General features: G+C 36.8%; 1 protein-coding gene across 2 annotated transcripts; it reads right to left on the bottom strand.

The window, feature by feature from the left end:
* Positions 1-17,640: 17,640 nt before the first annotated feature.
* Positions 17,641-137,405, bottom strand: ALCAM (activated leukocyte cell adhesion molecule). Of its 2 annotated transcripts, XM_058186312.1 has the most exons (15): positions 136,947-137,405; positions 55,034-55,134; positions 52,360-52,579; positions 49,736-49,800; positions 47,167-47,254; positions 43,241-43,423; positions 40,505-40,632; positions 39,962-40,091; positions 37,386-37,498; positions 33,469-33,604; positions 32,978-33,109; positions 30,145-30,273; positions 27,957-27,995; positions 25,302-25,419; positions 17,641-17,757 (listed from the first exon to the last, which is right to left on the bottom strand). In XM_058186312.1, the coding sequence occupies exons 1-15, from the start codon at positions 137,053-137,055 to the stop codon at positions 17,670-17,672; spliced, it is 1,779 nt and encodes a 592-aa protein (XP_058042295.1). In that variant the 5' UTR covers positions 137,056-137,405; the 3' UTR covers positions 17,641-17,669. The 2 variants fall into 2 exon arrangements, with proteins under 2 accessions (XP_058042295.1, XP_058042294.1); XM_058186311.1 differs by lacking the exon at positions 27,957-27,995.
* Between the last annotated feature and the right edge of the window lie 84,358 nt (positions 137,406-221,763).

Genomic DNA, 221,763 nt, shown 5'->3' with positions numbered 1-221,763 from the left:
AGCATCTGATGAAGCCTTTGAGAGGCCAAAGCGGTAGTAAATATTCCACAAAGATTGGACTTGGTTTAGTGGAATTTCCAAGTAATATAAGAAGCCAGGTATGCCTGTATTCTATAATGCCAGTGTTACATCTTTTATCCTTGGTCATTTGAAAAATTATAGTACTAATAGAACTAAAGAATCAACATCATTTACAGTGATTGTTTAAAAATAGAATTTTCACTGACACATCCCTACTATTCCCTGTAAAAAATAAACATGAAATATGACTACATTTAAATCCAAATGTATCAAAAAGGGTGGATAGTCTTTCTCTTGTTACCTTAAAGTCAAAATTAAAACATGATTGTTAATACTCCCAATTTAAGTATATATTAAAAATTTAATATGTTGCTAAATTAAAGGATGTATTTCACCTACAATATAATTTCTCTTAGAATAAAATTTTTCAATTCTAGTTAAGAAAAATAGATTGTATATGTGTGTGTTGGCACATGCCTGTGCATGGTTTTAATTACAATAGTTTAGGGTAATCAGAGGATTATGTCTAGTATATTTTTAAAAAATTCCTATGAATAGTAATGTTTAAAATTATTACATTGATTGTGCCAACATAAAGCGTATGCAGGATTCATCTAACAAGATAAAGAGCTTATAAGGATATCATGTCCCAATGAACAAATCTCTTCACTATTACAGAAGTCATCTATTCATCCTCAAGTGCAGCTTTTGAAGAGAGTCAAAAGAAATAGAAAGTCAGTGTAATATAATTCTGATGAACTAAGGCTTGGGCCAGATTGAAGTCCCACCTCAGCCAAGGAAACTCATTAAATAGTTTGGGATCGGTCACTGTTAGTTCAGCCTCACATTTGTTGATAGTGCTGTGTATGACATAATTGGTTCCTCAAGGAAAAGCAGGATATAAATTTAACAAAATATAAACATTCTTTTATAAATTGCTTAATGTGCATGTTAGCAGCCAGAAGAATAAATAGCAAATTATCTTTGTGAGATTTCTGTGATTCCAGAGATAAAGGGCACATACTTAAAGTATACAAACATATTTAAGCAATCATATTGTGCTATATGACCACTTCCTAAATGAATCAGTTTTGGAGTCTATTGATAAACTACTTGCTAGGTTGGATGTATGATCATGTTTCTGCAATGGAGAGTCATTCAAAAACTTAAATAATTTTATCATACTTTAACTTTTATTTTATATTCTTTAGCTGGATTCAAAGTGTTGATCAGGTGGAGGAGTGATCATCAGGCTGCTGGCTTTGAATGAGTTTCTGTACAAGATCTATGATTTAAATGAAACGATTGTTGTTGTTAATCGTGAAGTTGTGTCCGACCCATCGTGTCCCCATGGACAACATTCCTGCAGGGTTTCCTTTCCTCTACCATCCCCCAGAGTCTATTTAAGATCACGCCGACTGCTTCAGTGACTCCATCCAGCCACATTCTCTGTCCCCTTCTTTTGCCCTCAATCCTTCCCAGCATTCTTCAGTGAGTCTCTCATTAGGCGGCCAAAGTATTTTGAGTTTCATCTTCAGGATCTGGCTTTCTAAAGAGCAGTCAGGGTTGATGTCCTCTAGGACTGACTGGTTTGATCGCCTTGTAGGAGTCTTCTCCAGCACCACAGTTTAAAGGCCTCAATTCTTTGGCGCTCAGCCTTCCTTATGATTCAACTTTTACAGCCATACATTGCAACTGGGAAAACCATAGCCTTGACTATACACACTTTTGTTGGCAGGATGTTGTCTTTGCTTTTTAGTATGCTGTCTAGGTTTGCCATAGCTTTCCTCCCCAGGAGCAAGCGTCTTTTAATTTCTTGGCTGTAGCCCCCATTTGCAGTGATCTTGGAGCCAAGATGATTTCTTGCTTATTTAATATTTTCTTTTTCTGATTTATTGTTTTAAAATCTACAATTAGATGGCAATTTAAGAATGATTTTGGGCTCACATACGCAAGTCTTGAGGGGAAGGGAGGGCAGTTTATGCATCCTTGCCTTACAGCTAAACAATTTTAAGTAGTTTAAACAGAGTGATGTGTACCACTAATGTTGATGGCATCTCACATTATAGAGCACAAATAGACACTCAGCATCTAAATAACAAGCCTCTGTGTTAACATTCTTTCCAGTACTCTAATGCCAGTTTCCTTCTATCCCGAGCACATAACCTAATGACTTTTCATAATGTGAATTCATTTTGGACCAGAAACATTGTTCTGTTTCTCCTGTTTCCAGCTTGAAGCTTTATTTGCACTGACCTGGTAAATGTTTTAATTTGTGTCTTAAAGCTTGATACATTTGGAAGCAGACAAGTGAGTTCTAAATCAGGCACAGCCTTTTGACCTGGAACCGTAATGCTTCTCAGACTGATTTCTTGAAAGGACTTCAATAGTTTTTATTTTGAAGATTTTTCTTCTAAATAACTATTTTATCTGAAAGAAAATACTTTTTATAAACTTGTTTAATGTGGTAAAAATAGTGATGTGATCAATTTATATTTTGTTCAGCCTTTTTTTTTTCCAATTCTGAATATTATGTAACCTGAAATTATTATATTGTTCTTGTAAGGTATTTTATAAAAATTAATGTTAACAAAATGACTTCTCTCTGTTTTCTGTCATGCATCATTTCCACATATGTTTATGCAGGCCTCAGAATGTATAGATGTGTGTTTGTGAAATAGTTTTTCATAGTTTTTAGCTACTATCCTAAAGACCAGTTGAGTTGTTGGGACGTAAAGAGGTATTTTGAGTTCATTCAAGATCTGTCTAGAGAAAATTTGTCTCATAAACAACAGACCTCAAGAATATGTTTAGCAACCATATTTGTTTTACAGGGATATATACTTGTTTTAAAGGCTTGGCATCAATAATAATAGTAGCATGTTGTCTTATAGGACTCGTTTGTGTGATGCACAAATCATTACCAAGCATTAACAGCTGGTGAGCATGTTCTGATCATACCACATCTCAAGAGCTGATGTAGTCAGCAAACTATGGGGGAGCCTACTTAGGATTGACACAGTCCTTTAACAAATTCACGTTTTTTTATCAATGCCAAAGTCCCTCTCTGAAACGGTTATCATTTAAGGCACTGTCTTGATTGTCTATTAACGTTTTTTTTATTTGAACATAAGGGATGACATATTTATACTCCTACAAATATAAACAAATTTTAGAAATGTCATAACTTGTGAATTTTCAATGACTCAATATAGGGCAAAATTATTCTTACAAGACAGGATCATCTTTACTAGCTCATGTTTTTCTTATGAAACATTTGTGACTATGTACAGTTTTTTTTAAATTTCTGCAATTTTTGTTTCTTATTCATGGAAACAACATCGCATATAAAGCCATTTCACTATGCTAGGAATTTGGGAAGACTGTTGTGCTTTTAATAATTAATTGTAATCGCAAAAATTATAAAACAGCAAAACTGGATTTTTTTAAAAAGCGACTGAGATAATTGTGAAGGGATAGTATTAGTCCTGTTTCCTGAATCTGACCTTCCAACTTAAAGACAGTGTATGTATTCTGTATACCGGTAACTAGGAAGTTCTGTAGAAGCAAATTCTTCCTTAACCTTCAGTTCATTGTTGAGCTAATGGTTGCTCCATTCCCTCAGCTGCAAATGCTTCCTTTCTGCTTTCCCCCACAACACAAAACTTACTCCAAACACACCTACACACCCATACTGGTGGTTTCAGCATTTTCCTTTTGTGATTGAAATTCAGATGTAGTACAGTGTTTTTCAGGCTTGCCTTAAACCTTTTTGCGCTGCCTTTTTCCCAGGAAGTAAACCAAGGGAAGGAAGAATACATGCTGGTCACTGCAAAGCTTTCCTTCCACAGTTGTCCACTCCAATAGACTCGGCTGTAATATTACAATGAGAGATTAATGCTTATTTCAGTGAATGTTCCGTAGATAAAAATCTTACGATATACAGTATGTCAATGACTTATGTAAAAATGGCGATTTTTCATTTGTGATGCACACTAAACCAAGGATAGATTTATTCAAATAGAAGCTGAATATTCTTGGATACGGATTAATAATGTAATAGAAAATGAACTAGAATTTTTATCATCTGTTTATAAGCTTCACTTATAAGCCCTATCATAAACAATTATCTGAAGAAAAATAGTTTCTCCCTGTTTAGAATATAATTTTTTATGCCCTTGGAATACAAAACAATTATATTCTCAAGGAACTCCTCCTGAATATGGAAAACATGGAGAACTAGTGTAATAAGGGAGATGGACTGTAATGTACATTTGTTTTATAACCAGTTGTAATTATGTGTACATCATGCTTAATGATAAAACGGCTAGATTTGCTCAGTAGGAAAAAGTAAACCATAGTTTATAATGTGCAATGGCTGTTTCATCAATAATGAATTGTATTATGGCTTAGTTTAATTAGAAAGAGAGGTGGCTGATTGAAATTAAAGAAGCTGGGGAAAAGGCATTCAAGGCAATAATTAATAGCCATTCTCATTTTAGTCAGGCTCATTTTGGACATTCTTAAGCCTCAAAATCAAGTTGGATATATATTTGGGATTACTTCTATGCATCTATAACTTGGATATGGAGCTAGCTCAGAACCATACAAAAGCTAAGTCAGATATTTAGTTGTGAATAGTTTTAAAGTGGCAGTTTTTTCACACTTTTAATGTGAAAAACCTTTTAAGAGGTGTTTTTGAAGTGTGGGTTTTTTTTTATGTTTTTGTTTTTTGAGCCTGTAGGATCACATAGTCAATATGTGCACTTCATGATCATCGGTTTTTAAAAAATCACAGGTCAGTAAATAGGTTTACCTGTTCAGTCCCTTGATCCTCTAGTTCTTTTCAGAAATTCCTAAATGTTTAAAACAAATGTTTTAAAACAAATACTGTTTTAAAAAACTATCTCTTAAATCTATGAAATATGTTCCTGCTGGAGGAAATTGGCATTTATATTATACTCCGGACCTTCTGCGCATGCACAGAGCATCAAAAATGGGACGTGATTACATCCAGGCAGGTGGGCGGAGCCTCCCACTGCCGCCGCTACCTGTTTGCTCGAACCGGATAGAACCGGCTGAATACCACCACTGAGTTAAGAAAAATAATAGCTATATAAAGTAACTGCAGAAGATTCATATTTGTAATTGTGGGAAGACATTTGGGCCTGAAACTTCCTTAGCCAGTGAATGTATGCATAGATTAAGAGGAATTTTAAAAAGAAGGCATTCTTGCCTAACTCCCTTATGTATAGGAATTAGCTTTAGCAGTAATCCCTGTGGATCACAACAAATTCTGATCCTAGACTCATAGATACTGGATAAGAAACAATAATTTCCACTCAATGCTGAAATTCTTGCATTTCATCCATAGGAAAGACCTTGAAATAAAGTTAAATGCTGATTTAATGTCAGCAAAGGCCTCATAAAAGGAGCTCTGAATGTTTCCCTATACTTTCCCATAAACCACATAAATATGGACCATATAAAACAGGAAGATGATCCAGATTAGACAGAATGGGCCTAAACTCCACTTGTTTGCAATGAGGATAGTCACTTTTGCCAACCATTCTTGCAATTTCCATTCTAAATGGCATGAATAAAGCTTGCTAGTGATGCTCAGCAAGCTAATAAATTGGTAGTTGGCAGGGTTAGCCTTATCTTTTTTTTTTAAAAGAATGATTAAGTCCACTTACGGGTCTGGAGACAAGAGGTTGTCACAGCCAGAAGCTTTATTAATTGTGAGGATGTAAATAGGTTTTATGAGATCAGACAGTGGAACTGGTAGCCAGTATGGAATGATCTCATTATTTGAGTGTGGGATCAAAGTTTTCTCTAGTTTTAAAGTTTTAAATGAACTATCCAGACCCCTGTACTGATCGGAGTTGACCTATGATATAAATTATCACTGACACTCTGCCACTGTGCATCAGAATAGAGTGGGATTTTTCTTTGGGGTCCCAGAATGAGAAAGCTCTTTAGGTTGATGGATCATTTTAATCAAAATTAGGCAGATGATAACCTCATATTTCAGGAATTTCCAAGTAACAGTACTTTCCAAACTGTACTTCTATAAATTTTATTGATAAAGCAGAAACTGAAATGTTTATGTCTGCTATCATCATTGAACTCCTTTCCCTCGTGATTACTAAGTACAGAAGGCTTCCTATAGTTCGCATGCTTAGGATATATTGTCTATTCTGCCTGTTTTAAATGTAATCTCGTACTTCTTAGTTTGCAATTGTTTTTGTGTTATTGATCCACTGGAGGAATGAAACTCTGGCAGTTCAATTTCCTTTCAATATTCTCCAGTGACATGATTAATTTTGGTTCTCTCTCTCTCTTTCTCTCTCTCTCTTCCCGTGCTGCTTTAATACTATCAGTACTGCCAGATAGTGTATGTTGTTCCACCTGCTTTTCCTCACTGTCTCCAGTAATTGGTAGCTTTTATCCATATTCATTTGGCATTTAATGTATCCTCACACTGAGCCTAATTGTCTGTGCCAATCACTTTGTATTTTTAACAGAAAGGCCTAGGCCCTAGACTCTCTAATTAACAGCCTTGACCATTAAATTGAAGGGGGGAAAAAGGAAAACAAGTTAGCAGTCAATTTAAAACAAGATAAATGGTTTGGTGTGGGGAGGAAGGAATGAAAAAAAAGATTCAATAATGGTTTTTAAAATTCTAAATATATTAAGACCAACAGGGAAATATTTCACAGAATCTTATATATATACAATGCAGTGATGGGTAAGTACTTCTCATACCAAGAAGCAAATTTCTTGAATTTTTTCTTCTTGTGAAAAGAAGCTTTAATTTTAAAATTTAACATTTGATTTAAATGTTTTTGCATAGGCACTACTTGCAAATCAATTCAGAAATCCAGAATGGATAAATTTTCTGAAATGGTTCAAACTATTGAATGGTTCGCAGTTCTAGGCTGCGTATACACAGGGACAGAATCAAGATCACGTGCAGTGTTAATACCACTTTATAATGCCTTGGTAAGCCACACTTGGAATACTGCATCCAGTTTTGGTTGCCACAATGTAAGAGATTGTTGAAACTCTAAAAAGAGTGCAGAGAAGAGCAACAAAGAAGATTAAGGGACTCGAGGATAAAACATAAAGAATGGTTGCTGGAACTGGTTATGTCTAGTCTTATAAAAAGAAGGACTAGGGGTGACATGATAGCAGTGTTCCGATATCTCAGAGGTTGTTACAAAAAAAAGGGAGTCAAACTATTATCCAAAGCAACTGAGGGTAGAACAAGAAGCAAGGAGAGAAGCAACCTAGAACTAAGAAGAAATTTCCTGACAGAACAATTAATCAGTAAAACAACTTGCCTCCAAAAGTTGTAAGTGCTCCAAACACTGGAAGTTTTGAAGAGGAGGTTAGATAACTATTTGTCTGAAGTGGTGTAGAGTTTCCTGCCTAAGCAGGGGGTTGGACTAGAAGAACTCCAAGGTCTCTTCCAACTATGTTATTCTATTCTGTTCTATTGAACTGGGTGGATTTCCCTGAACTGATTTGATTTTGCAAAGTTAATTTTACCAGAATTCTACTCAACTAGGAGTTTGCAAATAAATTTCAGAAAGGTAGGTTAAAACAAAAGTTGACAAATGATGACTACAGTTCAACCCAGCTTATGTTTAGCAGTTTATAATTAAAAATAAAACAAAAATAATTGAACATTATAGAACAACAGAATAGGCAGATGCCTTGAAACAGCATCAATATGAATAGGGGAAAAAGTTATTTGTCTTATAAATGACTGCATACTAAAATGTATGGCAGAACAAACTGAATGCTACTGTTGAAGTCTTGTAATTAGGTTTCAGGAACAATAGATAGTTATGTATGAATGTGGATGTGTATATCATGCACATATGCACTCGTGTATTAGCATTAATGTGCCAGATGGTTCAATATTTTTCATTCACTCAATTATTGATATTTACTTCACCAACTCTATCTTTAACCAAAGCAAAAGTCAAAGAAGAGGGAGTCAGTGCTCAGGCTATCCAGTGACGCTCATAAGGGTCCTCACATGCACAGGAATGTGGTGGTTGGTTTTTCCACTTCCTTCAATAGGATCTGTAAGGCCTCCTTTCAGTCTAGTGTTGCAATTTCACACAATGTGGGAGGACATTTTTAATTAATCTGCAGCATTTTTTCATCTGGGAACAACCCACCCCTCCTTGAGTGACTTTAGAGGAGAAAATGACCATTTTTCTGCTTTTGTCTCCCTTTTATAGTGCCAAAGCTCCAAATTTTTCATGCTACTTGCTTGACAGAGCTAACAAATAAAAAAATGGAAAAAAATGCAGTTGCTATTATATAAATTAACCGTTAAGAACCCATCTGGCAATTAAACAGATTCTTCCTAGGTGCAAGGAGTCTATCTAGAGAATAAAATAAGCATTGAAAAGGCACTGATAGAACAATTTGGATCTATAGTATAAATTAACAAAATCATCATAATGAAAAAGAAAGAACAAAACAATATGGACCTCGCCCATTTTCCTTTAAAAACTCATCAAAGAGAAGCGGAAAAGATCCTGTACAAAATGGTTTGCTTAGAGTTTGCATTTCTCAAACTTTGCTGGACTTTGCACACTAAAGTGAGTGAAGAACTCTTTATATCTGACTCCGTGGGAATACTTTCTCACCACTTTATATTTAGTCAGTCGTTTATATTTATATTTATATCACCAACATCAGGTTCTAGCCCAGAGTAAAAGCGATGTGGAAGATTAGAGAAGAGGGATTGTTACAGAAGTTGTCCAATGGATGTACAGGTGGAGTCTTCTGAATTAGGTTGATTAGCTTTTCAATGTGAAAATTTTAAACTGCATTTATGGCTTCCAGTTTGGAATGATGGAACTGTATTACAGATTATTATCTCTGCCATAGTTCAAGCTGCTTTTTTTTTTTTGCTAGGAGCAAAGCAGGGCAACTTATTTCAGGAAACCGTCTGTTCATGTGGAGCAGGGGTGTTAAACTCAAGGCCCACGGGCTGGCCTGGAAATAACAAAGGACCAACCCGCTGTGCCTCTGGCAGCACAGGGGGGCTGTGCGCAACCCCCACACCCCATTTTTGGCCCAGACAGCTTCTTGCAGCACTCTGATGGCCAAAATGGGGGGGGGCATGTGCGGCCCTCTGCACCCCTTTTGGTCTGGATGTCCCCCCAAGCCCCATTTTGACTGGCAGAGTGCTGCATGAGGTCATTCAGGCCAAAAACTGATGTAGAGGGTACTTTCTTTGGAAAACATTGTTTCTCATGTCCATGTGACAAAATGTTCTTTTCCATTTGCTTCTTTTACTTTTCTTTCAGCAAGGGCAGTATTGGAAGAAACCATTTTATTGTACAAGCGTCATGTAAGGTCATTTGGAACCTAGTTTTCCTGAAACCATTTGTACAATGTTTGTGTAGTTGTACACTTTTTGTGTAGTTGTCTTTGTTAAGCTGTCCATCTTCCTATTATTCCCTCTGTAGCCCAGCCATTGGATATGAAATGGGCAGCAAATAAATTTCATAAATAAATATTTTAGTTCTACTCTTTTTAGACATTTTTGTGTATCTCCTTTAGAAGGCCAGATCCTGAAGATGAAACACAAATATTTTGGCCACCTAATAAGAAGGAAGGACTCAATGGAGAAGAACCTAATGCTGGGAAAGATTGAGGGCAAAAGAAGAACAGAATGACAGAAAATGAGGTGGCTGGATGGAGTCACTGAAGCAGTAGGTGTGAATTAAATGGATGCCAGAAGATGGTAGAGGTCAGGAAGGCCTGGAGGAACGTTGTCCATGGGGTCATGATGGGTTGGACATGACTTCTCAACTAATAACAATAATTGATTTCTGTTGTTTTTGTTTTTGCTCATTCACGATAAGCTGTCATTTTTTTTTATTCACAGTTTGCAACAGTACTTTTATTATGCATTTTAAAGACATCTCCTGCATTTTCACCAACTTTTCCCATTAATTTCCCATCAATTTCATTGGACATAGAAACCTAGATTGTATCATCGCTCTAAGTTTAGTTTTTTAAAAAAACTCTTGTGAACTCAATGACATTCATTCAACTACAAGCTTCTTATACTTACACTTTACTGATTAAGCCTCCTTATTGCTCAGTATCAAGTTAAGGATAGCTGATCCTCTTGTACCTTTCTCCACTCTGAAGGAGAAATTACCATCCTGAGAAGGAAGAATTTGTCTACCAGCAGATGTCAGCGTAATTAAAGTCACTCATCACTGCTACTTCATGCATCCCTGAGTAATTTGAAGTTTCCTTTGGAATATATCACCCACATCTTTTCCTTGGTTGACTGAATGATAGACACCATCAACAGAATTGCTTTTATTCATTACTACACATAGTTTAATCCACATGCCCTCTACAGCACTGTCGGATTTGTTCAACTTCTTCCCCCTTAATATTGCTTTGGTTCCTTTTAAGGAAACAACCTTTAGTGGTTACATTCCACTAATGGGAGTAATTTAATCAGTTTTCTGTTACATCTGTTACATTACATTTGTTTTCCTATACTAAAAGTCCAAGGTAATTTTATTTCCATACTAAACATTAGTACATATACAGCAAATAACAATGCACTTATGAGCCAATAATCCTCATGGCTGAAGTGTAATAGTTACTATTATAATATCACTATCACACCTTTCCACTTTATCTGGAGTCCATTGCACTTTCTGTCTCCAATCCCCAAAAGATTTAGTTGCAAGCCATTTTAATTGAGTTGGCATGAAAAATCTGCTGTTCACCTGCAAATATCCTGGCCTTCTAGAAACATTACTTTTGATTCTTATTGTAAATGGAATTCTGCTCTCCTTACAAGAGTCCATGACATGGATTTTTAGTAAAGTTTTTATTCTTGCCTGTCTTGCAAACACTGCCACACAACTGTTTAAAAAACTATGAGCAAATAAGAATGCTGTGTTAAACTTTAAAACTGAAAGTTACAAGACTTGTTTTTGTAAAGTACTTAAACAGATTTAAGCTTTTATAGATGGAGAATAGTCAACATTTTCTTTTTCAGGGGAATTATGTTTTGCCAAACCTCCTTCTTATTCATAATTTTGAAAATAATGAAATTACTCCTGTAAAACAATTGATATTTCTTGCTAATTTAATGGGAAAAAGAAAGAAAATGACAAGACTAGAGGAGAATTAGAATAGTAGAATGTTGAATGTAACACTGAAACAAAGCTCTGGCTCAAATTTGGAATTCCTATCCTGCTATTTTTATGTTTTATGATTATTGGCCAAAGATGCAACTCACATGGAAGTAATTTTACTGGACTCTGAATTTAAAGAATGGACTAAAATGAATCATTTTTTCTGTCACTGAAATATTAAATTAACAAGCATTTTCAATACAATATGTTGTTTCCTTGTGACATTGAAATCATAAGCATGCACAAATGGTTGAGCCATGTTCATAGTCATGAAAGTTAATTTTATCTTAATATATTGTAGAATATAGTTTTAAATAAAGATGCTGAATAAAAAAAACTCAAGTTCTACCTGTAAAGTTCTCTTGTCTTAATAATGAATAAATGAGCAGAATAAAAATAAAATAAAACAAATAAAACCAATTAACTGATAAATTCTGCCTTTAAATATTTTAACTTTCATAAATTATATAAAAAACAGGTATAAATTAAGATAAATAAAATGCACAAAGGTGTTTCATTTGGCACACATCAAAATACCTGAAAAAAGCTGAAGATTCATAATATCCAAAAATTTATTTTATACACAAATAATACCTTTGAACTGAAATGTCACACGGGAATGGGAAAACATACTTCACTTTTATTGTCTTTCAGGCATTAATGGCAACAATTAATTTGTACTGTAGATTTCTGTAACAAGTTTAGCATGAATTCTGAACAGTAGAGCAGGCACCCCCCAAAAAATAACAGTGGTAAGTAGAATTTAGAAATGTGAGAGTTTTAGTCCTTTCTCATGGTGACACTGGATGCAGAATTTAAGCACTTCCATCTTTTTCTCTTTCAGTTTCATTTCAAGCATGGTCAAGCAGTTGTGTGAATAATTTTATTTTTTATTAATAGAGCAAAGAGGTCTCCTTTCCTAAATGGAAATACTTTTTGTATTTATTTTTATATTTCATATTATCCAAGGCCAAGACGTAGCACTTTAAATTCCCACCCACCCACCCCCGTCCTATATTCACAATAGTTGAATTTTCTCTTATAGGTAGTGATTATTTCACATCAGAACAAATTATATATAATCTTTTTTGCATGTGTTCACATTTTATTTTGGAAAACAGGTGCTTAAAAATTTTAGAATCATTGTAAACAAATTCTAAAAAAGAAAAGGAGAAAAAGAAAAAAAATCACAGTATTTACATAGATTTCATAAATGGCTTAGCCACATAGAACACAAGACTTTGGTTTTATCCCCCTTTTAACTTTGGTTTAACATTTATCAAGATTTGTTGTTGTTACATTGCCAAATAAAGCCTTAACCATTGCAGAGAGGACTTTTTACAGGATTCTTCTATAATATTTTTATACACTATTGAATTTCTAGAACATTTCATGTATTTAATCCATGCCAATACATTATAGAAAGGTTTTATTTAAGATATTAGTCACTACTGCCCAAACATTTAACATTTTACAAATTCACAATAGTTTTTCCTCTTTCCTGTGTGGCAAAATGTATTTCATAATTTCCACCTCCATTTCTTTTCTAAGCAACTTTCCAATAAGCTAGAGACTCATCCTTTCCCCAGACTCAAAAATCGGTAAACCAAACCATATGCTTATTTTATCTTCCCGCTGATCAAAAAAAAGTTATTATGTCCTCCTAAATGCTAGTCTTCTGCTAAAAGAGGAAACATTGCTAAACACTATTTGTCCTGATCTATCCAAATGTTTCTTTTTATGCTAACTTTCTAAAAAAATTCTCAAGCATAAAACAGGTCTACAAAGTTACAGTCTTGGGTGTAACTAAAGATACATAGATTTCATTTCATTGTTACAATTTCTGTACTTTCGATAAATTATGTACCAGTTAAAAACACTAAAATCATCTCAAGGTGCAATATCTGTAGTGTTGTTAACAAAAACACACACACACACACAAATATATATATATTCTATTTTGTGGAAAAATGCAGCTTAAGTATGACTACTTAAAAAAAGAAACAAAAAACTCCAATTATTTTTTTTCCTTTTTGAAATTTAAAAAAACAAAGGTAATTTTAAGGCAGTGGATAACAAAAAAACAAAACAAAAACAAAAACAACTGAACTAATTTTTAATTCCAGTCATTCATACTATATATCATGTAATTGAAAAAACAATTGTTTTTCAGAATGCTATCAATAAAAAGATTTTCCTGTCTAAAAAAGACTTCATAATAGACATCGGTATACACAATAACATAAATCTTGAATAATACCTGATTACCCTTTGACAATTATGTACATGTTATTAATAGTTTAGCAGATTTTTATTATATTATAAAGTGGTTAGTTTGACTTTTTCTATTTTTCCCTTACTGATTTTTTAAAATATTTTTTCTTACAGTGATTTTTGAAAAACAAAGAAATGTTTCCTTTTTCCATAAGGCAATTTCATAAATTAAATATTCACTGTGCAAAGTAGTTGATTTTACTGATAGCAGTCAGAATTAGAAATGTACCTCTTTAAAGGGTGCAAAAAACGATGAAAATAAAACACTATACATCAGATTACCAGCAACTCCCAGAACAAAGCCTTACAGTGTATAAAAATAGCTACGTAAAAAATTTACATAAAGGCAAACCAAAAGTAATCTTCAGTGCAGACATTTACAAAAAAATAATATATATATATATATTCAAACTGAACACAATTTTTGACCTATTATTACGGCTGTTGCCAAAATTAGTTTTGCTGAAATTTTGTAAGCTTGAGAAAACTGGATATATATTTTTTGAAAACTTGAAACAATGATCTGTATAATACTTGAACCATGAAAAGCCGTCACATCTTCTTATATATCTTAAACACAATCCATGTTCATGCTTCAGTTGGTCTATGTTTATTTTCTAAAAACAGAACAAAGACAGCAAATAAAGAAGATCCAGTATAGCATAAATGGCACAGAAGGATATGGTTGAAATTTTATTTTCTAATGTAACCGGCAATTAGTAAAGAAAATTGCTCCATCACAGCTCATGTTTATAATAAAAGAAAGTTCTTGCTGATATATTATTTAAATTGAAAACTATAAGAGAAAGTAGGTAGAGGTATATTAGTGTACTGATGAATCTTTCTATACTAGTGAAATATCCCAGTATTTTTCAATAATAACACTAAATACAAAATAATAGCCATTAGATTAAAATATTTTAAAGCTCCCTTTAAAAGTCACTAAAGAAATCTGTTCCATCAACTAATCAGGATGTGCATTACAAAAATTTAGAGTGGCTGCACTGAAAATTTGATCCCAAATAAGCAACAGTATCTAGAAAGGATCATACAAAGAAGGTATTTCTTTTAGGTAACCTAGATTAACACATTTTGTAATTTTAAAAGTATTATGTAGCACTGCAGTATTTTTAACAACTGATATTATATGTTCCCTTTGATAAGTATTCCTGCTGCATTCTGTATGAAATGAAATACATTATCCATACAAAAGGAGGTAGCCCATATAATTTAACACAATTTTCTTCCAAGAAAGGGCAAACTTGGTGTATCAGCTAAATCTAATTTTCTAAAAATGCTTCTGGCTGTTGCCTCTATCTGGGAAACCAGAGGGCCTCATTATCTGGCTCTAGGAACAAGCCCAAACTGTGAAATACTCCTGATTTATTATGTCCTAGCTCTTACTATGAGCATGTCTGACTTGTTTGGAGTCAGATCCTTAATCCAATACTTTATTTTCTGAATTTGGCATTTGAAAAAAACCAACACACCAAACTATTAGCTGTATTTGTTACAGAGAAACATGTTTGATATTATCAGGATCCTGAATGCCATTCTACTCCACTTACCTAAGAGCTTTCTAACCTGGAAAGCCTTAGATATAGAAAGGCAGGAAATACAAAGATGTCTGCCAAGAGAGATTTCTCTCAGTACTCAGCCTATAGTATTTGTTCAATAGTTAAATAAGGTAGATTGGTTGAACTAAAATTTAAAAATACAGAAGTGTTTTGTCATTAACCCACTTTAATGAGTTAGCAACAGTCATACTGGAGTGACGATATAGGACAACCATTTATAATAGCCATTAATCTGCATAAGATCAGGCCTGTGGAAACTGTAATTCATTTCTTGTGGATTTTTAATAAGGATATCAGAGTACAATTGATTTCAGGTAGACCTTGACTTATAGTTCAAAGTTATGTCTGCCTCAGAAAAAGTGACTTATAATTTGTTTCTGTACTTATGACTATTGTACCGCCCTCTTGAACATGTGATTACAATTCAAGTTCTTGGCAACCAGCTCATGTTTATGACTCGTATCTGCAGTCACTTGATCACAATTTGCTACCTTTTTTTTGCTGGTTTTTGGCAAAAAAACTTCCATTGGGAAAGTTGGATTCAGTTAACAACCACATGATTTGCTTAACAACATGATGGAGATTTGCTTAATGACGGCTATAAAACTTGTCATAGAGTTGGGTCTACAATAACTTACAATGGAAATTCTTGTCCTAATTGTGGTTTTAAGTTAAGGATGACCCGTATATACTATCAAGTTGGTGTCAATTGTTCATAACAACAGACAGATTTTTCTCCAGGAGGATCTGTTTCCAACCTACTTCTTCAGGAATTTTAATTGATAGCATGATATAAATCTTGATTAACAGGTAAGTTTCCTGGACATTTGGACTCATTCTATATGTATAAATATGTATATGTATAAAGACTATTTATGTCTAAAGACTGGTCAAAAAATTGTGCATCTCTAAAACAGGGAGGAATCTTCTCTTCCCTAATAGAACCACTTTAATTAATATTTTAATAGCTATTACTCCTGCCTAAAAATTATAAGCCATGTTACATAACAGTCACAATGTGAAATGGCAGAAAATGTAACTGACTGGCCTCCACACTGTAATGTAAGAGAGTTATCCATAAAACCAATAAAACTTTCAAAGTGAACCTTGAAGTTTCTGTGATCAAATGTATGACTTCAGAAATGAACCTTTTCTTTGAAATGGCACAAAATTAGTACATTGGAATGAACCAAATTGTTGATCTAGTCTTCCTCACTGCCTACATAGATACTTAATATTTCCTCCTGGTGGTATATTTCAGACTTGGAATGAGTTGAATCAATCACTTATGGCGCTCCTGGTTCATTCAGTGGGTATAAATCAGAAGTACTTTTATTATGACAGCTACAGTAACAGAATCTTGCGAGTCTGAATGTGCTTTCCCTCTCTCATTTTATTTTCATGTGAACTAGAGAGAGGCAACATGCCTACCATTCCTGTCCTATTATTCCCTTTCATTATATCTAATTAATATAGTTATTATATACTTATGCTCATATATATGCTTATATATTATATAGTTGTTACATGTCAAAGCTTATATATACTGTTATGACAAAATAAATAAATAAAATAAATTTTCTCAAATTAGTTTCTTGGCCTGGCTGAAACCCCACTTAATTAACTGTTGCCAGGATAGTAACTCTTCCTTTTTTCCCCTATGCCTGATACAGCAGAGGTCACCAACTGGTGGTCCATGGACCACTGGTGGTCCATAAGAAAATTTTGGTGGTCTGCAGAAAAATTATTTGCTTTTTTAATATTGCACTAAATCAGGGGTCATCAAATTACGGCAAATTACATGCAATGAATGTTTGTGTTGCTGCAGAGTCTCCCCCTTCAGGATCTTTTTGTATGGATCAGAGGAGGGGAGAAATTCCAACTTGGGGTCTGCTTTGGCCTCCTGGTGTGGGGCTTTGGGCTGGACTGGAGGGAAGTGCTGCTGGTGGCAAAGAGCCGAAGGGCCTTGTTCAAGTGGGACTGTATCATGGCCTGGAACTGGCTGACCATCTCAGCCCGCTGAGCCTCCAGGCACAGGTACCTGGCCTTGCACTCCCACAGGTTTTCCCTCTGCTTGGAAAGCCTATGCTCATAGTCCTCAGTGAGATACTTCTGCTTAGCCTCCTTCTCGGTCAGATTCAATTTGAACTGAGCCAGCTGTTTTGCCAACTTTTCTCGTGGTGGCTGCTTAGCTCCAACAACTGCTTATTGTTGGGGTCCTAAGGAGCCAGGGCAGAGAGGTGATGAGTTGGTCACGCCCATCCAATCACATGACCACCTATCCACACCCACCCAACTGGTCATTAGGCAGATCATATTAGTGGTCCATGGGATTTAAAATTATGAACTTAGTGGTCCCTGAGGTCCGAAAGGTTGATGACCCCTGTTGTATAGGATTGTCTAAGACAGCACTGGTTCAGTTGGCTATCAAGTGTAACTTATAGCAGAGTTAGATTTCTCTTGATATGAATACATATAAGAAATTCTTTATCCCATAATTTAACTAGTGTAAGGATTAAATTATATTCAGAGGAGATAATACATTATAAAGTTGTTAAACATACCTGGAATGGCAACCAAATAGTTTGGTGTTTCAAGCTTCCAATTTATGATTGTTTTCTTCTAACTTTTTATTTTCTTCTATATTTCCAAGATCTTTAGCTACATGTTTTGAAGCTGATCTGAAACATAAATAAAAATACTAATGTCTCATCTTGCTGTTATTATATTCAGTTACTGGATAAGATGCATATCATTTTGACTTCTGCAGCATAAAATTGTTCCACTACCAACACAAGAATCTGATTTTATTGGCAAATGAAAGACTCTAAAATAGTGAATCCTGGAATAATATAACCAGAATGACAATTTTCAAATTCCATTTTGTTCTCATTTATAAAAACGTACATTAACTTTTTTAGCTGGAAGAACTATTATCAGGATTTAATTCATGTTTCCTTCAATATGCATATTAACACCGAAATACTATAAACACATTTTATCATTAAAATACTCAATTTATATGGACTGAGATAATACCTAATTTAATGAAATCTAAACTGAAGGACAATTAAAATCTAGAAGACATATCTTTCTAACCGGCTTCTCCTTCTCTGTGAAAAACTGATTTAGAAGATTTCAATTAATTATGAGCAACTATTGCTTATTTCACTCATACCATCCCATAATTCTGATACTATTTTATCCTACAAACATGTAAATTTTATCTCATTCTAATACTTATATTTTCTTTTCCAAAGCAACGTGTAGGATAAAAATGCAAATTTATTTACTTAGTAGAATTTATTTATGCTATTTTTACAAAATATATTTTGTAATATAACACAGGCTGTTTTTGCAGATAGTCACGAGAAGGACTGGCCCAATTTCTATAGGCCTCCAGGTATCTCTTGAACCCAAAACACTCATAAATGCATATCCACAGAAAACCTCTAGATGTTCAAGGGAGGTAAAGCAAAAAGGAAGCATGACTAATTTAAACCAAGACATACATTTTTACTGATAAATTCATGTTTTAATTGACTGGGGGTCTGAGTAATTCGATACACTTTAAAGCTTTTATTATATAAAGAAAACTTTCACAATTTATTAAGGTGAGAGGCATCTATATCAATGTGATAACATATTAAACAGTTTGGCTTTATGAGGTATGTGGCCAAACCCACATAGATGCTACAAATGACTTCCCTTCGGGGATCCTATAGCTACCACCTCTTCTAAAGAAAAGATTAATGAGCTGATGTCTATGTTCAATATGGATATTGAGCAAAAGATATCAGGAAAATTCAAGTGCAGAGCGCAGGGAAACAAGGTGTAGAAATCCTGTAAAGGCATATTGTTGGGGGAGGCATATAAAACTTGATGGTTTCTTTGGTTAGAAAACTGCAGATATTTTAGAAAAAGAAATTTAATTCATAAATAATATGAAGGCATATAACACAGAAACCATGTTATAGCTATAAATAATATGTAACAGAGAAAAATTAGGTCACAGTTATAGGTAAAACTTGGTGTGTCTCAGATACCATACCAGTTCTAATGTATAGCTAAGCCTCTAATTAGGTCCCAGTTATTTTTGTGGGGGGGTTTTTTTTGGTTCTTAGTGGAAAATGTATGACATTTTGATGAATAACTACAAATCTAAAATCACCTTTTATAATGCCATATGCTAAAATCTTGCCAAAGGGAGTGGTGGGGATTATATTAAAACAGCACAGACCAAAAACACACATAGAGAAATAACTTTCATAGATGTGATGAGAATAACTGATCAGAAGTACCTGAGAAGGATGATTGATAAGAATACCAAAATTAATGTGTGGGTTATATATTAGAGAAGACTTTAAAAATAGAAAGTACTTCCACCTCCTGGGCAGCTGTTTCTATTGCATATGTTGTCACTGTTTTCATCAAAGCAGCAATAATTATTTTATTATGACACACATGCATGCTCAAAATAGATTACCTGTAATAATCTTTCAAGTGTTTAGGTTTATTCTAAAATGATAGGTCTGGTAATTATCTATAATTTAGCAACATTCAGTTCCATTATAAGCCAATTGGTCCTCTTCATAAATTAATGTGAACTACTGACAACACATTGATATTATTATTGCAGGTAATAAAACAAGTTCAGCACTAGGTCTGCAAATCCAGCAAAGAAATAATAAAGAAAAATTTACTGATTGATCATTTTGATACATTTAAATAAATAAATGTTAAAAAAGGAAAAGGAAATAGACTATATGGATGGCAATAGAAGTAATAGCTAAATAAGAGCAGTGTATGGACAGTGTCATGCCATAAAAACATAAAATTAATTCTAGGCTTCTGTATGTAATACAAGTGCCAGACCACATGTTTAAGCATTTGAAGCCTAAATGCTAACTGATAGTGAGATGTGGCATAATAATTTCTATACAATATACCATTAAAATATGCTTTATCTAAAACTAAAACTAAACTAAACTAAAACTAACTAGTATTAGTTTTCTCATTTTTTAAGATATCAGCCAATGAAAGTGAATGGAAATGAAATTGTGATATAATGTGACATACATTTATCTGGTTGTGTATTTGGTTCTACTACTGTAATACAACATTAAAGTAGTAGAACAAATGCAATATGATATTATATGTTTTAAGTTATAGTATTAGTTAATTAAAAGTTAGTTAATTAAATTTCAAAGGTATTTCAAACTCTCCCTATGTAAAATAAATACAAATGGTTAGTTTTGCCTGAATAGGTAACTTTATAACTTGTTTTAGCTGGTGTACCAGATTGCTACTGATAGAGTAGGAAGAAAAAATCAGGAAGAAATTTTAAGAAAAGAAAAGGCCACAATGCAAGGCTCCTTATTTAGTTTAGCTTTGGGAAGCAATTTCATTCACTTTAATTAAACTAATTCAGGCCTTGTCCAGAAGTAGAACTGAACTCAGAAATGAACAGCTGGTCTTCTCTATAAAGTTGTGCTGTGATTTTGGCGGTCAGTAAATATTCCATGGATTTCTACACGGCAGACAACTTTCATATATGCATGAAGGCTTATCAAATGATCTGAAACTTTGCATTATCAGATTTATATCAGCAACCCTTTTCAGGCATATGATTTTTCTGCCTTCTGACTCGACATACAGTCACTAAGCATGTAAACTCCCACATTTAACGGAATCCCAGTTTACTTCAACTCATAGGGAATAACTGTAGAAAGTAACTTGCAGGCTAAGCAAGTTTTGCAAAGCAAAAACAACCCCCCCCCCCACTCCACTCTACTTTTCTGAGGAAAACTTAACAGGAGATATTCAAAGCCAAGGGCATAATAAGGTTTAGGAAAGTGTCATTTTTATTTTGTCTTCTTACTAATAAACAAATCAAATCTTGTTTATTTCATACATACTGAAACATTCATGTCCCTGAACAGCAAACAGTTATGCTATTTTAAGCATTGAATACTACCGTGTATAAGACGCACCTTTTTAGCCCAAAAAAGAGGGTGAAAATCTGGGTGTGTCTTATACACCGAATGTAGTCTCACCCACCTGCCGCCCCACACCCTTCGGAGGTTGTTGGCCACTGTGCGTTGCACAGCTGCGTGTCCTCATGAAAACAGTCTTGCATCTGCCGCGGCACTTCAAAGGGCCGCACTACAGCTGATCAGCGCTGTAGGCGGCTAGAAGACCGGTGCCTCTATTTTCAAAGAAGGTAGACCGGTGCGCTCCAAAAAAAGGCAAGTAGATCGGTTTGGCTCTGCTAGGCAGAATTCCATTTTTCTTGTTTTCCTTTCCCAAAATTAAGGTGCGTCTTATATTCCGGTGTATCTTATACACCGAAAAATACAATAATTTGCAGTAAATAAGACTTTTAAATACTGGTATCCACACTGAACTGACAAAGAGCTTACTTTACAAATAAGCAAATAGATGGACTATATTTTGAATTTTTAGGGTATACATCAGATAGTTAAGAAATCATGCTAATATGTGCTGTGCTTAATATGTGCTTAAAACACAATAAAATAGTAGCTTTTTCAAACAAAGAAAAAAATACATAGATTACACCACAGATTTTTTTTTTTCATATTTTAAACTTTTTAGCATGACATAAAGGAACGTGAGGAACACATAGAATTTCATGTTCTCTGAGCCTCAGTTAACATGCCTTAAGCCAACCCAGCAACTATACACATAGCAGCCAACTTCAGGCCATAGGGAGTATTTACTGATAACTATTACTCTGACAATATGATGTGTCATTTTGTTCTATTAAAGGTGCAAATGAACTAATTACAGTTACAGCATGTCCACTGCAATTACCTAGAAAGAGACTGTAATTAACATTAGTGAAAATTAATACCTATGGTAATTATTTCTATCTAACAACTGCTTCTTAAGACAACATAGTATCTGCTTATTTTTATTTTTAAATGACTTTGTTGATTAATTATAGCATTCAAACTTATAATCCTATTAGCTAACCATCTAATAAGTGGCTAGAGAAAGGACTGGTCTCATAATGATATACTTCTATTTTTAGTTGGGGGTAGATAAGTCCTTGCAACACCCCCATTCCCAAAACACTAAAACTGAGTCTAATTTTTTTTTCTTATGTATTTTCCTCATCATAAATGAGATGGATAAAAATTGCAGAGAAGCATTTTGTCTAAACAAATAATTCCATCAACACTGTCAGACTGTTTACTGAATCTGCACTACTATTAATCATCTCATAGTTCCCATCACCAATCTCTTTTCACTTATGACTGTATGACTATAACTTGTTGCTGGCAATCCTTATGATTTATATTGATATATTGACCATCAATTGTGTTGTAAATGTTGTACCTTGATGAACGTATCTTTTATTTTATGTACACTGAGAGCATATGCACCAAGACAAATTCCTTGTGTGTCCAATCACACTTGGCCAATAAAATTCTATTCTATTCTATTCTATGGATTAAGAGAAATGCAGCTTTGGAAACAAATGCTCCAGTTTTTGAACTATTTACATAAAATTTCATGTGCTTTCAAACAGTGAAGGTCTTCTCTGCTAAATGACCAGAGTGTAATTTCTAGAATTCTGATATATTTCTTTCAACCTTACATGGGAAAAGACCTGAACATACCAAAACCTGCACACACACACACACACACACACACACACACACACACATTCATAGGTTTTCACGGGTGTAGGTATGTAGGTCTTGGCATATTCGGGTCTTTTCCCATGTAAGGTTGAGAGTATCTTGGCAACGTTTCGACGAGGTCTCACTCATCATCTTCAGGCTGGTGCTTTCGGCTTCGTGCTTGTGTGAGCAAAGCGTGGTTGGAGCTGCCGTCTTTCTATAAATACTGGTGGGGAGATGGGGAGTGTTGCTGTGAGCGGGTTGGCTGGATGTGTGGTTGCATCTTGATTGGTAAAACTAACTCCGGACCCAGGATAACACACAATGCCACCATCAATCATCCTCACCAGATTCAAACCCAAACCCATCCCACAGACGAAACACAACCATCATCCAGAAGCCAGCCCATGCTGGCACCACTGGCTGCTGCGCCCCCCTCCGATCCCCACACAAAGCAAGCTGACACACGCCAGGAACACATAACAAGACCTCGGACTCGGAACCAAACCAAAACACGGGATGCTGCATCATAGCCATCTGCTCAAGACATCACATCACAGAACTTCAGAGGCCACAACACCAAAGCTCAGGAACAAAAGACTAGGACCACACCCACACAGGATGCTATGAAACAGCTGACCAATCTGCAAACACCCACTCCATCTACCAATCAAGATGCAACCACACAGCCAACCAACCCGCTTAGAGCAACACTCCCCACTTCCCCACCAGTATTTATAGAGAGATGGCAGCTCTGACCACACTTTGCTCGCATAAGCACGAAGCTGAAATCACCAGCCTGAAGATGATGAGTGAGACCTCGTTGAAACGTCGCCAAGATACTCTCAACCTTACACGGGAAAATACCCAAATATACCAAGAGATACATACATACATATACCGTATATACTCGAATATAAGCCGATCCGAGTATAAGCCGAGGTCCCCAATTTTACCCCAAAAAACTGGGGTAAACTGGGGACTCGAGTATAAGCCGAGGGTGGGAAATGAGGCACCTACCGGTCGGCGAAACCCTCCCTCCCTCGGCCGAGAAGGCTGGCGGCTCCCCCGCCCCGCCCTCTCACTGCACCGGCAGGGCTTCCCCGCGCTAAAGCAAAAGCCCGCCAAGTTCGCGCCGGCCGGTATAATGTGAAAAAAAGAAAAAAAAAAAACTCGAGTATAAGCCGTATATACTCGAGTATAAGCCGAGGGGACGTTTTTCAGCACAAAAAACGTGCTGAAAAACTCGGCTTATACTCGAGTATATACGGTATACATACATACATACATACATACATACATACATATTAACTGTGCCTAGAGTCTTCAGAGGCAACGTGATCTGCTCCATAGCACACAGAAGTCCTTAACTTACAACTGGTGGTTTTATGTTCTTTCAAAATTATGATGGCTTTAGAATTATTGTTAAATGTTCCCCCAACCCCTGTGGTCATGTGACTGTACTTTGGTTGCTTAGCAACTGAGTCATGTTTACGACTGGTTGTAGAAACCCATGATCATGTGGCCAGAATCAGCAACTGATTTTGCTGGTTTCTGGCATTATTTGCCAGTTTCTGGCAAAAAAAAAAAAAAGTCGATTCAAAAGAATGGGTTCGCTTAACAATTGTGCTGTTCACTTAATGACCACATGATCTGCTTATTGACTGCTATGAAAAATGTCAGAAAAAAGGGTTCAGTCACATGGATACCTCAACTAATCACGACGACTTATGAGTGGATATTAGGTTAGGAGTATTTGTCAGCAGCTCTGAATAGGCACTGACTGGGGTATTGTGTTTGCGATTAAGTAATCTAGTTTCTGACTGAAATACCTGTCTAAAATGCAGGAGGTGTGGTAAATCAAGAAAGTGGTTTATGAAAGTGAATTTCTATCATCCATAGGTGATTCACTATAGGTGAATAATTCTTTGGATTTACTTAATTAATATGTAAATTGTTTTTAGATTATGTTTTTACAATAATTTACCAATTCAGCCTGTACTTTTCCCACTGGGGATGTTTTAACTATATCTCTCTATCTCTATTTCTATCTATCTTTTGTTGAATTGAAAATCACTGCCTCTGCAGATGCCAGCCACTGCTTCCAATGAAATGTCAGGATATTAGAGAATTGGCCCATAGCCATTAGCCTAGATCAGGGGTGTCCAAACTTGGTCCCTTTAAGACTTTTGGACTTCAACTCCCAGAGTCCCTCAGCCAGCAAAGCTGGCTGAGGAACTCTGGGAGTTGAAGTCCAAAAGTCTTAAAGGGACCAAGTTTGGACACCCCTGGCCTAGATGCTCATCACCTTTTAATTGACACCAGCTGTGAAAGCCTATACCAGTATACTTTTTGTTCTCTCTCATTATTTATTTTTGTGCTTGATACATTCATAAATTTTTAAAAACCTGCAAACTGCCATGGAATTACTTTTGATAAAAGGAGAAGAAAATATTTTAGACAAATAAACATAAAAATATACTTTGCCTGTTTTTACAAAATGCTATAGAAAGCAGATTTGGTGAGTTAACATATTTTATTTCCATAAAACATTAAGTATGTCTGGGAAGACTTACTTTGATTTCTTCATGCATAGCCAATAAGCAACACCTGCAACCGTTGCTGCTAGAAGAAGACCAACCACGATTCCCACTATCAATTTTGCCTGATCATTAACATTTTCCCTATTATCATCTAAAACAAAAGAAAGAGATGATGGAGTGTCTTGAAAAAATATAATATGGAACACTCACTATAGATTATAATATCCAAAAACATTTTTTTAAAATTCAAAAACATATTTAAAACCAGCAGCAGCAACAAGTTATCATTATGACAGCATACACATTTACAGTGCAAAGATATATTGGCTGCAATCCTTAAATCATTTGCTTTACAAACATTTTGGTGTAGTCCTTATTTCAAAAGAATGGCACAGATATTCTGAGATTTTACAAATGAGATTTTTGCAGTCTGAGAACTGTCTGAAAAATCTACCTTTGCTGCATTAGAAGTAGGCAGAGCAATCCTATGCCCAATCAAGTTTTGCTAAACGGGATAAGCAATTTATCTCCAACTGTCAGAAGTAGAAGGAAGGAATACATTTAGTTTAGCTATTTGCCTATTGTTTGAAGCCTGAAATGTGGGGGAGTTCTTTTTTACTTTAATCCTTTTGCCTCACTCCTAGCTGACCTTCACAAATTTCCTTTAAAGGCTTTTTGAGCTTGAGATTTTCTAGTTCTGGGTGGAAAAGAAAAGGAAAAACAGAACAATCACACAAGTGCCAAATATTTTCTACTTTACATTAAATCTCAATGCAGATTTGGCATTATTGCTTCTCATCAAGGCTTCCTGTATGCACATTTACTTTCACTGAGTATAAATGCTGTTGGATCCTGTTTAAAAGCTGTGTTCTTGGTTATCTAGTCTGTTTCATCAGTTGTCATAACTCCACCTATCTGGCACCTTCAAATAGATTATTTTTGACAGTGCCAGAACACTTGAGCCATTATACTGGGTGAGGAACTAAGATAAATGGTTTCAGCTTCTTACTCTTGTACAATAAAATTTCTATCTGCACTTTTTCCTACAAAATAAAAAAAAAGGTTCTCAGTTAAGTCTATATAATAAATTATACGAAGATGATAGATAGATAGATAGATAGATAGATAGATAGATAGATAGATAGATAGATAGATAGACAGACAGACAGACTGACAGACAGACAGACAGATAGATAGATACCGTGTTCCCCCCAAAATAAGACCTGGTCTTATTTTCTTTTTGGTCCCAAAATAAGCACCAGTTCTTATTTTCAGGGAATGTCTTACCCACTTAGCTTAGGACCTCTGCAGACATTCCTCCCATGCTCTGACACCTGTTGCACGGCTGCCCGACTTCTGTGGCTGCTCATGGCAACTTTTGGCCAGATGTCATGTGGCTTTTTGTGCCTGTGCTGCCGCTTGAGGCTTGTCATGCTGGTGCCACAGTTCACAGTGGCGAGTTGTATTGTTGTGCACACAGGTGGCGGCACCAGTGCAACAAGGCTTGTGGCATCCTGCCATGAGCAGTGGCACCAGTGCGATGAACCTTGTGGTATTCTGACATGAGCAGTGGAACCAGCATGATGGTGTCCAGCCGCAAGCGGCTGCAGAAGTCAGGCAGCAGAGTGACAGGTGTCGGAGGCCTGGCTGCAGCAGTTTTAAGGTAAGCAGGTATGGGGCTAGCTAGAATTTTACGCCTGTACCTCACCCCACCTCGTAGAACTTGATCGTGGGTGGGGCATAACTAGGGCTTCTTTTTGGCATAGTGCTTATATTAGGTGTAGGCATGAAAATCAGGCTAGGGCTTGTTTTTGTGGTAGGTTGTATTTTTGGGAAAACCCAGTAGATAGATAGATAGATAGATAGATAGATAGATAGATAGATAGATAGATAGATAGATAGATAGATAGATAGATAGATAGATAGACAGATAGATAGATAGATAGAGGTACTACAGAATTAGGAGGTAAATATTGGAGTAAATGATCTAAGGATTACAGCCTTCTTTAAATACTATATATTAAATATTGTTAATTAATAAATACTAAATACAGTGGTACCTCGGTACTCATTGTTAATTAGTTCGGGGGAGGCACGATAAGTACAAAAAAAGAGTACCAAACAATTTTTTTCCATACAGAATAATATAGTGAGTCACAAGGCAGTCAACATCAACAAGTTCTAGTTTGTTCGTTGAGTTCCCAACAAATGATGAGTACTGGGACCATATTTTCATGTCAAAAAGTGTTGAGCATTAAATCTGATGAGTTTCAAAGGAATACCAAGGTACCACTGTATTAAATACTCATTTTAGTTCCATGTGAACAGCAATATAAATTTGTCAAAAATATATTTTTTTTCTCAAAAGTACAACTCTTTCTTACTATCCTTGTGTGCATAAGTTAGATTTAGATTTAGGCAAATGTTGGCTTTTCTGAAATCAGTTAAGACTTGGGACATTATTACTGTTTCTAATAAAAATAGCATAATGATTTTTGAATTAAACTTTTATTTTACATAGTTATGTATTAGTATCAGTACTATTTTGATTGCATAGTAGTAGTAAAACCTAGCATTTAAAATTACTTCTATTTATTTTCCTTTTTAGAACTCTACCCTTAATCCAGAAAAATAAGTATAACAGTTTGAATTAATAGTATTAAATGTGGAATATTTTTATGTTCTTACCACTTTTTTCTTCTGGTTCATCAGATTCTGGAATATTTACTGAAACAAAGGAACAACAACAAAATAAAGCTGCTGATATCTAAGTCACCTTTAAAATTTCCACCTTTAAAGATATTTAATAATCTATATTGCAGCTGAGCCCAAAATATTCTTAATGCAGCATCAGCTACAAAACAAAATGATTAATCTTATTTTTAAGGCAGCAATCTTTACTTTGGTATTTATAATGCATCATGTGAAAATGCTTTATTCTAAAAAATGACAAGTTTAATCTTACAAATGCCTAGTCAGAAGAAGTATTTATGTGTTGTTCTGTCCTGCATTTTGACTTTTTGTCACTTTATTACTGTAGACAGAGAGTTGATTAAGCTTTAGCACCATTGAATGAATTTAGAAGTCATCCTTTGATCAACTCTTCTAAAGACCCTGCACAGAATGAGAAGAGCCATCAAACAGTTCATGGGAATTGCCCTGGATAGCTCACTGAAAATTCCATAGTATAGGCTGCATAACTGAGAATATTAATTTATACATTTCAGGAATTTAGGAAATGGTATAGAAGTGTTCTCTATATTGAAGTAAATCTTTATAATAGGATAAGTTCATTCTTTGAATAATTAATAATTTGTCTACATAATTGTTTATTGTGCACAACTATGCACTTATTTGTTATGTTAAGTCTTCATATGTTCTTGTATATTTCTGGAGACAGCACATTAATCATAATTCAAAATTGGAAAATAAGAAACAGATAATTCAACAGCATTAATTACTGTTATAATTTCTTCATATGGGAATGTACCGTAATCGTGTGTGAAAGACAACTACTGAATAATTATAATTAGTGACAATGATTATAATTCTTCTTGTCATGACCATACTGAGTTCATATATAATGCACATTTATCCATTAGTTTCCACAAAATTTCCTTTCCACATTTAGGACAAGAAATTGTGCACTGTTGGTTATCTCTTAAGGAAAAGGATTGGTTTAAGTCAGGGCTGTCAAACTCGGAGCCCGTGGGCTGGATGCGTCATGTGCTGACCACGGCCACACCCGATTTAGCAAATGGGAAAAAGTCACAATACGTCATTTGACGATAACGTGACAATGAGAGTTTGACACTCCCGGTTTAGTAGAATGATTCAAAGCATATTGTTAATATGAAATTTTCATCTAAAGAACCTATTTTAAAATCACTGCTCTGCTAAATTGCATATTCAGTAAAAGCTGATTTCCCATTAGTGCTATGCTGACTAGAAGAAAAATGAGAAACTCAAAAACTACATGCGCTGAATAAGAGTGTTGACTATCATTAATGGCTCTCAACTCTGACAGCATCCTAAATTATATTTAAAAATGAAAACAGAAGTTTCTCAATATAGTCTGTTATAACCATTAGTTATGAAGACATAATGCAGTCCAGGTCGGGGGTAGCATTAATTTAAAATTGGTAACCTGTTATAAACCTTAACAATAGTCTACCATAGCATACCATCTCAGTAAATTCAATGGACTGCATTTCTTAGTTAATTAATAATCAAACAATAAATCAATCAAACAATAATTAACCATTAATTAACAAAGCTATTTATTGACCAATCAAGGGGAAGAATATGTCTATATAGACGGAAGGAAAAGTTTTACCCTGTTTACCCAGCCATCTCTTTTACCCTGTTACTATGATGCAAGCAAGGTCTGGATTAAGTGGTTTCTCTGCCTTTAGATATCAACCCACCTATAGGATTGCTCTTTTAAAAAGAAAACAGGTAGTTCTCAGATTACAAGAATTTTTTCAAAAGAATGACAACAAGAATGGAATATATAAAAACCAAGAGACAATGAACTCTTATTATATGATCTGATAATATGGAGACTTATTAGCTAGCAGCGTATAAGTACAAGCAAATTCATTTTGCATTTCTGCAGATATTCTGGAAAAACAACAAATATCAGAAATTAGCATGGTAACACAAATCTAAGAAATAAGATGCTAATATACATGCATTTTGTTAATGGAAGGACAATGAAGTAACTCAAACAAAATTCTAACCTGGAGCAACCTACATATAGCAAGAATACTAAGAACTGTTTATGTAAAGGTAAATGAATAAGGAAATATGATCACCTTTGGTCTTTTCCTCATCTTTCTTCTTTAATATATGAAAAATAAATAAACATACTTACTAGCAGATACGTTCAAAGAGGTGACAGCTCTTTCTAGTAGATTTTCAGCAATGCAGGTTAATGTAATATTCTCTTCAGGAGCAATTTTGATTTTACTAATAAATTTTCCATTGATATATTTAGTCTCTTCTGTCTGGAAATAAGTTTTTAAAACAGTTATTTCAAAGTTGAAAGAATCTGTAGGGGCAGGTTTGTATGTGTGCATGCCTATCCACTCTCTTTGGCTATTTATACTGATGACATACATGCATGAACCACATAGTACCTTGACTTATCCTGCAAATTTATTTTCATGTGTTTGATTGTTTATTTATTTAATTTATTTATTTGCCACCCGTCTCTCTGATAAGGCAACTCTGTTAATAGGTAAATCTGTCATTTATATCTACTGCTGTTGTCTCCAGATCTATTTTCTATGCTATTAAAATGGGATTTTTTGCTCATTTTTGCAATTACATATACCGCAATACTGGCAAATACATGGACTGGTCTGCAGAGATTCTCAGTCATCCAGGTCATGGTTGTCCCAAATGTGCTTTTTCAGGAGACAACTGGACTTTCTTGTTGGTTTTTTTGAAGACATTTTGCTTCTCATCCAAGAAGCTTCTTCAGCTCTGATAGGATAGTCGAGAATGGAAGGATTTACCATATTTTTCAGTCTGTAAGATGCCCCCCCCCAAAAAAAGTGGGTGGAAATGTCTTTGTGTTTTATAGAGAGAATGTTGCCAAAGCCCCACCCACCCACCCACCGGACCCCACGTCTCAGCAGCACCTCCCTGCCTCCTTGCAGCAAACAGCAAACAGCCCGGTCAGGTTCAGCACAGCCTGATTTAGCATGAGCAGTTGATTGGCAGTTGGATCGGCCTCTCAGTTGTTCCAGGCTGCAGGGATTGCTGCTACCCATTGCCGCCTATTGCCGCCTCTGCACGCCCCACGCAAATTGCTGGGAGGCAGAGACAGATTTTTTTTTCTTGTTTTCCTCCCCAAAAGCTAGATATGTCTTATGCTCCACATCTTCTTATAGTGAGAAAAATACGACATATTCCTTGCAGACAACTGGTAATTTGAATTCTTTTAGAGGGTAATTGAAGCAGTTGGAGGTTTATCTATGTCCTCAAGGTCACCTGAGTAGTGCTCCCATACAGTTACAATTTGGGATGAACACCCTTTGAATGGTATGAGAGGAGGAATGGATTTGCAGAGGAAAAATTGCAGACTATAGGAACTAGGAGCAGTACTCAGGTGACCTTGAGGACATAGATAAACCTCAAGTGCTTCAACAACCTTCTAAAAGGATGCAAATTACCAGCTGTCTGCAAGGAATATAAATCCTTCCATTCTTCACTATCCTGTCAGAGCTGAAGAAACTTCTGGGATGAGAAGCGAAACATCTTCAAAAGAAAAAAACAAAAAAGTCCAGTTGCCTCCTGAAAAAGCATGTTTGGTACATGGACTGGTCCATGCATTTTTTTCTTAGCAATACTTTGGAAGCAATTTTCCATTGCTCACTCCCTAAGATGAGAGGGAGTGATAGATCCAAAGTCACTGATTTCATGCCAAAGACAAAACTAGAACTCAGTTCTCTAATTTCTAGTCTGATATCTTAGTCACCCTCTCTCGTTATTGGTTATTCATATATATTTAATTTGCAAAATTTATGATCCAGTTAATTGCATGCTATGCATGTATGTGTGTATATAAAGTAAATTAACCATAAGAAAACCAGTGCACTTCTGGTTTTATATTGGTAAAACAATATTATATACTCTAGGAACTGCTGAAAACCTGTCCCCTACACTTGACTATGAGTATGACACTACTGTTACATTATTTTTATATAATTTGTTTAATTTAGTTTTTGTTTGTTTTTATTTTTTATGTATACCACACAAATTATGATAGTTTGCCTTGCAAATTCTTTAAATGAATACATAATTAACTATTATTTGAAATTGTATTTGAAACAGAGTACTATACCTTCATTTTCTTTTTATATTATGAATTATACGTATAATTAATTAATGGTAAATTGCTCCAGTAAATTATATATAGATAATGTACAGATCACAATGCATACAAAAAAACCCAAAGAATTACCGGATGACCAAAAAAACCCTACATCCCAGTAAACAGCAACCCAATACAGAAATTGACAACCTGATCAAGAGAACCATGAAAGTCCTCATCTAGATAGATAGAATAAGATGAGGTTATGATTTCAGTTGATATCACAATACTTTACATCCAGAGGCCCAGAACTAGCAAAATAATCCATGGCAACACACCCAACCAAACCAAATACGTTAAGATCCAAATCATGGAACTCATCAATCTCTTCTTCACTACCTACTTTCAATTTGATGGACCAATATACCAACAAATCATAGGAACACTCTTGAGATCACCACTCTCAGAAAGCAGAGACTTTAATGCACCATCTGGAAACTATAGTACTCCCACACATACAACTAAAAGTATGGATCTGATATGTAGATGACATCTTTGCCATAATAAAAAAGGAACAACTAGAGGATAAACATGAAATAATCAACAGCATCTTCAAGGAATAAAATACATAAAGGAGATAATAAAATATCAACACACTATCTTTCCCATCCTCATCAGCAGAGGAAATGCAACAAATTAGAAAAACCACTCACATTTACTAAATGTTCCATTACCAAAATAACCAGAACACCAGAAAAAGGAAGCAGACCATCTTTTAGAATTTAGTCTGATAATGAAACAACCAAATTCAGAGAACAGCAAGAAGTTCACAATATTGTATCTACTGTAGTTGAAATAAACATGCAAAAAATAATGAGAAAATTACTTGCTTTATTTATGACACCTCCACTGCTAGTCCACTGTACTGCAGGTTTGGGAAATCCTTCGACATGACAGGCTATAGTTTTATAAGTTCCATCTGGGCTGGTTCTCTTTGACATTTTGATCTGAGGCTTTCCTTAAAATGCAAAATAATTTTTTAAATTGTTTATTTATTTATTGCTACATTAATAGTACTGAATCACTATGGGATTCAAGACCAATTAAAATAGCATTATTAAACAGTGCAAATTTGAAACCAATTGATCTAGATATTCATGCCCATTTTTTTCATGTCCCATGCACACACAGACACACAAAGCTGAATCGTGTAAAATATTGTTATTTCTTAAAAGCTAGCTAAACACCTTTAATTTTATTTCTATTTGCAGTGTTAGATTTAAGTGGGTATTTTATAGCTAGTGAGCATTTCATAATTATGTAGCAACATACAAACTAAACACAACATCAATATAAAATAGTAGGAATCTACATTACCTTGTACTATCAGTGTCAGAATTTGACTTTTCTTTAAGCCTTCAACTTCTTGTAGAGTTGTTTCACAGATGTAATTTCCCGCATCTTGATACTGCAAACTTGAAAAAGAAGGACTTGACCTCATTCTGTTATTATCCTGTAAAAAAATAATAAATGCCCATATCCTTAGGAACCTACTTTCTTCCAGGAAAAAAAAAATAACAAAGTTATTCAACACAACTAGCTTGAACTAACCATTTTGGAGAGTACTAACTAACTATTTTTACTGATTCTCCAATTAAATTGTATTTAATACTAAATTTTAAAAAATCTACATACATTGTTATCTGATTTTTATGTTTTAAATAATGAATACAGTACATCTTGACCCTTATTACTGACCCTATCAATAATAGAATAGAATAGAATAGAATAGAATAGAATAGAATAGAATAGAATAGAATAGAATAGAATAGAATTTTATTGGCCAAGTGTGATTGGACACACAAGGAATTTGTCTTGGTCCATATGCTCTCAGTGTACATAAAAGAAAAGATACGTTCATCAAGGTACAACATTTACAACACAATTGATGGTCAATATATCAATATAAATCATAAGGATTTCCAGCAACAAGTTATAGTCATACAGTCATAAGTGGAAAGAGATTGGTGATGGGAACTATGAGACGATTAATAGTAGTGCAGATTCAGTAAACAGTCTGACAGTGTTGAGTGAATTATTTGTTTAGCAGAGTGATGGCTTTGGGAAAAAACTGTTCTTGTGTCTAGTTGTTCTGGTGTGCAATGCTCTATAGCATCGTTTTGAGGGTAGGAGTTGAAACAGTTTATGTCCAGGATGCGAGGGATCTGTAAATATTTTCACGGCCCTCTTCTTGATTCGTGCAGTATACAGGTCCTCAATGGAAGGCAGGTTGGTAGCAATTATTTTTTCTGCAGTTCTAATTATCCTCTGAAGTCTGTGTTTTTCTTGTTGGGTTGCAGAACCGAACCAGACAATTATAGAGGTGCAAATGACAGACTCAATAATTCCTCTGTAGAACTGAATCAGCAGCTCCTTGGGCAGTTTGAGCTTACCGAGTTGGCGCAGAAAGAACATTCTTTGTTGTCCTTTTTTAATGATGTTTTTGATGTTAGCTGTCCATTTTAGATCTTGCGATATGGTAGAACCTAGAAATTTGAAGGTTTCTACTGTTGATACTGTGTTTATTTATTTTTATTTATTTATTTATTTCGATTTTTATACCGCCCTTCTCCCGAAGGACTCAGGGCGGTGTACAGCCAAGTAAAAATACTATATAAACATTAAAAGAAATTAAAAAACATATTATAATGTGGCCGAAATATTAAAACAATTTAAAATCTTAAAATATAAATAACCCCAATAAAATTTCAATCCAGTCCCGCTTGAATAAATAGGTGTGTTTTCAGCTCACGGCGAAAAGTCCGAAGATCAGGCACTTGACGTAAACCAGGGGGAAGTTCATTCCAAAGCGTAGGAGCTCCAACAGAGAAGGCCCTTCCCCTGGGGGCCACCAGCCGACATTGCTTGGCGGACGGCACCCTGAGAAGGCCCTCTCTGTGTGAGCGTACGGGTCGGTGGGAGACAAAAGGTAACAGCAGGCGGTCCCGTAAGTACCCGGGTCCTAAGCCATGGAGCGCTTTAAAGGTGGTAACCAGAATCTTGTTGTCAAGTATTGTGAGAGGTGGAAGTATGGAAGGGTTTCTCGTAAAGTCTACCACCATTTCTACGGTTTTGAGTGTGTTCAGTTCCAGATTGTTTTGGTTGCACCACAAGGCTAGTCGTTCGACCTCTCGTCTATATGCGGATTCGTCATTGTCTCGAATGAGACCAATCACTGTTGTGTCATCTGCGAACTTCAGTAGCTTAACAGATGGATCATTGGAGATGCAGTCATTGGTATACAGAGAGAAGAGAAGTGGGGAGAGCACACAGCCTTGGGGGGCCCCTGTGCTAATTGTACAGGTATTTGATGTGATCTTGCTTAGCTTCACCTGCTGCTTCCTGTTTGTTAGGAAGTTTGTGATCCACTTACAAGTCTGTTCCGGTACCTGTAGCTGGTTTAGCTTAGTTAGAAGAATGTCTGGAATGATGGTATTGAATGCTGAACTAAAGTCTACAAAAAGGACCCTTGCATAGGTCTTTGGAGACTCAAGATGTTGTAGGATGTAGTGCAGAGCCATATTAACAGCATCATCTGTTGATCTATTTGCTCGGTATGCAAATTGCAAGGGTCTAACAGCGGATCCGTGATGGTTTTCAAGTAGGAAAGCACTAGCCTTTCAAAGGTTTTCATGACTACAGATGTTAAAGCAACTGGTCTGTAGTCATTCAGTTCCTTGATGGTGGGCTTCTTCGGCACTGGGATGATGGTAGAGCGTTTGAAGCAAGAAGGAACATAACACATCTCTAGTGATTTATTGAAAATATGGGTGAAGATGGGGGCCAATTGGTCAGCACAGACTTTTAAGCAAGAAGGAGTTATCTTGTCTGGGCCTGGAGCTTTTCCTGGCTTTTGTCTGTGAAATAGGTCCTGCACTTCCTTTTCTGTGATCATTAGGGGTTGTGAACCCAATGAAATGGGGTCAGTTGTAGGAGGCTTGGCTGTTCTTGGTGTGTTTGAGATGGGGGTTGTGGAGATAGTTGGCTGTAGTTTCCTTTCAAACCTGCAGTAAAACTCATTCAGGTCGTCTGCCAGTTGTTGATTCAGCCTGGGAAGGAGGTTTGCCATAGCCGGTGATATTTTTAAGAGTTTTCCACATGTTTGCTGGTTCATTTGCTGAAAACTGATTCTTTAGCTTTTCAGAGTAGCTTCTTTTTGCTGCTCTGATCTCCCTTGTTAGTGCCTTTCTGGACTGATTGATAGATATAAATATCTGATAGATATTTATATCTACTTTTCAACTTTCCACAAGTTATGCAATGCAATTCCCTCTTCTAAAATAAAGCAGAGCTTGTAATTTCCTTCAATAAATTTGAAGCCAACAGATGGCTATCTAGTCTCTGCTTAGAAATGTCAAAGAAAGAGGAGCTCCCCAGCTCTTGTAGCAATTAGTTTTCCCCTGAACAAATTGACTTAAATTTACTTCAATGAAGAAGCACATAATACAGAAACAACCTGATTTTTCTCCTCAAACTGAAGAGGCAATTGAAAATATGTTTCAACTTGCATTTTGAAAAATCTTTCAAATGATTCTTACATGGACTATGCTTCGGATCTGACAGAAATTTTTGAGAGGACTACTCAGCATTCTTCAGAATTTACCAAAGCCAGGAGAGGTTTCTGTGCAAGTGTTATGCTAAGGTATAGCTACGCAAACAGAAACAACATACTTATTTTATTTCATTGCTTAAAGTGAAAGAGCCATATTGCTTCATGAAATAATTATATGGAAGATTATCACTCAAATTTTCAGAAAAACAAAACACCTGTTGAGTTTTTACTGGGTCTGGGTCAAGCAGTCCTAATAGTTAGATAGCTTTTTCCAAGTTTAAATTAAATTTAACAATACATTAAATGCAGATATTATTTTGCCCATGTTTGATAATTTTCTTCCCCCTACTCCTTGAATATTAAACATTACAATCTAGGAAACAATTTTGAAAGAATTCTAATATCTGTGTATAATATTTTAGAGGGCTGCATTTGGTCATAGAATAAGCACACCATACCATTTAGGTCAGGGCTGGGCAACTATGGCCCCTTTATGACCTATGGACTTCAACTCCCAGAATTCCTGAGCCAGCATGCTGGCTCAGGAATTCTGGGAGTTGAAGTCCATAGGTCATAAAGGGGCCGTAGTTGCCCAGCCCTAATTTAGGTTCTTATGAACTTTAAAGTATCACCATTCCAGATACAATAATGGATTAAGAACAGCCAAGTTAAAAATATTTACCTTCAGCCAGAACACAGTAGCATTTCTACTGGAAGAAATTGTACAAGATACAGGCAATGCTTCTCCAATCTGTTTAATAACTTCTCCACTGGGAGTAAGTGACAAATCCAAATCTATGTTGAAGAAATTCAGGATTGTTATTCATAATCACAAAAATTGCTTACAAAACAAAAAACAGAATCATTTGGTAATTTTAGTTACAGCTGCAATTTCTCAAAGTCTCAGTCAATTACTTTTCACAAAAGGACTGAAAATAAACTTCAGAAGAAGATAGCAAAAATATTTGCATATACCATACGTGTGTGTATATACTGCATATGTGTGTGGGTTTTTGAGAATGAACACATAACTACATACTCAAACTTATGTGTGGGTGTGTGTCAGTAGATAGCATAAAATGAAACACTTCAATTTTTACTTTTAAAAAATTAGGAGTAAAGAAAAATATGTGAAATGAAAAAATGGTTAAGGAATATTCTATCTGTATATTTTTTTTCTTTAAAGAAAAGATGTTTAGAAGAGTAAGAGGCATTTCCATACACTTCTTTCCCTTCAGTCTTGCTTCCATGATAATAAAAATTTAAGACAGTGAAGTCCACAGTGCAAACTCTCAATTAAGGTATTCTTAGCATGTATCTAAGATACAGAGATAAGTAAAACATAATGTATTCATAATTGGATTAGAAATTGAAACTGAAACTTTTTCTAAGAAAAAAAATTAAAATGTTAAAGCTCTCAAAATACAGTAAGATTAAAATTAACTACATTTTCCTATGTTTGTCTTTTTAGTTACTTTTTAATGTACAATTTTATTTAACATAACATAATAACAGAGTTGGAAGGGACCTTGGGGGTCTTCTAGTCCAACCCCCTGCCCAGGCAGGAAACCCTACACGATTTCAGACAAATGGCTATCCACCATTTTCTTAAAAATTTCCAGTGTTGGAGCATTCACAACTTCTGCAGGCAAGTTGTTCTACTTATTGATTGTTCTAACTGTCAGGAAATTTCTCCTTAGTTCTAAGTTGCTTCTGTCCTTGATTAATTTCCACCCATTGCTTCTTGTTCTACCCTCAGGTGCTTTGGAGAATAGTTTGACTCCCTCTTCTTTGTGGCATTTTATCTTTTAAAAGATAAAAGATATTTTAAAAGATAAAAGATATTTAAAAGATAAAAGAAAAAATTATCTTTTATCTTCATCTTCTTAATCATACATAACAGCTTAAGATTTTCATTTATTTTTTTATGATATACCTACTTTTAAATTAATATTAACTTCATGTAAAATAGAGCTGCAGTTTTGAATTAAGTAAGCAGAAGTCTATGTCCGTATCTATGTCAGAGGCATATAGATGGGGCCCAAAGACTGCATGTAGCCTCTGAAAGTCTTCATCAAATTCTCAAAATACAAAATAATAACTTTTTATTTATTAATAAAAAACAGAAGAAGAAAATTATTAAATTTATGACCAAATAGTAAGAACATTAAACATTTTATATTTATTGTCCCATTAAGGTTATCCTGCTCTACCCATTATTTTTGGCGTGTGACTAACAGCCATTTGTAAATCCTGGCCAGGAAAACATACAAAATACATGTGATAAGTGTAAAGAAGCAAATCTCCTTACAAAGATATTATTTATTTATTTTATATTTTAAAACCACTATTAAGAATGTGCCTAAATTGAAACAACAATGTACATACTCAAATAGGATTTTTTTCCCCTTCAGAAGCACACTTTTATTGGTGAGCACCCTGACAGATTTAATAATAAATCAACTAAATCCTATGATTAAGCATTAAAATGTCTATCTGAATAAAACCTAGGGGTATATAATAATCTCTGCCATATTCTTATTCCACTCTAGATGAGGTGAAAAAGTGAGAGTTTTTGTGTGCTTTATTTCCTATAAACACAAAGCCCTCATGACAATTTTTGATAGTGTATTTTATTAAGTTGGCCCTGGATTGTTTTCTGTACATTCCTTCTATTCAACTGTTTATCCTATGATAAAGGAATGTAAATAGGAAAAATAGAATTACAAGCAAGTGCACCTATATCAGTATTTTCTGACATGCAGAAACATTAAAATGCAGGAAAATAATAACTGAGGGCAGCTCCTTTCAATGGACTATCCTAGCCATATATCTTACGTGACACACAATTGTAGCCTCTGTGCCTTAATTCTGGGATCACTCTCTCTTCTCATTCCCTCCCCTCCCCCCAATAACAAGATCACCATTTTGTAACTATGGAATAATGCAATGTTCTATTTTTTTATGCTTTAACCAGTCCAAATGTTAAAGATAAGAAAATGTTTATATTCCACATTTGAATATCAATTAAAAACAAAGTCAGGAGTTTAGAGGCAAAGGAGAGAAATACAAAAAGATGAATTAAAAAAAAAACATACCTTGAACTTTTAAAATAAGCCTCAGGTATGATTAAAAAAAAAAACTTGGCTCAACTCTGACAGAAATATCCATGTATCAAGAGACAAAAAGTGTAGCAAAAGCCTTGGCATATACAAAGTGATATATGACTATAAGAAGGAATGAAAGAAAATTACTTACAATGTACCGTAACTGTTGTGGAATCTATCAAACTTTCATCAGTCAGAGAACATCTGTATTCACCTGTTGCATTTCTTCTTACATCAGTCAATGGATAAAAACTGGAACTTCGAATTGGTCCAGGCTCTCCCTTTAAAAAAAAGATTAAAGAAAAGTTTGCAATACAGTAAAATAAGATGTTTGTGTTTTGTGTATAACTTCTACACAGCTTCTAGTTCACTTATGTTTTCAGGGTTTTTTATGTTATTGTTTCTGGTTCCAGCCTTCCTGATAAATTTTATGTAAAATTGATGATGTCACAGATACAGTGAACTAATGCATTGTGTTGTCATGTACAAATTTTAAAAGCACAACTGAATGAAATTTAGAGAAAAGCAAAAAATAACTGGGAAGGTAGGAATGGAAAGATGTGAGACTGATTAACAGAATAGTGTGAGAATGACACCTTCCTGTCTAAACCAAATTGTGGCTTCCCCAAATTTAAGAGGTTGCAATGTAAATAAATAAATAAAATAAAATAAAATAAAATAAATAAATACTTACAGGGATGAAAAATAAGAACTCCTGAGGTGGAGGATTACCATTTCCTGAACATTTCAGGGTAATGTTATCACTTTCCTTAATTGTTTTTCTTTGCGAAAGAATTTCAATCTGAACCTTTTCTGTGGGATCTGTAAAGCAACATAAACTGGTTAATAATCTGATTCTCCCAAATACATACGATAGGGTAAAATAAATCTGTGTCAAGCAAGGGCAATGAAGTTGTATGCATCAAGATTTTGATGCAAAATAAAAATGCTGGGGCTCACCCTGCAAATATTAGACTGTTTTAGGTGGGAAATCATCAGTTTGACAGTCTTGATTCAGAGCTTCTACTCTTTCTCTCCAAATGGTGCTCTCAAAACTTATGTCAGTACCTCATTTAGTAACTACATCAGCATATAGCAATAGCACTTAGATTTATATACCATTCCATAGTGCTTTAGAATACTCTCTGAGTGGTTTACAAATCTCAGCATATTGTCTCCAACAATCTGGCTCTTCATTTTACCAACCTCAGGAGGATGTAAGGCTTGTATCAACCTGGAGCTGGTCAGGACTGAATTCCTGGCTGTGGGCAGAGCTAGTCTGCAATACTGCATTTAACCACTGACCACCACTGCTCATATATGTGAAACATCACTGTAGAAAAGGGGTCTCCAAACTTAACAACCTCAAGATTTGTAGATGTATGTAGCTCAGACTGTCAAACACACAGCCCGCAGGCTGGATCCAGCCCATGACAGGCTGTGGAGTTGGCCTGTGGGGCTGTCCTGGAGATGGCCCTTGCTGTCCTCGACCCAGCCATGGCCACCCAGTTGGCTGCAATGACCAGGTCACCCTCCACCTGGTCCAAGGGCAAACAAATTTCTGATGCATCCTATGACGGGATCGATACTCCGATCTGAAACCCCGATGTAGATTTTCAATCATCCAAGTCATGGTTGTCCCAAAGGTGTTTTTCAAAAGGCAACTCTACTTTCTTGGGTTTTTTTCCTTGAAGACATTTTGTTTCTCATCCAAGAAGCTTCTTCAGTTTTTCAACTTTCAGAATTTCCTAGACAGCATGGCTTGCTGAGGAATTCTGGGAGTTGAAGTTCACAAGTTTTAGAATTGTCAATTTTGAAAACCACTACTGTAGAACCTTAGTGTAGTTCAGAATTTTGGAATGAAAGACTTAAATGTGTGCATGTGTTTGTGTGTGTGCATGCACATGCCTTTGAGTAAGTAGTCACTCCTGGCAACTGCTTATACATGCTCCTGCAGTTTCCTTGACAAAATTTTTAGAAGTTTGTCATTGCCTCCTACCAAGGGACGGACTAAGATTACCCAACTTGGCTTCATGTCTAAGACAGAGTTAGTACTCAGAGTCTTCTGGTTTCTAACCATGTGCCTTCACCATTAGATTCAACACACTGAAGCTAAATATATATAAAATAAAAATTATATATATTGAAAAATCATCCTGCAGCATATTTTGCCTGAAGGTACAGCTTCAAAAAAGAAATCAAATAAATCACGTTATAAATTAATCTCCTCTTTAAAATGTTTGTAAATTCAACAGGTATTTGGGGACAATCTAATTTTCCTATAGTCAATTGAGAATGTGTTACCTAAATGAACAAAACCTAGAATAGGGTAAATTATACATAGTCTCAGGTTTTGCCAATCATCATGAACATTGCTGAAAATTTTCAGAACTGCAGTTATGTATTCACAGAATACCCATTTGGAGAATAGCTACTTGGTTGCTTATTATACAGTAGTTAGGAGAAAATTCCACTGCATTGTGCAGGTAGTTTTGGCTGTAAGTCAAATATTAGGAAGCACAAGTTACAGCAGATTTCACTCTTGCTTATTTATTTATTTATTTATTTATTTATTTATTTATTTATTTATTTATTTATTTATCAAATTTTTATACCACCCTTCTCCCGAAGGACTCAGGGCGGTGTACAGCCTAAATAAAACACAATATATATACAATTAAAATCAAAATTTAAAATAGTGCATATTACAAAAGGCCAATATATAAAAATTTAAATTTAAAATTTAAAAAATTTAAAACCCCACAACAATAAAACCCAATTTAAAATGTTAAAAAACCATTATGCCAGTCCAGCTTGAATAAATAAGTATGTTTTTAGCTCACGGCGAAAGGTCCGAAGATCAGGCACTTGGTGTAGGCCAGGGGGAAGTTCATTCCAGAGCGTCGCTGCTCCAACAGAGAAGGCCCTACTCCTGGGGGCCGCCAGCTGACATTGTTTGGCGGACGGCACCCTGAGGAGACCTTCTCTGTGAGAGCGTACCGGTCGGTGGGAGGCATAAGGTAACAGCAGGCGGTCTCGTAAGTACCTGGGTCCTAAGCCATGGAGCGCTTTAAAGGTGGTAACCAAAATCTTGAAGCGCACCCGAAAGACCACAGGAAGCCAGTGCAGACTGCGGAGCAGTGATGTTACATGGGAGCCACGAGCGGCTCCCGTTACTACTCGCGCAGCCGCATTCTGGACTAACTGTAGCCTCTGGGTGCACCTCAAGGGCAGCCCAATGTAGACAGCATTGCAATAATCCAACCGAGATTCTTAACTTAAAAGGAATAAAGATCTTTTCTCAAAAGGGAAGGGCAAGTCATGGCAAACAACTGCATGTACATGAATATGTTATGCTTGTCTAATTTTTGGAAATTATCATTTATGTAAAATCTATGTTAGGAAGTTATTTATATGACAATAAACTTACAGTAAATGTCAGGGACTGCTGATTCTGATCGTATTATCTCTGGTCCAGATGGTCCAAAATATGTCACTGTGCAAGTGAACTGTGCACCAGTGTCATCCTTTGTAGGTTTATATTTTAGGGAAGATTTGATGGTATAGAGTCCATTGGCTTTATCTGCATCCGTTTGTTCATCTATGATAACAGCTTTTAAAAGAAAAGGCATGATTTACACAGTTATTTGCAAATAAAAAGTGCAAATTCTATTGATTCTATTTAGGACATCCAAGTGGAAGTAATACTTTTTTTTGTTTTGTTTACATTTATATCCCGCCCTTCTCCGAAGACTCAGGGTGGCTTACAGTGTATAAGGCAATAGTCTCATTCTATTTGTATATTTACAAAGTCAACTTATTGCCCCCCCAACAATCTGGGTCCTCATCTTACCTACCTTATAAAGGATGGAAGGCTGAGTCAACCTTGCGCCGGGCTTGAACCTGCAGTAATTGCAGGCTACTGTGTTCTAATAACAGGCTTCTTAACAGCCAGAGCTATTCCGGCCCCTAAGTTTACTAAGTTTGTGTATATCTAATCCTAAATTTATTCATTTAAATGGAATGATCGAATAACAACAATAGAGTTGGAAGGAATCTTGGAGGTCTTCTAGTCCAACCCACTGTTTAAGCAGGAGACCCTCTTATCACTGATGCACATAAGCAGATTGATACCCTAAGATAGGTTTGCATGCAGTTTAATTTGCCCTCCATATTCCATTTCCATTGTCATTTTTCAAAAGTTTACAGCACCTGGCCTCTTCGATGAGGAAAACAGAAGGAGCTTCACTAATTAAATATGGCAAGGTGACAAGAGCTATACGTGGAAGACAGAGACTTTAGTTAACAGAGAAGAAAGTAATGTTTAAAATATTTCCCCCCTTTTTTCAAACAGAAAACAATGCCTAATTGCAATGGGTCTAAATATGACAGGCTGAATAATTTTGGTTTAAAATCTTTTCAGACAATGAGCTGGTTTCAAAATTTTCAAATTTGAAAAGCCACTAAAATCAATGAGATCTGTTTGATTAAATCCTGTTGATTTTATGGGAATATAAAATCTATTTTATCTATTTCAAGTTCTATCCTAAACACAGTCAAATCTGCTTCCAACCCCTGACTTTAGAAAGCAAACAGCAGACTATTAAGCTTGCTCACAATATTGAAGTGCTTAATGGTGCTTCTATAACAAGAGGCAATCAATATCCAAAGACCTATGGCTTCCGTGGAAAAAATGACTGATAGGCAGCTTTAGTGATTGGTTTGGTAGCTTTCTAGAGAGATTTGTGTGACATGGGTGTAGATCATAAAAGGTACAGGAGCAGGTAAACTTTGATAGGAGGATAAAGGAGGTGGGTCATCTCCTTGGGAATTGAATGGCTTTATGACTTCATTCCAGCAAGCTAAAGTGTCAGTTATTGTCAGTTATCAGTGCGAAGTTGCCTTCCTAGAGATAAGCTGCTCTTCAGTATGGCTCCTGGACTCTGGGGAAGCTTCCCTCTTTTTGTAGACAACTCTTACAGAGGTAAGTGAGGGTGAGTGTTTGAGTTAGGTTTAGGGTGGGAGTGAGGGCAATAGGGTTAGGGCAAGGATGAGAATGAAGGAGAAAGAGTGAGGGACAGGCTGAGAGTCAGGGGAGGGAACAGTGGAGGGGGAATAGGGAGGGGAATGGCTGTGGGGAATGGGTAAAAAGGGGAAGTAAAAGAAGGTAAAAAGGGGAGGAGTGGGAGGATCAGGGAAGTTAGGAAGGGAAGGGAGCGGAAAAAGAGATGGAGTAAGATGCGTGGGAGAGGGGAGGGGGACAGGACAAAGAGGAGAGGGAAGGGAGGAAGATGAAGAAATGAGGGATGAAGAAGTGGAGTGAACCTGGTAGGAAAGGAGAAGGAAGGGAGACAAGACAGAGAGAGAAGGGAGGGAGGAATTCTTATGTCTTTATGACTTCATCAAGGCAGGTTATTACCAGAGCTAAGGGAGAGGGAGAAAGAGGATGGGGAGGGGAAGAACGGGGGGGTAGGGAAGAGGAAGGAGTGGATGACAAAGAGGTACAGTGGGCCAGGGTGGAGTATCAGGGGAGAGAAGTTGGGGAATGGGATAGGGAGAAGGGTGGGTAGGAATGAATGAATGGGGGGGGGGTGTTATTTTCATGATGTCTCAAGGTAAGTGAGGTTATCAGTGGTAAGTGAGAGCAAGAGAGAATGAGAGTGAGGGAAATGGATAGGAGCGGGGCAGAGGCAGGAAGAAGGAGGATAGGTAGGAGGAGGGGGAAGGGACAAATAGGTAGAAAGGAACAGAGGGGAAGGCAGGGTTGAGGGAGGGATGGAGAGACTGAGGGAGGACAAGGACAATGGGGATGTGAAGGGGGACAGGGAGGTGTAAGGGAGGGGCCAGGAACAAGCAGGGGAATGGGGAGAGGAATTTGGAGGAGAGAGGGATGTAGAGAAGGGAAGAGAAGTAGGGGCAAGGCCAGGGGAAATAGAATTAAATTAGAATTAGAATAAAATGTAAGAAATAAATTAGATTAGTCTAGAATAGAGTAGAAGTGAGAATTAGAATAGAATTAAATGTAGAAATGAATTAGAATAGAAAAGAGTAAGAATTAGAATACAATTAGAATACAATTAGAATTAGATTAGAATGGGATTAGAATAGAATTAAGAATTAGAATAGAATAGAATAGAATAGAATAGAATAGAATAGAATAGAATAGAATAGAATAGAACAGAATAGATGTAGAAGTGAAACAGATTAGAAGAGATTTGGAATAGAATAGAATAGAATTAGAATTAGAATAGAATTAGAATAATTTTAGAATTAGAAATAGAATTAGAATAGAACTGAATTAAAAGAATAGAATTATAATTTGAACAGAATTACAATTTGAATAGAATTAGAATAGAAGAATTAGAATTTGAATAGAATTTGAATTAGTGTACAAATAGAATAGAGTAATTAGAATTAGAAAAGAATTAGAAAGTATAGATTTAGAATAGAATTAGAACAGAATTATAATCTGAATAGAACAGAATTAGATTAAAATAGAATTAGAATAATAATTGAATTAGAATTATAGAATTAGAATAAAATTAAAATATAAAAGAATTAGAGTATTTAAGAATTAGAAAGCATAAAACAGAATTAGAATAAAAAGAATAATATAAGAATTACAATAGAATTAGAATTTGAATAGAATATAAATAGAAAATATCCGTAATAGAATTAGAAAGAATAAAATAGAATTAGAATCAGAATCACATTAATGAAAAGAATTAGAATTGGAACTATAGAACAAATAAAAGTATATATAAACAATATATGGTTGTTTCAGGATCAATTTGAGTTTTACACTGCCCTTGTTTTTTATACTGCTTTATTTATGAATCCATGATGCAATAATGCTGTGTTTCCCTGAAAATAAGACCCTGTCTTATATTTTTTTGAACCCTGAAATAAGCGCTTGGCCTTATTGCCACGTACTCAAAAGCCCGATTGGGCTTCTTATCAGGGGATGTCTTATTTTGGGAGAAACAGGATGATAATGGCTTATCAGCTGGTTATCACAAGAATCTGAAGCTGGTTTGAACTGAAAGGAAGTGACTGACCCCAAATCAGCCTGCTAGTTTTGGGCCTGAGGAGGACTAAAACTTAGGGCTTCTCATACAGCATTTAACAATTAAATTATGCTGGCTCTTAGATAACATTTTTAAAGAACTACTTTAAATTGCGTCAATAATTATTAAAAATTGTCAAAAATACAAAATTCAACCAACGTTGTTTACTGAGTTAATTGCAGCACTGTTAACAAGGCAAATGATTTCCACACTTAAAATAACTTACTTTAAACTGATTGGTGAAAATAAACAAATATGCATACAGTAACATCTATATACAAAATCCTACCTTCTTCGGCATGCTGCAAAATAGCTCCATTCTTAAACCATGTTATGTTTCCTGCAGGATAACCATCTCTTGTAATACATTCTCCAAGCTAAGAATTCAAATACAAGGTTTGGTTATGGATTTCAGCTTACTGGACATTGCATATTATTTTGTTTGTAACAGATAGCCTTCACTTAACGAACATTTATTCAGTGACTGTTCAAAGTTGTGATAGTGCTGAACTATTGGTAGATGTATCACGTCTTTGAAATACGACCACTGAGCCCCTCTAAGGCCATGTGATCAAAATTAGAGTCACCACCTGCATTTACAACAGAAGGATGTGCTTCAGCTTTACCTCACCCACCTATCAGTTGATCTCTGCTCTGCGTTCTGCTGCTCTTATCGCCAAGGGCAGAGAAAAGGTGGAAAAAGACATCAAATATATATTTGTGGCAGGGTGACAGAGTAAGTAGGATGATGGGATGGCAGAAGCAAAGCACAAAATGCTGGGTGAAGCAGAGAGCAGGACATTTGGGGCAGCAAGGCAGTGGAATTCAGGGTGAACAAAAAAAATGGAAATGGATGAGTACGACAGGTAGGTTTGAGGAGTGGCTTAAAGTGAACATGGGAGGTCCTAGCGTAATGACTGTGACCAGGACTACTGAAATTGCCAACCCTAAACAATGTGGTCACGTCATTTTTCATCTAACGACTACACCACTTGATAATGGAAATTCTGGTCTCAATTAGGTCATCAAGTAAGGACTACAGATATACTTAAAATTATTAATTTCAACACATCTATTCCTATATACCTTTATTAAGACAAGCTGTCCTCATAATGAGGGATGGTAGTAACAGTGCTGCAGATGACAATGTTTTTTTTGCAGTAACAATTCCAATATACTAATATGGGATTCACACTAAATTGCTCTGCTATGCCTTATATTTACATATAGAATGTCTGAAAACTTTCCTGTTACATTTTGACTTGCAAATTCTTTATTTCATTAAGCTTTTAAATCAACTGTTGTATATCTCAGAGCTTATATAATAGATAGATCATTATATATGTATAAATCAAGGGCAGGGATTTGAATTCCAACTCCACTCTAAGTAAGTAGCACGATTAATCATTAGAGATCATGAGAATTTAAACATCTGGAGGACATTTTCCTCAGTCCTCACATACTCTCTATTCATTTTTTACTCCTAGTGTAACTACTGAAACATAGACATACTATGAAAGAAATATAAGAAATTAAAGCATGATATATATAAGGATAAGATTATTTGAAATAATCAAATAAATGGAGATATCATTGGGCTATAAAGAAAACCCTGCATGAAATTAAAAAATAAAATACATATGTAAGATATCCATTAAACCATAATACAAGTAGTCCTTGATTTACAACCACCATTGGGACTGGAATTTTGGCCATTAACTGATGCAGTCATTAAATGATTCATCATGACTAGATCCAATTTTATGTTCACTTTTATTGTAGTTGATAGGCAAATCACCATTGTGGTTAAGTAAATTACATGGTGGTTAAGCAGATCACAAAGTCGTTAAGTAAATCCTGCTTCCCCAATTGAGTGTGCTTGTTGGAAGCTGGCTGGGTAGGTCGCAAATTTCGACCATAAGAAATTGCAACCATTGTAAATAAGAGCCAGTTACCAAGCGCCAAAATTGTGATCATATGACATGTTGATAGTATGACAATTGTAACTTTGAAAATGGGTCATAAGTCATTTTTTTTCCCAAGGCGTCTGAAACCTTGAACTATTATTAAATGAATGGCCATAAAATGAAGACTACCTATTATTATAGCTAGGAAGGGAAGGTGATGATAGTACATTGTTTTCCATGTATAAATCCCATAGATAAAGGCTATGGAATCTTTACAAATGTTCAGATTGCAAAACGTAGAAAATAATTCTGCTTGAAATGTTTTCCTAATAAAATGTATTTTGAGCATCCTCCTTAAAGACCAGGCTACTTTAGATTTAGCAGCAATTTATTCCATATATAGGTTTCAATATGCAGAAAGATGTATTTACATACAATCTGTAAAATGTGGCCAATTTATGTAGGATGTAGTCTATCTTTAAGCCTTTTTTATTATAAAATAACTTCTTTTTTTATAACTATATTCTTTTCTGTTTGCTGCCCAATACGCTACATAGCATAGGAGGATCTAATGAAAATATTAATATTGCTTTTCTCTTTGTCCTAACATAAGGCTTCCCTTTGACATACTAAATTCATGTAAAAACCAGCAAAATAAGACAGCTGTTAAGTCCTGTAAGGCTGGCAAACTCACAAAACAAGGTCAGCCTGGATTTCTGTAACAGAATTTATGATAGCCGATGGAAGTAATTCTCCCGCTCAACGTACAGCTATGGTAGTATAATTGAAGTGGAGTTGCTCTGTATCTTCCCCATAAAAGGAAGATTCCACAAATCCCTTTTGTGGATTTAAGTGTCCTTTTGCCACAGTCTCTTTTCTATTCCGTTTTCTAAGACATTGCATAACAGATCAGCTTAAAGGTATTTAACAGGAAAAAAAATGTTCACTTACCAGTTTCAGCTCTTCTGTTTCTAGAAATTCTGCTTGATTTACAATTTCAGGTTCTGATGGCTGCTCTGTTTTGTTTCATTTTTTGTTTTTAGTGAAAGAAGATGATAAAAACTTGGGTTATATTTCAGCTTTTAGATATTTGGGACTGAATCACATACAGGGAGTCCTCAAGGCATGACTGCCCGGCACCATTCAAAGTTATAACAACACTGAGAAAGTCATTTTATAGTCCTTCCTGCACTTACTACTATCACAGCAACTCTGAGGTCCTGTAATTGAGATCGAGCGCTTCTCAACAAGTGGGAATTTGCAACCTTTGCAGTGTCCCATAGTGACTGCCATTTGCACACTTCACAGCTGACTTTCAACAAATGCAATCAATAGAGAAGCCAGCAATAAAATCACAAATCAATCACATATCTCACTTAATGACCACAGGTGATTTCTTAATAACTTCACAGAAGTAAGGTCCTTAAGTCAATTGCAACCATGCGATATCTTGCTTATCAATAACACAGTAACAGAGTTGCCAGGCCTAACTGTAGGCATTAATTAAAGGCTACCTGTATGCAGATTTCTCAGCATGGATGGAATCAAATCACGTGAGAAACTGAAAACTTCATTGTAATAGAATTATATTTTCAAATTATGTATACAAAGTACTCAAATAATTGTAACAATACTGATAGATCTAAGCCATCTGTTACCAACCAGAAAAAGTACAAGTTGTAAATATTAATAAATATGTTGACTCAATTGACAACTGAGAGAAAAAAGCAATTTCAGCTCTAGAAATCATCAAGAAATCACTTAAAATAAAATTGTCAATATTACAATGCATTTATAAAAACCTAGTAAGATCGCCTGTGAGATACTGCACAATTCTAATTACCACATTTCTAAACAGATATAATAGATTTATAGAAAGGGTAATAAAAATTAATTGATAACTCAAGTGAAATCCTTATAAGAATAAGCTACAATGTTTGGTCCTTTTAGGCTTGGAAAAAAGGTAATGAGAATATGGGGAGGGAGGGATGTGGTGTTATGATTAAGATATCACATGACAAGATGATATCCACTGACTTGCATGACATTAAAAAGGCATTGAATAAATTAAGGGAGGATAGATTTATCAACTCTCATGAACAGTCAATGTTATATCTGAGTAGGGACAGCATGTCCACAATACCAGATGAAAGAAAATAATATGAGAGACATAGTTCCATTTCCCGGTTGTGAAAAGCCTAGAGCAGGGGTCACCAACCTTTCGGACCTCAGGGATGACTAAATTCATAATTTTAAATCCTGCAGACCACTAATATGCATTTTTAAAAAAGATAAATAGTATTTAGTGCAATATAAAAAATGCAAATAATTTTTCTGCGGACCACCAAAATTTTCTCACGGACCACCAGTTGGTGACCGCTGACCTAGAGTCATCTGTTTGGCAAATTTTGAGAAAAAAATGCTCAATTAAAATTGGCAGGACTATTCTTATATCTCATGGTAAATTAACCTCCCAAAAACTAAACATAGGTTGGAGATTAATGGAACAATTACAACACTCATCTATTCTCTCTCTCATTAATTTGACAGCAAGAGTTATTCGTTAAATGATTTCTCCTAGAAATCCTCCCCAACTTGCTTCATAGATCATAGATTTTAGTTTTTCAGTGCTATAAGAAAGAAGTGCTCCTTCTTACCACCCAGCATAGGAATAGAGCAAAGAATATATGAAGCTATTATTGTTCCACATTAGTTTTTAGAGAAAAGCTTTCTTGAAGAATGAGTACAAAAACAATCTCTATATTACTCTTGATGCATATATATTCCCATGCAAGTTCCACTGGAGTTATTTATTATAGTACATAAGATGTAGATAAATATTTGCATTCTAATTTTGAATATTAGATATTTACAAGTGTTTTTAAATGTGTAAAAATTGGGTTTCAATCTGAGGGAATAAAAATTTGTTCTAGCACATATGCTGAATCTTTTCAAATTATTGTTCAAAAAGTGAATGCTTAATGACAAACCCTTATGTTAGAGAAGTGATTGTTTACAGTTTTGTGTACTTTTCGCCTCAGCTCTACTAATTTTAATTACTGAATTTTTAGACCAGTATTTCTCAATTTTGGCAACTTTAAGATATATGGGCATCAACTCCCAGAATTCTGGGAGCTAAAGTCCATGTGTCTTAAAATTCCCAAGGTTGAGACATATTGTATTAGATAATCCTTTCCCAGGTTGATGTAATCCAGATGGGAAGTACTAAAAATTTCAGAATTGCAATTCACCATTTTTTTCAGGGAATATTCAACCCCTTACTTTGGAAGGCACCATTTTTGACAAGCATGATAACTGCAGGAAAAATGTTCCATGAACTGAGAAACTGAGAATTGCAGTGCAATAAAATCACAGGCTAGAACAAAGTAGCTGGGATAAAAGTTCAATTTGATTTAAATTAACTTTAATACAATCACTAGGATTATTTTCCATGTAATTTTTAATTTATGTTAAAGGACAAATTACAATTCATTGGTAATTTTTGAAGAGAAGTCTTGAAGGCTTTCAGTGGCCTTGACGTCATTCTTCTGTTAGAGAAATTAAGTGGTACTTACTGAAAACTTTGACGAGTGTAGCCTGTTCAAAGACATTGTCTTCAGTTACAAGCATGCATACAAATTTCTTTTCATCTCCAATTCTTGCATTATTAATGGACAGGGTATAATTTTCAGAAAGATTTATTCTGTCTTTGTATTCTGGTACATTGTCATATTGTGCACTTGGCTTTTTTGCAGATCGCAAAGCAATAGACTCTGAAGCCTTGTTTGCAATTTCCTAGAAGGGGGAAAATATTTATCAAATTTATACAGCTGCATTTCTCACACCAGATGACTCTATTATCTCTCTTTCAAATGTTTTATGTCACTTCAATAATTCAGAGCTCTTCATATATAATACTTATTTTATATTTACACAATACACATTATGAACAATTAAAATACATTCAGTTTTTCAAGGCTTCTGAATCCAATTTTTTATTTAAATGCATTACAACCCTGGGAAATGACTGAAAGCAAACTATTAAGATTTGGCCATTGGGGAACCAGTTTCCCAGATCATGGCCAGTTTCCAGATTTCTAAGTAATAGCCCACAGTGACTTAGATTGTAGACTACACAAAGCTTATGAGTTTGTGAGGCATTTACAATACAGCATGTCATTCAAAAGATTTTTTTTTAAAACTCTGTGGAGCACAATAAATCAATAGTTGTTAAACAGTTTAACCCACCCAGTTAACCCTTTCCCCAGTCTTGACTAATTCTACTCTGGTATGTTGTGCCTGATTACTTCTCATTACAGAATAGAGTTCTAGAAATACAATAAAAGAAATTTCCTCAATTCCTATTTAAAATCTCTGAGTTTATTTTTCCTACTCTGGAAGAAGTAGGTTTTCATAACTTCTTTTAATCTTTCAGCATTCCTATGTAGAAGTATGTTAGCAAATCACAATAGAATAAAACTCAAGTGTATGTATGTGTTCACCTTTGTGTGTAAGTTTACACTGTTTAGGTAGTTCAAGCCGAAGAATATATTTCAGCAGAAGATTTTGGGGTAAAGCAGATATATATGAGAATCAAATCACAAATTAACTCTGTAGTATTATCTCCACAAAATAAGCTTGTATGCCAGGTTGGATCACCAGAACTAGGCACAATTCCAGAGATTAATTGCATATTAAATGTGATACTACCTGCAGCATCAAAGTCAAATTGTTGCTCAGTATGTGTTAGGAAAACATAACTGAAGAAAGAAAGTTAAACAACTCATATTTATCTTATTGCTCCAACAAATATTTTGTTCAGTGCTACTGTAAGAAATTATTTAATTCAACAGATTTCATCATATGCAGCAAAAAAATTATCACAAAGTACCCAATTTTGAAGAAATAAAAATCACTAAGCATCTGAAGAAGCCTTTAATTTGATGAGCTCAAGATCTACTGATATAATGTATCTTGAGAATCCAGGCTGAGAAAGACTTCTCTGAGGTAAGCACCTTGGTTTATTTCTAGTAAAGCCAAAGAGATTATACTACCTAATGCAATGAGTTACCGTACTACTGAATCTGTGCTATCCCATCTTTTTTCTTGCTTTGTTGAATAGTTGACAATATTGTTAAAATAGCTGCTAAGGAGAAATATTCAAAGCTTGTAAAACCCAAGTGAAAAAACTATTAAAGTGAAAAAATATTTAAAGTGAAAAAAAAAAGAAACTTTAGTCACCATTATTCTCCCTCCCTGAAATAATTAAATCAGAACTGTTATAGCCAGTAATCTAGAATTTGACATATTTCCATTCTGCAAACAAGAGACCCTCAGTTGGTAATTGCATAGAAGATATATGTGTTTATAATTATGTTTACACTTGTATCTGTCATAAAATACATGCTTGATAAAAATAAATAAACAAATAAACAAATAAATAAATATTTACTGAAGTCTTATCTCTTTGGCATTCCAGCACTTTCTTGTACTATTGAGTAAAGGTAGAGCTTTTTTCCCCAAGCCTTTGTGTAGTGCACAACTCAGATAAACACACATAGACTGAGTAATTCACCTCAGGACATTTCTTTGCCAAAACAAAACAAAAGCCAAATAAAGGGAAAAAAATCACAAAACCTAGAAAGCCCTTTCTTTCTTTGTTAGAAAGCTACAAATGTATTATTGGTTGCTGTTAGAATGAGCTATTTATTCTGTAGTGCTTTCAACATGCTATGAGAAGCGGGAGCAACCACAACAATTTTTATTAGCATTCTGCTGGACCTGTATTTGGTCTCCTTTATGCAGGCAATGCACTTTCAGACACAGTATGACACACAACTATTGATTCTATGAACTTGCTTCATGTTGCTATAGTGAGCATGAAAAACAGTGTGTATAAAACAATGTGAGCGTAATAAAAACATAGCAATAGGCTTTTTACCACCATGAAACACTTGGTCTAACAACTATGCAATCTGTTTCAAAATGAGTGAACAAATTATTATGGTTCTTTTATCCTAATGAACTCTTAAGAGAATGGCATATTGCTAATAAGCTTCTGCATAAAAAACACCAAAAGACTTACTTATATCACACATTTAACATAAAATTTTAAAGACCTGAATATTTCCAAACATACTTTATTCAAACAATATTATTCAGACATATTTTGAATAATATGTTTACTAGTCCCACAAAATTCCTCCTACATTGCAATAACAGAAATAATTTAAGATAATTTATACTTACATATTTCCATTTTGCAAACAAAAGACCATTAGGAACTTCTAAATGGCAAGGCAAAACAATGGTATCTCCATATACTGTGTTTACTGTATATAATCCAAGTCCTGTTAAAAACAATAAGAAAAAACTATTAATTATAAAATATTGGATTTTTCTAAGTCTTAGCTAAAGCGTATGTACAACTGAAACAGATTTTCAAAATTAATTAAATAATTATTTAACCAATGTTAAAAAAAAATAACATTCGTGTTGCATTGAATATTTGTTGTCCTTAATTCATCAACATTCAAAATGAAGCTGGCAAAGTTGGCAAAAACTCTGTGACAGCAATTTTAGAAGAACACTGAGCTCCATACGTTTTTAAAATTATTTTTTATCGAATTTTTTAAAAAAACAAAACAAAAACAGTGGACTTTGCTCCACGTCTCTGGTTTTTTAACATCTATGTCAAATCTAATTTACTATGTCATATGTTCTCAGTTTATATATAGGTTTACATATCTCCTAATTCCATTTATATCAAGTATATACCATGTTATTACTACTATTACAACTCTATACATATTTAGTATAACTACAGCATATTTAGTATAACTGAGCTCCATACTTGTGGAACATCCAACGTAAGTCTGTAATTTGCAGTATTTGCATATTTATATATTCATATACATTTCATATTTTGTGATTCCCCACCCCTCTTTTTCCTCAGTGCAGGTGAATGCCTCCATAGCCACTGCAGAGCACACTACATCTGTCTGAATGACATGCTGTAGTAGTGCACAATTCTTTCTTATTAGCCACTGGAACAATAGATTGTTCTCAAGTATTCTTATTCTATATTATTTCTGAATTAGAGACTTTCCAAAGATGGCAAAAGTTTCAATGCTAGCATACAAAATTTCCCAGTGAATTCTGGATTCTTTGGAAGTGTAGCATTACAAGTGATCTAACTTAATCCCAGTGGTATGGTAGGATTTGGAAAGTTTTAAGTAATTTGGAAAATAACAGCTTGGATTCTCAAAAGAGATTGTGAGATATGTGAGGAAGTGAAGTTAAGATTGCTCTTTCAGCGCTTGCATAGACAGGCTGCATCCCTAATTCCCCAAGGCCAGGCTCAGCTTACCCACCGCCTCTCTAAAAAAGGCCATGAAAATTTACAGTTTCAGAAGCTTGAGAGGAGATGGGAACCATACGCTGATGTTTTCAGGAATCTGTCAATGTTCATAAACAGCTTTACCCCACTTCTGTCCTTAGTCTACAAAAGGGAAAGCTAACACAGTAAAGGTGTATAGTAGTAGGACAAAAGGTGGTAAGAAGATAGAAAGCAGGTGAGAAGGTAGAGGTAACATCTGGTAATTACAACTATTACAGGCAAGCAAGAGGGCTGTGAATCAACTGTCAGGATCACAAAGTATGATAAGCAGCATGTCTTGGTGTGATTCCTGCTTGGAGCTTGGCTTGGAAGCTCAAAAGCAACATTGCTTAAAACTAAAAGCCTGGAGTTTGGTAGCAACAAAGTAAGAGCAACCACACTCAGGAAATACCTAATCCCAACAATTACAAGAACTTTGTATGCAAACTTTAAGATACTTGCCTGTTGCAAGGATAAAGCATCAAAGACTTATTTATGGCTACATCAACTCACAATGAGTAGGAGAGAGGAATTTACCAGGACACCAACCTATTGTTAGGGAAGATGTATGCCACAAATAAGCATTTGATAGTTATCTTCTATACTACAATGTGTCAAAACAAAGAACCCTTACAAGGCTATAAAATATTTTAATAGCCTTGAAAACTAGGTTTTTGCATCTAAGATTAATCATATCAATTATTTTCTTTAATTACAAGTAAATTTGAATTCAATGTTTTATCCCCAAGAGCCAAATTGTGACTTCTAATAATAAAAGCAACATATCCTTACTTAGCCTAAGAAGTAACTCCAAACTCTGTAATTTATCCATGCTATCATTTACTTCCCGGTACAGCATTATGATATGCAATCTGTTCATTTAAAATAGATACCATACAATACCTTGATCAGTTTGTACTCAAAACAAATGGTCATGAATTGTTCCAGGAAGATTAGATCACATATTTAATACACAGAAATATAGGTACTTGAGGGATCATCTTATCCTACTCTGCATAGATATATTCCTTATTTTGATTTTGGAGTAATGTATGCAAGCCACAAAAATAAAAAAAAAATGGTGGAAATGGGGAGAGCGGTTACAAAAAGAGTTCCCTTAGTTCATATTTATTTAAAGTATAATAACAAATCTTAATAACAATACAGTACACTGTAGTATTTTTTCTGCTGTTGTATCTTTGGAAAATATCATCCTTTATAATTTACATTTTCTACAAAAATATTAAAAGTTATGTAGAAGAAATTATTTACAATACAAATGATACCCAGGAGCAGCTCTGGTCTCATGCCTTATAATGATTTAAGATGCTTGATGATTATGTGGCATCAAGTTTGGTCAATTTTTAGAAACAGTGTAGTTTTTCTTCAGAATAATCTGACCCCCATCTGATCCCTAAGGTTTTCCAGTGATGCACTGTGTAATTGTTTATCCATCTTGCAGTTTTCATTTATTTTTCTTTCTTCTATATTTCCCTCCCTCCAGACAACTCTGGAATGATTTGTTCTATTTGATTCATTTGTTTTATTTCATGGTATTCCCAGGAATCTTCTGCAACACCAAGATCAAAATTGTAAAAATTCTCTTCTGTGTTTACAATTACTTGACTAAAGCATCAGAGGAAAAATTATCTGATCTTAGAAAGTACAAACATATCCTAGTACCTGAATATCCTTTCAAAGGTTTTTGCTACTTTTCTAAGTGCTAGTATGTGGTTTATTTCCTGATTGCTAATTCCTTAAGACTGATAATTGATCCTAAAAGGCAGAAACTATCCATCACTTAGGAGCCATGGTGGTGCAGTGGTTAGAATGCACTATTGCAGGCAACTCTGCTGACTGCTAGAAGTTGATCCTGACCGGCTCAAGATTGACTCAGCCTTCCATCCTTACAAGATCACTAAAACGGGGACCTAGATTGTTAGGGGTAATATGCTGACTCTATAAACCGCTTAGTGAGGATGGGAAAACACTATGAAGCGGTATATATAAATCTAAGTGCTATTGCTATCACTTCAGTATCCTCACTGTCAATTCTAAGACTAGTGGCTACACTTGTTATGGTTAGTTTAGTCTTTACATTTAAACTTAGTTTCATTTTTGTGCTCCTTCACTTTTATGCCAGTGCAGATCAGTTGCATTTCTGGCTCTTGAAGTACCGTGGTACCTCAGTACTCACTGTTAAGTATATAAGAGTATAAAACCATTAATACAAGAGTATATAACCACTGAGTCCTTTTCCAACCTAAAGCCAGGCTATATTACCATTTTCAATCTGCATTGTGGGCTTTTGCTAAACTCTTCCTTGTTTGTTTATTTTATTTTATTTTATTAATTTATTTTATTTTATTTTATTTATTAATTGGCCACCCATCTTACCTCAGGGTAACTCTGGGTGGCTTTCAATAATAAAAAAACCCTGTAAAAGCATAACTAAAATACTACACAGAGCTAAATACACAGCCCAAGTAAAAGATGGGAAGGTCAGAGGTCGCACCTGTTGTTAATCAATCAACTACTTCCACTGCAATGCTCTCCCACTGGAGCTCCAGCCAACTGGCAGGGCCAGTTCTTAGGTTCTTATAGAAGATGAGAAGGGTTGGAACCAACCTCACCCCAAGAGGCACCGTATTCTACAGGGCAGGCACACTAGCAGAGAAGATCCCACCAGTGTGAATACTCAGGGCAAAGAGGCCCACAACATACCTCCTCTGCTGGCACAGATGGGATAGGCCAATCATAATGGCACGAGATGATTCCTCAGGTACCTATATTATATTTCTGTGTATTAAATCTGATGATGCTCATGCATGTTGGAATTATTTGGGCTATTGGAAGACTGTTATCAATGAAAAAATAATTGGATTGGCAAAAAGTGATATGTCAATCTTGCTTCATTTCAGTTTCTAGTCCAACTACCGTATTTTTTGGAGTATAAGATGCACCTTTCCCCCCAAAAAAGAGGGTGAAAATCTGGGTGCGTCTTATACTCCAAATGTAGCTCTGCCCAGCTTCTAAAAGGGAGGTTTCAGAGACTGAAAAAAGCATCAGAAACGGAGCTTGAGGAAAAAAGCCCCAAACGGAGCTTAGAAAAAAAAGCCCCAACAGAGCTTCAGAGGCTTTTTTTCTGAAACTCTGTTTTGGAGGCTTTCAGAGGCAGAAAAAAGTTTTTTCTGAAACAAAGTTTCAGAGGTAGAAAAAAAAAAGCAAAAAAAAGCAAGGCACAGAGCTCACAACCAAGGAAACCTTCCCAAAAACTAAGGTGCGTCTTATACTCTGAAAAACACGGTATATCTTCCTCAATATTCCAACCTTGCCATCCCAGTCTCCACTATTAGCAACACATTTTATTGCACTTCAAAACTGTTCTGAGACATACATGGTGTTTCAGGAAAGGAAGAGTCAGAAAGGGTGTTTGCAGTAGAGCAAAAAGCTCCAAGCAAAGAAAAAGGAAGATCAAATAAAACAAGCTAATTGTACATGAAAACAGAAATGCACCAAATAGGCTTGTACATTTGGAAAGTATGCTATTGCTAAATGATTTATTAGGGTCTTAATATACTTCTAACCAGCCTTCCAAGGCCACTGCTTCCAGATCCACTGTACAACTATTAGCATAATTACATAATTCAGATGTTAAATAAATTGGCTTATAATTTGTCCACCACTATTAGATTCAATGAATGCTAATTGTTCTTCCTTCAAAAGAAACAACTAACATGTAATGATAGACAGGTAGTCCTTGAGTTATGAGCACAATTGAGCCCAAAATTTCCATTGCTAAAGCCAGACAGTTGTTGAGTGAGTTTTGCATCATTTTACTTGCTACAGTTGTTAAGTGAAACATTGCAGTTGTTAAATTGTTACTAAGTTAGTAACATAGTTGTTAAGTGAATCTTGCTCCTCCACTTATTTTGCCTGAAAGAAGATTGCAAAAGCTGATCACATGATCCCGGGACACTGCAATCATCATAATGCATGCCAGTTGCTAAGCATCCCGATTTTGATCATGTGACCATAGGGAAGCTGCAATGGCTGTAAGTGTGAAAAACAGTCATAAGTCACTTTTTTTAGTGCCATTGTAACTTCAAACACCCACTGTCATACCCCAGGATATAACTTTATTTACTGTTGTTGCTCTCTATCCCCATCTAGTGGCCTAATGGATAAATATGCCCCAACATACGATCTTTATATATTTTTGTTGCTCTCTAACCCCATCCAGTAGCCGGACGGACAAATACCAATTATATTGTTTGAAGCTGACTCCATCCCAATACCCATCAGCCCGCACTCTCAAAACAAGTGCACACTGGTAAGCCAGACTCCATTTCCTTTAGCATTTGGAGAAGGCAGAAGCACAAGGAAGAATCCATCTTAATCTGTGACACATGGTCATCCAAGGACAAACCCACATCCCACACACAGAGCATCGCTGGTGAGATTTAAATTGCTTGTATTTATTAATTGTTATGTTCAGCAGTAACTCAATACTGTCTGTCTTCTATTTGGTTCTCATAGTATGCATCCCCATTTCCCCCAGTTTCACCATATCCTGTTCTTTCAATAAAGCATTCAGATCTACATTATCTATGAGCAAACATTTGATAGAAAATAATGAGAAACTAAAAAAATGTTACAGTATAAACCTACATCATACGCACATTAATACAGCCTAAAACAATTGATCAGCACTTTTATCTAGCAAATGAACAGTGATGCACTCATCTATAATATTTTGTTTCATTCTCTAAATTAAATTTGGTCAATCCCATCTAGAGCACAAGCTGAAAACAAGCTATTTTATCATTTAATTTAATGAATATAGCAGTCTGACCACTAGATGGTGCTAAGGAAATATAAACTTTCTTTGATTGCTCAATAAATGTGCTAACATTTATAAATTAATGACAAATATAAATTTACAAAGAAACCCACCCATAACCCAAACATCTATAAACTAGGCTGTTAAAAGAATGAAAAGCCACCTTTCATTTGAAATCTACAAGCTGTGTCAGAACACGGAAGAAATTTGACATTTTTCACTGTATGAATTGAGACCACAGACAGAACCTATTTTTGCATCTGATAAAAAGGAGGATAAGTATTTGCTTTCCTGCTTAAGTACACTAAATGTCATTGTAAAAGAATGTTCCTGTGTGAGTTTCATTGTTGATCTTTTCTCTTTTCTTTAAAACAATGCATTTTAACCCCTCCAAGTTGCTATAGTAACAAATGCACAGTATCAGTCAACACATAACTTTGGCTGTGTAAATAGAATTGCTGGGTGTGGGTGGATGGTGGAGTCTAGGGCTGACAACACACAGTCTACAACATCATTCACAAAAATAAAAGTTTCCTTTGGATTTTTGCTATGCATGTAAACATAATAAAATATTGCAGAGAAAAAGTGAATCCAAGTAAAGTAAATAGTTCGCAACTCCATATATTAAATATAGCCATCATGTTAAGATACCACAAAGATATATATCGAAATAAAAAAATAGAGTCCTGTGGCTCTTTAAAAAATAGGTTTAAACTGATCTTCGCTAAACTATCCATGGTAGTTTAAGATGTGTCCATATAAAAAGTTTTCAAAAACTAAATAAAGAATAAACACTTTCGAATAAAAAAGCTTAATGCTTCTTTAAAAGAAAGACCCAAAATATGTCATCATTAATGCGACTTTTCAAAAGGTCCAGTAAAGTATTACATAATATCTCATATGTGAATCTATCTATCTATCTATCTATCTATCTATCTATCTATCTATCTATCTATCTATCTATCTATCTATCTATCATCTATCTATCTACTAACCTATCTTCCTCCCCACTACCTCTAAGCCAGCATCAAGTAAAACAACATATCAGTGATGCTGTAATTCAAAATTCTCTACAACAAATAACAATCTGAAACAATAAAAACTTAACTATAGAAATAATTCCCTCTGGCATTTTAACATCAATGGCATCATGTCATATACAAATCATATAATATTATATATAAATGTAACTGCAACCATAAAAAGTTTATTGAATAACTCTCCAGATAATTTCAGATATACCCAACTGAGACATTATAATCATCCCCAGATAAAAAATGCCTTTTGAAAAACATCATGTTGAGAGAAGCTGTTGTAGTTGCTACTCTTTGAAAATGCATGCCAGAAAATGTTAAGCGACTGAAGTAATATATTACACTGGGCGTCTTTGTTATTCTTAACACAACTAACCTGAATTAAGTATGAAAAAGAAAAATATTACATTATGCTATTAAAAGTCCACAATTCACAGGAATCTATTATTTTTACAGAAAATAATTTTATAGAAAAAGTATAAATAGCCCATCACAGTTGTGCTCCACTCCTACACAAAAACACATTTGTTACTTTGTTTCACTACTGAGTGAAAAAAATGTTGCAATATTGTTGTGAAGACATAACCTAAAGAGAATGGATGCTAACACTCCTGTTTACACTACAGTTGCATAATGATTTAACATGTTTACTTGGAAAACCTTACAATCTTTTAATAGTAATATTATTAAACAACAGGTTCTTTTTTTATTATTATTTGCATTTATATCCCGCCCTTCTCCGAAGACTCAGGGCAGCTTACACTATGTCAAGCAATAGTCTTCATCCATTTGTATATTATATACAAAGTCTTGTGAAGGATGGGAAGGTTCTTGTGAAGGTTCTTGTGAAGGATGGGACAAAACTTGTTCTAGATTTATACTTTCTGACTTCTACTGGTGGCTATTTATCTCTGTGCCTGTATCTAGATGTGCTGTGGTTACTTCTAAGAATTCTTATCTATGGATATTATGAATTTTCAACTATTTATTTTCCCCCTTACCTTTACAGGCAGTTGAAGTGCCTAGCCCTGTGTAAAGAAACAGGTTTATTTAGAGAGCTTAGGTGGCTCCTGCCCAGCTATGAATTGTGGAGGAAACCTAAAAACGGACATCACTTAGAGCTACCCATTAGTCGTCTTAGATTGAGCCAGCTTTCTTGCTGGCTGGCATTTTAATATTTTCAGCCAAGAACTGGTTGTTGCATCCTGAATTATTGCAGAGACTCATAGTTTTTGACTGAGAAAGGAAAGGTATGTTACCAGCTGCCAGCTGGCTGCTGGAATTTCATGGAGAAATTGTCTTGGACATTTGGCTCTGTCCCTCTTCTAAGCTTTTGGCTGCTTGGTACCTAATTTCTGTACCACTTTACCCATGCCAGCAATCTCCTGCTACATGCTGCACCAAGTTGTTTTTGCTGTGGTATTTCACTTTAACTTTCTTTTTTCTCGCTCTTCCACATGACTGCAATCTCCCCTTCTTAACATATCCACCACACAGAAGCCCTGAAGGTGACATCCTCTTACAGTTGGAAACTAGATGTTTCAGACTTCCTTAAAATCTGATGTGGGGGGAGGGGGAGAAAAGGGACGTATTTTCATTGACATCTGCGAAACTGTCCCTCCACCTTTATTTAAATTTTGATATTTACTAAAAAAGAAGAAGAAAACAACAAGCTCTTTCCTTCCTTTTTCCTTGCCTTCCTGCATGGAATTTTTTTTCACCAGTCATTCTATGAAACACTGATGACAGGATGCATAGTTTGTATACTTACTTGATCAAATTATCTTTCTTAAAAATGCGATTTCAGCACAAAACTCTTTTCTTTAACTGAACAGTACTTTTTAGCATTGTTATATTACATTTCAAACTCTAGAGAACAATAATTCAATATAGACAACAACTATCTAGATTAGTTCTTATACATGTCTTCCAATATTTTAAAGGTTTAATATTAAATATTATTTAAATAGTTTTCTGGCAGCAACATATTCTCTTGAGGCCAAATTAAGGTAAACAAACTATTTAATATTGTTGTCTGGACCTAATATGGCATAACAGTGACTACTCTGAAAAGCTTTTATTGTAAAAGTTACCATCTATAATACATTTCATACATCATGCAAGTTGTGTTTGCATGTGTGTCTAAGAATGTGTAAGTGAGAGAGTCATATAGAAGTGGCATTTGCTAAAATGACCTGTGTAAAATTATGACTTGTCTTATAAAAGCTTCAAAAATGTTTTTCAATAAAAAAAATCAAAGCATTTACATTTCAGGGTTTCTTTAAAATCTTTTTAAAATATCAATACTATTTCATTTGTGGATATTAGCCTAACCAGAAATTATTTCTCCTGAGGCATAAATAGTTTGCTATTTTTAGCAAAAAAAAACCCATATTTTTCTTTTTTAATTGTAATATCTTCTTATGAATTATGAGTACCTTGTATATGAACAGTCATATTAAAAATAAATTAACCAATGTTTTTGCCCATTAACTTATCTACAATATTTACTTATTAATAGTGCCACATTGCTATCGGTATTGTTTTAATTAGAATGTTCACATATATACATTTTTAAAAACTTAATTAAGCTGAGAAAAAGGCTGTCTTGCTTACTTGTTATAAATATTTTATTATTCAGTACAGATACTGCTGTGAACTGAAACAGGAAATATTTCTCTTATTTCCCCATCTGAAACCCCAGGGACTCTGTCTACAGATGTAGATATACGTATATATACTTGGTGTATGTACCTGGTTATCTACAATATATGGGAAAAAGTAATTCTTGAAATAATACTGACATCCTACTCTGGAGTAGATCAAAGGCTATATGAGTGTGTGAAAATATATACAGTGATAGTGATATATAACAGAAAAAAAATTCAACATTATCATCTTTTCCTTGTAAAATAATAAACTTTAAAAAACATAACCAACTACCACATTAAAACACATTTCAAACCTTTACAAGAATGATCGGAGAATAGCAGAAAAATATATTCAGAAACTTTTGACCAATTTTTGGAACATACTACTAAACTTCTCATAGCAATTTGTGATTTTATATGGACCAAGCAATACTTTACATGGATCAAGAAATACTAGACCAAAGAACCAGTTTGGTGTGGTCTTAAGGTATCAAGCACCATGAGTTCTAGTCCCACCTTAGACCTGAAGCCAGCTGGGTGATTCTGAGCCAGTCGCTTTCTTAGCTCTGGAAAGAAAGCGTTGGGAAATCACTTATGAAACAACTTGGCAAGAAAATGAAGACCCACCTCTCTAGAAAAAGGGTCTAATAGTGGAAAAGGTAAATGGAAAGGAAAGAGGACAGCAGGATTAAGGTGAACAGACTCAGTTACAGTTGCAATGATTCTGCTATTTGGAGACTTGAAAATACAGATAGTCATAGAAAAAAATCTGTCTACATAGTCATTAAGAGTTGATAGCAACTGGATGACACATAATCAATCAAGAGGAAATTTCCAGTCATACCTCTTTGCATAGTATAATGGGTTATTTTTTTCTTGTCCTAAGTGAAAAAGAATGATGACTTTTTTTAAACAAAGATCAAAGTTACCAACTTTTGCAGAGGAGGGTTATAAACTTGATAAAATATGTTTTCATAAGAATAGGGAAGGGAATGGAATGGAATGGAATGGAATGGAATGGAATAGAATAGAATAGAATAGAATAGAATAGAATAGAATAGAATAGAATAGAATAGAATAGAATTCTTTATTGGCCAAGTGTGATTGGACACACAAGGAATTTGTCTTGGTGCATATGCTCTCAGTGTACATAAAAGAAAAGATACATTCGTCAAGAATCATAAGATACAACACTTAATGATAGACATAGGGAGAAAATAAGCAATCAAATCATATTAGGAAACAGTCAATATAAATCGTAAGGATACCAGCAACAAGGTTACAGTCATACAGTCATAAGCGGGAGGAGATGGGTGATAGGAACGATGAGAAGATAAATAGTAATGCAGACTTAGTAACTAATTTGACAGTGTTGAGGGAATTATTTGTTTAGCAGAGTGATGGCGTTTGGGAAAAAACTGTTCTTGTGTCTAGTTCTGGTGTGCAGTGCTCTATAGCGTCCTTTTGAGGATAGGAGTTGAAACAGTTTATGTGCAAGACGTGAGGGGTCTGTAAATATTTTCACAGCCCTCTTTTTGACTTGTGCAATATACAGATTCTTAATGGAAGGCAATTGTTTTTTCTGCAGTTCTAATTATCTTCTGAAGTCTGTGTCTGACTTGTTGTATTGCAGAACCAAACCGACAGTTATAGAGGTGCAGATGACAGACTCAATAATGTTGTATAATATTGTTAAATTATGATCTTGGAAACTGAGCAGCAGTGACATAAAATGTATGGTGTATCTTTTAAGAGGTATAAGATGGAAACATAGTTTTTTAATTTTTATTTTTTTGCTCAAATTTATATATTCTCCCATCTCACCAGAAGTGACAGGGCAACATACAAGAATTAAATAATTGTACAAATATAGACAATAATTACTATTTTTTTTAAAAAAAAATCATTAAAATTAGAATAAACAAACCACAAACATAAAGGGGTGTAGCAACTACACATTAACCACAAAGGAGAGTCCCCTTAAAATGTTTCTGTGACCTTCCTGATGTCATAATCATAGTTTGAGGGTCTTCCTTAAGCTTAATTGGGATAGAGTTAACCTAACTTCAGGTAGAAAATGAACCATAAGGCAGATATCACAGCACAAAAAGTCTGGGACCCATCAATGTAGGTCCCTCACAGATAGAACCAATGGTATGCTCTCTCTGCCAGAACTAATGAGATGGGCTGATATAACCTCTGAGTCCCTCAGATAATAGCAATAGCAATAGCACTTAAGACTTATATACCACTTCATAGTGCTTTACAGAACTCTCTAAGTCAGGGCTGTCAAACTCCTGGCCCATGGGCTAGATGCGTCACGTGCTGGCCACACCCATGCCCAGTTTACCGAAGGGGAAAAAAGTCCCGATACATCACGTGACACCACCGTGACGACGTGAGTTTGACACCCCTACTCTAAGTGATTTACAGACTCAGCATATTACCACCAATAATCTGGGTCCTCATTTTACCAACCTCGGAAGGATGCAAGGCTGAGTCAACCTTGAGCAAGTCAGGATCAAACTCTTGGCATTGGGCAGTTATCCTGCAATAATGCATTCTAACCACTGTGCCACCATGGTTCAGATAAGTGGTCCCACGTAAAAGTTAAAACTACTATCTTGAATTGGACCTGGAAACAAACTGCTCTACCCAATGACTCCTAATTTCCTTGTTTAGATGAAAAATTGTATGCACTGATGTCATAAAAGCACAACAACATATTTTTTTATTTTGCATAATTATAGAGATCCAGAATGGCATAGTGATTACAATGCTGGAATGAATGATAAGACCCTGGTTTTTGTTTTTCTTTATGAAATCAAGTAAAAGACCATAAGAGAGGCATTCTCTCTCAACACTCATCTATGTTAATTTTACAACAAGATAGTTGATTAAAAAATGTATTTTTGGGTGTAAACCATGAGATGCTTAAGATACAGGAAAACTTATTTGGTACAACAGATTCTTCACAACAAGTGGCAGAATCAGGCTAGATTTTAATGCATATGGTTATGTACATTTTACTTACTGGGAAAGAAGAAATTAAGATGTGACCGGGAAGGGAAGGGGAGAGTAATAGGAGGAGGGGAAAAAAATCCCAGAAGAAGGTGGTGATAAAAAATTTCTAATCCTTTTGCTAAGAAAAGTACATGGATATGTCCATGTCATCAGCAGGCAGTGAAGTGATCTTGCCTTTTTATCATAAACATCGTAAGTGAAGTTTGCACGACAATTGCTCTTATTTTTTTCAGAACTCCTGCTGGCTTGTTCACATTGCCATGTTACCAACCTATTGCAATATTATTACTGTAAGGAAACTCAGTAAGAGAATAAGGAAAACAGAATAGCTGACAAAACAAAGTGTATGATTTTCTTAAGAGTTGGAAAATGATAGCATTTTGGTCACCCAGAGGCACGAAGCTTGTTTTATTTCATTTTCTGCTATTATCAACCAATTATCAAATTGATATGGCCTTTGTCAAGATGCAAGAGCCTCAAGCTGAATATTAAATTAGGAAGTAAAGGCTGAAATTAAAAATCTCTAGAGAAATTAGAAAATTGCCTCAAGAATAGAGGGTACTATGTAACTGCTTAAAAGAAATTTGAAAAATGTTATCAGGGATCAGGAAAAAATAAAAAAAATGAAAGAAAGTAGAAATATCTAATTTCATAGCATGCTAAATTGCTATGATGGCAGAAAGACAGTTTCTTATTCTCTTCGCAATTCTGCTTTTACTTTTTCAGCAGGGTTCAACATTTCCTCTATATTTAAAAACCACTTATCTTCAACGAAAACAATTGTAGCACAACTATATCATTGCCGAGAATTAAACTGTTTTGAAAGTGAAGCAGTAGCAGCAGGAAAATCATGCACCTATTTTGGGACAATCAATTTCTAGAAATGTAACTAGATATATGGATTTATCTACTATTTGCTATTATACTGTCAATTTAAAAATGCAATAATTGAAACAAAGTCATCTTCGTTTTTTCTTTTACTGCTTTAAACTGCTAAGTAATTTATATATGTCTTTTTGAAATCACATTTCCTTTACTTAGGTTAGTCATACAAATATATATAAGTACAATCTGATTTCTAATTAATAGCAGCCAAATTATAGGTAATTTCATAATGGAAATGCTGCCACACTGACAAAAATATAGCCATTTCTTTAAAATGTTAACAGAAGACTATGCATCGTAACTGTAAAAAATGTTTTGAGGAAACATTCTGTGAATATGCTGATGGCAAATACAAGATTTTTTAATGGACCTCTAAATTTAATCACATGTTTATATATAATGTAATTATATTTTCAATGAATTTATGGTGAGAAAAGAGAAAACTGGAAATTATTTTTGAAGCCATTGTTTAATATAATTCTTTACTATTAGATTGTTATCTCACCTGTATTTTTAGTCAACTTAAGGCAAAGTATGTACCTATTTTTTTTAATTTTTTTTTACATTTATACCCCGCCCTTCTCCGAAGACTCAGGGCGGCTTACACTATGTCAAGCAATAGTCTTCATCCATTTGTATATTATATACAAAGTCAACTTATTGCCCCCAACAATCTGGGTCCTCATTTTACCTACCTTATAAAGGATGGAAGGCTGAGTCAACCTTGGGCCTGGTGGGACTTGAACCTGCAATAATTGCAGGCAGCTGTTGTTAATAACAGACTGTTTAGCAGTCTGCGCCACTCAAGGACCCTAATGCTCTCACTTTTCCCATAATAGCCACCCTGTGAGGTTGATTGTGCTGGGAGCATGACTGAATCAAAGTAAACCAGACAACTTTCATACCTAAGTGACAATCGTCTTGTTTCTAGCCCTGCACCTTAACACCTTGGCTTTGCAGTTTGTTAGTTCATGAAGTGTTATGATATTTTTAATGTCTAAGGATATTCACTAAGGATATTCTATTCACAGATGGAGGCAAGCAGGGCAAAAGACAAAGCACCTAGTACAATAGCACAGTACAAATCACATGACTTATGCACTTGTGTGCAGCATCAGAACATAAGTCAAGGTTTTACATCATGACATCACAATGCACCACATTTCCTTGGTTCCACATCCTGTACCAATTTGTACAGGAAATCTGTGACCCCTTTTAAAACGAGAATTTACTCTAATAACCCAGTTATTAGCTATAATATACTAAAAATGATGAAAAGATCCAAGTATTAAGAAAATGTACTATTATTAATGAAAACTTCACAGCCAAAATTGTCTCAACAACTGTAATACAGAGAAAATGCAAATGCCACAAAGGCTGTTAAAAAGAAAACGAGGAGGTTTTAGATCAGTCTGATCTGTCCTTAAATTATGGTGGTTTTTTTTTTTAAATGAATCAGATTCATTCTAAAAAGGAAGGGAATTTGATTTATTCATAGAATTCACTAGATGTTTTGATAATTTATAAATATATATGTTTTCTGCTTTCTTCACTGTTAGGATGCAATTACTGTATGTTATCATTATGACAAAATAATTAACTCTGCTGAAGAAGTGATACAGTTTTTTCAAGATGGCTGAAAAAGTTGGATTGTTTAAAAGGGATCAAGTTAGGCTCGAACCTCATCTGCACTTATTCAGAGATAGATAGATAGATAGATAGATAGATAGATAGATAGATAGATAGATAGATAGACAGACAGACAGACAGACAGACAGACAGACGGACGGATAGGTATATAGATGAAATAATTCCATAAAAGTGACATTTCCAGGTAGATAGGTCCTGCCATGAACTTCAACAAAATATAGAAATGGTACCGGCTCTTCCTCTGAGTCTTTTTTTTATAGTTAACCAACTCCTCACTGATCTATGAAGCTGGCAAGGCAAGTATCTTGTTTCTTGAATGGCAATGAAACATACACTATAAGGAAGAAAAATCAAAGCTTCTGTTATTACTGCATAACAATTAGTAGAAACCAAAAAGGAAATACATCAGACCTCAGACACAGTATGATTGCATCCATTGAATTGTTTCCCCATAATAGATATGTTTTACCACGAAAAATATTTGGAAGAATGCAGGCATGTAATTTCTATTACCAAAATTCATGAGCACTGGCTACAGATTGCCTGGGTCAAAAGCAACAAAAACAACAACCAAGATACTACAGTCTGCCTGATATATTAGATATTAAGCTTGAATCATTAAAAAAAAACCTTTAGTTTGAAAAGTGTGTGTGTGGTGGGTGGACATTGCTAAGGAAGGCCAAGAGAGAAGTGTTGGTCCTACCTGATATGCTCCTTCTCAGGGTTCGAGGAAGATCATCCAGGAATGGGATTTACCAAAGCTGGTCAGTCGTATGGGAGGGCAACAGTCTGGTCCCAAGTCCCCGCTCTGCGTGAGCCCACTTGAGGACTTACCTGCCCAAGGCTGACCCAGCCGAATGGGGAAGACCAAATGGTTCTACAAACCTCCCTGATGAAGAACTATGTGTCCTGCATCACTGACTTAGTCACATGACAATGCCAAAAAGCCAGAGGCAGCAGAAGGACTTGGAGCCCAGATGCGAGGCTTGTCCACCCGACTCCAACCATCCATAATCGATGAACCGACAGTAGCACCACAAAGGAATAAAGAAGGAAGAAAGCCGTACCCCTCAGGGGAGGAAGACCCCAGCAGGGAATGCAATGAAACGCCCCCCAACCTGCCATAAGTGACAGGTAGGCTGTTGGGATAGATCGGACTGGGCCAAAGGGCGGCTGAACGTAACTCCGGAGGCCCAAGGTCCCTGTACCGTCCCTCGGAGATAGGAAGAGTGCCTTTCAGAACTGCCCTGATAGGGCGGGTCCCACTCAGGTCCCCGTTGGAGAGAGAACTGCCAGACCGTAGACCCTCCTGTCTGCATCGATGGCCACTATTCATTGGAACCACCGCCTAATACCCAGGGTGCTGTTCAAGGACCACAGGAGGCCGCACATTTCTGTCGTGCCAGAGGTACTGCGTTAGGCAGATGCTGAAACATAAAACAAGACCCCTCCGGCAATACCAAGGATAGTCAGCATCTGCCCCATGCCGAGTACACCATGTAGAAACTCCAGACTCCAGAATAGAACCCCGTGAGCTGGCAAGGCCAAATCCAGACTCCCTGTGGACTGTCCGGATGGCCATTCTTACCTGTTGTCATGATGGGTCTCTAAGGGTGGTGATTTCTGGAGGTACCCCAAAGGGAAACTGCCCAGCCTAGTGTCCAGAGGCTGTACCTGGTGGCTAGTCTGAACCCTGTGGTCTTGAATGGACCAGGGATCCCAAAGGGTAAGAAGGGAAGCGAAAGGACATCCTTGGGGTCTTAAGCGATGGACCGGGTCCCCACCTCGTGGGGTAGCCTACCTGCAGATGAGCCATAGTAGATGACCCCAGTCTTCGATCCCCCCAGGACTAGGACCAGACCATGGAACTAATCGCCAGGTGCTGGAGTAGAACCCGAAGATGGCATCACCCTGACTGGCTCCCCATGTTTGGCAGCCAGAACATCTGTGCTGTGAAGCCCCATTAGACCTGGACATCCGAGAGGCCTAAGTGCTGCCCCCGGGGTCCCGGGACCAGGCCCCCTGTTGAGAATGGGACCAGGGAGCTGTGGAAATCCTAAGGACCTAGGGGTTCAACACCCCGCTCCAGCCCAATACAAGATTGCCCAAGGGAAAAGTCCCCTGGCATAGCCCAAGGACTGGAGATGGCCGCTGGCTTCACTGTTGGCCATCCGACTAGGGAAGGCGTGGGACAACAGTCGCCGGATGGTATGGGCATGGCCTTAGGGAAGTCCAGAATGATTGTGTTGTGACTCCGGCTCCCGAGCCTGGCCTCCTGGAGGAAGATGACTCTGAGAATGAGGGGGAGGAGCCGACAAGGCCTCCCTCCCCAGGTCCCTCCTTTCTGGCAATGCCTCAGGTGCCAGCTGAAGGCCAGGAAGAAGGCGTGTCGGAGCACCCACCGACAGAGGGTGAGGGGAGTCAATCCTGGATTGATCCCAGACAGCTTCGGAGAGAGAGGTGTGCGCAGCAAAGGAAGAGGTGTGGCAGGCCCAGAGAGTGCTGAATCACTGAGCCACACCCCACAGGGGATAAAAGCAGGTGGAGTTGCTCTGTAGCCCGTGACGGACAAAAACTGCATCTTGAGAGCTTCAGACAGTTTCTGGATTTAAGGCTTGGATTTTCGTGAGTAACTCTTGACCATTCTTTAGACTCCTGGTTGCCCTGGCAATGATCTGCAAACACGCTGTCTCCTGATAAGAAACTTAGCAGGCACTTGGAGAGTAGCTGCCAGAACTTTCCTCTGCCAAAGGACACCAGGTCAACTTGTAAATAAATTGCTGGCAGACGTCCTTCGGTGCGTGTGTTTTCTTAGGTGAGGTGGGGGGACAGAACAGATTGCAAAGCCATATAGGCTGGAGTCCAATACTGGGAAAGATGCCCTACAACAGAAGAGAGGTACTTAGATACTGCCAATGGAAAATCTAAAATGGGAACTCTGACCATCTTTCATGCCTAGTGAGAAGTCCTGTGCAGGGATATTTGCACAGGAAATATGGAAATGGAATTTGTAATAGATGGCCTGTCGGAAGGTCCATGGAGGACTGGAGGAAAAGAGCCCCATGCAGTGCAGATGTCGTAGGCCGTCACTAACGACTATGTGGGCAGTAGGTGAGCTGACAAGATGCCGAACACCATGCTGTCACCTGAACTGTTAGTTTCTAGAAGGTCAATGGGACACCTGAAACTACTCTGGAGTTTCCTGCGGGTGCACTCAATCCCCCGAGAGTCAGGAAATCCTGAAAAGAAGTGGCCAATTGCGCCCTAGATGGTCTCAAATCTATGGTAATTCCTTCCAGTCAGGCCAAGGGATTTTAGCATGCACCAATGGTGTTGGTGGCGCATGAAGCAGTGTGCTAACTGAAGGACTGAGATCCCCTCAGTCCCAAATGATCTTCAACCTTAAGAGGGTGCTTGATTCCAAATGCCACGCCTGTCCCTCTACAGATAGCGCAGGTCTGCAAGGTCCTCTGAGCCTCGCTGCCATCAAGGGCTAGCACAGGACTTGAGGAATGGCCCTCGAGGAAGGAGGGAAGTGAGGATAGTGCCGGTGGCCTCCGTAGGAGAGTAGAAGTCCTCCCAAGGGTTTCCAGGCCAACTATCACTTACCCCTTACCAGCGCTGGCCGGTGTCAAGATTAGTCCTACAGGTTGGTCCTCCCCAGAGACTCGATGAAAATGGGCACAAGGCGAGCCGCATCAAGAATATATGCAGACTGTATTCAGCATCAGACCAAGCCAGCAATACACTGATGAAAGGCCCATAGTCCCTTAGTGGAGGCGTAGTCCTCGCAAGGGGGTTCAAGTGAAGGGAAGGGGGGGTGGAAAGCGTCTGCCGAGGGGGCAATAGCCCTAAAGCCGCTCTCTCAAAGGAGCCCTCCTGTCACTCCTGAAATGCTGCTTGGCCGCCCCCGTTACCTGAATAGATGGGCAGATTGGCTCAAGTGAACACTCCTGCTGTGGCTGTCACAGTGCTGGTCACTCCCCTGCTCACAGAGCTGAATGAGAGGCCCTCCATCATGGCAATATGGAGCCGAGTGCTGTTGCCACTTCTTTCTGTGGAAACAGGCAGACTGGCTCTGAAAAAATTCTCCCGCCATGGTGATAATGGCACCAAATTCCTCAGCCACTTTCAACTGCAATTCAGGCTGACTAGCTTGTCATGAGCACTCCTGCCGTGGCTCTTGAAGGCGCCAATGTGCTTGCTTCTGTCAGTCTGCCTGGATGATACCAGGCAAGGGCTGAGTCCCTCTTTGTGTTTGCAGACTAGTGCCAGGGACAGTCTGCCGAAGGCCATCCCCCTCCACTGAGCATGGGATTGGCAGAGACCTCGGCTGATAATCAAGCTGGCAGGGAGGATTACCAGTGGACCAGTCACCTCCAATATCACTTCCAGTGATCTTCGAGCCTTGCTCAATAAGAACATTTCCGTTGTTTTGAATGAAGTAGCTGAGCCTCATTTTTCTCTGTCTGAACTCTGGAAGTTGGTTGGAAGACCAAGTCAAACTGGGGACCCGGGCAGAGGAGGTATGGCCAAGAATGATTGACTCAGTCTCCAAGCAGAGAAGCAGAATATTACCCATTCCTGGATGATATTCCCCAACACAATGGAGAAAATATTGGATCACCCTGGATCACCCTTAAAGCATTATTTTTTCTTGTTCTAGCTATGCAGAATTATGATGACAGAATGTTTAGGGGCATGTTAAATTAAACAGTACTTTAGAAAATATTGTGGATCTTTGGCAAGGATGTTGTAAACCATCAGCTTCAAGTGCCATATGGAAAGAATGATCTAGTGGAAATTGGCTTTGGCTAGTAACCTTAGGAATTATCTTGTCTAGTTCGACTAGCAGCAATGTCAATAGCTCTTACTTATATTAATGAAGTACTGTATAAAGGTGTTGCGGCTGGTTTTTCCCCCTAACATTGCTTCAATTTTGTGAGGTCTGAGGTAACAGCATGACGTACATATAAAAGAGCTGAAATTTATGTTTAATTTGATTGGATTGAACTGAACTAACCTCAAGATAAATTGATAGATTACCATCCCACCACCAAATGGTCAACTTTTAAACAGATTAAACAGAAGCACAAGGACCAGGCATGATTAGTATTAACAAATAACAGTATATTACATGGAGCAATTGAGAACTTAGAATGAAGTAGTGACAAGCCATTACCATACTACTGCAATAAAAATGATATAGATGTCCTAGGAATCACTACAAGATAAGTTCAACTCAGACTCTATTAAGTTGCTAAGGCTATAAACATACCTACTTATGTCTTAAAATATTCCTTCACATAATGATATAATGAAGCTGTATTTCATTTCAATAATAACACTATGGTGCTCTCATTAACACAGCTTTTACAATCCATATTGACACATGATGTTCCTTTGAAGATTTTGGAATAGATCAGCTGCAATAAATGCAGTTATAGCTTGAATTTCATTGCTTTTACAAAAAAATATATGATAACGTTCATTTATTCCTGTATTATAAAGCATTAAAAGATGTTAAAGTCCAATTGCCAGAGTAAATGAAGAGTGTACATCTTGTGAAGCATTATCTTTACTTAGTTCATTTACTAAGCAATTTTCTACATGTCTGATCATTTATAACAGAAGTCCCAGACAGTAGAGAAAATGAGTAGGTGCCAAATTACACAGGTATCATGCAGAATTTTTTAAAAAGTGGAGATACCAGAGAATCATTCAACGAATAGAAGGGATTCTTATGGATACTGATTTCTATGGTAGCTGCTTTCATGTGGTGAATTGTATAATGCTCCTTCACCCTTGGAAATAACTCATGATACTTCAGAACTAAATGTAGTTATAGGAATATACTGAACTAGAATAGAACAGAATAGAATTCTTTATTGGCCAAGTGTGATTGGACACACAAGGAATTTGTCTTGGTGCATACACTCTCGGTGTACTTAACTAGAGTCATCAGACATTTTTATGTATCTGAGATATGGGTTTCTAGAGGGCAGAAGGAAACAGCTTCTTTGCTCAACAAGTAATATACAAATCAGGAGAAACATTTCAAGTATCATGTTCCCATCATCTCCAAATACAATGTATTTGAGGATAGTCATCTTTTCATTGACTTTATTATAGTTCATTTATTTACTTCATTTGTCACTTTGGTATTCCATCTCAAGCTTCTCTTTTTGTGATATGCAAAATTAAACAAAACAACAAAGGAACATAGAACATTTTAAATCTACATAATAAAATCATGACCAAAGAAACAAAATCAGAATCAAACAAAAATGAAACTGAAGATGAAAGTACAAAGAATGGAAGAATAGCTCTGCTTCGGGGGTGCTATTCAGCAGGTTCTGACAGGTTCTGGAGAACCAGTAGCGGAAATTTTGAGTAGTTCGGAGAACTGGCAAATACCACTTCTGGTTGGCCCCAGAGTGGGGTGGGAATGGAGATTTTGCAATATCCTTTCCCCAGGAGTGGGGAGGGAATGGGTATTTTGTAGTATCCTTCCCCTGCCACGCCCACCAAGCCACACCATTCCCATCAAGCCACACCTACAGAACCAGAGGTAAAAAATTTTGAATTGTACCACTAATCTGCTTTTTAAATCTTGTTCCACATATATTGTTAATTCATTATTTTCATGGTATTCAGTTGCATGTTTGATGCAACTGGATTCTTTGAATGACATTTTATATTTCTAAATATTCCTTCTAAAGGCTACTAACAAAATTAGATTGTACAAGATTAAAATGCATCCATTCATATTGGATCCATTCATTATGCCTCAGTAACGAGATAATAAATACACAACAGTAAAACTTACAAATGTTTGATGTCTAAAGGGGCACATTTATTGTCTTTTCAGTTATGAGAAAAGTTGTGCTTATTGATAACTACATATATTGTTTATCTTTAAGCAAATCCTAAATCTGAATTTTGAGTTTTAAAATGAAACATCTGTTCTAAATTGTGTTAATTTTTCAAGAGCCTACAAGACGCTACCACACCAATCAAGCATGCATGTCAAGACATTAAAATGATCATTGTAAGAGAGCCACTACATCTTCTTTGAAACATATATTATCAATTGTCATTGTAATGTGGCTGAGACATTCTACAAACCTCAATACTCTGATTTATCTAAAAAGCTCATAGAAGTTTTGTATGGACAATATACAATGGAAGTAATTTCATGATTAAGAAAAACACTGTTTTTAATGCTAAGACTGAAAGCCTAATTTTAATTTACTGTTGTCCTCATAGTTTCGCATATTTGGTATTTAAATTAATCATAACTTACATAAGATTCATTTTATAACATCTGCCCACTCTTATAAACAAAGATGTTTTAAGAATACTTTATATACATATTTTAAATGTAGACAGAATAATTAATATTTTTTAGCAAAATGAGACCCATTAAGTTTGTAGTCATGAAGTTTGTTATGTATAATTGAGAATATGTGAAAAATTGTATAATCCAAATTTATTCATAAACTCATTTTTCCAAAGATTATCGCTTATTATTTTTATATTACAGTAGTTTAGTTATTTACAAGTATTAGACACACAACAGTATATAGGATATAAATAGGTAGTCCTCACTTTATGATCACAATTGAGACTGGAATTTCCATCAATTTATGTAATTGCAAGATGAAATGTCACGTGACCACATTGCTTAGCAGCTGCAATCTTAGTAATCTCTATTGCCATTATTAAACAAGAATCATGATTTGTTAAGCAAGTACCCACGCCAATCCAAGCCATTCCAGGTTTATTCCTACCCAACCTTGAGCTTTAGTAAGGCAAGGGACAGCCTTCCCTTACCTGCCAATTCCCCCCTCATCACCCTTTACTCGGCCTTCAGTAATACCATCAGGTAACCAAGTCCAATCAAGTCTTAACCTTGCAATATTATTCTGTTTATTACTCATATCAAATGATAATATTATCAGTCTAAAAAAAAACAATTGTTACATATTTAAATGGAATAAATAATGCCATTTAACCAAATACATTAGCAGCTATAATATAAATGGCACCTGCACATAGAATGTACTTTTTAATATAAATAAATATTATGAAAAGAAAATATTGCTAGAAGAGGTGCTTGGTGATTTAGATTTGAAGACAGGAAAAGTTCAGTGTGACTCTATTGAGTATAAAGAAGATGTTAAAAAAGCAACATCTTGACATACAACTAAAATTCAAAATAATAATTCTTTTTTATTTTGATTGTGAATGTATCTTGACAAATTTTATCATTATTTAGATGGAGCTATAGTAAATGGCATCATGTTGGCTTCCCTAATTTATAATCTGAAACACAGTTGGGGGAATGAGAAGCTCTCTGCATGTTGCTGAATTACAATCCCAAGAGTCCTAAACAACACGGTATGTTGAAAGTTATTCTTTTGTGACTAGAGGATCATAAATTCCCCAAGTTGGTCTTAATTATTTATTAGTAACATTCAGAAGCAGTAAATTCAACTTTGGCAATTCTAATTTAGGGAGAAAATGGAACAGAAGATGAAATTACAATGAAATGTTGATATAATAAAAAAGTAACATAATGATGCACGTGATGAACAAGCAACATGGTGTTGGAGAAGGCAATGAAAATTAAAATATACCTTGCAAAACATTCTATCCTCTATTACACTTGTTTATTTTATTGCATAATAAAAGAAGCTATATTACAGAATTTCAAACTGACATTCATTGCACAATGGAAGTTTCTTGCTGAAGTAGAACAAGAAGGAGGAGAAGGAGGAGAAGGAGAAGAAGGAGGAGAAGGAGAAGGAGAAGGAGAAGGAGAAGGAGAAGGAGAAGAAAAGTATTTTTAGACAAGACAGGAAAGAAGTATCCATTTATCTATACAAAATCTGAAGTTAATTTAATCTGCATGAGATACTGCCAGACCTCTTCTCCCCCAAAACTGGGGAAAAATCTAATAAAGAATAAAAATTACCGTATTTTTTGGAGTATAAGATGCAAGGAGTATAAGAATAGAATAGAATTCTTTATTGGCCAAGTGTGATTGGACACCCAAGGAATTTGTCTTGGTGCTCTCGGTGTACATAAAAGAAAAGATACATTCATCAAGAATCATAAGGCACAACACTTAATGATAGTCATAGGGAAACAGCCACTATAAATCTTAAGGATACCAGCAACAAGGTTACAGTCATAAATGGGAGGAGACGGGTGATAGGAACGATGAGAAGATTAATAGTAATGCAGACTTAGTAACTAGTTTGACAGTATTGAGGGAATTATTTGTTTAGCAGAGTAAGGGCGTTCCAGAAAAACCTGTTCTTGTGTCTAGTTGTTCTGGTGTGCAGTGCTCAATAGCGTCGTTTTGAGGGTAGGAGTTGAAACAGTTTATGTCCAGGATGTGAGGGGTCTTTAAATATTTTCACAGCCCTATTTTTGACTTGTGCAGTATACATGTGCTCAATGGAAGGCAGGTTGGTAGCAATTGTTTTTTCTGCAGTTCTAATTATCCTCTAACGTCTGTGCCTGTCTTGTTGGGTTGCAGAACTAAATCAGACAATTATAGAGGTGCAGATGACAGACTCAATAATTCCCCTGTAGAACTGTATCAGCAGCTCCTTGGACAGTTTGAACTTTCTGAGTTGGCGCGGAAAGAACATTCTTTGTTGTGCTTTTTTGATGACGTTTTTGATGTTGGGTGTCCATTTTAGCTCGTGAGATAGAACCTAGAAATTTGAAGGTCTCTACTGTTGATACTGTTGTAGTCTAGTATTGTAAGAGGTGGTGGTAGTATGGGAGGGTTGCCCCTAAACCCTCTAACACCATTTCTACGGTTTTGAGTCTGTTCAGTTCCAAATTGTTCTAGTCGCACCATGAGGCTAGTTGTTCAACCCTCCTTCTGTATGCGGATTCATCATTGTCTCGAATGAGACCGATCACTGTTGTGTCATCTGCAAACTTCAGTAGTTTAAGAGATGGCTCTTTTGAAATGCAATCATTGGTATATAGTGAGAAGTGGAGAGAGCACACAGCCCTGTGGGGCCCCTGTGCTAATTGTAGAGATATCTGATGTGATTCTGCTTAGCTTCACCTGTTGCTTCTTGTCTGTTTAGAAGCTTATAATCCATTTACAAGTGTGTTTAGGTACTACTAGCTGGTTTAGCTTAGTTAGAAGAATGTCTGGAATGATGGTGTTGAATACTGAACTAAAATCTACAGAGGACCCTTGCATAGGTCTTTGGTGATTCAAGATGTTGTAGGATGTAGTGCAGAGCCATATTAACAGCATCATCTGTTGATCTATTTGCTTAGTATGCAAATTGCAGGTGGGTGTAACAGCGGATCCGTGATGGTTTTCAAGTGAGACAATACGAGCCTTTCAAAAAGTTTTTATGACTACAGGTGTTAGAACAACTGGTCTGTAGTCGTTCAGTTCCTTGATGGTGGGTTTCTTCGGCACTGGGAGATAGTAGAGTGTTTGAAACAAGAAGGAACATAGCACCTCTCTAGCGATTTATTGAAGATTTGGGTGAAGATGGGGGCCAATTGGTCAGCACAGACTTTTAAGCAAGAAGGAGTTATCTTGTCTGGGCCTGGAGCTTTTCCTGGCTTTTGTCTGTGAAATAGGTCTTGCACTTCCTTTTCTGTGATCGCTAGGGGTTGTGAACCCAATGGGATGAGTGGGGTTAGTTGTAGGAGGTTTGGCTATTGTTGGTGTGTCTGAGATGGGGGTTGTGGGGATAGGTGGCTGTAGTTTCTTTTTATACCTGCAGTAAAACATGTTCAGGTCATCTGCCAGTTGTTGATTTTTTTCAGCCTGGGAAGGAGGTTTGACATTTATTTTTTATTTGTGATATTTTTAAGAGTTTCTCACATGTTTGCCTGTTCATTTGTTGTTAACTGATTCTTTAGTTTTTCGGAGTAGCTTAGTCTTTGGGGAGGAAAATAGGGGGAAAAATCTGCCTACCAGGTATTCATTCAGGTAAGCATCCTTAGTCTGGTCAGCTTCAGCACATTAGTTTGCTGGTTTTGAGAGTGCACGTGCACTTTTTATTCCTTGCTTGGGGCTAAAAAACAGATTGTAAAGCACAGCTGAGAGGGAGCAGCAATGAGAAAAGCAAGCAAAGCACAGAGTTTGCTTCACTTTCTAGGGCCTTGTTAGGGCTGAGAAAAAGCCTCTAAAGCACAGCTGAGAATCAGAGAGAGCAGGCAAAGCTGGGAAGATCGCTTTATTTGCTAGCACCCCATTAAGGCTGAAAAAAAGCTTCTAAAGCACAGGTGAGACTTGGAGGGAACAGGCAAAGCTCGGAAGATCGCTTCATTCATTAACATCTTGTTAGGGCTGAAAAAAAGCTTCTAAAGCAGATCTGAGAGTTGGACGGAGCAGACAAAGCTGGGAAGATCGCTTCATTCGCTAGTGCCTCATTAGTGCATCTTATACTTCGAAAAATACGGTACTCAATTCTTGATGATTTCATGGATACATTAAGACAGTATTATTAACATATCAATTGCTGAACTCTGGGATTTTTTCCCCTTTCTAGTCTAGCTCACAATCCTGGGATTTTGTACTACTCCATTTACTAAATGGTCCCTATATTCACAAGCTCTGCCCTTTCTTTGCTGTTCAATTTTATTTAAAGCCTTGTAGCTTGGCAAAGCAATCTGGGCTGAGCAATTAACAAAACTATTGGATAAATAGCATATTATCTATCCAATTATAATTTTATTATAATAGCACACCAAAGTACCAATCATATAGTAGCTGGTTTTGTGCATTTGATTATCAACAGCTTTGTGGGTGCAATTCAAACTGTTAATTTTAATCTACAGTATAAAGACCTATATTGTTGACACTGAATTACTTACAAGACCACCTTTTCCGCATACGAAGTGCCCATTACCTCCCGCCTTGAATTTAGATTGACACCTGTATTGTTGGAAACTTGTTGGAAACTGTGAAAGAAATGGTTATTGAAGATCATATTTATTGTTTTTCTTTTATCTTTTGATTCACTTTTATGTTTTATTGTTTTTTGTAAATTATCAGGAGTCATTTTTGTTGAACGAGTATATTAGCTCATTAAATAAATATATAAATGACAATAATTTTTCATTTGGGATATGTTTAGCCTGGTAATATTAAGGTCGCAATTCTTTTCTTCAATATAAAATTAATACGTTACAGGGTGGATTTGATTTAAATCAAGTCAATTTAAATCATGATTTAAATCACTAGTAAAAAGGCTTGATTTAAATCAACTCGATTTAGATCATAATTTTTAAAGAGCAACTGTAATCTCTGTCCCACAGCAGCTCCTCCTCTGACCTGCTGTTGACTCACCGACAGTCCCAATATTGCAGAATATACAACCTCATGCTACATAACTAAGCTCCATTTCATGCTGAATAAACTAAATTATTAATGTATCTTAAATAGAAAACTATCTTTAGATAAATTTTTACCCCAAAATTATTTTATTAAAATAAATTTGATAAAAATAAAAAAACATCCATTTTTATCTTAGCATAATCCAGATAAATATATTAAAAAGAAACTCCAAATGGTCTTATAATGAGATTTTTACAGAATACTGTATGAATATTTTATTCTATCTATAAATAAATTACAAGTTCATATGATTTTTTTATGTTTTTTTTACTTGTAACAGAAGCTTCACATTCAAGTCTGGTGCTATTTAGCCCAGATGTATAAGGTGAGAGACCTCAACATACACTTAAATTTTCAAAAGGAAAGAGCTCAGCCTTAAATATGATTACGTAAAATTATCTGACACATAAATATTGTAGCACATATAAATATTGAAGATTTCAGTGTCAATGGTCAGTCAACTATATTAAAACCCTTTGAAAACTTTTTTATTGCTTACTTCTACAGTGCATATTGTAATGCAATATCAGAAGTAATCCAAAAATGAGCTTGTATAAAATCTTATATGGTTTGTACAATGCAAATATCTATGTTTTATGTCATATTATTTTGCTCAGAAATTGCTTATCCACGAAAAATGCCTTTTTCTAGCAAAAGGAAAAGTTACAAGGCCATCAAAGGATAAAATAAATATTCTGATTTTAACCATCTGACAAGATGGTTCTATATCTAATTTACCGCTGGTGGAATTTACTCAAAAAAAGTCTCAATAAGTATGTTGAACCCTAAATGATGTCACTCTCATTTTAGTTTAATCTGAACCTTATCTGGAACACCAAAATTTATAAAGCTATTTTTTGAAGTCTTAGTCTAGGCTATTATGATATTATCTAAAAACCTTTCGTACAATTTATTGTGCAGTAAAGAAAATTCTGAATTTGGGAACACTGGACTTTACGACTAGTAAAGAGTGTGTTTATGATACTTCCTATGCTATTTTTTTTTCTTAATCAAAGACTCAGACATGTAAAATCAGATGCAGTTTATAAGCTTTATTATTCACTTTCTAAAATGAAAGGTCTGTGGTTATCTACACACCATGTATAGCTGGTAAAATTCTAGCTGGCCAGGTTAGGTTCCAAAGGAATTGAGGTGAGATGTCCAATATGCATGAACCTCATTAAACACTGACTACTCCAAATGACTGCAGTTCCAATTCACTTTCATAATGACCAACAAAACTTGTCTTGAGCACACTTCACATACAGTACCTCCCGCTACCTTTCCACTGGACTGCTGTCACTTTCTCCAATTTATGGGAGAACCATCTTTCATTTGTAAGAATATTACTGTATTTTTCGGAGTATAAGACACACCAGAGTATAAGACACACCTTAGTTTTTGGGGAGGAAAATTAGAAAAAAGCTGATTGGCAAGTGGATTGGCCTCCCGGAATACCTCCAATCAGCTGTTCCCAGAGGTAAATTTTAGCAACAGGTTCATTAGTTGTGAGCTCTGTGCCTTGCTTTTTTTTTTTTTTGCTTTTTTTTTCTGCCTCTGAAACTTCTGAAACTCCATTTCAGAAAAAAACTTGTATTTCTGTCTCTGAAAGCCTCCGAAACAGAGCTTCAGAAAAAAAGCCTCTGAAGCTCTGTTTGGGGGCTTCTTTTCTGAAGCTCTGTTTGGGGGATTATTTTCTGAAGCTAGATTTCCGATGCTTTTTTCAGCCTCTGAAACCTCCATTTGAGAAGCTGGGCAGGACTACATTTGGAGTATAAGACGCACCCAGATTTTCACCCTCTTTTTTGGGGGAAAAAGGTGTGCCTTATATTCTGAAAAATATGGTACCTTGTTATGTCTTCTGACCGATTACTCTCCACAATTGAAAAATTTCCAAACATAAATTTTGGCTTTTATAACTTAGAATGGCTTTTATACATTCTCTTTTTTCTACATCACCAATGCATAAATACATAACAAAAAGCTATTTCCCACTTGATTATATAATAATAACAACAAATCTCCCTATTCCCTGTTCGTAGGAATGATTTGATATGTGGATAAAAATGTCAAATCCAGATTAAACATCTGGCATACCTGTTTTATTCTCCCATATATGAAAGCCACTGCAGTAAACAAAACTCTGATCCAAGACATCATCCTAAAACATGAGATGCATAACAATATGAAACACCCCAGGGAGCTGGTAGTTCATTTAAAATGTATAACATAAATGTTTTGAAATATTTGTATTTGGGGAAGAGATTTTCAATTGAGTAATCCAGGAAAGGTCTGAAAGTGAGGAATTCCTTTACTCAAAGATCTTGTGCCCCCTTTGGCAAAATAAAAGATATTTTTGTTGTAGATCAAGGTGAAATAGCTTTGCCATATCAATGCAAAGAATCTTTCCATGTGAAAGAGCCAAACTTGCAGAGTTAAAGATAAGTACTTTTAGGTACAAGAACTTTTCTATCATGATCATCTGCTATATAACTAATAGGTAAGTGGAAAGCTAATTTAGTGCAATAATTCCTTTCCATAAGGTCTTGAAGCTTCAGTATCTCCAGGCTAAACTCTGCAGCAGATTACAATTCACTTGGATATATAGCCTTTGGCTACTATCCCAAAGTGTAAAGTGTTCAGAAGTAAGCAGATAATCCATCAGAGTAGGCACAGAAGCAATTTTGTTTCATTTCTTTTCCAGACCTATAAATCCAGGAAGAATTACCGTATTTTTTTGACTATAATACGCACAGGTGAATAAGATGCACCAAGATTTCGAAGAGGTAAATAAGAAAAAAAAATATCTTTGCCCTCCCTGGCCCCCAGGAGCACTCTGCAGGCCTACCAAACTCTCTGTGTGCTCCCTTTTTTTTTGCAAAAATGGGCCCATTTTTTACAAATGGCTGTATTTGGTGTATAAGACCCACCAACATTTCCATCCTCTTTTAGGGATGGGGGGAGTGTGTCTTATACTCCGAAAAAATATGGTATATCTTGTGTTTTGAAATTAGATGTGATTCTCCTACAATCATATTATTAGAATGAAATTTACATAATTCAACATAGTTCAGTAAATATTTCACATTATAAAATAAATGAATATAAAGGTTCCCCTCACACATACATGCTAGTCGTTGCCAACTCTAGGGGGCGGTGCTCATCTCCGTTTCAAAGCCGAAGAGCCAGCGCTGTCCAAAGACGTCTCCATGGTCATGTGGCCAGCATGACTCAACACCAAAGGCGCATGGAACACTGTTACCTTCCCACCAGAGGTGGTCCCTATTTTTTCTACTTGCATTTTTACATGCTTTCGAAACTGCTAGGTTGGCAGAAGCTGGGACAAGTAACAGGAGCTCACCACGTTACATGGCAGCACTAGGGATTCGAACCACTGAGCTGCCGACCTTTCGATCGACAAGCTCAACGTCCTAGCCCCTGAGCCACCGTGTCCCTTAAATGAATATAAACACATTTAATTGTTGATCATAGTGTTTTTTAAATAATTAGTTTTAATTTAATCAATGTTATTTTTGTCAAAAAATATAGAGTTTTCATAATAAAAAAATGCATACAAATTGTGATTTTACAGAACAAAACCAGAAAATGTTTCAGTCTTCCTATGATACTGATAATGTCAATGATTACCAGTTTCTAGTTTTCTCCAGCTTTGGCCACCATTGTGTGACTACAAAAAAATAATTGTTTAATTAAACTTTCCATCAAGGAAGAATAGAATGTGGGAACTAAGGAAAGAATAAACAAAGTTAATCCAGTGTGACTAAATGATTTATCAAGTGGTATTTAAGTTACAATTAAGAGATTAACTGATTGTCTGTCTATCTGTCTGTCTGTCTGTCTGTCTATCTATCTATCTATCTATCTATCTATCTATCTATCTATCTATCTATCTATCTATCTATCTATCTATCTATCTATCTATCAGCATATCATACATGGACCAGCTATATTCACTAGCAAAATAAATTAGCACTTCTTAACGTAATCCTTTTTGCATATTTTCCTATACATTTCTTCTTATATTTTATACAGACTTTTCCTTAATTGGTTTTGGAATTGTCTGCAACGTTCAGGAATATGACAAACCTGAAATACAACTGCATTCTGGTTCATAAATTGGAAAGAATTAACTATGTAAATTTAGATTGTTTAAATTAAATGGAAATGAAATAAGTCACCTTCTTTCACATTAATGCGCAACAGGGAACTCATCTATTCACTCTTCAACAATTAATGAAGGAGTGATTTAAACATCAAATTTATCAACATCTGTATATATCTGTACTGTCTCTATCACTCTTATTCCCACTTGGCATTCCTGATTTCTCTTCTTGAATTTTGTTATCCAAAGGTTTATTGCCTTGCTTACCTCTTTTTCTACTTGAAAAAAAATAATCACCCCTTAGATAGATGACTTCTATTGATCTAGGTTGCCAATTACTAGATTTCTTCTGAAACACTGATAAATATTCTTTTAGTTAAAAGATGTTTCCAAATAAAAGTTTCTTTCTCCCAAAAGAATCTAGGCAGCAGCAGGGAGCACAGAAAAAGCATTGGAGGGAGATCAGATGCTGGATAAGAAAACAAATATGAAAGAAAAAAAAAGAGGTGAAAAATCAAAAATGGTATTTGAAAAAAAACAGCTGTGGGAGGAAGACTAAAAACATTGGGGGAAAGGGGAGAGAGAAGAAAATATGTTACTTGTCATTGAAGAAGAGATAAGGTTATTTTTGATATTTGATGATAGGCTCTGCCTTTCACAATAGTTAATTATTAATAGGATTCAGGATACATTTTCCAATTTTCAAATGTGTTGCAGCTCAGTGTCCTAAGTCTTAGACTGACATGACATGTCTAAATAAGATATGGCTAGTATCTACCAAATCCTTATTTAAAATCACACTTAAAGGTTATTGCTAATAAACAGGTGCACATCGCAGAAGCTGCCATAAATTTATTTATTTTTTTTTGCTTTGAACAACATTAGAATACATAGCAAGTAGTTTTTTGTGATCTACATTAATACATTATGGGTACAATTCATCCAAGCAACTGTCCTCTCCTTCTAAATTTTTATTTCAGCCAGGCTTCCTTTGGCTATTTAGTCTATTTTGAGATATTCATTGGCAGCAGTTATGGCTAATTCTTGCTATAATCTGATTCTCCAGTGGAAGGCTGATTTTTCTTTCTTTCTGCAGAAAAATTGCTCCTACATGGACTGAAAATAGCATTAAAAATGAGGAGGACAAACGTTAAAGCAAAACTAGTAAAGGAAAACTCAGCAGATGCCATTCCAGAGATAATTACCTGCATAAAGCAAAGATTAAAGAGGTTTTTTTTTCTTTCTCACCATGATAATATTTCTATGAAGTGCCTCTCAACTGACTGTATGCTAAAACTGTAATCTTAACCTTCATGAAGCACCTGAAGCAATGATTGACTTCAGCTTCCGAAGGGAGAAATTACTATTGTAGCATGACTGAAGAAGGCCCTTTCAATCAATCCTACCTGTCAAAGCTTTCTTTGGAAGCTAACAGTAAGTACTGAGAAATATAGTTTAGAAAATGGAAAGTGTAAATTAATTAGCAATGTTCTTTAAACATTAAGGCTACAGCAAAAATTAGTCAAGGCACAATGTTTTGAGTACATACGATCAAATAGACATTAGGTGTATTTAATTTCCAGAAAACAAAGATTGTGCAAGGCCCACTTAGAATTCATATAAGACAGTACTAAACCAGGAGAGAGAGAGGGGAGGCGAGAGAGAGAGAGAGAGAGAGAGAGAGATTAGGTTGTTTATTTACTTTAAAACCACCCTTATACCTATCATAATTTATTTTTATGTTTCATGATAAAAAATGTTATAGGAAAAAAAATCCAGTTTTTATCTTCTGTTGACTGCCTACAAGTCACACTATTTATTAACTGCAATTGCCCATTTATTGTAACCTATTACCTGTTGATCTTAAATAAAGCTCTTTTCTTAATAACTTCATCTTGCATTGGTATTTGTTCATTTTTCCAATTTTTAGCAAACACAATTCTAGCCGCTGTTGCTACATTCACAATATCTCAATTCTCTATTATACAGTATATTTCTATTATATTCTCTATTATATAAAATAATGGAATGTGCTGAAATGAGCAAATTGACATTTGAAATTAGAGAACAGAAAGATCTTAAGTAAAGCTCATACAAATTCAAAATTATTCTTCATGTCAGACAACAACAAAAATCCTTAATCATTTTTATTTCAATAAACTCTTGCAAAGTTCAGAAAAAAAGAGTCAAGAGCAAAAGAAAATGTTATGGAGTAGAAATACTGTATATTCCAAAGACAGTAAGTAACATTATGGTTTCCAAATGTATTTAATAAAGAATCTCAAATATAACATACTCCAGAATACATTATGTTCAGGCACAACATCTTTCATTAAAATTATACGGTTGACCATGTCATCATCATTTCAACTCCTACCCTCAAAATGACACTATAGAGCACTGCACACTAGAACAACTAGACACAAGAACAGTTTTTTCCCGAAGGCCATCACTCTGCTAAACAATTAACTCCCTCAACACTGTCCAACTATTTACTAAATCTGCACTACTATTAATCTTCTCATCGTTCCCATCACCAATCTCTTTCCACTTATGACTGTATGACTGTAACTTTGTTGCTGGCAATCCTTATGATTTATATTGATATATTGACCATCATTTGTGTTGTAAATGTTGTACCTTGATGAACGTATCTTTTCTTTTATGTACACTGAGAGCATATACACCAAGACAAATTCCTTGTGTGTCCAATCACACTTGCCCAATAAAAATTCTATTCTATTCTATTCTATTCTATTCTATTCTATTCTATTCTATTCTATTCTAGGCAAAAGCTAGGCAAAAATAATGGTCCATCAGTATGCAAGTGTGTACTATCATTAATGAGAACAAGTTGGCTTGTCATACAAAATGGAAACATGGTTCAGAAGAACATCTCAGATCCTTGACAGGTCAACTAATACATGGTTTAAAACAGTCTTGCTTTGCAAAAGTCTTGTTATTTTAAATAACTTAGCTTTTACCAGAATACACGTTTCTCAGGGTATTTGCAAGGTACATAATTACTAACTTTCTACATGTAGTTTTTCCCTTAATTCAGTGAAATTGTTAAAGCCATTTATCATAATTTCATTATAGCCAATTACAAGCATATTAAATTCATTGACCCATATATAGCCCCTCCCCCCATGTCACTTGCAACTTCAGACATCCTTTGGACTCTACCAGTATCAGGGGACTCTACGAATTTAGTCTTCTTGATATTGTAGCACAAACAATTGGCTAAGTCAACTCATTCTATGTCTGAACACAGTACTGCAATTCTTCCCTTCCCAAGCTGGACATTGTTAGTGCAGACAATGGGCATTGTGATGCAGGTTTAGCATGACATATCCATGACATGAATGAACAGCAACAGCGATAATGCCATTACTTAGTGCATGCCAACTTTCACAGGAAAACTATCGGAAAATCCAGACTCAACAATGACTTGATGGCACAGTATGAAATATTTCAATATGAAAACAATTTTACCATTTTAAAAATGTCCTTTCTTACTTTGTTGAAAAAAATATCAGAGGTTTTTTTTGTGTAATTTCCCAATAAAGTATTTTCTTTATACCTGATCTGTTGTTTACTGAAAGTTTCTAGTGAAAATGCTGACAGAAAAGTACTGCCAGGGTCAATCAAGATAATCTCTAATGCTATACAGGAAATGGAGGAATCCTCTGCCAAACTATTTAAAGAATCACTGTTCAACAGGCTACTTAGAATTGCTAAGGTATTCGACTGATTTGTTTTTCCCCACTATCAGCAAATATTTTCAGACACCAAGTGCAACAAATAGAGTGGATATGGTTATTAAAGGTAAAGGTAAAGGTTCCCCTTACACATATGTGCTAGTCATTCCCAAATCTAGGGTGTGGTACTCATGTTCATTTCAAAGCCGAAGAGCTACCACAGTCCGAAGACATCTTCATGGTCATGTGGCCGGCATGACTAAACACCAAAGGTGCATGGAACACTGTTACCTTCCCACCAAAGATGGTCTCTATTTTTCTACTTGCATTTTTTACGTGCTTTCAAACTGCTAGGTTGACAGAAGCAGGGACAAATAATGGGAGCTCACTCTGTTATGCGGTACTAGGGATTTGAATCACTGAACTGCTGACCTTTTGATTGACAAACTCGGCATCTTAGCCGCTGAGCTCTTAGGATATGGTTATTACCAACTTGCAATTCTAAAGCAAAATCAGGATATTTAAGATGACTGTACATTGAAGGTATATATTTTTAAAACTGTAACTGTAGTACTTTGGTTTAATGCGTCATTCCTACTGTCTTAAATATCTGCACAAATTTAGAAAATAAAAGATAAATATTCAACTTGAAATTAATCCATAACTTTGTAGTATTTTAGATGCAGTATATTTAGTGTGGAAATTTTTCTAATTTTTCTAATATCCAAAAATCTCGTAATCATTATTTTTGTGAAAACATGTGCATATTTTTCTGTTTATTTAGAATAATTTTGAGAATTTAACATAACAGAATACAAGTTAATATATAACAATTATAATACAAGGTCAAAACAAATACTAAAAGCAAAACCAGCATTTTTGTAATTAAATATTCACTAAATACTTAACATTTCCATTCATTTTTCAGTGAATTCTCTCTTTCATTTCTCTACCATACATTTATGTTACTTAGGTGAACAAACATTTTCAGTACACATATTCATTTATAATGTTGCTTAACTCTCCCTAAAACCCACCTTTGCTTCTTCTGTTATCTCACTTTACTGAGGTTAACATGTGACTAGCAATAACATTATTCCTGTTTTCATGGATGCCCACCACCACCTAGATAGCACCAATTCATATGGCATCTATAACATGACATGACATAGAAAATAGGTTTTAGTCCTTCAACTGATAATTGCACGTTCACTTGTATTCATCAATTTCATTCTAAAAGATTAAACTATATTTGTGACTCTTTCTCTTAGTTTTCAGGCACAGTGTAGATATTTTTCTTGCCTGATCCATTTCTTAATTAATTAATTAATGCTTTCATATTCAGGTTCAGTAAGATTAAAAAAATTATAGACTAGGTCAGTAGCCTTAATCATACCTGTGCCTCATGTAACATTCCTAGCTAATAAGTTAAGTACTGGTCAATTTGTAATAAGTAACTGTAATAAATGGGCCATAATTATAGCAAATGCTGAGTTTTAACCAAAGGACGTTTGTGCTATTTTATGCAACATAAGATTGTTATCTAAAGATTATCTTGCAAACCAACATACCCATACTTTATCCAAATAGAAAGTATAAGCAGTATACAGATACACTATTCAGAATGGTTGATCAGATGTCTTGGAATAAATTCTTGTATCAGACTAGGTTTGAATGCAACAAAGTTCTCCTTTATGAAATAGAAGCAGATTTACATGATATCACATCAAAATATTCTTCCAAAGAATCAGACTTGCTTAAAATAATTTTCTTTATTTACCTGATGAAATAGGCATATACATCCAGTGTAATGAAGCTTTGCAATAAAGAGTGAATTATACATTTTCATGAAAAGTAGGTATTTTCTTATCTCAGAACATTATTTTTGCTTTATAGTGGTGAACATTTGGGATAGGTAGATTTCTTGTATCCTGCAAAAAATGTAGACAAGCCATTCTAGGAGTTCAAATAAAGACTGGACAGTTGCAACTAGTGAAGTACTATAGTAGCAGCTACCTGTTATATGATGTAGTACTGTATCAGCTATTTTCTCACAAAGAACATAAGCAGAAAGTGGCCACACCATGCCACTTATATCAGAAATAAATAAATATATAAGGGCCGTGGTGGCTCAGGCTGTAAGATAGCCTGTTATTAAAACACATCTGCCTGCAATTACTGCAGGCTCGAGTCCCACCAGGCCCAAGGTTGACTCAGCCTTCCATCCTTTATAAGGTAGGTAAAATGAGGACCCAGATCGTTGGGGGGGGGGCAATAAGTAGACTTTGTAAATATACAAATAGAATGAGACTATTGCCTTACACACTGTAAGCCGCCCTGAGTCTTCGGAGAAGGGCGGGATATAAATGTAAATTTTAAAAAAACATACATACATACACATACATACATACATACATACATACATACATACATACATACATACATACTGTCATCCTGGATATCTAGCCGGTAAAATTATAGGGGAAAGTACCTATGACCTTTGGGGCCAAACATCATCTCTACTGGAGATCATCATATTCAGAATAATTTTGAGTTGAGATCACATTCCTTTGGGGGAGATATAAAAAGAAAAAATAGGATTGAACATTCTTGCCCTACTTACACAGTGAGTCACATATCCATCTCAATCCAGTGTAGCAATTTCTTACCCATAGACTTATTCTAAAGCTCATACGTAAGAAAGAAAGATTTCCAACACTTCCTGACATTCTCCCACAAGAAAGTCAATGGAAGCTGGCAGGGAGTCTCAAGTCATTCCTGCTCCTGCTGCTTATTTGTTTGTTTATTTATTTAGCTAGCCTGCTATAGTCATTCTGTGTTTTTGGTTTAAGTAAGAAAATATCTCTGAAATGATACCTTAACATGTGGGTGTCAAACATGCCGCATCACGTGGCCATCATGTGATGTATTGCAACATTTTTTATCTGTGCATAGCTGGGGTGGGCATGGCCTTCATCCAGCCTGCAGGCCGCCAGTTTGACACCCCTGCTTTAACAGGTCATAGGTAGCTTAATTTATTATTTGTTTTTAATCCTTAAAATTTATATTAAATATCACAGAACACAGCTGAGCTTTAAGATGGCTTTTTACTTTTCAAGGACCATAGGTGAAATGTATCTGCTGAATAATTTGATTTCTGTGTTATTAAAAAAAATGTAGAGGAAAAGAGCTGGAGAATGTGGCAGATGAAGTTCTTATATCAACTGTGAAGCCCTTTCCTTTTTCTTGATTTAATATAGCACATTAAACTTGAATTAAAACTTGTAATGCTGATTGATTTTATTAGTCTTATAAATGGAGGGGAAAAAGAGGGAGGCATATCATTTCAACCTTCATTTGACTTTGTCTTAAAGCTTTTTAAATGGCTGAATTGCCTCCTATCTTATCAGAAAAACAGGTTTTCCCAATGCAGATTAATTAAACAATGGTCAAGAGTTACACTGAAAGTTTCTTTTTAAGTTTTTTATTTTAAACACATTAAAACAAGACACAAACATACAACTTTTATATACATATCACTTTTTTTTATCAGCTCATTCGAAGTGGTCCTTTTTTACTATTTACACATATTTTAACTTTGTCTTAATCTACATTTATTATCTATCTTCCTTTATTTCTTCTATATTTTACCTTGATCTTCAACATTTTCCTCTCTCCTTTATTCCTCTTTCTCATTTTTCCTATTTTCCAACCATTCATACCATCTACACCATATTTTGTAATATTCTGTATCCTCTTTCTCCTTGAGTTCTTCTGTTTGTCCATCTCTGCGCATTCTAATTTTTTTTAATTAAGTCTTCTTCTGTTGGTGGGTTCTCCTTCTTCCAATTTTGCGCATAGACTGTGCGGGCTGCTGTTAATATGTGAAATGTTAAATATTGTATTTCCTTTGTGTAATTTCCTATGGGCATCCCTAGTAAAAATTGCTCTGGTTCTCTCTTTATTGATTTCTGTATTATCTCCTCTAGCCAGTTTTTAACTTTGGCCCAGAATTGCTTTGCCACTGGGCAAGTCCACCAGAGATGGTAATATGTTCCATAGTTACTCTTACATTTCCAACATTTTGGTGAGTTACTAAGGAACATCTTTGCCATTCTAGCTGGCGGAAGATGCCATCTATGAAACATTTTCATCTGGTTTTCCTTGTATGCTGTTGATATTGTCAATTTCATATTTATTCTCCACATCCAAGTTTTTTTTTCAATTTCTCTTTTTCTGGACATAACTAATCAAGTAGTTATAACAAGAAATATAATTATTTGATTATTATATGATTTATAAACATTTTTATGACATAGGTTTTATTTTTCTGATTTCAGCCATACTCTGAAGTTGATCTGAAGTGATAAAGAAATACAGAAATATGGATAATAGAAAATAAATGTACTGTGGAGGAATTTATTATTATACTACAAGCAGAATTTATTACATATAAAATATATATAAAAAAAATTGGCAAGAAAAAAAGCTTGAAAATATCCTTTCAATTAAGTCAGTGGGAGATTTTTCTTGCAATCTGTAACCATATAGATATAATGATTTTCTTCCCCCACAGAATGATTGCGCAATTACTGAGCTCTTGCAGAAGAATGAACTCTACTTGGTACATCTGATTGACAGTTACTCTGTCAACTCCCATTTCTCCTCTAGAGTGCTGGATAACTCATTCAAAATATCTGCATTTTATTTTGTACATTAAGAATTTGATTGAAAAATATAGCACTCATTACAGTAAAAATACTTCTGTTCAGAAATGTTTGAGGAGTAATTGCAAAAACTATCTGTGCATTATTGTTTTGATCTATGCATAATTTGTGTGCCTCAAATTAATCATGAAAATTTTGCTCAATTAATATGAAACCAGCTACACTAAGCATGTTTATGGCTAAATCCAATTCTATGTTGATGCCATACTCTGATTTATAAAATGTTATGTAAAACATCTGTGTCTATATGGCCATGTCCTCAAAGACATGGTTTTTGTATTCACAGAGTCCAATAATTCTAATTAATCAGTTAGATTTTGTCTAGCTCAACAGGGGCCTGGAAATTAAAATATAACTGTTCATTGATCTCAGAGAATAGAAGAACAGAATGGGTCTCATAGGGTTTGACTTCAAGTCCACATGCACATTAATTCATATACTTAGTAGTGTAAGAGTAATTCAATTTCAATTTCAATTATCCCAATGATAAATAGCATTTCCCTCTTTGTTTTATATAACATTCCTTAAATGTAGAGTACTACAAGTCCTACAATGTCCTACCATTCACTTTATTTACAGTTCACAAGTATCACTGAAGGATATTTATAACGTATTTTACACACTTGACCAAATGGTATTAACCTCAAAGTACTGAATCTGTACTATAATAGGTCCGTCCTTCTAGGGTTCTACAGAAATGTTTATTCTTTTCCCTCTCTGCCACTCCTTTAACTGTGAAAAAAACAGGCATGAAAAGGGTTCCAGAATGTTCTTTACAGTTTGAAGTAAAGCAGAATAACAAAACACCAAAGCCTGTTCTTTATGTCGTATCTTAAACAAAATCAAAGTAGGATTGTTTTGAATTTCTTTCTCATGCTTTCCACTTTCTTGGGACTTTGTAATGTTTTATGAAAATTCCCCCTAAGAGTTTGCTCATACTTCCCATTCCAGATACCAAGTCTTCAAATTCTCTCACAGAAATATTGAGTACTCTATTATGCTGTGTTGTATTTGAAAGTCTTCAGGAATAATTTTCAGATGATACAGCAGCAACTTAACAATGTGCTCCTTTGTTAAAACTATATGAGCATATTTTGGATAAAAAAACATATGCATGCCACAATTTCACTTTTTCCTTTATTCCTTCAAACTTATTCATTTATTTAGGCTTGAGTTTCTCTTGTTCTTTGTGGATTTCAATGGCACAACAGAACAAATTGTTACAGCATACAATCAAACTGAATCAAGGAAGCATACAGAATAAAATATTTTAGAGATTAGTTATTAAAGAGCAACACATACCTCCCTGCAAGAAGAAACATGCATATTCCAATACTTTGGCACAATTATGTCTGATACAGTAGTTTAGTAAAACATACAGTATGTTTTAGAACTTTAGATCTCTCTCTCTCTCTCTCTCTCTCCCCCCCACCTCACAAGATTATTATGGGGACAGTAGGAAGCAGGAGCATTAGTTGCACACACACACACACACACACACACACACACACACACACACACACACACACACACACAGAGCTTCCAAATGAAAGAAAAATATTCATGAAAAACAAGTGGAAACCAATCAACTCCTATTCAGTTCTGGGATTCAATAAATGTAATGCTACAATATATAAAATATGTCAAATAAAGCTAGAGTTTGAATCCTCCAACTATCTACTTTTTGGATGATTTAGGCATTCTATCAACTATTTATTTATTTATTTATTTATTATTCATACTTTTATACCGCCCTATCTCCCTAGGGACTCAGGGCGGTGTACAGCCACATAAAAACACATAAATATACAAAGTAAAACATTAATCTAAAAAACTTATTATATAGGCCGAATATTTAAAATAGAAACATAAATAATAAAACCCGATTGCTACTAACTAATGAAGAAGCTTATTTAAATGCAGGAGAAACAAAACCAATCCATAATTAAAAGTAACTACCAACTAATTAATTTTGCTTACAGAATAGCATAACACAAAGAAATAAGCTCTCTTTCGGTAAATATGAAACTAACTTGGCAAAACTCAAAGTATTTGAAGTATTGATGGTTAACAATTTGTGTAACATTCCTATTTCAAGGCCAAATTCTATTTTTAGGAATTGGAAACTCATTGAGTAATAGAACAAATATGCTAGGAATAAATGGTCAGAAGGATTTGCCTTGGAACTGAGTTTTTTTAAAAACATATTCATAAGTGAACCAGCATGAAGGAGTAATAAGACTGGCAATGATAGAGAACATTTAGGACGGTTGAAATAAAAAGGGGCAATAAAAACTCAAAAGTATGTTTCTCAAACTAAAGTTATTTACTTACTTACTATATTTACATTTTTTACAACTGTCAAATTCTGGTGGACTGTGGAACATGTATAACCTCCAAAACAGCAAAAATATTTAAAAATTTAAAGCAACATAGACAGCCTGAATTATAATAATCATAACAGTAACAAGAAACACAAATGACTTCCCAAAAAACATAAACACCTGCCCCAAAATGGGAATTTAAATAGTAAATTTAACTTATTTAAACAAGCATGACACAACACAAGCAGAGGCAATAGAGGCAAACAGAGTCTGTAAATGGGAACAGCAATTTCCCTGTCAGCATATTTGGACTGTATTTCAGGTTAACAGTGGAGAAAGGCTCTTCGTTTTTCCAGCATCTATTTTTTTCATAGAAAGGAAGAACAAATAGGATTTTTCACATAAATGCTAGTTTTTTACTAAAAAAAGCATTTTAAATGGTGAACATTAGCTGTTAATATAGTGATATGATTATCAAATGCTAGAACACTGTCAGTGAAAGCAAATTCAGTCAGGCTTCAATTTTCTCTGCAAAATAATGGTGCCTTTCCCTCCTAATAGTCTTTTAGAAGCCTTTTTAACGCAAACACCAGCTCATTACTGTTTTTTTACTTGCTCTCACAGCAATTATCATTGCTATGAAAAGAGCATAATTTCATATATGTACTTGCATCAGGCTGTCTGATTCTTATTGTAATAATTATTTGGTGGCCTTACGTAAACGTTCTTTTAAGTGGACATCAAATGATGGTTTTTTTCCCAACATTTAAGAAATCGCCTTTTAAAAAGTTTTTGCTCGTTTTAACTTACAAAGAGTAGAAGGCACTTTCTGTAAGCAGATTGTTGTTTTTAATGTAGTCAATTTGTAGTTACATTCTGAAAACAATGTATTTAGAAGATTTTTTTCTTCAAAATACATAGAATGTCTTTTGCAAAGAAAAAAAGCAAAAAGGAAGAAATGAGATAGGTATGGTGGTAAAATGCAGAACAAAAAGCTTCTAATAAGCTAAGCAATGCACTTACAATATCTTTACCAAAAAAAAAAAAAAAAGCCCCAATAAGTAAAGTTTCAGTTTCCAGTACCTCATGGATATTTCTCCCATTTGTTGATTTCCCCAAAATTGTTAGTATCAATGGCGGGTTGGAGAATCACAGTTGCTGAAGTCCAATGCATACAAATGCTACCAGTGGCACAAGGTTGTATAACAAAGCATGTTCAATTACGTCCCAAATAAACCCCTCTGAATGTGTATTTAACACACATGCCTTTTTTCTTAAGTTTTCAAACAGGACTTTGAAGATCAGCACATATTTCCCTAAGTGTAATGTACCTAAAATTTCCAGCAACACTCACCACTGACCATGTTTCCTCTAGATGCTTGTTTCATCTCATTGTGTCTATCTTTTCTCCTAAGGACCAAGGCAGAGGATACAGGTTTGTTGGGACCAAGCACTGTTATTAAAGGGACCATTCTAGAAAGTCATGGTCTAGCTATGAATACCAATATTCTTAATAATCTCATTTTTGAATACATAAAACTTACACTTTGGATTATGCTTGAAAACAAAAAATAAATTAAGGCAATGACATTGTATCAGCCACTTCCCTTCACAATCATATTATGATGTGTACTGGCTATTGTTTCACTGCAATTTGAAATATTGATATTAACCTTGAAATCTTAAATGGCCTAAAGCAGGCTACCTAAAAAAGGATTTCCATAATTTGAAAAACTGCCTAGACTTTGAATCAGCATCAGAAAAACCACACAAATGATTATGCCACTTACAAGATATTGAGAAATGACTTTTCTTAAGCCTTTTTCATTTTTCAGAAACTGTTAGTAGAGTTCTAATTTGGTTTGATTATTTCAATTAACTCTTATTATATGTTGTATAGTAGCAAATATGATAACACCTATTTCATATTTTAGACTATAGTTGTCAGGTTTTCCATGTGACAATTTTATAAATTGTAATCAGATCCATTGTCAACTTATAGAAAAGAAGCCAATATGATGAAGGTTTTCACAATAATATTTTCCATGGCAAATAATAATAATAATTGCTCTGATTCCAAAGTGTATCTACTTTAAATTACCTTTGAGTGAAGACTTTAACATGTATATTAAATCAGATGTAACGCCATTTCTTCATGAGTCTACAAGTATAATGATAGATTTCTTGTATAAGACACATACAATGTATTTTCTTACTGTGAAGCCAGTATTCTCTCTCTCTCCCTATGGTCACTTCTCATTTTAATCACTATAATCTCCTCGGTATCCAGTTCCTTATCATTTCAAACAAATCAATTTTTCTTAGTAAAATAATATTTTTTTCTTTTTTTTTCCATTTTAGCTTTGCTATTATATTTGAAGATTTCATACTGTTTCTTCTTTATATTTTACATCACTTTGAAATTCCTTCTTTTAAAAAAATCTTTGAACAAACTATCCTGATCATGTCTCTTGCAACATTATTTTATTTCAACATTATTTTATTTTTCTGCAGCAATTGACCTCTGTAACTATAGCTTCTTATCTCAGTTCTTGAGTAGTGTTTTTCATTCATGGAAGAGGCTCCTATGAGTAATCATACCTTCATATTCCATTCATATATACAATCCACATATATAGTTGGATGACACTCACATAGTTTAATTTGCAGAATTTTATTAATAATGAGATTGCAGTCAATTTACAAGATTTACAACAACAACAGAGTTGGAAGGGACCTTGGAGGCCTTCTAGTCCAACCCCCTGCCCAGGCAGGAAACCCTACATCATCTCAGACAGATGGTTATCCAACATTTTCTTAAAAATTTCTAGTGTTGGAGCATTCACAACTTCTGTAGGCAAGTCATTCCACTTATTAATTGTTCTAACTGTCAGGAAATTTTTCCTCAGTTCTAAGTTGCTTTTTTCCTTGATCAGTTTCCACCCATTGCTTCTTGTTCTACCCTCAGGTGCTTTGGAGAACAGCCCGACTCCCACTTCTCTGTGACAGCCCCTGAGATATTGGAACACTGCTATCATGTCTCCCCTAGTCCTTCTTTTCATTAAACTAGACATACCGAGTTCCTGCAACCGTTCTTCATATGTTTTAGCCTCCAGTCCCCTAATCATCTTTGTTGCTCTTCTCTGCACTCTTTCTAGAGTCTCATGTAAAAAAGGCTACATATTTAAAATATTATTACACCTTTTGATATGAACTAGGATATAATTGCAGCACAAAACCAAGCACAAGACCAGCTAAAAATGCCAAAAATAGGTTCATGTTGAGTAGGTGCTTACAAAACTGAACACCTTCACTGGGAATTCTTTACTAAATTCCAAACTAAGTGCATCAAATGTGAAATATCTTTAAACATGGTCATACAGAGAAAACTTCAGCTGCAAATCATGAATAGTGGGAAGACTTAAAAGAAAGCTATCCTAAAGTTCCCTAATCACACATTAACTAAAATTCTAATCACTTTGAATCTTGCTGAAAAGAAAAAGATACATATACACCACATATAAACACTAAACTATATCCATCCAGAAAATTATGATAGTTCCATATATGATAGATTGCAGAAATCAGTTCTAAATCTTAAGTATAGATAATTGCCTGAAATAATTTAATTAGGTGCTTCAATTTTGGTTTCCTTAAAAATATTCCAGCAATGGCTGTAGCTCTCATAAGAACTTTCCAATAATATATTTGATTTTATCTTAGGTGATTTAATCACTCGATGTCTCGCATGAAGAAGACATCAGCATCTGATTATTAATTGGCAAAACTTACCAGATTCAAAAAGACCCAACAAAAAGACCCAGCAAAAGAGACAACACCAGGACGTTATAGGTTAATAACATGATTGCCTTTAATGTTTAATGTTTAAATTACTACTCACTAATATAACAGTGGATAACATCCAAGATTATTAAGCTCAATCCCTCCAAGACAGAGTGGCTGTGGATGCCGGCATCCCGGTACAGTCAGCTAAATCCGCGGCTGACCATCGGTGGCGAGTCATTGGCCCCGATGGAGAGGGTGCGCAACTTAGGCGTCCTCCTGGATGAACGGCTGTCTCTAGAAGATCATTTGACGGCCGTCTCCAGGAGAGCGTTCTACCAGGTTCGCCTGGTGCGCCAGTTGCGCCCCTTTCTGGACCGGGAGGCCCTATGCACGGTCACTCACGCTCTCGTGACGTCTCGCCTGGATTACTGCAACGCTCTCTACATGGGGCTTCCCTTGAAGGGCATCCGGAGGCTACAGTTAGTCCAGAATGCGGCTGCGCGGGTGATAGATGGAGCCCCTCGTGGCTCCCGCATAACACCCATCCTGCGCAGGCTGCACTGGCTACCTGTGGCCTTCTGGGTGCGCTTCAAGGTTCTGGTGACCACCTTTAAAGCGCTCCATGGCATAGGGCCGGGTTATCTACGGGACCGCCTACTGCGACCAGATACCTCTCACCGACCCGTGCGCTCTCACAGAGAGGGACTCCTCAGGGTGCCGTCAGCTAGGCAGTGTCGTCTGGCGACGCCCAGGGGAAGGGCCTTCTCTGTGGGGGCTCCCGCCCTCTGGAACGAACTCCCCCCAGGACTCCGTCAACTTCCGGATCTTCGAACCTTCCGTCGCGAGCTCAAGACACATTTATTCATCCGTGCAGGACTGGCTTAGATTTTTAAATTTAGAGGGGTTTTAAATTGATTTTAATATTTATATTTCTATTTTTAATAATTGGTATTATTAATTATTGGCATTAGAATAAGTTTTTTAATTATTATTTTAATTTGTATATTGATGTTTTTATATGCCTGTAAACCGCCCTGAGTCCTTTGGGAGATAGGGCGGTATATAAGTTTAAATAATAAATAAATAAATAAATAAATAATAAATATTTAGAAGAAAATAACATACTTCCAATAAAAGAGTCAGTTTGTTTAGTGATTAAGACATCAGGTTAGAAAGCAAGAGACCATGAGTTTAAGTTCCACCTTAGCCATGGATGCCAAAGGTGACCTTGGGCCAATCATTCTCTCTCAGCCCAATCAAATTCACAGGCGGGTTGTGGGGAAAATAGGAGGAGGAAGATGTATTGGATATGTTTGCTGTCTTGAGTTATTGGCAAAAATAATAAAGGTGGGGTGTAAATAAATAAAAAAGAATAGAAAGGAAATAAAAGGAAAAGCAGAGGTATAAAAGATCAGCTTCTAATTGATAGAATGATCTGTATTTTAGCAAATACTAAAATTTTTTTTAGATATGACCTGGATTGATTATAAAAAAAAGTGCTCGATTCATTATCCCATAGTTGAGTCATCAAATGTTTGGAGACAACTGATGTCTATAGAAACATTAAATAGTTTGTAGAACAAACAATGAAGCATTGGAGAACAGAATTTATGATTAGAAATGAAAAACATGGGCTTGTCAACATTAGAAGAGGCATCTTCCAGGGTGACTCATTGTCATTGCTACAATCTGACTCTCAGCAATTTTTAAGAAAACAAAACAGCAAAAAATGCTACAAAAATCTCAACATTTGCTTTATCTGAATGATCTTAAGATCAATGGAAAATGAGAAACTGAAATCCAGTTATTGATCAATACTATAAGAACTTCTAGCACCGATAAGAGCAATGGAATTTGGCGGAGACAAAAGGGGTGCTGGTCTTACCTGATAAGCTCCTTCTCGTTGAGTAGAGATAGCATGCAGGAATGGGTTGTCCTTTTCTGCTAGCCAATAGGACTGAGTCTGTCAAAGCTGTGAGGACACGCCTACCCCAAAGGTCATCAGCTTTTGGCAAAGGCATAGAGACAGACCCGATGTCCCATGGACATAAGTTCTTTGCCCGATGGATCGAGGGCCAGCCCAGCATCAGGGTGGGGCTGGATGGTATCTCCACTCAATGAGAAGAAGCGTATCAGGTAAGACCAATGCCTTTCTCCATTGCAGTGGAGATAGCATCCAGGAATGGGACATACCAAAGCGGTCTTGTTCTTACAGGTGGGCCACAGCCTGGTCCGAAGTCCCCTCATCCACATGCACCCTTTGGAGGACCCGCCTAACAAAGGCCGCCTCAGCCAAGGCATAGCTGTCCAGTTTGTGGTGCTTGATGAAAGGGGACAGGGAGGACCATGTAGCCGCATGGCAAACCACTTCCAGAGAAGCTTGCATTGCCCACACCGCACTTGTGGCCTTATTCCTTGTGGAGTGTGCCATTATACTCTTGGGCAATGGAAGGGCCTGTATATCGTAAGATTTGGCGATACACACCCTGTTTCCATCAGTCAGAATTATTATGTTTCCATCAGTCTTAGACTGTGCATCCAATCATAGATTACCCACATTTGATAATAGCAATCCCCAGTGAGGAACTACCTTGACTTCAAATAAGGCATTACCTTAAAATGATTGTGGGGCTTATGTGCTCTGTGGAAGATGAACTATGTCCTAGGTTCAATCACTAGGTTCAATCCTGCCTGAGCAGGGGGCTGGACTAGAAGATCTCCAAGGCTCCTTCCAACTCTGTTATTGTATTCTAAATAGGTTTCATGAAAATTTCGGGATTTCACTCTTTATGCATGGCTCTATTCTTCTTTGTAAGATGTTAAGCAATCAGTAAATCTGTTTGATAATCTGCACATTTTCTTGAAACTCTCTCTTTGCTATCTTTTTTTATTCTATATATACATAGAACTATTAGCACATTATCTGTCTCTTTCTCTTGAAAATGCAAAAGCACATTAATATTGCAGAAGCCAATCTGACTAAACAAATCAGGATCAATTTCATCAAAATATGTTTTCTCTTTTTTAAGTGGAAAAACATCCCTTTCAGTTCAATATGACATCACAATAGGAAAAATAGTTTAGACACTTAGGCATACAAGAAAAATTGCACTGTTTATTTTATAAGCTTTGTATGTTCTTTTTGGAAATTATAAATGTTATAAAGTAGGAGGGGAGCAACAGCTGACAAGCCTTGATTTCAGTCAATATTTTACTTTACCATTTCATATACCCTGCAAGACAAAGATTTTAAGTAAATATACTTTTAAGCAAGTTTAAAGTAATAGATGAAGCACATAGGTTTCTTTTCTAAATCAATCTGGCATACTTAATTGCAATAAAGAACAAATGTGTCCAAATGAGAAAAAATGCAGTTATAGATGAGAAAGTATTAAAGTATAGCTAGTTCACTTTTATTATAAAACAACATTAAATTATGTATAGGATTTGGTTTTCAACTGCGTGAATTCAAAGCAAATCACGAAGCATTAAAAAGATTCCAATAATATATTATTTTAAAGTAACAACAGGCAACAATAAAAACCCAAAACATCAAAATAATAATCATAATAAATAATAGAATACTAAAGTCAAGGTTCTTTTGATCATACTCTATATACTGCTGGTTTCTTACATAGTAGTTACAATATCTTAAAAATCGAGAGATGAAGAAAAGCAAGGATTATCTTCAAAACACTTTTATCACTATTTTACAAATATTTTTACCACTTCATTAAGCAATTCATCAGTCATTAAATGGATATTGCTTCCTTAATTGTTTGTCAGAAGTTGGCTGCGAAGTCTCAGAAAGATGCTACAATCGTAAATGTGAGCCAGCAGCCAAGTGCCCGAATTGCGATCATGTGGCCATAGCGGTTGTGTGATGGTCATAATTTTGAGGATAGTCATAAATGACTTTTTTTCTGAGGCCATTTGTATCCTTGAACTGCCATTAAACAAATAATGATAAGCTGAAGACGACATGTACAAAGAGTAAGCCAAAAATGTAATCTTTTAAAAAGTTAAAACCACCTTGTAGGCGGCATATAATCATATTCCTTAAAAAGCTCATTCCATTCTTTTGTCAGCCAAATTAAAACTAACCCATTTTTTTTCTTTATGTTCTAAATTTTTCTAAAGAGTAAGGAACAGTATTTTTCTTTTCAAATGCCCCATGAGGTTGTAACTTGCCTGAAACTGTTCCAGCATGGTTCACTCTATTACATATTAAAAGAAACCACCACTGATGACTATCTTATGCTTCCAATCCACTCAGCTTTCAGATGAACAGTCCTAACTGTTCAATCTTACATGTATTACAATTCAAAAAATCCTGACTAGATTTACAGATTGAATGAAAGTTTAATTCATTCTAAGTCATATCTAGTGCAATAGCAAATGGCAGTGTCTAGAGGGGTTACCTTGAGTGATCCTCTTAGGTAAGTGGTGAAGTAACCATGGCGACAGCTTTTGGTTGACACTTCATGAGGTAGAAGGCATTGTCTTTGCTGAACAAAGTAAATCCTTGAAGCTGAACATGTCTTCTTCATACAGTAAGAACTGACAGACACCTAGTCCAGTCTCTAAAAAAATTTTTTGTACCTTCACATCCACATCTCTCATACGCCAGAGGTCCAAATAAATCCTTCATTTTGCAATCAACAATAAAGAAACAAGAAAACAGAAAAACCAACCAACAATTACCGTGCAGTCAAATGCTCATTAAAGGCTCATACTATATTACTAAATCCTGAAACAGGCACAGCTCCTTGCTCCAAAAGTGTCACTTTCCCAACTACTTTAATAAACAGAAATATTCCAATTTAATCTTTTCCTAATCAATATTCAATAATGCATACTTAGCCATGTAAGATCAAATGCATGCAGTAAATTAATAGTTCCAATACACAGACTGAGAGCAGTAGAAAGAAATGGCAATACATATTAGAAACAATTGTAACAGACCTAATTCCTGAAATAAATTCTCAAATACTTGATGGGATTTCTCATCTTTTAAAAACCATTTAAAACCATTCTTGTCAGTCCTTCTGCAATTCTTCATCATTTTCTAAAGAGAATTACCAACATACATTTATGAATAAATAGCAAAATTTAACCAAATTTAAAATCATTGCAGTCTTTTAACATCTCTGTAATTGTCCCATTTATCCCTTTATTGTAATAAACGTGCATTTCTTTGTTTTGTTCTCAGATTTTACAGCTATATTGTACTTTCTGTAGAAATATTATTACAGATAGGCTATAGTTCAGTTACAGTAACTTATTTTTATCCAAAAATATCTTTACTTTGAAGTGTAGCATCTTCAGTTACAGTGATGTAGCAATAATAAAGGCTTTTAAAGCTACAGGCTTGCTTTGACTGCACTGACTAGAATATTTTTGAAGATACCTCTGCAGACCTGGATGAACTCACAGATACTGTAACATCATATGTCAGCTTCTGTGAAAACCTATGTGTACCCACCAGGAACTTACGAATATACAGCAACAACAAACCTTGGTTCACAGCTAAACTTAACAGCTACGCCGTTCCAAAGAGGAAGCCTACAGAAAAGGTGATAAAATGCTGTACAATCAGGCCGGAAACGTATTAACAAGGGAGATCAGAGCAGCAAAAAGAAGCTACTCTGAAAAGCTAAAGAATCAGTTCTCAACAAATGAACCAGCAAACATGTGGAAAACTCTTAAAAATATCACCAGCTATGGCAAACGTCCTTCCCAAGCTGAAAGAAATCAACAACAGGCAGATGACCTGAACGTGTTTTACTGCAAGTTTGAAAGGAAACTACAGCCACATATCTCCACAACCCCCACCTCAGACACACCAACAACAGCCAAGCCTCCTACAACTGACCCCAACCCATTGGGTTCACAACCCCTAGTAATCTCAGAAAAGGAAGTGCAAGACCTACTGTATTTCATAGAAAAAAGCCAGGAAAAGCTCCAGGCCCAGACAAGATAATTTCTTCTTGCTTAAAAGTCTGTGCTGACCAATTGGTCCCCATCTTCACCCAAATCTTCAATAAATTGCTAGAGAGGTGCTATGTTCCTTCTTGCTTCAAACGCTCTACAACGCTCTACAAACGCTTCCCAGTGCCGAAGAAGCCAACCATCAAGGAACTGAATGACTATAGACAAGTTGTTCTAACATCTGTAGTCATGAAAATCTTTGAAAGGCTAATGCTGACCCACTTGAAAACCATCACAGATCTGCTGTTAAATCCCTTGCATACCAAGCAAATAGATCAACAGATGATGCTGTTAATATGGCTCTGCATTACATCCTACAACATCTTGAATCTCCAAAGACCTATGCAAGGGTTCTCTTTGTAGACTTTAGTTCAGCATTCAACACCTGCATTCCAGACACTCTTCTAACTAAGCTAAACCAGCTAGCAGTACCTGAACACACTTGTAAATGGATCATAAGCTTCCTAACAAACAGGAAAAAGCGGGTGAAGCTAAGCAGAATCACATCAGATACCTGTACAATTAGCACAGGGGCTCCACAAGGCTGTGTGCTCTCCCCACTTCTCTTCTCTCTGTATACCAATGACTGCATCTCTAATGATCCATCTGTTAAACTACTGAAGTTCGCAGATGACACAACAGTGATCATTTGAGACAATGATGAATCTGCATATAGACGGAAGGTTGAACAACTAGCCTCGTGGTGCGACCGGAACAACCTGGAACTGAACACACTAAAACCGTAGAAATGATGGTAGACTTCAGGAGAAACCCTTCCATACTTCCACCTCTTACAATACTAGATAACACAGTATCAACAGTAGAGACCTTCAAATTTCTAAGTTCTACCATATTGCAAGATCTAAAATGGACAACTAACATCAAAAACATCATCAAAAAAGCACAACAAAGAATGTTCTTTCTGCACCAACTCAGAAAGCTCAAACTGCCCAAGGAGCTGCTGATACAGTTCTACAGAGGAATTATTGTGTCTGTCATCTGCACCTCTATAACTATCTGGTTTGGTTCTGCAACCCAACAAGACAGACACAGACTTCAGAGGATAATTAGAACTGCAGAAAAAACAATTGCTACCAACCTGCCTCCCATTGAGGACCTGTATACTGCACGAATCAAAAAGAGGACTGTGAAAATATTTATAGACCCCTCACATCCTGGACATAAACTGTTTCAACTCCTACCCTCAAAATGACGCTACAGAGCACTGCACACCAGAACAACTAGACACAAGAACAGTTTTTCCCCAAATACCATCACTCTGCTAAACAAATAATTCCCTCAACACTGTGAAACTATTTACTAAGTCTGCATTACTATTAATCTTCTCATCATTCCCATCACCCATCTCCTTAAGATTTATATTGACTGTTTCCCTATGACTATCATTAAGTGTTGTACCTTATACTTCTTGATGAATGTATCTTTTCTTTTATGTACACTGAGAGCGTATGCACCAAGACAAATTCCTTTTGTGTCCAATTGCACTTGGCCAATAAAGAATTCTATTCTATTCTATTCTATTCTATTCTATTCTATTCTATTCTGTTCTGTTCTGTTCTGTTCTGTTCTGTTCTGTTCTGTTCTGTTGTTCTATTTTCCTTTTTTCAGACAATAAAATTAAACTGCCTAGACATTGTGTTACCAATATGTGTAAGATTTATGTTGGTATTGTATGTTCACAGTACGTGGAAATAATATTGTGCTGAAATCAAATGCACTTTTATCCAGGCTGTATATTCATTGTCAGTAAAATGAGGACCCAAATTGTTGGGGATAATATGCTGACATTGTAAACTGCTAAAGAATGCTGTAAAGCATTATGAAGCAGTATATAAGTCTATTGCTATCTGATTGTGAAGCTGTTAAAGAGCACCATAGGAAGACTTTTGATTATGATTTGTAACAGCTATCTAAAGTCTTCCTTTGGGATGTCTTTCTTGGACGACTCCTCCAACTCTTCCTCGGAGGCTGGCTCAAGGGAGAATGAGTTCATTCCTGGCACATCAGGAACAGAGTTAATTACTGATCCTGAATGGCCAGCAGAAAGAGAATTACTGTACAGGCTTTGGCTAAGGACGGCTTGCAGGCCAGTGAAGAGGAGGGGGAGAGGCTGCCTGCCATGGTGGATCTTGGAAGACGCAGGGCAGAGAAATGGAGGTCTGCCAGATTGCTCAGAAGGCTCCACCCCTCCTGATGGGCTGCACCAGGAAGCTATTTAGCACAGCAGGCAGAGGGAGGCGTTGCTGGGAACAATGTGTGGGTCGTGGTCCTGTGTCTGTTCGTGTTTCCCGATTGACTTTTGAGACTCTGAACTTCTATAGCCAGTGAGTTAAAGTGGATGGGCTATCATTTTTTTGCCTGGATGCTTTGTGTTCGTTATGGGACTTACTTGTTTGAGTAGCTTGCTATTTGTTTTATGGACTAATTGGCCATAAAATGGGGATTAATCTGGGTTGCTTGCAGGGTTAAAATCTAAACATTTTCCCTACCGGTTCTGTGGACGTGGCTTAATTGGTGGGCGTGGCTTGGTGGTCAGATGACTGGGTGGGTGTGGCCAATAACAATAAATAATAAAAATAATAAACAAAGTATACAAAACAATAAGAGGTACCAAAACCCAATCTTCACACTTCATACACACACAACATAACACAACTGATTCACACACAATGCAAAAGCAGCTGCACTTCACCCAAAATGGCCCCTGCAACAAGCAGGAACCTCACTTTCATACTTTACACACACACAAAACAACACAACTGACTCTCTCTCACACATACAAAATGCCACATACAGCTTTGTGAGATTTTGTGTGTTTGCGTAGTTAAACATTACAGAAACACAGAAAGCTGCACAAATATTTTATTTTATTATTTTATTTATTTATTTATTTAGATCAAGGATCTCCAATCTTAGTAACTTTAAAATTTGTGGACTTCAACTCCCAGAGTTCCTCAGCCAGCAAAGCAGGCAGATTGAGTTGCTCACGAGGAGATGGATTTTAGGCAGGCAGAGTCAGTTGCTAGCTGATGCAACTGATTACAGTAGCTGAAATAAATCATGGCTTTGCCAGCCCGAAAGGAGCAGTAATTATAGGTAAGTGAGGAGGGGGGATTCGGTGGGCATGGGTGGGGGATGTTGTAAGAGGTAGTTTAAAAAGTGATTTTAAACGCCTGTGATGATCAGGAAACTCATCTGGGATCGCCAGAGGAAAAAATGATTTTAAAAGGATCCTCTGACGATCCCAGCTGAAGTTCCCTCATCAGCCCACAACCTCTTAAAAGGATTTTTTCTACAAGCTCTTCGGCTGAGATCGCCAGAGGAGCCTTTTAAAACCTTTTTTTTTACAACCTCTTCCGCCGGGGAAAAAAAACTTTTAAAGGGTTCTGACGATCTCAGCCGAGCCACAGGATCATCAGAGGCTTTTTTAAAAATTATTTTTAAAGGCATGTTTTCGGCTGAAGAAAAACTGCTTTTAAAAGTAAAAAAAAAACCTCTGATGATGGCTCAGCAGGGGCAGGGGGCAGGCCCAGGGATTTTTGCTACTGGTTCCCCGAACCACCCACTGCCATTGCTACCAGATCAGGTGAGCCGGTCTGAACTGGGAGCATTTCACCCCTGCTTGCTTGTGGTTGGCTTCGTTTGGAACAGTTCTAAAGCCATGTGTAGAGAACTGCTAGGGAATACCAATAAAACTCTCCATAAACCACACTGACGTGTGTGCGTGAGTGGGGCAGAACATCCTTATGACTAAAACTTATCTTAAATTGATTGAAAAAAAATCACTCTTTCCATATGATGAGACGTTATTTCCCAAGAATAAATACTATTTACTATTTCCTTTTCTTTTCCAGAAAATTTTCCTTCAGTGAACGTTTTATTTAAATGAGATCCCTCATATCCCTATTTGTGTTTCTGTCCCTTTACCATACCACACAAAAAAGCAAACAGAAGCTTGTCATGACACTGCAGGAAATTATGTAGTCTCTCTTCACATGTGCATTTATTATCATAAAAGGAAAATGTGGAAATAGTTATGCCTCCGTTAACAATGGCAATAAGCCCATGGATTTCAGAACTAAAGAAATCCATTTTACTTCCCATTCTGGATAAAGAAACATGATCTTAGAACAGATGATACTATGGGACCTCCAGAAACCTAGGGAGCTGTGTCTTAGAGGTGACTGTGTTTCTCTTTACATGCCATTGATTCTATGGCTTCATAATTTAACAGTCTAATAATCTAAGAACATAAGGTTGATACCTTTCAAGATTTCAACACAAGCACAGAACACTAGAACTTTTCTGATCCTGATTTCTTTTGTTTTACTAATTTTACATCTGAAGCTTCTTTAAAGTATAATTGGTGAGTGCTATATTTCCCTTTCATGGATTACTGCCTTGTCGTGGCGAAGGGGCTTGCGTAGCTCAATGAAGCTATGAGCTATGCCGTGCAGGGACACCCAAGATGGACAGGTCATAGCAGAGAGTTCTGACAAAACGTAATCCACTGGAGAAGGCAATGGCAACCCACTCCAGTATCTTTGCCATGAAAACCCCATGGAAAAGTCCATGGGGTCGCGATGGGTTGGACATGACTTCGCAACTAACAACAACAACAATATTTAGAAAGAACAGCTAACTTTTACCATCCTCGTAAGTAGGCAAAGGGAACCAAGAAAACCTAAACCAACAGAACTGAGATAGCTATAATCAAATCATTTGGATATTAAGTAAAATTTTAATTCAGTATAGTCCTTGAATTCTATATTAAGTACAATAACTTTTTTAAAAGCATAAAACAGAACAAAATGGGACGTTGAACTTACCTGACACGCCCTTTCTCATGAGCAGCAGTCAGGCTGATGGGTTGACCTGTCCGTCAAGCTTGAAGGACCGAGTCTGCAAATTGTTTAAGCCCCGCCTCTTCCTCTCGGGCTCTAGTTTTTGCGAAGGGACTATTGCAGACTGACGTGTCTTTCTGAAATTAAAAACAGTTAGTGATTGCCCTCCCCACCCCCGGCTGGTGGCCGGCCCATATAGGGAGGGGCTGACTGCCATTTTCACCATTGTGAGAAAGGGCGTGTCAGGTAAGTTCAACACCCCATTCTCCACTCCGGTGAGAAACGGCAGTCAGGCTGATGGGACATACCAAAGCTCGTTGTCCGTTCGGGTGGGTAGATGCTGGCCGCTGTCCTACTATGCCTCTAGGACACACTGTAACACCCTCCTGCCGAATGCTACATCCAATGAAGCATATGCATCTAGTTTGTAGTGACGAATGAAGGGAGTAGGAGTTGCCCATGTTGCAGCCCTACAAACCTCATGTAGAGGAGCTTGAGTAGCCCAGGCTGCCGAAGTTGCAGCACTTCGAGTTGAGTGCGCAGTTATGTTGGAAGGTCTAGGCAGGAGTTGAGCATCATAAGCCGACGCAATAGTCGACCTGATCCACCGACCGATTGTAGGACCTGATACCTTAAGGTCCAAGGAGGCCGGAAGAAATGAAATGAAGAGCACTTCCATCTTCCTAATAGATGAAGTTCGTTGTAAATAAATCTTAAGAGCACGGCGAACATCCAAAGTGTGCCATAGAGCTTCAAGATGGTGAGATGGATTAGGACAAAAGTTCGGAAGAACGAGTTCTTGTGATCGATGGAAAAGTGAATTAATCTTGGGCATGAATGTAGGATCAAGACGTAGGACTACTCTGTCAGGGTGGAAAATGCAGAGGTCCTAACGGATGGAGAGTGCAGCCAGTTCTGAAATGCGATGAGCCGACGTGATGGCTATCAGAAAGCAGACTTTCAAAGTTAAGAATCTGAGGGAAACCTCCCGAAGAGGCTCAAATGGTGATACTGTCAAAGCAGAAAGGACCTTATTAAGATCCCAAGAAGGATATCTGTGAACCGTAGGTGGGTGTAGATTAGAGGCGCCTCACAGAAATCTGCGAATGACTGAATGAGTAGCCAAGGAATCTGATGTGGTGCAGGTGAGTACTGAAGATATGGCTGCCACCTGCCGCCGGAGGGTGTTGGACGATAATCCTGAATTTAGGCCCTCCTGTAAAAATCCGATGATATGAAGGATCTCTGCTTGGGTTAGTGTGACAGCCTTCCTGTGACACCTCCGAAAGAAGCTCCTCCAAGTAGTCTGATAAATCCTGATGGTTGAAGAGTGACGAGATGCCTGGATGGTAGGAATAGCCTCGGAGGGGATGTTAAATCTAATTAATATTTCCCGCTCAGCCTCCAAACGGTTAGTTGAAACCATTGAGGCTCCGGGTGTGACAGTGTCCCTTGTAGTAGTTGGATCCTGCTGTCTGGGATCCTCCAGTGTCTGGCGACTGACAGAGCTAGTAGGTCTGCAAACCATGGTCTCCGGGGCCAATGTGGTGCAACTAGTATTAGCTCTGCTTTCTCCTCTAACAGTTTGCGGATTACCCTGTGGATAAGTGGAAGTGGAGGGAACGCATAAAAAAGACTAGGAGGCCACGGGGAACGTAGAGCATTCATGCTCTCAGCTCTGGGGGAAGGGAATCTGGTGAAGAACCGTGGAAGTTGGTGATTGTTCTCTGAAGCGAACAGATCTACTTCTGTAGCGAACTATTTCCATGAAAAGATCCAGGGGTAGACTCCATTCTGTTTGAGCTATCCTCTGTCTGCTGAGGACATCTGCTTGGAGGTTGGCCTCGCCTGAGATGTGATCCACTCGAATGGAGAGACGATGATGTTTTGCCCATTGACCTAGTCTGAAGGTCTCTTTCATGAGAGATTTTGAGTGAGTCTCTCCCCACTTGTTTGCTGATACATTGTCTGTAAGAATCAGTATGTCTTGGTTGCTGACACTTCACCTGGTTGCTGAAGTGTAACAGGGCTAGATAAATGGCTCTCAGTTCTAGCAGATTGATTGGAAGGGTTTGTTCGTGAAGGGACCATGTGCCCTGAGCCATACAATGTCCGAGATGTGCTCCCCATCCCGTGAGACTCGCATCAGTGGTAAGGGTGAGTCTGGTTGGTTCCCTGAACCTGGTCCCTCTGGAAACGGCCTCAGTGGTCCACCAGTGAAGCGAAGCATGAACCGACTGAGGGAGCTGAACCTGATACAGCGAAGTGGCTAGATGTCTTTTCTGGTACGGAAGGAGCATCCATTGCAGATCCCTGCTGTGGAGGCGAGACCAAGGTACAATTCCAAAGGTAGAAACCATTTTTCCCAAAAGTTGTGAAAGGGATTTAAGAGATACTGATTGAGCCTGAATGGTTTTTTTCTGTTAATTGTTTCAGGCTAACCTGGCGTTCCTGAGATAGATACACCATGGATAGAGTTGTGTCAATTTCCGCTCCCAAATGAAGAAGCTTCGTGGTGGGTGAGAGATGGCTTTTTTCTCAATTAATGGAAAAGGCATGACTTTGGAGAATTTCTATGGTGTAAGACAGATCAGAGCGAGCTGTCCTGGCCGAATTAGAAAGGATATCATCAAGGTAGAATTGTATACGAATGGGTCTAGAGCGTATGTAGCCAATTAGAGCACCTAGAACCTTGGAGAACACCTTGGGGGCCGATGACAGCCCAAAGGGCAAGGTGATATATTGGTAATGTTTACCTTTGTAGAAAAACCTAAGGAATTTTCTATGTTCCTGAGCTATGGGAATATGAAGGTAAGCCTCCACGAGGTCAACAGAAGATAGGAAATCACCCGGTCTGATAGAATCCAGAATGGACTGAAGGGACTGCATTTTAAATTTTCGATATGAAACATAACGATTTAGTGATTTTAGATCAAGGATAGCTCTCCAACCCCCGGAGGATTTGCGTACCACAAAAAGGCGTGAATAAAATCCCTGACCCCATTGGGGAAGGGGAACCTGCTAAATGGCATTGATCTGTAAAAGATGAAAGATAGCTTCTTTTGTAATAGTCCGGTCATCCCTGTTGCGGGAAACTGGACATGGTACGAAAAACCTCAGAGGGGAGGAGAGGAATTCTATGAAAAGGCCGAAACAAATTGTGTGTCTAACCTAAGCATCAGAGACTGAAAGGTCCCACTGATCGGCAAAATGGTGAGTCTGCCGCAAATGGGAAGGAAGGAAGGAAGGGAATTTATCTGTTTCTACGAAATCCCCTGCCCTTGCCACCCCTGAAAGGTTTCTTGATGGGATATTTGGGAGTGGATCTGACCTGGCCTTCCTGGGAGAAATTTCCTCTGGATTAAAATGGCCTGTGAGCTCTGGACTGGTAGAAGGAGGAGTCTGATTGACGAAAGGACTGCTGGCATGTATATGACAAAGCTCGAGCTTCTGTGCGTCTCGAGAGGGAGGGAAGGATCTTCCGCTTGTCACAGGTTTCAATAAGAATAGGATCCAATGAAGCACCAAACAATTTGTCGTCTGAGAAGGGAGATGGCGGCGTTTGGAAGTAGCCTTTTTTGGTTGGGCTTGTGCCTGATCTGCCATCTCAGAGAAGGGGAAGTATTTACTCTATGCAGTTAAGAATCTCCTTCATTGGTGGATAGTAGTGTAAAGGAGCCAATGCCAGTGCTATTAATAGGCTTATCCTCCTTGGAGTATATCAGCCGGAATTTTAAATGCAGACGCAAACGATCCCACTAAGGGAGGGAGTCCCCAAAATGGCGCCTGAGACTTTCACGCCAAAATAAACCGCTCCTCTAAGTCAAAAGGGGCAGTAGAAAATAGTGCCCAACAAGCTGCTTCACCCCCCGCACCAACAGCGACTTACGGGCTTCACAGTGATCCGTTCCTTGATGAGGCTAGCCGTGTGGAACAAAGCGGCAGTGATAAAGAGATCGGAAAGATAAGCGCCTCTCAGCTGGCCCGAAAAGAGCATGCGCTTCCGATCTCTCTCCAAAGCTGCTGCTTGGGTGAGTTGAAGATCCAGCAGCAAAATTTCCCCGGGGAGAAGACCAAGCCACTGGGAAACAGCCCTCCTGCAGGAGAATGTGGCTGTATCAGATCTGCCAGCCGGCAGATCGCTGCCTGTCCACGGCCTTCAGCGGATTTGACTAAGAAGTCTTTCACGCTGGAAAACAAAACCGAAGGATACTTTGTATTGAGGAATGGAAACAAACAAACAAACAAAACAACAACAACAACAACAACAACAACAACAACAACAACAACACAGAGTCAGAAAGACACGTTCGTCCAGCTTGGAACCGAGTCAAAAACTGGAGCCTGAGAGGAAGAGGCGGGGCTTAAACAGTTTGCAGACTCGGTCCTTCAAGCTTGACAGACAGGTCAACCCATCAGCCTGACTGCCGTTTCTCACAGAGTGGAGAACAGGAGTAGAACAGATTGAACTGTGCACAATGCTGCCTGAAACATTGTTTGCAAGATAAAATGAAGTTTTTTAAAAAATAATAATTTTTTTCCCCAGTGCACAACAATTCTTCCTTTAAAATCATGTGCTACACATTTTTCTCAACATAAAAGAGTTCACCACATCAGTCACGAAACAGTTCCCCAAAACAAAATTTAACTGGCTTTAAATTATCTTTAAAATATGGAAGAGAAATCTGCTGTAATTTTATATTTTTTTCATCTTCAAATAACAATGCAAACTGTTTTCAAAACAGACATGGCAAGACGTCTAATCCCACAGTTTTCCTATCTTTATAACTTCTTCAAATAGCACAATTATTGTATCATATTGTATGAGGATCATAAGCGGTTGCATAAAATCTACTCCTACTTGCTGGCTCCCCGTCTTGAGCCACATTACACCACCAGCTCTACGAAGGCAGGAAGCCTTAGTGAAGGAATACAACAAAATTTTGAGAAACCCAGTTCTTCCTGTGCATGCTGATCTTCCTCATCTATTAATTGGCAGACTTAAATCCAGGAAGCCCTTTCTGGCACTCATCAATAGCAGTCTAACAACTTTGACATCGACACACAGTGGAAAGCCAAATGGGCTGCTGAACGCCCAGATACTCAAAGTGTCTGAAGTTTTGTTATATCTCCAATAGGTGTTAATAAGATAGAAGGAAAAATTCTAAGCATGTAAACAGCAATTGTACTAGTCTATTTCATATATTTAATTTAAAATGTATTTGTATTCAAATAAAACAAAAATTACTATTTGATAGCTCATGTATCTTGTTTGCTTCTTCTTTTGGGACTATGACCCATACATCACTTGGATGTTAAATGTACCCTTGGCCTGAAAAAGCTGTGAGCTGCTGAGGCAAAAGGATAAGACATTTTACAAGCTGCTTCTCTACACCGCATAATAGTTAATCCAGAAGATTTAATTACAGTCTGTGGATAAGCCACAATGTCTTAATTTGCATATTTGTACACAGACTGCTATGAAAAAATTGTAAAGCACATTACAATTATTCTCTGAGTGCAAGATACCAGATATGGGATTCCATCTCATATAAATATTTGTCCAAACGCTCCCATCCTAAAAGAGTAAGTTATTTCGATATTCTAGCAAATGCTCATAATACTGGGAGATGAATTGCAACAGAGTTTCAGAAAAAAAAGTACAATGCTTTTCAATAGCAATATAATTGAATTAGATTACAACCTGTAGCCAGAAATATGAACCAACAAATACGGAAACAAACATCACACACTCCAGTAGCTATGCATTTTAATTAAATATATGCTGATCTCAAAACTAATAAAGATAAGTATCTATAAAGACATGTCTTTCACAAAAGTCTCATTAAAAACTGCCACCAAACCACAAATCTGTGTTAAGGGATTTCTTTGTATTTTAATTAAACATAAAACAACTGTGATGAGATAATCGTAGCAATTTGTACAGACTCATTTTCTACCTTTTAGTTATGTTCTTAGCCAAAAAACGTTAATTGCATATTCCTAGCTGAGCTGTTTAAAATACATCCTTCTTCTCTTTGCATATTATGTCCTTGTTAATGTACAAAGTATCCGAAGCAAATAAACCCTAAATTTTCAGCTACTGCACTAAATATCCTCTCATGAACTTTCAAGCAAATACCACTGTCTAGGAAGAAGTAGATCAATTTTAGAATAAGTGTCTTGAAAGATAAAATATGCTTGAGTCAGTGAGGAACCAACTGTCAAATTAAAAAGAGACATGAAACTGGAGCAGCACAACTCTTAAGAATGGGAATCAGCTATGAAAAAAATATTGTAGGAGGAGCCAATGGTCGGTTCATTCCTCGACAAAGGAAAATCAATTTCCCTTTTCTAACATCAGTTTGGTTTGAATAACAGGCATTTAATACAGAAAAGTTGTGAACTGCCTATATGCCACCCTGGAAGAGTAAGAATAAAATGAAAATTACTTAAAAAGAAGAAATATATGACGATAGATTGACGCTTTTATACCTACATCAGAATGAAGAAAAAGTCATGCTTCTTCTAACAGATTCATTCTAAAAAGTAATTGCTATGCTAGATAATAATTAAAGGCCTTGGCAATTCAAACTATACCAGGCACTGTCTCGTGATTTTTTAAAGGAAGTTTCTTTTTTTAGAATTGAGGATATATACATAATATTTGCACATTCTGGCCAATCACTGATGTATTATAGTCATATTTCAGATGGTATATTTACACCTTGCAGAATAGGAGACAAGATGTTCCCTAGGTGGCTTAGTGGCTAAGACGCTGAGCTTGTTGATTAGAAAGGTTGGCGGTTCGAATCCCTAGTATAGGTCTCCTGCGTGACCTATACTAGTGCATGAGCAGGGGGTTGGACTAGATGACCTCCAAGGTCCCTTCCAACTTCCTTACTGTTACTGTTAAGTAAATTCTTCTTACACCAGAGTGGTTTTAGCTTCATTAAAGGAAGCCATCGTGAAATAATTTCTATAGAAAAAAATAACAGCTAAAAATTTGAGCATACAATAAATTTGTTGCCTGTATCTGCTTTCAGGACACGGTGCATGAACACTGAGGAAAGAAAATGGATTTTTAAAATTATTTCTCTTAGAATTGAGTCATCTTTTTGTCCTAGAAAGTACTTGGATTATATTTGTTCACACTGTGAGATGATCACATTGTGAGATGATCTCTGCTATGATGTTGCTTGATACATACTGTATATGGGCATCTTAGCAGCCTTCAATATCATCAACTGAACCACTATTCTCAAAAAATTTATCCAAGCTATGTGAGCTGAAGTAGCTTTGGAGTAGTTCTGTTTGAACTTCAATGGACATTTTTCAGAAAGCAGTGCTGATGTCTGTATGGTAATAGTGACACTGGAGAATTTATTAATCATTCACATAAAATCTACAGCAAATTTGTTAATCATTCACATGAAAGACACAGCAAGAACAAGAAAAATAGTTACATTTAGAGCAAGCATTAGGGAGCTCACATAGTGTTAGTATATGGTAATATATTATTCTCCTGGTGGTGTACTCCTGAAGAGGCATGTATATAATAAAGAAACACTCTGTGATTTAAGCAGGACAGTGATCAAAATCCTAGTTACAAAAGGCCGATTTGAGTTGAAGTCATTAGGTACTTCCAAAAAAATAAGAACGATAGCCATTGAAAACTATCTCTTCAACTATATGCTACAGAGAATTAAAACTGTTCAATATCAATGGAAATTTAATTATCAATTACATTTCTTAATCAATTTATCAATTAAAATGGAACTTCATTATTCTACAGTAAGTATTACTAGATTCTGTGGAATTATATTCAATGTTTTCTTTAAAAGTATTTGTATACTTTAGCAAATCCTGATCCAAGCGCTGGAGAAATTTGGAATTTATCTAAAGCAAGGTGGGTCTAAAAAAGAAACTCAAAACAAAATGAACTATTCCTAAACTTTCAGACCAATATCAGATATCTACAGTAAAAAGTTGCTGATAATATGTTTGTACAAATTTAGATATTTATCATAACCCCTCCATTGAAAGAAACTACAGAAAGAAAAGGGCATTTAGCAATAAAAATTATACCTCTCCCCCACAATGATAAAGTTGTGGAAGAAATATAAAACATAAAACTGCACACATAGACTTTCAGTTTATATGAATTAAATCTGGTTTTAAACTGTGATTGTTAAAATGGTGTACTTTATTTGCATAAGCATATATTGACAGTATTTTCATGGCAAATGACAAAAAAAAATTGGGAAAGCAGGCTCTTTATTATGCATCCAGGTGAAGCCACTACCGCCATTAAGATCCTGCAAAGCCATCTGCCTGAAACTTGCTACGGTTTCTCTCCTGGAAAAACAACTATGAAATTACATTCATTTCTGCTCCCACAAAATGTTTATTTGCTTATTATTTATTTAACATGCATTACAGTATTGCAATCAAAAGCTACTCATATGCAGGAAAAATATGCAATATAAAGCACCTTATAAGAATAAAAAACAAAAATGCCTCAAAAATAGAAATATTAAACCAGAAGTCTCTGAGAGGAAGCTAAGTCTTCGAGGGCTTGCCAAAAAATAAACAAACAAAAACAAACAGCAAATGAGCAAACTACCCTGATGTCCAAAAGAAAGCTTATTCTGCAAAGAATCAGAGCTGCAACCTATAAATAGGATCTAAAACAAGATTTGTTTACCACACGCCCAAAAATTAGATGAATAACCGAATTTTAAAAATGAGTCAAAAACTTTATACTTAATTAATTGATTTATTGTGGAAAATGTCCAATGCTAGATATTGCCTCTAACAGACACGATTTGGTAGCTAATACTAATGGGCTGGAAATGCTTATTTTTAGTATACGATAAAAAGATTATTTTACTTAAGGAGAAACCATATATCAAATCTGTCCATAATTAAGATGACCACAACAGACACTCAAAATAGCAGTGGTCTCTGGGTTTAATGTACAAAATCTGCTGAATCCCCAGGATTGCCACAACCGGTAGTGCCTAGTTCCTAATTTTTTACTCACCTCTGCCCCTATCTGTGCTTCCTTTGGGTTCTGGAAGAGCCTAGGGTGTCTGGCTGGGTGATTAGTCTGGCTCCAGTGTTCTTGATTTCTGATCCTTAGTCTCTATTGGCTGGAAGCCCATATTTAATATCACCATTTGTGGCTGTCAGGCTCAAATGCCTGTAACTTGTTATGCATCTTGCTTTTTCAGCTAATTCTTTCTTACCTCCATTCTTTCATACCTACCTACTGTACCTAAAGTTTTTTTGAGTTCAAAAATCCCATTCAACATTTGATACTCAGATTAGTGAAACCTCTTTCCCCAACACTCCATTATATTTAAGCTTTAATTTTTCATTTTATCTGGGACTATGAATAGGCCTTCTTTCTTTAAAAAAAATATACAAAGTGAAAGGGAATACAGTAGTAACAACTCAAATAGTTTATATGGAACCTAGATGCTGCTTTAAAAAACTTTTTCTGTATAATTTAAAATCTTATTTTTAATCCTGCAAAAAAGTATTTTTTTAACCCTGTTTCCCCGAAAATAAGACATCCCCTGATAATAAGCCCAATCGGGCTTTTGAGCGCATGCGCTAAAATAAGCCCTCCCTGAAAATATTTAAACACACAGCTGGAAATCAAGTAAGATGGCAAGAGGAGCCCCATCTTGCTCCACATGCCCCAAAATAATAAGACCTCCCCGAAAATAAGCCAAGCGCTTATTTCGGGGTTCAAAGAAATATAAGACAGGGTCTTATTTTCAGGGAAACATGGTAGTTCTATGTACTATCTAAATATAAACCTGTCATTATTTATGTTTATGTAAATCCCATTACTTTTAAACTTAATATATTTATACATAATGGAAAGCAAATTATAGCTTTGAAATCTGGCCTGCACACCTTAACATATCATATTCTTCACAGGGTAAGGCCATCACTTTCAGTTCCTGAAATATAACTATGAAAACTCTCCTTGAATAGATCATATTGTAATCCTATGAGCTTTCAAGGTCTAAAAGTAGCATATTTATGTTTAGCTTCAATTCATACTGAAGCTCTTCAAGTGTTTCATTGAAATAACTTGTACTGCCTACATCATACATTTTTAATATTGGAACTAGAGTATATTTCTTTAATATTAGTATGATTGTGCAAGCAATTAATTATTAACAGTATTAATTATTAAGACTACTAACAGTATTTACTAATACTCATAGAAATTAATTTAATATTTAATAAGTATTAATTATTTAGTAAGTAATTAAGAGTATTAAATATAATTTATCTATTTAAGAGCGCTAAGGTTTTCTTTTTTTTTTTTTGTTCAAAAAGTTTTTATTGGTCAAAAAAGGTTTATACAAATACATATCAGGTATGGTAAATTTTCATTTTTCTTATACAAGATAAGAATTTAACTCAAATTTTTTAACACATACAACAGCCATATGGCAAACAGGTGACACGAAGTAGCTAAGTTTACAAATCTTACATACGCAATAAAGAAGGGTCAAGAATAAACAGAATATCGTACAAAAGAGAATAAGGAAAACCAACACAATACCAAATATCTTTATCACTTCCTAGTTTTGGATCTCAGAACTCTGGGTTCAGCCTGACCCAACTCCAGGGCCGCAACAGCGGCAGCCGCCTCCGCCCATAACCTCCCCTTCTTCAATTCCTGGGTCATCTGATTCCAGGAGGGCTTTGTGTTCCTCCACGTAGGCCGTAGCCTGCGCAATTGTACTAATTTTTTTCGTAATGCCCTCCCGGAAAATCATCAATCCCTCTGGCATCAGCCATCTGAAGCCTACTCCTTCTGGTACAATTTGCTTGACAAAAGTAATATTTCTTTCTCATTTCACGCACCTGTCTGGGAATCTGCCTCAGAATGGCTATCTCCTGCCCCTGTAAGTCAGTGCCCCACTCCTATGTTTTCTAAGAATTTCATCTCGTCTCTCTTCTCACAAATTTGACATGAACCTCTCTGGGAACTGCATGCGTGCGTGCATATTGTGAATTAACTCTATAAACTCGATCCACATCCCAATTCATGAAATCAACACCTCTCCCAAGAAATTCTCCCAACAATTTAGTCACAACATCTCTCAAATCTTCTTGGTCCACTTCTTCCAAATTTTGAAACCTAAGGAAATAAGACATTTTATCCATCTGTGGTCAAGCACAGCATTGCCTGTCATCTCCTCTCTTTTCTGCACTGCCCGCATCTCACCCTCAGACCTTCCACTTTCTGCTTGTTTTCTGCTGAGACTTGTTGAGTATCCTTTAAATCCTTTTGGATAGTCACAATTTCTGCTCTTATTTCCATTTGGCCTCTTTGCAAATCATCCAGTTTCTTGTCCATATTAGATAACTTTTCCAGAATTCTCTCCATCTCTCCAGCAGTTGGTCTCTGACCTTTTGCCATTTAAAAAAAAAAAAATTCAAAATCCTCAGGCAAGCACAGTATCCTTGTAATTTCCTCCGGATCCACCAGGGGGCACTCACAGGAGCAACGAGTCCAGTGTACAGTTAGTCAACCAGGAAGCCGAAGGGAAGTGATGTCATCAAAATTCTCATAGTGAAGGCGGAAGCTGGACGCCACCACTGTTCCCCAGAGGGAGGGGGGGCCTCAAACCCTCCCTCCTAAATTTCTCCATCACCTCTTCTCTCCAGAGCTCCACAAAACCGGTAATCTTCTTATTTTAAGTTCTCCTCTCTCCAGAATGACTCGTGCTCCTTCCAGCCGCGGGGAAAAACCCCCGCACTCCGGGCACTCCACTCGCGTTACCGATATCCCTTCCTTCTCCATTCCTCAATTCTTCTCCGTTCCCTGTTCACCACCAGGCTGCTGCAGTTATAAATCCAAAGCCCCGGTGTCACCGGGCACAGCGGCCCAGGCGACGACCAAAGTAATGGCCGTGGCCTGTGGCCTCCGAACCCCGCCGAGCCTAGGACGCGCCAGCATCGGTCCCCCCAGTCCTGTATGTCGGCTGGGAGACCCCTGGCGAGCCGTCCGTGCGGCAGGTGTCCTTTTCGGAACACCTGGCCCCTGGGGGCCTCGGCGGCGGCCGGATTCGGGCACTGGAGGCAGGAGAAGCCTCCAGACGACCGTTGCCTCTGGACACCGGAAGTCGTCTCTCTAGAGCGCTAAGGTTTTCATTGCATTTAAATGGCAAATAAATGAAAAGCATGAGTATAATGCTGGGTAAAATATCTTAATGATCCTCTGCTGTTCTTCTATTTAAATGTCTGAGTTATTGCTAGCTTATAGTTTTAATTCTTTTTTTAATTGTAACTAAGCAGCAACTCTGAAAAATCAAAATAATAATAGTAACAATAATAAAAATCAATGGATAATGGGTGTAGAATTACCGAGAGAGAGAAAAATAGAAGAGAAAAAACTGGAGAAAAATCACAAAATGCAAAAAGCTGTAAACAGAAGTAGAATGACTGTGGCAAATGGAAGCAAAGATAGTAACAACAATAACAGGTACCTTGGGTGCAATCCCAAAATATCTAGAGCACCGATTGAATACCATCAGGATTGACAAAATCAACATCAGTCAATTGCAAAAGGTTGGAACCCTTGTAAAGTGTACTTGGAACACTTTACATTCTGTCATGATACCTTTAACACTATAAAGCAACATCTGCCTATTCCAGTCCAAATATTTGGCTGGCTGTATGACCAACCATAACAATAATTAGAGTCTTAAAATCTTGACACATGACACAACAGATTTAACTGTGATTGAAAAAAAAATGTAGATAATTGATGTGACAATATCTAGGAATAGGAGAATGGAAGGCAGAAAATTGAAGGTCATAAAATATTAAGAACTGAAAAACAAATTTGAAAGATTATGGCATAAACCAACTGTGGTGGTACTAGTGGTTATCAGCATACAGCATGCCATATCAAAAAACCCTGGGTGACACTTAGAAAATCTGTGCACTGATAAAATTCCTGTCAAAACAAAACGCCACACTGCTCGGATTGCATATATACTCTGCCAATACATTATAACCAGTAGCGGGTTTCAAATCCCATCGCTACGAGTTTGCTCAGGGTGTGTGTGCTTGTGCATGCAAACGACATCCGAGCAGGTGGGCAGAGCCTCCCGCCGCCACCACTACCAATTCCCCAGATCCAGGTTTAACCGGTAGCAACCCACCACTGATTATAACATCCAAGGTTCTTGGGAAGAACTTAATGAAAACGAAGGCCAACACTAGCTAAAGAACTGACAGCTGTAATTTCATATTGTATGTATAATACTGTGATTGCCTAATATCTGAACATCACAGGTATATTAAACTCACATACATGGTTTTTTTACTTATATAAATTAATTAAAGAAAAATTAATTTTTACTTGTATACATTAATTAATTAAATTAATTAATTAAATTTCATCCACTTTTATTTAAAATGGTTGGAGCATCTTACAGATTTTCAAAATGTTGATGCTCTCAAAGTAAGTAAAATGGTTCCATTGTTAATATTGGCTGTAATATTATATTTTACACTACTGTATCCCAGTGCTAGTATTTATGACATTTACAAATGCAAAATCTATCCTCTCTATGCTATAATAAAAATGCACTCAGAGTATACAAGGGCAATGTTTTTTGTAATCAACGGTAAGGTAATTGCATATACGGAACAATACTAAGGAGACAGGAAAAAACTGAACATTTCTGTTATCAGATAATTAATGATAACAATCCATCTGACATACATGACAAATTGACACATATACCATGTGTCAAAAACAGTAGAAATATCTTTCTATAACAATATTTATTGCTTGAATGACTTAAGTCTAAGAATTAAACATAAATCACTTCAGATTTTGATCCTAAACATATTAATATGGTAAAAATACACGATTATTACCAAATGAATTTCAGGCTCTGAGGCTCTGTTTTTAAGATACACTGATTGCTTAAATTTCAATTTTTGAAAGCTACTACATTAGTTTTCCAAAAGGATAGTGTTATACTAATGTTACAGTACTAGGTTGACAATGATATAAATAGAAAAATCACTATGGCAATCTTTAACACCGTGATTAAATCACAAAGACTTAAATGATATTTGAATTTGAGTCATCTTATATTATTCATATATATATGAATAACTTTCCATAATGTTTCCTCATTCTTGTGTATATCACAAAAAAAACCCTAGAAAACTTTTGAATTGTTCCTTTATATAACATATAACAAATAACGATTACCGTATATACTCGAGTATAAGCCGATCCGAATATAAGCCGAGGCACCTAATTTTACCACAAAAACTGGGAAAAACTATTGACTCGAGTATAAGCCGAGGGTGGGAAATGAGGCAGCTACTGGTCAATGTAAAAAATAAAGATAGAGCCAAGTAAAATAACATGAATATTTATTTGAACGAAAAACAATAAAAGTGCAAAAGGGGGAAGGAGGATTCCCAGCTTTAGAAAATTTAGAACTCATACCTTTGGTATGACCTGAGCATAGCTCATAAAATTATCTGCTACAATGTACTTCCTATCAATGACTACTTCAGCTTCAACCACAACAATACGAGAACACAATAGATTCAAACTTAAAGTGAACCTCTCCAATCTAGATTGCAGAAAATGTGACTTCAGTAACAGAGTTGTTAATGCCTGGAATGTGCTACCTGACTCTGGTCTCTTCCCAAAATCCCCAAAGCCTTAACCAAAGACTATCTAGTATTGACCTCACCCCATTCCTAAGAGGTCTGTAAGGCGTGCATAAGAGCACCAGCGTGCCTACCGTCCCTGTCCTAATGTTCCCTTTAGTTGTATTCCTTTTATGTATTCAATTCATGCTTATATTTATATAATTATTTAATATGTATTTGACAAAATAAAATGAATGAATGAATGAATAGAATAGAATAGAATAGAATTTTTATTGGCTAAGTGTGATTGGACACACAAGGAATGAATGAATGAATGAATGAATGAGTGAGTGAGTTACTTCAACAACATTGTCTCACAGAAATTGACAATACAACTGCAAGCATGAAAATGAGTCCTCCTTTAGCTTCCAAGGGACCAGGGTGCCTCTGAAGGTCAGTGCTCTAAGCACTAAGAACCCAGCACAAATCTAAGCCTGTATGCACACCAATAGTGAAAATACCCTGCACAGTGTCTCTTGGCAGAAGGTTAATTTTCATAGACGTTGGGGTGGCTCTTTTTTTTTTTTTGGCAGGGCAATAAGGATCTCTAATATCATTAAACCCAAGTGTGAGGAAAAGACAGCAGCTAAAATGTTAAGGCCAGTTGTGTGACCTTCTCCAATACAGTTGGCCTGGCTGTTTGCCAAAACTTAAAACACCCTCCCATCCCCCTCCTGCTAAAGCTTCTTTCTTAAAACAATTGTGGTCTTTGCCTTTCATGTCGCTCAACCTTTCACCTGCCAGGTTCCTAGCCCTTCACCCTTGACCCACTGCTGTGTTTGTAGCATTGTGCCAATCGACTTTAGAAGTCTGTGTGTGTGTGTGTGTGTGAGAGAGAGAGAGAGAGAGGAGGAGGGAGGGAGTGCAAAAGGGGGAAGGAGGATTCCCAGCTCTAAACAAAGGGAAATCCCGGAATGCCAGCGCGAAAGGCGGTGCTCGCGTTCCTCCTCCCTTGCTCAAAAGCCCCAATAACCTTCACCAGCAAGGCAGACCCCCACGGGAAGGAAGGGGCAGGCTGACTCACCGAGCATCTGGCTGAAGAGCAGCTGCTCCAGGTCGCCCAGCACGGTGAAGCACGGAGGGAGAAGAAAGAATGAAAGAAGGGGAGGAACGGCCCCTCCTTTCTCTCTCTCTCTCTCTTCCAGCGCCACGGAACAGAAGGGGACTAGGGCGCGCACACACGCCCAGCTTCTGAAGCACGGAGGGAGAAGAAAGAATGAAAGAAGGAGGAACGGCCTCCTTTCTCTCTCTCTCTCTCTTCCAACGGGAAAACGCTCTTTCGCTTGCGGGGGAGAGGAGGGAGGGAGGGAGGGAGGTTGGCTTGCTTATTCAACCCTTTCCGGCTAGCCATCCAGCCCTTCCCAGGAGAAGGCGAGGAGTTTTGGGCGAGTGACCTTTTTGCTAGAAAGCGGCAGCTGCTGCTAACACCACCAGTTGGGGCGGGGCAGGTGAGCTGCAGTAACTCCCGCCAGGCTATGCATTGGCGCGGGAAGCCCTGGCGGTGCAGTCCTTCTCGGCTGAGGGAGGAGGTTTCCCCTCTTCTCTCTCCCGTTGCGCCTGAACATCTGCCTAGCAACAATGACGACACGGGAGAACCTTTTTCTACTGGTTGAGCTTGGCCAATCGCCGGCTTGCTCTGAGTTGCTGCATTGTTTGTTCACCCGGGCGTCTCAATTTACCAGAAAGCGGGCGAGTTTGAGGGTCGCGGCGGGATGGCGCTGCGCTCTGCGCCGCGCGGAAACCACCCAAAGGCCAGAAGAAAGGTCATTCCATCGAGTAATGGGCGAAGGCTCCTTCCTCTCCGCCTTACCCATGCTGTGCGAGCCCGGCTGGGCTGCAACCCCGCCGCCGCCGCTCCTTCCTCAGCCTCCCGGGGCTCGCGCTCTAGCAGCCGCCAAGCTCAGGCCGGACTCGGCAGCTCCCCATCAGCACTCGCACGGCGCGATTCGGGCAGGAGGAGTCGGGCTCGCTCCGTGGCGGTGGTGGCGGCGGCGGCAGCGGCGCCACCGCCACAGAGCGAGCCCGACTCCTCCTGCCCGAATCGCGCCGTGCGAGTGCTGATGGGGAGCTGCCGAGTCCGGCCTGAGCTTGGCGGCTGCTAGAGCGCGAGCCCCGGGAGGCTGAGGAAGGAGCGGCGGCGGCGGGGTTGCAGCCCAGCCGGGCTCGCACAGCATGGGTAAGGCGGGAGAGGAAGGAGCCTTCCATTACTCCGATGGAATGACCTTTTCTTCTGGCCTTTGGGGTGGCTCTCGCGGCGGCGAGCTCGCGCGGTCGGGGAAACCCTCCCTCCCTCAGCCGAGAAGGCTGGCGGCTCCCCTGCCCAGCCCTCTCACTGCACCACCAGGGCTTCCCCGCGCCAATGCACAGTCCGCCAAGTTTGCGCCGTCCGCCCACCAGACACGGGAATGGGGGCCGGCCTGGGGGCGACAAATCCCGCGAGACCTCGGCGGGCCCGCTCCCCGTCCCTCCCATGGGAGTCCGTTCGGTACCCCCTCCTGTGCGGGGTTCCCGAAGACGTAGACTCGAGTATAAGCCGAGGGGACGTTTTTCAGCACAAAAAACGTGCTGAAAAACTCGGCTTATACTCGAGTATATACGGTAACAGAGTTGGAAGGGACCTTAAAGGTCATCTAGTCCAACTCCCCGCTCAAGCAGGAGACCCTACACCATTTCTGACAAATGGCAGTCCAATCTTTTCTTGAAAGTCTCAAGTGATGAAGCTCCCACAACTTCCGAAGGCAAGCTGTTCCATTGGTTGATTGTTCTCACTGTATATATACAGTATATGGAAGTTCTGAATAAAATTTCTTGTTTATACCTGTTCTACTCTGTAAAAATTTAGCATGCCGGACAACATAAAGTCATAAAATTCGCATAGGCCAAACCATAGAAAAGTTTGACTTAACAAGCTTAATTAAAAATGAAATGTTTTCTTACATAAAAATTAGAAAAGCACGGACCACTCCATACATATAGGGCCGAACGCAAGGATAAATATCTTTAAACAATACTAATCTAATTCCCATTAGCTTATCCACAAGAAGGTCAGTTGCAGCATGTTGAATACAATAGACATTTCCTGATTTCTTCTGTTATAATAATCAAATTTTATCTTTTATTGAAATTAAAAAAATACTTTAGTCACAACAGGGACTAAAATATTTGACAACAGTCAAAATCTGCATTATATTAACATGTCTCTCATTTAGACTAATACTGACATCATAATCATCCATAGTTATTTGGGATCGTTGGACAATATGGAATATGTTCAGCATTTTAGTAGTAATGTGCATCAAAACTTCAAACGTTTAACATGAAATACATAAAGCAGCCTAAAAAATTCTACAAACCAAACTTTATTTTTGGACTATTATTCCCATAATCTCTTGCCTTTGGCTGGATTTATTAATGATGATAGTAGTTGAAGCATAAAACATCCAGAAGCAGATTATTTACACCTGCCATAGTTAATAGTACTGGAGATTACTGAGTGGCCCAGATGGTGAGCTTCAATGGCAAGAGTTTATTCTTGAGCAGCACAAGCATAAAAGTACTTATCAACACACATAAACAGCAATCAAAGTTACATGTCTGAAGACAATAACTAGATCAATAATATTGGAAAGGAATACATTTCCCAGCATACTAAATACATCGGCCTAAACCTATTGCAATTATTTAAGACTTTACAACATTGGAGATACGTCTATGTCTGTGTGCGTACTGAGTAATATAGTAGTTTGAAGAATAGAGGTATTGTGTAATATGCAATATGAATTCTTTTGAAGTGTGATTATATTCTACATCATCAGATAGTACTTAATGCAAAAGTATTTAATGCAATTAATGTAAATAAAAATCATATCATTATCATCAAATTATATGACATAGTTGTATTATATATGGCATAATATTCCATTGAATTATATCACTTACTGTTGGTTTGGTACAGTGGTGAAATCCAAATTGGGCGTGGCTTGATGGGCGTGGCAGGGGAAGAATACTGCAAAATCTCCATTCCCACCCACTCCAGGAGAAGGATACTGCAAAATCCCCATTCCCTTCCCACTCCTGAGGGAAGGATATTGCAAAATCTCCATTCCCACCCCACTCTGGGGCCAGCCAGAAGTGGCATTTGCCGATTCTCCGAACTACTCAAGATTTCCATTACCGGTTCTCTGAACTACTCAAAATTTCTGCTACCGGTTCTCCAGAACCTGTCAGAATCTGCTAGATTTCACCCCTGGTTTGGTAGTGACATTTTAGCCACATTTTCTTAAAACAAATGCTTGGAAACTTGCTGGAATTACAGTTATTATATTTCTTAAAACTTTAATACTCTCATTTCTAAATCAAGTCTAATACAAACTGCTTTAATTAAGCTAACTATGGATGTATCTGTACTTTCTTCACCTACATATTTTCTTAAAAATAATTATAAGAATTATGAGGATTGATCAATGCATTAGAAGGTGATCAATTTAGTGAAAATTAGATTAAATAACATCAAGATAAGAACATGCTATAGGACTGAAATCAAGATTAGATCAATAAAGAAGAAATAATTTATAGGACAGAATAAAATAAGTAAAACTTTTTTGACAACTAGTTGGGGAACAATATAGAGTTTCTTTACTTCAGGTGATTTTAAGTAAACACTGGAGGACTATTCCAAACACGAATTAATTATATCCTGAAATTTTCCTTTCCCTTTTCACTATTTCATCACTTTTAATAAAAATAAGGAGGGGGAAGTATATTTCTTATAAATGAAAAAATACTAAGCCACTAGTTACTGATGCTTTGGAAAAATATGTAAATACACAAGGAAGGTGAAATGAATCATAAACTAAGTAGACATCCAACAGAGAATTTCTCCACTAGAATACTGGATTAACAACTATGAGAATAAGTGTGAATAGGAATTACACATTGCTCAGTTAAAGCAGATTTATTAACTAACAGTGTGCACAAAAACTTTATGCAAATCCATCAACAATCTAGGTGGATGTGATCCCACTTAACTATTTACAGGTTTCACAGTTTGTTTCTTTTGGAATGACTATAAAATATCCTGTCATAAAATTTGGAATTTAGGTGGTGAACCTCAGAGACTGGTTGATACAGATTAACTTAACTCATTCATGAACTCATTCACATTTCTTACAATAAGTCAAAGATGTAATAAAATGTGACTAAAACATCAGTCTGTCATTGAGAAATGAAAATTTCCCCTATTTACCAAAACGTATGTTTTCTAATATTCTCAGAAAAGAAAATATTTTAAATGACCTGAAGATAAAACCTGAGAGTGAGATGTTGTCTAGGTGCACTGTAATCTACCTACCAAAGTTTGATATACAATATTGGATCAAAAATGTACAGCAATAATTTATATGGCAATCATTGACTTTCCAGATGTTCCTGAACAACTCTCCCTAAATGGAGAAAAGTAAACCTATCAGCAAAAGATTAAAAAGTAGGATAAATATGTCATGTGCATATTTCTTTAATTTTATTATATATATGATATATTGATGATGTCTTCGAGTTAATCATGACTGTTAACTAAATGAACAAGTTCATGCAGTGTTCATGTTTTGAAGATAGTTTGCAACTGCTATTTTCTAGCTCTGAGAGAATTAAAAGACAGGGCTAATATTTACAATCTCTAGCTTCTAGATAAGTTCCTTTAATCACTAAAATAAACTCGCTCCCTATAAAATCATGCCCAAAATAGAACATTTACATGGTACCTAATGTCAACCTAGATGAATATATGTCACAGCACCTATATGTATAAGATTATTAACTTTTGAATAAGTAATCAGCGGATTTTTTTTCATAGAGAACTATAACTATCAGCACTCCAAAAACAGCTATATAAATGTAATGAATCAAATCAATCAACTGGGCATAATAATTGTACAGCCACAGGTTTTCTATCTCTTATCTTAAAAGGTCTATAAATTGAGTTATTGACTTTCATGCTAATGCTCTTCAATGTTTCTAATTCTCACATTTATTAAAATACTGGTCAATATATCTAATTGATATTATAGTAGTGACATAATATAAATATTATAATTATTTATTTACAACACACTTACATCATTTAAGCACATTTAGTCACTTATAAAAATAAGCAACAGTATTTTTCTTAAAATACTTAGCAACTCATATAATTAAGTACAGAAAAATATTTTGATTTGGTGTTAAGAAATGGACATTTTAGTTATGAGAAATAAACAAGGAATAAACATTTAAGTAGTTAACAATTAAATGGCAGGCCTTACAAAACTAAAAAGCTATGCTAAGCTAAACCAAGATCATTAAATCTATCAAAGGGATCTGAGAGATAGCCTCATGATCTCAGAAAATAACATTAAAAGCTCTTCTGCCACTATTACTATATACATTATGTGTAATTACATCTAGTTTCACTAATAGCCTAAATGTTCATGAGTTTGTACATAGAGTACTGTCCTATTCTGAGCAAACTGGAATCAAATTCCACCAGCCAACTATCAGAAAAACAATACATTTGTACTGGCTCCCTCCCTCCCTCTTTCCTCTCATTGGGTCAGTCTAGTATTTTGGCAATTTTAATATGTTTCTGTTATACTTTTCGTCTTTCTGAACTACTCTCCCACTCATCCCCACATGACCACTTTATTTTTTTTTATTTTTTTATTTTATTTTTATTTGTCAATCATATATTAGATAACAGATTAAAGTATAAACATAATTCGGATACATGAAAAAAGTAAAGAGGAATATTAGGATAGGGATGGTAGGCACGCAGGTGTACTTAACCATGCCCCTTACAGACCCCTTAGGAATGGGGTGAGGTCAACAGTAGACAGTTTAAGCTTAAAGTTTTGGGGGTTTGGGGAAGAAACTACAGAGCCAGGTAGTGCATTCCAGTAACTGTGTCCCACGTTTTCTACTTCTACGGTAGTCTTCAAGGTGTAAGTCTGGGATAGTAATCATCAGTATAGGTGCATAGCTTTACATAAAATTCTTACAATATTGGTCCTTTTAATGCTTTTTCTAATGGGCTACAGTACTGTGTTTTTATAGCAGCTTATGTTTTCATTGGGCTAATCCACCACCACTTTAAAATGCCTTCGTTGGCGTTTGCCAATTGTCATTAAATTAGATTTCAGTGGCATATACTGTATGTATAACATTAGAAGAAGGAAGGACTTATTTCCAAAATTATATTTTTGAAAGGAAAACCTATTTTGGCTATCACGCTTATAAGTTACCACAAATAATCATGTGTCTATCTGCATCCACATAGCCTCAGTCCACTGGTAAAGGCCACTGATTTCAATCAACTTGTTTTCTAGTAATGGTTTCTATCTCAGTCAAATGGCATTTTCGGTTCCTTGAAAATTCTCTTTTAAAGCAAAAACAATTATTAAGGATTTCTACCTTGTTTAAGGAAAACAATTCAAAGCAGAAAGTCCTAAGATTCTTCACACTCACAGTAAATGGTTTTGAGATGACAAAAAATAATTAAGCCAATAAATAGGCATATTTAACATTTTTGGCAACCTCATTCCTTTTTTATTTAACACTTTTATTGGGGACCGAACAATCTATCCTATCCTATATTGTGACACTTTCTGTTTCAGTAAGAAAATCCCACTGTCTTCAGTGGCCTTACTCTCTAGCAACCATCAATTAAACTGTATTCTTAATCAAACCCCGGAGTTCAGGCTTTCCTAGTCTTTTCATGCTGTACTGCAATTAACTTTCTTTAAAAATGCAACCCTACTGCTGCTTTAAGACACAATAATTAAATACTGCATTTAATGAAATTTAACTGAAGCACTGTCCAATTTCATTGCAAGAAGATTTAGCTTCATTAATTGAAATTAGAAATTTAGATTTGTACTAATCAAAACACCACCAGTTGGAATGAAGGTGCCTAAACATACACATACTTAAGTTACTTTCTGTATCCACAGTAAAAAGCTGGCTTTTGTACAGTTAATAAGGGGGTTCTCCAAATGTGAAAACACTAAATCCACTACAAAGGTCCTGTATTCATTCAAAGGCCGACACACAAAGGTGCTCTCTTCAAGTAATACAAAATGTCACCACAGGTTGACGCTCTTTCTACAAGAATAATGAGAGGCTGCACAGTGTAGGAAGAGTACAGTTTGCAGTTTGCTTCTCTTGTTCCAGTGACTGGTTAATACACAAATAGATTCAGAGAGCAAACTGGAAACAGAACTACGCAGGCCATTTCAGTAGCCCAGTTTATTTTATTCCTAAAAAGATTAATAAATAATAAAAATCAAGCCAAAATTTCAGTGGAAAATCACACACATAAGGAATTCTACCAGATCTGAGTAAATCTGCTGCAAAATGGAGCTGATTAATGCAAAACCCGTGCTTTTAGAACTGGAAGAACCTTGTTCTCAAGATCCTAATTGATCTTACAACACCAAGAAGAATATTCCAGGTGGATGTCACACTCTTTTGCCTGAAGACTGTCCAAGTGTCTGCAAGCCAAGAACTGACTTTATCTTTCAATATCACCATCTGTCATTCCTAAAGACTCAACCATCCATAATAGGATTATATCTATATCTGTCTTTCTGTCCCTAAAATTCTGCAAACAGTACAACAATGGATTGGACAGCATCCCCGAAAGTGGTGTGTATATTACAACACAGGCAGAGAAGCCAAAGTCCCTAAATAACTATACAGATGTGGAATAGAAACAGCAGAAAAGTGTTCCAGTCTAGGGAGCCATTTACTGAACTGCTAAGTATACAGCTATTTTATCTAGAGGGCTTCCTATAATGATATTTAATCCTTCAAAATCAATCTGATGGGATCTACAAATCTGCTCTGAACTTTCAACTAGCCTTTGGTTTGAATGATCTTTCACTCAACCCTACCCTCACCCCCTATTTTTTTTTCCAGCTACAGACATAGTACTTGTGGTTCGTTGAGCTAAAGGACATGGTTGTTTGGTGTTTTGTGTGCGCATATATGTGCAGAGCAGATGAAGTCACCTTGCTCGGCTCTCTCTTGCACAACCAGTAAGGCAACTTTTAAAAGGCGCAGGAGAAGCCCACCAAAGATAAAGGCTGTTCTGTATCTGACAAATCTTGCTCAGCTTCCCAGAGCACTAAAAGGGGAGCTAGCAGGCACATTTTGTCTCCTTTTATAACAAAACCCAAGCAAATAAAGGAAAATAAATAAATAACTAGTTGTCATTTGTACACCGCAAGGGGGGGGGGGAGGGCTAACGATCCTTACAGTTGAATTTAAAACAGGGCAGTCCCGCCTATCAAAGGCTCAATGTTTAATGGCCCATGAGGTCAGAAATAAAGCTGGCCAAGATCAACAGGCTTCTCTTCGAGAGTGGAACCTTAAACGTGATTTAAGCCAGGAAGGCGGTGGTGGGGGTGAGAAACCAACCCGAAAAAGAAATGTTAATTTTAAAAGAGAGGGAATCATTTTCATAGGTTCCTTGACTACGATGCATCGGGTCCATTCAGGATGACGGTCTCCACTTTTCTACAAAAGTCTCAGTGAGTTTTTAATAAGTGAGGGATTGCAGTCATGCGTACGTGCTGCAGCATACGCGAACGGGGAACTGGGTGGGAATCGTAATCTAATCCACACGGGTTATTTTAGCCTGATCGGTTCTGATCAATCCGCTTCCCCACCCACCCACCCGCTTTCCTTCGCCCCGCACAAGACGCTCGATTTCTCAATCACACAAACGCCGAGCTTCGTCCGGAGCAGGAAGCCGGTTTCCGAAGGGAAGAAAAAAAAAAGCATCGCTATTAAAACGACCGGATCCAGAACCAACCAGAGCGGCACACCAGAGCCACCTGCAGCCGCAATCCGCCTCGTCCTCCCCTAAAGTTCCAGGCAGTCGGAGAAAGAGCAAAAAAGAAAACGGAGGCACCAAGAAGCCGAAGAGTCGGAAACCTTTAAAACAGCTTTTCCCTCCGTCCCCAAGGCGCGCCTGTCCCCGGCCGGCCGCAAGTTGAGCTCAGCACCAATCGCTCTACTTACCTGGCCGCAGGGAAAGGGCAGAAAGCAGCAGCGCCAGGAGAAAGAAGAGCGGCGTTTGCCGTTGCAGCCGGCAAGGAAAGCAGGAGGCGACGGCGGAGGGCACCTCCATTCCGCCTCCCCGCCAGGCAAACGGCGACTTCGGCCGCTGCTCCTCCCGATGGGAGAAACGAAGGACGAGGGCGCGGGCTTTTTTTTCCCTCCCCCCCACCCCTCCAGAGAGCGGCGGCGGCGGCTTTCTTCTCCGATGAAGAACCACAGCGGAGGGTTCGCAACTTTCCGGCCAACGGGGTCCAGTGAAAAGGGGGAGAGCGGGAGTAGAAGCAGAAGTTGGCGGCTTCAGGGGAAGCGGCCGCTCGCAGCTTCTGCCACCGAGGAGGGAGGCACGAAGGAAGGAAGGAGCGAGCGAGGCGCCAATCGCGACCGCTCCGAAGCAGGTGGCTCTTTCCTCTGGCAGCCTAGCGGCGCTCCAAGACCGAAAGCTGAAAGAAAGAGGTGGGACCAAGCCAGGGAGGACACGCCCCCTGCACTCGCTCAAAGGGCCCGCTCCTTTGCCCGACGAGCCGCTTCCCAGCCTTCCGCCGAAGCTTTATAGCACCAGCGAGGGAAGAGAAAAAGCGGCCACCGGGCGGAGGAGAAAAAATAAAAAAAATAAAAAAAGTGGGGAGGGAGACGCCGCGATTTGGGGCAGGGCGCACTGAAACTAATGTTGTGGGGGGGGGGGCGCGGAGAGGGCAGGAGAAAATGCGGAATGGAAGCCGCTCCCCCCCCCCCCGAGACGCGTCTCGGTCGGCGAGAGGTTGGCAGGCTGGAATAAAAAGGCCTGTGGGAAAGATTGGGCACGGGAAGTAACCAAAGGCACCGGTGGGGGGGAGGGGGGGGGTCGCCGGGTTCGGAAGAGAGCGGGAGGTGATCGGCAGCAGGTCCGGCGAAATTCTAGGGCGTCTTTCCCCGCGATCCTAGGCGCGTTTATTACGCCAGTAAGTTCCCCCTGGGTTTCGTCCCAGGGAAGTGCAAAGGATGCAAGTCCTGGGAGGCTCCGAACCCGGCATCCGGCTGAAGGGCGCTTTATTCCGGAGATAAAGGACGAGGTGGGGAGGGGGAAGGGGGGGAACTTTGATCATACCCCCCCACCGGATGGAAATCGCCTTGGATGGTTGATCCGGGGGACGGGGCGGGAGAGGAGAATCCGCGGCTCCTGCTCTTAAGCAGAGATTGAGGCCACAACGTGCAGAGGCTGCGATCTCTTGTCAGAAACGCGCGATGCGGGCTTAGAAGGCAGCATTTGCTACCTCGGAGTAAGCGCTGGCTTGCAGGAAATGCCAAGGAAAGAGCGCCGCAGCTGTAATCTTTAGGGTGCATCCAGTTGAGGATAGCGATGCAAAGATCATTGTGACTGGGGTTGCCAGGAACGGGTCTGTCTCAGTGAGACTTTTAAGCAAACAGGTACAAAGATACGCAGCGAGGACGAGGGTTTTTAACCTCTTCGTTTGGGCTAATATAATTGCCTTTTTCAGGGCTTCGTCCCAAAGGACTACAATGACTTGGTGGCGAATACAGGGTTTAAATGAGTGGATACAGCGTTTAGATTCTTAAAGTAGAGGTTTTCCCAGGAGATTCATGTGGAAATCTTAGATGTTCTCAGATACTGCCAAAGGCTTTGGTTAAATCGGTAGGTGATAGATGGAAAGGTGAATTGGATCTGATTACTTGGGGGGGGGGGGGAATTGCTGCATTCTTCTTAACTCTGCAGCCTAGCCCTTGATTTTGTTTTTGGTTTTTTGTTGTTGTTTTTAAATATAAGTGTCCTGTTGATCTTACACAAGCTAAGCAGAGAAATAGGTTCAAAGGAATCGTATGTGCCTTTCTGGGATTGCTTTCTTCTTCTTCCTTTGCTCTACCCATTGCCTCAAAGGGCTTACAGTGTCTCAAAACAAAACAAAAAACCTTCTTACGATTGGACTAGTTTACCCTAGTGCATTTAAACTTGCAGACGCAGGAAAATAGTTATATTAATAATTATTGCATACTAATTTACAAGTAGACTTTTATCTGCCTTTTTTTAATTATGGGAACAGTTCCAAAGGATATTTATGAACCTGAAAGGCAAATCAGCATCTTCCAAGTAATACTCTTGTAATACTTTGTTCTGCAGTTATTTAAATCATTTTTAGTTTCTAAAGTAAAACCTAGAAAACCCAAGACAGAAATAGATTGAAAACAAACTGGGCTTTCAGAAAGCAGGGTATATATTGAAATTATATAATTTCCTTTGCTCCCTGTCCCATCTATGTACTTAATAATATAGATGTGAAATGGCTCACTCTGGGTCTTAATAGTAGATTTATCTTTACCCAATCACGTATTAGTTTAGCACTCTAGTACAATTAGTCCATTAAAAATGCTGACTGCTGAAATTTTGGAGCTGGGATACATAAAACAGTTCTTTTAGAACATAGATTAAAAGTGCATGGCTGTAAGGATATATTTATCTACGATGGTATATAACACAATTTGGGAAGTAAAGAAAAATAAAAAAAAAATTCTTGCACATTTTTAGCCCCTAATTTTATTCACTTGAACCACAATTTTTTGTTATCTATCTCTGATATCTATTTCAAAGAAGACAGAAAGCCAAGTAATTGGGTATAAGAGTATAGGCAGGTCTGAGCTTCAAATAACCTTTCATATTTCCCACCATTTATTTCACAGAAGACATTGAAGGCAAACTGGAATGCTCCTCCCCCACTAATCTAAAAACATATGTACATACATACAGGGCATATAACCATTAAGCTTTGTAAAATCATGATTAAAACGTGATTCAAATCCAGATGGCTACTTCGAGGGCCTTCAGTTCTACATGGGCATGCATATTCAGAAAGCACTTCTTGGAAATAGATTGGCAAAGGAAACAGTAGCCTTTGACGCTTCAGATGATAGCCTCGGTGCCTTGCTTTTTCAGGATAACTTGAATCAAATTGCTCCTTTACACCAATTTTAGAGCTTTGTATTTGTACAGCATAATTCCTAGATTTAAAAGCAAAAGCAGAAAAAAGGATGTTCCTGCTGGGCACACATGTACCAACACAGACAAAGGAAACAGATTTTATAAACAAGCTAACACATGTCACAATATAAAGATACTTTTTCAATCTTATCTTATTTTTTTTCCTGATGAAACCAACCTACTGTGTTAAAACACTTTTATACTTTCTACCAATGCTTATTGCTTCCTTAGGATCCCTTTTAGACTTTCAAGATATTGCTTCCAACCCCCTCCCTCCCTTTCCCTCTCTCTTTCTCTTTCTCTCAATCTCTCTCTGATTAAGAGAGTTTTCAAATAAAAGCCTGTTCCAAGCAGCTAGCTATGTTTTGATAAAATTACCATAGGAATTCTTGAAAATGAAAATGAGACTGGGGCTTTGTTTTGCAACATGTTGGTTTCTGGGTTGGAAAAAAAAATAACGATGTATACTCTACCAAATTAGGAGAGATGCAGAATTTGGTAGCAATCAAGAGAGATCTGCAGATATACTGCAGTCTGCAGGCACTGGTGAATATTGGAGGGGGAATAGGAATCAGAGTATGTAAGGAGCTGTGATAGACTAATTATTTTGCACCTTTGCCCTATTATTTTCAAATGATGTTTCTGTATCCCATGCCTCCTGCAGGGCAATGAATACATTTAACCTTCATTTAGCTGAGTGAAGTTTCTGGGTTTTCTTTAAAAATGCTCACGGAATTGAGAATTTTTTTGCATATTTCAAAACAATTGCTTTACTAATTTTTCTATTTACTTGATAGGGATTTAGCAAACTTCAGTAAGACGGAAAAATCTCCTTACACAGGGGAAATGCTACCATTCAGAATTCAAGTTGACCTGGAAGAAGAGACTCATAACGTTGTGTCGCTTTTGATGAATAAAAATAGAGAAAGTTCAGGAGACTATGATGGAAAAATCCCTAGTGGAAATTGTCTGTTTCAGTCCTTAGACAGCATAGATTGTCCTGGAGAAAGAACAGAACAAACGGATTATTAATACATCAATCCTGAGATGTCCTCTGTGCTTGTGAAAACTTCTAGCGCTTGTCTGTAGGTGGCCCCATTTTTCTACCCAGCTGATAAATAGACCAATCATGTCCACTATTAGAATAGATAAACAGGAAATTCAGCAAAAACATCAAACTTCCTTGTATTAAAGGTAGCTCTATGGGAACAAAAAGTGATTTGCTAAAATACTTTCAGGTTCAGGCAGGTTAGAGTTGATAATTGTTTTATCAAGAGAGAGAATGAGGAAATATTAAGGCTTCACTGCTCACTGCATGACTTGTAAGACAACCTGAACCAATGCCATAAATGTAACATATTTTCTTGATAAATATTCTTTTCACATACTCATTTCCAAAACATACATTCAGTTTTCATGCTTGCATAATGAATGAAAAGTGGAAAGAGAAAGGAACGTTTTTCAGGATTATGGAAGCTTACTATATTTCTATTATTCATCATTTTATCCACTCATTCACTCATTCATTCATTCATTTTCTCTTGTTGCTCATCTCAGCCAAGTGATTCTGGACAGCTTACAATACTAAAACTATGTAACAGTTAAAGCAGGGCTAGTCAACCTTTTTATACTACCGCCCACTTTTGTATCTCTGTTAGTAGTAAAATTTTCTAACCACCCACCAGTTCCACAGTAACGTGCCGTGTATTGTCGTCTGCGCATGCCTCTCACGCATTGTGGATTGGGTTTGGGGGGGGGAGGCACCGGCTACCAGCTCTGCTTGTCTGTTACAGCTGGGTGGTGTGGGGGGAGATGCGCGAGCTATTCTGGGACGAGGCTCTTTTGTTTGCGGTTGCAGTATAGCGCCATTTAGTTTCACTTGCATAACGTAAACTAAACTTATGCGTGGGCGATACAAATAGTATATTTTCATAAATTTAAATTGTCACGGGAAATTTTATGAAAACCTAATGAAAATGTTTTTAAATAATGCTATGACAATTTTTTAAAAAGTCAAATTAAAAAAAAGGAAAGTGTTTCAGTATTGGACAAAACCCCTACCGCCCACCATGAAAGCTGGAACGCCCACTAGTGGGCGGTAGGGACCAGGTTGACTACCACTGAGTTAAAGCAATTAAACACCCAAACAATAAATGCATTCAGCAGGTTAAACATCTAACAGTAAAGCCAAAAAGGGGTCCTTAACATATTACAAGCCCTACACCCAGGTACAAAGCCAAGTTTTTAGGGAGAAAAATGCAGTATAATGACAATGCTAATGCGATCAAATGGTTTTCTCTTGGCTTTTTTAAGCATCTCGGAGACAAGAAGGCCATAATATAATTACAGGCCACAGAGTGGAAACAGCATTTGAAAAGTATTGTAGGGTAAGAATAGATGTAGATTCTCCCAATATCTGGCAAACAGGAACAACATTTTCTTTGTGACAAGAAGGTATTCGAAAGAGGATCAAAGGAATCAAAGAGATCCTATCTGAATCCCTATGACTTTAGATAGCATAGTGGCTTCTTATATAAAGGTAGTCCTCAATCTATGACTATTCATTCAGTGACTGTTCAAAGTCAGGATGGTGTTGAACCAATGTTTTTTTCAGAACAGTTCTCAGAATTTTGATATTCCAGCATCCCTGTAGTCAGTTGACTGTGATTTTGGAAATTGGCAACTGGTTTGCACTTATAACTGGTTGCAGCACCACATCCAAGAGACCACATCCAAGAGACCGCTGCTGCGATCCGGGCGGCCGCGATGAGATCCCAGGAGGCCACCGCCGCTACGATCTGGGCAGCCGCGACTAGGACTGACGAGATCCCAGGAGGCTGCCGCTGCTGCCATCCGGGCGGCCGAGGACCCAGGAAGCCGCCGCCGCTGCAATCCGGGTGGCCGAGGACCTAGGAAGCTGCTGCCGCTGCCATCCGGGCGGCCGAGGACCCAGGAAGCCGCCGCCACCGCCATCCGGGCAGCTGAGGACCCAGGAAGCCGCCGCCACCGCCATCCGGGCAGCTGAGGACCCAGGAAGCCGCCACCACTGCCATCTGGGCGGCCAAGGACCCAGGAAGCCGCCGCTGCCGCCATCCCGGTAGCCGAGGACCCAGGAAGCCGCCGCCGCCATCCGGGCGGCCGAGGACCCAGGAAGCCGCCGCCGCTGCTATCCAGGCGGCCGTGAAGAGGACCCAGGTGGCTGCTGCCACTGCTATCCAGGCAGCCGTGAAGAGGACCCAGGTGGCTGCTGCCGCTGCTATCCAGACTGCTGTGAAGAGAACCCAGGAGGCCGTGAAGAGGACCCAGGAGGCCGCCGCCGCTGCAATCTGGGCGGCCGAGATGAGGAACCAGGTGGCTGACCCAGAAGACCTCTCCAGCTGCGATCCCCACACTGATTTAAAGCTGGACTTATACCTGGATTTAAAACCCGATTTAAAACTACTAAGCCACCAATTGACAGGACCGTTACAGGACCTCTGGTGAGTTCAGACTATTTGAAATTCCCGCCATTGTAGCTATTGACTATTTGAAAAATCTGCCATTGTAGCCACCCCTAAAGAGGCTTCTTCAACCATCCAATCTCATCATTTTAAATTTCCCGCCGAATTTCACTGTTACCATAGTGATTTCCCCATTACCATAACAATTACCAAAGTGATTGACATAGAAAGTTAAAAAAAATAAATCAAGGAAATTGGAGAAATACAAAGAAATACAAAATACAAATTGGAGACATAGAAAGTTAAAGAAAAAAAACTCAAGAAAAATTGCAGAAATACTTCCTCATTACTAAAATTAGAAAGACTGTGTAATAAAACAAAGAAATAAGAAAGATACTACTTCATTACCAATTACATAAAAACTCAAAATATCATTATGCCAGCCAGAAAAACCAACGCTGATAAAATCTTAGAAACAAGATTAATAACTATTGAACAAAACTTAGATAAAAGATTACTAGCTATTGAACAAAACCTAGAAAAAAAAATACAAGATATTGAACAAAACTTAGAAAAAAAATTCTAACAGTTATTGAACAAAGTTTCACAAACTTGATAAAACAAATTTCAACACTAAAAAATGAAGACTCAAATGATCCAAATCTCCTCCCAACTCATCTATCACTACATAATACACAACCTACAACTCAACCTAGACAACAAATAAATACAACACAACCTAAGCAACAAATATCTACTAACCAACTAATCGGAGATGCCATGGAGAGAGGACAAAAAATAAATAATGCAATATTATTTGGACTAGAAAACACCAATGAACCTGATATCAATGAGATTCACAACATCATTGGAAATTATATCTCATCAACCATCTCCCCAAATGAAATAATTTCTATCTCTAGAGATGGACCAGAATACAAAAACAGTGATGGATCAACAGCACCAAGATTTTGTAGAGTCACATGTATAAATGAGGACAGCAAACGTAAATTCATTTATACTATAAACTCTATTGCTAAAACCAACCCTGTCTACAATAAACTTAGATCACGTCCCGATCTATCTTTTCTACAACGGATACGTTCTCGTGAACTTCGCACAGAACTTAAATGAAGACAAGACAACGGTGAATCCAACCTATACATTGACTATCGGGCTGATTGCATAAAAAATAAGACCTACAATCAAAAAATCACCTCCAAACCCCCCATCACCCATAACAATCAACCAGCCATCCCAACATTCAATCAAGTACCCATCACCCTACCATCCATCCAACCAACCTCCCAACCAGCCATTCAAACAGCCATTCAGCCAGCCATCCAATCAGCCATCCAAACAGCCATCCAAACAACCATCCATCCAGCCATCCAAACAGCCACCCAACAATTCACCCAACCAGCCATCCAACCAACCAGCCAAACTACCATCCAACCAACCACCCAACCAACCACTTAACCAAACATCTCAATAAACAATCAAGTACCCAACATCCAAACACTCACCTCCCAAAACATCCATCCACCCATCCAACCATCTATACAACCACCTGTTGTACACAACCCCCAACCTACCAACATCCAAAACTAGGTATGCACGCCCCTTACCTCTTCAACACCAATTACTACAGATCTCAAATGCAAATTGATAAATGCGAGAAGCATTGTTAACAAATTACCTGAATTTATCCTCTTGTTAAACAGTGGTACATTCGATATCATTTTTGTTTGTGAAACATGGTTGAACTCATCCCTTCCTGACTCCATTATCTCAAACAAAGAATATCAAGTTCATCGATCAGATCGTGAAATCCGAAGAGATGGTAGAGTCACTGAATCTAAAAAATATTCAAGTTTCACACAAACTTTCTCTCCCTGAAACTATTGTATGCGACCTATCCCTTGACACTACAGAGCCCCTGACTATGACATTACCCATGCAAATATGCTAACCTCACTGCTAACATGGGCTACCTCTTGCCCATACCCTCTCATCTTCCTGGGCGACCTAAATCTACCTCTCATTAACTGGATAACTAATGAATGTACAACTGATCTAATACATACTACACTATACAACGCTGTTACAAACCTAGGTCTTGAACAACTTGTAACTAACAATACAAGACTCAACAACTGCCTTGATCTCATCTTCTGCAACAACCCAAACTCAATTTATGGACTACGAATTAAAGAACCTTTTTCCAACAGTGACCTTTTTCCAACAATGATTGATTTTTGTCTCAATATACATCCATACTCAAATCGTCATAACAATAGTATCCCCATCTACAACTTCAAAAAAACCAACTACGACCTTATAAACAACGATCTTTCATTTCTGGACTGGCAAAATCTGTTTGCAAACTGCATAACTGCTGAAGACCACTATAGAGTTTTCCTACTTGAAATCAATAGAATCATTAAACTATATGTACCACAAATGACAACCATGATCAGGAAAAGCAAACTACCCATATCAATAAAAAAGCTTCAATCAAAAAAAAAATCCCTCTGGAAAAGAAACAAAAAAGGCTTTGTAGCAAATTTCAAAAACCGCTACAGAAATATATGCAATCAAATAAAAACTGAATGCACAAATTACCACACCAAACAAGAAGAGGACCTTCTGCGCACGAATTCCAATTGTGCCTTTTATAATTTTGTTAACAATAAACTTAAAGACACAAGATCCATCCCACCACTAAAAGATTCTAACAACAAAGAATGCAATGACGAAATAGTTAAAGCCAACCTCTTCAACATATTCTTTGGCTCAGTTTTTGTTAACAGCGATGACACATATCCGACATTCCACAAACGTACCAGCAATGAACATGATGACTTGACTCATATAGACTTCACAGAAGAAAATGTTGGAAAAGCTCTTCGTAACATAAAACCATCGCTATCTATTGGACCCGATGGACTATGTGCCTACTTCTTAAAAAAACTTTCCACTAATATAGGAGAACCCCTAAGCATAATCTTTGATAAAGCTTTCACTACCAGTTCCCTTCCCAAACTGTGGTCACTGGCCACAGTCATCCCCATCTTCAAAAAAGGAGACCCCAGCTTAGTCAAAAATTACAGACCAATCTCTCTATGCTGCGTCACCTGCAAAGTCATGGAATCAATCATCAACCAATCCATTACCTCACACTTAGAAGCAAACAACCTACTCTCCAATAAACAATTTGGTTTCAGGAAAAAATTATCATGCAACTTACAACTTCTCCACTGTAAAAACATGGACTACAAATCTTGATCAAGGCAAAACAATAGATGCAATCTACATAGACTTCTGCAAAGCTTTTGACTCAGTAGTACACGATAAACTTCTCCTAAAACTAAAATCCTACGGCATTTCAGGACCCCTTCACAAATGGATATCTGCTTTTCTGTCTAACAGACAACAAGTGGTCAAAATTGGCAATGCTCTATCAAATCCTGTTCCTGTCAAGAGTGGCGTTCCTCAAGGCAGCGTCCTTGGACCAACACTCTTCATACTATACATTAATGATCTTTGTGACCATATCTCAAGTAATTGTGTTCTCTTTGCTGACGATGTCAAACCATTTAACACCACTGATAATACATCTATCATTCAAAAAGATCTTGATCATCTAACCGCTTGGTCTAACACGTGGCAACTCCAAATCTCAACCAGCAAATGCTCAGTCTTACATATAGGAAAAAAGAACCCAAACACTAAGTACTTGCTTGATGGACATTACCTTACAGACGACCCCCATCCCGTTAAAGACCTTGGAGTTTTCATGTCAAATGATCTAAGTGCCAAAGCCCACTGCAACTACATAGCAAAAAAGGCTCTAAGAGTTGTAAACCTAATCTTGTGTAGCTTCTTTTCCAAAAACACTACAGTACTAACCAGAGCATATAAAACATTTGCTAGACCAATTCTAGAATACAGCTCACCTGTTTGGAACCCTCACCATATCTCTGACATCAATACAATTGAATGTGTCCAGAAATATTTTACAAGAAGAGTTCTCCATTCCTCTGTAAACAACAAAATACCTTATCCCACTAGACTTGAAATCCTGGGCTTGGAAAACTTGGAACTCTGGCGCCTTCAACAAGGCCTAAGTTTAACTCATAGAATCATCTATTGTAATGTCCTTCCTGTCAAAGACTACCTCAGCTTTAATTGCAATAATACAAGAGCAACCAATACATTTAAACTTAATGTCAACCGCTTTAATCTAGATTGCAGAAAATATGACTTCTGTAACAGAATCATCAGTGCTTGGAATACTTTACCTGACTCTGTGGTCTCTTCTCATAATCCTAAAAGCTTTAACCAAAAACTTTCTACTATTGACCTCACCCCATTCCTGGTCTTTGGTTGTTCGGGTTTTCTCCCGTGTAAAATTGGAAGTGTCTTGGCGACGTTTCGACGAAGTCTCATTCGTCATCTTCAGGCTTCAGCTTCGTGCTTCTGGGAGCAATGTGTGATCGCAGCTGTTTCTTCCTTTTAACTGCTAGTGGGGGTTTGAACTGATTGGGTGGGAGCTTGGCTGTGCTCTGATTGGATGGGGGGTGAAGCCTGAAGATGACGAATGAGACTTTGTCGAAACGTCGCCAAGACACTTCCAATTTTACACGGGAGAAAACCCGAACAACCAAAGACCTATATACAAACACCCGTGAAAACCTCAGAAAACATATATATATATATGCATGCTTATACCTTTATATACTATATAACCTTTCTGTATAATAGTTACATATATTGTTGTGACAAAATAAATAAATAAATAAATAAATAAATGATCATCTGATCAACATTTGCAATCTTCTGGCTTCCCCAGAAAGTTAATGGAGTTGCCAACACGCTTAGCCTCCCTAAATCACTTGGGGGAGGGGGGCTATGTCTTCCCCATCTGTGCACTAACCTCAAACTCCTCTTCACTTGTGTCACCCTGGCTAAACATGTACCCCCTTGCACACTTTTATATCCCCTCAGCCATACTGTACCTCATGCGTCTTATAGCCTTGTTCACCCCCGTATACCCTCTCAATCTCTTCTTGCAGCTTCACACTGTCGTCAACCTACACCATGCCTCTCTCACATTCCCTCATAATCTTGCACATCTCCACACATTTCAATCCCTCCCCAACCGGGCAGCAACCACTTACTTGCCTCCTGTTGTAGAACTTGCAACTTTCCTGCTGGCTTCCCCACTGACTTTTGTTGTGGAAAGCCAGTAAGACGTTGCCTCATCATATGACTGTAGGATTTGCAATCAGGAATGCAGAGATTTCTGTTGCTGGGTAATGTGGTTGTGTTTTACAACTGTATCACTTAGTGATCAAAATTCTAGTCCCAATTGCTGTTGTAAGTCAAGAACTACCTGTAAAGAACCATATGTTTACTATGATTCATGCTCAGTTTTTACAATTGAGCAGAGTTGGCATGCTCTAAGTTCCATCTGTTAAAGCAAGGGTCAGCAACCCGCAGCTCTGGAGCTGCATGTGGCTCTTTCATCCCTCTGCTGTGGCTCCCTGTTGCTCAAAATATGTGTCACAACCGCCAATGTGCTACACCTGCTGGCACGCAATTTATTGAGCTTTTTGATCCCAACCATGGATAAATCCAAGAAAAGTTTCAGAAGAAAACAGAACATTTAATTCAACTACATATGCTAGTTTTGTGGCCACTCAGGAAATAGTCAGGCATGAGAAGGATTTTGTGGCTCCCGGTGTTTTCTGTGGGAAATGGGTCCAAATGGTTCTTTTGAGTGTTTAAGATTGCCGACCCTTGCATTAGAGAGTATAACTTGATGGGACTTACGAAGAAGACCTACTTTGGTGCAGCACTTGTCCTCTGGAATACTATCTCCCCGGAGATACATCTCAGCCCCACCGTGAACATGTTCAAAAGCACTTTGAAAAACTAGTTCTCTCTCAAGCTTTGAATTAGAATCAGTGAGGAGACCTGCAATCTTGGTCTTTAATGGTTGTTCTCCATTTGAGTTTTTTTTTTTAATTGTAAGATTGCTTTTAGTATAAGGTATTCAGAATCATTGTAAATTTGGACAGACTTACAAGTTTATAAAATAAATATAAATAAAATTAACAACTTTACTCAGTGATAAGTAGCCCAGATGTCTACTCTCTAAATTTATGTAAAATTCCCCCAAATGAGCTTCTATGAAAAGTTAGTTTTCTTGATTGTTAGTTTTTAATGGGTGCTTTACACTCCCTTTTGAACTCTTTACGGGTTGGGCCCTGACTACCCACAAGGACCATATGAATTAATAACCAGCACCTTGAATTTGCCTCAAAAATCCATTAGTAACATGACCTGAAAATAAATGTTTATTTGCCATAACTGCTCTTATCTGCAAGAACTCTGGCCATCACATTTTGTACTAATTTTAGTTTCCTGGTTAATCTTCAAAGGCAGGTCCATAGTTCTTGTGGTAACATGGATATGATTTCATTATATCAAATTGAAATTAGCTTTCCTAAAATAGCTAATTTGATTTTTAATTCAAACTAGGCCTGAATCAGTTTATGTTAAGAGAAAATCCAGATAAACCTTGTGCTGAATAATAATTAGATATCTTGTAGTGCCTGATGAGACACAAGTGGTATGAATATAGTTGAATAGTTATATAGTTATATCTGTTCCTCCTCCTCCTTTTATTACAAACAGTTTTACCAGAAAAATACTTCCTTGCAAAGAAATTCCTGAACACCATAGTCTGGAGTTGCTTAGGAAAGCACAGGGGAGCTGCCAGAGGACTGGAAAAGAGCTGATGTAGTTCCCATCTTCAAAAAAGGGGAAAAAAACAGATCCAGGAAACTACAGACCGATCAGCCTGACCTCAATACCGGGGAAGATTCTGGAAAAGATAATCAAGCAACGAATCACCGAACACCTAGAAGCAAACAAAGTAATAACCAAAAGCCAACATGGGTTTGTCAAAAACAGATCATGCCAGACTAATCTTATTGCATTCTTTGACAAAATGACAAAATTAGTAGACCAGAGGAATGCTGTCGATATAATTTACTTGGACTTCAGTAAAGCATTTGATAAAGTAGACCATAAACTACTACTAGATAAAGTAGAAAAATGTGGGTTAGACAGCACCACCACCAGATGGATTCGTAACTGGCTGACCAACCGCACTCAATGTGTAGTCCTCAATGGAACTACAACCACATGGAGGGAAGTATGCAGTGGAGTACCCTAAGGCTCTGTTTTAGGCCCAGTACTCTTCAACATCTTCATCAATGACTTGGACGAGGGGATAGATGGGGAACTCATCAAATTTGCAGATGACACCAAGCTGGCAGGAATAGCCAACACTCCAGAAGATAGGCTCAAGTTACAGAAAGATCTTGACAGACTTGAACATTGGGTGCTATCTAACAAAATGAAATTCAACAGTGAAAAAAGTAAGGTTCTACATTTAGGCAAAAAACCCAAAATGCACCAGTACCATATATGTGGTACCTTGCTCAATAGTAGTACCTGTGAGAGGGATCTTGGAGTCCTAGTGGATAACCATTTAGATATGAGCCAGCAGTGTGCAGCAGCTGTTAAAAAAGCCAACACAGTTCTGGGCTGCATAAACAGAGGGATAGAATCAAGATCACGTGAAGTGTTAGTACCACTTTATAATGCCTTGGTAAGGCCACACTTGGAATATTGCATCCAGTTTTGGTCGCCACGATGTAAAAAAGATGTTGAGACTCTAGAAAGAGTGCAGAGAAGAGCAACAAAGATGATTAGGGGACTGGAGGCTAAAACATATGAAGAACGGTTGCAGGAACTGGGTATGTCTAGTTTAATAAAAAGAAGGACTAGGGGAGAGATGATAGCAGTGTTCCAATATCTCAGGGGTTGCCACAAAGAAGAGGGAGTTGGGCTGTTCTCCAAAGCACCTGAGGGTAGAACAAGAAGCAATGGGTGGAAACTGATCAAGGAAAGAAGCAACTTAGAACTAAGGAGAAATTTCCTGACAGTTAGAACAATTAATAAGTGGAACGACTTGCCTGCAGAAGTTGTGAATGCTCCAACACTGGAAATTTTTAAGAAAATGTTGGATAACCATCTGACTGAGATGGTGTAGGGTTTCCTGCCTGGGCAGAGGGTTGGACTAGAAGGCCTCCAAGGTCCCTTCCAACTCTGTTGTTATATTATATTAAATATCTGCCCTAGCTAAGGTTCATTCAGTGAATATTATTATATTTTGACATACGTAGTATAAGATTGCACAGCAGATACAGTATGTCATTTTTTGTAGTAAAAAACCCGAATACTGTTTTACCTTGAAATGACAGGTACAGTGGTAAGATGAATGCTACCCTGAATTTTGGAAGAAAGGTAAGATATAAATTTAAGAAACATGAATTCTGCAGGATATAAGTCTTAACAAACCTAAATAGTAAACAAAAATTGTTTACTACTATGAGTACCAGAAAGTTTATCTTGAACTGAATTGAAATCAGCAGGCTTCAAAAAGGGAAAGTCTATTTTAATTTGATTTGATCAAAGTGCCCATATTCTAGATGAATCTAAGATGAACCTCCCTTTGTAAAAGTAGATGAATTATTGAAAAATACCATTCCTTCCAGGTAAATTCAATATGCATATATTGCCAGAATTATGTAGTACAGATTTGTATAGTCAGTTTCCTATAGCTATTTTATTTTAATAGTGAAATTATGGCTATGATTTTAATTTTCATTTATTGACATATGTATAATAGCGATTAATTATAACTTTATACGAAGTTCAGCTATTAACTACAAGGCGATCAGTGTTCATTATAGAATTTGCTAAAATAATACCATCATTAGAACATTGGTTTTTTATTAGGATATGGATGAATACATAATTTTTTGACCCAGCACATCTCATCTGTTAATTAGCAAAGAAGTGAGAAAAAGATCAAGTATTTTAACCAAAAAGATTCAATGAGTTCAAAACAAACTGGTGATTAAGCAAAAGAGATTCAGTTATACAATACAATGAATACTATAAAGGCTACACTCTGTACAAACTGTTCTTATATAACACTATAAATCACAGTCTATGATATCACAAAACTGAGTCTTGGATATGAAAACACTATATAATTGATCCAGTTTATGACCAGAATAGAAAATACGTTTATGAGTTGTCAAAAGTTACCATTTGGGCAAAGCTAAGGTGCAGGTGTTCCTATTTGAATATGACAACCTGAATAATCGGCTAGAAAATCAGTGTTAAATAGATCTGTCATGTCATAAGCCACATCTTAGAAGATTATAAGAAAACAGCTAGAAAACAGACTAATCAGAAAAGTAAAAGAAAAGTGGGTGACCGTGTCAGAAATAATGCATATCTATATTTATTTAGACTTCTTGTACAATACTTAAGAATAGAAAAATAGTAGTATTATCATCTCATTACTGAATAAATATTCTTAAGCCTCTTCTGCAGTTGGAAGAACTGAGGCCAAAAGAAAATGGGTAATAATTATCTGGCTACTCTGCAAATTATTATCCAGCCTCTATTAGGTTGTATTTTCATTGACTTGGCAAAATTAATCAGTGCACTGTGCAAAGGATCCAAAGCAAATTGGGTATTGCAAGTATTAATTATAAATGCTCAAACTTAAATTGGATGATATTCAAAATCCTCAGAGGAAGCTTTTTAAGTTCTACTCAGAATGATTAATTTAAGCTGTGTGGTTTGGAAGTTTCAAAAACATCCAAGGACCACAGGACTAGCTAATGGCTACATTAGCCAAGTAAAGTCTTCAGTTCAGTGAATGTTGAAGAATGATCTACTGTATATGTAAGCCAAACTTTCTGTATGATATTTAGATTATACATACAATTATTCAGAGAAATAGGCAACCTGGAGAGAGAGTAAGAAAGTGACCAAACAATGTGCAACCTGTTAAATTCAGATGTTTTAGACCAGGGGTGTCAAACTCAATTTCATTGAGGGGCCGCATGAGGGCTGTGGTTGACCTCGGGATGGCCGGGTGGGTGTGGCTGACTGGGTGGGTGAGGCTAGTTTGGTGCCACTCCCCAAACTCCTGGAATGTTTCCTCTTTGCATTGGGTAGACTGGGCTGAAACCACGCTGGCCTGATCTTTCCTTTTCGCACTGCGTAGACGGGGCCAAAGCTATGCTGGCCCGATCTTTCCTCTTCACATTGGGTAGACCGGGCTGAAGCCACACTGCCACAATCTTTTCGCTTTGCATTGGGTAGACCAGGACGGCCCCTTCGGCTGGATCCGACCAAATTGCATGCCGGATCTGGCCTGCAGGCCCTGAGTTTGACACCCCTGTTTTAGACAAACTATCAATCCTACTTTTTTCTCCCAAATTTCCCATTTTTTATTTTTAAATCTATTCTCTAAATATAATACATAAATATACATAAATATAATGACCATTGAGTAGATAGTCCCAAAATCATGTGAAATTTCCAAGCTTGCCTTGTAGCTAGAATACCACGTGATTAGTTAATCTTGCAATAGTTATCTACAATAGTTGCATTTTTTTTAAGCAAACATAATGCTGAGAAATAAAGAAGAAAATTCCCAGTGATCATGTAAACATTAACAGAAATAATCAAAGAAATTTAACTTGAAAATCCTCTCCATTGATCTTTGGTGAAAAGACTAATTGAAAACACATATCAGCAGTCCATTTACTGCAGATAAAAATAAATTATTCTGAAATATTCTCCCATCTGTTTTATGATATATGTAAGATGACATTTTGCAACTTATATTGTCATGACCCTAGAACTAAATTGAAATGTCTTCATTGGAAGAAATTGAGAAGAGAAATTCTAGTCCACTGATCCACTTTTACGGTAGTGATGTGTTCTTAGGAGTATGTTAGAAATGTGCTATTTTTGTTGCCAGCAGGATGCGATATAAAGCCATTATGACCCATAAGCTCATAGCTTTAGTAACTTTCTTATTGAATAGCACTGCAGCCAGTTTTGCAGAAAGCATACAAAACAATATGAAACCTGGAAGCATTGCCTACTCAACACAACTATATTATGGTAATTTTTAAAATTAGATTACCAAAAATTAAAGAAAAAATATACACTTTTATAAGAGAAGAAAACGAAACAAAAAAAATAAAAGCATACAAAATGTACATTTCTAGATACACATGTATCAAACTTAATGGTATAAGCTTAAACCATGATTTATTATATTTAGCTGTGGCTGATCCATAATTTTATTATAGATAAAATTTACTAAATTATAGTGTGTCAGCAGTGAGAATCAATCTAATACATCATTGGGAAAAAATAAAAATTGCCATCAATACAGGACTGGAAAAATGGAAGAAGTGCTGAAACAGTGATAGCCTACATTCCAAGAAAAATTCAGGCAGAAATGAACCTTAGACAGACAAGCTAACATGCATAGAATCTAGTTTTTGAGAAAAAAAAGTGTTTTAAGTAATAATAATACTTGGAATGGATAAATATACCACATTACCATCAATGGGAAAAATAGTGAAAACTGAAGGAATCAAGATGCCTAATGGAAATAACATCAAGAGTCTGGATGAAGAAGATCATTACAAATATCTGGGCATCCTTCAAGCTGACAACATCAAGCACACTGGTGTCATAAAGAAAGTTAGAACTGAATACATCATGAGAGTGAAGGTCTTAAAGTCCCAATTCGGTGGAGGAAATACCATCAAGGCAATTAACACCTGGCCATTCCAATCTTTGGATACCCAGCTGGAATAATGGACTGGACTCAAACAGATTAAAAACCCTAGATTGGAAGGCCAGAAAAAACATCCATGTAGCAACACCGACAGGTTCTACTTACCAAGGAAAATAAGTGGGGTGGAATGTTGTAAGTAAACTAGACAGTTGAAGAAGAAAAAAGGGTAGAATATCAGAACAGCAGTGATGAAGATGCACTGAAACTTGTACATCATGAAGGCTTACTGAATATCAAAGATATAAAACTGGCCTTTAAGAAAGTCCAAATGACTAGAACTGAATAGAAAAGAGACATGATTAGGCAAAGTATTACATGGCCAGTATATAAAAATAACAGGCAAAGTAAATAACAAGACCTGGCAATGGATAAGAGCAGGGAAATTGAAAAACAGATTTTCTCGCTGCACAAGACCAAGCTTCAAGAATAAGTACATACAAAGCCAGAATTGAGAAGACAGCAATGGATTTCGAATGGTACCTATGTAAAGAACCTGAAGAAACAATGGAACCTAGTTAGGTGTATAAGAAGATTTCATGGACTGACTACAAACAACGGCATGACAAAGTAACAATAATGATGCACTGGAGTATCATTAATAACATTTGCCTAAAAGTAAGAACTTGTGGGTCTAAAAAACAGATTGTCTAAATTTAGACAATGTCTGATTAAATTCTGAAATAAGTGGAATTACGCACCACACTAAGTCATTATCTACTCCTTGGCACTGAATATTTCAAAATAAGCTTGTTTTCGGTTTAGAGGAAAAATGTACTATCACTATAATTTTACATTTCTGTAAGTTCCTTGAAATTGCAATTTATTTCCCTATTGTCAATATTAGATTTGATCATTTAAGGCTGCAATCCTACATCTGAGAATTAATTACACCAAAGCCAGTGATGCTTATTTATGCATAGATATGTACAGAATATTACAGGACATTAAGAACAAGTGAAAAAATGTGTAGAAATTTAACTAGAGAGGGAAAGGAAGAACATGATCATGTAATAGAAGAAGGAAAACAAATATTGTAGTGTTAGAAAGTCTACTAATACTCTGATTTAGGGGTCTCCAATCTTTGTAACTTTTAAGGCTTGTGGACTTCTGGAAGTTGTGGAAATCTTAAAGTTACTAAGGTTAGAGACCCCTGCTCTGATTAGTAGTAAATTAAGATAGCCCCATACAGATTAATTTGAGGAAAACTATAACTACTGGTAGCTTCCAAGGTCCCTTCCAACTCTGTTACTGTTACTAATTATTTGTATATAGCAATCAATAATTGGTTTTTACTTGTGAAGTGCAAGTATGGTCTAAAGCAGAGGTCTCCAACCTTGGTCCCTTTAAGACTTGTGGACTTCAACTTCCAGAGTCCCTCAGCCAGCAAAGCTGGGTGAGGAACTCTGGGAGTTGAAGTCACTAGTCTTAAAGGGACCAAGGTTGGAGACCCCTGGTCTAAAGAAATCTAAACAATGATTTTATAAAACTGAAAGTTGCGATCATAAAATCACCATGTAGCAACTGTATTGAACCCGGTAAGGCTTATTTCCAAGAAATTATACAAAGCATCAAGTACAGTTTGCAGCTAATGGCTTGATGGTTCCATCTACGAGGAATGGAAGTCATTTCTGAGCTTGGGAGAGAAAATGGACTGTTAGTATTCAAAATAGGTAAACTTAGAGAAACTCGGCTTCATTCTTTTTGTCAGTATAAATATATTTGTGTGTACACACACACATGCATAGACATAGAGGGGTTGAGAGGATATACCACTCAATACCTTCCTTTCAATCCCTTAGAAAGAAAGAAAAAACTCACGGTGTTTTATTTAATAGATTTCCAACAGTCAACACTGATGGCTTTGGGTGAAATCCAGAACTGGGTAACGGGTAATGAATGAGGAACAAATTCTATTATCAAATCCTTTTTATTAAAGTAATTTAGGAATTCCACTCTAATCATTTTCAGTTGCATTAGTGGTTCTTTGCCCCGTAAACTAAGAATCTCACATTTGCACAAGTGATTCGTAAAAATCCATCCTATACAGTATGTGCCTAATTTGGGACAGCTTTCTTGATAATTAAACCCCTTTGTAATTTGCCACACAGTTTACGCAAGCTGAAGGAAAGCAGCCAAAAAGTTGATAAAGCCTTAGTGTTTTCTATCGCTGCTATTTTGGCTTTGGCACAGTGCAGAATTCAGCTAATTTTGAACAGCAGTTCCTTAGAGCAGTTAATAGAATGAAGATCCTTTAGATGCAATCGAATAGGAACAAGCAGGCTAAGCAATGCTGGAAAAGAAGTACTGCTCAAGCCAGCCATTAGCATGCAAGACTAGCAGCAGGGATTTAATAGTGCATGTTTTAAATTGGTATGCTGGGCAATTATGACAGAAATTCTGTCAATTCCTTGTTTTAGTCTTGTTTATCAGAAACCTTGGTATAGTCTTTTTTTTTTTTTTGAGACAAGTAGATGTTATTCATTAGCTTGGAAAAAGGTGCTAGTAGGAAATCTGTAGGGCCTTTTTATCTAACCATATGCAAGACTATGTAAATGAATCTATTACTATGTTTTTGCATAGTAACAAACAGAATGACAGAGTTGGGAGGGACCTTGAGGTCTTCTAGTCCAACCCCCTGCTAAGGCAGCAAACTCTATTCCATTTCAGACAAATGGTTGTCCAATCTCTTCTTAAAAACTCACAGTGTCAGAACACCCACAACTTCTGAAGGCAAGCTGGTTCCACTGGTTAATTGTTTTCACTGTCAGGAAATTTCTCCTGAGTTGAGCCAAAAGGGATGGGAAGTTAGGTGAAGGAGTTTTAAATGCCCCTGGACTCAAAAGTACAGATGGCCTGTCAAGTGTCCTAATTTTGCTCACATGACTATGAGGAAGCTGCAACAACTGAAACTTCAATGGCAGGTTATAACTATTGTTTGTTTAGTGCAGGGTGTCAAACTTGCGTCATCACGGCGACATCACATGATGTATCACTACTTTTTTCCCCCTTCACTAAACTGGGCATGGGCGTGGCCAGCGCATGATGCATCTGGCCCCTGGGGACGTGACTTTATAGCCCTGGTTTAGTGCTACAGTAACTTCAGTCATTGAATGGTCATTTAGCATTTACCTATAATCTTATTCAAAACTATTATCGAGAATTCAGCAAGTGGGTAGAGAAAATATAATAAGTAGAATGTGATCATATTGCAAAATTTTTTTATAGAACCAAAGTTATGTTGTCTTAGATTAATTCTAATGACAATGTTTGCTTTTAATGATTAGGAAAACATACCAGTTAAATATACCAATTAATATTCTCACAAAGAGCATAACCTTGCTTTAATAAGGTTACAATGAAGCATCATATATAGTATGTTGTTACTGGACTATTAGTGATTGAAGATTTTTGTGTGTTTTTTTAAAAGGAAATTCCAGGAAAAATCCAATAGGTTTTCTGTTTCTTCTAATAATTAAATTTTTCTATTTTGAGATCTGTTATCAACGATTAAAATTATTAAGGAAGTCTGAAAATAGTTCCGTGAACTTTGACATTTTCTTATAAATGAATGAGTCAATATGGTATTCACTGGAATATATATATGGATCAATGAATCAGTCTCTTGTCAAGTTTGTGTTCATGTAGAAGTTGTCAGTCACATTTCTATATGAATCTTCAGTTACTCTCTTTTTAACTGAAAATTAATGTAGATATATACTTCTAAATATATAGCAGTATTGCAAAAATAAATATTAACTGAAGGCAAATGGTGACAAAGACCATGAAACTGGTGAGTAGAGTAGTTTATTGGAACCTCTCCAGATAAGGGGATCACTTTCTAATCACTTTCAGAAATTGCTCATTGACTATTTCTAAGCCATTAGATACTTTCAGAATAACAAGTTTGAAAATACTGGGGGAGTTTACTTTTAATCCTGAATGAAAGAAAACGATAATTTAAGAATTGAAAGAAATTCCAACAGGCTAAATAAAAATTTCATTTTAGCAAGATAAACAGATTAAGGATCAATATAAAATTGAAATATTGTTAACTTTTACAATAAGATTTGGGAATTATTTATGAAGTATAAACAGCTTATAGTGGGAAATAGATCCTGCTTTAATTTTTACAAGCTTATTTTGATTTTACTATTATAATAAAAATTCTTAATAAAATTACATATAAAAGACATGGCCTTTTGATACAACTTCCTTCATATACTATAGAGGTAGCTTTAGAAGCAAAATATACAAGTGAAATGCTAAACAATACTAAGAGGAACCAATGCCATTTCAATTCACTCAGCCCACTTTAAATACCGAATATTGCACTTAAGGATGCATTGCAACTGCCGTGAATATTAGAGGCTTCCTTCTGTTTGAAGATGCAGCCTTTGGCAGTTAAAAGTGAATTAAAAGAAAGATAGTCCTCAAAGACATTTCTCTGTTAAAGAAATCCAGCAAAACAATCTCCTATGGCTAACTATAAAAGGAGAAGTCCTTTAGTAATATTGTGATAATTTTTTTTAAAAAAAATAGAAATATACACTGTAGAACTCCAAACTAGAAAATAAAAGTGGCCAAACCTGAATCTAATTTTTATTCACTTGTTAAACCGTCTTAAACAGACAATAACCAAAACTGCACTGTAGTGGTTTAGTTCAGCACCAACATTTAAAAATGATCTAATATCTTCATAAGGGACGTGGTGGTTCAGGGGCTAAGACAGCTGAGCTTGTCGATCGAAAGGTTGGCAGTTCAGCGGTTCGAATCCCTAGTGCTGCCGCGTAATGGGGTGAGCTCCGTTACTTGTCCCAGCTTCTGCCCACCTAGCAGTTCGAAAGCACGTAAAAAATGCAAGTAGAAAAAATAGGGACCACCTTTGGTGGGAAGGTATCAGCGTTCTGTGCACCTTTGGCATATAGTCATGCAGGCCACATGACCACGGAGATGTCTTCGGACAGCGCTGGCTCTTTGGCTTTGAAACAGAGATGAGCACTGCCCCCTAGAGTTGGGAACGACTAGCACGTATGTGCGAGGGGAACCTTTACCTTTACCTAATATCTTCGTAAGGATTCAGATTGTTTGCAATTGTAGTACCATTGCTGAGCTCAAGAGCCTGAGTGTTTCAATTTTAACTTCTATGTACAATTAATTTCAGTTTGTTCATGTCTGACAATTCCCCAAGAGAGCTGCGAATGATGTGATAATTTCTGTGAAAATATCATATCTTTGCACTGAATATGTTAATATTTTGTAATTTTGTCAGTCTGGGAAATATGAAGGCAGGGAGAATGTGTGAGAGAAAACACAGAAAGCATACTAAATCAAATAATAACATATTGTATGTGCAAATCTTTTTGAACAAACATTTTGATCATTTTAAGATGACCTTATTTTTTAAAAAAACTTATAGGGTTTACAATTCCTAATAATATTGCAATCTTATTGTCAGGAAAATGCATTTTTTTTTGTTCTAGTGAAAATAGCTGGCTGCTAGTTTTTATATAAAATCTTTCATAATTAGAGTCTTTAGATGCAATCAATGTCCTACCAATGTCAATTGAAAAGCTTTAATTTAGTTTGAAGACCCTAGATTGAGCTATATTCAGACAAGGATGCATTAAATCCTTACTTTAATCATGTGTCATTCTTTAAAATCAGATTTTAAAGAAGATTAGATATAGCATTTTTAATAGCAAGTGACTCATTTTATAGCTGAAAAGTTAACTATTGAAGACTCTAGATTAAGGGGTTTGGGGAGTTAATAGTGAACTCATCAAGCACCATACAATAAGCAGATGTGGAACACTGAACAAGAACATAGAATAGCAAAAATTCTGACATACAGTATATACAAGCTGACTATTGCTAAAGAAAAAAAAAAGATTTAGAGCAGAGGACATGCAGCTATGGGTGAAGAAAGTTTATTTATTCTCAAGGAAGCAAAGGATAGAGTTTTTCTCTTTCTTAAAATAGTAGAGTACAAAGGTGATTTATCTACATTTTTGGACTGACAGATGTAATTGAATCAGACTCACAAAAAGAGCAAGCTACCAAACAAAAGGAATAAGTCATGAGTACATTCCCAAAGCAGAAAACAAAAGCAGCTTGACTGAATTAGGATGTTTCCTCCTTGTAGTGGAGATGTGGAGATGCTAAGAGGTAAAATGGGGGTATTGTTGCAGTCAAGAAGAATTCAGGCCAGGTTTAGGCAAAATGGGGGAAAAAGAATAGCAAATTAAGCTTTTTGGGGGAATGAGAACATTCATTTAAACATTTCTATACGATCCCACTGCCTTTTGTACATTAACGTAAACAAATCGAACATTCAAGGGGTATCCCGCATGCATCGCAATCTATACAGTCCATTTGGTTTATGGGAATCTCTGGGAATGGCAAAGTCTATTCGTTTTAAAGTAGTCCTTCACTGCACATTCAGTAATGAAGAAAACAAAGTGTAGCATAAGTCACATGAAAAAGAAATGACAGAACAGGAGTTTGCTCCTGTTTGTACCCAACTAGATGTTTTCCCCAACAGAACTTCAAATAATTCAGTTTGTACAGTTTCTTGGAGATGCTTCCTGGACTTTGACCTGGGAGGAATAAGTACATTTCTTTTTACCAGAGAAAAATGGTATAACATCCTTTCTCAGTTATTGTAGTCTTGTCTCAGTTAACTATTATCTTGTTATCCTGGCTCAGTTATCTAGGACAGGGGTCTCCAACCTTGGTCCCTTTAAGACTTGTGGACTTCAACTCCCAGAGTAAAGCTGGCTGAGGGACTCTGGGAGTTGAAGTCCACAAGTTTTAAAGGGACCAAGGTTGGAGACCCCTGATCTAGGATAAAGGTGCAGTTTGTCAATTTCGCATTTTTTAAAACAAAACATTACATCTTTAATAAATCAGTGTGTCATTAGGTACAAATTTTTGTGTCATCATATTTACGCTTACCAATATGTGTGTGTGTGTGTGTGTGTGTGTGTGTGTGTGTGTGTGTCTATATATATATCTATATATCTTTTACATTTCAATTTATTATATCTCCTGTTAAAACATTTTCCTTCCAAATTTATTTAATATTATACCGCTTTTTGTCCATATTCATTTTCTATCCAATGATAAAATTGCCCCCATATGTTATAATACTCCGATTCTTCCTTCTCTTTAATTGCCAATGTTAATCTGTTCATTTCTGCACATTCTAATATTTTCTTAATTACCTCTCCCTCTGTAGGGATTTTTTTCGCTTTCCAATTTTGTGCAAATACAATTCTTGCTGCAGTTATTACAATTCTCGATGCAGTTATTACATATACATTTTCTTTACTAAATTTCTCAGATAAAATACCCAACAAAAACAACTCTGGTTTTTAATCATATGTTGCTAAGTCATTTTCTCTAACCATATTCAAATTTTTGCCCAATAGTTTTTTGCTTCTGCACATGCCCACCACATATGATAATACGATCCCGGTGTCTGGTGGCATTTCTAACATTTAATTGATTTATCTTTAGCATTTCTAATTATTATAGGTACTATTTCCACCAAAATATCCAAATTCTACAAAAATTGGAGGCAAAGTAAAGTAGTGGGAGGGGCAAAAAAGAGAAACTATTTAGAAATATTTTTTACAGCTATTGTCCTGGTGTCATTTAACCATGCTGTCTTCATCCAAGAATACTTCATATTCAGGGCTTCATTTCCAGTGAACAATTATAGGAATTCTTTCCCTATTATGAATGGGCATGTATGTACATATCATCTAGCAACTGCAGATGTCCTAATTATTGATACGACAAAAGGCAGGCTGGAAGAAAGTGCTGCTCACTACTATGCTTAAGAAATAACATATTAGCAGGGGGTACAACACTTTTATATCACTCACAATGTTCGATAACTTGGCTGTAGTAAATGTGTGGCCTAGAAGAGCAAGCAGCAATCATATGCTAAAGCCCAGTGCTTAATTCAAGGGTATTAAAATAACACAGAACAGACTTAGAAAAACCTAGAAATATAGATAGCAAATGAGAATTTGGCTATTTGACAACAGGATAAAAACATTTTTTATACAGACAGTAACCAAAGAGTTTGGAATTTAATATATAGTATAACAGTTGCAACTTCTGTTTTAACTGCAAGATAAATACCGTGCTAACAAAAGAGGAAGAAAGATGCACTCTACTTCTGAAAAACCAACATGTTGAATATATACTTAACAATGCTGCCAATCCGGGGCGTGGCCATGACCGTGGTGGGGTAAGGACCTTTCCTTCGCTTCACAGGGCTTATTAATGAGGATTTATGAGGATTTATGTGTTTGGAATGCACCATTACGGATGAAAGTTAATAAATCGTGAAGTGAAAGTGTTAACAGCCCAGCAGACTGAATTTAAAACCGGTAGGTCATCTGAAACTGTTTGAATTAAGGAATTTTTACAGCGTGGGGGTGACCAGCCGACTGGCAGACACGATAAGTTTGGAATAAATTGCTGTCTTTCGCTCTTCCTATTATAATATCGTGTTCTGTGTTTTACTGCTGAGGTCAAGGAGAGAGTATTAAAGACTGAATTTGTCAATGAGAAGAATTTAATTGAAGATTAAATTGATCTTTTGTGTGGGGAACTTGACCGGAGCAGCAGCAGGATTTTACTGGGCATTGTCTTATGATGGACATTTTTTTTTTTTGAGAGGAAATTAACAGCTTGTTTATGTGCTTTTATGATCACAGATAACAAAGGAAGGATTTTTCCCCGAAGTTTAAGTTGGAATGAAGCAGTAAATTTTTTCTTTTTTTTCTTTTTCCTCTGCTGACGTGGAGAAAAAATGGCGCTGATTATTTTAAACATTTTAAACATTTTAAGCTGTGAGTTATCTGTGTTCTTTGTGGAGTGACTATGAGTCACAAGCTACTGAGAGATAAATTTTTGAGTGCAAAATAAGCCGCTTCGGCTTCAATTAAAAAACTGCTGTCCCTTGATCTTCATTAAGACCCTCTGCAAAAGTGGTTTGAAATACTAGTTTGAAAACTTTTTAAGACTTTATAAAATGACTCAACAACCTTCAGAAATGCAGCAAGTTGCTGCAGCTTTAAATAAAATTGGGAAAAAATAGCAGGACTATAGGAGCGTATGGATAATATGACATTGGAAATGACATTGGAAATGAAAAAAATGAAACAAGAAATGAATGAAAATTTTGCAAAGCAAAGAAAGGAAATGACAATTATTAAAGATGAACTTGAGCAGATCCATGTACATGAGGCAAAAGTGGATCGGCAAAATTGGTGAAATATTTTACAAAAATGAGCAGCAAGACAAGAGAATCTGTCTCCTGGAAGAAGAGATGAAGAAATATAATTTGGTTATCCGAGGGATCCCAGAAGAAAAGGTAGATAATTTGAAACAGCGGGTTTTAAAATGGATTAATGATCTCGGCACGCAACTTACGTTTACAATAGCAGATCTGGCAAGTGTTTTTAGAATTGGATATAGAAGGCAAAATGGCTCTAACAGGAATGTGCTTGTCAGGTTCGCAAATCTTGGTGATAAGCTGGAAGTTATGGCCAAGGTGAGAGAGATGGGAGATGCTTTGAAGTTTGAAGGGAAGACTATTCAAGTCTTCCCAGATATATCAAGAGAAGAAAGGGCATGGAGATTTTTTAAAAAACCAATTACAAAGGTTTTGAGAGATAATGGAATTAAATATAACTGGAGGCCACCACAACAATTGAAATTTTTTTATAAAGGAAGGATGCGTACAATTACCCCAGACATAGATGCAATATTATATTTATGGGAGCTTGGACTGATCAAGGTGGAGGATCTAATGGAGATAAAAGATCAAATGCTTAAGATGGGTGGAATACACATGGAAACATCAACCCTAGAAGAAGAAAAAGGGGCTATTGGGGGGCAAGACCCTAAAGGGTTAAAGAGGAAAGAAATATCACCTGTGTTGGTTGAACAGAAGAAAAGCCGTGAGGATACAGTAGGAGAAGAAGCAGATAAGAGTCTTGGAAAATATGAAGCCGAATGCGGGAGAGAGCCATCACTTTCTTTTTTCTTGAGTGACGAATTTAAATAGACAGCCTGAAAGAAGTGGCCCGGACATTGGCACGTCCCTTCTCCCCCATTCTCTTTATAGAGGCGAAACCGACGAGGATGTGGGGGAAGAAGATTGTTTGTATTTTATTGTTTGTTTTGTCTTTTGTCTTTTTCTGTTTTTTTATTGTGTTTTTTATGCTAAATGTTGGTTATATGGGAGTTTAATGTTGGGTTTTGGGCACAGAAAGGAAGAGGCGGGGATAGGATTGAAAAATTTACAGTTTAAATGGGAGTCATAAAAATAATGTCATGGAATGTGAAGGGTACAGGGAATCAGATTAAAAGAAGAAGATTGGAATTTAAGATTAAAAGAGATTTACCAGATATTTTATTTCTACAAGAAACCCATCAGAAATCTGAAGATTCAAATAGAATGTATATAAAAGGTATGCAAATATATGAAAAAGCATTTGGAACTTCAAAAGCTAGAGGAGTCGCAACATTGATATCAGATAGGGTGTATTTTGAAAAACATCAGGTAATTTTGGATGAGGATGGAAGATATGTAATAATTGTGGGAAATCTTAATGAGGAAAAAGTGACACTTGTTAATTTATATTTACCGAATGAGAAACAAAGGGAATTTCTTGAAAAAATAACAAAAATTTTGGAGAATGAAAGTGTAGGGAAAGTAATTGTGGCTGGGGATTTTAATTTAATCAGAGATAAAATAGATAGTACTAACCCCACTCGTTGTGGAGGAGCAAATAAAATGGGGATTTTAAATACGTGGATGCTTCGAAACGGCGTAGTGGATGTGTGGAGAGAGGTCAAAGGAATTGAAAGAGCATATACTTTTTTCTCTAAGATATATAATACATATTCTAGAATTGATTATATTTTTCTTTCTAAAGATTTGCTGAACAATGTAGATAAGGTAGATGTGGGAATTTTTAAAGATTCTGACCATGCAGAAGTTATGGTGGATTTAGATTTTAATTTTGAGAAAAAAAGAAGTTATTGGAGATATGATGAGAAACTGTATAAAAATGAAAAGGATAAAGAATGAATACTTAAAAAATTGGAGGGAAGTTGGAAACTAAATGATAACGGGGAGGTTAAATTTGAAATTGTTTGGGATGCGATGAAAGCGGTGTTTAGAGGGGAGAGTATTAAATTATCAAGTAGGAAATATAAAAATTATAGAATTAAAATGGAAAGGGATAAAAATCAGATTAAAGAATTGGAAAATCAATTTTTGCTTACTAAAGAAAAAAAAATTCTTCAGGAGCTTAATATGTTAAGAAATAAAATGATAGAAGAGGATACAGAGTTTGTAAAAGAAATTTGAGATATTTAAATAGGAATTTTTGAATTTAGTAACAGAAATTCTAAGTTATTGGCAAAGATGGCGAAAAATAAAAGAGAGAAGAGAGAAATTGGAGCTTTGATAGATGATAGAGGTATAAGATGTTATAAAAAATTAGAGAAATGTGAAGTGGTTAGAAATTTTTTTCAGAATCTATATTCAAAGAAACCAGTTAATCGGGGAAAATTGCAAAGTTATTTAGAAAAATATGTGGTGAAAATTGATCAAACATATAAGGAATTGATGGAAGAAGATATAACACAAGATGAGATTAATGGAGTTATACAAAAAATAAAATTAGGGAAAGCTCCAGGTGAGGATGGATTACCTGCTGAGTTTTATAAAGAATTTAAAGAATTAATAATACCAAGATTGCAAAAATTATTTAATGGAATATTACATGGTGGAGAAGTACCTTCGTCATGGAATAGAACGGTGATATCCCTAATTCCTAAGCCAGATAAAGATTTAGAAAGGATTGAGTCCTATCGGCCCATTTCTTTAATTAATCAGGATGCAAAGATATTTACTGCTATTATAAGTAATAGATTAAGTAGATTTATAGATAGATATATAAGTTACAACCAAGTAGGTTTCGTGAAGGGCAGGTATATGAGTGATATTGTTAGAAGAGTATTAAATATTATAGATGTAGCTGAATATAATGGTGATAAAATTGGTATAGTATCATTGGACATTTTTAAAGCTTTTGATTCCGTATAATGGGAAGCTATTAAAGTAATTGTGGAGGCTTTAGGCTTTGGTAACAAGTTTATACATGTTATTTCAAAATTGTATCAAAAAAGTAGTGCAAGAGTGAAGGTGAATGGAATATTAACTGAAGAGATAAAATTAGAAGCAGGTACGAGACAAGGATGTCCCTTGTCCCCCATATTATTTTTATTGGCTATGGAAATCCTGACAAAAATGATAGAAAAAGATGAAGAATTAGAAGGATATAAGGGGTATAAGATAAATTTGTATGCGGATGATACTTTAATTATTTTGAAAAATATAGAGAAAGACCTGAAAAAGATATACAAGCATTTGAAAGAATTTGAGGAAATGACAGGTCTGAAAGTAAATTGGTCAAAATCAGAATTATTGATGGATAGTAATGGTAATGAGCGCGAGAATATGCAAGAGCAATTTGGGATAAGGATTAAAAATACATTGAAATATTTGGGTATAGTGCTCTCACTCAAGGTTAAAGAATTGAAAAAACTTAATTATGATGTGGTGATTAATGAAATTGAGAAGAAGATAGATAAATATAAAATGTTAAAGTTGTCTTGGTTTGGTAGAATTGCAATGTGTAAGATGATGTTGCTGCCCAAGTTTAACTTTTTATTCGAGATGCTACCGTTAAATTTGACAGAGAAAGATATTGAAGGATATCAGAAAAAATTGGACAAATTTTGCAATGGTGGGAAAAGACCTAGATTAGTGAAGAAAATGTGGTATCAAAATCAAAAGGAAGGTGGATTAGGAATCCCCAAATTATTTAATTATTACTGTGCATATGGTATCCGGATTGTGGTAAAAATACTTAAAGGTGAAGATAACTATTGGAGAGACTTAGAGTTAAGGGATATAGAGAAATTTGGATCAAGGTGGTTTTTAGATAAAGCAAACTTAAAATGTGTAATTAGAAGTTATTGGTTAAAGGGATTAAGTAAAATGTGAAATAAATTTGTTAAAATTTTAATTCCGGATATAATCTTTTTGGGGAAGACAATTGGAAATTGGCCGATTAAAAATAATATAAGACGTAATGAAGTGATTAAAGAGGAAAATATAGAAAGAGATTGGATAAAAGTTTTAGAAAATGAAAGGAGGAACAAAGAAATTAAAACCCTGAAAAATTAGGGTTAAGTTGGTTTGAAAAAATACAGATAGAAAAATGGACAAAAAAATTAAGGGAAAACTATTCGATAAATAGATGTGAAACTGAATTTGAATATTTAGTATCTCGGATTATGAAAGATGAAATTGGGCTAAAGGGACTCGTTAGCAGGGTTTATAAGATTATAAACTCTGATTACAAAGAGTGATGAGGACAAATTGGGAAAAAGATCTTAATATTGAAATACCAGAGTCAGATTGGAATGTGAATTGGAATAGTAGAATTATGAGAACTTTATCTATAAGGATTAAAGAGCATAATTATAAAGTTGTTTGGAAATGGTATTTGACTCCAGTAAGATTGTCACAAATGGATAAAAAAATTAGTAAAAAATGTTGGAGTTGTGAGATGGAACTGGGGACTTATGAACATATGTGGTATAAATGTGATAAGGTTAAAAAGTTTTGGCAACAATTGGAGAAAATGATATTTGAAATGATGGAGAAAGTAATAATATTGAGAGTGGAAACTATATTATTGTTGGTAATTAAGGAAATAGAATTAACAAAATATGAAAAAGAATTGATCAGAATTATGATTATAATAGGTAGAATTATAATAGCTAGATATTGGAAATTAGATGTGATTTTTAGAATAGAAGAGTGGAATTCTGAAATGTGGAAACTAGCCTTAAATGATAAAATGACATGTGATATTAAAATTAGAAGTGGTGTGTATAAAGAAGATATTTTCTGGAAGACTTGGAAACCATTCGTGGACTATGCGCTTGGAACATTGGACACCTCGGTACCTGTACCTCGAGAACGTAGATTTTGGCAATCATGAGGATATATCCGAAGACCCAAATCTTCCTTTTTTTTTTTTATGTATAGCACGAGGGTGGAAAAATGTATTTTCTTTTTTTTTTTGTAATGTTAAAAAAATAAAAAAATAAAAACAATAAAAAAAAACAATGCTGCCATTGTTTTTTTCTTAATTTACAAAAATGCAGATTAAAGCAACAAAAGCATAACATTATTTGGGGGGCGGGTGGGAATGTTTCATAGATAATTTAGAAAACTAACAAACCCCACAAAATAAAACAAAATGAATTACCCACTTTTTATTGTTTCTGATATAGTTCGAATGCCACACCATTGCTTGCATTTTTTTGTCATCTATGAGACATTATTGTTTTTTCTCTTAACATTTGTTCTATCTAGTTGCAGAGACTGTTTGGATTGTGTTTGTGTGGATTACACAGCAAAAAATATTTACTACAAATTTTCGGCAAATACATATAATTGCTGACACCAATTTTAAGATTTTGCTTAGTATTAAAAAAGTAACATATTTATATTGTAGAAATGTATTAAATTAGACTCCTTACTGTATGCATGTGTGCATTATTACACACACATGCACACTGCACACAGAGGACTCACTGAAGAAGAAAGAGAATGTAAACAGTTACATTGGAGTTGGCAGAAGAAATGCATCAAGAAAAGTTCAAACAATACCACGCACATGAAAAGCAACAAAGGTTTTATAGCAAATTGAGAGAAAACTAAATATTTGTCTTACAGACCAAAGAACACTCAAATCATACCAATGGTAGAGAATTTATATATGTTTGAATCTTTGGGTTCTTGATGTTCTCTGAATTTGGTTATTTTCTAGTAGATATTTGATTACTAGGCTGGGTAACATCAATAATGCCTGGGACTGTGCGGTTTTCTGGTTATTTATATATAATAGCTTGCCCTGCCAGTAAGGTTAGGGTATTATTTCTTTCTTGATAGTTCCTTGATTAATGTATTGTTTATCTGGGTGTTGCCTGCTAGAGGGAATGTATTCTAGGATCTTTATTTCCATGACAGACTTTTCTAAAGTTTCAACCTGGAAAAAACTTGAAAGGGCTCTCCAGAGACTGAGACAATGGGCAGGATGGTGAAGGAACTTGTGCAAATATTGTTTTTCCAAACACACCCAGGTTAGGGTTATAACTTAAGAAGACAAGGCAGAGTTCTAGAAGTGAACAACTAGCTGTGCATAGATGGTGCTGCTGAGTAGAGTTTGAGTTTCTTAACCTGTATTTCTGTACTTCCTGTATTAAGGATTTCTGGCAAAAGACTACTTCTTATGAAGTGCTCACATCTAGGAGTGTTGAAGGGTGTTTAGAGAAAAGTGAGGATAGCATCCAGAATGTTTCATGTCTTTTGTTAGAAGAAAAGGGAGCCTTAGTTGGCCCCAAGAAGAGGGAGAGCTCATCTCAGGATAGGCAAGGAGAGGATAGAGGGTAACTTAGCTAATTTAAATGAATCCAAGATTCCAGGTCCAGGTGTATTATATCATAGGATACTGAAAAGACTAGTTGAATACAATATTTGATTGCTCTTGGAGAATTGGCAATGTTATGGAAGACTAGGAGAGAGCAAATATTATTCTCTTAAAGGAAGGCAAAGGACCTGGGAAATTACAAATTTGTCAGCTTTAAATGTCTAGTGAGCAAAGTTCCTGAGCAGATGGCTGTACAGCAACTTTAACATAACATAACATCAGAGTTGGAAGGGACCTTGGAGGCCTTCTAGTCCAACCCCCTGCCCAGGCAGGAAACCCTACACCATCTCAGTCAGATGGTTATCCAACATTTTCTTAAAAATTTCCAGTGTTGGAGCATTCACAACTTCTGAAGGCAAGTTGTTCCACTTATTAATTGTTCTAACTGTCAGGAAATTTCTCCTTAGTTCTAAGTTGCTTCTTTCCTTGATCAGTTTCCACCCATTGCTTCTTGTTCTACCCTCAGGTGCTCTGGAGAACAGCCCGACTCCCACTTCTCTGTGGCAGCCCCTGAGATATTGGAACACTGCTATCATGTCTCCCCTGGTCCTTCTTTTTGTTAAACTAGACATACCCAGTTCCTGCAACCGTTCTTCATATGTTTTATCCTCCAGTCCCCTAATCATCTTTGTTGCTCTTCTCTGCACTCTTTCTAGAGTCTCAACATCTTTTTTACATCGTGGCGACCAAAACTGGATGCAATATTCCAAGTGTGGCCTTACCAAGGCATTATAAAGTGGTACTAGCACTTCACGTGATCTTGATTCTATCCTCTGTTTATGCAGCCCAGAATTGTGTTGGCTTTTTAACAGCTGCTGCACACTGCTGGCTCATATCTAGATGGTTATCCACTAGGACTCCAAGATCCCTCTCACAGGTACTACTATTGAGCAAGGTACCACATATACGGTACTGGTGCATTTTGTTTTTTTGGCCTAAATGTAGAACCTTACTTTTTTCACTGTTGAATTTCATTTTGTTAGATAGCGCCCAATGTTCAAGTCTGTCAAGATCTTTCTGTAACTTGAGCCTATCTTCTGGAGTGTTGGCTATTCCTGCCAGCTTGGTGTCATCTGCAAATTTGATGAGTTCCCCATCTATCCCCTCGTCCAAGTCATTGATGAAGATGTTGAAGAGTACTGGGCCTAAAACAGAGCCTTGGGGTACTCCACTGCATACTTCCCTCCATGTGGATGTAGTTCCGTTGAGGACTACACGTTGAGTGCGGTTGGTCAGCCAGTTACGAATCCATCTGGTGGTGGTGCTGTCTAACTTTGAAACAGGATTGAAGGGATTGAATAAATGATTGTCCAATTTGTAGATATCAGAAATAAGAAGTGACTAGTGACGTTAAAAGAAAAAGAGAAGATTAGAAAAAATATAGAGAGGCTTGAACAATAGGCTGAAAAAAGTAAGATGGAATTTAACAGAGAGAAATGTAAAAGCCTATATAGAGATAAAAATGAATGACACAAGTATAGGAAGCCGGGGACAACTGACTAGTCACTAGGCAGTAGAACATGTAAAAAAGACCTTGGTATTTTAGTAGAACACAGGTTTAACAACATAGGATTCACAGTACAACACTGAAGACAAATGTATTTCAGCATGTATTAACAGGAAGATAGAATTCAGATCATGGAAAGTAATTGTTCCACTTTATTCTGCTTTAGTCTAGCCATACATGAAACCTGTGTTTAGTTCTGAGCACAGCAGTCTGAAAAGAACATTGACAAACTGGAACAAGTTCATAGGAGAGCCACCAAAATGATGAGGACTTTGGAAACTAAGTCCTTTGAAAACAGTAAAAGAAACTGTGTATCATTAACTTGTAGAAGGGAAGACTATAGAACTCTTCAAATATTCAAAGAAATTGTCGGACCTGCCATTTCTAAATTTAAATGATCCTTGGCTTCAGTTGTTGAGAAAGGTGTAATTTACTCAAGATCAAGTGTATTGCAAAGCCAAAATTGAGAATTGTTGCCATCTTAACTATCTCTCATTGCCCATCCCAGTCTAACCGATCAGGTTCAGGCAAGCTGTTTTCGTTGTTCACTATGGATTGGTTTTGACAAAAATCAAAGAAAATGTCAGGTTTTGGCAAAAACATCATAAGACACAATCACATGATTATGGAACACTGCAAGTGGCTATTAATGCAATTTCTAAGGGGAGCAAACTACAGCTTTGTGACCCAATATTTGCTTTTTTAATGGAAAAATTTAAGAAAATGAGTAAAACAGGATATAGATGCTGAAGTCTTTATTGGCTGAATATGATTTAGTAGAAACAGGCTGATTTGAACGTTAACAAAGGGGAGAAGTTGGTTTACAGTACGAATGTCCTTTCCTCAGTATTAATTTTAAAAATACCTTTTGTACTTCCACAAACAGCTACAATATATTCCCTGAAATATGTTTTACCCCCTCTACTACCTGCATTTATTAATAAAGAAAATAACGGTACAAATCATATTTATTTCATTGGAGCTGTTGTTGAAATTATTTTCCAGTCTTGGTTTCTTTGCCAATTGCAGCTATAGAACTGTGAATTTTATTTGCATTGATTCATTACATTGTTAAATGTGGGTCCTATTGCCTATAAGCAATTTTGAATAACCATGTCTTCTCATACAACCACAGCATCCAAAATTAGGAGTTCTTATTGACCTTGCACACATTACTAATATAGTGTTGCAAAAAAGAAATATGATATATTTTTTCCTCATATTAAAACCAAATAAGACTATGAAGGCAGGAAGCTTAAGTGTGGGCTTTTGTAATTTGTGCATGTCATACTATTTCCATGAAATTAAGAAATGGAAGTTTGCAAGGAAGAATAATTATGGAATAAAAAAAACACTCACACAAATAACTTCTAAAAATTCTCCATAGATTTAAAGTTACACATGTAATTAATTAATTTGCATTTTTAAAAGTTGGGGGTTTAAAAAATGAGTGATTTTCAAATGTCTGGAAAATAAACATATTACCCTGTTGCTAATTTACTTTCAAGTGAATAGAATGGGCTTCCATTTACTTTAAAGTTATTCTTATGTTAATTACATATTTGGCCTTGTTCATGCAGAAGAGAACATGTCCTTGGTACCTAGACTTCATTCATGGTGAAGGTCTTAATCAACAAAGCTTCATTTTTCAAAATTCATATGATAACAATGCACAAGAAAATTAGAGTAGTGAATGTAATGAAAGGAAGCATTGCTTAAGAGCAACAATTATTAAGTGGAGATGAATGATGTTCTTAACATAAACAATTCACGAAAGTCTTTAAATGGAAATGCAACAGGAAATTTGTTTTGGTTTGAAGAGCATTCACAACAAGACATCTATGCACATACAGATTGGTAATACAAATATGTTACTTTTCATCTTGAAATAATTCTTAGACTTACCAAGTTTTCTCTACTAACATCTTATTAATGTCTCTTTGACAAAATGCAAGATGTGTGTTATAAGCTGGAACAATGCTGCCTCTGAATACCAAATCGATTTGCAATAAGGCCCAGCTCATCAGTGATTTAACAAAAGCTTGCTCAGTTTGTAATGAGGGAGGGCATCCTTCCCAGCTGGATTTTAAGTGTGGCATCAGTTGAGAGTCTGGGGAAGGGATGAGAGTGTGGTAATTGTCATACAGGACAATTATGCCTTTCAGGTCACTACACTATGGGTGACTGGATGCCCTGTTCACAAAGTTGGGCTCTAGGGATCAGTTGAGTTTGCTGCTATAGTACCAGTGTCCTTGCTCCATAGCACCCCTCTTGCCTGAGTTCCTTGATGACATTTCTGGATTGACAGTTAAGTTCCTGAGACTTTTGGTTCTGGAACACTTCAATTTGCCTAGAAATGGAATCTGAAGTGACTCAGGATCTCTTGGCTACCATCCAGAGTCCAAAATGGAGCAATGGTCTTCAAAGAGCCTTGGAAGAAATAGATTATTTGGATCTTTTTTTAAGTTAGGATTCAGGTCTAGGTGTGGGAAAGAAATGGCATTGGGTATATATGGCCTGGGGACGCGGTAGTTCAAGGGGCTAGGACGCTGAGCTTGTCGATCGAAAGGTTGGCAGTTCAGAGGTTAGAATCCCTGGTGCTGCTGTGTAACGGGGTGAGCTCCCGTAACTTGTCCCAGCTTCTGCCAACCTAACAGTTTGAAAGCACATAAAAAATGCAAGTAGAAAAAATAGGGACCACCTTTGGCATGCGCGTTTGGCGTTGAGTCATGCCGGCCATATGACCATGGAGACATCTTTGAACAGCGCTGGCTCTTCGGCTTTGAAACGGAGATGAGCACTGCCCCCTAAAGTCGGGAACGACTAGCACGTGTGTGGGAGGGGAACCTTTACCTTTATATTTGGCATGGATGGAATGGGGGTTGTTTATCCATCTCAATAGCTACTTTGCTGAAGATGTACTTTATTAGTTGCTTCATTCAGATACCAATGAAGTAACTTTCCAAATATCTGCACAACTCTGCTAAATTTCAATGTCAGGTGCAACAGAGGAAAATAAATATTTCTCTCATGATTGTTGTCTGAATGCATCTGTTCAGCTATTGAATGACACAGACAAATGATTTGATGAAGGAAAGCTTTTCCTATCTTCCAAATAGAGTTTCCTGAATTTATATTTTGTAAAAACTAGAGATGTCCATGTTTACAATTGGATTGTCTACATTGCAATGGAAAATGGAAAAAAATGTTGGTTTGAGATTATTATTTTTAATGAAAACATGCTTCCTTTCTTTAACAGAATGTCATGCTCAAGGAGCCTAGGTTTATGACTTTTCAGTTGTGCCCTTTCCCTTTGAAACAGTATCCTTTTTCCTCTCTCCAAGTTTGACTTCCCTGTTAATATTCCGGAAAAGTATTTGGCGTTTCCAAAGGACTAGTAGGAGCAGGAAGGAATAGCTAAAAAGATGTCCCCTTCTTCAGAACATGTTATGCTTGCTTACTCCTTTGGTGCAAAGTTGTAAGGAGTTGTTTCATCTTGTTATTGTGATGTTCTGTTTTTAATCCTCTGGAGAAGGTTTTATAAGCCACTCTGAGTCTCCATGGATTAGAATGTCATATAAACCCAAGTAAGAGTAAAATATATATTTACCTACTCCAGTGAAAGTCAGTTATATGATTTCACTCTATCAATCTCTATGTGGGAATAAGGGCATTTTTTTTACTTCAGTATAATAACAACAACAAAAATGCCTTCAGAAAATGAAAAATAATTAGGTGCCGTTTACGAGCAGTAAACCTGCATATTCTATCTAAGGGATGAATTACAGGTAGTCCTCAACTTATGACCACAATTGAGCCCAAAATTTTAAGTGAGAAGTTTGTTAAGTGAGTTTTGCCCCATTTTACAACTTTTCTTGCCACATTTATTAAGTGAATCACTGCAGCTGTTAAATTGGTAACACGATTGTTAAGTATTACCACTTAAGTATTGTTTTAACTATTTTATTTTTATTTTTATTTTATTTTATTTTATTTTATTATAAAAATTATTATTATTTAATATTATTATATTTAAACTTTAACCAAAAACTACCTATTATTGACCTCACCCCATTCCTAAGAGGTCTATAAGGGGCGTGCATAAGAGCACAAACGTGCCTACCGTTCCTGTCCTATTGTTCCTCTTCATTATATTCAATTAATATAGTTATTACATACTTATGCTCATATATATGCTTATATATTATATAGTTATTTCATGTTAATGCTTATATATACTGTTATGATGAAATAAATAAATAAATAAATAAATAAAAAGTGAATCCGGCTTCCTCACTGACTTTGTCAGAAGGTTGCAAAAAGTGATCACATGGCCCTGGGACACTGCAACCATCCTAAATGTGAGTCAGTTGTCAAGCATATGAATGTAAATCATGTAACTATGGAGATGCTGCAATGGTCATGAGTGTGGAAAATTGTCATAAAGCTTTTTTTTCCAGTGCTGTTGTAACTAAGGCAATTGTTGTAAGTCAATGACTACCTATATGACACTTGTACACATGCAAAATATATAAATTGATTTTAACCTATAATGGAAGATACATGTTTTCAATTAGGCCACGGGTTAGCGTTCTACCTTATCAAAACAAATTGTTTCAAAGTGGATAATTAGTGTATATTTTAAAACTGGGTGTTCAAATAGTTGTACCATATGCTTTCCTCAAAGTCAACGTTACCGCCATTGTCAATAATCTAAAATGTGACTGTCTCTGACATTAACATGCAAATTTTTGTATAATTTTAAAAAGAGGTTTCAGTGGATTGCATTTCTTAAAATAATACTGAAATGTTTCTAGTTTTAACTCTAAAGCTTCTGTGTTGATCACACAATGGTCATGATAATATTGTATGAATCAGCAATACTTTACCTTGTCTTGATGAACATACATGTTTTCAATAAAGACAATCCTTACTCCAGTAACTCACTTTTGAATGGCTTTTGAAAAATGCTGATTTAGACAAGGTTTACTGAAAACATTGGTTTAGATAAGTTTTCATTAATTGCATATCCACTGAATTGAAATGTGTGGCACATTTTACCCAATATTAATACAGATTCCATTACAAACATGACATAGATATCAATCATTTTAGCACTACCTTTTCATATTCAGAGAAATTTTAAAACGTCCAATTAATTTTCAAAACTCTTGAGAGATGAAGGTGACTAGGTAAATGAGAAAATGCTATTTTTGCTGCTGAAAAAGTGAAACATAGTCATGAAGGAATTTGCTGGCCACCTTTTAATTAAGAAAAATAATGCTGCAGTTCACAAAGCTTCTGCAAAAAAGATATAACTTTTAATGAATCATAAATCATTAATAATTCAGGGAACACTTATTTCTTTCTGAAAAGCCTCAGAAAGATGTCAGAAATTTGCTTCTTCTTGGACAGTTTTTTATAATATATTTTTCTACATTTTAATCAAAGGTAAGAGACACTGTTTTAGTGTGTTTTGTACGGTTAACAGTCACAACAATGCCCATTGATTTCTATAACTGATAGCCAATATCTTGGATACAGACACTAGTCCTAAAACTGGGTTTCAAGTTAAACTACAAGATCACATTCTAAAATAATTAAAATATGGATTGTAGTTCCCTTCCTAACTTAGTTATCTATGAATGTATCTTATTCTGTATAGACTTGACAATATTGCCTACTCTAAATGTCGTAGATCTTTTATTTTTCAGCCAGAAGTATTCTCATATCCTTTCTCTGATTATTTGAAACAGATATATCAAAACCAAAATCTAAGAATTTTTGAATTACAGAAATGGGACAGAAAATAGCAGTCAGCTCTTAATTATCTGAATTTTTAGTTTGGCAAAAATCCATGTAATTCTTTGGTCTCTGCTAAGTCCATTTTCTCTGATCAGTTCCTGGCAGTCAGGAATGTACTGTCATTGGAGGAGGAACTGTTGGGTAATTGAAGTATTGGTTAAAGTCTCAGACCAGGATTTCACCTTAATAAGGATTTCCACTTTATAAAGCAGAATTAAATGTACAGCCAGATGAAACTGTCCATTTTACTTTCTCCAATGCTTAAACTCCGTGAAGCAATTTATTCCTTGTCTGTTCATGGAGAAATTTGATTTTTAGCTGTACAGATACACTCAGATAAGCCAAATTAGATCTTCAAAGAGCTACACAGAGTTAAATAGGTATTCTGAGCCATGTAGTAAATGCCTGCCATCTAGCTGTTAAAGAATAAAGAAGAATAAAGTAGTGGCAACATGGTAGAATATGCCAGTATTCAAACCAATTTTAGGCCCAGATCACTCAAAGCCACTCTGCCAAGAATTCTTTTTAAATTAAATATATAAAGATAAACAAAGAAAATAAAAAGCATGAGAAGAAAGAAAAAAAGAAAGATAAAAGTTGAAAACAAGGCCAAACTACATACTTCAACAGCATTTCCTCAAAACAAAAGAAAACAAGTTCTTATTAATATATGGTGAAAAAAGTAAGGTTCTACATTTAGGCAAGAAAAACAAAATGCACAGGTACAGTATATGTGGTACCTCACTCAATAGTCGTAACTGTGGGGGGGATCTTGGAGTCCTAGTGGACAACCATTTAAATATGAGCCAGAAATGTACAGCAGCTGCCAAAAAAGCCAACACAGCTCAAGCTGCATAAACAGAGGGATAGAATCAAGATCACATGAAGTGTTAATACCACTTTATAATGCCTTGGTAAGGCCACACTTGGAATACTGCATTCAGTTTTGGTCGTCACAATGTAAAAAAGATGTGGAGACTCTAAAAAGAGTGTAGAGAAGAGCAACAAAGATGATTAGGAGACTGAAGGCTAAAATGTATAAAGAACAGTTGCTGGAACTAGATATGTCTAGTCTGATAAAAAGAAGGACTAGGAGAGACATGATAGCAGTGTTCCAATATCTCAGGGGCTACCACAAAGAGGGAGTCAAGCTATTCTCTAAAGCACCTGAGGGTAGGACAAGAAGCAATGGGTGGAAACTAATCAAGGAGAGAAGCAATTTAGGACTAAGGAGAAATTTCCTGACAGAACAATTAAGCAGTGGAGCAACTTGCCTTTAGAACAGTGGTCTCCAACCCAGAACTCTGGAACCCAGAACTCTGGGTCCCAGAGTCCAACCCTGAACTCTGGGAGTTGAAGTCCACAAGTCTTAAAGTTGCCAAGGTTGGAGACCCTGCTCTAGAAGTTGCAAATGCTCCAACACTGGAAGTTTTTAAGAAGATGTTGGATAACCATTTGTCTGAAGTGTTATAGGATTTCCTGCCTAGCCAAGGGATTGGACTAGAAAATCTCCAAGGTCCCTTCCAACTCTGTTATTCTATTTATATTTTTATAAGTAACATATGTAAGTTAATTGCAACCCTTCCAGGTTGAGCAAATCTTTTTTTAATGTATTCAGCAAAGATATAGTCCCAGTGGTGGGATTCAAGTAATTTAACAACCAGTTCTCTGTCCTAATGAATTCTTTCAACAATCGGTTTGCCAAACTGCTCAGAAAGTTAACAACTGGTTCTTCCAAAGTGGTGTGAACTGGCTGAATCCCACCACTGTATACTCCTATCAATAATCAAATCCATGCGTTGATCTTTTTGATGATATACTGTGAGTTTGTAATTGTCTTTCCAAAATGGCTCTGAGATGCGCTTATTTCTGAACAGGTTTATAACCTGGTTTCATGGAATCTTGGAGGATTCGTAGACCACCCTGTTGAAGATAGCAAAACAATTAAAATAATTCTGAATTTTTTTTCAGTTAAAAAAATGGGTATTTTTTAAAAAGCTTTGGGCAAACAGGTTTTGGTCATTATTAATAGCTTCTGATGTGGATTGTTATATTCTGCCTCAAAACATGGTGAAGCTTGACGGTAAGAAAATGAAGCTCTTGCAAAGTTGAAAGGTATTATGCACATATTCCTGCATAATACAAAGAGAAATTGAAAAGCCTACAATCTGGACGTACTTGATCTAAAGCAGTATCTGGCATTTTTTTTTACCAGTCACTTTCATTTTAAGAACAAATATAAGTGCCTGTAGTAAATGACAGTTTACTCCAAATTAAACTTGTTTTTTAAAGTCATAATGTAAGTTTTGTCTCACTACATATTTGCACACAACCTAAACAGGCAGAATTTGCATAACTACACCACTGTGTGAAGTTTACAAAGTTTACAAATTGCTTCCCTGGCTTGACTTGTGGATGCAAATAGTCACAATCTTACCCCAAAAAATAGTAAAAAATGAAATTGGGCTATACTGTATAATTTTATTTAAAGCCAGTTTCTTAACTCTAGGTACAATCTTATTTTTTGTATTCTCTCCCAAGACATTTGTGACTTAGAAGAATAAGGTAATGAGTTTATTATTTTAATGCAATCATTCCATTTTTCCTTATCATAATATCTCTTGATATTTCCTGTTGTTTGGCAGTATGTTTGGTTAATTATCTAACAATGTCAGAAAACCAAAAGGAGGAGAGAATGCTTTAATAATAATTGAAATACCAACTTGAAAACAGCTTGCTTTTCCACTCTCATATTTCTTGATGACAATAGGAAATGTTACCAGTGCTAACAGTAAATAGAGCAATGGTGGAAAAAAAGGGTAAAAATCTATATGAAGGCGAATACACCTGATACTAATCGATGGACAACTGAACATTAATTAAATCCTCTCTCTATATTAAAAAATGTGAAAAAAATCAGGGTCGAGAAAACTTATAGTTTTTCAGAATTATTTCTATTCATTTTTACTGTGTAGAATAGTGTTTTTAACCTTGGCAACTTTAAGATGTGTAAGCTTCAACTCTCAGAATTCCTCAGTATTAGTAGTAAGGGTTTGCCCACTTATCATAATGTATCACTGATGAACCTATACTTATTTCTGGGAGATTTGCATAGTGGAAATTAACTCTAATACTTTTCAAGTATTTTCAATACTTGAAAACTGAGGAAGCTCGGTTTTTCCATGTCCATATTTGTCTTTATCATTCATTTTAAGAGAGGGAGGGAGGGAGGGAGGGAGAGAGAGAGAGAGAGAGAGAGAGAGAGAGAGAGATTAATTACTTAATATTTGTGTTTGCATGTGTGTGTATCATACTATGTCTCATATGAAAATACTTAAGAAAATAAACTGGTATTTCACTGGCTGAATTTTGAGTTTTTTAGAAGACAGCTACAGAACCAGTCCTTCTATGAAAATAATGGCTTTGGGTGGCAGGATCCAAACAGTGACTGTTTTCTCTAAGTTTAATATCATTTTCTATGTAATTCAAAAATAAAAATTATGGAAGAATGTCACAGTGAACTTGTTTAATACAGTGAACTTGTTTAAGGTGAATGGGTATGGTTGAAATTCATTATTTTAAAGATAGCTAAAGTTCTTACAGTGTTCCTCTTATGTTAGAGATTTAAGTTAAAAAAATAATAATTATGCTATATCTGTGATTATCACTAGCCCATCACATAATTATATTTTAAACTCAGGCTGTAGCTTCCAAATGTATTTATGTTTGCAAGAGTGGATTTCTGTGGGCTGCTGATCTTGTAAAGTGGACAGACATGTCACGGATCAATAAAGCCATCAACTCTATCACATAAAGCAGTTCAGTGCTTCCTGTCCATCAACCTAAGTTCTTTATCTTGATTTCAAAGCTTCACAGTCATACATTCTTGGACAATTCATATTCCATTCAATTTATAAAAATAAACTGCAGGGGGAAAAGTCATACGAGTTATCTCTTCTCTGTTAAGATGTGTTCCACAGATTATTTTGTCCACTTTGTACAACTGCTAACTCAGGATCTGGCAGTGAAAAGATAAAACCAGTTGAAAGTAATCAATTTTGCCTTCCCTTTAGGAGGGAAGGTAGTGTCTTTCCTAGTAACCTGTAGTTTCAGTTTAAAAACAATCAAAAGAAGCTGTTCTTTTGCGCTTATATTTTACTCTTTTACTTGATGAACAGAACTGAAATATAGTGTAGTTCTCTAACGGTATATTCTTCTATGTGATGTGTGTTAGTGGATTGACAGGGAGAAAGTAGCACCAGGGCAAAATAGCAAATTGAATGTCCATTAAGAGCCTTATCCACCTGCCATTGTTTCAGTTCAGAGCCGTCAGAAGTGAACTTGTCTCTGTTGCCATTCCTACTCATCTGGAGCATTGGGGAATACATCAACAATCAGTATTTTTCTTCCTATGACAAATAGGAGCCTATAAAAATACAATTAAATAAATAGTTCTATCCAAGCTATATTTCTTTAAAAAAAAATCAAACTCTTTGTCTGCCATCTAGAAAGCAAATAAAATAAATGGCTGGACTACCTCACATCAATTACATGTATATTTGGTTACTGGGGAAATGGAGACAGAACTCTGAGGGTCTATAACAGGGTCAACCTAACCCTAACCTTGCTATATTAAACATTCACCTTCATTGTTAAGGTGGAGATATCAAATCATTAATTTGCCAACAAGATTTTTTAAAATTCCTCTAACTAGAAGTTAGGATAAAAATATAATTTTTATAGCTGTACTGTTGCCAATTTGCTTCTGGGTGCAATTCAAGGAGCTGGTTGTCACCTTTAAAACCCTTCATGGCTTGGAACCAGGTTATCTAAGGAACCGTCTCTTGTCGGTCACATTCACCTGACCCACTAAAGCGGAGTTGCAAGAAATATTGCAGGTCCCGTCCCCTAAGGAGGTACATCTGGTAGCTCCCTCCCTCTGGAACATGATCCCTCCAGAAATTAGACTGGTCCCCATTCTTTCAGAAGGCCTTGAAGATGTGGTTTTGGCAGTGGGCCTGGGAAACCCAGAGTGGGATGGAGCCCATTAAATGGCTGATATGAATCTGTTTGTCACTGAGGATGATGGATGGGTGTCATTATTTTATTACTTTTATTTCTTTTACATTATGTTTTTATTTTCTGTAAGCCACCTAGAGTCACTGTGAGTAGGCAGCTCTATAAATTTTCATAAAGAAAGAAAGAAAGAAAAGAAAGAAAGAAAGAAAGTAAGTAAGTAAGTATAATTTTAAATATTGCTAGTAATAAATAACTAAAGATGATATGGTTAATCCTCTTATAATATTTTTCCTTCTATGATATTAGTAGGTAGGAATGAGGCATGTGCCAAATGTTCAGTCTCCAAAGATGGAATACTCAAGGAAACATCAGAAAGCTCTGTTCTTCTTACAGATTATGTCAAATGTAGTGTGGCAATTCTCCAAAATTAATTCTCCTAATTAGTTATAGTTTTCAATGTTTCAGATGTGGTGTTCTGCTTCATAACCCAAAATTCCATTGTTATGTTAGAGTTACAGATGCAACTGGATTTAATTTATGGAGAAGTCACTTGTTGCTGAACTTAACTTTTCTGGTTTGTGTAAAACCATTTTGAAGCTTAAAATTATGAATTCAAAATACTTGTTTGAAGGCTAATTCCCATAGTAAATGATATTCAGTTTGTTAGATAAGTTAGTGATTATTAAATATTGCCAGTTGGCCTTGTCCAGTTGTGTTCACCAGTTCCAAAAGGTTTGTATCCCTTAGATTTGCTAGCAGTAATGTAGAAGGAGCAGATAGTGGGGTTTATACAGATGAACATAATGAAATTTTGTTCTGTGCAAAATTTTCAACCACAAGGAATAATTTTAAAAAATAACATTGCTAAGTCTTATTGGCAAATGGCTTAATCAAGTGAACAGTATCCTGCATTTTCTAGGAAAAAAGACCCTTTTCCTTTAAGAAAACTATTATTAAATGTAGTTATGTTTGAAGCTATTAAATTTATCCAAGTAGAGGTGAGAATAATTTTAATGGGGTGTGTAAATTACTCTGAAGAAAAAAAGCATATTTTGTAATGATTATTGAAGATTGCATGGCTTGGCATTATTTCATTATTAAAGAAGTATTAACAATTTATTAGTCCATAACAGAAGTACCAATGCTCTTTCTTTGCCTGCTGAAATTGCCTGAGACAATATTTTAGAGTTCTCAGTGTTAGAAACCAATTAAAAAGAGCACATGGATGGAAGAATATAAATGAGAAGGCAACATCTGTAGTATTCTATTCGTATTAGCAATACAAGCATTGAAAGAGAGGCTATGTGTGTACAAAAACTGTTTTAAAAAGTACATTGTGTTACATACACTGGAAATGGCTGTTCTTCAGCTTAATTTCAGAATAAGTGCATGGGAAGAATTGAACAAACTCAACTGATTGCTGTTTCCCTGGACCTTCTTTCTTGGTATTTCAGCAAGCAGAAAGTACTTGAATCTGGAAGCCATTATTTTAATTTCCCACAATTCCCTATTATAACACCACCCCATGGAATAGTTGGCTAATTAAGGACAACCTGCAATCGCAATACTTAATGGCTCTTACTTACGCAACCTATCCAGATGAATATGGCTTGGTTGCGTAGGGACAATGAAATAGGAACAGGCAATTTTGGAGCTTCATTAGTCTTAGAGATGCTTCAACCAGACCAAATACAAACCACTATTTTTAACAGAAGGTATCTTTCAAGGGAAGCGTTGCATCTACAGGACGTTATCATGATTATATAACTCACATCTTTTGTTAATGGACATTGTCTTGAATCTGCTTAATGCCAGCAACTATCTAGAGAGAAGCTATAAAGACAAGAACTGTTCTACTAGTTCTGTTTGCAAAAGCAGGACCCATACTAGTTCTACTGTACTTAGTTATAGTCACTGTAGAGAATGTTCATCTACCTTTGTTCACTGGATGTAAAAAGAATGCTATTCTGAGGTTAGTTACAATGGTGTTATTTAGCAGGTTCTGAGCAGTTCTGGAGAACTGGTAGCAGAAATTTTGAGTAGTTCAAAGAACAGGTAAATATCACCTCCGACTGGCCCCACCCTCATCTATTCTCTGCCTCCTGAGTCCCAGCTGATCAGGAGTAAATGGGTATTTTGCAGTAACCTTCCCCTGGAGTTGGGTGGGGTGGGAATGGAGATTTTAAAGTATTCTTTCCCTGCCACACCCACCAAGCCACACCCACCAAGCCACACCCACCAAGCCATGCCACGCCCACAGAACCAGGAGTAAAAAATTTTTAATCCCACCACTGGTTAGTTACCACCAGTGAGATAAGTCTAAAGACAGCCAAATTGCTCCTAAGTCAGCATCTTTGACTGATTATGTGCCATCACATTATTGTCTGCTTTTTATTTACTATGTATTATTAAATTTACAGTATATGCTGCCCATCTCCTGGATAAGGTGACTCTGAACGAATTACAAATGATTTTGGTGTCTATACAGATAGACTTTCTCCATGTTGATCCATTTCCAATCTGGCCATACAGGTTTCCATTGCTACTGTAATCAAGCCTGAACTGAGAGTATATATAATAGTAGCAACTATTGTAGTAGTAACTGATAAGGGATGATATGGTGGGAGGTTGCAACCTGGCCATTGCCCCCTGCCAAAACGTACATAGTCTCCTGGTTAGCTTTATTTCATTCATTCAATTTCAAATGAAATTGAAATGACAGGTATTTTACACCTTAAATAGCATAAAAGTAAAATCATGTCACAAATAGTAAGATGAGAATTGAAAAGAAAAATAAATACAAGCAAGTATATACATTTATATTTTATATTTATATAAAAGTATTCACAGAAAAAATTGCATTTTACATATGCCAAATTATCAGGGCGTTGCCAAAATAGAGGCCAGAAAATAGAGGTTCCTGGTCACATATGGATGCTCCTTCTTTAAAGTTCAGACGATAGCACCTGTGTATTATTGCACTAACTTTCAACGTAACTGCACTTTGATTTCAGTGACATTCACTCTATAAAAGGCACACTCTATTTATACCTGGGAATATTATATTGCTCCCCAGTGGCTGCTGTGCAGTCATAAAATGAGGCTATGTAACGATCTGAATTCCTTATGATCCTGGAATCTCTTTTTAATTTATCCTTTTTAAATGTTTGTCATTAGCATATTAGTATTTACAATGTACACTTGCTTTTGTTCTGCTTCAGAATTCAAGGTTGCATATGTTAAATCAAACACATATACACAATTGCATATAAATTATCAAGCTGCAGCATTTTCATAAAACAACTCACAACAATAAATTAAATTAGATACTTTGAATGACTGTATTCTCAAAAGGCCCCATCTCCTGTTTTCTAAACCAGCTTCTTTTAGAAGCATGTCTAGATGATTATTAAAAAACAGCAGTACAGAATGTTAATGGTCACTACATGGAACTACATTTTCCTTGCATCCCATAAAGGCTTTCCAACCCTGACCCTAAGCAACTGAACGATATTTTAAGGCATTTGGTTAATGTTTCCATGTATTCATGCTTGTCTGCATGCATTCAATAGCAACACTTAGCTATGCAGAACTTTCTCACTTCTTTTGTGTTTGACTTTCTATCTTAATTATCTCACAAAATGCTTCAATGAATTAGTGCACATAAGTCATACGCTGTAAATAGAAATAATGCTCTGTTTAGCTGTGTATTAGTTAACCCATACACACCTGCTGGTTTAATTCATATGTATATAAGTTAATATAGCAGACTACTTAATTTTTTTAATGAAATAACATGCTAAATTAAAATATTAATCTACACAAGCTATTTACAGTAGTCAAGATGTAAATATTTGACATGTATTACTGAGATCTGACTGGGTCCAGAAGGGGCAACGCTCTTCTTGGAAATGTGCCCAGCTGATGATCAGGGACATGGTGGCTCGGTGACTAAGATGCTAAGCTTGTCGATTGAAAGGTAGGCAGTTCAGCAGTTCGAATCCTGAGTGCTGTGTAACAGGATGAGTTCCCGTTACTTATCCCAGCTTCTGCCAACTTAGCAGTTCAAAAGCACATAAAAATGCAAGTAGAAAAATAGGGACCACCTTTGGTGGGAAGGTAACAGCATTCCGTGCGCCTTTGGTGTTTAGTTATGTCTGCCACATGACCACAGAATTGTCATTGGACAGCACTGGCTCTTTGGCTTTGAAACAGAGATGAGCACCGTCCCCTTGAGTTGGGAATGACTAGCACATATGTGCAATGGGAACCTTAACCTTTACCTTATCAACTGATTCTCCAGGATAGGAGTGGAACTGTGGTGATTATCATCTGGGACTGTCTTATGGCTTTCAGGTGCACAACATGCTAGATATGAGACCTTGTTCCTTAGGTTGAGGTTCTAGTGGTAAGTTGGGATTGTTAATACTATACCAGCCTCTCTGCTGGTAACCTTATTACCTGAGCATTTATGCCATTTTTAGGATTGGCAGTGGGTTTTCCCAGGCTTATGATGCTGTGATATTTCAGTCTGCCTTTTCTAGGAGTGGGATCTGAAGTAGCTTGGGATTTCATTGCTGTCCTGTCAGCCATGGGCCTATCCTAGGCCATCCTAGGCCTGACACAAGATAGAAGTCACACATAAGATTTGATTTTCTTGTTGGCATAGAAAAGAATAGAATAGAATTTTATTGGCCAAGTGTGATTGGACACACAAGGAATTTGTCTTAGTGCATATGCTTTCAGTATACATAAAAGAAAAGATTCGTTCATCAAGGTACAACATTTACAACACAATTGATGGTCAATATATCAATATAAATCATAAGGATTGCCAGCAACAAGTTATAGTCATACAGTCATAAGTGGAAAGAGATTGGTGATGGGAACTATGAGACGATTAATAGTAGTGCAGATTCAGTACATAGTTTGACAGTGTTGATGGAATTATTTGTTTAGCAGAGTGATGGCCTTCGGGAAAAAACTGTTCTTGTGTCTAGTTGTTCTGGTGTGCAGTGCTCTATAGTTTCGTTTTGAGGGTAGGAGTTGAAACAGTTTATGTCCAGGATGCGAGGGGTCTGTAAATATTTTCACGGCCCTCTTCTTGATTCGTGCAGTATACAGGTCCTCAATGTAACATCATTGGAATTAAGAGACTCTTTATGGCTGCCCTGTTATAGTCAGATCACTAGTAGGAGGCCATGAGATTCTCAAGTGCTTTCCCTTACTATAGAGAGATGGAACCCATTTGATAGGTCATCCCCTTGTGATTTATGGACATTAATGGGTTCCAGAAGGAACTGGCAATTATTCCTGATGATCTGCTACATGGTCCTGCTGAGATTTGATTGTCTTCTGGAACAGTGGTGGGATTCAAAAATTTTTTACTACCAGTTCTATGAGCATGGCTTGGTGGGCATGGCATGGCTTGGTGGGTGTGGCAGGGAAAAGATACTGTAAAATCTCCATTCCCACCCCACTCTAGGGGAAGGATACTGCAAAATCCTCATTTCCTTCTGATCAGCTGGGACTTGGGAGGCAGAGAATAGATGGGGTGGGGCCAGTCAGCGGTGGTATTTACCAGTTCTTTGAATTACTCAAAATTTCCACTACCGGTTCTCCAGAACTGGTCAGAACCTGCCGAATACCACCTCTGATCTGGAACAGGAAGGCAGCTGAGGCCAAGAATCAGGTTATATCCATGCAATGTCTTCCTACTTGTAGATCACATCACTCTCCATGATTCATGGAAGGATGGAGGCATATTAAACATTTTAAAAGATGTCTGGAGTATCACTGGTGAGAACAAAAAATGAACTCAACTGAACACAGGTTAAAGCTGCCATTAAGGCACACCTTGTGGAGGTAAGGGCATCAAATGCTAATATTTCGCTGCCATTTTTGTATCTTAAGATAGAAACCCTATTTAAGGTGACCTAAACACTTTTTGGTAAAGGAGGTCCTAAGGTTCATGGTTATGCCCAGAAATTTGCAGAGTATCCATTGGATTAAAACTCTCAGTTTTTCTCTCCATGGGATACTGGTGTTTAGATGAGTCCCAGGGAATTGCCTGGGCTGCAGTCTTATCTGGAAATGGATTGATCCTGTGGAAATGGACAAGGATCCTGGGAAGTGCTGTTTGGTTGGGTTTTGGCAATGGTGAATTAATCCTTCAGAGAAGGGGCTCTGTCTCAATCTTTTAAAGAGGCATTAGTTTGCCTCCTCTTCAATAAGCCTTAAATCCCACCATGCTAGACAATTTTCATCCAGTATCCAACCTCTCCCTTTTAAGGAAGGTTGTAGAGAAGTGATTCCAAAACAATTCCAGAGGAACCCAGATAAAACAGATTATCTGGACTCCTTCCAGTCAGGATTAGGGCCCTGATAGCAGACAGAAATGGCATTAGTGGTGCTTTTTGATTATCTCTGGTGAAAGTGGGGTATGGATAGTGAATCCATCCTTGCTCTTCTCACCTTCTCAATAGCCTTTGATGCCACGAACCATTATATTCATTTGGATAGGCCTCAGGAGTTGGGATTGTGCAGCATGGTACTGTGCTGGTTCACTTTCTTCCTCCAATTCCAATTCCAATCAGTCTTGATTGGGAGTGAGATTATACCTCTTATGCCCACTTCTGTGAGTTTATTCAGAGTTTGACGTTTTCTTCACTCCTATTTAACATCTACATGAAACCACTGAGTAACACCATCCATTATCATAGGTAGGTATCTGGAGATTTACCATCTTTGCTGTTGGATGCTTGCAACAGACTGATGCACAATCTGAAATCCTTTTGGAGTCAGACTCCTCCTGGAAGTGCAGATGGTAGTCATGCCCATGAGGACTTTTGCACAACTTTCTATTGTCTGCCAATTACACATTTTCCTGGATTGGGAGCAGTGGTGGGATTCAATTTTTTTTACTACCGGTTCTGTGGGCGTGGCTTGGTGGGCGTGACATGGCTTAGTGGGCATGGCTTGGTGGGTGTGGCAGGGGAAGGGTACTGTAAATCATTCCCACCCCACTCCAGGGGAAGGATACTGCAAAATCCCCATTTCCTCCCAATTAGCTGGGACTCAGGAGGCAGAGAATAGATGGGGGTGGGGCCAGCCAGAGGTGGTATCTCTGAACTACTCAAAATTTCACTACCGGTTCTCCAGAACTGGTCAGAACCTGCTGAATACCACCTCTGATTGGGAGGCTTTATACGTTTACCCTTGTCAGCGCACAAATAGCTGCTATTGAAATCTTCAGCTGTTCTAAAATGCAACAGTACAAATAGTTAACATAACATAACATCAGAGTTGGAAGGGACCTTGGAGGCCTTCTAGTCCAACCCCCTGCCCAGGCAGGAAACCCTACACCATCTCAGTCAGATGGTTATCCAACATTTTCTTAAAAATTTCCAGTGTCGGAGCATTCACAACTTCTGAAGGCAAGTCGTTCCACTTATTAATTGTTCTAACTGTCAGGAAATTTCTCCTTAGTTCTAAGTTGATTCTTTCTTTGATCAGTTTCCACCCATTGCTTCTTGTTCTACCCTCAGGTGCTTTGGAGAACAGCCCGACTCCCTCTTCTTTGTGGCAGCCCCTGAGATATTGGAACACAGCTATCATGTCTCCCCTAGTCCTTCTTTTTGTTAAACTAGACATACCCAGTTCCTGCAACCGTTCTTCATATGTTTTATCCTCCAGTCCCCTAATCATCTTTGTTGCTCTTCTCTGCACTCTTTCTAGAGTCTCAACATCTTTTTTACATCGTGGCGACCAAAACTGGATGCAATATTCCAAGTGTGGCCTTACCAAGGCATTATAAAGTGGTACTAACACTTCACGTGATCTTGATTCTATCCCTCTGTTTATGCAGCCCAGAACTGTGTTGGCTTTTTTAACAGCTGCTGCACACTGCTGGCTCATATCTAAATGGTTATCCAGTAGGACTCCAAGATCCCTCTCACAGGTACTACTATTGAGCAAGGTACCACATATACGGTACTGGTGCATTTTGTTTTTTTTGGCCTAAATGTAGAACCTTACTTTTTTCACTGTTGAATTTCATTTTGTTAGATAGCGCCCAATGTTCAAGTCTGTCAAGATCTTTCTGTAACTTGAGCCTATCTTCTGGAGTGTTGGCTATTCCTGCCAGCTTGGTGTCATCTGCAAATTTGATGAGTTCCCCATCTATCCCTCGTCCAAGTCATTGATGAAGATGTTGAAGAGTACTGGGCCTAAAACAGAGCCTTGGGGTACTCCACTGCATACTTCCCTCCATGTGGATGTAGTTCCGTTGAGGACTACATGTTGAGTGCGGTTGGTCAGCCAGTTACGAATCCATCTGGTGGTGGTGCTGTCTAACCCACATTTTTCTACTTTATCTAGTAGTAGGTTATGGTCTACTTTATCAAATGCTTTACTGAAGTCCAAGTAAATTATATCAACAGCATTCCTCTGGTCTACTAATTTTGTCATTTTGTCAAAGAATGCGATAAGATTAGTCTGGCATGATCTGTTTTTGACAAACCCATGTTGGCTTTTGGTTATTACTTTGTTTGCTTCTAGGTGTTCGGTGATTCATTGCTTGATTATCTTTTCCAGAATCTTCCCCGGTATTGAGGTCAGACTGATAGGTCTGTAGTTTCCTGGATCTGTTTTTTTTCCTTTTTTGAAGATGGGAACTACATCAGCTCTTTTCCAGTCCTCTGGCAGCTCTCCTGTGCTCCAGGATCTTTGAAAGATATAGTTCAGTGGTTCTGAGATCACGTCTGCCAGTTCCTTCAGAACCTTGGGGTGTAATCCATCCGGTCCTGGTGATTTGAACTCGTCTAGGGTAGACAGGTGTTCACTTACCATTTTCTTCCCTATTTTAACTTGTGTTTCTAATCTGTTTTTGTAGTGCTGTTTTGATAGGTTGGATTGTTTTTCCTTTTGTGTAAAGACAGATGCAAAATATGAGTTAAGTAGATCTGCTTTCTCCTGTTGCTTGTCATCTTCTTGCCACTTTCTCCCAGCAATGGGCCAATTGTTTCCTTGACTTTTTCTTGTTTTTAACATGTTGGAAGAAGCTTTTTGTTATTTTTACTTTTGTCGCTAGCCTTTGTTCATTGTGAGCCTTAGCTTTCCTCACTTCATCTTTACAGGCTCGGGCTGTTGCTGATATTCTGCCTTAGTTATTTGCCCTCTTTCCACTTTTTATATTTGTCCTTTTGTCTTTCAATTTGTCAGATAGTTCTTTATGCATCCATGCTGGTTTCTTTTGAGATCTACTATTTTCTTCTTCATTGGTATTGTGTTAGACTGTGCTTTTATAATCTCACTTTTCAAAATTTCCCAAGCTTCTTGAGTTGTTTTCCCCCTGAGGATTCTCATCCATTGAATCCTTCTCAAGATCTCTCTAAGTTTATTGAAATTACCTCTCTTAAAGTCCAAGACTCTAGTTTGACTTTGTTCTACTACTTGTATTTGCTTAATGTTGAATTCCAATATTGCGTGGTCACTTGCCCCAAGGTTCCTGTAGCTTCAACACCTTCTATCATTTCATCTCTGTTAGTGAGAATTAAGTCCAATATGGCTGATCCCTTGTCGCCTTCTCTATTTTTGGGAAACAAAGTTGTCTGCTAGGTTTGTTAGGAACCTGTTGGATCTTCCACTTGGTGCAGAGTTTGTTTCCCAGTTGATGTCAGGGTAGTTAAAATCCCCATTACTACTGTGATGTGCTTCCTACATACCTTAGTTAGCTGACTAGCAAAAAGTTCATCTACTTCCTCTGTTTGGTTGGGTGGCCTATAGTATAGACCTATGGCAATATCGTTTTCACCCTTTTATATTGACCCAAATACATTCAAGATGATTTTCATCATTGTTGTGCTCTATTTCTGTAGAGATGTAGTTATTTCTTATATAGTGCAACTCCACCTCCTCTTTATTTGGTCTATTTCTTTTAAATAATTTATATCCTCTAGCTGTATGTTCCATTTGTCAGTTTCATCCCACCAAGTTTCCGTAATGGCAACAATATCATATCTACCCTCATTTACTTGGATTTCTAATTCACCCTGTTTATTCCTCATACTCTGTGCATTGGTGTATAGACATTTGAGTCCATTTGGATTGATCTTGTGTTTACTGTCTACATAACCTGTGTTGACTGCCCCTACTTTCTTGCCACCTGTTGGTTTAGTGCACATGGTACAGCACTCACTGTTAAATGCTTGGTTTTGCTTGATAGCATGGTTGATAGTCTTACCCATACAGACATCTATGTTACATGCACTGATAACCCTTTTAGTTTTCGATTGCTGGGGACAGAAATTTTCTATATCAGTTAATTCTCTGTCCCCACTGTTCAGTTTAAATGTTTATCCAGAAAATCTGTGAATGTATTGCTAAGTAACTCAGTCCCTTTCTTTGATGGATGCAATCCATCTCTTTTGTACAATTTTTCATTGGACCAGTTGCAGACATCATGACTAATAAAACCAAAGCCTTCCATTTTACACCACTCCTTTAGCCACACATTAAACTCCACTACACGCTGGCCTTTACCTTTTTGTTACTTATGTACTGGTAAAACCTCTGAAAAGTTAAGCCTACAACCTATGCTATTAAGCTCATACCCCAAGCTCTGGAAATCATTCTGCACAGAAAGCACATCCTTTTGGGACAGATCATTTGTGCCAAAGATGTATAAGTGTGCCAAGATGTATAATAAGTGTAAAGTTAAGTGTGTGACCCAAGAACAGCACATGTTAAACCTCTGCTCTACAAACTGCATTGGCTACCAATTTGCCAGTGGGTGAAATTGAAGATGCTGATGATGATCTTTAAAGCCCTATTTGGCACAGGACCAGGTTATTTGAGCCTTGCCCTAATTACCTCTACAGCAGGAGGGGCATATTGCAGTTCCCATCAATCAAGAAACTTTAGCAGGGTCCAGGAGGAGACTTTTCCTGCTGTAGCACCTGACCTTAGGAACATTGTTCCCCCCAAGATGAGGTTGGTCACAACCCTGTGGGTCTTCTTGAAGGCCCTCAAAACTTGATTTTGCTATTGGACCTGAGGATAAAAGGATGGAGCCGGTGTACATTTAATTGCATTCTTCCTTGTCTTTTTCTTATTATAGTTTTAAAAATTATTTTAATTGTTTTAATGGATAAATTATCTTGTTTAATTTTTGTTTTAATTGTGTGAATGGCTCAGAATCAACTAAAAATGAGATAGGCAGCTGTACAAATTCAATAAATAAATTATTTATTCAATAAATAAATAATAACCCATCATCATCATCATCAACAACAACAACGAGTAAATAGTTCTAAAGTTTAAACAAGCAGGCAGATTAATACATAGGCATTTTGGTGGCAATAGTACTATAGTACTGTAGGGTATTCTGTAGGGTATAATAATAGAATATCAAAAGCTTAAAAAGTCAAGTCAAGGTTATTCTCAATTTTTTTCTCATGTTCCCTCTTGTTCCTGGATTGAGATAACAACTACTGTCTTTTTCTTAAGCTATTAACAGTTCTTGCATACCTTCATCGATGTTATCTCTGTTTGTTTCTGTAAAAGCAGATTATTTTATTATTATTATTATTATTATTTATTGGATTTATAAGCTGCCCTTCTCCCGAAGGACTCAGGGCGGTGTACAGCCAGGATAAAAAAGAACAATATACAGTTAAAATACAATTAAAAAACTTATTATACAGTATGGCCGAAATAATTAAGAATTATGAATCTAAAAACCCCAATTAAAACTAGAGAGAAAATTTAAGATTTAAAATTCAACAATTTAAGAAAGCCCATACGAACAAACAAATATGTTTTCAGTTCGCGAAAAGTCCGAAGGCCAGAAATTTGACGTAAACCAGGGGGGAGTCCGTCCCAAAGAGTGGGGGCCCCCACAGAGAAGGATCTTCCTCTGGGGGCCGCCAGCCGACATTGTCTGGCGGACGGCACCTGAGAAGGCCCTCTGTGGGAGCGACGGGTCGGTGGGAGGCATGAGGTAACAGAAGGCGGTCCCGTAAGTACCCAGGTCCCAAGCCATGGAGCGCTTTAAAGGTGGTTACCAAGACCTTGAAATGCACCAAAGGCAACAGGAAGCCAGTGCAGTCTGCGCAGGAGAGGTGTCACATGTGAGCTGGCGTGACTCCCTCTATCACCAGCGCAGCTGCATTCTGGACCAACTGAAGCCTCCGAGTGCATCTCAAGGGGAGCCCCATGTGAGAGCATTGCAATAATCCAGGCGGGAGGTAACCAGAGCGTGAGTGACTGTGCATAGGGCATCCCGATCAAGGAAGGCGCAACTGGCGCACCAGGCGAACCTGGTGGAAGGCTCTCCTGGAGACGGCCGCCAAATGATCTTCAAACGACAGCTGTGCATCCAGGAGAACACCCAAGCTGCGCACTCCTCCTTTGGGGCCAATAACTCGCCCCAACAGTCAGCTGCGGCTGCAGCTGACTGTATCAATGCCGGCATCCACAGCCACTCCGTCTTGGAGGGATTGAGCTTGAGCCTGTTCCTCCCCATCCAGACCATCTGAAAAGTTAAGCCTACAACCTATGCTATTAAGTTCATACCCCAAGCTCTGGAAATCATTCTGCACAGAAAGCACATCCTTTTGGGACAGATCATTTGTGCCAAAGATGTATAAGTGTGCCAAGATGTATAATAAGTGTAAAGTTAAGTGTGTGACCCAAGAACAGAACATGTTAAACCTCTGCTCTACAAACTGCATTGGCTACCAATTTGCCAGTGGGTGAAATTGAAGATGCTGATGATGATCTTTAAAGCCCTATTTGGCACAGGACCAGGTTATTTGAGCCTTGCCCTAATTACCTCTACAGCAGGAGGGGCATATTGCAGTTCCCATCAATCAAGAAACTTTAGCAGGGTCCAGGAGGAGACTTTTCCTGCTGTAGCACCTGACCTTAGGAACATTGTTCCCCCCAAGATGAGGTTGGTCACAACCCTGTGGGTCTTCTTGAAGGCCCTCAAAACTTGATTTTGCTATTGGACCTGAGGATAAAAGGATGGAGCCGGTGTACATTTAATTGCATTCTTCCTTGTCTTTTTCTTATTATAGTTTTAAAAATTATTTTAATTGTTTTAATGGATAAATTATCTTGTTTAATTTTTGTTTTAATTGTGTGAATGGCTCAGAATCAACTAAAAATGAGATAGGCAGCTGTACAAATTCAATAAATAAATTATTTATTCAATAAATAAATAATAACCCATCATCATCATCATCAACAACAACAACGAGTAAATAGTTCTAAAGTTTAAACAAGCAGGCAGATTAATACATAGGCATTTTGGTGGCAATAGTACTGTAGTACTGTAGGGTATTCTGTAGGGTATAATAATAGAATATCAAAAGCTTAAAAAGTCAAGTCAAGGTTATTCTCAATTTTTTTCTCATGTTCCCTCTTGTTCCTGGATTGAGATAACAACTACTGTCTTTTTCTTAAGCTATTAACAGTTCTTGCATACCTTCATCGATGTTATCTCTGTTTGTTTCTGTAAAAGCAGATAATACTTGTTAGTGTTTTGTGTGGAAAGAAGTGTGGAAAGAGTATTTAAACCTTTTTGAACAAAATAAATGATGCAAAAGAACCAAGATTGAAGAGAGACATAAATGGTGTATGAGATCTGATAGATAACGTCTAACTGTGGAAAAACCCTTTGCAGGTGCTAGCAGGAATACCAGAAGGTTCCCTTTCCTCATTGTAATCTTTTCCCCATTTGCGCTCCTCAGGAACTCCTCAAAGGAACTCCTCAGTCCTAGTACAAGAATATGAAAGAGAGGGAGAGCCAATTCATCACAGAGCACAAATAAAGCATCAAGATGCGGATTAGCATGCTTTGTGCATGAATAGCCCTTTATCCATGGCTAAAATAAATTCATTACCTGATGAATTACATTCATCGGTACTACTGAGGAAGGTACCAAGTCAGGTAATGAAACATCTGCAAGCTCAGAAAACACCAAGGATTCCACAGTTTAATCTTGAGCTACATATATTCACTTCTGTTGGAACCAACTCGGCATTCAGACAAATCCATCATTAATAGACACCTAGAAACCATACCCTCACCAAGTTGAGCAGGCAAACTACTGTATTTTCACATTTACATTTACATTAACATTAACATTTCACACTTGCTAATACTGAGACCACCAAGGACTCTATGGTTAAAAGGCTTCTAATGACAAAATGATGAACTATATGAACGCTTATGATAAATTGCCTTAAGATATTGTTTGAACTAAAGAATCTACGCTAAGCCTGGATGAAAAATTTTCAAGGGCTTGGGAAAGTGTATATTTTGCATTGGATCAAGAATATTAACAGAAAAGCTGCAAAGTTGTAAGGTCACTTCCAAAGCTATGCTAGCCAGCCAAAGTGGACTAAAACTGTGCTTCATTATGTGGTACTTTTACTTTCTAGCACCAAGGACAATTTTTGCAAGCCTCTAGAGAATCTACAACAAGAATGAAGTGTTTTGTCAAAGCAAGGACTGTGCAATCTTACATGTTGTATATAATGCCTGCCAGTTAGAAGCATTCATTCATTGTGTGCTTGCCAGCTTTGCGGAAAAAAGATGTCACACAAAGGATTGATGCAAAATATTGCATTCATAGATAAAAGATCAAATTTGTATTTTGATTGTGTCGAGTTTTACAGAACTCAGATGGCTTCCTCCTAAGAGCTAAGAAGAATAATGATAGTCAAGAAACTATTTATTCTCACAATAACTGTGGCAGTAGAAGCATACAAAAAGTGACAGTTCCAGTTCTGAAGGCTGCATAGCATGAAATAGGGAAAAAATAGTAAAGCATATTAAATAAATACGTAAGTGTTAGATCAAACAGGATGCCAGAAATGTAAGAAAATACTAATGAAACTGGACTTGAGAGTTAAATTTCCGGAAGGGTCTACATTCTATTTTAAAGATAGCAGATAACTCAATTCTGTTCCATAGCCATGATGGAATTTAAAACAACCTTTACTGTTGCCAGCAATGTTAAGCCTTTCAGGAAAAGAAACAAAAAAATCTGATAGTGTTTTTCTTTTTCTGGAAGGAAGTCCATTGGAGGAATCAGCCTGAGAGAATAGATGATATGCTCAAGAAAATTGGTGGGATGATATGTTTGGGGAAAGGACAAGGTTTTCTCAAGGAGATTTTGGTGCAGTGAAGAACTTCCCCCATGTTTGTGGTAAACTTCACAGGTCTTTCACAAGAAGCATCCTGTACTTGAGTTCTGTAAGCACATTTTGGGGAAGACTGGGTCAATGATTAGAAAGCCTGTTTTTTTCTCAATACCATCACTACTAGTATTTATGCGGATCAATAAAACATAAAGAAAGAAAGTTTAATCAGGTGAGCGTAGGTGAAGTTATAAATATTTGCTTAGGAGAATCATGAAAATTTTAAGGAAAGAAAAGGCATTTAGGAACAGCCGGGCGCTCCTCCCGTTCAATCTTTCACTAGGAATTTTGCCTATTGACAATAATGGCCCCCCATTTCCCCCCCTTCTTTCAAAACCAACTTTCTCTGCATATCTGATATACAACTAGAAAATTCTTGCAGCAAATAGCTAACTTAGGAACAATATGTCCTTGATTTCTTTCATTTCCCCTTTTATGTTAATTCATTGGGATACATATAAATATCTACTAGAAGTATTTATGGGATGTTGAAAGCTCTGCCCTGGCTTTCATGCTCAGTCATCCTTAACCCAGTTAGAATTAAGAGATATACATAATAAATGATTCATTATGAGTGATTATCTCTGGAGATTTTGTTAATCTTATCAAACCATAAACTATGTCAATCACTACTAAGTTTCACATGGAATTATACTTAATAATCATCAACTTTTAAGTTAGGCATTTAATTCTATCAAAGTTTTACTGGGAATAAAAACAATCAGTATGACTGCTTCTCGGAGTTTATAGAAAAAAATACAATCATACTTTATTTTAATCCACCCATAGCCACATTAACTGTCAACAGAATAGCCCCCAGAGCCTCAGGATTTCTCATAAACTCAAGAGCAAATCAATCATTTCTAAGGGAAAATAAGCATTTAAATCCCAGGGGTCGAGTTCACTCTTCAAAGAGAAAATTATTAAATGAGTTGTTTATGTTATGTGATTCTATCAGTGTGCGTTAATTCTTGTTTCTTATAGGGAAAAAAAGCCTGATAAAGAACTGTGTGCAAATACCAGGAGAATATAACCAAAATGTTAATAATGCACTTTGTGGTACTTATTTAAAATTTCTGAACAAAATATATTGACAAAAATGGCATTCTGAATTAATATTAAAGAGCTAATATTGCGCCTCAAGCAAGTAACTTCCATTAAGATTAATTAGAAATGTGAAGCAAACTCCTTTTCTAAAAAATACTTTCAGGATAATTAATCTGCTAGACTATAGGATTGTTGCAGAGAAGAGGGAATTAGAATGGATGACAAGCTAAACATGAGTCAATAATGTGATGTTCTAGCAAAAATGGAAAATGTTATTACAAATGGAAAATGTTATTACAGAATCAATTGATGAACATCTGTGATCAGCAAAAGTTCTGATTTACTGAAGGGAAAGACATTTTTAAATTAGATTTTAGAAAAAGCTTTCAAGTCATGAGACCATTTGGCCAGTAAAACCTATTATGATATAATGTAGAGCTGTCATTACATGAGTATTTCTTCATGTTTATTTTAATCTAATTATTTGACTTTTCAAACCACTGTGAATTGCTATCCATTTATTACCTTCCTCTTGTGTGTGATTTAAAACCCACATCAGTCAACTGGATTTCTAAAACAGCTTCAGAGCATATGTTGTACGTTCATTTTGATTTGTCTATATATTTATTAAACTTCATTGTTTAGAAATCTGTCCTACTTTCTGGAAGTAAATAAGGCTTATTTTTCTACACAAATCTCAGGATGTTTTAGAGTTTTTTCTAAAAACTTAAAGGAAGATTTCTTTCCAAGATAAATTATAGCTGCAAATTAGCAGACAGCTGAACATGGGTCCCTTCCTTCCTTCCTTCCTTCCTTCCTTCCTTCCTTCCTTCCTTCCTTCCTTCCTTCCTTCCTTCCTTCCTCAAGGAGGTAAGTGGATGCTACTAGGTGTGAGAAGGAATGAGGGACTATATAAGCTATCAAAGAGCATTGAAAATGAGGATCACATGACCACAGCAGTAGCCCAGAAGTGCTGCAACAGTAACAACTTAGCAACCATTTATTGAGCCTTCCCAGCAGTCTGAAGATTAGCCCATTTGGGGTAGCTTTATTGATAAAGTTTTACCTCTTATGCATTCCTTTGCCCAGTTAAAAGTTATAAACATGAGAATTTTAGTAGTATATAGATTCACTTCAGATAAAGTCACATTTTCTTCTGACTTTATCTGAACAAGATTCACCTGTGGGATACCTTTATCGTTTCTTTCTAGATAATTTGTTGATATGTGAAAAGTCAGAAAGACTTTAGTCTTAAGGCAGGATGGTAGTACATTGTAAGCACAAACAACAAATAATTAAAAGATAACTGATTCAGATTACAATTCAGGTATTTAAGCATGAAAACTCTAACCAATGATAATTTTGTAATTTTTTAAAAAAGTCTGGGATCAGAAATATATTCACAATGTTTCCTTATTAAGTTGGCTGGGAAGTGGCTCACCAGGCTAATGCAGCCTGTTATTAACACACAGCTGCCTGCAGTTACAATTACTGCAGGCTCGAGTCCCACCAGGCCCAAGGTTGACTCAGCCTTCCATCCTTTATAAGGTAGGTAAAATGAGGACCCAGATTTTTTTGGGGGGGGCAATAATTTGACTTTGTATATAAATATACAAATAGGATGAGACTATTGCCTTACACAATGTAAGCCACCCTAAGTCTTCGGAGAAGGGCGGGATATAAATTCAAATAAAAAAAAAAGTTGTATGGGAACTATTGAAAAAAATCAGGAAAATAATCTTGATAAGCAATGTAGTTAGCTCTTTATAATTTTTCACAATTTTGATTTCCCTTGAACTAATAATGGAAATTAAAATGAATGAATGTTTATATAATGAGTAAGGTAAAGGTAAAGGTTTCCCTCGCACATTTGTGCTAGTCGTTCCCAACTCTAGGGAGTGGTGCTCATCTCTGTTTCAAAGCCGAAGAGCCAGCACTGTCCAAAAACATCTCTGTGGTCATGTGGCCAGCATGAGTCAACAGTGAAGGTGCACAGAGCACTGTTACTTTCCCACCAAAGTACTCCCTATTTTTCTACTTGCATTTTTACATGCTTTCGAACTACTAGGTTGGCAGAAGCTGGGACAAGTAATGGGAGCTCACCCTGTTATGCGGCACTAGGGATTTGAACCACTGAACTGCCGACCTTCTGATCGACAAGCTCAGCGCCTTAGCCACTGAGCCACCACATCCCTATATAATGAGTATATAAGTATAATTAATATACAAATAAAATAAACTACTCTAAAATACAATTAGTTATACATGTTCATATCAAAACTTAAAGCTATAACTATAATAATAAAGTATTATTTTTCAGTTATTCAGGGCTTGCTGTATTCAATTTACAGAATAATAACAAATTAATGAATCTGATGTTAGTTGTTAATTGTTTTTGTGTTTTGCACTGAAGAGAGTCTTCTGTCTAGCCACTCTGCCCTAAAGCCAGATCACTGGAGAGCTGCAGTGATGGTTTTCCTTCTGGAACTCTGTCCCATCTCCACACAGGATCTCTGGAGCTCAGTCAGAATGACCATCGGGTTCTTGGTCACCTCTCTTACTAAAGCACTTTCTCACCAATTGCTCAGTTTGACCAGGTGACCAGCTCCCGGAAGAGTCCTGGTTGTGCCAAACTTCTTCTATTTGAAAATTATGGAGGCCACTGTGCTCTTAGGAACCTTCAGTGCAGCAGAAATTTTAAAATTGACAAAAATGAAGGGGGGTCTGAATACTTTCTGAATGCACTGTATAAAAGATACTATCTGTACTGCAACATACATTTTGTCTGCAGTCTCCCTTTTCCCACTCTCCTATGATTTTCTTCATTAGTTCTCAATAGGTGTCTGTTCACTTCAAGGTACTGCATCTGTTCCAGAATATTCCATTGCCTGTGTTCTCCAGATGAAATCGGATGTTCATATTTATTGCTGAATTGTCATGAAATGATTGATTTCTGAAGTTTTAATTTTACAATTATACATTATCTAGTAGTTCTCAACCTGTGGTCCGTGGATCTCTGGGAAGCTGAGATATCATCACAACGTTTCTGCAAAGGCTTGAAGAAATGTTATAATTTAAATCTTGAGTTAAGTGTTGATGGTCTGTGGCCATGGTCACTCACAAAAAGAATTTTTAGGGGGTCTGTGGTGAAGAAAAGGTTAAGAACCACTGTATTATCTTAAATAAAATATGCAAATATTGTATCAGTCATTTTATTTTATTTTTTATTTAAAAATATATCTATCCTGTTTTGAGCTTTGGCCATAGATGTAAAAAATGTATAGTTTTCTTTAAAAACTAAGATTTGAAGATGAAATAAAATCAGAGGTAAAAAATAAATTGGTATTCATTAGCAGTTAAGAAACTGTGGATTTGAATATGCTTTCTGAGTGACTCTTAAGAAGTAAAGAATTGAATAATAGATGCAAAGAAGCTTATTGCTTTCTCTTCACCACTTTACAGCAAACAAGAAAAAACAGACTGTGATAGTGGTTACATTCTGGTGGATAGTTGTAATTTAAAATGAAATCCTCATATGGAAGGTTTTGAATGTTGCTAGAATATTATAAATGATGTGAAAAAAGAAGACAACCCTCTTTTTAAATGTCTTGTGTATGTATATATATGCTTAGACATGCATATAGGGAGTTATGTGGTTATTAAAATGGTGGACAAGGAACAGACAGAAGGACTAGTCAGAACAGGAGGCTGGCCAACCTTGGACAAGTAACTCTGTCTCTCAGCACTGGGCTAATTGGACCCATACACCCTAACTTAACAAAAATGCATGGGCTTAGAGCTGTCCATATTCTTAGATACTACCTTAAAAATTCTTAGGTTCCTGGTTAGCACTTGAATTAAGTTTCTACTTCTTGTAGACTGTGAGTCTAATTGCAGATTTCCAACACTTAACAATAAATCAAAATCCAGTCGCTGACAAATATTGTAAAAATGTATGTATTCCAATGTATGTATTCCAATGGAAGTTGGCTTACAGTAGCAATAAATTGGGGGAAAATCACAAACAGTAATGGCATTGAAATGCCGAATGGCCAAACCAGCTGGAGTAATCAGAATGTAACTTACAAGTATTTGGGCATTTTACACTTGGTTAATACAGCATTATGCATGGACAAGTTAAGTATGTGATAGGTAAAGAATAAATCTAAAGAATGAGAAAAGTGCTAAAGACAAAATTGTATGTTGGAAACATTGTCAAAGGATTCAATGCCTGGGCTGTAACCATGATGTGATGCACTATTGGAATTATTAATTGGACACAAGCTGGACTGGACAGTTTGGACCAACCCCATCCTGCCCCCCCAAAAGCTAAGAACAATTCACTATGCATTACATCTCAGTAGCGATGTTGTTAGATTATACATGCCCTGCATAAATGGAAGTAGAAGTTACTTCAAGTCGAAGAAAAAAACCCCTGCATTGACTGATTATGTAAAATACAGCAAAAAACAAGTACTGTTGCAAAATTAAAAATTGGAATTTACTGAATGTATAGGAAACAAAACATGAATTGTCAAATAATGTAATAAAAACAAGAAGAAAATTCTGGCAAGGAGAAGCATTACATGGTCAATTTCTCCCCAGAAGTCAATAAAGATAAAACCTGGCAATGGCTTGCAGCAGAAACATTAAAAAAAAAAAAAGGGGGGGGGGGCAAGCTAATGCAATCAAGGCCATAATTGAAAATCATGAAATGATTCAAAGTGCAGATTTTGCAACAAGGCAGAAGAAACAGTAGACAATATACTCAGCTTGTGGATAAAGATCACAGAAACTGATTAGAAAAAATGACATAACACAATTGTCAAAATGATTCACTGGAACAGCTGTAAAACATATCATGTGCCAGTAATGAAAAATTGGTGGGAACATAGAGTTGAAAAAGTAGTTGAAAATGAGCAGATTAAGCTGTTGTGATATTTGGTGCATAACATACCACATTAATTGTGATTGAAAAGAGGACAATATGCATAATTGACGTGGCAATACCAGGAGATAGTAGAATAGAAGAAAAGAGTTGAAGAAGATTACAAAGTATCAAGACCTGAAAATAAAAATTGAAGGACTATGGCTTAAACTGGCAGTGGGGGTCCCAGCAGTTACCATATCAGAAAAACTTAAGATGTCTTAGAAAATCTGCACATTGACAATATGTCCCACTGTCAGTTACAAAAAGTCACACTGCTTGGATCTCCACATTACAATAGATTAATATACAAGGTTCCCAGGAAGGATTTGATGTGAATGAAGGTCAATACCAGTAAAAGAACTGGCAAATGAGAGTTCAGAATTGTTGTGTATATAATAAAAATATAGTTAAGCATTAAAAGGAGAAAACATCACCGGACTGGATGGTGATCCTTATACATTTTTGTGCATTACAGATTAGAATTAGAAAATTTGATGACTTGCAGAATATTTGTATTCTTATTTCTATCAGTCTCCATAACCAATAAAAAAGATTTGTGAGAGCTGCACTCCAAAACTTCTACAAGAAGCAAGATGCTGAGAGTCTAGAACAGTGGTTCTCAACCTTTATAGTGCTGTGACCCCTTTAATACAATTGCCCATGATGTGGCGACCCCAACCGTAAAATTATTTTCATTTTGAATTTATCGCGCCTGAAGCCATATTGGCTAGCGATCTGAACTGCTTGCGATTGCCTTGAGGACGGAGGCATTAAAGCGGAGACTCCTCCCCTATTAAGTTTATCGCGCCTGAAGCCAGATTAGGCTAGCGATTGGGAGTGATTACAGCTGGCTTGAGAGGGAGACATCAGAGCAAAGATTTCTCTCTTTTTAAATTCATCACGCCTGAAGCCGAATTCGGCTAGCAATTTGAAGAGCCTGAAGCTGGCTTGTGGAGTCAACCATTGAAGCGCGATTCTTTGACTCGCAAGTATACTTCCCATATTTCCGATGGTCTTAGGCAACCCCTGGCAAATTGTCATTCGACCCCCAACGGGGTCCCAACCCACAGGTTGAGAACCGCTGGTCTAGAAAGAGTACAGACAAAAGCAACAAAGGTGATAAGGATTCAATAGATTAAACCATATAATGTATGGTTGCGGGACAGTGGTGGGTTTCAACCGGTGTAACAACGCGGTTCACTTTGTGCATAGGCCCGAACCAGGGCAAACCGATAGAAACCCACCACTGTTGCATCTATGTAAGTCTAGTCTAATAAAAAGAACTGTGTGTGTGTGTGTGTGTGTGTGTGACATGATAGCAGCCTACCAATACTTGAAAGATTATCAGGAAGAGAAGAGGGGATCAACCTGTTCTCCAAAGCAACTGAGACCAGGACAAAAAATAATGGGTAGAAGATCGTTAAAGAGAGATACAACCTAGAACTAAGGAGAATTTTTCTGACAGCGAGAACAATTAATCAGTGGAACAGCTTGCTTCTAGATGTTTTTGAGATTTCAAAGAGATTGGACAACCATTTGTCCAGAATGGTATAGAGTCTTTTGTCTGTTTCGCAAGGGGTTGGAGTAGAAGAATTCCGAGCTGCCTTCCAATCTTGTTATTCTATGTTTCATGCTTCATGTCTGCCTCTAATAATAGATGTAGAGCAGGCTCCATGCTACATGCAACCATGTATGTAGCATGTTAATCTTGCAGGTACTTCTTGTAACTCATTGTTCACTGGTTGAGACCACTACCTCGCACTACTGAATGCAAAAGCCATTCTGAGAAGTTAACCAAAGTAACCCATGGAAAAGGAAAGATATGAACTAGGTATCACCTGTAGAGACATAGTATTATTACAATAGAATAGGATCCCCATTGATATAGTTGAGTTTCTATTCAGTTTCTCCATAGGTGTGAATATATTCATGCAGTCTCACTATCTTCAGTAACTTGGGAATAGAAGATTGTATATGAAAAATTAAAACAATGTTATTCATTGTGTGAAACATTTGTTTAGAATTAATATCTTTAGGAAGGCGTGATCACTCAGCAGTTAAGGATGCTGAGCTTGTTAGCTGGAAAGCTGACAGCCCTAATCTCCAGACCTGACCACCATGCGACGGGGTGAACTCTCGTTACTTGGCCCAGCTCCTGCCCACCTAGCAGTCCGAAAGCATGCAAATGTGAGTGGATAAATAGGTACCACTTCAGTGGGAAGATAACAGTGTTACATGTATCTTGGCGTATAATAGTGCTGGCCACAGAAATGTCTTTGGAGAGTGCTGGCTCTCTCAGTTAAGAAAGGGAGATGAGTACCGCCTTCTAGAATTGGAAACAACTGGACAGGGCAAACCTTTATCCTTACCTAAGAGCTTTTAGATGTTTCAGTAGAAATAGTTGAAATATATTACAGCTTTTAACCATAACTGACAGAGAGAGATACTTAATTCTTTTTTCCCTTCTAAAATCCAGGTAAATTAACTGCGCCATCTCAGTAAGGTCCCAGCATATGGAAAAATATTAAATGGTATTTCCCTAAGAAACATAGAAAGATGTCATTATTTTCAAATTATAAATAATAGTAATATTGAAAACTACTCTCCATAAATTCATTTGCAATTAGTTTTGGCTTGGCCTTTTGTAAGTTTGATTTTGGGAATTTATGTCATGTCCTGAAGAAAAACAACAACAATCCATTTCTTCCTGGCTGTAAATGAGAAATCTCATTCTATAGTCAGCAATTCATTTTGAAAATCCCAGTGGCATCTGGCCACATTCATTAAAATACTTCATTCTGCTAATTGTGCTTAAATGTTCTCCATTATTAAAATACAGATTTATATTGATCCTTACATCTAAACAACATTTGGAGCCTTTTTAATAGAGATTGCCAGCTATATGTGTTCAATACATGTTTCTTATGTTATCTAAGAATTTTGGATTCTTGAGTGACAATTTCTCAGTTCAACTGTAAATTATAGAATAACTTTTCTTCATGAAATGATGGCATAAGCAGTCACTATACCTAGTATTTATATTGAGTAGGGCCAGTGCTATTCTCCAAGTCCTAAAAATTGAATCAGAAACCTTTATTCCTAACCCTCAGTAGTGGTGTAACCTTTTCTTAGAAGTGAGGAAAATGTCTTTTACACTTGCATCAGGCCACATTATATATGCTTCTCAGGTGACCAAGCAAAAATTAAACTATCATTATTATATTGAAGAACATGTTATTTCTCTACTTGGAAATTTATTTTTAATTGGGTGACAATTAAATGGTGCTAATGGAAGATTCCATCTTCTTCATTTCCTGCTTGGAATCTTAAAAGGAAAAAAATCCAAAGAGGACAGATTTATTCAAATGAAGATACTAAAATGGCGCTATTCATTTTTTTATTTATTTTACTAGTATAAATCAAGTGACTTAATAGTTTTTAAATAAAAGACTAAACGCAGAAAAAGCTTTTCCTTGTTCTTGTCAGCACATTTTTCCCTCTATATTCAGCCTACCAATCCATTTAAAATTATAATTTACATAGTCAAGATGGTATCTCTCCCTAGTTTATAGAGCAAAGTACAGATAAACATGTTTTTCTATCATTGGGAGCCATTTACTTTTTAGACGCAACTGAATTAGCACTTACTCCTCTAGTCAGAAGTTTCTACCTTTCTTTTGTTTTGAAAAGCAAATGCATTAAATGATGGCACCACCACCTAAAGTACCACATGTAATAGGATTAATGTATTTTCACAGCCATATTCCTCTTGACCTTCAGGAAGGTGGGTACTTAGCAACACACTTCATTTACTGAAATATTTTAAAATTATATTATTCTGCACCAATAAAGCAACTAGCCAAATGCAATCCATGGAATTTAGAAAACTACTCAAGCAAGAAAGTTCAAAGACAAACAACAAAATTGAACAAGCAAATGGTGCCACAAAAAGAAAATCAGAACATAGCAATAGCACTTAGACTTATATATCACTTTATAGTGCTTTATAGCCTGCTCTAAGTGGTTTACAGAGTAAGCTATTGCCCCAACAATCTGCCTCCTCATTTTACAAACCTCAGAAGGATGGAAGGCTGACTCAACCTTGATCCAATCAGAATCAAATTCCTGGAAGTGAACAGTGAGTTAATCTGCAACACTGCATTCTAACCACTGCACCACCATGGCCCCAGCATAGGCAGAAGTCATTCACTCAGAATATCCCTGGAGATTTATATAGTATTCAAAGGTATTGGTTACTGCATAGTTTTTTTGTGTGTGTGTCTGTTTTTCAAGAGTTTTGATGTTCAATAAGATGATCAAAGACATTTTACTTCATAAGCTACAGTATGTTATACTGTATAAGAAAAACAAATGCAGTACATGTATTAATAAATAATATGGGGAAAATGAAGTCTATAGGATCTAATACAAGTAAAGTATTACTTTACTGAAGTAAAGTAACTGAAGTAATATTAAAATTCACCAGGTTGGAACAAAAAGTAGGGATCAGTTCTTTTAAAATGAGTCAAATATAAAAATGATAGTTTCAAGAAGTTTCATTTTAAGTAATAAGTCAGCAACAGTAATGCAGGTTTTTTTCAGCTCCTTCTCATCTGAATTTATGGCTTCTATAGCTAGTTTAAAATGTATTCCCAAATCTCATCCTACAAAAGAATCTTAGTTTCTAACTGAATACCGTATATACTCGAATATAAGCCGATCCGAGTATAAGCCGAGGTCCCCAATTTTACCCCAAAAAACTGGGGTAAACTGGGGACTTGAGTATAAGCCGAGGGTGGGAAATGAGGCAGCTACCGGTCGGGGAAACCCTCCCTCCCTCAGCCGAGAAGGCTGGCGGCTCCCCCGCCCCGCCCTCTCACTGCACCGGCAGGGCTTCCCCACGCTAATGCAAAAGCCCGCCAAGTTTGTGCCATCCGGTATAATGTGAAAAAAAGAAGAAAAAAAAAAACTCGAGTATAAGCCGTATATACTCGAGTATAAGCCGAGGGGACGTTTTTCAGCACAAAAAACGTGCTGAAAAACTCGGCTTATACTCGAGTATATACGGTAATTTTCGAAAGGAACAATAATTTATCAACACTGTGGATGATAGAATCCATTAAAATGTTCAATTAACATAAATTAAGTGCTGACCTCTGATTGGAGAGTACCTTTAGATATTACCTGTTCATTTTGGGATGCTACCTGAGATGTTCAAACATCTGACAGGTTGGCATTTGTTACACTAGTCAAACATCTGTGAGACAGTCTTCTAGCATGGGGCACCAGATATATCCATGAAATAAGAACATTTCATAGTAGTCTTATTTCAAGATGTCATACTTCAGAAAGATATTAAATTCTTCAATATATCCATAAATGCTGCTGAAATTCAATGGCTATCTTTAATGACAGTTGCAATAGTGCAAAACTAAATTCTAAGTTTTTTCTGCCAGTTAGATAACTCCCTTGGATGCCCTTCTTTCTAGGTGCAATATGGTACTGAAGCTTGGAGTTGCACCTTATATAATGTAAACATTACTTTCTATGCTATCACACATATTTGAAAGCACCCTATGTTAAAATGTTCCACTGCTACATTTGACAATATATGACCATGTACTGGAAAAGTAAAAAAAAAAAAAATCTTACTGGAAATCTGCTTTCAGTGTCAGTACTGACTATTTAAGGGGTATCAGTGATTTGTAATGCACTGTAACACCATTAAAAGAGGAAAGTGTAAGAATAAATCAGCATGCTATATTCCTTTTGAAAAAGGAAATTATAGAACATATCTTGGATGAATTTTAATAGGGTTCACAAGCCTTTGAGAAGGATTATGTGGAGATCTTTTAAGAGACATTGGGAAGAATGGCATCATAAATTAGCAAGAAGAAAGTCAATAGAAAGCTAGTGTATGGTCAGATCCAGTTAATTGAACAGCAAAATTTGAGTGAAGCAACCAATAATATAATAGCTACATTTTGAGGTAATGAGAGATCAGCTTTGTTTTTCAACATTTCTGGGTCTTGGTCCTTCTCCATATTACCAATTGCTGCTCTTGATGTAGCATTTAACATTATCATTATCACCGTCATGAGGCTAGATGGGCAGCAAATGAATAAAAAAAATAAAATTACTATTTTTATTATGACAGTTGCTTTTAGGGCTCCTGCTAATATTTCATGTTTTTAATAGATTTCTTGGAATAAAGAAAATAGAGAGGCATGGTGGTCTAGTGGTGAAGATGCTTGCCTTCCACTTGGAAGGTTGAGAGTTCTAGATAATAGCAGATGTTTCTTTCTCAGGGCACAAAGAGAAAATATCTGCTGTGAATTCTGTGTGGTGTCAGGAAGGGCATCCAACCAGTAAATGTTCAGCTCTATCCAGTCACCCCGACTCTATCCCAAATTAAGGGATTACAGAGTTGTAAAAAGAAATAAAGAAAGTGATTTTTGAGTTATAGTGATAGTGTCATTTCTTTTTTTCTTTTTACATTTAGAAAAGTTCCCTACTATTTTTAAGATTGTATAAAGTTTACTTTCCTTTCTTTTTTTTTTTTTTTTGCAATTTTGTATAGGGAGGAAATAAAAGCTCTGACAAACATAAAGTTAGCTATTAAACTCTTCCTACAGAGCTTCAAAGAAATTCTGGTTTATATTTTGGAAGTTGCCCAGTATTCAATGAAACAGCAAAACACATGCAGTCTTAGAATAAATTTCCTTTCTTTGTCTTGTTTTGAGAAATATCTTTTTAGTTTTGGAGAATGTCCAAATACTGCTGAAACCTCTTACTTTATTGTGATGTTTTGGGCTACATCCAAGACATATGCATTCTAAATATATATCCCAAATAAGGCTGCACATATGTGCAGTGTAACATATAGCAATAACACAATAACAAATCCCACATTATTAAACAGAAATAAAAGAGCACAAAACTGAAAACTAATGTAACATTAAAATGCAAATATATATTTGCCAAAATATAAGTCCATAAAATTGTGTATCTTTTAAAAAATAAATTGGTTTTTGCTGTTTTGCTGTTTTTTGTCAAGGGAAATGTGAAATTCAGTCTAAACATTTGGCTGACCATGCGTTGAACAATAATGATGGTAACAACAACTTTGACCTTTTGGATAGTCCACCAACCCTTGGAGATCAATATTGTGACTTAGGAGAGTTTTGATCCATGGTATGAAAAAGTTTTTTAATACTGTACATACTGTTTAGAACATATATCCTAAATTGCAAAACTATGTTCAACTGCATAACTGATAGAAGGGAATATTTGTAGATCAGGGTTGAAATAAGAAGTCCTTAGTGATCTCTGTGCATGGGTTGTTTTTTTGAAGACTTTCATCATCCAAATTAAGTAACACCATCAATGCTCAATTGCATAATTTAATTTACATTGGGACTAATTAAATTTAAGTTTATGGAAGGAACATTACTCATTCTTTTCTTTTCCCAGCATGATAATACTTTCTTTAAATGTTATGAAGTACTTCTAACAATGTGGATTAGACAGGAGAGATACACAAGATTATTTTAGGATATATGCCCAGTTTGGGGGGTGACATCTTCCTTCTCTAGTAATTTCCTATGTTCCACTGTCAACTGTTCAGAACAGTTGCTAAACTACAGTAATAATATTTTATGTGTTTGGGAAACTCTGGGGAAAACAGAAGGAACAAGCTTTTTCATCCTAAAAGTATACAACATATAGTGTATTTAAGAACTGAAAATACATCTAGAATCAAGATAGCAAACGTTTAACGCTCCTTGGGAATGAATGAGTATATTAAAATAATCTTTTTTCTGATCACATAATAATTTCCAGAGATTTATTCTTTAAATGGTGAACACACAGGATTGTGTGTGAGTTATACAAGTTCTGAGTCACCCCAAGGTTTCTCTCTAACAAAGTGAAAATAAAAGGTCTGTATTTTGAGTATTAACTTTGACAGATCAATCTAATAAAATCGTATTTGGATAAAAAAAACAAACCCAAAACTAGTCTGGATGTGGGGAGGATAGAGATGGTACCTAGTAAAAACATTTCCATTGGCATATTTTCTAGAGTTCATTTTCTATCATTGAAGGAGACAGCATAAAATAAATTCCCTTGCAATTTACCAGTGATAGTAGACCCATACAGAGAATTGAATGGACAATTCAGTTTTAACGGAATACCAGTTAAAAATAATAAATGCCTGATGGTGATTAAATTCATTTGCTACTTCTAACTGGGCAGTAGCTTTTTGGAGAAATGTATCGCTACGGTTTTGAAAGAAATAAAGGAATAAATCCATCTTTAAATAAACCTATTTTCAATCCAATTAAGTCCTTATATGATAATCAGAAGTCTAGCTTTTAATTCATGTAAAATATTTAGGAATCTTTTGACAGTAAAGGGAATTTTTGCATCACTTTATATCAGAAATGCAAAAGAAAATTACAGCACATCTCTGAATTTCTCAATTGTCCAAAAATTATATAGTGTGCTAGAGCAGTACCAAGCTAACTCTGAATAATTTAACTAGCAGCAGGCTACTATGTGATCATCTCAGTTTGTCAGATTTGTTAAATGGGATCCTTTTTCAGTTTCCTTCTGCTTCTTCCTATTGTAATAAATTTGGATTATGTGTCAATTATCCAAATTTATAGGCTACCCACCTTTCAGGTCTGAATATGTATGTGATTTTTAATTTAAGGCTTTCTTGAAGTACAGCATTTATTATCAGTTCTTTCTTTAAAGCAGCACTCAGTTAACCAGTATTTTGTACTCCTAAACATCATCTCTTTTCAAGGTCATCAGTTTTGTGACACTGCTGGAAATGAAGTGGGACGTATGGTTTGGTTTAATCAAATTTCATGCTCTACTGCTTCCTACTTATGGCCTTTCTGCTAATTGATCAAGTTTTCAATTAAAGTCCTCAATCTTTGTTTTAATTCTTTGTTAAGGTTTTTATTCCATTACATGGTTTTATAGGATCTAAGTTGCTACAAGTGCAAACTGTCTCTTCCTATTCTATCCACTGTCGGGTTATAATTATTTGACAGGATAGCTTCCCATCACTACCACCCCACACATGTTAAAGTTCATAGCTGTTATCTATTGGGTTTTTTAATGAACGCTGAGTTAAATACTTTGTGTGCAGAGGAAACATCGTTATGTGCCATGTATTTCCATTTCCCTTTTTAATGGAAACTGATGTAAGCATAGCACTCTGTCCTTTTTTAAAAAATATGAGAAAAAGGGCCTTTCTCTGCTTCTTTGAGGACATTTTCATTAAACAAATAAGTGGCCATTTGTAAATTATTTGCAAGGACAGGAGATTTAGCAGAGAGCTTCTGTAGATCATGGCAGGACTCATCATTCCTGCATGGCATAAATTATTCATATAGCCATAATATATGACTTTTCAGGGATAGTAGGAAGGTGAGATGGAGGAACAGAGGTGGGGTGTCTTCAGGTCAGTGATATCTCCTGGCAATTGCCTGGATTGAAATTTTCTTGGCAAGGTTTTTCAGAAGTGGTTTGTCATTGCCGTCTTCCAAGTGCTGAAAAAGAGTGTCACCCGAATGGATTCATGCTTAGGATGGAACTAAAGAATAGAATAGAATAGAATTTTATTGGCCAAGTGTGATTGGACACACAAGGAATTTGTCTTGGTGCATATGCTCTCAGTGTACATAAAAGAAAAGATATATTCATCAAGGTACAACATTTACAACACAATTGATGGTCAATATATCAATATAATTCATAAGGATTGCCAGTAACAAGTTATAGTCATACAGTCATAAGTGGAAAGAGATTGGTGATGGGAACTATGAAACGATTAAAAGTAGTGCAGATTCAGTAAATAGTCTGACAGTGTTGAGGGAATTATTTGTTTAGCAGAGTGATGGCCTTCGGGAAAAAACTATTCTTGTGTCTAGTTGTTCTGGTGTGCAGTGCTCTATAGCATCGTTTTGAGGGTAGGAGTTGAAACAGTTTATGTCCAGGATGTGAGGGGTCTGTAAATATTTTCACGGCCCTCTTCTTAATTCGTGCAGTATACAGGTCCTCAATGGAAGGCAGGTTGGTAGCAATTATTTTTTCTGCAGTTCTAATTATCCTCTGAAGTCTGTGTTTTTCTTGTTGGGTTGCAGAACTGAACCAGACAGTTATAGAGGTGCAAATGATAGACTCAATAATTCCTCTGTAGAACTGAATCAGCAGCTCCTTGGGCAGTTTGACCTTACTGAGTTGGTGCAGAAAGAACAGTCTTTGTTGTCCTTTTTTAATGATGTTTTTGATGTTAGCTGTCCATTTTAGATCTTGCGATATGATAGAACCTAGAAATTTGAAGGTTTCTACTGTTGATACTGTGTTGTCTAGTATTGTGAGAGATGGAAGTATGGAAGGGTTTCTCCTAAAGTCTACCACCATTTCTACGGTTTTGAGTGTGTTCAGTTCCAGATTGTTTTGGTTGCACCACAAGGTTAGTCGTTCGACCTCTCATCTATATGTGGATTTGTCATTGTCTCGAATGAGACCAATCACTGTTGTGTCATCTGCGAACTTCAGTAGCTTAACATATGGATCATTGGAGATGCAGTCATTGGTATACAGAGAGAAGTGGGGAGAGCACACAGCCTTGGGGGGCCCCTGTGCTAATTGTACAGGTATTTGTACAGGTATTTGTACAAAACCAGGAGCTCAAGACCTCCTGGTTTATAGCCCAGTGTTTTAACCACTACATCAACTGGGTTTTAGTAGGAAGGTATCGACATATAATAGGACGCCTGCAACACAGAAGCTCTAGATAATTTATCTATAATGTCTGTAAAATGGCATAGAGTGAGTTTAATTAGGTTGGGCAAAACCTTCTGTCAAAACAGCAATACAGTCAAAGAAGTTTCTACCTGTCTGAGGACTTGCTTACATATCTCACTTATGCATATGCCTTATTTCTCATAACTATTTCTCAAGTGATACATGGATGAAAATTAGGAATGTCATAACAAGGATATTTTACCTGAAATGTGGAATATGGAAGATAGGTGAATCACAATCTAAACTGCAGATACACGAAGTCTTGCCTTACCAATATTTCAGGTGAAATAATTATTTCTTATCCAATATTTTAAGATCAGGTTAGTAAAGCACATCATCATATTTCTTTTAATAAATTGTGATAATGTTTGAAAAAAATATTGGTTTTTTTTCAGTGTAATTATATCAATAATATAAAACAACATCTATAAAATAGCACATTTATTTTTTCAGCAGAACAAATCCCATAAAAGAGCAGTGCATGAAATTATTATTTAAATTACCATGTACCTAGAGACAAGCTGTATGATGCAGCCTTATGGTTCCACCTATCTTCAAAAGATGCGATCGAGACGCATATTCAGTAGGACAACAGATAGATGAACTAAGAGATTCACTTTTGCAAGAGATGGATATTAGGATAACTCACTCCTAAAGCAGAATCCAGAAATTTGCAGTGGAGTGTCAGCAGTATGCAGATAGCACCCAACTCTGTTGCTTTTATTTAATGTAGATGAGATAATGGGAATGTAAAACCATTGTTTGTAATTATCTGGATAATGGGCAGTCCAATCTAGGTAAAATACAGGTATTTAGTTTCTTGTAGAGATGGCAGATCTCAAAATGATCAAATATAGTTTGACATACACAGTGGTGGGATTCAAATAATTTAACAACTGGTTCTCTGCCCTAATGACCAGCTGGGTAGGTGTGGCTTGGTGGTCATGTGACCATGTGGTCATGGCCAATTCAACATCACTTACGTAAATGGGCGCTTCACCTTAGCTGTTACAATGTAACAAGAGTTAACCAGAGTGGCAATTTTTGTAAGCAGGGCAAAAACGTTAGGCTACAAACAACACCAGAATGTTTCCTTCCTGCCTTCCTTACAGGATTAGCTCTGTAAAGTGAAATAACAAAAACAAAATAAGATTTCTTCCAACAACCGGTTCTCTGAACTGCTTAGAAAGTTTACAACCGGTTCGCCTGAATAAGTGCGAACTGGCTGAATCCCACCACTGGACATACATCTTCCTTTATTTTGTTACTTGAGGCCTAAGTCTATGGCCCAGTTACAGCATGTGTTTTTTTTAAAAAAAACACTTTAAAATAGCATTCCTAATTTACTGTTTGATTCATGCTTTGTTATGCCATCTTTGCTTGTCCAGGTTTAATTAAAGGCAATGGATTAGATACTTTAAACCTTCATGGTTGGGCATCACTGTGTGTTAACCATAGCTTCATCACATCTAACCTAAACTACTCTTAATTTTTTTTTTCATAGGCATAGAAAACACCTCTACAAGGCATTTTACATAATCCGTAAGGATTTTTAAGGATTATTTATTTAAAAATTTGCAGTTAATGTTTAATAGTCCTAAAAATTTATTGCTTAGAGCATTTATGGTAAGGATAATTTGCATTTTATGATAATTTTCAAATATATAGCATAAAACACAAGAAAACTGTTTTTGGCTTTCCTGCTTAAAATGCAGAAAAAAGTGTTCTTTCTAAACTAGAACTGATGAACTGATCAGACAGTCACTGTAGTTTAGAACAATTCCATAGTAGTTCATGTAATGTATTTGGTATGCAAAGGTGTTTTTTTTAAAACAAAATTCTAATGACTTTGCCCTTCAGGCATGATTCAAGTCTGCAACAAACATTAGGTATACTTAAACTAGCCTTCTGTTTTAATCTAACATACATTCTTCTTGGAAAAAAGAGCAGTGGAATTTATTTCTACCCAACCTGGTTCAATAAAATGATGGACATTTCTATGCTGTGTTTGTCCTTCTACAGCCTAAAATGGCATTGAATCCATAGGAAATGCCCAGGAGAAGCTGTGTAGTATATAAAACTACCAGCCCAAATCAGAACAGTAAAACTTGGCGGGGTTACACAATTCCTCAATTCCTCTTTTCCTCTCTTATTATGAGGGTTAGAAGGACCAAGGTCAAGTGCAACCAAGTCTGAGACCAGATGAATCCATTACAATAATAATGCACAGATGTCAACCGTTACTCTGACTGAGAAATGATCTAGTCTTAGTCTGTTAGAGCATTCAGGCAGAAACAAAAGAGACATACAGTTTAAACCTTAGGACTGCTGTCCTTATAGCTTGAAGCTTACAACTGGCAGTTGCTGGGTTTTTGTTGACTCACAGCTTTTCTAAACAAAGTAAATAAGCTTATCAAAAAGATGAATTTATGAATCACTCAGTCTATGAATCTCTGCATGCTAGCTTTTGAATTCAAATAACTCTCTGAAGCTTGACAAATAACTTGGCCATGAAGATGCACTGAGCAAAGAATGCTGATTGATTTTTGCCCAAATTTTTTGTCATTCGCTTCTTGAAAATGCAAGGATGGACTAAATGAACACTTAATATGGGTCAGAGGCTTTAAAAATTTTTTCCTATTAGATTGTTTCTTTAAATCAGGGCCAGTTTTAGATATTGGCACAGCGCCTAAAAACTCTGTTGTGGATATTTACCAAGAATTACCTGGTTTCTATAATGAAGGAAACTGGATCTGACAATTGGTGCATCAGTCTTAGACTTATCTATATTGGCTGATAATAGGTTTAAGATAAGAGACTTATCTTAAATCCATGATGGCGAACCTATGGCATGTGTGCCACAGGTGGCACGCACAGCCCTCTCTGCGGGCACGCGAGCCATTGCCCCAGTTTAGCTCCGCCACACATGCGCACATGCCTCTTGCCAGCGAGCTGGTTTTTGGGTCTCTGCCATGCATGTGTGGGGGGGCGGGATGCATGTGTGGGGCGGGCCACACAGGTGGGGCTCAGGTGCACATGCGTAGGGGGCAGGGTGTGCTGGGGGTTGCACATGCATTGCATTATGGATGCGCACATGCTTTCAGCACTCATTGCCGAAAAGGTTAGCCATCACTGTCCTAAATGGTTGAAAATACTACAGATTGAACTTTTCCCAGTTCAGTCTGGAAGTTTTGTACTTTATTTGAATTGTGGATTTAACCAGATCTAAACTTAGTTTATCACTGTGATTTCAACATGGCTATAGATCAGGGGTAGTCAACATTTTTATACCTACCACCCAGTTTTGTATCTCTGTTAGTAGTAAAATTTTCTAACCGTCCACCGGTTCCACAGTAATGTGCTGTGTATCATCGTCTGCACATGCGTCTCACGCATCATGGATTGGGTTTGGGGGTGGGAGTGCTGGCTACCAGCTCTGCTTGTCTGTTACAGCTGGGTGGAGGGGGGAGATGCGTGAGCTATTCTTTTTTATTTATTTATTTACATTTATATCCCGCCCTTCTCTGAAGACTCAGGGCGGCTTACATTGTATAAGGCAATAGTCTCATTCTATTTGTATATTTATATACAAAGTCAACTTATTGCCCCCCCAACAATCTGGGTCCTCATTTTACCTACCTTATAAAGGATGGAAGGCTGAGTCAACCTTGGGCCTGGTGGGACTCGAGCCTGCAGTAATTGCAGGCAGCTGTGTTTCATAACAGGCTATCTTACAGCCTGAGCCACACCGCGGCCCCCCTCTATTCTGAGACGAGGCTCTTTTGTTTGCGGTCGCACTATAGCGCCATTTATTTAGTTTCACTTACGTGAAACTAAACTTATGCGCAGGCGATACAAATAGTATATTTTCAGAAATTTAAATTGTCACGGGGAATTTTGTGAAAACTTAATGAAAATGTTTTTAAATAATGCTATGAAAATTTTTTAAAAAGTCAATTAAATTAAAAAAAAGGAAAATGCTTCAGTATCGGACAAAACCCCTACCGCCCGCCATGACAGCTGGAACGCCCACTAGTGGGCGGTAGGAACCAGGTTGATTACCACTGCTATAGATCTTCTTGTGGTGACTTACTGCCCCACCTGTTTTAAAATATGATTTAAATGTAAAACAAATTAATAGGAGGCTACCAAACTGCAAAGCAAAGCACCATTCTCTGCCATAATTACTGTTTACACAAACATTTATTGCAATTCATAGTTTGCTAACAGACACTGCTTTGCTTAGAAAAGTAACTATTTGACTCACTGCTAAAGAGACAAAGGTAAATTAGGGAGACAGTCAATGTTGTGGACTAGAGAATGTGGGAATAATGACTTTGACAACTATTTTGTGAATGGACATCACCTAAAAGCAGCCATTTTTTGAAAAGGAATATGCTCTCAAAATTGCAAATCTGGAGACAAGCCCCCAAATACTACAACCTCCTTTATCATCCACCATACCATACTCCTGCATCTCACCATTGGCATGGATCAATGATCATCAATCTTTTCTTCTATCTCAAGAGCAGCTGATAATAGTTGTAGGAGGGAGAAAATGATAGGAAGAAGAAAGAGTGGAACAATGGATAATCCAAGAGTGAATAATGACTTGGAAGCATTATCTTTGAGAAGCAAGAGCAGGAATGATGGGACAAGGCAAAATAACAGGTAGTGACAATGTCAACAAAGAGGAAGAGAATATATATAGCCCTCTGGTGTACTCTGAGCTTTGTTTGCTTGCAGATGCTTGCTTACCCAATTAAATATCATCAGTGTCAGTAAATATGGGATTTGCTCCCCAATAATATATAATAACTTGTCCTGAGAGTTTTGATGGAGATGTGGTGTTTTTCATGGTAGTTCCTTGATTAGGAAGGATTTTCCTGCTTCCTGCTTGATTGTTTACCTGATGTTAATGCCTGCTTACTGAGTATTGATTGTTGGAATCGATGTGTTCTGGATTTTTTCTTTTTTTCTTAGCTTTTTATTATCTATTTCGAATGTTATATAAATATAACATTTTCATATGTCTATTGATGACTGATTTGTCTGAATGCCAAGAAATGCCTTAGTGTTTTTGGACTTAGCTTAGTCTAGGTCTAGGATACTCAGTTTCCCAGATGAAACTATGGTTGAGTCTGTCCATGTGTTGTGGAATTAAGGAGATTTCAAGAAATTTCTTGTGAAATTTGTAACATTTCAATTTAATTTTAATTAGATGATTCCTAAAAGTTATGAAATCAAATCATATAAACAATTATTCAATAATTTCATTGTCCACAAAATCCTTTTCCCGCCAAAAAGCGTAGCAATATGAAATATATATATATATTTGTAGTTTCCATCATATTCATAGTTATTCCACTTGAAAATCTTTTGCAAATATTTAATGTAATATATTTCTAAAGAAAAATATGTGCTGAATTTATTCTTTATTTCCTTCAGTAACTCCATTCATCATTGGTTGAAGTGTGGAATCCTTGGGGCTGTCTGTGCTTGGTTGTTTGCTTGCAGAGCGTGGACATTTCATTATCTGACTAGGTAATGCTAGTGCTAGTGAATGTGGGGTTTGTTCCTTGTCTATATATATACTTCCTTGCTGTGCCAGTTTTGGCAGGAGTGTGGTTTTCTCAGTAGTTCCTTGATTAAGATATTGTTTTCTGCTTTTTTATTTTCTCTTTCAATTAGAAAAATAAAATAAATCAACAAATAGCCATAAACAATAAAAGTTATATAATAAGAAACTAAAAAGGAAACAAAATGAACAGAACTCATCCTCTCCAACAGACAATACTGAGGTAAGCAGGGATTAATACTAGACAATTAGACTGAAATCAATATCTTAATCAAGGTACCCACCAAAGAGAAAATCTCACCTAACTAGCACTGATGAAGTTACCTGGTTGAGTAATAAAGTTTATGCAAGGAAATAACCAAGCTCAGAAAGCACTTGGAATTGTACAAGGATTAAGAGAAGTAATCAAGAGAATTGAGAATCACATAATATTTTACTGGAGTGCTAGTAGATATTACAAATGCAATACAGCTTGTATTTAGTAATTAATTTCATTGGCTATTAAAATATTTGGCACAATGATAAAGAAAACAAAACTGCCCCTGGATTCTCTACACTCTGCAATCCTCTTGCAGCATATTTTGGTAAAAATATAATGCCACTGAGTGATGCGTCTTGTATTAATATTCCCTTTTCTATACTAGGTTCTTATCTTTGGATGCACCTCAGATCCCCACTTTCATATGTCAATGAACCAAATTATACCTCTCTAACACTTTTAGTTAATTATAAACAAAGGAAAAGGACATCGATTTAACACTAAGATATGCATATGACAGCAAATATAGGTTGCATTGTTGGTAAATTGTAACAGATATCAATACAGAGTGGCAGTGGCTGGGCAATTAACACCAATATATCAAAAACTTTCTGGTTTGAGTTGTGATTGCATTATACCCAGTGGACACATTAGCTATTGCAGAAACATTCCTAAAAGGAGACCAAAAAAAAATCTAAAACACATTTGTTTTGGTCAAGTTCACTTAAACTCTTTTCTTTTGTTCTGAATTCTAAATTTATTATGTCTCTGCCTTGCTGCCTTTCAATTATATTATATAATAAATTTTAAATTAATGTT

This window comes from Ahaetulla prasina, chromosome 5 (assembly GCF_028640845.1).
Source record: "Ahaetulla prasina isolate Xishuangbanna chromosome 5, ASM2864084v1, whole genome shotgun sequence".
Taxonomy (NCBI): Eukaryota; Metazoa; Chordata; class Lepidosauria; order Squamata; family Colubridae; genus Ahaetulla; species Ahaetulla prasina.
This window is presented reverse-complemented; position numbering and strand designations above follow the sequence as displayed.

Coding starts and splice junctions, on each gene's coding strand:
- ALCAM (XM_058186312.1), bottom strand. CDS start 137,055: ATGGAGGTGCCCTCCGCCGTCGCCTCCTGCTTTCCTTGCCGGCTGCAA. Junction 37,499..39,961: donor CACAACAGTTACGGTACATT/GTAAGTAATTTT, acceptor TCTTCAACATAG/ATTTGGATTTGTCACTTACT. Junction 17,758..25,301: donor CTATGCATGAAGAAATCAAA/GTAAGTCTTCCC, acceptor TTTATGTTTCAG/ATCAGCTTCAAAACATGTAG.